This window comes from Scyliorhinus canicula, chromosome 2, assembly GCF_902713615.1.
Source record: "Scyliorhinus canicula chromosome 2, sScyCan1.1, whole genome shotgun sequence".
NCBI lineage: Eukaryota > Metazoa > Chordata > Chondrichthyes > Carcharhiniformes > Scyliorhinidae > Scyliorhinus > Scyliorhinus canicula.
Window position 1 is genome coordinate 245796914 of NC_052147.1, and position 288358 is coordinate 246085271.

The window sequence follows — 288358 nt, forward strand, 5'->3', positions numbered from 1 at the left end:
ACCACTGACGTAAGGCTCACCAGCCTGTAGTTCCCTGGATTATCCTTGCTACCCTTCTTAAACAAAGGAACAACTTTGGCTATTCTCCAGTCCTCCGGGACATCACCTGAGGACAGTGAGGATCCAATGACTTCTGTCAAGGCCTCAGCAATTTCCTCTTGCCTCCTTCAGTATTCTGGGGTAGATTCCATCAGCCCCTGGTGTTGCTCGTTCTGGTGAGTGTGCTTTGCACTCAATTGGCTCTGTTTTATTCCTTAGCTCTAGAGTCGCCAGGTATCTTTATGATACCACCACGAGGTTCAAGTTCAAGTTAAGATCAATGACTCAATACACCAATTAGTAAGGTTCAAAACAAGACACGTTTATTAATACACAGTTATTCGCTACTCATGCATATAATACTAAAAGATTAAACTATTCCTACCACTAATAGGCCAATACTTATCTGGATAAGGGAACCTGCCAGATCAGGGAACAGTGGCCTCTTGCTCTGTACTGGATCTGCAGGCTTCCAGCTGGTATGGACTAAGGGGTCAGGAGTGTCTATCTCGTAGTTTGCATTGTATGACGCTTACTTGGTGGTGCAGCAATTGGCCAGGCCTCTCCTTCTTATGGTCAAGTTCTTCGAGAGCTGCTGAGATGTTCTGCTGGGAGGGCTGGCTAAGAGAGCGAACTGGACTTGGGACCTGACTTTTACAGGTCCCAGGGGCTTCGCGCCCTTTTGGGCGGACCCCGAGCTTACTGTCAATCGATTGGATCCCATACCAATCGATTGGTATGAATCCCCCCCAATACTGAGGCTGTCCCTCGATCGCGGGGCGGTTCTTCCTGGCTTGTTTGTCTCCTTTGTTTCAGACTCCCGTTGGCGCCAGGAAGTCTGACCTGCTATAGAATGTCCCAAATGTAGCTAATCGTTGTATCCATTGTTCCCGGGGATCGCTTCATTAATATGCAAACTGTTGGTTTTGGTGCTGTCTGCTTTCTTTACAGGCAGAATACACAGGAAGATTCTGCAACCTGCCTGTCTTTCTTAAAGTGTCCAATTTCTCCCTGCAGGGTCGGAGAATCGCCCAGGGCCAGCGTAAATACTGCCCCCGCCGTGGCCATAATTCTCCGCCACCCGGGAATCGGCGTGGGCGGGAATCGCGCCACGCTGGTCGGCGGGCCCCCCATGGCGATTCTCTGTCCCGCGATGGGCCGAAGTCCCGCCACTGTCAGGCCTCTACCACCGGCAGGAGCAGGCCCCGGGGTCCTGGGGGCGGGGGCGCGGACAATCTGACCCCGGGGGTGCCCCCACGGTGGCCTGGCCCGCGATTGGGGCCCACCGTTCGGTGGGCGGGCCAGTGCCGTGGGGGCACTCTTTTTCTTCCGCCATCACCACGGCCTCCACCAGGGCGAAGGTGAAAGAGACCCCCTCCACCGCGCATGCGCCGGGGTGACGTCAGCAGCCGCTGACGCTCCGGCGCATGCGAGAACTCACGCTGACCAGCGAAGTCCTTTCGGCCAGCCGTGGCGCCGGTCGGCGGGGCGCCAAAGGCCTTTCGCGCTGGTTGGGGGAGCGGGAGCCAGTCCGGCGCAGGCCTAGCCCCTAAAGGTGCGGAGAATTCCACACCTTTGGGGAGGCCCGACGCCGGAGTGGTTCTCGCCACTCCGGTACGCCGGGACCCCCCGCCCCGCCGGGTAAAGGAGAATCCCGGCCCTCGTCTTTTTGGACGTCAATGTGACCCAGGCTATCTACACACCCTCCTCCAGTCTCAAAATCCACCAATTCCTTCTCTTTGGTGAATACTGATGCAAAGTATTCATTTAGTACCTCACCCATTTCCTCTGGCTCCACACATAGATTCCCTTGCCTATCCTTCAGTGGGCCAACCCTTTGCCTGGCTACCCTCTTGCTTTTTATGGGCGTGTAAAATACCTTAGGATTTTCCTTAACCCTATTTGCCAATGACTTTTAGTGTCCCCTTCTAGACCTCCTGACTCCTTGCTTAAGTTCCTTCCTACTTTACTTATATTCCACACAGGCTTCGTCTGTTCCCAGCCTTCTAGCCCTGACAAATGCCTCCTTTTTCTTTTTGACGAGGCCTACAATATCTCTCGTTATCTAAGGTTCCCAAAATTTGCTGTCTTTATCTTTCTTCCTCACAGGAACATGCCGGTATTCTCCGGGGCCTCCACCATCCTCTGCCTCCACCGACGGCGAGATTCACTTGTACTTTCAAAAATCGTGAAACAGGCGCCATGGCTGATGAGGGGGAGAGAGGGAGGAGCGGCGGATGGCCAAGAGGTGGGCTATAGGGTCGAGATGTATGCGGAACACATTTGCCGCATACTGCTAGGCATCTATGCGGTTGCACATGCTGCTGACTGCCACTGTGAACTTAATACCACTAGATATATGGATACCCCCCCAGACACCCCCTCGGTACCCTATGTCCCCAGTCAACCTATCAACGAGATGGACATCCTCTAGCGCAACCAGTGCCATCCCGTTGGCTGGGATGAGTGTGTGGGGTGCGTAATACTAATATGTGGCTGCAGTTTGTCAGCCTTTCAAGTGCCAATCCTGACCCCGGCAAATCTGATATGGTTTTCCATTGAAATCCTGTGTGTTCCACACGCGCAGGTGCTAGCCTATTAACGGTCAGTGAATTGTTCCAGGTGTGGTAGCAGTTTTTCTGCCCTAGAACTCCACTCATCCTGCCCTGGGGTCAACACTTAATCTCAGGAAGGGAGAATCCAGCCAAGGATTTTGAACTTTCAATCTGATTTATCAAGAAATGTTTTATCAATTTAAGAGCAGCATTTTTGAACTGATTTAAAACATCGATTCAAGCATAATGCAAGACTTACTTGACGTTAATGCCAACAAATCTGAAGCAATAATATATAAGCATTAAGACAATTCTAAGTGAAGTTAACTAGGTAATGGATGACACATTGAAATCAAGTTAATTGTCAACCACTATGAAATGCAAATTATTGTTGAAAAGTATTTTCCCATTTTCCTCTCTTGAGCACGGAGGATGGCGTATGTTATGAAGAACCTCAGCCTTCAGATCCGAGGGGGCAGTTTTCCTGAAGTCTGCTACATCCGTGAGGAAATCCAACAGGCGTTCCCCATTGTCATTCCCTTCAATGAAACACTCTGTGATATCCATGTCAGAGGAAACCTCATAGAGCTGATACTTCACTCTCATTTCATCAAGCACTTTTAGGACGCCAAGAAAACCACTTTTGGTAGGAAAACGGGATCCAACCTTTTTCCAAAGTGGATGCATTCCATTATCACCTGTTAAAAGTAATATGTGAAATTTAATTGGAAAACAAAATTAGTTGAAAAGCAGATATGTGGAAATGAGAAAGTTTCAAGTTGATCCAGACAAGCTGAGTGAGTGGGGAAACACATCGCAGATGCAGTATAACATGGCTAAATGTGAAGTTATACAATTCGGTGTGAAAAACAGAAAGGAAGAGTATTATTCAAATGGTGTTATATTGGGAGGTGTGGATGCACGTAGGTACCTGGGCGGCATTGTACACCAGTCAATGAAAGCGGAGAGGCAGGTGCAGCAAGCAATTAGGAAGGCAAATGGTATGTTGGTCTTCATTGCAAGTGGATTGGAGTTAAGAAATAGGTATTTTACTGCAAGTATACAAGGACTTGGTGAGTCCACACCTGGAGGATTGAGTGCAGTTTTGGTCTCCCTACCTTAGAAATGATATACTTGCCATAGTGTGAGTACAGCAGAGGTTCACTAGGCTGACACCAGGTTTGGCAGGACTGTCTTATGAAGAGAGATTGGTTTGCATGGGCCTATAGACATTGGAACTTAGAAAGATGAGAGGAGATATGTTTGAGGCGTAGAAACATATAACAGGGCTGGAGAGACTAGATGCAGGGAGGATATTTTCCCTGGTTAGGGAATTTAGATCCAGGGGACACAGTGTCAGGATACAGGGTGGGCCATTTTGGACTGAGATGAGGAGAGTTCCTGCACTCAAGGGGCAGTGTACCTGTGGAAATCTTTACCACAGGGGGCTGTGGAGGCCAAGTCACTGAATATATTCAAGAAAGAGAGATAATCTTTTAGAATTTATTGGCATCAGGGGTATGGGTAGAAGGTGGCAATGTGGCATTGAAATCGACGATCAACCACAATCATACTGAATGACAGAGCAGGCTCAAAGGGTTCAATGGCCTACTCTTCCTTCTAGCCTCTATGATTATCCATGTTTCTCTGGATAGTCTGGATTCCTTCTGTGAAAATTATTTTTTGGTGGTATTTAAAAATATATTCATGATTTGTGGGAAGAAGATTAGCTGTTGTAACATGTGTTTGTCATGCCAATTAAACCATATTTATTGCATATGTACCTTTATGGTAAGAATATTTTGGAACATGTTTGGCAGTTGCTGTATTGTGTGAAAATCACTCATTTTGATTTGCTGAGTGTCATAATATACACCAGTATATCATGGTGCAGACACACACTGATGGACACACACAGGGACCAATCAACATGTACAAACACCGCAGCCAATCACCAGTTAGAATACACACGCTATAAAGGCAGAGGGCACCATGGTTCTCGCTCATTCTGGGTGCTGCCTCTCAGTGTAACAAGAACTCATCCAGCCCAGCACAGACTCACACCACGTGCTGAGAGAATCAACTGGTTCGGACAAGGCTAAGGTCTCTAGTTTAAGTTAGCATTTATTTGACCCACAGTCATCGTGTGTTAGTTAGTTAGAAGTAGTTAATAAAATTGAGTTGAACCTTCATCAGGGTTGGAAGTGTCTGTTCATCTCTCAAGTCGACACTAGCCAACACTTCACTGAGTTAACAAGGAATAGGCCAATGTCTTGAGTTTTTCCAATCTCAAATATTGGAGAATCAGAGGATATTGCAAATGAAAAAAATTAACTCATTAGTTTATCAACTGTTCCTCCTCACACTTAATTCCATTCCTGCTCATTCCACATTGCTTTGAATATTCCCCCTTGTTGAAACATTTAATTCCCTATTTAAAATATCGATTAACTTTGTTTCAACCAAGCTTTGTGCAGAGATTTCTACATTTTACGTAAAGCAGTTTTTCTCACCTTTAGACTTTTGTGACTACCTTTAATATGTGGACTCTTGTTACCATCTCATGAATTGAAACATTCTGTCACTAGTTATTCTATCATAACATTGAAAACCTCTGTCAGACCATCATTTCACTTCTCCAGAGAAAAGAGTGCAAACTCTGGATTCTCTTTTTAGCAAATCTAAACCTTTGTCATTTTTACGACTGGAGCAAATCTCAGCTACAATGTTTACATTGTTATTTATTGCCTTCCCAATCTCAAAATTGCACCCAACATTCAAAGCCTAACCTAATTAAAATTATCAGACCACAAGACCATCAGACATAGGAGCAGCATTTGGCCATTCAGCCCATCGGGTCTGCTCCGCCATTCAATCATGGATGATATGAAAATGAAATGAAAATTGCTTATTGTCACAAGTAGGCTTCAAATGAAGTTACTGCGAAAAGCCCCAAGTCGCCACATTCCGGCGCCTGTTCGGGGAGGCTGGTACGGGAATTGAACCGTGCTGCTGGCCTGCCGTTTCTCATCCCCATTTTCCTGCCTTTGCCTCATACATAGATACATAGAAGTTCGGAGCAGGAGGGGCCTTTTGGCTCTTCGAGCCTGCTCCGCCATTCACCATGATCATGGCTGGTCATCCAACTCAATAGCATAATCCTGTTTTCTCCCCATAGCCTTTGATCCCATTCTCCCCAAGTGCTATATCTAGCTGTCTCTTGAATATATTTAAGGTTTTAACATTAACTACTTCCTGTGGTAATGAATTCCACAGCCTCACACTCTTTGGGTGAAGAAATGTCTCCTTATATGTTACATTGTGTCCTCAGATTGTGTCCCCTGGTTCTGGACACACACATCATTGGTAACATCTTCCCGGCATCTACTCTGTCTAGTCCTGTTAGAATTTTATAAGTCTTCATGAGATTCCCCCCTCATTCTTCTGAACTCCAGCGAGAACAATCCCAACCTAGTCAATCTCTCCTCATATGACAGTCCCGCCATCCCTGGAATCAGTCTGGTAAACCTTTGCTGCACTCCCTCCAGAGAAGGAAAATCCTTCCTCAGAGAAGGAGACCAAAACTGCACACAAGGCACTGTATAATTGCAGCAACACATCCCTGCTTCTGTACTCAAAACCTCTCGCATTGAACGTCAACATACCATTCGCCTTCTTTACCGCCTGCTGCACCTGCATGCTTACCTTCAGCGACTAGTGCACAAGGACTCTCAGGTCTCGCTGCACACTCCCCTCTCCCAATTTACAACCATTCAGGTAGTAACCTGCCTTCCTATTTTTGCTTTCAAATGAATAACCTCACACTTATCCAAATTATACTGCATCTGCCATTCATTTGTCCACTCGCCCAAACTGTCCAGATCATGCTGTAGGATCCCTCACCACATTCACTGTATCTAGGTCTCTCAGTATTCTGCAAGTTTCAATGAGATTCCCTCGCATCCTTCTAAACACCAAGAAGTATAAACCCAGAGTCCTCAACAACTCCTCATATGAAAAGTTCTTCATTCCTGGGATCATTCTCGTGAATCTCCTTGAGACCCTATCCGAGGACAACACGTCCTTCCTTAGATACGGCGCCCAAAACTGCTCATAATATTCCCAATGGGACCAGAGCCTTATACAGCCTCAGAAGTTCATCCCTGTTCACTTGACAGGAAAGCTAACATTGCTCTTGCCTTCCTAACTGCCAACTGAACCTGCATGTTAACCTTAAGAGAATGCTGAATCAGGAATGCCAAGTCCCTTTGTGTTTCTCATTTCCGAAGCCTTTTGCCATTTAAAAAATAGTCTATGCTTCTTTTCTTCCTACCAAAGAGCATACCCTCACACTTTTCCACATTATATCCCATCTGCCACTTCTTTGCCCACTCTCTTAGCCTGTCCAAGCCCTTCTGCAGCCTCCCTGCTTCCTCAACACAACCTGTCCCTCAACATAGAACAGAGAACAAAGAACAATACAGCACATGAACAGGTTCTTCAGCCCTCCAAGCCTGCGCCGACCATGGTACCTGCCTAAATTCGACCATATGCACTTAAGGAGTCTGTATCCTTCCATTCCCACCCTATTCATATATTTGTCTAGATGCCCTTAAATTCCGCCATCGTACCTGCTCCCACCACATCCCCAGGCAGCATGTTCCATATATTTACCACCTCTATGTACAATTCTTTCCTCGCACATCTGTTCTAAACTTTTCCCCACGCACTTACAACCAATGTTCCTAGTACTTCAGTCTCCTACTCTAGGAAAGGGCATCTGACTATCCAATCTGTCCATTCCATTCATAATCTTGTAGATTTCTATCAGGTCGCCGCTCAACCTCCGTTGTTCCAATGAGAACAGACTCAATTGATCGAACCTCTCTTCATAGCTAATGCCTTCAATACCAGGCAATATCCTAGCAAACCACTTCTGATCCTCTCCAAAGCACCCACATCCTACTATTAATGTGACAACCAGAATTGTACACAATATTCCAAATGAGGCCTCACTATGGTCCTGTACAGCTGCAACATGACTTGCCAATTTTTATATTCAATGCCCTGTCCGATGACGGCCACCTTGCCGTATGCCTTCTTGACCACGTTATCCACATGTGTTGCCACTTTCAGTGATCGGTGGACATGCACGCCCAGATCTCTCTGCCTGTCAATACTCGCAAGAGTTCTACCATTTATTGTGTAATTCCTACATGCATTGGACCTTCCAAAATGCTTTACCTCACACTTGTCCGGATTAAACTCCGTCTGCCATTTCTCCGCCCAAGACTCCAATCAGTTTATATCCTGCTGCATCCTCTGACAATCCTCTTCACTATCCGCAACTCCACCAATTTTTGCGTCAGTCTTGCGAACTGACTAATCAGACCAGCTACATTTTCTTCCAAATCATTTATACACACCGCAAACAACAAAGGCCCCAGAACTGATCAATGTGGAATGCCGCCAGTCACAGTCTTCTATTCAGAAAAGCACCCTTCTACTGCTACCCTCTGTCTTCTGTGCCCAAGCCAGTTCTGTATCCAACTGTCCAACTCTCCTCTGATCCTATGTGACTTCACCTTTTGTACCAGTCTACCGTGAGGTACCTTGTCAAAGGCTTTACTGAAGTCCATGTATACACCATCCACTGCCTTTCCCTCATCTATCATCTTTGTCACTTCCTCGAAAATCTCGATCAAATTAATGAGGCATGACCTCCCCTTCACAAAACCATGCTGTCCATCACTAATAAATGCATTTGTTTCCAAATGTGAGTAAATCCTGGCTCTAAAAACCTTTTCCAATAATTTCCCTACCACTGACGTAAAGCTCACCGGCCTATAATTTCATGGATTATTCCTGCTGCCCTTGAACAATGGAACAACATTGGCTACTCTCTAGTCTTCTGGAACTTCACTTGTAGCCAATGAGTGTACAAAGATTACTGTCATGGCCCCAGAAATTTATTCCCTTGCTTCCCTCAGTATTCTGGGGTAGATCCAATCAGGCCCTGAGGACGTATCTACTTTAATGCTTTTTAAGATGCCCAACATCTCGTCTTTATTGATATCAACATGACTCAGAATATTTACATATTCTACCCTACACCCCTCATCCACCAAGTCCTTCTCTTTGGTGAATACTAAGGCAAAGTATTCATTTAGTATCTCGCCCATTTCCTCTGGTTCCATACATAGATTCCCTCCGATATCCTTGAATGGACCAACCCTTTCTCTGACTATCCTCTTGGTCTTTACATGTGTATAAAATGCCTTAGGATTTTCCTTAATCCCGTTTGGAACAACATTTAACAATAATAATAATAATCACTTATTGCCACAAGTAGGCTTCAATGACGTTCCTGTGAAAAGCCCCTAGTCGCCACATTCCAGCGCCTGTTCAGGGAGGCTGGTACGGGAATTGAACCCGCGCTGCTGTCATTGTTCTGCATTGCAAGCCAGCTATTTAGCCCAATGTGCTATACCAACCCCCTTTCCCTTTAAACTAGCCCTATTTCATGACCCCTTTTAGCCTTCCTAACTCCAACCTTAAGTTCCTTCCTACTTTCTTTATATTCTTCAAGGGCTTCATCTGTCCATTACGAATGCTTCCTTTTTCTTTTTGACAAGGTTCATAATATCCCTCGTTATCCAGGATTCCCTATACTTGCGACCCTTATCTTTCATTCACAGGTACATGCCGGTCCCGAATTCTAATCAACTGCCATTTGAAAGCCTCCCCCATGCCGGATGTTGATTTTCCCTCAAACGGCCTTGCCCAGTCAACACTCTCCAGATCCTGCCTAATGCTGTTGTAATTAGCCGTCCCCCAGTTTAACACCTTCACCTGAGGACCACTCTTGCCCTTTTCCATAAGCAGCTTAAAACTTATAGAATTATGATCACTGTCCCCGAAATGATCTCCTATTGAAACTTCAATCACCTGGCCAGGCTCATTCCCCAGCACCAGGTCTAATATGGCTCTTTCCCATATTGAGCTATTTATATATTGTTTCAAGAAATCCTCCTCGCCCCCCTTGCAAATTCTGCTCCATCCATGCCTCTAGCAGTAAGTGTGTCCCAGTCAATATAGGGAAAGTTAAAATCACCCACCACAACAACCCTATTGTTTATGCATCTTTCCAAGATGTGTCTGCATATTTGCTCCTCTATTTCCCGCTGGCTGTTGGGAGGTCTATAGTAAACCACTACATTGTGACGGCACCCTTCCTATTCCTGAGCTCTACTCACATTGCCTCACTGCCTGAACCTTCCAAGATGTCTTCCCTCAGCACAGCTGTGGTATTCTCCTGAACCAATAATGCTACTCTCCCACCCCTTTTGTACCCTCCCCTCTACCCTGCCTGAAGCATCTAAATCCGGGAATGTTTAGTTGCCAATCCTGTCCCTCTTTCAACCAAGTTTCTGTAATAGCAACAACATCATAATTCCACGTACTAATCCAAGCTCTAAGTTCATCTGTCTCACCTGAAAAGCTCCTTGCATTGAAACTAATGCACTTCAGCCCACGAGTTCCGTTGCGTTGTCCAAACACTCCCTGCCTGCTCTTCCTCTTAATCTTACTGGCCTTAGTCTGTAGCTCTCCCTCAATTATTTCTCCCGCTGACCTACTGCTCTGGTTCCCACCCCCCCTGCCATACTAGTTTAAACACTCCCCAACAGCTCTAGCAAACACCCCCGCAGGACATTGATTCTAGTCCTGCCCAGGTGTAGGCTGTCTAATTTGTCATGGTCCCAACTTTCCCAGTACCGGTACCAATGTCCCAAAAATCTGAATCTCTCCCTCCTGCACCTTTTGTCAAACCACACATTCATGTCTTTGTATCATATGCAAACTGCCCAACAATGCCTCAGTTCCTTCTTCCAGATCATTAATGTATATCATATATTATTCAGGATTCACATGGCCTTTCTGAACTGATTTTCACATGCCGACAGTAGTTTGGCAGCATGACATGGATAGAGCGAAGTTTGATGAAGGAAATCATGTGCTACGAAAGACAAAATGCTTTCTGATTCTACTGTGAATGCTCCTGAGAGGAGAAAGGACACCATTCTGCAATCAAACAGTCGGAGACTGCTCCAACAAATCAGGAAATTTTTGGCAAAAAGTGGAAGAAGATATTCAATGGACATTCATTGAACCTTTGGTGCTCCCCATTAGAGTACAATTATTCATGTAATGCTACATTTTCTACGCCGCCTATAAGTCTTTAGACTCTGCGTAAGTTCACAAGATATAGGAGTAGAATTAGGCCTTTCGGCCCATCGAGTATGCTGCACCATTCTATCATGGCTGATATGTTCCTCATCTGTTACCTACAAAGCTACAGACCAAGAGCTGGATTGTAAAATCAGCTAGAGCATCTCCTCCCTAGAAAACATGAACTAGGAGCAGGAGTAGGCAATTTAGCCTCCCGAGCCTAAACACCTCCAATGTGTCCATGGCCGATTCCATTATGGCCTCAACTCCACTTTCCTGCCCATTCTCAATAACCCCTCAATCCACTGTGAACTAAAATCTGTCTAACTCCTCCTTAAATTGACTCACTGTCCCTGCAGCAGACTCTGGGGTAGCGAATTCCACAGATTCACAACCTTTTGGGAGAAGTAGTTTCTCCTCAAATCTGGTTTAAATTTTCTACCTCTTGTTCCAAGATTATGACTTCTTGTTCCACAAGATGAAGCATCTGCTCCACGCCTACTTTATTCATACATTCAGTATCTTGTAAACCTCAATTTGATCTCCCTTCATTTTTATAAACTCTAGAGAGCATAGGCCTAATCTGTTCAATCTCACCTCATACAACACGCTCCTCATCTCTGGAATCAATCTCGTGACTCTCCTCTGACCTGCCTCAAATGCCACATCTTTCCTCAAATTAGGGGACCAACACTGTGCACATTATTCCAGGTTCAATTTGACTCATACTTTGTATAGTTGCAACAACACTTCCTTACCTTTATATTTAATGTGTTTTGCTATACTTGCCAAAATTCCATTTGCTTTCCTTATTAGCTTCTGCCCCTGCACCCATGTACGAGGACACGCTGGTCCCTCTGCATTGGAGCACCCCAAAGTCTCTCCCGATTTAGATCAAATGTTGCCTTTCCCATTTTTTCAACCAAAATGCATGACCTCACACTTATCCATGTTAACCTCCATCTGTCTCATTTTGGCTTATTTTTCTGACCTATCTGCATCTAATTGTAAGGTTTCAATTTCCTCATTGCAACTTATTGTCTCATCTATTTTTGTGTCATCTGCAAATTTGGCTATGGAACCTTCTATATCTGCATCCAAGTCATGAATATAGATTGTAAATAGTTGGGGTCCAAGGACCGAACACTGTGGCACCCCAATGGTTACATCTTGTCATCCAGAAAAATACGCATTTATCCCGACTCTCTGTCTCCTGTCCATCAGCCAGTCTTCTATCCAAACTAATAAATTACCACTAATCCCATGTGATCTCACCTTGTGAATTAATCTATATGGCACCTTACCAAATGCCTTCCGGAAGTCCAGATGTACTACATCTACAGGATTCCCATTATTCACTTTGCTTATTAAATCTTCAAATAACTCCAGCAAATTAGACAAACATGGTTTGCCCTAAAAAAAACAATGCTGACATTGATGGATAAAGCTTTGATTTTTCAAATATCCTGATATTACGTCTTTGATGATTGATTCTAACAATTTTCCAACAACAGACGTTAAACTAAGTGGTCTGTAATTTCCCACAGCTTTTTCAAGGATTAGCTCTGATAGTTACAACATTTTTGCATAAATGCCAGGTTGTATGGGATTGATAATCAGGAGGAAGATGAATAGCATTGATATGACATTTGATTATCTTTACCCCTGTCGAATTTCAATTTGCTTTGGCCTGGCAGTGCCTCGCATAAGGAAACTAGAATATCAGAAATGCCAAACATTACATACTTGCAGCCTGTATTATTAGAAGTTTGCCATTGGTTTCCAGGAGGCTGTGGAAGTACTTGATGGTATCAGGCACACTTTGTACAAAGTACAACATCTAAAGAACGGAAAAAAAACAGAGAATGCAAATATATCCTCATATAAGATAAATCCTTTGCTCAAAAATAATTGCTGTACGGTTCTCAATGTGCCTTTAGATTCTGTTTTGGATCAAAAGGAAATCATGGCACATTTCTAGCAGGAGGGCATTAACATGGGGCTGAAGCTGCTTCTGCCAGGGTTTGAACCCTGTATTTCCTGGTTTCTCACTGTCCGGGGGGGGGGGGGGGGGCGTTTTGCAAACCGTGGAAATTTCACATCCAGGAATTCAAACACACCCTGGCCAGGCCTCAACACAGAGCTGCTGTGTTGTATCCTGGTCTTTGGAAAAATTCCAGATGAACCCCTGGGGCAATCAGCTACTTGACAGAAAAGCTTTTTTGAAGATTTCTTCTCTACTGGTTCCTTTCCGGACTTCTCCCTTTCCCTGGAGCATTGTAATAATGCTCTGAACGTCCAGTCTTCTGCAGCACTAGACATTTCTGGGACAATAGCCTTGGCCACAAATTTCTTGCAGTGATCGTTGCAGCACTGGTTGAAGAGTAAACTGTAAGAGTAAGCTGCCTTTGCATATATTAACAGTGCAGGACTACCAGTCCAGTAATGATGTTTCAGTGGCTTTCATCTGAAGAGAGGCAGAAAATGCTGGGATGGATTATTTTGACTTTCCCCTTTTTGACAAAGTCAGACCACTGTATTGAACGCTGCTGACTCCTTTAAAAAAATTGCCAAGAACAATCAAAATCATTGTGTTGAATGAGTGCTTAGGCCACCTCAATAACTGGCTAAACTGAACATCTCCCCCTACAGTTTTTTGGGAGGTATTTGGGGATAAAACGGAAGGTCCAGTGAACCCCGACCTTCCCCTGCTTTCTAAGTGTCCTGCATTAGGACAGCATTGTAGAGGGCAAACAATTCCCAGGAGGGGCTGAGGAAAATAACTACAGTAACTTGTAGGGCCGGAGATGTGGTAGAAAGTCTGCCAATCCCATTATTTTCCATTCTCCATTCAGAAATATTTGAATACTCAGGTTACGAATAAGCATTAGTAGTACATTTGGTCCAATTATATCAATTTTATTCAGAAATGATCAATTGATCTTTGAAATAGCAATGTATAAATTTATTTTTGGGGGCAGCATGATGATGCAGTGGTTAGCACTGCTGCCTCACGACTCCAAGGATCCAGGTTTGATCCCGGCTCCGGGTTATAGATATCATAGAATTTACAGTGCAGAAGGAGGCCATTCGGCCCATTGAGTCTGCACCGGCTCTTGGAAAGAGCACCCTATCCAAGGTCAACACCTCCACCTTATCCCCATAACCCAGTAACCCCACCCAAAACTAAGGGCAATTTTGGACACTAAGGGCAAATTATCATGGCCAATCCACCTAACCTGCACATCTTTGGACTGTGGGAGGAAACCGGAGCACCCGGAGGAAACCCACGCACACAGGGGGAGGATGTGCAGACTCGACACAGATAGTGACCCGAGACGGAATCGAACCTGGGTCCCTGGAGCTGTGAAGCAATTGTGCTATCCACAAGGCTACCGTGCTGCCCAAGACATGGGTCACAGTCCATGTGGATTTTGCAGATTCTCCCCATGTATGCGTGGGTCTCACCCCCACAACTGCAGGGTGGGTGGATTGACCACACTAAATTGCCCATTAATTGGAGAAAAAGAAATTGGGTACTTAAAATAAAAAATATATATTTTCTTCCCAATTTCTAACCGTCAATCTGAATACATTGATTTATGCTGTGTTATAGTCTTCTAGGGTTGCCAGGCACCATAGCTAAGCAGTTTAGAACATAGAACAGTACAGCACAGAACAGGCCCTTCGGCCCTCAATGTTGTGCCGAGCAATGATCACCCTACTCAAACCCACGTATCCACCCTACACCCGTAACCCAACAACCCCCCCTTAATCGTACTTTTTGGGACACTACGGGCAATTTAGCATGGCCAATCCACCTAACCCGCACATCTTTGGACTGTGGGAGGAAACCGGAGCACCTGGAGGAAACCCACGCACACACGGGGAGGACGTGCAGACTCCGCACAGACAGTGACCCAGCCGGGAATCAAACCTGGGACCCTGGAGCTGTGAAGCATTTATGCTAACCACCATGCTAACCACCATCGTCTGTGAGCATAAACAATAAATGACAATAGGTTTATTTATTATGAACAAGTGCCATCACAGCAAAATGTATTTCTACGCACACCCATTATGCACAAACAGGTAATTTCCAATAGAAACTGCTTGATTGGTGCCAAGATTTCTTCCCTCCATAACCCAAACTTGTATGAGCCAAAAGCCAAATGTAATTATTATTGTTATTATATGCTAGCATATACCAGCAAGCTCTGCGTTTCTCCTACAATATATCGCTGCCTTCAGGAAAGGCTCCCCAAAGGGCGGCACATTGCACAGTGGTTAGTACTTGGACTACGGCGTTGAGGACCCCGGTTCTGGGTCACTGTCTGTGTGGAGTTTGCACATTCTGTCCACGTGTCTGCATGGTTTTTACCCCACAACCCAAAGATGTGCAGGTGAGGTGGATTGGCCACGCTAAATTGCCCCTTAATTGAAAAAAATAATTAGGTGGGTACTCTAAATTTAGTTTTAAAAAAGGAAACGCTCGCCAAAATACATTTCACAAAAAACATTTATATACAGAGTAGATTCTCTCTGGAGTGCATCTGAATTCCAAAGTCTCAGAAATGTATCTAACAGAGTGCTCTATTGAATTACCCAAATATTGCAGATTCTTAACAATCTTTGACGACATATTATTTACAACTGTTTTATTCATCCACTAATTTATTTTTAATGTACAATCCATTGAAACATATAATCATAGAAACATATAGGAGTTAAGGAGACTAATTCAGACCATTATGTCTGTGCCAGCTCTTTGAAAGCACCAACAGTTCCACACTCAAGGAACTTTATTATTTTATTGTCAAGCCCCTTTTCCCCTCACACCAAGGATTATCTGACTGAAATATGTGAAAGCTTTGGATGGTTGTAAAGTTCATCTTAACTGCAGTTACCTGAATCATGTGAATGAAATCGAATTTTCTGCTTTCCTTCCTCTCCTTGTTTTGCTTTTCATATTCTTCTGAGCGCATCTGGTTCCAAGTGAAGGAGATGTTAAGTCCTTGAGTCTTTTCTTTCACAAGGTCTACAGCAAAGGTAGATTTAGAAGGTAGTTTTTGTGTTCATTAAATGATTGGAAACACAATCTTTTTGTTTTGCTATTTTGTCGTGTAAAATTGTACACATCATCAATCAGTAAGTCTAATGTAAATTGCTGGAATCCTTCATTTGTTTATATTCTTTCATGGGATGTGGATATAACCAGCAGGACCTACATTCACTGCCCATCCCTACTTGACCTTGAAACAGTGGTGGTGAACCACCTTCTTGAACCGCTGTGGTATAGATACTCCCAGACTGCTGTTAGGGAGGGATTTTCCAGACATTTGACCCAGAATCAGTGTTGGAACAATTGTTAGGAAAACAAAGATGTTTTTAAAGGATTTATATTTATATTTGTAGACATTAGAAATAAGGGGCTGGTTTCTCCGATTTTGAGGCTATGTCCAGAGGAAGTGTCTTGGTTTAAAATGAAAAAGTCGGTGGGACCCTCTCACTGATGCTCCTCCCGGTGGGGGGCTAGCAGCCACACCACATATACCCTCTAGCTTTACCTGAAGATACGGATGGAGATTTGCTGGTGTCCTGCGGAGGCTGCGCCGTACAATATGGTGCTGGCCATGCGCGGACCCAGCCTGCCAGATAGTGCCCTCCTGTAACCCCCTCACCACCCCTGGATCACCCCCCACCAGTCTCCACAGCCCACAGCGAAGCCCCCCCAGCCAACGGAATGGCCTGCCCTTCGACCGTGGTGGCGCTGGACACAGTCTGCAGCTGCCACGCGAGCTCCCCTAAAACTGTGAGGACACGTGACCGACCATTCTGGGATCTTCCCTTCCAGTTACAACATCAACAGGGATTGTAACAGTGAGTTTAATTCAATATTTTTATGGAATGAAAGGTAAAACCTATAGTTAGATTCATGCTTGTTTGTATGAGTGGGGGTTGGTTTCAATTCCAACCATGTTCCTGCTGTGTTTCAAGCGAGTTGTGATGTGAAGAGTAAAGAAACTAGCAGTGCTGGGTTAGCAACTGGGGGGCCTTGTAAGGTAGAAAATCTTTCGAATTTAGTTTTTAGCTGAATTTGTTTGCAATTGGAGACAGGTCACTCGGGAGTGAATCTCTCAACTCTGACAGAAGGACAGGAGCTGCAAACAAGCAGGCGTCCCAAAGAACTAATAAATACCCAGGTAACCAGGAAATGGTTTAGAATGAATGTTTTAAGAAAGCTGGAGATAACAGAGACCATGGCATTGTTTGGGAGAATTCAAGCGAAACTTTCGGAATTAAAGAGACAGATACAGTGGGCGAAATTCTCCCAAAACGGGAGAAATCGTAAAACTGCCATAAAACCCGGGCGGGTTTTACGGCAGCGCGCCCCTTCCCGACGGGGGACCGATTCTGGTCCCCCGTCGGGGCTAGCAGCCCAACGTCGGAGGCTCCGACAAGTCGGGCTTAACGAAAATCATTAAGCCCGCTTGCCGGAGTTAGCGCCGGCTGACGCGTCATATGACGTCAGCCGCGCATGCGCAGGTGGGAAGATTCCACCCGCGCATGCGCGGGTGACGTCATCGCGTTTTTGCGCGAAACCCGCGCATGCGCGGGCCGGGTTGCCCCTCGGCCGCCCCGCGTATTGATACTGCGAAGCGGCGGAAGGACAAATAGTGCGCGGGCATCGGGCCCGCTGCCCGCGATCGGTGCCCACCGATCGCGGGCCCATGGCACCCTTGGCACGGCCGTGGTACTGCCGTGCCAATCGGTGCCATGGTTATTTTTTGCGAGTTTGTCACGACGTTTTTACGAACGGCAGGACCAGGTGTGTTTGCCGTTCGTAAAAAGGTTGTAAATGGCTGGGACTTCGGCCCTTTTAACAGCTGAGAATTGCTGCTGGCCGTAAAAAAACGGCGGCAGCGATTCTTGTCGGGATTTCGGCGGGGGGGGGAGAATAGCGGGAGGGCGTCAAAAAAGTCGGGAAGGCCCTCCCTCTATTCTCCCACCCGTCGTGGGGGGGGGGGGGAGAATTTCGCCCAGTAAATAGATTTAAAGCGGGAAATCAGACTTCAGGGGTAACTCAAAAGGTTGATTCTACCTCAACAGAGTATGGGAATCAATAATTATATAAATTATGAACTTCTTGTAGAAATCTTATAGAAAAGTAGTAAAATCTGGATATTAATTTGTTGCTAAAAGTGGAGTGGAAGCTTTGTTAAAAAAGAGTCATTATAAAAATGCGGACTAGATTTTGGATTGAAAGCATTATTGTGAAAGAAGATTTTAAAGCACATTTTCGGAGTGAAGGCCTCATGTGACAATCATCTGGGGAGATTCTGAAGAGAGAAATCCACTTGGGGTTCAGAGTGGAGAGTGTATTTGACCACTACCATCTGGTGTATTTGAAGGGATGTTGTGTTACTGAGATCTTCGTAGCTGTTATGAAGATCTTGGGACAGAAACAGTTATATATTGAGCTGGAAATGTTTAGAATTAGAACTGTAGGAGCCGACATGGATCCTCCATTACTTGTTCCGATCAGACTCCGTTTCCTGGTCTGCGTGTCTATGGCATCCTCAAGGGAACAAAATGCACAATACAATTTTCAATGCAGCAGATAGTTAAAATGCCTATCATTATCTTATGTACCCAGTCTCAGTATCTACCAATATGATTCTGCATGCTCACAGAAAGACTCATCATTAGTTTTATTACCCTGAGTTGGACTGCTTTTATTTTCTGATTTGCTTTCTTATTTTAAGTATAAGAGAACCCACACATCAGTTGTCATAACTATAGAATCAGATCTTTGTTTTAAATGAGTACAATACAACATGTATAATTGGTCAACACAAACATTACAATGCAACATCATTATATGATTTTAAGTCTGGAGTTAGCAATTCACTATAAGAGCTTAGGTGGCGCACTTTACAGTATCAGCTTGGCAAACAGAGATTTATTCAGAACACTGATATCAGTTTTCTTTTCTGATCTCTATATTCCATACAAGCTAACACAAAATTACACTGTATTAATAAAAACATCCAAAGTAAACTTTAGATAACATGGAGTTAAGAAGATACTGAATTCTGTTAATATTCCGATACCATGGTTATATGGTTTACTTGAGCTCTTTAATCCTCATTAATATAAAATGAGACGATACAACATGTATTAGACATTTAAGCCAGGCCTTTAAATAAACTGTTCATTTTTTAAGACGGGCCTAGTTCACAAAAAGCCTTATTCAGCTGCTTTTATTCATTGTTTTGATACCACAAACAATAAGTTATCTGGGCAATGCAAGCCCACATTCCTATATCCTGTTGTTTTTCCATAGCCCTACGATTTCTTTTCCCTTTTCAAGTGTTTCTCCAATTCCATTCTGGAAGGTTCTATTCAATTTGCTTCAAATGTCCTATCAGACAGTACATTCCAGAACATTGTAAGTTGTTCTGTGAAAAAAGGTGATGAAGTGGATGCGTGAGGCGGACTACCTGAACGTCCAAGAAATAATTGTAAGCTGGTTGTTCCTGACTTTCCTTTGCAAAATTCCGTCATTCCTGCAAGAAGACACTGCTGCCGGTACTTCTGACCAACTCAGAAACGGAATGAACTGATTTTGATCCTTAATTTTCAATTTAATATTTTAACATTCCTCGCACAGTAACATTGTGCTCTCACCATGTGTTTTTTAATGTCTTGTTGCAACTGATTATACATAGTTTCAGTCTAGTGAGTGCAGAGCAAAACCTCATCCAAAACAACAATATTAACCTAATAATCATGGACATAATTATAGAAGATTATCATTCATAAACAATTAACTTCATTTTGCCAAAAAGGGTTACAGTCATTTCACATTGGTTGCAACAAACTACTGGTTCTCTGATCAGCAACACATGGGACGGTACTCTGCCAACCTGCCTGGTGGGTTTGGTAGCAGGTGGGTGCAAATAATGTGGCAAGAGCCAAAACATTGGTTAACCCCGGCATAAAATTACATTTCAATTCTCCCAATGGCACATTAATGGCAGGGCAGTCATCCCACTGACAGGTGGCGCAAACATCATTTGCACCTCATGAATACCCAATAATACAGCTGCCCACCAGAATACTGTCAGGACTTCTGATCTTCCGTCATACCCAATTGCGCAAGAGAGGCAAGCACAAGGCAAACCTCAATTTGCAAGAGACTTTGAGGTGAGTGCTTCTGCCATTGTACTGCACTGCTCCTGCTGTGCCATTCACCAATCTGCCTGGGCAGACCAGTTCCTGCCCTCCATCTCCATGTGGAGTTGGTATACATGGCTAGCACTGTGCTGCTTACCCCATAGACAATGCTGTGGCACAGTGTCAGTTCGCCTGGGGTTGGGGAGTACACCCGCACCCCCCCCCTCTCCCCCCCCCCCCCCCCCCCCCCCCCCTCCCCCTCCCAGCACCACACACCTCTATCTATTTGGACAGCACTGTGCGGTAAAACGCATGCAGCCACTACACGAAATTTCCATGGTTTTGCCAGGGGTTGGTGGAAGAGTTGAAGGAGGGGGGGTGGTGGTGGTGGAGGGGTGATTGGTGGCCTGAAGAACGCAAGGTGGGCAATGTGGAAGGAGAGCTGTTCAAGAAACCTGCAGGGGGAAGAGCCTCGCAATGGCACGCCGAGGCTTAAGGAGGTGGATGAAGAACACAAACAATGGAAGACAGAGGGAAGACCAATGGGAGGAAGATGAACCCCTACAAGCCTGCCTAAACAGCTTACAAACAAGGGTGTCAAAGAACAAAGAACAAAGAAAAGTACAGCACAGGAACAGGCCCTTCGGACCTCCAAGCCTGTGCCGACCATGCTGCTTGTCTAAACTAAAATCTTCTACACTTCCTGGGTCCGTATCCCTCTATTCCCATCCTATTCATGTATTTGTCAAGGTGCCCCTTAAATGTTACTATCGTCCCTGCTTCCACCACGTCCTCCGGCAGCGAGTTCCAGGCACCCATTACCCTCTGTTTAAAAAACTTGCCTCGTACCTCTCCTCTAAACTTTGCCCCTCGTACCTTAAACCTATGCCCCCTAGTAATTGAGCCCTCTACCCTGGAGAAAAGCCTCTGACTGTCAACTCTGTCTATGCCCCTCATAATTTTGTACACCTCTGTCAGGTCACCCCTCAACCTCCGTCGTTCCAGTGAGAACAAACCAAGTTTATTCAACCGCTCCTCATAGCTAATGCCTTCCATACCAGGCAACATCCTGGTAAATCTCTTCTGCACCCTTTCTAAATCCTGGGCTGACAGGTGGCAAATGGAGTTTAATGCAGAAAAGTGTGAGGTGATTCATTTTGGAAGGAATAACAGGAAGGCAGAGTACTGGGCTAATGGTAAGATTGTTGGTCGTGTGGATGAGCAGAGAGATCTCGGTGTCCATGTCCGTAGATCCCTGAAAGTTGCCATCCAGGTTGAGAGGGTTGTTAAGAAGGCGTACGGTGTGTTTGCTTTTATTGGTAGAGGAATTGAGTTTCGGAGCCCCGAGGTCATGTTGCAGTTGTACAAAACACTGGTGCGGCCGCATTTGGAGTATTGCGTGCAGTTCTGGTCGCCGCATTATAGGAAGGATGTGGAAGCTTTGGAAAGGGTACAGAGGAGATTTACAAGGATGTTGCCTGGTATGGAGGGACTATCTTACGAGGAAAGGCTGAAGGACTTGAGGCTGTTTTCGTTAGAGAGAAGAAGGTTAAGAGGTGACTTAATTGAGGCATACAAGATAATCAGAGGATTAAATAGGGTGGACATTGAGTGCCTTTTTCCTTTGATGGTGATGTCCAGCACGAGGGGACATAGCTTTCAATTGAGGGGAGATAGATATAGGACAGATGTCAGAGGTGCGTTTTTTACTCAGAGAGTAGTAAGGGCGTGGAATGCCCTGCCTGCAACAGTAGTGGACTCGCCACCACTAAGGGCATTCAAATGGTCATTGGATAATATGAACGATAAGGGAATAGATGGGCTTTAGAGTGGTTTCACAGGCTGGGGAAACATTGAGGGCCGAAGGGCCTGTACTGCGCTGTAATGTTCTATGCTCTGGTAGTGTGGCGACCAGAATTGAACACTATACTCCAAGTGTGGCCTAACTAAGGTACTGTACAACTGCAACATGACTTGCCAATTCTGATACTCAATGCCTCGGCCAATGAAGGCAAGCAAGCTGTGTGTCTTCCTGACTAACTTTTCCACCTGTGTTGCTCCCTTCAGTGACCTGTGGACCTGTACACCTAGATCTCTTTGACTGTCAATACTCTTGAGGGTTCTACTATTCACTGTACATTCCATACCTGCATTAGACATTCCAAAAATGCATTACCTTACATTTGTCTGGATTAAACTCCATCTGCCATCTCCCCGCCCAAGTCTCCAAAAGATCTAAATCCTGCTGTATCCTCTGACAGTCCTCATCGCTATCCGTAATTCCACCAACCTTTGTGTCGTCTGCAAACTTACTAATCAGACCAGTTACATTTTCCTCCACATCATTTATATATACTACGAACAGCAAAGGTCCCAGCACTGATCCCTGCGGAACACCACGGGCGCGATTCTCCGAAATGGAGAGAAGCAGCTGAAGCCTGAGTTAAACCCGGAGTGTTTTACCCTGGCTTCGGAGGCCGCTCCTCGCCCCCTATTCTCCCCCCCCCCGCGGGGGGGCTAGGGGCGGCGGCACGTGAATCCCGAGCGCCCGGCCTTGACGCTTGCGTTAAAGCGGCGCGCCGGGAATGATGCGGCCGGCAGTGCCGAAGCGATGTCAGCCGCGCACGCGCAGGTTGGCCGGCTCCAACCCGTGCATGCGCGGTTGCCGTCTTCCCCTCCGCTGCCCCGCAAGACATGGCGGCTTGATCCTGCGGGGCGGCGGAGGGAAAAGAATTGCGTCGTTTACAGACGCCGGCCCGACAATCGGTGGGCACCGATCGCGGGCCAGACATCTGATGAGCACACCCGTGGTGCTCGATCCCCCCTCCACCCCCCACAGGCCCCACACTTACCGGTCACGCGATGTTCATGGCGGCAGAGACCAGGTGTGGTTGACGCCGGTGTGAACCGGTCGGGTTCGTCAGGCCGCTTGGGGGTGGGAGAATCGCGGGGGGTACCAGGTCATTGTGTCGCGGAGTGGGGAGTGGAAAATCGCGCCCCACTAGTCACAGCCCTCCAATCAGAAAAGCACCCTTCCATTGCTACTCTCTGCCTTCTATGACCTTGCCAGTTCTGTATCCACCTTGCCAGCTCACCCCTGATCCCGTGTGACTTCACCTTTTGTACCAGTCTGCCATGAGGGACCTTGTCAAAGGCCTTATTGAAGTCCATACAGACAACATCCACTGCCCCACCTGCATCAATCATCTTTGTGACCTCTTCAAGTTAGTGAGACATGACCTCCCCTTCACAGGGTCAAAGGAATGCCACATAATTTACAGAGAGGAGATGGATGAAGACTCCAGAGGCGGTGGGTAGAAGATCAGGATGGCTAAGGACGCCTCACAGGTAGTTGGCTGCAGCAAAGGAGGTTGAATCAAGGAACATCCTTCTTCTTGAAGCTGTGAGCCTTTCCTCCCTGGACATCCTGCATGGTCTGGTGAAGACAGGTGAGCTGGAGAGAGTGATATGAGTGTGCTGGACTGGAGTTAAATATGGCGTCAGTACCTTTAAACCCATCAGCTAAGGTGGGTGGATTAATCAGCTGTCATCCCACCAGGAGATTCTGAGGTGAACACTCCTGTGCATAATTTTTTTTTCTTCTTTTTTAAAAAAAAAAAATTTAGATTACCCAATTATTTTTTCCAATTAAGGGGCAATTTAGCGTAGCCAATCCACCTACTCTGTACATTTTTTTGGGTTGTGGGGGCGAAACCCACGCAGACACGGGGAGAATGTGCAAAATCCACACGGACAGTGACCCAGAGCTGGGATTCGAACCTGGGACCTCAGCGCCGTGAGGCCACCGTGCTGCCCTTCCTGTGCATAATTAATGAGGTTCCACGCACAGAATGTGCGCCGGATCCCATCATTCTGTTCGGCGGGAAAGGCACCACTGGAGCTGCCCACTTAGTCTCCGAAACAGAGAATTCCACTCCATGGTCATAACAGGAAACAGATAAAAGATGAGTTAATGGCTGAAACAAAACTGTTGATTTCACATGAAACCACAGAGTACATAAAAACATTGAAATTTAATCAATACCTTTATATTTGGTGATTTGGTGTGGATTTGGCTCCACCACTTCATTGTGAATAGGAAGGCCAGGATGTTTGGATTGAATCTTGCCAAGAATTTTCATGTCCACTTTACCTGAATGGAAAAACACAACATTTCTGTCCATGAATTCATTGCAGCACATTTTCAGTGGAAGTAGATCAGCTGCATTGAATCTGTTAGGATTCACTTGTTTTAAATTTCAAAAGTTCAGAGCAATTTTAATCAATTTCCACTCATTTAACAGCAATGTACTTTTGCAAGAGCATAACAAGCTACATGTCTTTTTATTGACTTATGCAATTCACTCAAAGACTATTTTTCATTTTAATGTAAGTTCATACATATCAGGTGAATAATAATCAGTGGAGATTGAAACTAGTCTGATATTAATTGAACAGTTGAGATAGCTGACGAGATATGATTCTCCGAAATCCCGGCCAAGTGTTGACGCCGGTGTAAACACTGGAGTGGTGTTTGCCAACGTCAACGGGCCTCCTGGCCATGCAATTCACCGCTGGTCAGGGGCTAGCACGGCGCCAGAGAGCTGCGTTTTGCTCTGGCGGCGAAAGACGGCCCTGCATGGCCGGCGCAGGTCCACGCATGCGCCCGACAGTCGTCCTGGCTCCGATGCATGCGCATGGGTGCCATCTCCGCTCCGGCGTGGAGCAACATGGCGCAGACTTTACAGCAGGCCATGCGGAGGGAGTTAGGCCCCCTCCAGATCGCAGCCGCCCGCTGATCAGATGCCCCCGATCGGGGGCCTGGAACCGGGGAGGCCCCCCCAGAGTCAGATCCCCCCGCCCCCCTCACCAGGATGCCCATAGCGTCCCCGGGTCAGATCGCCCGCTGGTAGTACCAGCTTAGAACCACGCCGGCGGGAGTTTGGCCTGTCGCCTGCGGTGAATCGCCGCGGGGGCCTATTTCAGCGGCCGCTGACCGGCGCCGTGGCACCCGTTGGCGCCGATTCTCCGGTCCCAGGAAATTGGCAGCCCAGCGTCGGAGCTGTATGGCGGGAATTTCCTGCACCCCCTCTGATTCTCCAACCCGGGGCGGGCTCAGAGAAGCCCGCCCCATGTGTACTGCGCTCCTTTCTAACCTTGTGCAGGATTCTCCGGGAATCGGTGGGGTGGCCATACCGGTGCCAAGGCGTGGCGTGAACCACTCCGGCATCGGCCACCCGGAAGATGCGGAATCCTCCGCACTTCCTGGGGCTAGCCCAGTGCTGGAGTGGTTGGCGACGTGCCAATCGGTGCCGAAGGGCCTCTCTGGCCGGCGCGAGTTGCTGCATGCGCAGAACTGCTGACGTGTTTCCTGTGCATGCGCAGGGGGTTTCTTCTGCGCACCGGCCGTTGCTGAGCTTTACAGAGGCCGGCGCAGAGTGAAAGAGTGCCCCCATGGCACAGGCCTGCCCGCAGATCCGTGGGCTCCGATCGCGGTCCAGTTCACCGTGGGGGCAGCCCCCGGGGCCGGATCCCCCTCGGCCCCCCACCGCGTCCCCCCCAAGGGCTCCACAGGCCGCCCTCAAAGCCAGGTCCTGTCAGTATGGATCTGGTCTAATCCACGCGGTGGGACTGGCTGAAAACGGGCGGCCGTTTGGCCCATTGACGTTTGGAGAGCCTCGGGGGGGGGCACTGCCACCGGCCCCCGAGCAGCGCCGCGCGATCCTCACCCCCTCCTAAAAACCCACGCCGGAGAATTCGGCAGCCGGCGTCGGAGCGGCAGAGCAGATTCACGCCGCCACCCAGCGATTCTCCGACCCTGCGGGGGGTCAGAGAATCCCGCCCCTTATGCGTAAAAATCCCAAGAAGGGAAGATTTGCTCCTGGACCCAGTCATGGGGAATGTACCGAAGTAAATAAGAAAAGTAAAAGGAGGAGGACATCTAGATATTGGTGACCTTATATAACATACTTTGAGACAATGGGCGGGATTCTCCGTTGCCCGACGCCGATATCGTAATCGGTGATCGGTTGGAGAATCCCTTTTTATGACCGAATCGGGGGCGGCACCTGTTTTTGGATGGTCGCCCCCTCCAAAACAGCGTGATCGGGGAGTATGCCACACACCATTGGGACTGCCTCAGGATGTTACCCAAAGGCCCTCCCCTAATGCTCTGCCCCGATGGGCCGAGTTCACAATGGCGCTGATCCCTTGTGCTCTCTGCTTTCATCAACCTCATGTGGTGGCTGCGGACTGTGTCCTACCTAGAACCTATCTATCTCTGTCAGAAAGATACTCAGTGATGTTAACCTATCCAGAACCTATCTATCTCTGCCTTAAAGACATTCTGTGATTTGGCCTCATAAGCCTTCTGCGCAAAGAGTTCCACAGATTCATCACCCTCTGGCTGAAGAAATTCCCCCTCATCTTTGTTTTAAAGGATTGTCCCTTTAGTCTGGGATTGTGTCCTCTGGTCCTAGTTTTTCCTACAAGTGGAAACACCCTCTCCATGACCACTCTATCCAGGCCTTGCAGTGTCCTGTAAGTTTCAATAAGATCCCCCCTCATCCTTCTTAACTCCAACGAGTACAGACCCAGAGTCCTCAACCATTCCTCATACAATAGGCTCTTCATTCTGATGTGTTGGGTAAGCTGGGTCTAAGTGGACTGCGCTTGATGCAGTGTACAGAGAGACAGACTTCCAACACTTGATGAGATGCAACATGAGGAGGTCGTGGATAGCACGTTCAGTGAGTTGGTCACACCGCAGATTAGGATTGATGACGGAGACAGGGAATGGGTGACCAAAAGGCAGAGAAAGAGCAGGAAGGTAGTGCAGGTGTCCCCTGCGGTCATCTCCCTCCAAAACAGGTATACCGTTTTGGATACTGTTGGGGGAGATGACTGAACAGGGGAAGGCAGTAGTAGCCAGGCTCATGGCACCGTGGCTAGCTCTGCTGCACAGAAGGGCGGGAAAAAGACTGGCAGGGCTATAGTCATAGGGGATTCGATTTTAAGGGGAGCAGACAGGCATTTCTGTGGTCAAAAACGAGACTCCCGAATGGTATGTTGCCTCCCGGGTGCTCGGGTCAGGGATGTCTCTGATCGGCTGCAGGACATACTGAAGAGGGAGGGTGAACAGCCAGTTGTCGTGGTGCATATAGGCACCAATGGTACAGGTAAAAAAAGGGATGAGGTCCTACAATCAGAATTTAGGGAGTTAGGAGATAAGTTAAAAAGTAGGACCTCAAAGGTAGTAATCTCAGGATTGCTACCAGTGCCACGGGACAGTCAGTGTAGAAATTCAAGGATAGTCAGAATGAATGTGTGGCTTGAGAGATGGTGCAGGAGGGAGTGGTTCAGATTTTTGGGACATTGGAACCGGTTCTGGGGGCGGTGGGACCATTACAAACCGGATAATCTAGACCTGGGCAGGACTGGAACCAATGTCCTAGGGGGTGCTTTTGCTAATACTGTTGGGGAGGTTTTAAACTAATGTGGCAGGGGGATGGGAACCAGATTAGGAAGTTAGAGGTCAGTAAAGAAGCAGCAACTAAAGCCAGTAAGGTACGAGACAATAAACTCACTGTGACTAAGGGGAAGAGTAGACAGGGAAGAGATGATGAACGCAAAGGTGGTCTGAGGTGCATTTGTTTTAATGCGAGAAGTGTAGCAGGTAAGGCAGATGAACTTAGGGCTTGGATCAGTACCTGGGAATATGATGCTATTGGTATTACCGAGACTTGGTTGAGGGAAGGGCAGGACTGGCAACTGAATATCCCAGGGTATAGATGCTTCAGGAGGGATAGAGAGGGAGGTAGAAGGGGTGGAGGAGTTGCATTACTCGTCAGAGATGATATCACAGCTGTGATTAAGGAGGGCACAATGGAGGATTCGAGCACTGAGGCAATATGGGTGGAGATGAGAAATAGGAAGGGTGCAGTAACATTGTTGGGACTTTACTACAGGCCTCCCAAAAGCGAGCATGAAGTAGAGGTACAAATATGCAGACAGATTATAGAAAAATGTAGGAGCAATAGGGTGGTTGTGATGGAAGATTTTAACTTCCCCAACATTGAATGGGATTCGTGTAGTGTTGGAGGCGTAGATGGAGCAGAGTTTGTAAGGAGCATCCAGGAGAGTTTTTTAGAGCAGTATGTAAATAGTCCAACTCGGGAAGGGGCCATATTGGACCTGGTATTGGGGAATGATCCCGGCCAGGTGGTTGATGTTTCAGTTGGTGATTACTTTGGGAATAGCAATCACAATTCCGTAAGTTTTAGAATACTCATGGACAAGGACAAGAGGGGTCCGAAAGGAAGAGTACTAAATTGGGGAAAGGCAGAGTATAACAAAATTCGGCAGGAGCTAGGGAATGTGGATTGGAAGCAGCTGTTTAAGGGCAAATCTACATTTGAAATGTGGAAGTCTTTTAAGGAAAGATTGATTAGAGTGCAGGACAGACATGTTCCTGTGAAAATGAAAGACAGAAATGGCAAGATTAGGGAACCATGGATGACAGGTGAAATTTTGAGACTAGCTAAGATGAAAAAGGAAGCATACATAGGATCGAGGCAACTCAAAACTGATGAAGCTTTGGAGGAATATCGGGAAAGTAGGACGAATCTCAAACGCGCAATAAAGAGGGCTAAAAGGGGTCATGAAGTATCTTTGGCTAACAGGGTTAAGGAAAATCCCAAAGCATTTTATTCGTATGTAAGGAGCAAGAGGGTAACTAGAGAAAGGATTGGCCCACTTAAAGACAAAAGAGGGAATTTATGCATGGACTCAAAGGAAATGGGTGAGATTCTTAATGAGTACTTTGCATCGGTATTCACAAAGGAGAGGGACAAGATGGATGTTGAGGCTAGGGATGGATGTTTAAATACTCTCGGTCAAGTTGTCATATGGAAGGGGGAAGTTTTGGGTATTCTGAAAGACATTAAGGTGGAGAAGTCCCCAGGACTGGATGGGATCTATCCCAGGTTACTGAGGGAAGCGAGGTTCGAAATAGCTGGGGCCTTAACAGATATCTTTGCAGCATCCTTGAGCACGGGTGAGGTCCTGGAGGACTGGAGAATTGCTAATGTTGTCCCTTTGTTTAAAACGGGTAGCAGGGATAATCCAGGGAATTATAGACCTGTGAGCTTGCCGTCAGTGGTGGGCAAACTGTTGGAGAAGATACTGAGGGATAGGATCTATTCACATCTGGAAGAAAATAGACTTATCAGTGATAGGCAGCATGGTTTTGTGCAGGGAAGGTCATGTCTTACAAACCTAATAGAATTCTTTGAGGAAGTGACAAAGTTAATTGATGAGGGAAGGGCTGTAGATGTCGTATACATGGACTTTAGTAAGGCGTTTGATTATATTTCCCATGGCAAGTTGATGGAAAAAGTGAAGTCGTATGGGGTTCAGGGTGTACTAGCTAGATGGATAAAGAACTGGCTGGGCAACAGGAGACAGAGAGTAGTGGTGGAAGGGAGTGTCTCAAAATGGAGAAGGGTGACTAGTGGTGTTCCACAGGGATCCGTGACCACTGATGTTTGTGATCTACATAAATGACCTGGAGGAAGGTATAGGTGGTCTGATTAGCAAGTTTGCAGATGATACTAAGATTGGTGGAGTTGCAGATAGCGAGGAGGACTGTCAGAGAATACAACAAAATATAGATAGATTGGAGAGTTGGGCAGAGAAATGGCAGATGGAGTTCAATCCAGGCAAATGCGAGGTGATGCATTTTGGAAGATCAAGTTCAAGAGCGGACTATATGGTCAATGGAAGGGTCTTGGGGAAAATTGATGTGCAGAGAGATCTGGGAGTTCAGGTCCATTGTACCCTGAAGGTGGCAACGCAGGGTGAGAGAGTGGTCAAGAAGGCATACAGCATGCTTGCCTTCATCGGACGGGGTATTGAGTACAAGAGTTGGCAGGTCATGTTACAGTTGTATAGGACTTTGGTTTGGCCACATTTGGAATACTGCGTGCAGTTCTGGTCGCCACATTACCAGAAGGATGTGGATGCCTTGGAGAGGGTGCAGAGGAGGTTCACCAGGATGTTGCCTGGTATGGAGGGTGCTAGCTATGAAGAAAGGTTGAGTAGATTAGGATTGTTTTCGTTGGAATGACGTAGGTTGAGGGGGGACCTGATTGAGGTGTATAAAATTATGAGAGGTATGGACAGGGTGGATAGCAACAAGCTTTTCACAAGAGTGGGGGTGTCAGTTACAAGGGGTCACGATTTCAAGGTAAGAGGGGGAAAGTTTAAGGGAGATGTGCGTGGAAAGTTTTTTACGCAGAGGGTGGTGGGTGCCTGGAACACTTTACCAGCGGAGGTGGTAGAGGCGGACACAATAGCATCATTTAAGAAGCATCTAGACAGGTATATGAATGGGCGGGGAACAGAGGGAAGTAGACCTTGGAAAATAGGAGACAGGTTTAGATAAAGGATCTGGATCGGCGCAGGCTGGGAGGGCAGAAGGGCCTGTTCCTGTGCTGTAGTTTTCTTTGTTCTTTGTTCTTTGTTAACATCCAACTATATTACTTGCTTAACTGTGGGTTGACACTATGCTGACTTGACTGGAGACCTGAGGCTTGCCTGACCAGACTAATTGACTACCACATGGTGTTTGTACTAGCTGCTGCTCACGAGCTCTGACTGTCTCAGAGGCTGGATCCCAAGAGAGCGGGATAACTGGTGCCCTCTGGCTTTATAGTGGTTGTGTCCTGTCTGGTGATTGACTGCTGTGTTCTGTGTGCTCACTGGTCACCCTGTGTGTTAATCACTGCCTGTCTGCACTCCATCATATACATGGATGTATATTATGACATCTCCCCCCTTTTTTGTTCTAAAAAAATGTGTTCCGGTCAATAAATAATGAATATGTGTACAGGAACTGGACTATATACAGAACATGCAAACTTATATACATGGGAAGGTATCTAGTGCAGATAGAGGGCAGATAACACGTGAGAAAAACGATATGTACAGATGTCAAAACGATGAGATAACAAGGTGATGCAAGTCAGTCTATAAATTTAGTCTCTGTGGGGGCGACAAATTCTGGTTGACCGCCTCAAGGGTGGGTCAGGCGCCGCCTGCACCTGAACGGGCGGGACTGCCTCCAAAGCGGTGGTTGTAGAGGTCGGTGGAATAACTGGCAGATTGGTGGCCTTGTGGCAGGGCGTGTCCTGAGGAAACAGTGTGCGAGGCGAGACATCACGGTCGGGTGGCGGGCGTGGAAGTCTGAGCAGTGCCCGCCTGTTGCGCCGGACAAAAGAGCCATCAGGCATGTGAATGAGGAACAATCTCGGAACCACTTGCTTGACCACCACAGCTGTGGTGGACCAGCCACCGTCAGGCAGCTGAACACGAACTCGGTCAGCAGGGACCAGCTCGGGGAGATCTGTGGCATGGGCGTCGTATGCCGATTTGCATTGGACCCGAGACTGCTGCATCCTCTATATGACTGGGAAGTTGTCAAGGTCCGGAATGTGGATGGCCGGCACCATCATTCGCAGTGTGCAGTTCATGAGGAGCTGCGCTGGGGACAGCCCAGTGGACAGAGGGGTCGCTCTATAAACCAACAGCGCCAGGTTGAAATCGGAACCCCAATCAGCAGCCTTATAACAATAACATTTTTACGATGTGGACCCCTTTTTCGGCCTTCCCATTCGACTGGGGGTAGTGGGGGCTGGATGTGACGTGCCGAAAGTTGTACAGCCAGGCAAAATCTGACCACTCCTGGCTGACAAAACAGGGCCGTTGTCACTCTTCACCATGAGTGGGATCCCATGTCTGGCAAACGTTTCCTTGCATGCCTTGATTACCGCTGCCGACGTGAGGTCAGACAGTCTGACCACTTTGGGGTAATTGGAAAAGTAGTCTACCAGGAGGACATAGTCACGCCCCTTGTCACTGAACAGGCCAACACCGACTTTGGACCATGGGGAGGTCACCATCTCATGCTGCTGGGCTGGCTGGAATTTTTGACACGTCGGGCAATTGAAGACCATGTTGGCAACATCTTGGCTGATGCCCGGCCAGTATACGACCTCTCGGGCTCGACGGCGACATTTTTCGACACCCAGGTTACCCTCGTGGATTTGGCCAAGAACCAAATCTCGCATGCTCTGCCATGAGGATGCCGTCGACCACCGTTAGATCATCCTTGACATTGTAAAACTGGGGACACTGCCCCTTTTGCCAGCCACTTGTGAGATGCTGCATCACCCGCTGGTGCAGAGGATCCCTGGCCGTCTCCTCATGAATTTGAACGACCCTCTCATCAGAGGCCGGAAAGTTGGAGGCACAGAATTGCACCTGAGCCTCTATTTGACAGACAAAGTCAGTCTGCTCACACGGTGTGTTGATAGATCTGGCGATGAGCTCTTTGCCTGGGGTGTAAACCAGGTCAAAATCGTAATGACGTAGTTTGAAAAGGATACATTGTAACAGTGGCGTCATGTCATTGAGGTCTTGTTGGATGATATGAACCGATGGTCTGTGGTCCGTCTCGACCGTGAATTTGGGGAGGCCATATACATAATCGTGGAACTTGTCGATCCCTGTAAGGAAGCCCAAGCATTCTTTCTCAATCGGAGCGTGTCGTTGCTCAGTGGGCGTCATGGCTCTAGAGGCATATGCAACTGGAACCCAGGAGGAGGAGTCATTCTGTTGGAGGAGCACTGCCCAATACCATCCTGGCTCGCATCAGTTGAGGGGTAACCTAATAGAGTCGACAAGATTCTGAGGGGCATGGACAGAGTGGATAGTCAGAAGCTTTTTCCCAGGGTGGTTGAGTCAATTACGAGGGGAATAGTAATAGGGGGTATAGGTTTAAGGTACAGGAGCAAGGTTTAAAGGAGATATATGGGGCACGTTTTTTTACACAGAGGGTGTGGGAGCTTGGAACTCGCTGGCGGGTGCGGGGGTAGGGGGGGGAGCTTAGTGGAAGCAGATACAGTAGTGACTTTTAAGGGGCGTCTTGACAAATACATGAATATGATGGGAATAGAGGGAAATGGTCCCTGGAAGGGTTGGGGGTTTTAGTTCAGGTGGGCAGCAGGGTCGGTGCAGGCTTGGAGGGCTGAAGGGCCTGTTCCTGTGCTATAATTTTCTTTGTTCTCCATTCTTTGTTCATGGTCAGAGTGCCTCCCCCTCCCGGCCAGATGTAGAGGGTGGGCAACATCAACCCGGCCATTTCTGGGAGCCTCGATGCAATTGCATGTCCATTAGGAAATCGAGCGTCTGCTCTCGGGGTTTCAGTACCTTCAAGCAACCCAGTGTGCATTATCCTTGTGGTTGCTACTGAATGAGCGATAGGGGACCAATTGACATTCATTACTTGATCCTTTTTATTTGTCATAGAAACTGCATTTTTAATTAAATACTTTGTATCAGGGGTGATAAAATACAGACCACCATTAGATACAGAACAAGGGACACTGCAGGACCTACCTGAACCACTTCCTACCCCCAGAACATTTAGACAGGAAACTCCCTTTTTCCCGATGCTGTAAAGAAAAGAACATTTTATTTTTAAAAGATACGAACAAATCTGAAATGACATTTGCAACAAACAGTTTCGCTGAACTTTGGCTGTGTAGATCTTAATTTAAAATGCCAAACACTCAGAGTTAATCTCTAAACTTGCAAAGCAAAAATTATGGGGCAGCACGGTAGCATGGTGGTTAGCATAAATGCTTCACAGCTCCAGGGTCCCAGGTTCAGTTCCCGGCTGGGTCACTGTCTGTGCAGAGTCTGCACGTCCTCCCCGTGTGTGCATGGGTTTCCTCCGGGTTTCCTCCCACAGTCCAAAGATGTGCGGGTTAGGTGGATTGGCCATGCTAAATTGCCCGTAGTGTCCTAAAAAAGTAAGGTTAAGGGGGAGGGGTAGGGTTGTTGGGTTACGGGTATAGGGTGGATACGTGGGTTTGAGTAGGGTGATCATTGCTCGGCACAACATCGAGGGCCGAAGGGCCTGTTCTGTGCTGTACTGTTCTATGTTCTATGTTCTATTATCAAATTATTTGAACTATTTCAATTAGTCACAAAGAAGCAAATTACCTGAAATTTACAGTGGCAATGATGGTGAAACTGTCAGCATTCCCTGTCATTACTCCTCTGAAACTGGCAGCAACCACACATACAGTTAAACACGGAGATCCAGAGGTTGCTGTCAGTCCCCTATGGATCTACCAGGTGCTGCATTGTTGTGGTCCTTCTGTGAATGCGTCTCTAATTCACTTGTCTCCAGGGCCGGCTCAAGGCACCGGCAACTCGGGCAGTTGCCCGGGGCGCCATGTGCTAGGGGGCGCCAGACTCGGGTCCCGCGCATGCGTAGTTGGGCCGGTGCCAACCAGCGCATGCGCGGTGGCCGCCCTCCCCCAGGGCGGCCCCGCCCCCCTCCTCGGGTCCGCCCCCCCAGGCCCCCATTCGGGTCCGCCCCCCCTCGGGTCCGCCCCCCCCCGGGTCCGCCCCCCTCGGGTCCGTCCCCCCCTCGGGTCCGCCCCCCCCCGGGTCCGCCCCCCCTCGGGTCCGCCCCCTCCTCGGGTCCGCCCCCCCCGCCCCCTCCTCAGGTCCGCCCCCCCGCCCCCTCCTCGGGTCCGCCCTCCCCGCCCCCTCCTCGGGTCCGCCCCCCCCCGCCCCCCCCTCGGGTCCGCCCCCCCCCCCCGCCCCCTCCTCGGGTCCGCCCCCCCCGCCCCCTCCTCGGGTCCGCCCCCCCGCCCCCTCCTCGGGTCCGCCCCCCCCCGGGTCCGCCCCCCCGCCCCTCCTCGGCCCGGCCCCCCCGCCCCTCCTCGGCCCGGCCCCACCGGCCCCGCCCCTCCGCCCCTCCTCGGCCCGCCCCCCCCATGGCCCCCCCCCCCCATGCCCCCCCCCCCCCCCCAAGGGCGCCGAAGTTCAGCTTGCCCGGGGCGCCAGCAACCCTAGGGCCGGCGCTGCTTGTCTCTCAGTCTGGAAGAAACGGTCTCGAACACGTCCGTACTTCAGAATATTCTTTATTGCGATTGGGGCAGCTCTCTAGGTATTCCGGAGAACCACCTCGGAGAGTGCCAAAGTATTGCTCAAAACATCCTTTTTTTATATGTATTTTAAGGGGCTGTCCCTTACATTCACTTAAGCTTGCACCCATTACAAAGCATAAACTTGTTTTTGTCATAGTTTCGATACATGATTTTACAGACTTTGAGGTTATCTATTGGCACATGAGTATATAGTAGTCTTAGCATAAACAGCAGGTGTTTAGCCATAGTTGCAAGCGGCTCCCACATTTCATATTCCGTCATCCAGCCATCTTCCTTGTTTCTCAAGGCTATTCGGCTGACAGTCATGAGTCAGCTCACGAATTCAATAACAACTCCCCTATTTGTAATTTTCCACTAATGTGTCCCATCAATTCTGGTTTGTTCTAGCTATTAACCCTTGCTTCACATTCTCATTCCCCCCCTTTGAGCATTCCATGATCACACAGCCCTCAGGGGCTTATCCTTGAGAGTCTGAGGAATTCCTCCTGGAAATCATCCTTTGGTTCTAGCTATTAACCCTTGCTTCACATTCTCACTTCCAGAATGTAACCAGTAAGAAACAGCCAACCTTGTTCTCTCAGTACTCCATAGAATCCCTACCATGCAGAAGGAGGCCATTCGGCCCAATCAAATCTGCACCGACCTGCCGAAAGAGCGCCTTACCTAGGCCCAACCCCCTCTACCCTATTACCGTGACCCCAATTAACCTTCATATCATTGGACACTTTGGGACAATTTACCATCGCCAATCCACCTAACCTGTACATCTTTGGACTGTGGGAGGAAACTGGAGCACCCGGAGGTAACACACACGTAGACACGAGGAGAATGTGCAAACTCCACACAGACAGTGACGTGAGGACAGAATGAAACCAGGACCATCCTACCGTGAGGCAGCAGTGCTAACCACTGGGCCACCATTAGCATTGTCGTAAAATCCTGTGAATAAGTTACACCTTATTTGATGAGGTGTTTCTGGATTTAAAACAATGTACCATATTTGTAATTAACTGCTAAGCAGTTGAATGTCAAATCTTTCCATTATGATAAGAAATTGCACATATGCTTTAATTTTTTAAAAGGCAATGATATTTTAGCTTCCACCTTAATCCCATGTGTATGCTCCCAATCGTTTATTTTGTTATGTGTAAAATTGTAATGTTAGAGGGTTTAGTGCTTTTTACGTTCTGGATTTCTCTCATTCAGAATAAGGCAATATAATGAGCTGCTCACCGGGCTTGATGGCATCATTGCTACTCAGAACCTCGCAATCCCCTTGACTTGGCGGCAGATTCAAACAAATATTGGCAAAAGGAAAACTCATGCCAGAAAGATGGCTATGTTGTGTCAATTCAAAACAATAAAGCAAGTGACTTTTAAGGGATTCAAGGTTGAGGGGGGAAGACAGCAAAGTGCAGCTGAGGCCACAATTGGGTTAGCCATGATCCTATTGAGTGGTGGAGGAAGCTAATGGGTCAGATGACCTACCCCTACTCCGAGGGCGGAAGTTCCCAAATCTTGGCTAAGCGTCAAAGAGTGAAAAACGGAGCGAACCCTGTCGGCTCCGATGATGTGACCCGGGCAGCAATTTTTAGTCACGTTGAAAAGAAAATTTCCCAAGTGAAAACTGCCCAACATCTGATTATCCCGCCTTGTGACCATCTGAGCCCTTCAGTACTTGCAGCACTTGCTCTCATTCAAGCCAGAAGGATGGCAGCCAGGAAGCCGACTCCACGATTCAGGGAGGGGACCCTAACCACAATGTTGGATGCCGTGGGGGAGAGAATGGCAATAATTTCCCCTCAGATTGACAAGGGACCCTCCAGTAAGACCTCCCCACCTGGGAGACAGTGGCAGCACCTCCTTAAGAGGACAGGGGTGCAGTTGGCTGCACCCACCTCTGATGTGCATCCTGGGGACACCGAAACATGGTGGGAGGCTACAGAAAGTATTGTGTGGGCACAGTATAGGCATGGGTGAAGCTCGGCATGAGTTGGGCACATTGTCACTTGTCACATTTTGATATGTCACTACATCTTTACATTATTGTTATTCACCACTTTAAACTTCAGATTCTTAAACCAGTGGAATGCCCTCCCCATCGGGATGCAGGTGACCTCACTGGGCCTCCATGCCCGTCAAACAGTTAAGCCCTCTCATTGCGAATGTTTCAGGGCTCAGGCATGATTCAGTGAATCCTAGCCCCTCACCCCTAATCCGCTTTGAGCACAAAGAGACAGAGGAATGTAGTGCAGAACCTCACTCAGACATGGGCCGGGGAGTCAGCACGCTGGCAGCAGTCAGACAGGAATCAGACATAAACAGTAGCTGAAGAGGATCACACTCCATTCCACACATAGAGTCATTATCATTCTCCTGTGTCAACCATGCAGCAGTCACTCAAGGACTCCCAGCACCCTGATGATTGAGGTCTCAGCCACCTTCAACCGCTGGTTTCAAAGGGGTCACAACAGCCTGGTGGGGTCACATTGTAAGCCAGAATGCCCTTCTTAATCATGAAGTGGGAGGTGATGAGGGCGTTTATAGCCCTTCCGCCTGTGCGCACCCTCGCCCTCTGGGTTCCACTCTGAGGCTCCAGAGCGAGCTCTTCCTCGGCACGCTCATGTACGTCCTCCTCACCAGAGGACATATTCCGTTCCTCAAGGTTGTCTTCAGGAAGCTCCTTGTCCCACTGCAGAGCCAGTTTGTATAAGGCACGGCAGACCACAAAATGCAGGAGGCCCTCTGGGGACTGTACTGAGTGCCCCACCAAACCTGTCAAGGCAGCAGAACCACATCTTTAGCAGGCCATTGCACTGCTCATTGACAGATCGAGTCGCACTGCAAGTCTAATTTTAATTGGTCTCCGCAGATGTCTGTGGCCTCTGTGGTGTTCTTTGTGTTGCTTATTTCAGGATGGTTGGCATTACTGTTCACAAAGACCACAAAATAACTTTAACTGAAACAAAGCGATGGGGCGGGATTCTCTGACCCCCCCCCCGCCAGGTCGAGGGGGCGGGGGGCGGAGTGAATCCCACCCCGTCGCTCCGGCGCCATTGTTTTGGCTGGGGCGGGGATCACATTGCACTGATCAGGGGCCGTTGGCAATGGCCCCTCCCGGCAATTCTCCGGGCTTCGATGAGCCTAGTGGCCACCCGTTTTCGGCCGGTCCTGCCAGCGTGAAATACACAAGGTCTATACCGGCGGGACCTGGCTCTGAGGGCGGCTTACGGAGTCCTCGGGGGGGGGGGGGGGGGGGGGTATCTGGCCCCAGGAGGGGGCCCCCACAGTGGCCTGGCAAAGCTGCACGTTAGAGTGAGACTAGCTGTCTTGCTCTAATATGCACATTTGCCAAAACATATTCTTGCCCTGGCAGAAATATACTTTATTGTAGGGAATAAAGGTTTGAGGGAAGAAATTATTTTGTGACATTATACTGTTAAAAATCATAAGCCATGACAGCAGAGAATGCTGAGATCATGGGAAAAGATCTGATAAGGAAGTCAGTATTCAAACTGACTATCCACGTTGCAGTATAGACTCATTGTTATCATTACTGGGTAAACATCCCAGTTCTGGAGAATATGGTGGGAAACAAATGGTTTATTCACACCATATTATGGAAACATAGAGAAATTTTCACATGCAGTATTATCTCTTAAAACTTAATGGACAGACATTTCGGTCAATTGATGAATTATAAATATTTTAACCCAATCGCAGTCAGAAAGGGGACAGAACCTGAAAAAGATTATGATTTCCTTATGAGATAGGGAGAGAACCTTTTTTGCTCTCTCCAAAATCAGCTCTCATCTCTCTCTCTCAGGCAGCACGGTGGCACAGTGGTTGGCATTGCTGCCTATGGCGCTGAGGACCCGGGTTCGAATTCCGGCGCTGGGTCACTGCCCGTGTGGAGTTTGCACATTCTCCCCGTGTCTGCGTGGGTTTCACCCCCACAACCCAAAGATGCGCAGGGTAGGTGGATTGGCCACGCTAAATTGCCCCATCGTTGGAAAAAATAATTGGGTACTCTAAAATTAAATTAAAAATCTCTCTCTGAATTCATCTTTAACCTAACCTTTGAAACCTATTTCTACTTTGCTTTGCAAGCAGCTATTTACTTTTGTTTCATTTTTGTGTTGTGCATTTTGATCTGATAAAATTACCCCGAACTGAATTGTATTTCGAATTCAACTCAACCATCTGTATTTGTGTTGGACAAACAACTTTTTAGATTCTGTATTCGTATAAAATTTGTCTTGATCAATAGGCTTTGAAACTTACAGAAATAAAGCTATACTTGACTTCCCCCAAGAAGTTCTGCAAGATTGATGTATAGTGCAGCGACACATAGATATATTGACAAAATACAGATCCATCATGCCCACAATGGGGGGGGTATACATCGCAATGCCTCGCGAGATCGCTTTGGATCTCACAAGGCATTTTTGAGCCGGGTAGATTCCAAGAGTGGGGTCACCTGGTTTTTATCAGCCACGCTGCACCGCAGTGCACTGTGTTTCTGGTGCAGCATGGCGATTAAATTGCGCTAATATATATTTACTGGAATTAGTTGGAAAGTATTTTGTTCAATTAAGTAAGGGTTATTTTGTGCACTCCACTGAAGTTGATATAAATTTTCTTCTCCTTTACTTTTGCTTTGCCAGGTTAATGCTACACCTTTAAACCATTTCATGCTCATGAAATATTAGCAAACAGTTTGATTATGTGATGCTCCTGGGCTGAATTCTCCACTCCCCGGCACCGGAAGCAGGAATCGTGATCAGAGAATTGCTCAAAATTGAAAAAAATCCGTTTTGCGCCCAGCACACATTCCAACGTCATTCTCAGGCCCCTCGTTCGCACTGATATCGAAGATTGCTCCCCGTGCTGGTGGATCCACGCGAAACCGTCATTTAGAACATAGAACATGGAACAGTACAGCACAGAACAGGCCCTTCGGCCCTCAATGTTGTGCCGAGCCATGATCACCCTACTCAAACCCACGTATCCACCCCATACCCGTAACCCAACAACCCCCCCTTAACCTTACTTTTTGTAGGACACTACGGGCAATTTAGCATGGCCAATCCACCTAACCCGCACATCTTTGGACTCCATACATTTGCATGGATTTTAATATAATTTGTGTCTTGAAGGGGCGGCATGTGGCGGCATGTGGCGCAGTTGTTAGTACTGGGACTGCGGGTTTGAATCCTGGCCCTGGGTTACTATCCATGTGGAGTTTGCACATTCTCCCATGTCTGCATGGGTTTCACCCCCACAACTCAAAGATGTGCAGGGTAGGGAGGTTGGCAATGCTAAATTAACCCTTCATTGGAAAAATATAATTGGGTACTCTAAATTTTAAAAATTCTAAAATGTGTTTCTTGAACAGTTCATGCTCCACCCCTTCGTGATGCCCCATCCCTCTCAGGCAGAAGTCTCACTGGAGTGAATTAGTGCAGGGCCTGGGTGACATGAGGGGGAGCGGGAGGCGAAAAAGACACTGGAAAAACCTAAAATATCATTGGGCTTGCTGGGGATTTGCTGCTGGGGTCCGGGGTGGTAGCTGGAAATAATTTAGAGCCAAGTCCATGGACTCGGGGTGTCCCCCTCGGGATCAGGGTAGCCTGGTTCAGACCATTGGTGCTGAAATATGCATTTTAAATGCAGTTCTCTGTATCATACATACAGGCTCCAGGCTACTCTCACTGCTGAGTGCTGCCTGTGTCCTTTGAATGCTCAGAGAATCTCTGGTCATTTGGGAGGCCACCCAGGGCACTGCTCTGGCCACACTGGTGCCCAGGCTGTTTTATCAAGTGGCTCGATATGTATGGCTAAGTTCAATCAGGTGCGCACAAGGGGTTTGCCCTCCGCAGAAGTGCGGCCAGACCGCAGAGGAAACAGGGGATCAGCAGAGCTCATCCCATTCATCGGACATCTGCACCGTGGCCTTTGGAACACACGCTGGTTCTCTGCCCCTCTCAGGGCAGAGGCCTCACCAGTGACCGGCACCCATCCGAATCACCAGCTGTCTCCTCCTGGTGAGGCTGGCAGCGTTGACTGCCACTGCCACCACCTCCCAGGTGGTGTTCAGGAGGGCAGGTTTGAGTCTGCTGCCCACCCCGGGGGTGAGGGTGTCCTGTCTTGGGAGTGTCCCTTTAAGAAATGTTTTTGTCTTATCACATGGCTTCAGTGATGTAATTGTGTGGGTGGAGCTAGGCTGTGGTTCTGTGAGTTTTTACTTTGGCTTTTGACTTTAGCTTTTGCCAATTTTAACTGACTTTCATATTTCATGGACAGTTTCTGAAGTCATAGTATCCGTCTTTTCCTTTTCCCCTGATCTGTACCTCCCTTTCTCTCACTTTTTGTTCTGCTAATGCTATTCATTCTTCTCTCTTTCTTCTCTCTCCTTTTCTTTTTCCCTGATCTGTACTTCCCTTTCTCTTTCTTTTTTTTCTGCCAGGGCTATTCTTTCTTTAACTCCCATGACAGTCCCTCCTCTCCTCGATGGTGTGGGGCTGTGGGTCAAATTCCCCAACTCGGAAGGCAGATCTACTGTGAGCCATCTTCCTGGCTACAGTGAGTGTGCGGAGTGGAACTGTCAGGCTCTTTGACGATAACACAGCCCCCAGTCATTAGAACGCTCACTGAGCCAGGGATTGTTCTCAATTCGAGCCAGCAGAGTGTTGGCCTATTAGCATGCCCTGACTCGCTTACCAAATAGCGCCCCAAATGGAAGTGAGAATCGCATGTAATTTACTCCAGCCAGCAACATTGGCCTCCCAAACAGAGAATTCCAGCCCCTATCTCCATTAGCCATCTCCTTTGTGACATGGGGTCAAATTTCCAGATATTGACGGAGCTCAAAAGTGTGAGATGAAACTGAAAATTGAACTCCTCATGACCCTCATCCCCAATCCCTGAGGTTCCAGTTTCAGGTGAATACATTTCCAACCTGTACAATGCTTCAACCTTGTACAATGCTTTGTTTTTTCTTTCCCAATATACCGGGTGATGCACTGGTCACTTGGAATTATTGCACTCTTCCTGCTTGCTACATCGAGCAGTTAGTAAGCCAGTTAGTAAATCCAGCAATGAGACGCTGTATATCTGAAATTATCATCCATCAATTGATAATTTAGAGTAAAAATGGTACCAACTGTTGCAAGCCATTGTGTAAACAGAAGAAAGCCTTTAGAGGTAACGTAACACAGATTTAAAGAAAGATTTCCATTGAATAATTGAGAGACTCGTAGTCTTTTTTGTATCCCCAGTTTTGAACAAGACCTTCAACAAGCCTTACCTGGTTACTACATCTAGCAGATTCTCGTCAATGAACTTTTCCACGCACTGATGTTCAGTGGAACGTTCTATGAAGAGATTAAATGATTTAAAATACAGACCAAAGTCCGAGGAGAGGGATTTCATAGATGACTCCATCTTTGGTTCCCTGCTGTTAAGGAAAGGTAACAGTTCGTTTCACTCTGAATTTCAAAAGCAGGATATGACCTGTGCTTTGACTTGACTGAACCTTGATCGCAACATTTGGAAATCTTGTTTACTGTCTGTTTTTGGCAAATATGAACTCCCTCATTGTATGCTCTCCTGACGGTAGCACAGTGAGTAGCGCTGTTGCTTCACAGCTCCAGGGTCCCAGGTTCAATCCCTGTCTTTGGTCACTATCTGTGCGGAGTCTGCACGTTCCCCCCGTGTCTGCGGGTGCTCCGGTTTCCTCCCACAAGTTCCGAAAGACGTTCTGTTAGGTCATTTGGACATTCTGAATTCTCCCTCCGTGTACCCGAACAGGTGCCGGAATATGGCGACTAGGGGCTTTTCACAGTAACTTAATTGCAGTGTTAATGTAAACCTACTTGTGAAAATAAAGATTATTATTATTATCCTGAACTTTAGCCGCCTATCTTTGATTGCAACCCAGCTTATTATTTACTCACCTAGTCCTCTTGTCCGGCCTTAATCTCTCCCTCAATGTAAACTCTCCAATCCATATTCACAGCCACCCCTTGAATCACTGTCCGCCCAGAAGGAAAAAAACAGTTCGGACCAGTATTCTTATTTTCCCGTTTTACTGTTTATTTTTCCTTCTGGGCACCACCCCTGTTCCATGCCCCAAAAGTAGCCCCTTCTGGATTGGTCCTTGTGGGAAAGCTATCCCCAATCCCATTAAAACTTTGGCTTTCAAAATTCCAACTGTCTCGCCTTTTCCCCTCCTTCCATCACCACATTTATGAATCTACTGGTTTGGTCAACTGCACGTGAACTTTAACCTTTCATACCATTGTCGCCAATGAAACCATTATTCTTTTCACCCTGGTCATTCCCCCTATTAAGGCAATGATGGCCCAAATGACCTCCTGTACTGTCGCCATTTTATGATTATATGATTCACCTCAACATCCAGAGATGAGGAGGAATTTCTTCAGCCAAAGGGCAGTGAATCTGTGGACCTGATTGCTGCAGATCGCTGTGGAGGCCAAATCACTGATTGTTTTTAAGCCAGAGATAGACAGGTTCTGGATTAATAAGGGGATCAGGGGTTATGGGGAGAAGGCAGGAAAATGGGGATGACAAAAATATCAGCCATGGTTGAATGGCGGAGCAGACTCGATGGGCCGAGTGGCCTAATTCTGGCTCCTCTGTCTGGCCTTATGTTCCTGATGCCCAAGGGATGTAGACATGAAAGGAAATGGCAGACAAGTGGTTTAGCCACTCACTCCCATTTTACCTAAATAATCATAACCAGATGATCATTTCAAATGTCTGCACAGTTACCTGAGCAATACCACCCAAAAAGAGTCAGAGATGCCCCGGAATGCGAGCACCTGCAGGCAATCAAATCATCAAAGATGCAGAGAGAGAGGTAACTCCAGGTTAAAGAGGTGTGAATTGTCCCAAGCCAGTTCAGTCGGTAGGCCTCTGCAAGTCCAGGCTTGTTGGTGGGGGCCGAATGTAATGCGACATGAATCCCAGATCCCGGTTGAGTCCGCATTCATGCGTGCGGAACTTAGCTATAAGTTTTTGCTCAGCAATTTTGCGTTGTCGCGTCTCCTGAAGGCCTCCTTGTAGAATGCTGACCCGGAGATCAGAGGCTGAATGTCCTTGACTGCTGAAGTGTTCCCCAACTGGAAGGGAACAGTCCTGCCTGTTGATAGTCGCACGATGCCCGTTTATTCGTTGTCGCAGTGTCTGCATGGTCTCGCCAATGTACCACGCTTCGGGACATCCTTTCCTGCAGCGTATGAGGTAGACTACATTGGTCGAGTCGCACGAGTATGCGCCGCGTACCTGGTGGGTGGTGTTTCCACGTGTAATGGTGGTGTCCATGTCGATGATCTGGCATGTCTTGCAGAGATTACCCTGGCAGGGTTTTGTGGTGTTGTGGTTGCTGTTCTGAAGGCTGGGTAATTTGCTGCAAACAATGGTTTGTTTGAGGTTGCGCTGCAAACAAACCATTGTTTGCAGCAAATTACCCAGCCTTCAGAACAGCAACCACAACACCACAAAACCCTGCCAGGGTAATCTCTGCAAGACATGCCAGATCATCGACATGGACACCACCATTACACGTGGAAACACCACCCACCAGGTACGCGGCGCATACTCGTGCGACTCGACCAATGTAGTCTACCTCATACGCTGCAGGAAAGGATGTCCCGAAGCGTGGTACATTGGCGAGACCATGCAGACACTGCGACAACGAATAAACGGGCATCGTGCGACTATCAACAGGCAGGACTGTTCCCTTCCAGTTGGGGAACACTTCAGCAGTCAAGGACATTCAGCCTCTGATCTCCGGGTCAGCATTCTACAAGGAGGCCTTCAGGAGACGCGACAACGCAAAATTGCTGAGCAAAAACTTATAGCTAAGTTCCGCACGCATGAATGCGGACTCAACCGGGATCTGGGATTCATGTCGCATTACATTCGGCCCCCACCAACAAGCCTGGACTTGCAGAGGCCTACCGACTGAACTGGCTTGGGACAATTCACACCTCTTTAACCTGGAGTTACCTCTCTCTCTGCATCTTTGATGATTTGATTGCCTGCAGGTGCTCGCATTCCGGGGCATCTCTGACTGTGTCTATATAAACATTTCTGGAACAAGCCTTTCCATTCACCTGAAGAAGGAGCCGTGCTCCGAAAGCTCGTGTTTGAAACAAACCTGTTGGACTTTAACCTGGTGTTGTAAGACTTCTTACTGTGCTCACCCCAGTCCAACGCCGGCATCTCCACATCATGACCCAAAAAGAGCACATCACTTTTTACCTGTATACTGACGACAGATCAGATCCCACATGACCCCTGGATTTTGTGGGATTTTGTTAAAATCCCTGTGGATGGCCAATAACCTAAGAGAGCCAAACTGACTAACAGAAAAACCACTGAAAGAAACCAATGGACAATATTTCACTTCATATAACTGATACATTAACAATCAAACTAAAAGAAACATAAATTAAACATTAATTAACAGGCAAATTGTACTCAATAAATGCCATAAATCACACTTTTAATAACCAACGCACAAAGATAGATTTCAAATGTTTTACCAGCAATCCTCTAAGTACATATGGCACCACATACAGTCACCAAGTTCTTTTCTACATTAATTTCTACAGGTAAAGATCAATTTTCTTCATGCAGCATTTGTTAATTGAGTCACTTCTGACACAGCAGCTTAACTCCACCCTTGTTTCATGGATGTGATATCACCAAAAAGGTTAGCATCTGAAGAATTTCTTTAAATTAGGTGACACCAGGTTTGCTGGTGTGGATTTCCCAGATTCACCTCCATCTGACCAATCGGTAACATGTGCACTGCATGAACGGCTCTGGTAAAATAACTGAAGGAGCGGCAGTAACTTTATTTTACTATCCCTGCTGCCAGCACTGTCTTCAGGTTTCCATCATTTAGCTACCTCACAGACACAAGACTCTCCAAAGCATCCTACAATGTTGTAATTTGATCTCTGAAGAAATCTGTTTGCTTTCAGTTTCAATCAGCTTCCAGTTCCCCAGCAGCCTGAGGTCACAGTTTAATTTCCCAGATAAATGACATTATAGCCAGGAATCCTAAGTCACAGCCCCCTTTCCCAGAAATCTAAAGCTTCTGTTTCTTTCAAACATTGCAGGCTTTGAAGTGAATATCAGTGCAGTTAACAGTCTACAGAGGTGGGATGGTCTCTTCTGTCATGGGCAGACTGCTTGTATGCAGTGAAGATGAACATTTTCCTGCGATTTTTGTTTTTATTTCAGTGCCAGCTGGTCTTCGTTCCCAAGGCATTTTTCAAGGTTGTGGATAGGTTGATCTCTTTGTTTGATTTGGAAGTTGGCCAGGATGATGAAGTTGGTAATTCAGAGGAGTTGGCAGTCAGGGGTGTTAGGCCTCCCGAATGTGAAGTATTTTTACTGGGTGGCGAATGCAGAGAAGATACAGGGTTGAAGTAGGGAGGCGGAGGGTTTGTGGGTAAGGATGGAAGCAGGTTTGTGTAAGGGGTCAGTGCTGTGGACCCTGGCAATGGCGCCGTTCCCTTTGGTTATTGGAAACCATTCTGGATATCCAGTTTTGTTGGCAATGCTGAAGAGTTGGAGGCAATCCCGGCAGCATTTTTGGTTGGGAGCAGGGTCGAGGGTGATGTCAATAAGGGGGAATTACGGATTCGAGCCGGGGAGGATGCATGATAGGTTCCGGGGATGGGATGAGAGGGATATTAGGGGGATGAAGAATCTGTTCCTGACAGGGCTGTTTGCGAGCTTGGAGGAGTTGAATGAGACTATTGCACTGGCTGGAAGGAGAGTTTTTGCTACTCGCAGGTACAGGAATTTGCGAAGAAGGTTTTATGATCTTTCCGATAGTGCCACCTACTCCATGTTGGAGGAGGTGCTGTCAGTGGGGGGCTGGGAAGGAGAGTGATTTCAGCAACTTATGGGACGATTCTGGAGGAGGATATGCTATCCTTGCAGGGGATTAAGGCCAAGTGGAAGAGGAGTTGGGAATAGCATGAGAGGAGGGATTGTGTGTGAGGTGCTTTGGAAGGTGAAGGCTTCAACATTATGTGTGAGCTTGGAGATGATACAGTTGAAGGTGGTGCACAGGGTACATCTAGCAAAGTCAAGGATGAGGCAGCTGTTTGAGGGCGTGGAGGAGCTCTGTGAGGAGTTTGGAAGGGGCCCAATTAATCATGCACATATGTGTTGGTCTTGTCCAAAGTCGGAAAGTTAGTGGATGTCAGTTTTTAGCACCATTTCAGATGTCTTATTTCAGATGGTCCCCTGGAGGCCATATTTGGGGTGTCGGACTTGCCGGAGTTGCAGGGATGTTTTAGCCTTTGCCTCACTGCTTGTTTGCAGGAGGGTTCTGTTGGGGTGGAGGTCAGCATGGCTGAGGGTCCTAATGGAGTGAGTGTGTATAATGGTTTTATTGGTAACAAGGGCATCAAAGAAAAAGGTGAGGTTGCGTTTGAGCAAATCAGTTCGTGCAAAAATGTAATGGCTCTTGCAGGACTAAAGGGTAGAGAGTTAGGAGTTTGAAAGTACAGTTGGACGTGAATTAGGGGATAGATTTTTCCAGGGGTGGTGTATTTAGGAAATGCAAAGGCCTTATCTGATTGATACAATTGGAATGGCAAAAACACATGAAATGGTAAGATCAAAGGGATGGCTGTGCAGATGGAGAGAGATTCCGGGAGTATAGGAGAGAATTAAACTCAGAGAAGAGAGAGCATGATCAGCTAAGATGAAGGCAAAGACAGGAAATTAAGATTGCAGACAAAAATTGAGCAGAGAGCGCAGCTCTCTGGGGATTAATATTCACTGTTGCCCACTGAATATTTCAAAGTGGAAACTGGAAGCAAAGTTGATTAATTATTCCAGGTCCAGATGAGAGCATGAAAAGGCACCAAAATAGTCATCAATGTATCAGTAAAGGAGTTGTGGGAAGGGGTTCAGGTAGGCCTAGAACAAGGAATGTTCCACATACCCCATAAAAAGGCAAACGTAGCTCGGACCCATGCAGATACCCATTGCTGCACCTTTGATTTGGAGAAAGTGGGATGAATTGAAGGAGAAGTTGTTTAGAGACAGAATGAGTTCAGCCAGGTGGAGGAGAGTGGTGGTGGGCAAGAATTTTCAGGCCTCTTTTCGAGAAAGAAGCAACGTGCTATAAGGCCATCCTGGTGTGGGATGGAAGTGTAGAGAGATTGCACATCCATGGTGAATAGAATGAGGTTAGGGCCTGCGAACTGGAAGCTGCAGGGCATCAGAGGAATTCCAGATGTCGGTGGGACGGGAATGGACCAGACGAGTGAGGATGGAGTCAAGATAAGAGGAAATAAAAACAAAAATCATCACCCTCGCTTCCAGTTTCCACCCCTCCATTACTTTCACCTGGTCCATCTCAGACACTTCCCTTCCTTCCTTGACCTTTCTGTCTCCATTTCCAGTAATAGACTATCTACTAATATCCATCACAAGCCCACTGAGCGCCACAGCCATCTGGACTACAGCTCTTCGCACCCTACACCATGTAAGGACTCCATCTCTTTCTCTCAGCTCTTTTGCCTCCGTCACATTTGTTCCAATGATGCCACTTTCCAAATTGGTGCTTCGAAAATATATTCCTTCTTCGTCAACCGTGATTTCCCACCTACACATAGGCATACTGGGGTTTGGCATGGAGCAAGTGCACCCTATCCACCAACGGATCCACCTTGTGGAGTCGGACATGCCTACGGAGCAGGACGTGTCCTGGAGCTGCGAACCAATTCGGGAGCAACACCCTGGATGTGGACGTCCTGGGGAAGGCAAAAAGACGTTCCTGGGGTGTGTTATTCGTATCGGTGCACAGTAGTGACCAGATGAAGTGTAGTGCATCAGGGAGGACCTCCTGCCGTGAGACGCTGGGAGGTTCCTGAACCATAGGGCCAGTTGGACAGCCCTCCATACCATCCCGTTTTCCGTCTCTAACTGCCCGTTTCCCCGGGGATTATAGCTGGTCGTTCTGCTGGAGGTGATACCCCTGCTGAGCAGAAACTGACGCAGCTCATCACTCATGAATGAGGATCCCCTGTCACTGTGGGTGTAGGCGAGGAAACTGAACAGAGCGAAGTTTGAGTTTAGGGTTTTGATGACGGTGGCAGACGTCATAACGAGGCATGGGATGGCGAAGGGGAATCTGGAGTACTCATCGACCACACTGAGAATATACGTGTTTCGGCCTGTGGAGGCGAGGGGCCCTTTGAAATCCACGCTGAGGCGTTTAAAGGGGCGGGAGGCCTTCACCAGGCGCGCGCGGTCCGGCCGGTAGAAGTGCGGCTTGCACTCCGCACAGACGTGGCGGTCTCTAGTGACTGTCCGTACTTCCTCGACGGAGTAGGGCAGATTGCGAGCCTTCGCAAGATGGTACAATTGTGTGACCCCCGGGTGACAAAAGCTGTCGTGTAGGGCCCGGAGTCGGTCAACTTGTGCGCTGCCACATGTACCTCGGGATAGGGCGTCTGGGGGCTCACTGAGTTTGCCGGGGTGATACAAAATCTCGTCATTATAGGTGGAGAGCTCGATTCCCCACCACAAGATTTTATCGTTTTTGATCTTGTCCCGCTGCGTGCTGTTAAACATGAAGGCTACCGACCATTGGTCAGTGAGGAGAGCGAATCTCCTGCCGGCCAGGTAATGCCTCCAATGTCCGCCTCGAAAGCAGTGTATGGACGGTCCGATTTACAAATGGGGAGCTGGGGGTAGGCGGATTTGAGGTCTATCGTTGAGAAGACCCGGTACGCGCAATCTGATTGACCATATCAGATATGCGTGGGTGGGGTACGTGTCGAGCTGTATGTACTGATTGATGGTCTGGCTGTAGTCCACGACTATTCTGTGTTTTTCCCCAGTTTTAACGACTACCACTTGGACCCTCCAGGGGCTGTTGCTGGCCTCGATGATGCCTTCCCGAAGCAACCGCTGGACCTCAGACCTGATGAAGGTCTTGTCCTGGCTTCTGTACTGCTCCTGGTGGCGACGGGTTTGCAATCCGGAGTTAGATTGACAAAGAGGGCGGGTGGGTCGACCTTTAGGGTCATGAGGCTGCACATAGTGAGGGGTGGTAGGGGCCTGCCGAATTTGAGGGTAAGGCTCTGGAGATTGCACTGGTAATCCAGGCCCAGCAATAGTGCAGTGCAGAGTTTAGGAAGAACGTAGAGGCAGAAGCCGGTGAATTCTACACCCTGGACCGTGAGAGTGACCGTGCAAAACCCCCGGATCACATCGGAATGGGATCCGGAGGCCAGGGAGATTCTTTGATTGGCGGGGTGGACTGCGAGGGAGCAGCACCTTACCGTATCCGGGTGGATGAAGCTTTCGGTGCTCCCGGAGTCCAGCATCAAGAGGTCACGTGACCATTGATTCTCACACTGGTCGAACCGGTGGCCAGGTTGTGCGGACGAGACTGGCCGATCGTCACTGAGGCGAGTTGCGGTCGGTCGTCGTGGTGTCAGAAGATGGGGAGTGTGGGGGGCCCAGGTCGTGGAATGCTGTCGGCATCCATGCCCAATGGGGAAGACAAGATAGTGGCACCTGAAGGTCCTGCGGGGGAAAAAATGGCGGCGCCCATGGGCTGCACGTTGCGGGGGCTGGTCAAGATGTTGGTGCCCAAGGGCTGCACGTGGACTGAGGGGGGAAGATGGCAGCGCCCACTGGCCGCTCACGGCCTCGGAAGATGAAGATGGTGGCGCCCACTGGCTGCGCGTGGCCCCGGGAAGTTGAGATGGCGGCGCCCACTGGCTGCCCGTTGTCCGGCGAGGTGAAGATGGCGGCGCCCACTGGTCGCACGTGGTCCGGGATGAAGATGGCAGCGCCCATTGTGTGTAGGTCAGGAGGGAAGGGCGATAGCGGCGACTGCGCGGGCCTGGCACATCACGGCGAAGTGCCCCTTTTTGCCACAAGCCTTGCAAATGGCAGTGGGGCTGGGCAGCTTTGGCGGGGGTACTTCTGTTGGCCGCAGAAGTAACATCGGGGACCCCCAGGGTGCGCGGGTTGGCGTGTGTCGCAGGCGTACTGGCTGGGTAAAGCTCTGGCTGGGGCGACCGTCTGTGGGGTCCGCGAGGGATAGGAGGGGCGTGCTGTGCGGCTGGAGGGGTAGGCCTGAGCATTACGTGAGGCGACCGTCATGGAGAGTGATAGCTTTTTAGTCCCAACTAGGTCGAGCGTGGCCCCTTCTAGCAGTCTTTGGCATATGAGGTCTGACCCAATCCCCGTTACAAATGCATCATGCAAAAGAAGGTTGGAATGTTCGGTGGCCGTAACGGCCTGACAGTCACAGTCCTGGATGAGTGGGATTAGGGCCCAACAGAAGTCTTCTATGGACTCACCAGGGAGTGTGTTCATTTTCTGTGCGTAGTTTTCTTTGAGGAGCGCCAAGGCGCCTGCGTAGTTCGGGGCGTCCAGGATCAGCGGAAACATGTTGGAGCTCAACCTTGAGTACAGGATCTGTATCTTCTGAGCCTCTGTCGGAGTGGTGGTCACTGAGTTGATATCAGCCCCGAAGCAAGCTAGCCAGTGATTAAAGTCCTTTTTGGCGTCGCTTGATTGCGGATCCAGCTGCAGGCGATGTGGTTTGATTCGGAGGTCTAGGTTTTAGAAAATCTTACTGCAATAAATTGATGCACGATCAATTGTACAATTGATCATGCCACATCTCCCAGTAAGATGTGTGGCCTCCCACAGAAGCTGGCGAAATGGCTGCTAATAGAGGACACGCATATTTATACTACTCCTACTGGGCGGAGCCAGCAGGCAGGGGTGACCGGCGAACATGTAGTACAGGTCCTACCTTGCATCACCTAATACAGGTGTAACAGTGGTTTACCACAATAGGCACCAACGACATCAGTAGGAAAAGGGATAGGGATGTAAGGCAGGAATTCAGGGAGCTAGGGTGGAAACTTAGAGCTAGAACAAAGAGTTATTATCTCTGGGTTGTTACCCGTACCACGTGCTAGGGAGATGAGGAATAGGGAGAGAGTACAGTTGAACACGTGGCTACAGGGATGGTGCAGGAGGGAGGGTTTCAGATCCCTGGATAATTGGGGATCATTCTGGGGTAGGTGGGACCTCTACAAACGGGATGGTCTACACCTGGATCAGAGGGGAACCAATATCCTGGGTGGGAATTTGCTAATGCTCTTTGGGAGGGTTTAAGTTAATTCAGCAGGTGGTTGGGAACCTGAATTGTAGCTCCAGTATACAGGAGGTTGAGAGTAATGAGGTCATGAGTAAAGTTTCAAGGTTGCAGGAGTGTACCGGCAGGCAGGAAGGTGGTTTGAAGTGCGTCTACTTCAACGCCATGAGCATCCGGAATAAGGTGGGTGAACTTACAACATGGACATCGATGTTGTGGCCATTTCGGAGACATGGATAGGGCAGGGACAGGAATGATTGTTGCAGGTTCCGGGGTTTAGATATTTCAGTAAGCTCAGGGAAGGTGGTAAAAGAGGGGGAGGTGTGGCATTGTTAGTCAAGGACAGTATTACGGTGGCAGAAAGGACATTTGATGAGGACTCGTCCACTGAGGTAGTATGGGCTGAGGTTAGAAACAGGAAAGGAGAGGTCACACTGTTGGGAGTTTCCTATAGGCCTCCGAAAAGTTCCAGAAATGTAGAGAAAAAGGTTGCAAAGATGATACTGGATAAGAGCGAAAGTAACAGGGTATTTGTTATGGTGGACTTTAACTTTCCAAATATTGACTGGAAACGCTATAGTTCGAGTACTTTAGATGGGTCAGTTTTTGTCTAATGTGTGCAGGAGGGTTTCCTGACACAGTATGTTGATAGGCCAACAAGAGGCGAGGCCACATTGGATTTGGTACTGGGTAATGAACCAGGCCAAGTGTTAGATTTGGAGGTAGGTGAGCACAATTCAGTTACGTTTACATTAGCGATGGAAAGGGATAGGTATATACCGCAGGGCAAGAGTTATAGCTGGGAGAAAGGCAATTATGATGTGATGAGGCAAGACTTAGGATGCATTGGACGGGGAAGGAAACTGCAGGGATGGGCAGAATTGAAATGTGGAGCTCGTTAAAGGAACAGCTACTGCGTGTCCTTGATAAGTATGTATCTGTCAGGCAGGGAGAAAGTGGTTGAGCAAGGGAACTGTGGTTTACTAAAGTAGTTGAATCACTTGTCAAGAGGAAGAAGGAGGCTTATGTAAAGATGAGACGTGAAGGTTCAGTTAGGGCGCTCAAGAACATAGAACATAGAACACTACAGCGCAGTACGGGCCCTTCGGCCCTCGATGTTGCGCCGACCTGTGAAACCATCTGAAGCCTATCTGACCTACACTATTCCATTTTCATCCATATGTCTATCCAGTGACCACTTAAATACCCTTAAAGTTGGCGAGTCTACTACTGTTGCAGGCAGGGCGTTCCACACCCCTACTACTCTCTGAGTAAAGAAACTGCCTCTGACATCTGTCCTATATCTCTCACCCCTCAATTTAAAGCTATGTCCCCTCGTGTTGGTCATCACCATCCGAGGAAAAAGACTCTCACTGTCCACCCTATCTAACCCTCTGACTATCTTATATGTCTCTATTAAGTCACCTCTCAGCCTTCTCCTCTCTAACGAAAACAACCTCAATTCCCTGAGCCTTTCCTCGTAAGACCTTCCCTCCATACCAGGCAACATCCTAGTAAATCTCCTCTGAACCCTTTCCAAAGCTTCCACATCCTTCCTATAATGTGGTGACCAGAACTGCACGCAGTACTCCAGGTGTGGCCGCACCAGAGTTATGTACAGCTGCAGCATGACCTTGTGGTTCCGAAACTCAATCCCCCTGCTGATAAAGGCTAGCACACCATATGCCTTCTTAACAGCCCTATTAACCTGGGTGGCAACTTTCAGGGATTTATGTACCTGGATGCCGAGATCTCTGTTCATCTACACTACCAAGAATCTTGCCATTAGCCCAGTACTCTGCATTCCTGTTACTCCTTCCAAAGTGAACCACCTCACACTTTTCCGCATTAAACTCCATCTGCCACCTCTCAGCCCAGCTCTGCAGCTTATCTATGTCCCTCTGTATCCTATAACATCCTTCAGCACTATCCACAACTCCACCGACCTTCGTGTCATCTGCAAATTTACTAACCCATCCTTCTACACCCTCTTCCAGGTCATTTATAAAAATTACAAACAGCAGTGGCCCCAAAACAGATCCTTGCGGTACACCACTAGTAACTGAACTCCAGGATGAACATTTGCCATCAACCACCACCCTCTGTCTTCTTTCAGCTAGCCAATTACTGATCCAAACCGCTAAATCACCTTCAATTCCATACTTCCTTATTTTCTGCAATAGCCTACCGTGGGGAACCTTATCAAACGCCTTACTGAAATCCATATACACCACATCAACAGCTTTACCCTGATCCACCTGTTTGGTCACCTTCTCAAAAAACTCAATAAGGTTTGTGAGACATGACCTTCCCTTCACAAAACCGTGTTGAGTATCGCTAATCAACTTGTTCTTTTCAAGATGATTATAAACCCTATCTCTTATAACCTTTTCCAACATTTTACCTACAACCGAAGTAAGGCTCACAGGTCTATAATTACCAGGGTTGTCTCTACTCCCCTTCTTGAACAAGGGGACAACATTTGCTATCCTCCAGTCTTCCGGCACTATTCCTGTCGACAAAGACGACATAAAGATCAAGGACAAAGGCTCAGCAATCTCCTCCCTGGCTTCCCAGAGAATCCTAGGATAAATCCCATCTGGCCCAGGGGACTTGTCTATTTTGACATTTTCTAAAATTGCTAACACCTCCTCCTTTTGAACCTCAATTCCATCTAGCCTGGTCGACTGAACCTGAGTGTTCTCCTCGACAACATTGTCTTTCTCCAGTGTAAACACTGACGAAAAATATCCATTTAACGCTTCCCCTATCTCCTCTGATTCCACACACAACTTTCCACTACTATCCTTGATTGGCCCTAATCTTACTCGAGTCATTCTTTTGTTCCTGATATACCTATAGAAAGCCTTAGGGTTTTCCTTGATCCTATCCGCCAACGACTTTTCGTGTCCTCTCCTCGCTCTTCTTAACTCTCCCTTTAGGTCCTTCCTGGCTAACTTGTAACTCTCAAGTGCCCTAACTGAGCCTTCATGTCTCATCCTAACATAAGCCTTCTTCTTCCTCTTGACAAGTGCTTCAACTTCCTTAGTAAACCACGGCTCCCTTGCTCAACAACTTCCTCCCTGCCTGACAGGTACATACTTATCAAGGACACGCAGTAGCTGTTCCTTGAAAAAGCTCCACATTTCGATTGTACCCATCCCCTGCAGTTTCCTTCCCCATCCTATACCTCCTAAATCTTGCCGAATAGCATCATAATTGCCTTTCCCCCAGCTATAATTCTTGCCTTGCGGTATATACCTATCCCTGCCCATTGCTAAAGTAAACATAACCGAGTTGTTACAAGTTAGCTAGGAAGGACCTAAAGAGAGAGCTAAGAAGAGCCAGGATGGGAAATGAGAAGTCTTTGACAGGTAGGATCAAGGATAACCCTAAAGCTTTCAATAGGTATGTCAGGAATGAAAGAATGACTGGGGTAAGAGTAGGGCCAGTCAAGGACAGTAGTGGGAAGTTGTGCGTGCAGTCCGAGGAGATAGGAGAGGTGCCAAATGAATATTTTCCGTCAGTATTCACACAGGAAAAAGACAATGTTGTCGAGGGTACAAAGCTACTAGTCTAGACGGGCTTAAGGTTCATGAGGAGGAGGTGTTAGCAATTCTGGAAAGTGTGAAAATAGATGTCCCCTGGGCTGGAAAGGCATGTAAAAAAGGCAATGGGCGGGATTCTCCCCTACCCGGCGGGACGGGGGGTCCCAGCGTAGGGGAGTGGCGCCAACCACTCCGTGGTCGGGCCTCCCCAAAGGTGCGGTATTCTCCGCACCTTTGGGGGCTAGCCCTGCGCTGGAGCGGTTGGCACCACGCTGACTGGCACAAAAACCGGCGCCAGCGGCCTTTCAGGCCCGCCGCCCGGCAGCGGGGCTGGCCGAAAGGCTTTCGCCGGTTCGCGCATGCGCCGGCGGTGACGTCAGCGGCCAGCTGCGGGTTTCTCTTCCGCTTCCGCCATGGCGGAGGCCGTGGCGGCGGTGGAGGAGAAAGAGTGCCCCCAGGGCACTGGCCCGCTCCCTGATCGGGGGGCCCCGATCGCGGGCCTGGCCAACGTGGGGGCACCCCCTGGGGTCCGATCGCCCCGCACTCCCCCCAGGACCCCGGGAGCCCGGTCGCGCCGCTGATCCCGCCGCCACCAGAGGTGGTTCAAACCCCGGCGGCGGGAGAGGCCTCCCAGCGGCGGGACTTCGGCCCATCGCGGGCCGGAGAATCGCCGCAGGGGCCTCGCCGATCGGAGTGGCGTGATTCCCGCCCCCGCTACTTCCCGGCACGGCGGGGGCAGGATTTTTGGCGGCCCCAGGCGATTCTCCGACACTGCTGGGGGTCGGAGAATTTCGCCTAATATCACAATAATCACGGGGGACTTCATTATGCAGGTGGACTTGGAAAATCAGGTTGGTAGTGAATCCCAAGAAAAGGAATTTGTGGAATGTCTGAGAGATGTTTTTTCAGAGCAGCTTGTGACAGCTTACTAGGGAACAGACAATTCTGGATTTGGTGATGTGTAATGAGGCAGACTTGATTAGGGAACTTAAGGTGAAGGAACCCTTCGGGAGCAGTGACCACAATATGATAGAATTTACCCTGAAGTTTGAGAGGGAGAAGCTACAATCAGATGTAATGGCATTACAATTAAATAAGGGTAACTACAAAGACATGAAGGAGGAGCTGGCCAGATTTGTTTGGCAAAGGAGCCGAGCAGGGAAGACAGTGGAACAGCAATGGCAGGGTTTTTTGGGGGTTATTCGGGAGGCACAACAGAAATTTATCCCAAGGAGGAGGAAACATGTTAAGGGGAGGAGAAGGCATCGATGGCTGATGAGGGAAGTCAAGGACAGCATAAAAGCAAAAGAAAAAGCATACAAAATGGTGAGGATTAATGGGAAGCCAGTGGATTGGGAAATGTTTAAAAGCGAGCAGAGGACAACGGAAATAAAAAAGGGGGGAGAAGATGAAATATGAGTGTAAGCTAGTTAGTAATATAAAAGAAAATAGGAAGAGTTTTTTCAACATATGAAAGGTAAGAGAGAGGCAAAAGCAGACGTTGGACCACTGGAAAATAGCTGTAGAAATAATAATAGGAACAAAGAAATGACAGAGGAACTGACTAGTTACTTTGCATCAGTCTTCAGGGTGGAAGACACCAGTGGGATGCCAGAGCTCCAGAAGAATCAGGGGGCAGTGGGGAGCTCAGTGGCCATCACGAAGGAGAAGGTTCAAGGGAAACTGAAAGGTCTGAAGGTGGATAAATCAACTGGACCGGATGGACTACACCCCAGGTTCTAAAAGAGATAGCTGTGGAGATTGTGGAGGCATTGGTGGTGATATTTCAGGAATCACTGAAGGCAGGGAGGGTCCCAGAGGACTGGAAAGAAGCTAATGTAACACTGCTGTTTAAGAAGGGAGGGAGGCAGAAGGTGGGAAATTATAGGCAAGTTAGCCTGACTTCGGTCATTGGTAAGATTTTCGAGTCTATTATTAAAGATGAGATTGCGGAGTACTTGTAAGTGCATGATAAAATAGAACTGAGTCAGCATGGCTTTATCAAAGGGAGGTCATGTCTGACAAATCTGTTAGAGTTCTTTCAGGAAGTAACAAGGAATTTAGATAAGGGAGAACCAATGGGCATGATTTATTTAGATTTCCAGAAGGCTTTTGACAAGGTGCCGCACAGGCAACAATTGAATAAATAAAGAGCTCATTGTATTAAGGGTCAGATCCTTACATGGATAGAGGATAGGCATGGACTACTGCTGAGGCTGTATAAGGCTCTGGTCTGACCCCTTTTGGAGTATTGTGGGCAGTTTTGGGTCCCGTATCTAAGGAAGTATATGCTGGCCTTGGAAAGGGTCCAGAGGAGGTTCACAAAAATGATCCCTGGAATGAAGAGCTTGTCATATGCGGAACGGTTGAGGACTTTGGGTCTGTACTCATTGGAGTTTCGAAGGATGAGGGGGGATCTTATTTAAACTTACAGGATACTGCGAGGTCTGGATAGAGTGGACGTGGAGAGGATGTTTCTACTTGCAGGAAGAACTAGAAGCAGGGGACACCACGTCAGGCTAAAGGAATGATCAGTTAAAACAGAGATGAGGAGGAATTTCTTCAGCCAGAGGATGATGATTCTGTGGAACTCTTTGCCGCAGAAAGCAGTGGAGGCCAAATCACTGAGAGTCTTTAAGACAGAGATAGATAGGTTCTTGATTAATAAGGGGTCAAGGGCTATGGGGGGAAGGCAGGACAATGGGGATGAGAAAACTATCAGCCATGGTTAAATGGCCGAGCAGACTTGATAGGCTGAGCGGCCTAATTCTTCTCCTATGTATGTCATATGGTCTTCTGGTCTTATGGTCATCGGGAATTTTCAACTGCATTACGCTGATACAATGAGAAGGGCTCATGAGCATTTCACACTCCGGCGCCTGTTCAGGTACACTGAGGGAGAATTCAGAATGTCCAATTCACCTGGCAAGCACGTCTTTCGGGATTTGTGGGAGGAAACCGGAACACTTGGTGGAAACCCACGCAGACACGGGGAGAACTTGCAGACTCCGCACAGACAGTGACTCAAGCCAGGAATTGAACCCATGTCCATGGCGCTGTGAAGCAACAACTCTGTGCTCCTGGAACTAGACCTGTGTTGGTGTTGTACTGCTCTTCTTTGTTAAATAAATCACCGTTGCGATTTGACACTCCCTCGCCACTTTGCCTCGCAATACCTCAGTCGGAATCTTCATAAGGTTCCACAAATCAGTAAATTAAATATTCATGGGATACAAGGTAAGTGGATCGTTTCTGACTGGAGGTTTGCTTCCAGTATAGTTCCATCGGGCTCAGAACTAGATTCTTTGCTGTACGTGATAAATATCAATGATTTAGACTTAAATGTTAGAAACAGGATTAAGGGGCGGGATTCTCCGACCCTCCGCCGGGTCGGAGAATCGGCGGGGGTCGAGTGAATCCCGCCCTGCTGCTCCGACGCTGGCTACTGAATGCTCCAGCGCCAGTTTAATGGCGGGGGTGGGATCACGTCGCTCCAGTCGGGGACAGTTGGCAGTGGCCCCCCCCCGCCGATTCTCCGGGCCTCGATGGGCCAGGCGGCCGCCCGTTTGCGGCCTGTCCCACCGGCGTGAATTACACAAGGTCCTTTCCGGTGGGACCTGCCTCTGAGGGCGGCCTGTGGAGTCCTCGGGGGTCGTGGTGCGGGGGGGGGGGGGGGGGGGGGATGGATCCGGGCCCACCAATCTGCGGGCGGGCCAGTGCATTGGTGGCACTCTTTCCCTCCACGCTGGACGGTGTAATGGCCCGCCATGGCTGGTGCGGAGAAGAACCACCCCCCACACATGTGCCAACACGCGCCGGCCGGCAGAGGCCCTTCGGCACCGGTTGGCGCGGCGCCAATCGCTCCAGCACCGGCCTAGCCCCTGGAAGTGCAGAGGATTCCGTATCTTGCGGGCGGCCCGACGCCACAGTGATTAAGGCCACTCTTTAGCGCCGGTACGGCCCGTCCGCCAGTTAGCGGAGAATCCCCGCCAAGAAGTTTGCAGATGTTATGCATAAAGCTCAGGAGGCCTGAGGAGGTAAACTAAACAACATTCCATTCACCAAGTAAAGGCCACAACATGACTCAGAGCTCACAGGTCTCAGTCAGGATTACAGGAGGTGTCGGTCCCAGTCCAGGCTGACTTTCAAAAGGCGAATTTACGAGCTCCAGATGGGTGGGCCTCCACCCAGCATGAGGCTATTCTACGGGTCCCACAGGAAGATGGATGGATGTGTCCCCATTGGCCCGTGCAGGTTATTATATCCTTTCCCGCCCCATCACCAAGGCAAAAGGTTCTCGCATTGGATTGTTGTGAGGGTCTCTGTCATTATTTTGCCGATGACTGTGCTTCCACCAGCTGTAGGGCTGGGTCAGGGGGGACGTATATCGTGTTAGAGAGCACCTTTTTCCATGCAGAACATGAAGGGACAATGTTGAGGGCCCATTTCTGTTTGTGACATCCTCCAAGAGTACTGAGGATTCTGTGTCCATATTCAAACCTGTGCCACCTGTGGTGTTCTTTGTTTTGCTTATTTCAGTTGGTTGGTGTAGTGTTCCACAAAGACCACAGTACGGCTTTTACTTAAACAAAGCTATGATCTTACTTACACAACTAGACTGGGTTTCAATAGTTAGTCCATTAGAATACAGAATTGATCAATAACATCTAACTACACTCATCTACTGTGAATCTCACTCCTGGTGTAAACTAGAAACTAACCTTCTGGGAACCGATGCAGGAAGACGGAAGGTAGTATAACATGGACAGAAACAAAAGGCAATTAGGGGGAAAGTGTAAGGCAGAGAAGCCATAGTCAAAAATCAAAAAGGGCGAATGTACAAGGTACAGTGACTGAGGGGAGCTCAGTGAATAGGTCCAGTAATATTAAAAGTAATAAAACGGGAAGTAAAAACATAAATCGAAAGCGACGCAGCAGGTTGTTACAGGAAGATATGGGTTCAACGACAAGGAAATTTAGGAGAAAATTGAAGAGGAAAAATAACTTCGGAGAGGTTACTGATCAAGGTTTTAAGATTCAAAACAGAGGTATAAAAACCAACATAAGTGTACTTTACCTGAATGCTCATAGTATTCGGAATAAGGTAAATGAGTTGATGGCGCAAATCATCATGAACGATTTAGTGGCCATTATTGAAACATGGTTAAAGGATGGATACGACTGAGAGTTAAATATCCAAGGGTATCAAACTATTCAGAAGGACAGAGTAGATGGTAAGGGAGCTGGTGTAGCTCCGTTATTTGAGGATGACATCCGGGCAATAGTAAGGGATGGCATCGGTGCTATGGAGGATAAGGTTGAATCCATTTGGGTGGAAATCAGGAATAGCAAGGTGAAAAAGTCAATGATAGGAATGGTCTATAGTCCACCAAATAGTAACATTATGGTGGGGCAGGCAATAAACAAAGAAATAACTAATGCATGTAGAAATGGTACAGCAGTTATTATGGGGGATTTTAATCTACATGTCGATTGGTTTAACCAGGTTGGTCAAGGCAGCCTTGAGGAGGAGTTTATAGAACGTATCCGCGATAGTTTCCTAGAACAGTATGTAATGGAACCTACGAGGGAACAAGCGGTCCTAGATCTGGTCATGTGTAATGAGACAGGATTGATTAATGATCTCATAGTTAGGGATCCTCTCGGAAGGAGCGATCACAACATGGTGGAATTTAAAATACAGATGGAGGGTGAGAAGGTAAAATCAAACACTAGTGTTTTGTGCTTAAACAAAGGGGATTACAATGGGATGAGAGAAGAGCCAGCTAAGGTAGACTGAAAGCAAAGACTTTATGGTGAAACAGTTGAGGAACAGTGGAGAACCTTCCAAGCGATTTTTCACAGTGCTCAGCAAAGGTTTATACCAACAAAAAGGAAGGATGGTAAAAAGCGGGAAAATCAACCGTGGATATCTAAGGAAATAAGGGAGAATATCAAATTGAAGGAAAAAGTATACAAAGTGGCAAAGATTAGTGGGAGACGAGAGGACTGGGAAACCTTTAGGGGACAAGAGAAAGCTACTAAAAAAGCTATAAAGAGAAAGATAGGTTATGAGAGTAAGCTTGCTCAGAATATAAAACAGTTAGTAAAAGTTTCGACAAATATATAAAAGGAAAAAGAGTGGCTAAGGTAAATATTGATCCTTCAGAGGGTGAGAAGGGAGATTTAATAATGGGAGATGAGGAAAGAGGTTACTTGAGAAAGGACATACTGGCACTGGAGGGTGTGCAGAGGAGATTCACTAGGTTAATCCCAGAATTGAAGGGGTTGGATTATGAGGAAAGGTTGAGTAGACTGGGACTGTACTCGTTGGAATTTAGAAGGATGAGGGGGGATCTTACAGAAACATTTAAAATTATGAAGGGAATAGATAGGATAGATGCGGGCAGGTTGTTTCCACTGGCGGGTGAAAGCAGAACTAGGGGACATAGCCTCAAAATAAGGGGAAGTAGATTTAGGACTGAGTTTAGGAGGAACTTCTTCACCCAAAGGGTTGTGAATTTATGGAATTCATTGCCTAGTGAAGCAGTTGAGGCTCCTTCATTACATGTTTTTAAGGTAAAGATAGATAGTTTTTTGAAGAATAAAGGGTTTAAGGGTTATGGTGTTCGAGCCGGAAAGTGGAGCTGAGTCCACAAAAGATCAGCCATGATCTCATTAAATGGCGGAGCAGGTTAAAGGGGCCAGATGGCCTACTCCTGCTCCTAGTTCTTATGTTCTTATGTTCTTAAAAGGCTGAGGAACTGAACATGTTTTTTGGGTCAGTCTTCACAGTGGAAGACACAAATAACATGCCAGTGACTGATAGAAATGAGGCTTTGACAGGTGAGGACCGTGAGATGATTGTTATCAATAAGGAGGTAGTGATGGGCAAGCTAATGGGGCTAAAGGTAGTCAAGTCTCCTGGCCCTGATGGAATGCATCCCAGAGTGCTAAAAGAGATGGCTAGGGAAATTGCAAATGCACTAGTGATAATTTACCAAAATTCACTGGACTCTGGGGTGGTCCAAAGGATTGGAAATTAGCAAACGTGACACCACTGTTTAAAAAAGGAAGTCAGCAGAAAGTGGGTAATTATAGGCCAGTTAGCTTAACTTCAGTAGTAGGGAAGATGCTGGAACCCATCATCAAGGAAGAAATAGTGAGGCACCTGGATGGAAATTGTCCCATTGGGCAGACGCAGCATGGGTTCATAAAGGGCAGATCGTGCCTTACCAGTCCATTTTCAGGACATTACTAGTGGGGTGGATTACGGAGAGCCAATGGATGTGGTATATCTGGATTTCCAGAAAGCCTTTCACAAGGTGCCATACAAAAGGTTGCTGCATAAGGTAAATATGCATGGCATTAAGGGTAAAGTAGTAGCATGGATAGAGGATTGTTTAATTAATAGAAAACAAAGAGTGGGGATTAATGGGAGTTTCTCTGGTTGGCAATCAGTAGCTAGTGGTGTCCCTCAGGAATCCGTGTTGGGCCCACAATTGTTCACAATTTACATAGATGATTTGGAGTTGGGGACCAAGGGCAATGTGTCCAAGTTTGCAGACGACACTAAGATGAGAGGTTAAACAAAAAGTGCAGAGGATACTGGAAGTCTGCAGAGGGATTTGGATAGGTTAAGTGAATAGGCTCAGGTCTGGCAGATGGAATACAATGTTGACAAATGTGAGGTTATCAATTTTGGTAGGAATAACAGCAAAAAGGATTATTATTTAAATTATAAAATATTAAAACATGCTGCTGTGCAGAGAGACCTGGGTGTGCTTGTGCATGAGTCACAAAAAGTTGGTTTACAGGTGCAACAGGTGATTAAGAAGGCAAATTGAATGTTTTCCTTGATTGCTAGAGGGATAGATTTTAAGACTAGGGAGGTTATGCTGCAATTTTATAAGGTGTTATTGAGACCACACATGGATTATTGCGTTCAGTTTTAGTCTCCTTACATGAGAAACGACGTACTGGCGCTGGAGGGTGTGCAGAGGAGATTCACTAGATTAATCCCAGAGCTGAAGGGGTTGGATTACGAGGAGAGGTTGAGCAGACTGGGACTGTACTCGTTAGAATTTAGGGGGGATAGATTTAAAACATCGATTCAAGCACAATGCAAGACTTACTTGATATTAATGCCAACAAGTAATAATATATAAGTATTAACACAATTATAAGTGAAGTTAACTGGGTAATGGATGACACATTGAAATCAAGTTAATTGTCAACCACTATGAAATGCATATTATTGTTGAAAAGTATTTTCCCATTTTCCTCTCTTGAGCACGGAGGATGGCGTAGATTATGAAGAACCTCAGCCTTCAGATCCGGAGGGGCAGTCTTCCTGAAGTCTGCAACATCCGTGAGGAAATTTAACAGGCGTTCCCCATTTTCATTCCCTTCAATGAAACACTCTGTGATATCCATGTCAGAGGGTAGCTCATACTTCTGATACTTCACTCTCATTTCATCAAGCACTTTTTGATCGCCAAGGAAACCACTATTGGTAGGAAAACGGGATCCAACTTTATTCCAAAGTGAATGCAATCCGCTATCACCTGTTAAAAGTAATATGTGAAATATAATTGTAAAACAAAATTCATTGAAATGCTGATATGTGGAAATGAGAAAGTTTCAAGTTGATCTAGACAAGCTGAGTGAGTGGGCAAACACATGGCAGTTGCAATTCAATGTGGCTAAATGTGAAGTTATACTCTTTGGTGTGAAAAACAGAAAGGAAGTAGTACTATTTAAATGGTGATATATTGGGAAGTATGGATGCACAAAGGTACCTGGGTATTCTTGTATCCCAGTCAATGAAAGTGGAGAAGCAGGTGCAGCAAGCAATCAGGAAGGCAAATGGTAAGTTGGCCGTCATTGCAAGAGGATTGGAGTTCAGAATTAGGGTTTTTACTGCAGTTATACCTGTATAGGGTCTTGGTGAGACCACACCTAGCGTATTGGTTGCAGTTTTGGTCCACCCACCTAATAAATGATATACTTGCCATAGAGGGAATGCAGTGGTGGTTCACTAGGCTGACACCAGGTTTGGCAGAACTGCCCTATGAAGAGAAATTGGTTTGAAAACGCCTGTATTCACAAGAGTTTAGAAAGCTGACAGGAGATATGTTTGAGGCATAGAAACGTTGAACAGGGCTGGACAGACTAGATGCAGGGAGGATGTTTTCCTTGGTGGAAGAGTTTAGAACCGGGGAACGAGTCTCAGGATACAGGGTGCACTATTTTGGACTGAGATGAGGAAAGTTCCTTCACTCAAAGGGCAGTGAACCTGTGGAATTCTTCACCAAAAGTGGCCGTGGAGGCAAAGTCACTGAATATATTCAAGAAAGAGATAGAAACTCTTTAGATTTTAATGACATCAAGGGGTATTGTAGAAAGTGGCAATGTGGCATTGAAATGGACGAATGAATGATAGAGCAGGCTCGAAGGGTTGAATGGCCTACTCTTCCTCCTAGTCTCTATGTTTCTTAAAGTTTCTATGGACAATCTGGATTTCTTCTGTGAAAATTATTTCTTGGTGGTATTTAAAAACATATTCATCATGTGTGGCAAGACGATAACCTGTTGTAACATGTGTTTGCCGTGCTAATCAAAACATATTTAAGTGCATTCATTTTGATTCACTGAGTTATAAAGGAACATGCCGATGTCTCAGTTTCTCCAATCTCAAACCTTGGAGAATCAGAGAAAATTGCAAGTGAAAAAATGAGCACAGCAGTTTATCAACCGTTCCTCCCCACATTTAATTCCATTCCTGCTCATTCCACGTTCCTTTGAACATTCTCCCTTGTTGAAACATTTAATTCCCTTTTTAAAACACCTATTAACTCTGTTTCAACCAGAGAATTCTGCATTCTATATAAAGCAATTTTTCTCACCTTCAGACTTTTGCAATCAGCTTTAATATGTGGCTTCTTGTTATCATCTCACGAATTGAAACATTCTGTCACTAATTATTCTGTTATAACATTGAAAACTTCTGTCAGACCATCATTTCTCTTCTCCAGAGAAAAGAGTGCAAACTCTGCAGTCTCTTTTTAGCAAATGTAAACCTTTATGCTGCAATTTTTACATTGTTATTTATAGCCTACCCAACCCCAAAATTGCACACAATGGGCGGAATTCTCCTACCCCCCGCAGGGTCGGGGAATCGCCCGAGGCCGGCATAAATCCCGCCCCCGCCGTGGCCGGACTTCTCCGCCACCCAGGAATCGGCGGGAGCGGGAATCACGGAGTGGTTGGCGCCACTCAGCTACGCTGGGACCGCCCGCCCGCCGGGTAGGGGAGAATTTCGCCCAATATCCCAAATCTGACCTGATTAAAATTATTAGACCATAAGACCATGAGACATTGGAACAGGATTAGGCTATTCAGCCCATTGAGTCTGCTCCACCATTTAACCATTGCTGATATGTTTCTCATCCCCATTTTCCTGCCTTTTCCTCATAATCCTTGATCCCCTTATTAATCAAGAACCTATCCGTCTCCGTCTTAAAGGCACTCAGTGACTTGTGTGATGTTCTCTGCTTCTTGATGAGGATGGCTTAGATGCGTCGTGTTGAACAAAGAACATCAAGCTATGTTGATTAACAAAGCTAATTTATTCACACTACTTATAACTAGATTCAAATGACTTCCTAAGTACAAAGGTTGCTAAATAAACAATGCTATAACTATATCTACAGATCTCCTGAACACATGACTACTCTCTCATACCTAAACACCTTCTCCCCGAATAAAGAATTATCACGTGATCTACGTGACTGCTCTTGATCACCATCTGTTTATTAGATGTATTTACATAAAATTGTTGACCCTTCATTTACCATACAATATGCATATTGTCACAACTTGGTCTCGACGGCCTTCTGAGGCAATGAGTTCCACTGATTGACCACCCTCTGGCTGAAGAATTAATCCACATCTCTGTTTTAAAGGATCACCCCCTTCAGTCTGAGGCCGTGCCCTCGAGTTCTACTTTATCCTACTAGTGGAAACATCCTCTCCACGTTCACTCTATCTAGGCCTCGCAGTATTCTGTAAGTTGCAATGAGATCCTCCCTAATCCTTCTATACGCCAACAAGTACAGACCCAGAGTTCTGAACCACTCTTCATATGACAAGTCCTTCATTCAAGGGATCATTTTTGTGTACCTCCTCTAGACCGTCTCCAAGGCCAGTACATCCTTCCTTAGATACGGGGCCCAAAACTGCTCACAATATTCCAAATGGGTTCTGACCAGAGCCATATTCAGTCTCAACAGTACATCGAGCCCATTCGACATGAATACAACATTGCTCTTGCCTTCCTAACTGCCAACTGAACCTGCAGGTTAACCTTAAGAGAATCCTGAATCTGGACTCCTAAGTCCCTTTGTGTTTCTGATTTCCAAAGCCTTTTGCCATTTAGAAAATAATCTATGCCTCCTTTCTTCCTACCAAAGTGCACAAACTCACACTTTTCCATATTGTATTCCATCTGCCACTTCTTTGCCCACTCTCCTAGCTTGTACAAGGCATTGTGCTGCCTCCCTGCTTCCACCACATAACCTATCCCTCGACATGTCTTTGTATCATATGCAGACTGAGCAACAATGCCCTCAGTTTCCTTCTTCAGGATCATTCATGTATATTGTATATTATTCAGGTTTCACGTGGTCTTTGTGAACTGATATTCACATGCCAACATTAGTTTGGCAGCATGATGTGGATAGAGCAATGTTTGATGAAGACAATAATGTGCTGCGAAAGACAAATCACTTTCTGATTCAGCTGTAGTGGTTCCTGTGGGGAAAAAGGACACCAATCTGCAATCAGACAGTCAGAGACTGCTCCAGCAAATTGGGAAATGTATGTAGGGAGAAGCGGAAGAAGGTATTCAAGGGGCTTTCATGTAACTTTTGGTGCTCCCCATTAGAGTGAAATTATTCATGTAATACTACATTTTCTGTATCATCTATAAGCCTTTAGACTCTGCATAAAAACACAAGATATAGGAGCAGAAATACGCCATTCGGTCCATTGAGTCTGCTCCGCCATTCTATCATGGCTGATCTGTTCCTCATCTGTTACCTACAAGGGCAGCACGGTAGCATTGTCGATAGCACAATTGCTTCACAGCTTCCAGGGTCCCAGGTTCGATTCTGGCTTGGGTCACTGTCTGTGAGGAGTCTGCACATCCTCCCCGTGTGTGCGTGGGTTTCCTCCGGGTGCTGCGGTTTCCTCCCACAGTCCAAAGATGTGCAGGTTAGGTGGATTGGCCATGATAAATTGCCCTTGGTGTCCAAAATTGCCCTTAGTGTTGGGTGGGGTTACTGGGTTATGGGGATAGGGTGAAGGTGTTGACCTTGGGTTGGGTGCTCTTTCCAAGAGCCGGTGCAGACTCGATGGGCTGAATGGCATCCTTCTGCACTGTCAATTCTATGATCTATAATGCTACAAACCAAGAGCTGGATTGCGAAATCAGCCAGAGCGTCTCCTCCGTAGAAAACATGAACTAGCAGCAGCAGTAGGTAACTTGCCCCCCCCCCCCCCCCCCCCAGCCTAAACACCTTCAATGCGATCATGGCTGATTGATCATGGCCTCAACTTCACTTTGCTGCCCATTTTCCATATTCCTTCAACCCATTGCAAATTTACTCACTCTCCCTGCATCCACCAAACTCTGGGGAGGGGGGGGGGGGGGGGGGTGTGGGGGGGGGGTAGCGAATTCCACAGATTTACAACCCTCTGGGAGAAGTAGTTTCTCCTGAAACCGGATTTAAATTTGCGACTTCTTATTCTAAAATTATGGCCTCTTGTTTCAGAATGCCCCATAAGAGGAAGCATCTGCTCCACCACGACTTTATCCATATCTTTTAGCATCTTGTAAACCTCAATTTGACCTCCCCTCATTCTTATAAACTCCAGAGAGTAGAGGCCTAAACTGTGCAATCTCACCTCATATGACAAACCCCTCATCTTTGGAATCAATCTAGTGAACCCCCTCTAAACTGCCTCCAATGTAATTACATCTTTCCTCAAACAAGGGGGCCAAAACTGTGCACAATACTCCAGGTTCAATCCTACCAATACCTTGTATAGTTGCAACAACACTTCCGACCTTTATATTCAATTCCTTTTGCTATAAATGCCAAGATTGCATTTGCTTTTCTTATTAACTACTGCACCTGAACTCATGCACAAATACACCCAGGTCTGCACGTCCTCCCCCTGTGTGCGTGGGTTTCCTCCGGGTGCTCCGGTTTCCTCCCACAGTCCAAAGATGTGCGGGTTAGGTGGATTGGCCATGCTAAATTGCCCGTAGTGTCCTAATAAAAGTAAGGTTAAGGGGGGGGGGGGTTGTTGGGTTACGGGTATAGGGTGGATATGTGGGTTTGAGTGGGGTGATCGTGGCTCGGCACAACATTGAGGGCCGAAGGGCCTGTTCTGTGCTGTACTGTTCTATGTTCTATGTTCTATGTCCCTCTGCATCGGAGCACACCAAAGTCTCTCCCTGTTTGGATAATAAGTTGCCTATCCATTTTTTCAACCCAAATTTATGACCTCACACTTATCTACATTAAACTCCATCTGCCACATTTTGGCTTATTTTTCTAACCTATTTCTAAGTTTCTTATTTCCTCATTGCAACTCACTGTCCCATCTATTTTTGTGTCATCTGAGAATTTGGCTATCGAACCTTCTATCCTTGTACCCAAGTCATTAATATAGATTGTAAATAGCTTGAGCCCAAGGACCAAACCCTGTGGCACCCCACTCATTACATCTTGCCATCCAGAAAAATACCCATTTATCCTGACTCTCTATCTCCTCTCCGTCAACCAGTCTTCTATCCAAGCGAATAAGTTACCACTAATCCCATGTGGTCTCACCTTGTGAATTGACCTTTTGTACGGCACCTTATCAAATGCCTTTGGGAATTCTACATCTACAGGATCCCCACTATTCACTTTGCTTGTTATATCTTCAAAGAACTCTAGGCAAACATGATTCAGCCTTCATAAAGCCATGCTGGCTCCGATGGATAAAGCTTTGACTTTTCAAATGTCCTGATATTATTTCCTTGATGATTGATTCCAACAATTCCCCAACAACAGAGGAGGAGCAGGAGCGAAGGTGACGTGGACCAGGAGGGTTGCCGGGAAGGTAAGAGTTTTGTTTAAATTACTTATCTGTCAACACCAGCGGCCTTTTCTTCGCAGGGAGGAGCAGGAGCGGAGGTGACGTAGACCAGGAGGGCTGCCGGGTACGTAAGTGATCCTATACCTTTGGGCGGCGGTTAAATCCGAGACACTACACGTGTAGTGTCTCCCACCCGCCCTCCTCCTCTAACCAATTTGATAAGGTAAAATGTTTTTTTTAACTCTTATTTGGTATAAGTTTATTATTGAGTATTGTAGTAGTTGAATTAAGCTTTTATTTAGCAGAGAAGTACTAGAAATTATTTAACATAAATTTGTAGAAGTTAATTAAATAAGTAGTGATGGCTGGACAGGTGATGTGTTGTAGCTGGATGACGTGGGAGCTGGCTGATCCCATTGTGAATGGCAGTGACCACATCTGCAGCAAGTGTTGGTTGCTGGAAGAACTCCGGATCAGAATTGATGATCTGGAGTCTGAGCTTCAAACTCTGCGGCACATCTGGGAGGGGGAGAGTTACCTGGACGTTTTGCTTCAGGAGGCAATCACACCCGGTAGTTTAAGTAATTCAAATTCAGTAAGTGTTCAGGAAAACCAGGATGTGATTGTAAGTGAGGCAGGTAGGGGGATTCGGAGTTCAGGAGTGCAGGAGCCTCAGCCCTTGACCTTGTCCAACAGGTATGAGATTCTTGCTCCCTGTGCAGATGAGGAAAAGGGCTGTGGACAGGATGAGCCAGCTGACCATGGCACCATGGTGCAAAAGGCCATTCAAGAGGGGGAAGCAAAAAGACAAGTAGTTGTTATAGGGGATTCTATAATTAGAGGGACAGATAGTATCCTTTGCAAGCCGGATAGGGAGTCCCGCATGGTGTGTTGCCTGCCCGGTGCCAGGGTGCGGGACATCTCCGACCGGCTTGAAAGGATACTGGAGGGGGAGGATCCAGTTGTTGTGGTCCACGTTGGGACTAACAACATAGGCAAGTCTAGGGTGGAGGACCAGTTTGGGGATTATCAAGCACTAGGAAGGAAATTGAAGAACAGGTCCTTGAGGATCATAATCTCCGGATTACTGCCCGAGCCACGTGCTAATTGGCATAGGGATAAGAAAGTTAGGGAAGTAGTAAACACCTGGCTAAGGGATTGGTGTGGGAAAGAGGGATTCCATTTCATGGGGCATTGGCACCAATTTTGGAACCGGGGGGATCTGTACCGTTGGGACAGTCTCCACCTGAACCGATCTGGAACCAGTGTTCTAGCGAAAAGGATAAATAGGGTGGTCAGTAGGACTTTAAACTTCTGAGTCGGGGGAAGGAAAAGGGAAAGCGACAGGGAGTAGGGAGTTAAATGGAAGGATAAGCAGCAGGTTAGCATGTGTGCAGGTAGGTTTAAGTTCAAGGCAGACTAGGAATGAAGCAAAAAGGAAGGATAACTTAGGACATCTCATGATTTCCAATTTCTCTAATAATGATAAGAAAGTCAGCATTAAGGCACTTTACCTGAATGCTCGTAGCATTCGTAACAAAGTTGATGAATTAATGGCACAAATCATCGCGAATTAATATGACTTGATAGCCATTACGGAGACATGGTTGCAGGATGGTCACGACTGGGAGTTAAATATCCAGGGGTACCAGATGTTTCGGAGGGATAGACAGGTATGTAAGGGAGGTGGAGTAGCACTAATAATCAAGGACGACATCAGGGTGGCATTGAGGGATGATATAGGTTCTATGTAGAATGATGTTGAATCCATTTGGGTAGAAATTAGAAATTCTAAGAAGAAAGAGACACTGATAGGCGTAGTCTATAGGCCACCAAATAATAGCATCACACTGGGACGGGCAGTAAATGAAGAAAATGCCTGTGAAAAGGGTACAGCAGTTATCATGGGAGATTTTAATCTGCATATAGATTGGTCAAATCAGCTCGGTCAGGGTAGCCTTGAAGAGGAGATCGTTGAATGTATCCGGGATAGTTTTCTGGAACAATATGTAATGGAACCGACGGGAGAGCAAGCTATCCTAGATCTGGTCCTGTGTAATGAGGCAGGAATAATTAATGATCTCATCATTAGGGATCCTCTTGGGAGGAGTGATCACAGCATGGTTGAATTTAGTATACAGATGGAGAGTGTGATGATAGAATCCAATACCAGGGTCCTATGCTTGAACAAAGGGGACTATGATAGAATGAGGAAGGACCTCGCTAAAGTAGAATGGAAACAAATATTTTATGGTAGGACAGTTGAGGAGCAGTGGAGTACTTTCAAAGAAATCTTTCATAGTGCTCAACAAAAGAATATTCCAGTGAGAAGGAAGAATTGTAAGAAAAGAGGTAACCTACCATGGGTGTCTAAAGAGATACATGAGGCTGTCAAATTGAAAGAGAAGGCTTACAAAGTGGGCAAGATCAGCGGGAAACTAGAAGATTGGGAAAACTTTAAAGGTCAGCAGAAAGCCACGAAAAGAGCCATAAAGAAAAGTAAGATAGAACACGAAAAAAAAACTGGCACAGAATATAAGGACAGATAGCAAAAGTTTTTATAATTATATAAAACTAAACAGAGTGGCTAAAGTAAACATTGGTCCGTTAGAGGATGAGAGTGGTCATTTAGTTATGGGATATGATGAAATGGCGGAGGCATTGAACAAATATTTTGTATCGGTCTTCACAGTGGAGGACACTAATAACATGGCAGCAATTGACCGAGAGAAGAAGGTAGGTGAGGACCTGGAAACCATTACCATCACGAAAGAGCAAGTGTTGGGCAAGCTAATGGAGCTCAGGATAGATAAGTCTCCTGGCCCTGATGGAATGCATCCCAGGATACTGAAAGAGATGGCTGGAGTAATAGCAGATGCACTGGCGGTAATTTTCCAAAATTCGCTGAACACTGGGGCAGTCCCAGAGGATTGGAAAACAGCAAATGTGACGCCACTGTTTAAAAAAGGAAGTAGACGAAAGATGGGGAATTATAGACCGGTTAGCTTAACCTCTGTCGTGGGGAAGATCCTTGAGTCTATTATCAAGAAAGAGATAGGAGGGCACCTCGATAGAAATTGTCCCATTGAACGGACGCAGCATGGATTCATGAAGGACAGGTCATGCTTGACGAATCTCTTGGAATTCTATGAAGACATTTCGAGTAAGGTAGACAAAGGGGACCCAGTGAATGTGGTGTACCTAGATTTCCAAAAGGCCTTTGACAAGGTACCGCACAATAGGCTGCTGCATAAGATAAGGATGCATGGTGTTAGGGGTAGAGTACTAGCATGGATAGAGGATTGGTTGTCTAACAGGAAACAAAGAGTGGGAATAAATGAGTGCTATTCTGGCTGGCAATCAGTGACGAGTGGTGTGCCTCAGGGATCAGTGTTGGGACCATAATTATTTACAATTTATATAGATGATTTGGAGTTGGGAACTATGTGTAAGGTATCCAGGTTTGCAGATGACACGCAGGTGTGTGGCAGAGCAAAGTGTACTGAGGACTGTAAAACCTTATAGAGGAACATTGAGTGAGTGGGCAAAGGTCTGGCAGATGGAGTAGAATGTCAATAAGTGTGAAGTTGTGCATTTTGGTAGGAGTAACAATAGTACGGATTATTACTTAAATGGTAAAAAGCTGCAGCAGGCTGCTATGCAGAGGGACCTGGTTGTGAAGGGGATTGAGTTTAAAAGTAGAGAGGTAATGTTGCAGTTGTACAAGGTGTTGGTGAGGCCACACCTGGAGTACTGTGTGCAGTTTTGGTCTCCGCGCTTGAGAAAGGATGTGCTAGCACTAGAGGGGGTGCAGAGGAGGTTCACTAGGCTGATTCCGGAGTTGAGGGGGTTATCGTATGAGGAGAGGCTGAGTAGATTGGGATTATATTCACTGGAATTCAGAAGGTTGAGGGGGGATCTAATAGAAACATATAACATTTTGAAGGGAATGGATAAGAGAGAAGTAGAAAGGATGTTTCCACTGGTAGGTGAAAGTAAGACAAGAGGGCATAGCCTCAAGATTAGGGGGAGTAGATTTAGGACTGAATCAAGGAGGAACTTATTCACTCAGAGGGTGGTTAAAGTATGAAATTCCCTACCGAAAGGAGTAGTAGATGCTACTTCATTCAATATATTTAAAGATAGGGTAGATGTTTTTTTTTGAAAAATAAAGGAATTACGGGAAATGGCGAGAATGCGGGTAAGTGGTTCTGAGACCACGAATAGATCAGCCATGATCTTATAGAATGGCGGAGCAGGCTTGAAGGGTCGGACAGTCTACTTCTGCTCCTAGTTCTTATGTTCTTATGTCTGTAATTTTCCACATTTTGTTCAAGGAGTAGCTCTGATGGTTACATTTTTCGATAAATGCCAGATTGTATGGGATTAAATATCAGAAGGAAGATGAATAGCAATGATATGACATTTGATTATCTTTTCCGCTGTCGAATTTCAGTTTGCGTTGGCCTGGCGGTGCCTCGCATAAGGAAACTAGAATATCAGAAATGCCAAACATCACATACCTGCAACCTGTATTATTAGAAGTTTGCCATTGGTTTCCAGAAGGCTGTGGAAGTACTTGATGGTATCAGGCACACTTTGTACAAAGTACAACATCTAGACAAGGAACAAAAAACACCAGAAAATGCAAATATATCCTCATATAAGATAAATCCTTTTCTGAAAAATAATTGTGGTACCGGGCTCAAAGTGCCTTGAGATTCTGTTTTGGATCAAAGGGAAATCCTGGCACATTACTTGCAGGAGGGCATTAACATGGGGCTGAACCTGCTTCTGCCAGGGTTTGAGCCCTGTATTCTCTGGTTTCTCACTGTCCATGGGGGGGAGTTTTGCTAACTGTGGAAATTTCACATTCTGGAATTTGAACACACCCTGGCAAGGCCTCAGCCCAGAGCTGCTGTGTTGTGTCATGGGGCGGGATTCTCCGACCCCCGGCCGGGCCAGAGAATCGCCGGGGGCAGCGTGAATCCCGCCCCGCCACCACGACGCAGGCTGCCGGATTCTCCGGCGGCGGGGGCAGGAATTGCATCGCACCGGTCGGGGGCCGTAGGCAATGGCCCCTCCGGCGATTCTCCGGCACGCGATGGGCCGAGCGGCCACACGTTTACGGCGGGTCCCGCCGGCATATATTACACCAGGTCCATACCGGCGGGACCTGGCTCTGCGAGCAGCCTGCGGAGTCCTCAGGGAGGCTCTGGGGGATCTGGCCCCGGAGGGGTGCCCCCACAGTGGCCTGGCCCGTGATCAGGGCCCACCGATCCGCGGGCGGAATGTGCCGTGGGGGCACTTTTTCCCTCCGCGCCAGCCAGTATAACAGTCCACCATGACTGGCGCCGAGAAGAACCCCCCAGCGCATATGCTGGGATGACGCAAGCACACGCTGCTGCTCCCTGCGCATGCGCCAGCTCATGCCGGCCGGAAAAATTCCAGGAGCGGGATTCTCCCATAACCGGCAGGGCGGGCCGTACCAGCGCTGAGGAGTGGCGTGAACCACTCCGGTGTTGGGCCGCCTGGAAGGTGCGGAATCCTCTGCACGTTCAGGGGCTAGGACGGCGGCGGCGGTTTGGCTTGGCGCTGCGCCAACCCGCGCCAAAGGGCCTCCACCTGCCGGCACGAGTTGGTGCATGCGCGGAAGCATGTGCTTGTGTCATCCCAGCACATGCGCAGGGGGTGTTCTTCTCCGCACTGGCCATGGCGGATCGTTACACTGGCCGGCACAGATGGAAAGAGCGGCTCCAAGGCACAGGCTCGCCCATGGATCGGTGGACCCCGAATGTGGGCCAGGCCACTGTGCCCCCCCCCCCCCCACCCCCCCCCCCCCCCCCCCACCCCCCCACCCCCCACCCCCGAGGACTCTGCAGGCTGCTGCAGAGCCAGGACCCGCTGGTATGGACCTGGTGTAACATACGTCGGCAGGACACGCCAAAAAAGGGCGGCCACTCGGCCCATCGCGAGCTGGAGAATCACCGGAGGGGCCGCTGCCAAAGAGCCCCGACCGGCGCGACCCGATTCCCACCCCCGCCGAAAAACCAGTGTTGGAGATTCAATATTTGAATACTCAGGTGAAGAATAAGCAATAATATTATATTTGGTCCAATGATATCAATCGTATTAAAAAATGATAACTTGATCTTTGAAATAGCAGTGTATAAATTTATTTTCTAGGGCAGCACAGTGGCATAGTGGTTAGCACTGTTGTCTGACGGCGTCAAGGCTCTGGCTTTGATCCCGACCCCGGGTCACAGTCCGTGTAGATTTTGCAGATTGTCCCCGGTCTGCGTGATGTGCAGGGTAGGTACATTGGCCACATTAAATTGCCCCATAATTGAAAAAAATAATTGGGTACTTTAAATTTTAAAAAATGTATTTTTTTCCCCAATTTCTAACCCTCAATCTAAACACATTGGTTTACGCTGTGCTATAGTCTCAAAGGGTTGACAGGCATCACAGCTAAACAGCTCTATTTCCTCTGTGAGAATAAACAGTAAATGACAATAGATTAATTTATAATGAAACAGTGCCCTCACAGCCAAACTAATTTCTCCTCGCACCCATTATGCACCAACAGATAATTTCCAATAGAAACTGCTTAATTGCAGCCAGGATTTCTTCCCTCCATGACCTAAGGTTGTTTAAGCCAATTGTAATGACACTTGTCTTATCCTAGTAGATACCAGCCAGCTCTGTATTTGTCCTACAATATATCTCTGGCTTCAAGAAAGGTTCCCCAAAATACATTTCACAAAAACACTTATGTAGAACAGATTCTCTCTGGAGTGCATCTGAACCCCAAAGTCTCAGAAATGCATCCAACAGAGTGTGCTATTGAATTACTTAAAGTTTCCAGGTTCTTAATAATCTTTGACGCCATGTTGTTTGCAACTATTTTATTGATTCGCTATTTAATTTTTAATCGGCATTCCATTGAGACATATAATCATAAAAACAGGAGCGAAGGAGACCAATTCAGACCATTATGTCTGTGTCAGCTCTTTGAAAACATCATCAATTCCACACTCAAGGAACTTTATTATTTTATTGTCAAGTTCCTTTTCTCCTCACACCAAGGAACATCTGACTGAAATATGTGATAGCTTTGGATGAACAAGTAGTTGTTTCAAAGGGAATCACATTTATCAGCGGCAATCAGGCAAACCTTAATGTGGGAAGAGAGAGTCAGAATTGTTCTCACCACAGTTACATCCCAAAACAGCACACAGCAGGTTTGGATGAAAAGAACCCTTTCGCCTCTTTCAGATCATCCTTTCTGATCACCAATCCTATCGCACTTTTCGCTTGTGAAATAACGGGCGCGATTCAGCGACCCTGTTGCTCCCGCCGCAAATCCAGGCGCAATGGGTGAATCGCGCATGAGACTAAAATGGGTCTCTGTGAGCAGCGTGAAATCTTGAGCAAGTCACTCGACGCGCTCTGCCTGATGCCACCAAGTGGCCCCACTAAACATGCCATTCAGCAGCCTTTACAATCATAGAATTTACAATGCAGAAGGAGGTCATTCAGCCCATCGAGTCTACACCGGCCCGTGCAAAGGGCACCCTACTGAAGCCCACACATCTACCCTATCCCCGTTACCCTGTAACCCCTACTTAACATTTTTTTGGACACTAAGGGCAATTTAGCATGGCCAATCCACCTAACCCACACATCTTTGGACTGTGGGAGGAAACCGGAACATCCGGAGGAAACCCACGCAGACATGGGGAGAATGTATAGGCTCCGCACAGACAGTGACCCAGCCAGGAATCGAACCTTGGACCCTGGAGCTTTGACGCAACTGTGCTAACCACAATGCTACCGTGCTGCCACTTGAGTCCACTGAATCACTCGAACATCTTTATTCTTGCATAATCACACATTCCTCCGCCACTAAATTTCCAAATTAAACTGTGGTCAAATGGGAACGCTGTGGTGATTTTGTTTAACATGGAAGAAAAATTATAAGAGAGATTCTGCTCAAATATTGCCCAAGATAAAATGGCAGATGTTCATAAACATTGTCTGAAGTCTGCAAACTAGGCACCCACATCCACATTTGCTACCAGAGGTGTCAAGGGAAGGCAGCCTAAAGATTTGGAATAGCTTACCGAAAAATAAGTCGAAATGAGCGTTACTGATAAAAATGCCGATGGTTCATACACTAATCAATGCTTTGACACTAAGTGACAGAGTATTTGACGAGAATTGGGTTCACACTCAACCCTGACTGACAGATTGAATATCTCCCTGTGTACTGATTGTAAAGTTACTGCAGTAACCTGGATCATGTGAATGAAATCGAATTTTCTGCATTCCTTCCTCTCCTTGTTTTGCTTTTCATATTCTTCTGAGCGCATCTGGTTCCAAGTGAAGGAGATGTTAAGTCCTTGAGTTATTTCTTTCACAAGATCTACAGCAAAGGTAGATTTAGAAGGAAGTTCTTCATGTTAATTAAATGATTGGAAACACATTCTTTTTGTTTGTTATTTTGTCGTATACAGTCTCCTGAAACTCATTGCTGACTGGTTAGAAGTGGCCAGTTAGTGTCAGGGGAAATTGCACAGATTTAAACATTATGCTTCTATTTTCACATTTCAGCATATCACACTTACTGATGAAAATTAATTGGTTTGTAAAATTGGACACATCATCAATTAGTAAGTTTATTGTACATAGACATAGAGCATACAGTGGATAAGGAGGTTATTCGGCCCATCGCGTCTGTACCGACCCACTTAAACCGTCACTATCCCAGTAACTCAATAATCCCTCCTAACCTTTTTGGTCACTAAGGGCAATTTACCAATGGCCAAAGGGCAATGGCCAATCCACCTATCCTACACATCTTTAGACAGTGGGAGGAAACTGGAGTTTCCGGAGGAAACCCACGCAGACACGGGGAGAACGTATAGACTCCGCACAGACAGTGACCCAGTGGGGAATCGAACTTGGGACCCTGGCGCTGTGAAGCCACAGTGCTATACACCTGTGCTACCATGCTGCCCAATGGCAGTGGAAAGTGCTGGAATCATTCTGTTGTTTATATTCTTTCATGGGATGTGGATATAACCAGCAGGATCTACATTCACTGCCCATCCCTACTTGACCTTGAAACAGTGGTGGTGAACCACCTTCTTGAACCGCTGTGGTATCGGTAAACCCAGACTGCTGTTAGGGAGGGATTTTCCAGACGTTTGACCCAGCATCAATGTAGGTACCACCGTGAGGAAAACAAAGGTAGTTTTAAATAATTTATATTTTTAGTGGTAGACATTAGAAATCAAGTATAGTTTTAAATGGTGTTCGTAAAACAAAGGTGATTTTAAGGGATTCATATCTAGTAAAGTGAGTTTAACTTAATGTTTCTACAACCTACAGATTGATTCATGCTGGACAAAGGTGTTTGTATGGGTGGGGGCTGGTTCAGTCCCAACTGTGTTTCTATTGTGCTTATTGAGGGCTGTGCCATGAAGAATAAATAAAAGGCATGTGATGTTGCTTAGCAAATAGGGCCTTGTAAGGTAGATGAGCTTTTAGAACAAAGAACAAAGAAGAAAGAAAATTACAGCACAGGAACAGGCCCTTCGGCCCTCCCAGCCTGCGCCAAACCAGATCCTTTATCTAAACCTGTTGCCTATTTTCCAAGGATCTACTTCCCTCTGTTCCCCACCCATGCATATATAGAACATAGAACAGTACAGCACAGAACAGGCCCTTCAGCCCTCAATGTTGTGCCGAGCCATGATCACCCTACTCAAACCCACGTAGCCACCCTATACCCGTAACCCAACAACACCCCCCCCCCCCTTAACCCTACTTTATTAGGACACTACGGGCAATTTAGCATGGCCAATCCACCTAACCCACACATCTTTGGACTGTGGGAGGAAACCGGAGCACCCGGAGGAAACCCACGCACACAGGGGGAGGACGTGCAGACTCCACACAGACAGTGACCCAGCCGGGAATCGAACCTGGGACCCTGGAGCTGTGAAGCATTTATGCTAACCACCATGCTACCCTGCTGCCCCATGGCACGTTGATGGAAAAAGTGAAGTCGTATGGGGTTCAGGGTGCACTAGCTAGATGGGCAACAGGAGACAGAGAGTAGTGGTGGAAGGGAGTGTCTCAAAATGGAGAAAGGTGACTAGTGGTATTCCACAGGGATCCGTGCTCGGACCACTGTTGTTTGTGATATACATAAATGATCTGGAGGAAGGTACATCTGCCTCTACCACCTCCGCTGGCAAAGCGTTCCAGGCACCCACCACCCTCTGCGTAAAAACCATCCCACGCACATCTCCCTTAAACTTTCCCCCTCTCACCTTGAAATCAAGACCCCTTGTAATTGACACCCCCACTCTTGGAAAAAGCTTGTTACTATCCACCCTGTCCATACCTCTCATAATTTTGTAGACCTCAATCAGATCCCCCCCTCAACCTCCGTCTTTCCAACGAAAACAATCCAAATGTACTCAACCTTTTTTCATAGCTAGCACCATCCATACCAGGCAACATCCTGGTGAACCGCCTCTGCACCCTCACTAAAGCATCCATATCTTTCTGGTAATGTGGTGAAAAGAACTGCACGCAGTACTCCAAATGTGGCCTAACCAAAGTCCTATACAACTGTAACGTGACCTGCCGACTCTTGTACTTAATACCCCGTCCGATGAAGGCAAGCATGCTGTATGCCTTCTTGACCACTCTATCAACCTGCGTTCCCACCTACAGGGTACAATGGACCTGAACTCCCAGATCTTTCGGTACATCAATTTTCCCCAGGACTCTTCCATTGACCGTATAGTCCGCTCTTGAATTAGATCTTCTAAAATGCATCACCTCGCATTTGCCTGGATTGAGCTCCATCTGCCATTTCTCTGCCCAACTCTCCAATCTATCTATATTTTGTTGTTTTCTCCGACAGTCCTCCTCATTATCTGCAACTCCATCAATCTTAGTATCATCTGTAAACTTGCTAATGAGACCACCTATACCTTCCTCCAGATCATTTATGTATATCACAAACAACAGTGGTCCGAGCACGGATCCCTGTGGAATACCACTAGTCACCTTTCTCCATTTTGAGACACTCCCTTCCACCACTACTCTCTGTCTCCTGTTGCCCATCTAGTTTGTACACCCTGAACCCCATACGACTTCACTTTTTCCATCAACCTGCCATGGGAAACTTTATCAAATGCCTTACTGAGGTCCATGTATACGACATCTACAGCCCTTCCCTCATCAATTAACTTTCTCACTTTCTCAAAGAATTCTATTATGTTTGTAAGACATGACCTTCCCTGCACAAAACCATGCTGCCCATCACTGATAAATCTATTTTCTTCCAAATGGGAATAGATCCTATCCCTCAGTATCTTCTCCAACAGTTTGCCTACCATTGACGTCAAGCTCACAGGTCTATAATTCCCTGGATTATCCCTGCTACCCTTCTTAAATAAAGAGACAACATTAGCAATTCTCCAGTCCTCCGGCACATCACCCGTGCTCAAGGATGCTGCAAAGATATCTGTTAAGGCCCCAGCTATTTTGTCCCTCACTCCCCTTAGTAACATGGGATAGATCCCATCCAGACTTGGGGACTTGTCCATTTTAATGCCTTTTAGCATACCCAAAACTTCCCCCTTCCTTATGCCGACTTGACCTGGAGTATTTAAAATCCATCCCCAGCCTCAACATCCGTCATGTCCCTCTCCTTGGTGAATACCGATGCAAAGTACTCATTAAGAATCTCACACATTTCCTCTAATTCCACACATAAATTCCCTCTTTTGTCTTTGAGTGGGCCAATCCTTTCTCTAGTTACCCTCTTGCTCCTTATATATGAATAAAAGGCTTTGGGATTTTCCTTAACCCTGTTAGCCAAAGATATTTCATGACCCCTTTTAGCCCTCTTTATTGCGCGTTTGAGATTTATCCTACTTTCCCGATAATCCTCCAAAGCTTCATCAGTTTTAAGTCGCCTAGATCTTATGTATGCTTCCTTTTTCATCTTAGCTAGACTCACAATTCCACCCGTCATCCATTGTTCCCTAATCTTGCCATTTCTATCCCTCATTTTCACAGGGACATGTCTGTCCTACACTCTAATCAACCTCTCCTTAGAAGACTCCTACGTTTCAAATGTGGATTTACCCTCAAACAACTGCTTCCAATCCACATTCCCGAGCTCCTGCCGAATTTTGTTATAGTTGGCCTTTCCCCAATTTAGCACTCTTCCTTTAGGACCACTCTCGTCTTTGTCCATGAGTATTCTAAAACTTACGGAATTGTGATCGCTCTTCCCAAAGTAATCACTAACTGAAACTTCAACCACCTGGCCGGGCTCATTCCCCAATACCAGGTCCAGTATGACCCCTTCCCGAGTTGGACTATTTACGTACTGCTCTAAAAAAACTCTCCTGGATGCTCCTTACAAATTCTGCTCCATCTACGCCTCCAACGCTACATGAGTCCCATTTAATGTTGGGGAAGTTAAAATCTCCCATCACGACCACCCTATTGCTCCTACATTTTGCGATAATCTATCTACATATTTGTACCTCTACTTCATGCTCGCTTTTGGGAGGCCTGTAGTAAAGTCCCAACAATGTTACTACACCCTTCCTATTTCTTAGCTCTACCCATATTGCCTCAGTGCTCGAATCCTCCATCATGCCCTCCTTAATCACAGCTGTGATATCATCTCCAACCAATGATGAAACTCCTCCACCCCTTTTACCTCCCTCTCTATCCCTCCTGAAGCATCAGGTAAAGTTTTGCCAGTCTTGCCCTTCCCTCAACCAAATCTCAGTAATACAAATAACATCATATTCCCAGGTACTAATCCAAGCCCTAAATTCATCTGCCTTACCTGCTACACTTCTCGCATTAAAACAAATGCACCTCAGACCATCTGTCCATTTGCGTTCACCATCTCCTCCCTGTCTACTCTTCCCCTCAGCCACATTGAGTTTAGTATCTCGTACCTTACTGGCTTTAGTTGCTGCCTCTTTACTGTCCTCTAACTTCCTAATCTGGTTCCCATCCCCCTGCCACATTAGTTTAAAACCTCCCCAACAGTGTTAGCAAAAGCACCCCCTAGGACATTGGTTCCAGTCCTGCCCAGGTGTAGACCATCTGATTTGTAATGGTCCCACCGCCCCGAGAACCGCTTCCAATGCCCCAAAAATCTGAACTGCTCCCTCCTGCACCATCTCTCAAGCAACGTATTCATTCTGACTATTCTTGAATTTCTACTCTGACTGTCTCGTGTGTAGCCACTGTAGCCACCTAAAATGGACACTGAACTAAACAAAATGGAGAATCGCTAAGACTGCAGGGAAAAACAGTTTAGCCAAGGCAAGCAGCCTGCAAACACTCATTAGCATTTTGCAAGCAGCAAAACCAGTTTCTGGCCAGGTGGAAGATCTCAAACCAAAGGTGATAATGGCAGAACGTTTTACATACTAATGAGGCAGTCCAGATCTAGGCACACACAATGGCAACATTTGGGTTTGAATAAGATACTTGAGTGGATGTCCAGACAGAGCGGCACCAGAAGTATCCACTATAGAAACCGCCCCCACCATCAAGAAAGACCCTCACATTGGAGGAATTCAAAAGATATCGATTGGAAGCGATCCAATCGATACCTGAAGGTAAAGCCCGCCCAGGAAAAGGCAGGGACATTGGGGACCCCTATAAAAGTAGACCCCCACACATGGTCCTGTCTGTTGTTTCGTGCTCCGGCTTTGACCAAGAACTCCATCCTGTATCCTGACTCCAGCCGTTGAGCACCAGCCGCCGAACCGTAAGTGCCAATACGACGCTCGCTACGCGAACCAAGCTCTCTAGACCCCCAGTGACCAGCACGCTTTCTGAAGGTTGCAGACCAAGACCGGGACGAAGGCCTCGCTCCCTGACCTTGCCTGTTCCTGTTTAGTTAAGTATTCTGATTGCTTAGTTTAGTCATAGCTTAGTCCCTTAGTGTGTGCATGCGTATTTATTATAATTGTATAATAAATATTGATCGTTTGGAACTTACTAATCGGTGTATCGTTTTATTACTTTGAACCTGACCTTTGAATATTTGTGAGGTGTCTATATGGCATCTGGCGACCCCTGAGCTGAAAAATACATATACAGAGCCTAGTAGTGTTAAGCACACGGCCTTTAACAGAGGCAAGTTAATACACTCCAATAAACGCGTTTTACACCCATAGCAAAACGTGCAACATTTAGTGGCGACATCCTGACGGGACACGGTTATAAGTGGTACCCCCACTCCGTCGAGGACCCTGAAATTTGAATTAGAAATCTGGTAAAGAAAAAGGAAAGAAATCACAAATATTCAAGGTGTTCAAAGGAATAAACGTAATTCGGAAGTGTGTTTAGTGCATGCGTACTAACAGGGTTGTAAGGAAAACCTGAAAGCATTTTTGTTGCGACAAACTTTCGGTAGTTTTGTGAACGGAACATAGCGTAAGCCTTACCCGTTTCGTGAGACATAACCTCAACACCCCCTGTTCTAAATTTAAAGTGAGTCAGAAAAATGGCCATGCAGGCAATGGAACGCCTCATGAACCCAGAACGGTTTGTGGTCGCAGCGACCAGCAGTAGCCGAGTAGGTCAGTGTCCCATGTGGGAGCTGGAACTCCACAAATATCTGCAAGGAAAGGGATGGCCCCTTTGGAAAGAGTTTTGTTTGAATGAGGAGACAGGTCCCGGAAGTATAGGACATACTTGGTGGGAGAACCTCTCTCAAATTCACAAGAAAAATATGAGTAAAGCACGTAAGCCGATGGCGATTGTGTCCTGTTTGGCACAATTGCGAGGCACAGAGGAGGTCGTTCAGACGCTCCGGGCAGAATTAGAAGAAAGAAATAGAATGAGTAAAGTGGATGTCAGGGACATCGAACAGGAAAATATGGATCTTAGAGGGAAGTTGGCAGAGAAAGGTAGAGAGGTGGATGATGCCAAGAGGGCACATCAGTCTTGTCTAGCCCATCTCAGCAGTTCCCAGACCCAGTACGAAAAGGCCTATCAGGACGTGCAACGTGCCGTCCTGATAAGAGAAGAATCAGAGAAGCAGGTAGAGGCTTTGCAGAGGCAATGCTCTGACCTTAAAGCAGCTTTGAGAGCACTCCATGCTGCCACCACAGAACAAAGGCAAAGTACAGTAGATCACGCGAAATGCAGGAAGCAGATTGCAGAGCTGCAATCGCTGCTTTCGGTGCAAAATGGGTTTCAAAGCACCTTTGGAACGCAGTTAGATGAGGAGAATGCCCCAGACTGGAAAGAGTTAAGTGAGACAGCGCAGCGTTATGTTCAGGGAACATGTGTGCCAGCAGCGCAGCAGAAAAGGCTAAGCACCCCAACCCCCCACAGTTACCATTCCAATGAATCCAGTCACCACCCAGAGAAAAGCGACCATAGAAGGCGCACCCGATATAACTTACACCACCCCCTTAACTGTAACCCAACTAAGGGACGCGTGTGAGAAGATCACTCCGTTTCTCCCCACCGCAGACCCCCACCAGTTTTTCGCAAAGGTAAAGCAACAGGCTACCATGTACGGCCTGGACGAGAGAGAGAGCAGTTTAAACTCATAGTTCTGAGTTTAGACCAATCGGTAGTAGCAGCCCTCCCCGACCCACAGAACGTTGGCGGAGGCACCCTAGAGGAAATGCACACCTCCATTTTAGATGCCATAGGGTATAATCGAGGTGACCCCGTGGAAGGACTTAATAAGTGCCGGCAGAAGAAATCCGAGCACCCCACAGCATTCGCCGGAAGGCTGTGGATCCATTTTAACGCAGTATTTGCGATTTAAATAGAGCCCATTTGAACCGTGAAAATATGGTTAAATGGACGCGCACCATAATTTCTCATGCAACAGAAGCAGGACAGAGCGCTTGCAACAGCTATGACCCCTCAGAGGAGGCCCATAATGAGAAGTGGGTCCTGAAAAGATTGTCCCGCGCTTGGGAGCAATCAGTTCAGGGCAAGAGTAAAGTGAAATCCCCAGAAGAAGCTCAGGCTGCAGCAGACATACAGGCAGTGAGAGAGCACCAAAAACCCGTGTGGGTGAATGAAGGAAAGAGCAGCCCTCCACAGAAGTCGCAGGAATGCTACAACTGTGGACAGTTAGGACATTGGGCTAAGGAATGTAATGGACCCCAGAGATCACAGAGAGGCCAGCAGACAGGCACTCTGAACAGGAATAAAGCCAAACCGATCCATAGTATAGGGATCCAGTCAGGACAGACCAATGTGGACGGAACGGACTGACGGTGTTCGGGCTCCCCCACTTGGGTCTGTGACACACTATGGGATCCATCAGGAAGACCGGTAGTCACGGCAAAGTTAAGAGGGAAGCCCATAGAGTTACTTTGGGACACAGGAGGCTCCCGCACCACAATTAACTCCACCACCACGGCACAAGCAGACACGTGGCCGACCACCTCCACCATCACACTTAGCGGGTTCACAGGACACTCGCAGCAGGGACATATCACAGCACCCGTAGCAATCCAGCTAGGGAACATTTCCACCAAACACCCCGTTGTTCTAGTAAATCTTCCCCGGACAGCAGAACACATCCTAGGGATAGATTTTATGAATGCCCATAGCCTGTCGTTCGACCCAGTGAACCAATGTGTCTGGCGAATGGCAAGATCGGACAGAGCACCCGCTACTCTCACAGTAGGAGAGTACGCTAACAGGATTAGCGCAGTAGGAGACTATTCATTTGACTTGACTACACTAAACACGGACAGACAAGTTAAGGCAGTACTCAACAAACATAGGACAGCATTTGCCAGTCACCGGCATGACTGCGGTAGAATGGCTGGACAAATTCACGTTACCGGACCTGACCCCAGACCACAAAAACAATATAGATTTCCCCTAGAAGCAGAGGGAGAAATAGAGAAGGTAATAGGTAGCTTATTGGAGCAAGGTGTGCTTAGAACAGTAGCCTCGACCAATAATGCCCCTATTTGGCCAGTGAGAAAGCCCGACGGATCATGGCGTCTGACCATTGATTATCGGGAACTCAATAAAGTAACCCCAGCAGTAGCCCCCACGGTAGCAACAAGTCCCGAGACCATGCTCAAGCAGGGACTCAACTCCAAATATTTCACGGTATTGGACATTAGCAATGGCTTCTGGTCAATCCCATTGGCAAAGGCGTGCCAGTACAAATTTGCCTTCACTTTTAAAACACAACAGTATACGTGGACATGCCTTCCACAAGGATTCCACAATTCCCCCTCCATTTTCCACCGACAGCTGGCGAATGGCTTAGAAAAATTTTCCCGCCCCGAATGTCTGGTACAGTATGTAGACGACCTACTACTGCAGACAGACACAAAGGCAGAGCACATTACGCTTCTGGCCGAACTCCTGGAACTTTTAACCGAGATTGGATGTAAAGTTAACCCAAGAAAGGCCCAGATTTTGGAAAATAAAGTGATGTATTTGGGTACAATCATCACGCACGGCAAACGCGAGATCGAATTCAAAAGAATTGATTCGATTGTCAAATTGCCCCTTCCCCAGAATGTTTCAGCACTCCGGTCGTTCTTCGGACTGGTTGGTTATTGTCAGAACCACATCGACGGATTCGCGACAAAAGCCGCCCCACTCTCAGACCTCCTTAAGAAAGGAGCCCCCTGGGAATGGCTTCCGCAGCATACAGAGGTTGTGGAAGAGTTAAAGAAAGCCCTTAGCGCAGCACCCGCGCTACAAGTCCCAGACCCACTTTCCCCCTATGCAATAGAGGTAGCGAGCACAGATCTGACCCTCTCGGCCGTGTTACTTCAGGAACGGCACGAGCAGCTAAGACCAGTGGCTTATGCCTCCCGACTGTTAGACCCAGTTGAACAAGGATTTTCAGCCTGCGAGAGGCACCTCCTTGCTGTCTTCTGGGCAGTGCAATATTTTTCGTACATTACCGGACTCAACCCCACCACCATTTTGACCGAGCACACCCCCACCCAGTTACTCCTAGACGGTCGACTGAAGGACGGTTCAGTTAGCCAGATTAGGGCAGCTAGGTGGACACTACTTTTACAAGGACGGGACATTACAGTAAAACGGACCCGCACACACACATTTTTAGCCGACAACCTCCAATACCCAGGACAGCCCCATGAATGTGAAATTGTAGCCCCCTTACATAACACAGGACCCTTTATAGCAAAGACACCCCCAGGAAGATAGGGAACCCAAAACAAAGCCCTCAACCCACAGACACGTGTGGAACACTGAGGATATACGTAGACGGTTCATCCACAGTTTTAGAAGGTGAGCGTATCACAGGATGCGGCATCTATGTCGAGGACGCGCAGGGGCGCGCTCTCGAAGAGATAGCTTTAAAATTACCAGGACACTTAGGCGCGCAGGCAGCAGAGCTCGCGGCCATAGCTTATATAGTGGACCACCCCGATTCTTTCCCCAGCCCAGCGGACATATATTCGGACAGTTTATATGTCTGTAATAGTTTAACAGATTTTCTGCCCCTGTGGAGGACACGAGGTTTCGTCTCCGCAGATGGGAAACCCCTTCCATCAGCCCCTTTACTCCAACACATCTTAGAGAAAGCGAAGGACAGGACCTTCGGCATTATCAAAGTAAGAAGCCACCATAGGTCATCCCCCCCTGGGAATGTAAAAGCCGACGCACTGGCTAAGGCAGGACACTTATGGACACCCCCAGCTAGCGCACCAGCTAGCGCCCCTGTGAGCGCAGTTCAAGTCTCACAGACCAATATTAAGGATTTAGTAGAGGCACAGAAGCAGGATGAGGATCTCAGGGAGATTTTCAAAGGCAACTTTGTGCCACAGTATGACAAATTCAGACACGCACTGACCACACATGAAGGTGTGATCATAAAGGATCAGCTTTATGTGGTCCCGCAGCAGGACAGGAATGAAATGATTGCTTTGTTCCATGATGGACACGGGCATCAAGGGATCGACGCAACCACGAGGCACCTCAGGCAGCTCTGTTGGTGGCCTAACCTAAGGACAGATGTAAGTCACTACATCGAGAATTGCCTTATTTGCGCCCAGAATAACCCGGAGAGGTATTCTAAAAAGGCACAACTTCGGCATACTCGACCAGTTAATGGCCCCTGGACAAACCTCCAGATCGACTTTATAGGCCCATTGCCCCCTTGTAGGAATGGCTATAAATACGTTCTGGTGGTCATCGATACCTTTACCAAATGGGTAGAGGCATTCCCCTCTAGAACGAATACAGCTAAGACAGCAGCAAAGATCCTGACCCACCACATCTTCACGAGATGGGGTTTACCCCGAAGCATTGATTCGGACCAGGGATCTCACTTCACAGGACGGGTCATGAAGAACGTCCTGACAATATTTGGCATAAAACAAAATTTTCATATTGCGTATCACCCACAGTCCAGCGGGATTGTAGAGCGCATGAATCGGACCCTAAAATCAACACTTAGAAAAATGGTTCAAGAGAACAACTCCACATGGGATTCAGTGCTCCCATTTGCACTCATGTTCATCAGAAATACAGTTTCCACTTCCACAGGATACACACCACACACACTCATGACCGGACGCCCTATGAAAGGTACAGAATTCCTTTTAGGACTGGACATGACTAGCCCCGAAGTGACGGCCCTCACACATGAAAAGGCAGTTAAAGACCTGGTTGAGACTGTGAGGTCTGCACAGATCGCAGCCGCAGTTCAGCTAGGGAAACGCCGTAGACAAAGCACAGCATTCTTTAATAAGACCGTACACCCCACAGAATTCCAGGTTGGGCAACAGATAATGCTATCTGTATACAACCCCAGCAGTTTTTTGGCACCAAAATATTCCGGACCATACTCAATTTCGGATAAAATTAGCCCCTCAGTTTATAGGATAAAATATCCTAATGGTAAGACCGCGTGGTTCCATATCAACCAGTTAAAGGCATATGGAACACAGGCCAACCATGCACACCATGTCCTGCTAGACGCAGCAGAACACCTCACCCCACCCACTAGAGACACGTTTCCACCATCCCCCTCACAGACCAGTTCTTCATCGGACTCGCCCACGACTCCGCCCACTGACCACGACAGACCACGCCCCGAAACGCCCACAAGCTGCCGCGGCAGAGACAGCGATACAGACACTGACTCTGAGGACAGCCACAGCACACCACACTACAGCCCACATTGCAGCGACAATGACCCCGACTATAGTGACCCCATGGAAGTCACTTACATTAAAAACCCAGACCCACCACCCGACCCCGACGACCCCGACAACACCCATTCACTTTTGGACCCAACACTCTGGCACAGGGACAATTCTTACCGACTTGTCCGCAATGACGAAAGTGACCCCCGGTCACACAATTCAAAGATATCATGCCTGATCCACACAAGGGTGTGGGATCCGGGAGAGCAGGACGACACGGTGTCTGATTCCCGATACGGCAACCCCTTTGTGACCCTGTTCACAGAGACAGAGGAAAAGTGAGGTGTCCAGATGATGTAAAATAGGAACCGCTTGAGGGAAGCGATGTCCTTTCTGATGGAACCTGCACGCATGTTTATTTGTCAGTTTATGTTTGTTTGTTAATATGTTAAGAGATTGATTGCAGATCTTTTCAGCTGAAAAGATTGTGACCACCTCACACACCCGTTAGCTTGTCCGCAAATACCTTTGAGAACTTCGGTTCGCAAACCAACCGTTTGATTGGAGATCTTTTCAGTTGTAAGGATTGTGACCACCTCACACACCCGTTAGTTTGTCTGCAGATACCTCTGAGAACTTCAGTTGTGTCCTCTGGTGAACCGACACGGTTCACGACTTGTTCCCTGTTTTCAGATGAAGGAGCATCTTGGCTCCTCCATTGTTTTTAGGTGCCCCTCTATTCGGCGAATCGAGGCTGCAAATCCATGGTAAACACATTCTTGCCCGTTTAATCCAGGTTACTCAGGCAGTGGACAAACGGCACTGAGGACCCGCCCTGTCTGAGAACCCACTTTGGTCAGCCAAGCTCGGGTATGGCACAGCACGCCCTACCCGGGGATCCCATTCAAATCGTACCCGTAGCGGCCCATACGCAACCCATTCGACCTTTTGTTTCCAATTTGTTTTCATTTTTCGTTAGGCAGCCCTTAGGCCGCCATCCCACATGCTATTTACATCCAGGAACATTCGGATGGTAAATGATCAAAGCCTGCGAGACGGCTCGCAGGAGGAGAGTTGTTCGGTGTATTGTGTTCATTAAATTCGCTTTTGAAAAAAAAAATGAGGGGAGTCACAGGGTGTGACTTGGCCAGTCATTTTTAATGGGTCAATTGGAATTGAAAGACAGATACACTAACAAGTACGGATATTAAGCTGTATTGACAGATACTGTGCTTGATCCCACAGCTTTCGAAGGACGAAACAGAGATCACAGCAAGGATCGGCCATACAGGAGGAAGAAAAGAAGGAGAACGAAGAGAAGATGATGGAAGCCCACTTATTGCTTTTAAATGTTATATTTGTATGTGTCGAAGCAAGACACGTTTCCCCCACAACCCCCACCGTAAATGTTTCACTTGCAGCAACTCCCCAGTGCTCAGCTCTGATCAGTGAGGTTCAGACCTGGTGCACAAAATTTATGACATGGTACTCCATGTCATACGTGATCGAATCACTGCTAGTGATTGCGATCCTCGTCATACTCGTACAGACCCTCAGGTTGAGGAAGTGGAAGAGGAGAGCCTCCCGCTCCTGCCCCTCAACCGTCTATGGAGTTCGATCTCCTATTTTTCGGTTTCATCAATCCCCTCTGCCCCATGATGAATAAAGCACTGTGTGAATAAAATAAACTATATACCCATGTATTATATTGTCCTGAACTCGACTGCCGAGTCAGGAAATGTTATGTGATGTGGTATGAATGGATGAGGTTTAGTCTGTAATGAAATGTTTAAGTTAAGATAAGGATAATTGTGATAGGTAGAGGTTCCCAGTTTGTGGTAATGCATGTCCCCTTTGACATAGCGCCAAATAGAGATGTCAGTTAAAAAAAATTTTCTTCCCATAGTTTAAGGACAGAGTAGACGCTCAGGAGCTTGCCGAGGTCAGGGAACACAAAGAAGGCAACCCAGATGCACTCGAGGCAACGTACATAAGTGATCCTTCACAATATTTTGATTGTGAGGATCACAAGGAGGGAATGTATCCACTGTAGCCACCTAAAATGGACACTGAACTAAACAAAATGGAGAATCGCTAAGACTGCAGGGAAAAACAGTTTAGCCAAGGCAAGCAGCCTGCAAACACTCATTAGCATTTTGCAAGCAGCAAAACCAGTTTCTGGCCAGGTGGAAGATCTCAAACCAAAGGTGATAATGGCAGAACGTTTTACATACTTATGAGGCAGTCCAGATCTAGGCACACACAATGGAAACATTTGGGTTTGAATAAGATACTTGAGTGGATGTCCAGACAGAGCGGCACCAGAAGTATCCACTATAGAAACCGCCCCCACCATCAAGAAAGACCCTCACATTGGAGGAATTCAAAAGATATCGATTGGAAGCGATCCAATCGATACCTGAAGGTAAAGCCCGCCCAGGAAAAGGCAGGGACATTGGGGACCCCTATAAAAGTAGACCCCCACACATGGTCCTGTCTGTTGTTTCGTGCTCCGGCTTTGACCAAGAACTCCATCCTGTATCCTGACTCCAGCCGTTGAGCACCAGCCGCCGAACCGTAAGTGCCAATACGACGCTCGCTACGCGAACCAAGCTCTCTAGACCCCCAGTGACCAGCACGCTTTCTGAAGGTTGCAGACCAAGACCGGGACGAAGGCCTCGCTCCCTGACCTTGCCTGTTCCTGTTTAGTTAAGTATTCTGATTGCTTAGTTTAGTCATAGCTTAGTCCTTTAGTGTGTGCATGCGTATTTATTATAATTGGATAAATATTGATCGTTTGGAACTTACTAATCGGTGTATCGTTTTATTACTTTGAACCTGACCTTGGAATATTTGTGAGGTGTCTATACGGCATCTGGCGACCCCTGAGCTGAAAAATACATATACAGAGCCTAGTAGTGTTAAGCACACGGCCTTTAACAGAGGCAAGTTAATACACTCCAATAAACGCGTTTTACACCCATAGCAAAACGTGCAACACGTGGCACTGGTAGCAATCTTGAGATTACTACCTTTGAGATCCTACTTTTTAACTTATCTCCTAACTCCCTAAATTCTGATTGTAGGACCTCATCCCGTTTTTTACCTATATCGTTGGTGCCTATATGCACCACGACAACTGGCTGTTCACCCTCCCCCTTCAGTATGTCCTGCAGCCGATCTGAGACATCCCTGCCCCGTGCACCCGGGAGGCAACATACCATTCGGGTGTCTCATTTCCGACCACAGAAACGCCTGTCTACTCCCCTTATGATTGAATCCCCTATGACTATAGCCCTGCAGTCTTTTTCCCGCCCTTCTGTGCAACAGAGCCAGCCACGGTGGCACTACTGCCTTCCCCTGGTGAGCCATCTCCCCCAACAGTATCCAAAACGGTATACCTGTTTTGGAGGGAGATGACCGCAGGGGACACCTGCACTGCCTTCCTGCTCTTTCTCTGCCTTTTGGTCACCCATTCCCTGTCTCCCTCACCAATCCTAATCTGCAGTGTGACCAACTCACTAAACGTACTATCCACTACCTCCTCAGCATCGCGGATGTTCCAAAGTGAGTCCATCCGCAGCTCCAGAGCCGTCATGCAGTCTAACAGGAACTGCAGCTGAACACACGTCCCACACATGAAGGAGTCAGGGGCATCGGCTGCGTCCCTGAACTCCCACATTGACCAAGAGGAGCATAACACGGGTCTGGGATCTCCTGCCATTTTTACACTTTACCTTAACTGACTACAAATATAGTATCAAATAATGAATAAGTGAAAGAAATAAAGATTTTACTTACCAATCACAATACTTACTAACACACAAAGAGTTGAATTACTCCCAGCTACTGCCAATTGGAGCACTTTCCTTACCAGCCAATCAGGTCAATGCTTTGCTGTGATGTCACTCTTCCCAAAAGACCCCTGGCCACTGCTCCTGTCAAAAATCTGAAGGCCGCTTCTCCGACAGCTGTGTCCCCGCCGCTCTCCTCACTCTCACTGTGTCCCCGCGGCTCTCCTCGCTCTCACTGTGTCCCCGCCGCTCTCCTCGCCGTCCCTGTGTCCCAGCCGCTCTCCTCGCTCTCACTGTGTCCCCGCCGCTCTCCTCGCTCTCACTGTGTCCCCGCCGCTCTCCTCATTCTCACTGTGTCCCTGCCGCTCTCCTCGCTCTCACTGTGTCCCCGCCGCTCCCCTCGCTCTCACTGTGTCCCCGCCGCTCTCCTCGCTCTCACTGTGTCCCTGCCGCTCTCCTCGCTCTCACTGTGTCCCCGCCGCTCCCCTCGCTCTCACTGTGTCCCCGCCGCTCTCCTCGCTCTCACTGTGTCCCTGCCGCTCTCCTCGCACTCACTGTGTCCCCGCCGCTCTCCTCGCTCTCACTGTGTCCCTGCCGCTCTCCTCGCTCTCACTGTGTCTCAGCCGCTCTCATCGCTCTCACTGTGTCCCTGCCGCTCTCCTCGTTCTCACTGTCTTAGTTTTAGTTTTACTTATTTGATATGCAGTTGAACGTAGCATTGACAGAAAAGTTTCTCGCAACTCTGCTGTAGTAGTTGGTTTCGAAGGCTAGAGAGGGAACACCTCCCTCAGCTTTGCAAGAAGAAAAGATATACCATAGAGCAATAATGAAGAAAACATATGCATAGATCTAAAGAGCAGCTAGTTAGGGAAACTAGAGAAATGAAGAGAAGTTCTCAAGAAGTCTGAGTTTAAATATGCTTGAATAGAGCACTGCTCAGTAAAGACAGAGCTGAGAAGAAGGCTGAAATGCCAAAAAGATATCTGAAGTGATTTTCAGGTTTGATGAGGTTTCACTGCAGATTGTAGAATGTGAGTTGAAATAATCATGGAAATCGATGGCTGTAAAAACAGTTAAAACAAAGGGAACCTAAGATGGTGCAAAATCGTGGACAGAATTTGCTGTTAAAAGTGGAGCAGAAGGTTTGGTTAAAAATATCAGTTGGATTTCGGAAGGCAAACTGCTAATCAAAATCACTACGATGAGACAAATGTGTTTTGGGAGTGGAGTTTGGAAACTCACATGTGACAATCATGCAGGGGGAATTCTGAGGAGAAATCACGGACACTAACTTGTGTTGAGAGTGGAGTGTGCATTTGATTACAGTCATATTGACTGCTTAAAAGGAACTTGGTATGTTAATGAGACCACTGTATCTTAATAAAAGCAAATTACTGCAGATGCTGGAATCTGAAACCAAAAGAGAAAATGCTGGAAAATGTCAGCAGGTCTGGCAGCATCTGTAAGGAGAGAAAAGAGCTAACGTTTCAAGTCCAAATGACCCTTTGTCAAAGCTAAAAGGGATAGAAAGTGGGAGATATTGATACTGTTGGGTGAGGGAATGAAAGGTGAATCATAGCCACAGAAACCAAGGGAAAAGGGTGATGGCAGTCCCCAGAGAGAATAAAAGTGTGAAAGCTCAAAGACCAGAGGAAATAAAACCAGAGGGTAAGCAATGTCTTCCATTGTTTGTTATCTTCATTCACTTCCTTACCCCTCGGCATGCCTTTGTGAGCCTTTTCACTACCACTGCAAGTTTCTTCATCAGCTCTCCTTCCACATTGCCCACCATGTGTTCTTCAGGCCACCAATCCCACCTCCCCCACCTCCCTTCAACTCGTATATCAGCCCCTGGTCAAACCTTGGACTTTTATTGCAGTGGCTGCATGAGTCCCACAGCACAGTGCTGTCCAGATAGATAGTGGTCTGTGGCGCCAGGAATGGGTTGTGGGGGAGAGGGGGTGAGGGGTGAAGGAGAACCGTGTACTCCCTGATGCACAATCAATTGTACAAAGAGTAAGGTTGGATACAACTGTGGCTTTATTGTAGTAAGATGTGTGGCGTCCCACAGCAGCTGGCAAAATGGCCGTTGAATAGAGGTCACGCATATTTATACTCCTCCTACTGGGCGGAGCCAGGAGGCTGGGGTGGCTGGCAAACCTGTAGTTCAGGTCCTACCTTACATCACCTAATACGGGTGTAACAGTGGTTTACCACATTCAACCCCTGTTACAATGAGTCTGGCAGGGGTGGTGGAGAACTATATACAATAGTGAATTTATGTACAATGTTTTATTAGGGAAAAGAAAAAAAATGTCCTTTGAAAGTCCGGTGCCAGTTAGAGATTCAACCGGTCTGGTGCCTTGGCGTTCCGCTGGGAGCGACGTAGCGGTGGCGGCGATGTCGATACTGGCGATGTCGATGCTGGCCTGATGTTGGATGACTCCGGGAGTGTGCCGAAATCCTCTTCATCCTCTGGCGTGGCAGGGGAAGGTGGGATGGTCCTGGTGGGGTTAATGTTGGGGGTGCCAGGGGAGGGGAGGGTGGCGCCGGGCCGGAGAAGTGTGTATGGGTGGAACCTGCTCGTGCCAGGTCCCTGAGGGAGACAGTATCTTGGCGGCCATTGGGGTACACCACATAGGCATACTGGGGGTTGGCATGGAGCAAGTGCACCCTATCCACCAACGGGTCCGCCTTGTGGAGTCGGACTTGCCTACGGAGCAGGACCGGTCCTGGAGCTGCGAGCCAAGTGGGGAGCAACACCCCGGATGTGGACTTCCTGGGAAAGGCAAAAAGACGTTCATGGGGTGTGTTATTCATAGCGGTGCACAGTAATGACAGGATGGAGTGTAGTGCATCAGGGAGGACCTCCTGCCAGCGAGAGGCTGGGAGGTTCCTGGACTGTAGAGCCAATTGGACATCCCTTAATACCGTCCCGTTCTCCCTCTCTACCTGCCCGTTTCCCCAGGTATTATAGTTGGTCGTCCTGCTGGAGGCGATACCCATGCTGAGCAGGAACTGACTCAGCTCATCACTCATGAATGAGGATTCCCTGTCACTGTGGATGTAGGCGGGGAAACCGAACAGAGCGAAGATTGTGTTTAGGGCTTTGATGACGGTGGCAGACATCATATCGGGGCATGGGATGGCGAAGGGGAATCTGGAGTACTCATCGACCACACTGAGAATATACGTGTTTCGGTTGGTGGAGGGGAGGGGCCCTTTGAAATCCACGCTGAGGCGTTCAAAGGGGCGGGACGCTTTCACCAGGCGCGCACGGTCCGGCCGGTAGAAATGCGGCTTGCACTCCGCACAGGCCTGGCAGTCCCTGGAGACTGTCTGTACTTCCTCGACGGAGTAGGACAGATTGCGAGCCTTGACAAGATGGTACAATCGTGTGACCCTCGGATGACAAACGCTGTCATATAGAGCCCGGAGTTGGTCTACTTGTGCGCTGGCACATGTACCTCGGGATAGGGCATCTGGGGGCTCGTTGAGCTTGCCGGGGCGATACAAAATCTCGTAATTATAGGTGGAGAGCTCGATTCTCCACCGCAAGATTTTATCTTTTTTAATCTTGCCCCGCTGCATGTTGTTAAACATGAAGTCTACCGACCGTTGGTCAGTGAGGAGAGTGAATCTCCTGTCGGCCAGGTAATTTCTCCAATGCCGCACAGCTTCAACGATAGCTTGGGCCTCTTTTTCGACGGACGAGTGCCGAATTTCTGAGGCATGAAGGGTGCGGGTAAAGAATGCCACAGGTCTGCCTGCCTGATTGAGGGTGGCGGCAAGTGCGACGTCTGATGTGTCGCTTTCTACTTGGATGGGAAGTGTCATGTCTACTGCGTGCATCCCGGCCTTGGCTATATCAGCTCTGATACAGTCGCAGGCCTGTTTTACCTCGGTCGTAAGGGGAAAGTGAATGGACTGAGTGAGTGGGCGGGCCTTGTCCGCATAGTTTGAGACCCACTGGGCGTAGTAGGAGAAGAACCCCAGGCAGCGTTTGAGGGCCTTGGGGCAGTGGGGGAGGGGAAGCTCCATTAAGGGGCGCATGCGGTCGTGATCGGGCCCCAGAACTCCGTTCTGGACCACAGAGCCGAGGATGGCTAAGCGGGTTGTGCTGAACACGCACTTCTCCTTATTGTAGGTGAGGTTGAGGAGAGTGGTGGTGTGGAGGAATTTGGCAAGGTTGGCGTCGTGCTCCTGCTGATCGTGGCCGCAGATGGTGACGTTGTCTAGGTATGGGAAGGTGGCCTGAAAACCGTACCGCTCGACCATGCAGTCCATCTCCCTTTGGAAGACCGAGACCCCGTTAGTGACGCCGAAGGGAACCCTGAGGAAGTGATAGAGACGACCGTCTGCCTCGAAAGCAGAGTATGGACGATCCGATTTACCAATGGGGAGCTGGTGGTAGGCGGATTTGAGATCTATCGTTGAGAAGACCCGGTACTGCGCAATCTGATTGCCAATATCAGATATACGTTGGAGGGGGTATGCGTCGAGCTGCGTGTACCGATTGATGGTCTGGCTGTAGTCCACGACCATTCTGTGTTTCTCCCCAGTTTTAACGACTACCACTTGGGCTCTCTAGGGGCTGTTACTGGCCTCGATGATGCCTTCCCGAAGTAACCGCTGGACCTCGGACCTATTGAAGGTCTTGTCCTGAGCTGTACTGTCCGGCAACGGGTTTGCAATCGGAGTTAGATTGGCAAAGAGGGAGGGTGGGTCGACCTTTCGGGTCGCGAGGCCGCACACAGTGAGGGGTGGTAGGGGGCCGCCGAATTTGAGGGTAAGGCTCTGGTGATTGCACTGGAAGTCCAGGCCTAGTAGTAGTGCAGCGCAGAGATTAGGAAGGACGTAGAGGCGGAAGCCGCTGAATTCTACACCCTGGACCGTGAGAGTGACCATGCAGAACCCCCGGATCACGATGGAATGTGATCCGGAGGCCAGAGAGATTCTTTGATTGGCGGGATGGACCGCGAGGGAGCAGCGCCTTACCGTATCCGGTTGGATGAAGCTTTCGGTGCTCCTGGAGTCCAGCAGGCAAGAGGTCACGTGACCGTTGATTCTCACACTGGTCGAAGCGGTGGCCAGGTTGTGCGGACTAGACTGGTCGATCACCACTGAGGCGAGCTGCGGTTGGACGTCGCTGGCCAGAGACGATGGAGAGCATGGGGGGCCCAGGTCATGGAATGCTGTCGGCGTCCATGCCCCATGGGGATGACAAGATGGAGGCGCCTGAAGATCCTGCGGAGGACAAAATGGCGGCGCCCATGGGCCGCACATTGCGGGGGCTGGACAAGATGGCGGCGCCCACGTGCCGCACGTGGACTGAGGGGGGATTATGGCGGCGCCCAATGGCCACTCGCGGCCCCGGGAGGTGGAGATGGCGGCGCCCACTGGCTGTGCGTGGTCCGGGGAGGTGAAGATGGCGGCACCCACTGGCCGCGTGTGGTCCGGGACGAAGATGGCGGCGCACATTGTGTATAGGTCAGAGGGGAGGGGGCAATAGCAGCGACTGCGCGGGCCTGGCCGACACCACGACGAAGTGCCCCTTTTTGCCGTAAACCTTGCAAATGGCAGTGCGGGCCGGGCAGCGTTGGCGGGGGGCTTCTGCTGGCCACAGAAGTAACATCAGGAACCCCCTGATGTTAAGAGAAAAGAATTAAAATATAAATGTGTCAAATTAGGGGTGCGCGAGTTGGCGTGTGGCACAGGCATACTGGCTGGGTAGAGCCCCGGCTGGGGCAGACATCTGTGAGGTCCACGAAGGATAGGAGGGGTGGGCCGCGTGGCTGGAGTGGTAGGCTTGAGCATTACGTGAGGTGACCATCATGGAGAGTGCTAGCTTTTTAGTCTCAGCTAGGTCGCGCGTGGTCCCTTCCAGCAGTCCTTGGTGTATGAGGTCCGACCCAATCCCCATTACAAACGCATCGCGCATAAGGAGGTTGGAATGTTCAGTGGCCGTAACGGCCTGACAGTCACAGTCCCAGACGAGTGGGATTAGGGCCCAACAGAAGTCTTCTATGGACTCACCAGGGAGTCGAGAGCGAGTGGCGAGTACGTGCCTGGCGAAGAGTGTGTTCGTTTTCTGTGCATAGTTTTCTTTGAGGAGCGCCATGGCGTCTGCGTAGGTCTGGGCGTCCTGGATCAGCGGAAACACGTTGGAGTTCAACCTTGAGTACACGATCTGTCGGAGGGGTGGTCGCTGAGTTGATATAGGCCTCGAAGCAAGCCAGCCAGTGATTAAAGTCCTTTTTGGCGTCGCTTGATTGCGGATCCAGCTGCAGGCGATCTGGTTTGATTTGGAGGTCCATATTTTAGAAAATCTTACTGAAATAAATTGATGCACGATCAATTGTACAAAGACTAAGTTTGGATACAACTGTGGCTTTATTGCAGTAAGATGTGTGGCCTCCCACAGCAGCTGGTGAAATGGCTGCTGAACAGAGGACACACATATTTATACTCCTCCTACTGGGCGGAGCCAGCAGGCAGGGCGAACCTGTAGTAAAGGTCCTACCTTACATCACCTAATACAGGGGTAACAGTGGTTTACCACACTCCCCAACCCCAGGCGCAGTACTGAACTGAGACTGTGCCACAGCATTGTCTATGGGGTAAGCAGCACAGTGCCGCCCATGTGTACCAACTCCACATGGACAGGAACCGGTCTGCCCAGGCAGAGTGGTGAATGGCACAGCAGAAGAGCAGCACTCTGGCAGAAAGGATTTCTTGCACTCACCTCAAAGTCTCTTGCAAATTGAGGACTGCCTTGTGCTTGCTCTCTTGCGCAATCAGATTTGACGCCAAAATGATTTAATAATAATAATCTTTACTGTCACAATTAGGCTTACATAAACACTGTAATTAAGTTACTGTGAAAATCCCTGAGTCGCCACATTTTGGCGCTTGTTCGGGTACACAGAGGGAGAATTCAAAATGTCCAAATTACCTAACAGCACGTCTTTCGGGACTAGTGGGAGGAAACCAGAGCACCTGATTTCACGCTGGCATGACTTAAGATCAGAAATCCTAACAGTACGCTGGTGGGCAGCTGTTTTATCGTGTATTCATGAGATGCAAATAATGTTTGCGTCACCTGCCAGTGGGATGACTGGCATGTCATTTACGTGTCATTGGCAGGATTGCAATATCATTTTACGCTAGAAGTTTTGCAACTTTTTGGCCCTTGCCACATTATTTGTACCCACCTGCCATCAAACCCTCAAGGCTGGTTGGCCGAATACTACCTCAATTGTGGCTGAAATCGAAGTAATCTTTTAACAAATCATAGAACCAGTAGTTTTGTTGTAACCAATGTGAAATGACTGTCACCCTTTTTGGCAAAAAATAAGTTAATCGTTTATGATTTATTATCGCCTGTAATTGTGTTCATGGTCATTCGGTTAATATTGTTGTTTTGAGGGCAGCACGGTGGCGCAGTGGTTAGCACTGCTGCCTCACGGCGCTGAGGTGCCAGGTTCGATCCCGGCTCTGGGTCACTGTCCGTGTGGAGTTTCGTATCTGAGAAATGATCAACTCCAAGAGTAATCCCTGGAGGCAAATTTGTATACTCAATGTCTGCCTGATCCAATACTTTGGTTTATTTAAAGTCCATTATATTATTACCTATGCAATATAACTAATGTGGCTATGGAACAGGTTAGTTGTTGCAAATTCAGTGGCAGGTAACTCACCTCCTATCTCACAAAAGACTGTTTCTATCTGCAAGGCCCAAGTCAGGAGTGAAATTGAATGCTTTCCACTTGCTTGGATGAATGTAACTCTAATGAAACTCAAGAAGCTCAACATCATCCAGAATAAACATCAATAACCTATCCACCACGTTAAGCATTCAGGCCCTTCACCATCGATACAGTAAGTTACGTAAGTAAAGTCACCAAAGTTCCAGATGACCAGACTAACCTCAGCCGGTAAAAGAATTGAACCTGCGTGCTGGCCTTGCTCTGCATCACAAACCAGACGACTAGCCAAGTGAGCTAAACCGGCCTTGGGGACCGGCAGTATGGGTTCAATTCCCGTATTGGCCGAGGTTATTCATGAAGGCCCCTCCTTCTGAACCTTGCCCCTCGCCTGAGGTGGGGTGATCCCCAGGTTAAATCACCACCAGTCAGCTCTCCCGCTCAAAAGGGAAAACAGCCTATGGTCATCAGGGATCACGGCGACTTTACCTTACCTTACCTTTACCATTGATGCACAATAATGGCAGTTTGTACCATCTACAAGGTAACTGCAGAAATTTGCTCAGTCTCCTTTGACAACACATTCCCAAACCTGTGATCTCTACCACTGAGAAAAACAAGGACAGCATGTGAGTGAGAAAATCATGACCTGTATGTTCGCTTCAAGCTACACATCATCCTGATTTGGAGCTGTATTGTTGCATTATAATCACAGTAGATGTTATAACTGGAAGGAAGATCCCAGCTAAACTGATCGTAATTTTTAAGAATGAAATGTGGAGGAATAGAGTCACAGGACCACAAAATAGCTTTAACAACAACAAAAACATTATTAAACATGTAAAAATGGGATTATGGTACAATATTCCTTTACACTCTCCTTAATTTGAGAAGTACTCACAGATTTTTAAATTAACTCAGATTACAGAGCATATCTTCAGCTACAAAGATCTTAGTAACACAATATCCCTTCAAACACACCAGATGGCAGTGGTCAAATACACTCTCCACTCTGAACCCCAAGTGAATGTCTGTGGATTTCTCTCTTCAGAATCTCCCCAGATGATTGTCACATGAGAAGTTCCAAACTTCACTCCCCAAAAAATGTGCTTTAAAATCTCCTTTCACAATAATGCTTTCAATTAACGGGTTGCATTCTAAAATCTAGTCCGGATTTTTCAAATGGCTCTTTTTAACATAGCTTCACTCCACTTTTGACAAAGAAGCCAATATCCAGGTTTTATTACTTCCCCTGTAGGATTTCTAAAAGCAGTTCACAATTAATTTCATTCTTGATGGTCATACACTGTTAAGGTAGCATCAACCTTTTGATTGACCTCTGTAGTCTGATTTCCAACTTTAAATATGGTCACTGTAAGTGTCTCTTTTATTCAGAACACTTTGTTTACTTTTCTCTTGAATTCCCCCGAACAATACCGTGGGGCGGGATTCTCTGGGAATCGGCGGGGTGGGCAGAAACAGGCAGTGGAGTGGCGGGAACCACTCTGGCGTCGGGCCGCCCCAAAGGTGTGGAATCCTCCGCACCGTCAGGGGTTAGGATGGCGCCGGAGTGGTTTGCGCCCCGCCGGCCAGCGTGGAAGGCCTTTGGCGGTGCGCCAGCCGTGGCCGAAGGGACTCCGCCGGCTGGCGCAGGTCCGCGCATGCACGGGAGCGTCAGCGTCTGCTGACATCATCCCCGTGCATGCGCAGGGGGCGTTCACCTTTGCGGCGGCCATTACGGAGGCTACACGGCCGGCGGGTAGGAATAATGTGCCCCCACGGCACAGGCCCGCCCGCGGATCGGTGGGCCCCGACCGCGGGCCAGGACACCGTGGGGGCATCTCCCGGGGCCAGATCCCCCCGCGACCCCCCAAAAACCGCGGAGCCCGCCCGCGCCGCCAGGTCCCGCCAGTAAGGGACCAACTCCAATCTACGCTGGCAGAACTGGCATAGAACGGGCGGAATTTGGCCCATCGCGGGCCAGAGAATCGTGGGGGGGGGGTGCTGCCAGCGGCTGCCGATCGGCGCGGCACAATTCCCGCACCCGCCAAATCTATGAGATTCCGAGGGGAACACTCCTGTGCATAATTAATGAGGTTTCAAGCACAGAATCTGGCGCCGCCGCCGGATCCCATCATTCTGGTCGTGGGAAAGGCACCGCTGGAGCTGCCCACCATCCCACTTAGTCTCCGAAACAGAGAATTCCTCTCCATGATCATAACAAGAATCAGATAAAAGATGAGTTAATAGCTCAAACAAAACTGTTAATTTCACATGAAAATACATAGTGCATAAAAACATCGAATTTAAATCAATACCTTTATATTTGGTGATTTGGTGTGGATTTGGCTCCACCACTTCATTGTGAATAGGAAGGCCAGGATGTTTGGATTGAATTTTGCTGAGAATTTTCATGTCCACTTCACCTGAATGGAAAAACACAACATTTCTGTCCATGAATTCATTGCAGCACATTTTCAATAGAAGTAGATCAGCTGCATTGAATCTGATAGGATTTACTTGTTTTAAATTTCAAAAGTTCAAAGGGATTCTCCGTGATTTGGCGCGGTGGCCCAAACACGGCATCAAAAACGGCGCGAATCACTCCGGCGTCGGGCACCCCGAAACGGCGCGAATTCTCTAGCCGGGAATGAGATAGTAGCGGCGTGACGACATTCGCGACGGCGTCACTGCACAAAAGACGCCACCCCCCACCCTCCCGGAGACCCGGAAAAATGGCCACACGCCACGCTGCGCCAAGTGAGACCCCTCACAGTCTGCCCCCCTTTCCCCCTTTCCCCATCCTCTCTTCCCCCATATTTCCCCTTCCTCCATATCCCCCCTTCCCCCATATCCCCCATATTCCTTATATCACCCTTTCCCTCATATCCCCCTTCCCCCATATCCCCCCTTCCCCCATATCCCCCTTCTCCCAAATCCCCCCTTCCCCATATACCCTCTTCCCCCATATCCCCCTTCCCCCATATGCCCCTTCTCCCATATCCCCCCTCCCCATATCCCCCTTCTACCACATCCCCTTCCCCAATATCCCCCTTACCCCATATCCCCCTGCCCCCATAATGCCCCATATCCTCCCATATCCATATCCATGGGAATATGGGTCAAGGGGGGATATGGGGGGAGGGGATATGGGGGATACGGGGGAAGGGGGGATATGGGGGAAGGGGATATGGGAGAAGGGGGATGTGGCACAGGACACTGACGCCCAGGACACTGACGCCCAGGACACTGACGCCCAGGACACTGACGCCCAGGACACTGACGCACAGGACACATGACGCCCAGGACACATGACGCCCAGGACACATGACGCCCAGGACACCGACGCCCAGGACACTGACGCACACGACACCCACACACAGAGGACAGATGGACAGGAATCACCACTCCAGGGGCTCCGGACTTCGGATCGGATGAGGAGCACGCCATTACGCCATTGCTATCTCCTACACCCTCCACCATCGCAGACACTCACCTCGGTTGGGCACTTTAGTGATGAGGCATCTGGGACACTAACTGGTGCGCACAACACAGCCGTCCCGATACAGCAGGTAGAGGCAGGAGCAGCCGAGGGGTCGGGCGGTTGGAGGGCAGCCCGGCGCAGGCAGCCATCTGCCACCTAGATGTGTCCCGGGTTCCTGGAGTTACCACACCCACCCATAGACCCGTTGCAGTCATGGACTAAGGGACGATCGAAGAGGGTGACGGGCGGCTTGCGGCAGCTCCAGATGAAGGTGGAGGAGTCCACCCACGTCCAGGAGCAGGTAGTGGTGCCGGTCATGCGTGCCACCCAGGCCAAAACCGCATGGGTGACATCCACGGTGGAGGCAATAGGTGCGATGGTGTCAGACATGGGTCGCAGTATGCAAGATGTGGGGCTTGCCATGCGGACGGCGTCCATGGCCCAGGACATGGCTGCCCGTGAAGCCAGAGCCAGCAGCAGATCGCAGAGGCGCTCAATGCCGTGGTCCAGTCTCAGCAGGCCATGGCCCAGTCTCAGCAGGCCATGGCTGAGGGCATCGGCGCCATTGCCCAGGTGCTGGCCGGCATCGCCCAGACTTAGACAGGGATGGCCAATTCCCTGAGCTCGATGGCTGCAAACTTGCAGACTCTTGTTGATACCAGGGTGGACCTCCAGGACTGGCAGTTCCAGGTGTTGGGGGGTGGGGGGGGGGGGCATCGGGTTCTCGGTCCGTTGGCATCCCCGACCCATGTAGAGGCCCGGGGGCCATCGGGCAACCGGAGGGAGGAGGAGGTGCTGGGGCCCGTTCCGGGTCCCCCTGCAGGGGAGGTCCTGGAACACCGCAACACCTCAGACTCTCCCCCTTCCGTCGCAGGTGCATCTGGTGGGCAACGGGCAGGACAGGCTGGCAGCTCGCCATCCCAGTTGCCCGAGCCGCAGCCTGGGCCATCTAAGCCGAGCTGCCCAGGAAACGGCCGCCAAAGGGATCCTGAATCACAGGGCAGGAATCACAGGAGTCCACCTCCAGTTCTGCTGTACCGTCTGGGGAACCACCTATTCGGAGTCATAGGCCAAAAAATTAGACACTGAGTAAGTTAGCACGGGTGCAGGGCACAGATTAGTTCTGGGGCTAGGGCATGTGTATATACTGTTTGTTATTAAAATCACTTTCACACCTACAGAAGCTGCCTTTGTGCTCTGTCTGAAGCGTGCAGGGGTTTGGTGTGATGTGAGCACCAGTGTGTATGTGAGGGGTGATAGAACGTCGGCCTCAGGTGAGTGTGCCTCCCCTCCCCCCGGGTCGCCCTCACCATCCCCCCGGGCAGACGACGGGACCATGCGCTGCAGTGTCATGGCCGCATGCAGGGATGGTCCTGGTGGAGGGTGGCACTGTGGCCATGGGTCAGACATTGTCCAATGACATAGAGCCAGGAGCTCATCACAGAGCGGGTTGCCATCATCCTCCATGGCCTCCAATAGACACGCTTCCACCGGCGACCGTGTGAGCCCGGCCCGTTGTGCCGTAGGTGGATGTGCAATGGAGGGGTGGTGTGCATGCGGGTGGGATGAGGGTGGTTGGTGTTGGGTTGGTGGTGTGAGGGTGGTAGACTGGTGCCGTAGTGTGCAGTCTGTGCCCATACTGGGCGATTCCTACACCCCCCCCAAACCCGTGAACCGGGTGCCTATCAGCCTGTCAGGTGCCCGCTGGCCCAGCCAGTAACGGTGGGCAGCCACCCGCCCATGTCCAGCCCATCTGTCCTGACCATTGCCCCCATCCTCCTCATCTGGGGACGTCTGTGCCTCGTCTCGCTGTTCCTCCCCTTCCCCCTCCTCTGCCTGCAGCACATCGCCCTTCTGCTGGGCTATGTTGTGCAGGACGCAGCAGACCACAACGATGCGGCCGACCCTATCTGACGGGTACTGGAGGGCCCTCCAGAGCGTTCCAGGCACCTGAAGCGCATCTTCAGCAGCCCAAAGCAGCTCTCTATCACACCCCTGGTTGCTGCATGGTCATTGTTGTAGCGGTTTTCCGCGTCAGTCTGTGGCCTCCATATAGATGTCATCAGCCACGACCGCAACGGTAACCCCTGTCGCCCAGCAACCAGCCCCTCAGCCGGGGTGGAAAGGCTTCCCTCGAACATGGTGGGGATGAAAAATTGCGGCAATATAGATGAGTCATGTACACTGCCCGGGTACCGGGCGCAGACATGCAGGAACCTCATGCGGTGGTCACAGACCACCAGCACATCCCCTTCCTATTCGTGAACACGGCCCTGTTATCCGCAGGTGGCTGCACGGCGATGTGCATCCCATCAATTGCCCCTGGACCATGGGAATCCTGGCCATGGCAGCGAAGCCTGCTGCCCGGGAATCCTGGCTAGCCCGATCCACAGGGAACTGGATGTAGCGGTCCGCAATGGCATACAGGGCGTCTGTCACTGCACACATGCGCCAGTGCACCAAAGCCTGCGAGATGCCGGACAGGACCCCACTCCACGCCTGAAATGACACCGTGGCATTAAGGTTCAGGGTCACAGTAACCTTGACGGCCACAGGGAGAGGGTGTCCTCCCCCAGTGCCACGCAGTGCCAGGTGTCCCATCAGGTGGCAGATATGGGCGACGGTTTCCCGGCTCACCCGGAGCCCCCTCCTACATGCCTGGTCCATGAGGTCCTGGTACGACGATTGGGGCCGATACACATGGGGCATCATCGGGCGTCTCCGTCGCCATGGCACCACCACCACTTTCTCCTCCTCCTCCACATCCTGTCGTGCGGGCGACCCTCCAGCCTGGGCGGCTGCCAACTGTCTCCCTGCGGCACGCTCCCCTGCGGCAGCCTCCGCTGCCTCCCTGACACCCTCCTGCTCCAGTTCGCCCAGGGCAACATGTAGAAGTGCGGCACCCACCATGGCGGCCAACATCGCTGGGTGATGACCAAACATAACGGCCTGCAGGGTGTGGGGAGTGGGGGTGGGGGTGGCGGTGGGGAGGATAGATGACATGCCATCATTGCCTATATCCCCCCCCTGCAGCCAGGTGCCATGGGCTGCATGGTCGTGACTGTTGCCAGCTGGCACATGGCTAGGCGGACAACCTCCCTGCCCCCCTCCCCGGCACGTACCGTCCCCAAAACCCACCCCTCTCTTCCCCAGCAGGCACACCCCCCCCCCAACTCTCAACTCTCCTTCTTGGCATGCACACTCTCCATAACTCGCTCTCCCCGGCCCACCACCCCTCTCCCCCCTGGCACGCACCCTCTCCATCACTCACCCTCCCTGACCCCCTCCTCTCCTCCCCTGCACGCACCCTCCACAACCCCCCCTCCTCTCCTCTCCTCTCCCCCCTCCCCAACACCCCTCCTCTCCTCTCCCCCCTCCCCAACACCCCCTCTCCTCTCCTCCCTCGCCCCAGCCCCTCCCCCTCTCCCCAGCTCCTCCCACAGCTCCTCCCCCAGCTCCTCTGCCCCAACTCCTCGCCCCAACTCCTCCGCCCCAACTCCTCCCCCCAACTCCTTGTGGTGATATAACCACTGTAGTGATGTGTACTTGCAGTAGGGGGATGTATGTCTGTAATACAGGTTCCTCCGGTAAGCCCCTGCCGGCTAGCTCTGCCCACATGGAGCTTGTGTATAAATATGCGTGTGAGTCACTCAGACCCTAGTCTACAGTTGCAGATGGAGGAATAGCATCACGCAGCAATAAAACCTCTATTGTACTACTCTCTTGTCTTTGAGTATAATTGTTAGCGCTACAATTTATTGCTGTGTGATTTTCTGTTCACCATGGACATCAGAATCAAGCCTGACCGTCTGCAGCTGGATCCGCAGTCGCCTCACGCCAGAAATGACTTTGTTCACTGGCTGGCAGTCTTCGAGGCCTACATCTGTTCAGCGGACGCTCCCCCATTGGAGGCTCAGAAAAAGCAACTCCTGTACTCTAGACATGGGTCCAGTGTCTTTCCGCTAATTTGAGGTGCGACTGACTACACCATAGCTATGGAACTGCTCAAGGAGAACTATGCACAGTCGGCGAACACCCTGCTTGCGAGGCATCAACTCTCTACTTGCATCCAGCAGCCGGGTGAGTCGATTGAGGATTTCTGGAGGGCCCTCATACCTCTGGTACGAGACTGCGACTGCCGGGCCCTCACAGCCATGGAACACTCTGACTTACTCATGCGCGATGCCTTTGTTACAGGCATTGCATCGGACACCATCCGGCAACGACTGCTGGAAGGGGCCGCCTCCGACCTCGCGGCCGCAAAGGCCCTGGCGCTTTCCATGATGGACGCCTCCCGTAGTGCGCGATCTTACTCCGCTAGCCACTCGGCCCACCCGTCCTACCCCTCGTGGACCCCACAAACGGCCCCCCAGGCCCACCCGTCCTACCCCTCATGGACCCCGCAAACAGCCCCCCCAGCAGCCGCCCCAGCGCACTATGCCTGCGCTGCTCGCCTCATCACGCTCCCTGGGGGTTCCCACTGTTACTTCTGCGGTCAGCAGAAGCACCCCCGCCAACGCTGCCCGGCCCGGAACGCGACCTGCAAAGCTTGTGGCAAGAAAGGATACTTTGCAGCGGTGTGTCAGTCCCGGACGGTTGCCGCTATCGCGCCCCCGGTCCCCTTGCCTCAGCCGCTCGCTCAATGGGCCCCGCCGTCCGCTTCCCCCAACCCCACGTGCGAACAGTGGGCACCGCCATCTTTTGCCGCCCCGCCACGTGCGCTCCATGAGCGCCGCCATCTTCATCCACTACCGCCATGTGCGTTCCATGGGTGCCGCCATTTTGTCCCGACCCCACAACGTGCGCTCCATGGGCGCCGCCATTTTACCCACAGGTATTCCACATGCCGCCATTTTGTCCTCCCCTGGGACGGGGCCACGGGACCCGGGTCGCTACCGCTCCTCGCCGGACTCATCTGACTCGACCGCCGATCGCCTGCTACTCGCCTCCGTTACGCTCGACCAGTCGCGTCCTCGCAACCTGGCACCCTCTTCCACATCGGTGCTGGTCAACGGCCACGTGACCTCCTGCCTCATCGACTCCGGGAGCACCGAAAGCTTCGTCCACCCGGACACGGTAAGGCGCTATTCCCTTGCGGTCCAGCCCGCCAACCGGCAAATCTCTCTCACCTCCGGGTCCCACTCTGTCCCGATCCGGGGTTTCTGCCTGGTTAAACTTACTGTACAGGGCATGGAATTCGACCGTTTCCGTCTGTACATTCTCCCCAACCTCTGCACTTCACTCTTACTAGGCCTGGATTTCCAGTGCAATCCCTAGAGCCTCACCCTCAAATTCGGCGGACCCCTACCTCCCCTCACCGTTTGCGGCCTCGCGACCCTCAAGGTCGAGCCTCCCTCACTCTTTGCCAATCTGACCGCAGACTGCAAGCCCGTCGCCACCAGGAGCAGACAGTACAGCGCCCAGGACAAGGCCTTCATCAGGTCCGAAGTCCAGCGGCTGCTTCGGGAGGGTATCATCGAGGCCAGCAACAGCCCTTGGAGAGCCCAGGTGGTAGTGGTTAAGACTGGGGAGAAGCACAGAATGGTCGTGGACTACAGCCAGACCATCAACCGGTACACGCAGCTCGACGCGTACCTGCTTCCCCGCATTTCTGATATGGTCAATCAAATTGCACAGTACCGGGTCTTCTCTACTATTGACCTGAAATCTGCCTACCACCAGCTTCCCATCCGTAAATCGGACCGTCCCTACACTGCCTTCGAGGCAGACGGTCGTCTGTACCAATTTCTTAGGGTTCCCTTCGGCGTCACGAATGGAGTCTCGGTATTTCAACGAGACCATGATGCCAACCTTTCTAAATTCCTCCACACCGCATCGCTCCTTAATCTCACGTACAACAAGGAGAAGTGCGTGTTCCACACAGACCGCTTAGCCATCCTCGGCTATGTAGTCCAAAACAGACTACTGAGGCCCGACCCCGACCGCATGTGCCCCCTCATGGAGCTCCCCCACTGCCCCAAGGCCCTCAAACGCTGCCTTGGGTTCTTTTCTTATTATGCCCAGTGGGTCCCACAATACGCGGACAAGGCCCACCCACTTATCCAGTCCACACATTTTCCCCTCTTGGCCGAGGCACAACAGGCCTTCGCTCGTATTAGAGCAGACATAGCCAAGGCCGGGATGCACGCAGTAGATGAGACACTGCCTTTCCAAGTAGAAAGCGATGCTTCAGATGTCGCACTTGCCGCCACGCTGAATCAGGCAGGCAGACCCGTGGCATTCTTTTCACGCACCCTCCACGCCTCCGAAATTTGCATTCCTCTGTTGAAAAGGAGGCCCAGGCAATCGTTGAAGCGGTGCGGCACTGGAGGCATTACCTGGCCAGCAGGAGATTCACTCTCCTCACTGACCAACGGTCGGTAGCCTTCATGTTCAACAACACGCAGCGGGGCAAGATCAAGAATGACAAAATCTTGCAGTGGAGAATCGAGCTCGCCACCTTCAACTACGAGATCTTGTATCGCCCCGGCAAGCTCAACGAGCCCCCAGACGCCCTCTCCCGAGGTACATGTGCCAGCGCACAAGTGAACCAGCTCCGCGCCTTGCACGAGAGCCTTTGCCAATATTCATAGGGGATTCGATTGTAGGGGGAACAGATAGGAGTTTTTGTGGGTGTAAACAAGACTCCACAATGGTATGTTACCTCCCTGGATCGAGGGTTAATGATTATTCAGTGCGGTTACAGGTCATTCTGGGGAGGGAGGATGAACAGCCAATGATCGCGGTACACAACGGTACCAACGATATAGGTTAAAAAAGGGATAAGATCCTGAAAGCAGAATATAGAGAGTTAGGAAGAAAGGTGAGAAGTTGGATCTCAAAGGTCATGATCTCAGGATTACTTGCTAGTCAGAGTAGAAATTGTAGGATGTATCGGATGAATATGTGGCTGAAGAATTGGTGTGAGGGGGAGGGTTTCAGATTCCTGGGGCATTGGGACCGGTTCTTGGGGGAGGTGGGACCTGGACAAACTGAACGGGTTACACCTGGGCAGGACTGGGACTGATGACCTTCGGGGGATACTTGCTAGAGCGGTTGGGGAGGGTTTAAACTAATATGGCAGGGGGATGGGAACCTACTGAAGGATTCAGAGCAGGGAAAATAAATAACAAGCGGAAAAGACAAAAAAGAGAATTAAAAAAGTCATATGCAGAGAAATCAAGGGCCTGTATCAGATAATAACACTGTAAAAAATATTAGGGAAGGGACAGGGTACGTCACAAGGAGCAGCCTTAAGGTTTTGTACCTGCACGCGAGGAGCATTCGAAATAAAATGGATGAATTAGTTGCATAGATAGATGTAAAGGGGTATGATATAGTTGGGATTATGGAGACATGGCTCCAAGGTGACCAAGGATGGGAACTAAACATTGAGGGATATTCAGTTTATAGGAAGGACAGACAGAACGGAAAAGGTGGTGGAGTTGCATTGTTGAATAAAGAAGATATTAATACAATATTGAGGAAAGATATTAGTACAGATAATGCGGAACCTGTCTGGGTGGAGTTAAGGATCATCAAGGGGCAAAAATCATTCAGAGGGGTGGTATACAGAGGGGTGGAATTCCTTATCAAGGTAATAGTGAGGTAGTTGATTCTAAGACCAAGGCCCTGAACATTAATAAAGGTAACTATAATGGTATGAGGTATGAGCTTGCAATGACAGACTGGGAAACATTACTGAAAGGAAGGACAGGCAATGGCAGGCATTCAAGGAACGGATAGGTGAACTCCAAAAGTTGTTATTCCTATTTGGCGCAAGAGTAGAAAGAGTGCTCTGGCTAAACCATGGCTTACAAGGGAAATTAGAGATAGTATTAGGTTCAAAGAAGAGGCATACAATTTAGCAAGATAAAACAATAGACCTGAGGATTGGGATCAGTTTAAAATTCAGCAAAGACAGACCAAGGGATTGATTAAGAAGGGGAAAACACAGTTTGTTGGCCTGCACGGTGGCGCAGTGAGTTAGTCCTGTTGCCTCACGGCGCCAAAGTCCCAGGTTCGATCCCGACTCTGGGTCACTATCTGTGTGGAGTTTGCACATTCTCCCCGTGTTTACGTGGGTTTCGCCCTCACAACCCAAACGATGTGCAGGCTAGGTTGATTGGCCATGCTAAATTGCGACTTGAATACAATTTGTAAGTAAACCAGCGGGGCACATAAAAACTGACTGTAAAAGTTTTGACAGGTATGTTATGAGAAATAAATGATTAAAAATGAATATAGACCCTTACAGTCAGAAATGGGTAATTCAAAACAGGGAACAAAGAAATGGCTGAGGAACTAAATTTATACGTTGCTTCTTACTTCACAAAGAAAGACATGGATAATGTACCGGAACTTCTGAGAAGCATATGTTTTAGTGAGGAGCTGAAGGAAATTAATATTAGGAAAGAAATGGAGTCCTTTATCAAGGATTTGATAGCACAGTATTTGGAAAGCAGTGTGAAATCGGACAAAGTTAGCATGGATTACCGAAAGGAAAATCTACTTGACAAATCAACTACAATTCTTTTAAGATGTAACTTGTGGAGTTGAGCATGGAGAACCGGTGGATGTGGCTTATTTAGACTATCAGAAGGCTTTCGAAAAGGTCTCGTACAGCAGATTAATATGTACAGTTAAAGCGCATTGGGTCCATCAGGTGGTTTTGAGATGGATAAAAAGCTGGTCAGCAGACAGGAAGCAAAAGGTTTGAATATTTTTTTTTTCTGATTGTTAAGCAGTAACTCTGGAGTACCGCAGGGATCTGTGCAAGGTGGCGGCACGGTAGCACAATGGTTATCATTGTTGCTTCACAGAGCCAGGGACGTGGATTTGATTCCCGGCGTGGGTCACACCACGGAGTCTATACGTTCTTCCCATGTCTGCGTGGGTTTCCTCCTGGTGCTCCAGTTTCCTTCCAGAGGTCCCGAAAAATGTGCTTGTTAAGTGAATTGGACAGTCTGAATTCTCCCTCAGTGTACCCAAACAGGCACCATACTGTGGTGACTAGGGAATTTTCACAGTAACCTCATTGCAGTGTTAGTGTAAACCTACTTGTGACACTAATAAAGATATTAGGACTCCAGCTGTTCACATTATATATTAATGATTTGGACGAGGGAACTAAAATTATCTCCAAATTTGCAAATGATACAAAGTTGGGTGGGAGGGTGAGTTGTGAGGAGGATGCAGAGACGCTTCAGCGGGATTTGGACAGGCTGAGTGTGTGGGCACATGAATGGTCGTGCAGTCGAATGTGGATAAATGTGAGGTTATCCGCTTCATAGCAAAAATAGGAAAGCAGATTATTATTTGAATGGGTGTAAATTGAGAGAGATGGATGCTCAGCGAGACCTTGGCATCCTCATGCATTAGTCGCTGAAAGTAAACGCGCAGGGACAGCAGGCAGTAAAGATGTCAAATGGTATGTTGGCCTTCATAGCAATTGTATAGTGCATTGGTGTGTCCACACCTGGAATATTGTGTGGAGTTTTTATGTTCCTATCTGAGGAAGGATGTTCTTACTATGTGCAGCAAAGGCTTACCTGGCTGATTCCTGGGATGGCAGGACTGTCAAATGAGGAGATTAAATCGGTTAGGATTATATTCATTGGAGTTTAGAAGAGTGAGAGGGGTTCTAATAGAAATTTACAAAATAGGACCCATTGACATTCATTACTTGATCCTTTTCATTTGTCACAGAAAATCGATACTTGATTAAATGCTCTGTTTAGGAGTGATAAAATACATGTCTTATGAATACAACAGATACACCATTAGATCTAGAACAATGGACACTGAAGGTGTGGTATTGTGTGAAGCAAATAATGCCATGATGGGAAAACTAGTCAAGTCTTCTTGGTACAATTGAATTTAACCTAAGACACAGATACAAAATACAAAATGTTCGTCATGAACCTAGAAGCAGTCTCAATAAATACCAAGCTAAAAAGCTGTCTCTCCCTGTTCGTAAACAAATTTGTCCCGTTCTTAAAACAAAGACAAGATAATGATATGAGACTCCAGTCCCCTAAAGGTCAGCAAGGTGACGCCATTGTAATGATTATTACTTATGTTTTACTTTCAATCAAATTCCTGACCAAGCTGTATTCATGTTATCTTGATCCTATAATGTATAAAAATCGCCTTATTCTTCTGTACTATCGCAGACTTGGGACGGACTCAGCAGTTTGTAATTGACTGCCTTCCGAATTCAAGTCTCAGCCATTTACTGCTAGCAGTCAGTTCTAATTCGGAAATAAAGTTCAGTTTTGCTTACCTAATGAATCATGTTTATATTTCTCTATCACAGTCAAGACGCGGGGAAAATATTGAATACGACAAAGGACCTACCTGAACCACTTCCTACCCCCAGGACATTTAGACAGGAAGCTCCCTTTTTCCCAATACTGAAAAAAAAAGAATATTTAATTTTAAAAAGGCATGAACAAATCTGAAATGACATTTGTAACTAAATGGTTTCACTGAACAATGGCTGTGTAGATCTTAATTTAAATATTAAAGCAAAAAGCTCAGAGTTAACCTGTAAACCTGCAAAGCAAAAGTTATCAAATAATTTGAATTATTTCAACTCATGATGAAAAAGCAAATGACCTGAAATTTACAGTAGCAATGATGGTGAAATCATCAGCATTCCCTATCATTGCTCCTTTGAAACTGGCAGCAACTTCTGGAGTCCACACATACAGTTAAACACGGAGATCCAGAAGTTGCTGTCAGTCCCCTATGGATCCACAGATGCTGCATTGTTGTGGTCGTTCCAGAATGTAACCAGTAAGTAACAGCCAACCTTGTTCTCTCAGTATTCCATAGAATCCCTACAGTGCAGAAGAGGACATTCGGCCCATCAAGTCTGCACCAACCCGCCAAAAGAGCATCTGACCTAGGCTTAAACCCCCTGCCCTATCCCCGTAACCCCAATTTACCTTCATATCATTGAACACTTCGGGACAACTTAACATGGCCAATCCACCTAACCTGTACATCTTTGGACTGTGGGAGGAAACTGGAGCAGCTGGAGGAAACACACGCAGACATGGTGAGAGTGTGCAAGCTCCTTTCAGAGAGTCACCCAAGGCCGGAATTGAACCCGGGACCATTGTGCTGTGAGGCAGTAGTGCTAATCACTGGGCCACCATTAGTATTTGTCGCAAAATCATCTGAATAAGTTACACCTTATTTAATGAGGTGTTTCTGGATTTTTAACGATGTTGAGGCAGCACGGTAGCATAGTTGTTAGCACAGTTGCTTCACAGCTCCAGGGTCCCAGGTTCACTTCCCGGCTCAGGTCCCGGCTGTGTGGAGTCTGCTCGTTCTCCCCGTGTCTGCGTGGGTTTCCTCCGGGTGCTCCGATTTCCTCCCACAGTCCAAATATGTGCAGGCTAGGTGGATTGGCCATGCTAAATCGCCCTTAGTCTTAAAAGGTTGGGTGCGGTTAATGGGTTACAAGGATAGAGTGATGGTGTGGGCTTGGGTATGGTGCTCTTTCCAAGGGCTGTTGCAGACTCGAAGGGCCGAATGGCCTCTTTCTGCACTGTAAATTCTATGATTCTATGATACCATATTTGTAATTAACTGCTAAGCAGCAACACAAACACTGAAAATTCAATTTAAATTTTGTTGAATGTCAAAAATTTCCATAATGATAAGAAATTGCATATATGTTTTAATTTTTTAGAAGGTGATGATATTTTAGCTTCCACTTTATTCCCATGCGTCTGCGCCCAATCATTTATTTTGCCATGTGTCAAATTGTAATGTTAGAGGGTTTAGTGCTTTTTACTTTCTGGATTTCACTCTGTCAGAATAAGACAATGTAATGAGCTGCTCACCGGGCTTGATGGCATCATTGCTATTCAGAACCTGGCAATCACCTTGACCTGGCACCAGATTCAAACTAATATTGGCAAAAGGAAAACTCATGGCACAGAGATTACTATGTTTTGTGAATACAAAACAATAAAGCAAGTGATTTTTAAGGGATTCAAGGTTTAGGGGGCAGGGCTGAAAAGCACAGCCAGGGCCACAATTGGGTTAGCCATGATCTTATTGAGTGGTGGAGAAAGCAAACGGGTCAAATGAATTACCCCTACTCCTGGGGTGGAATTGACCTAAATCTGTGCTAAGCGTCATTCTTGGACTGAAAACTGGCACGAATCACGTCAGCCCCGGTGGTGCGATCTGGACGGCAATTTTTAGCCGCTTTGAAATTTTTTTCCCCCAAGTGGAAAATGCCCAGCATCTGATGCTCCCGCACTGTGGTCATCTGAGCCATTCAGTCAAGGGGGCGCTGCATTTAAATGTCTCTAAAGCACTTGCTCTTATTCAAGACAGGAGGATGGCAGCTCCACAATTCAGAGAGGGGACCTTAACCACAACATTGTATGCCAGGAGGAGAGAAGAGAAACAACTTGCACTCAGGTTGACAAGAGACTCTCCAGCAAAGTGTTGAACTCCACCTGGCAGAGGCTAGCAGCACCATCACAAGACGACAGGGGTGCAATGCTGCAAGAAGATGAACAATCTATTCCGTTCTGCCAGTGTAAGTGCTTCCTGTATCCTCTCTGCACTCCACCTTGCTGTCACCTCGAGGAATGTCACCCTAACTTCACAGGCTGCCAGGAAGCAGGGCCCCAGCTTCCCACACCCTCGGGACTCCTCCCCTCACAATGCTTCCCTGCTCTCGTGCCATGCTCACACATACAGCTTTCATTGACATCTGACCGACCAGACAGCCAGCTAACATAATCTCCATTTGTGTTCCTGCAGGTTAAGCTTGTTCACAACTGTCGTGCGTGAGCTAAGGCGGGTGCTGGGATACTGGAGTTGAAGATCCTGACTCCATTTGAAGAGAGAGAGCCCTGGAGCTCACAGGAGAGGAGCAGTGGGGGGCCTGTGCAGAGAGCTAGATTGGCCTGTGAGAGAAAAGGAAGGAGCCTCTGCATGTTCATCCATGTGACCAAATACAAGTGAGTTCTATGTGTCCCAACCGTTGCCCTGGTCCTGTACTAATACCATGTTCCTTTCCTTGCAGGAACATCATCCGATCAGCCTGGCCCATCCACCAGCAGTGTCTCACAGCCCAACCTCAAAATGACCTCGGAGATAAGAACATAAGAACATAAGAACTAGGAGCAGGAGTAGGCCATCTGGCCCCTCGAGCCTGCTCCGCCATTCAATTAGATCATGGCTGATCTTTTGTGGACTCAGCTCCACTTTCCGGCCCGAACACCATAACCCTTAATCCCTTTATTCTTCAAAAAACTATCTATCTTTACCTTAAAAACATGTAATGAAGGAGCCTCAACTGCTTCACTGGGCAAGGAATTCCATAGATTCACAACCCTTTGGGTGAAGAAGTTCCTCCTAAACTCAGTCCTAAATCTACTTCCCCTTATTTTGAGGCTATGTCCCCTAGTTCTGCTTTCACCCGCCAGTGGAAACAACCTGCCCGCATCTATCCTATCTATTCCCTTCATAATTTTAAATGTTTCTATAAGATCCCCCCTCATCCTTCTAAATTCCAATGAGTACAGTCCCAGTCTACTCAACCTCTCCTCATAATCCAACCCCTTCAGCTCTAGGATTAACCTAGTGAATCTCCTCTGCACACCCTCCAGCGCCAGTAGGTCCTTTCTCAAGTAAGGAGACCAAAACTGAACACAATACTCCAGGTGTGGCCGCACTAACACCTTATACAATTGCAACATAACCTCACTAGTCTTAAACTCCATCCCTCTAGCAATGAAGGACAAAATTCCATTTGCCTTCTTAATCACCTGTTGCACTTGTAAACCAACCTTCTGTGACTCATGCACTAGCACACCCAAGTCTCTCTGAACAGCGGCATGCTTTAATATTTTATCGTTTAAATAATAATCCCGTTTGCTGTTATTCCTACCAAAATGGATAACCTCACATTTGTCAACATTGTATTCCATCTGCCAGACCCTAGCCCATTCACTTAACCTATCTAAATCCCTCTGCAGACTTCCAGTATCCTCTGCACTTTTCGCTTTACCACTCATCTTAGTGTCATCTGCAAACTTGGGCACATTGCCCTTGGTCCCGAACTCCAAATCATCTATGTAAATTGTGAACAATTGTGGGCCCAACATGGATCCCTGAGGGACACCACTAGCTACTGATTGCCAACCAGAGAAACACCCATTTATCCCAACTCTTTGCTTTCTAAATGAAAAAATGAAAATCGCTTATTGTCACGAATAGGCTTCAAATAAAGTTACTGTGTAAAGCCCCTAGTCGCCACATTCCGGTGCCTGTCCGGGGAGGCTGGTACGGGAATCGAACCGTGCTGCTGGCCTGCTTGGTCTGCTTTAAAATCCAGCGATTTAGCCGAGTGAGCTAAACCAGCCCCTGGTTTCTATTAATTAACCAATCCTCTATCCATGCTACTACTTTACTCTTAATGCCATGCATCTTTATCTTATACAGCAACCTTTTGTGTGGCACCTTGTCAAAGGCTTTCTGGAAATCCAGATATACCACATCCATCGGCTCCCCGTTATCTACTGCACTGGTAATGTCCTCAAAAATTCCACTAAATTAGTTAGGCATGACCTGCCCTTTACGAACCCATGCTGCGTCTGCCCAATGGGACAATTTCTATCCAGATGCCTCGCAATTTCTTCCTTGATGATAGATTCCAGCATCTTCCTTACTACCAAAGTTAAGCTCACTGGCCTATAATTTCCTGCTTTCTGTCTAGCTCCTTTTTTAAACAGTGGCGTCACGTTTGCTAATTTCCAATCCACCGGGACCACCCCAGAGTATAGTGAATTTTGGTAAATTATCACTAGTGCATCTGCAATTTCCCTAGCCATCTCTTTTAGCACTCTGGGATGCATTCCATCAGGGCCAGGAGACTTGTCTACCTTTAGCCCCATTAGCTTGCCCATCACTCTCTCCTTAGTGATAACAATCCTCTCAAGGTCCTCACCTGTCATAGCCTCATTTCTATCAGTCGCTGGCATGTTATTTGTGTCTTCCACTGTGAAGACCGACCCAAAAAACCTGTTCAGTTCCTCAGCCATTTCCTCATTTCCCATTATTAAAACTCCCTTCTCATCCTCTAAAGGACCAATATTTACCTTAGCCACTCTTTTTTGTCTTACATATTTGTAAAAACTTTTACTGTCTGTTTTTATATTCTGAGCAAGTTTACTCTCATACTCTATCTTACTCTTCTTTATAGCTTTTTTCGTAGCTTTCTGTTGCCCCCTAAAGATTTCCCAGTCCTCTAATCTCCCAGCAATCTTTGCCACTTTATATGCTTTTTCCTTCAATTTGATACTCTCCCTTATTTCCTTAGACATCCACGGTCGATTTTCCCTCTTTCTTCCGTCCTTCCTTTTTGTTGGTATAAACCTTTGCTGAGCACTGCTTGGAAGGTTCTCCACTGTTCCTCAACTGTTCCACCATAAAGTCTTATCTCCTAGTCTACCTTAGCTAGTTCTTCTCTTATCCCCTTGTAATCTCCTTTGTTTAAACACAAAACACTAGTATTTGATTTTACTTTCTCACCCTCCATCTGTATTTTAAATTCCACCATATTGTGATCGCTCCTTCCGAAAGGATCCCTAACTATGAGATCATGAATCAACCCTGTCTCATTACACAGGACAAGATCTAGGACCGCTTGTTCCCTCGTAGGTTCCATTACATACTGTTCTAGGAAACTATCGCGGATACATTCTATAAACTCCTCCTCAAGGTTGCCTTGACCGACCTGGTTAAACCAATCGACATGTAGATTAAAATCCCCCATGATAACTGCTGTACCATTTCTACATGCATCAGTTATGATGGCGAACAACATCGAAGATGTGTCATGATTATCACCTGCACCGTCCACAAGTGCAGAGACACAAACCTTGGTTTGAGAACTCAGAGGGAGGAGGATCTACAGGTGCATATCCTGGGGCATTCAACCCAGGAGACTCTAGGAGTGACCAGCCAAAATTAATCCCCCTTTACTGAGACCAGCACAACCCAAGCACAGAGGGCAGAACAGAGTTACCCGACAACACCGGTGCTACCCGAATGTAGACCGGGGCACTAGAACATAGAACATAGAACAGTACAGCACAGAACAGGCCCTTTGGCCCTCGATGTTGTGCCGAGCAATGATCACCCTACTCAAACCCACGTATCCACCCTATACCCGTAACCCAACAACCCCCCTCCCCTCTCCTCTTAACCTTACTTTTTAAGGATACTACGGGCAATTTAGCATGGCCAATCCACTTAACCTGCACATCTTTGGACTGTGGGAGGAAACCGGAGCACCCGGAGGAAACCCACGCACACACGGGGAGGACGTGCAGACTCCGCACAGACAGTGACCCAAGCCGGAATCGAACCTGGGACCCTGGAGCTGTGAAGCATTTATGCTAACCACCATGCTACCGTGCTGCCCCTCTTGTGAGCTTGGCACTCTAGAGGACATTCGCCAAGGGCATCTCAGGCAACAAGGCATGGAAGGCACCTGGCTTCTTCCACCTGGGAACACCTAAACATGATGGTATTATATGGGCACAGAGTGGGCACGGGTGAAGCTCGGCACTAGTTGGGGCACATTGTCAGTTGTCACATTTTGATACGTCACTACATTAAATATTATTGTTATTCACCACTTTAACACCTCAGACTCTAAAACTGACCTCCCAGTGGAATGCCCTCCCCATCGGGATGCAGGTGACCTCACTGGGCCTCCATGCCTGTCAGACAGTTTGGCCCTCTCATTGTGAATGTTTCAGGACTCAGGCATGATTCAGTGAACCCTGGACCCTCATCCCTAATTCCCTCTAGTGCAAAGGGACAGAGGAATGTAGTGCAGAACCTCACTCAGACATGGGCCGGGGAGTAAGCATGCTGGCAGCAGACAGAGGAGTCAGACATAAACAGAAGCTGCAGAGCATCACAGCCCATTCCACACTGCGAGTCATCATCACCCTGCTGCATCGACCATCCAGCAGTCACTAAAGGATGCCCAGCACCCTGATGATTGAGATCTCGGCCAACTTCACCCCATGGTTGCAAAGGGGGCGGTCATACTGTAAGCCAGCATGCCAGTCTTCGTCCATTAAGTGGGAGGCGATGAGGGTATTTATAGCCCTTCTGCCTGTATGCATCCTCACCCTCTAGGCTCCACTCTGAGGCCCCCCAGCATGTCCTCCTCACACAAGGACATATTCCACTCCTCAAGTTTGTCCTCAGAAAGTTCCTTGCCCCACTGCAGAGCCAGGTTGTATCAGTGTCGTGAATGTAACATGATAATTCACACGATATCTTTGTAAGCGCAGTAGCGTTATCCGACCACTAGGGGGAGTAGCTCTGGGAATGCTCAGGAGCTTGTACAGGGCCCCACCCTTGGCTCCGCCCACGACTCCTCCCCGTAGTGCTGCTGTATAAATACCCTTGTCCAGAGTCAGCCTGCAGTTCACTGAGAGTTCATGAACGGGTAACAGGCTGGCTCTGTAGTAAGTCGATTAAAGCCTATATTGATATCGGAAACACGTGTTTGGTGAATTAATGGTTCCATCGTTCAGGCACAGGAGACTCCAATCATACAAGAGCCCCTCTGGTGGCTGTATTCAGAGCCCTACCAGACCTGTCAGGGCAGCAGAATCACAGGCCAGTGCACCGCTCATTAACAGATCGAGTCTCACTGTAAGCCTCATTGTAATTGGTTTCCGCAGTGGTCTGTGACCTCTACACTGTTGTCATGAGCCATGACCTGAGTGGATATCCGCTGTCTCCAAGGAGCCATACCTGTAGCCTGTGGTTATCCTTTCAAGAATCCAGGGATCTGCTACTGGCCTTACATGCTCCCTGGAAAACTGGCACTCATGTGCGTGAGATCCACCTGGTGTTCGCACCTCAGCTGGATGTTGAGGTAGTGGAACCCCTTGCGATTGATGACGGGAACTCCCTGGTGCCAAGGGGTGAGGTAAGCGACTGGGTGCTGTCTTTCACCCCCTGCACCTGTGGCAGACAAGCTATCTGCCCAAACCTTGTAGCCCTCTCATCCTGCCAGGCCTGGTCCAGGACAAAGTGCCCTTGCACACAGTGCATCTGTCACCTCAGCGATGGCACTGATGGGAAGATATCTGTAGATTCTACAGAGGTCCTTCGTGGAGCTGTGGAAGGAACCTGTGCATAGAAGCTGAGTGCTGCCATGCCCTTGAAGGCCATAGGGATTGGCTTTGTTCCACTGCCATAGCTGAAAGGACATGGCACAAGGGCTGCACCATCAGCTTCATTCAGCGGAGTCTTCTTCCGCACATGGTGTCGGACAGCTCCAGGAAGGACACGCGAGCCAGGAAGACCTGATGGCATCTTTGCTGCCCTTGTGCTCCCTGAATGGCTGGCGCAGCCTCCAGCCCACAGTCCTGCCCTGCGGCCCCTTAGTCTTGTTCTGCAGGGAGCTGCCACATTGTTCTTTGGACTCTACACTGGTGTTATCAGCCATGACCTGAGCGGATATCCGTTGTCTACAAGAACCTAAGGATCTGCTACTGACCTCGGATGATGCTGTTATGCATGCTCCTTGGAAAACTGGCACCCAAGTGCATTACACGCATCTTGTGTTCGCAGACCAGCTGTGATAAGTAAGATAGCCAGCTCCACTGGTCCGATCCTGATATTGATCCGAACCCTGCGAGGAATGAGGGGGACGCAAGTTGATGTCACAGCTGTTGACTATCATTATCTTTGCTGACCGATAGACCTTCCTGATCTGGGAGCAGCCAGTCCCAGAGCTCAGGTGCCCTCCCATTGCGGCACCTCACATATGTCCTCACCCACTTAAACTTGCATTGAGCCTTGAGTCTTTCCCAACCATTAAGCTCGCGCCCAATGGGGTTTTTGTCAGGAGGGGAATGTGCTTGCTCATCCTGACTGGCCAAAATCAATGTCTGCCTTGGTTGGTGGGTGGGCAGCTGATGGATCCTGATCAGCAGGCATTGGGAACCTAGAGGAGAATCAAGCCCTTTGCCTCTTGATCCCATGTCACCAAGTTTAGAGCCCTGAAACATCAAGCTTAATCCCATTGTATTGGTATCAAAACTACTACTAATCTGTAGGCGGCACTTTTTTGAGCATCATAGCTGGACACCTATTGCCAAATTCCTTTCAGGCTGCTAATGATAAGCAATTTTTTATGATGGAACTTTGAGGAAATATCATCCAATACGTCCAATTGGATCTGGACTGGTTTACATCCACATTCTGCTGATTAGGCTTCTATGTTTGCTTCATTTTATGTGCTAAATTCAAAGGCCGAGACCTTTTCTGGCGGCACCCACCCTAGTTGTATGGTTTTCTGCACCTATTAACAGAAGTTTAAATGCAGACGTGGAAACAAAAAAAACTGTGACATGAAAATGAAAATCGCTTATTGTCACGAGTAGGCTTCAATGAAGTTACTGTGAAAAGCCCCTAGTTGCCACATTCCGGCGTCTGTCCGGGGAGGCTGGTACGGGAATCGAACCGTGCTGCTGGCCTGCTTGGTCTGCTTTAAAAGCAAGCGATGTAGCCCAGTGAGCTAAACCAGTGAACAAAAGCATCATATCAGTTGCAACATTCTGTAAAATCTGACACCAAACAACTCAGCAGCGATCCCAATAAGTCAATGACATGCAAAACAAATAGTTACACAAGAATCCTAACTTACATTGTAAATAACATTCTATTGTTATAGGGCAGCACGGTGGCCTAGTGGTCAGCACAACCGCCTCACGGCGCTGAGGTCCCAGGTTTGATCCCGGCTCTGGGTCACTGTCTGTGTGGAGTTTGCACATTCTCCCCGTGTCTGCGTGGGTTTCGCCCCCACAACCCAAAAATGTGCAGAGTAGGTGGATTGGCCACCCTAAATTGCCCCTTAATTGGAAAAAATAATTGGGTAATCTAAATTTAAAAAAAAACATTTTATCGTTATTGTTGGTAGAGGAGGGGAAGGAAGGATCAGAATCAATTAAAAGTCCAAAGAGTAAAATGCCAATTTTAAAGGAAGAGTATGGTACATTTATGAGGGGAATTCAGAGTGTTAAGTTCAATTATTCTGTTTAATTTTATGCACCTTTCTGTATTGTTATGTAACTTGAGTAGCATAAGTCGCTACTTGCTGTGGATGATGTTGAAGAATACTCCAGTCTTCGAGGTGAGTTGAAAGTATTTATTGAGCAATTAACAAAGCTCCTAAATGAGTTCGACACACTATTGATCTAACTCGAGTAACACAGTAAACTTGACTAGCTATATAAACTGACTCTATACCATATGTGGTGGCCTGACTGTAAACTTGCTGCACTCATCCTATTCTCTCGGTCTCTGCTGGGAAGTGAATGGGCTAGGGTCTGGCAGATGGAATACAATGTTGACAAATGTCAGGTTATCCATTTTGGTCGGAATAACAGCAAACGGGATTATTATTTAAACGATAAAATATTAAAGCATGCTGCTGTGCAGAGAGACCTGGGTGTGCTAGTGCATGAGTCACAGAAAGTTGGTTTACAGGTGCAACAGGTGATTAAGAAGGCAAATGGAATTTTGTCCTTCATTGCTAGAGGGATGGAGTTTAAGACTAGGGAGGTTATGCTGCAATTGTATAAGGTGTTAGTGCGGCCACACCTGGAGTATTGTGTTCAGTTTTGGTCTCCTTACTTGAGAAAGGACATACTGGCACTGGAGGGTGTACAGAGGAGATTCACTAGGTTAATCCCAGAGCTGAAGGGGTTGGATTACGAGGAGAGGTTGAGTAGACTGGGACTGTACTCGTTGGAATTTAAAAGGATGAGGGGGGATCTTATAGAAACATTTAAAATTATGAAGGGAATAGATAGGATAGATGCGGGCAGGTTGTTTCCACTGGCGGGTGAAAGCAGAACTAGGGGACGTAACCTCAAAATAAGGGGAAGTAGATTTAGGACTGAGTTTAGGAGGAACTTCTTCACCCAAAGGGTTGTGAATCTATGGAATTCCTTGCCCAGTGAAGCAGTTGAGGCTCCTTCATTAAATGTTTTTAAGATAAATATAGATAGTTTTTTGAAGAATAAAGGGATTAAGGGTTATGGTTTTTGGGCCGGAAAGTGGAGCTGAATCCACAAAAGATCAACCATGTTCTCATTAAATGGCGGAGCAAGCTCGAGGGGGCCAGATGGCCTACTCCTGGTCCTAGTTCTTATGTTCTTATATTTCTATATCTATATTCTGCTGTATTCTCTGATGTCCCCTTCACTATCTGCTACTCCACCAATCTTAGTGTCATCTGCAGACTTGCTAATCAGACCACCTGTACCTTCCTCCAGATCATTTACGTACATCACAAACAACCGTGGTCCCAGCGCAGATCCCTGTGGAACACCACTGGTCACAGTGCTCCATTTTGAGAAACTCCCTTCCACTACTACTCTCTGTCTCCTGTTGCCCAGCTAGTTCTTTATCCATCTACCTAGTACACCCTAGACCGCATGAGACTTCACTTTCTCCATCAGCCTACCATGGGGAAACTTATCAAATGCCTTACTGAAGTCCATATATATGGCATCTACAGCCCTTCCCTCATCAATCAACTTTGTCACTTCCTCAAAGAATTCTATTAAGTTGGTGAGACATGACCTTCCCTGCACAAAACCATGTTGCCTATCAATGATAAGCCCATTTTCTTCCAAATAGAAATAGATCCTATCCCTCGGTATCTTCTCCAGCAGCTTCCCTACCACTGATGTCAGGCTCACCGGTCTAATTATCTGAATTATCCCTGCTACCCTTCTTAAACAAGGGGACGACATTAGCAATGCTCCAGTCCTCCGGTACCTCACCCGTGTTCAAGGATGCTGCAAAGATATCTGTTAAGGCCCAGCTATTTACTCTCTCACTTCCCTCAGAAACCTGGGATAGATCCCATCCTCCCTCCTTATGCCGACTTGACCTAGAGTAACCAAACATCCATCCCTTACCTCAACATCCGTCATGTTCCTCACTTTGGTGAATACCGATGCAAAGTACTCGTTACGAATGTCACCCATTTTCTCTGACTCCACGCACAACTTTCCTCCTTTGTCCTTGAGTGGGTCAACCCTTTCTCTAGTTACCTTCTTGCTCCTTATATATGTATTAAAGGCTTTGGGATTTTCCTTAACCCTGTTTGCGAAAGATATTTAACGACCCCTTTTAGCCCTCTTGATTCCTCATTTCAGATTGGTCCTACATTCCCGATATTCTTCCAAAGCTTCGTCTGTCTTTAGTTGCTTACACCTTATGTATGCCTCCTTTTTCCTCTTCGCTAATCTCACAATTTCACCTGTCACCCATGGTTCCCTAATCTTGCCATTTCTATCCCTCATTTTCACAGGGACATGTCTGTCCTGCACTCTAATCAACCTCTCTTTAAAAGCCTCTCAAATAGCAAATGTGAATTTACCTTCAAACAGCTGCTCCCAATCCACATTCCCCAGCTCCTGCCATATTTTGGTATAGTTGGCCTTCCCCCAATTCAGCACTCTTCCTTTAGGACCACTCTTGTCTTTGTCCATGAATATTCTAATTGTGATCACTATTCCCAAAGTAATCCACGACTGAAACTTCAACCACCTGATCGAGCTCATTCCCCAACACCATGTCCAGTATGGCCCCTTCCTGAGTTGGACTATTTACATACTGCTCTAGAAAACCCTCCTGGATGCTCCTTACAAATTCTGCTCCATCTAGACCTCTGACACTAAGTATACACCAGTCAATGTTGGGAAAATTAAAATCTCCTATCTCCACCACCCTGTTGCTCCTACATCTTTCCATAATCTGTTTACATATTTGTACCTCTATCTCACACTCGCTGTTGGGAGGTCTGTAGTCCAGCCCCAACATTGTTACCACACCCTTCTTATTTCTGAGCTCTGCCCATATCGCCTCACTGCGCAAGTCTTCCATAGTGCCCTCCTTCAGCACAACTGTGATATCTTCTCTGACCAGTGATGCAACTCCTCCACCCCTTTTACCTCCCTCTCTATCCCGCCTGAAGCATCTATACCCTAGGATATTTAGTTGCCAATCTTGCCCTTTCGTCAACCAAGTCCCAGTAATAGCAATAACATCATACTCCCAGATACTAATCCAAGCCCTAAGTTCATCTGCCTTACCTACTACACTTCTTGCATTAAAACAAATGCACCTCAGACCACCAGACCCTTTGCGTTCATCATCTGCTCCCTGCCTACTCTTCCCCTTAGTCACGCTGACTTCACGATCTAGTTCCTGACAGGCTTTAGTTACTACCTCCTTACTGTCAACTAACCTCCTCATTTGGTTCCCATCCCCCTGCCACATTAGTTTAAACCCTCCTCAACAGTGTTAGCCTCCCCAACACACAGGCTCTCGGCCTCACTTATCCTATCCAAATCCCTCTGCAGACTTCCAGTATCCTCTGCACTTTTCGCTTTACCGCTCATCTTAGTATCATCTGCAAACTTGGACACATTGCCCTTGGTCCCGAACTCCAAATCATCTATGTAAATTGTGAACAATTGTGGGCCCAACACGGATCCTTGAGGGACACCATTAGCTACTGATTGCCAACCAGAGAAACACCCATTAATCCCCACTCTTTGCTTTCTATTAATTAACCAATCCTCTATCCATGCTACTACTTTACCCTTAATGCCATGCATCTTTATCTTATGCAGCAACCTTTTGTATGGCACCTTGTCAAAGGCTTTCTGGAAATCCAGATATACCACATCGATTGGCGCCCCGTTATCTACTGCACTGGTAATGTCCTCAAAAAATTCCACTAAATTAGTTAGGAATGACCTGCCCTTTATGAACCCATGCTGCGTCTGCCCAATGGGACAATTTCTATCCAGATGCCTCGCTATTTCTACCTTGATGATAGATTCCAGCATTTTCGCTACTACCGAAGTTAAGCTCACTGGCCTATAATTTCCTGCTCTCTGCCTACCTCCTTTTTTAAACAGTGGTGTCACGTTTGCTAATTTCCAATCCACCGGGACCACCCCAGAGTCGAGTGAATTTTGGTAAATTATCACTAGTGCATCTGCAATTTCCCTAGACATCTCTTTTAGCACTCTGGGATGCATTCCATTCAGGGCCAGGAGACTTGTCTACCTTTTGCCCCATTAGCTTGCCCATCACTACCTCCTTAGTGATAACAATCCTCTTAAGGTCCTCACCTGTCATAGCCTCATTTCTATCAGTCACTGGTATGTTATTTGTGTCTTCCACTGATGACCGACCCAAAAAACTTGTTCAGTTCCTCAGCCATTTCCTCATCTCCCATTATTAAAACTCCCTTCTCATATTCTAAAGGACCAATATTGACCTTAGCCACTCTTTATTGTTTTATATATTTGTAAAAGCTTTTACTGTCTGTTTTTATATTCTGAGCAAGGTTACTCTCCTACTCTATCTTACTCTTCTTTATAGCTTTCCTAGTAGCTTTCTGTTGCCCCCTAAAGATTTCCCAGTCCTCTCGTCTCCCACCAATCTTTGCCACGTTGTATGCTTTTTCCTTCAATTTGATATTCTCCCTTATTTCCTTAGATATCCACGGTCGATTTTCCCTCTTTCTATCGTCCTTCATTTTTGTTGGTATAAAGCTTTGCTGAGCACTGTGAAAAATCGCTTGGATAGTTCTCCACTGTTCCTCAACTGTTCCACCATAAAGTCTTTGCTCCCAGTCTACCTTAGCTAATTCTTCTCTCATCCCATTGTAATCTCTTTTGTTTAAACACAAAACACTAGTATTTGATTTTACCTTCTCACCCTCCATCTGTATTTTAAATTCCACCATATTGTGATCGCTCCTTCCGAAAGGATCCCTAACTATGAGATCATGAATCAACCCTGTCTCATTACACAGGTCAAGATCTAGGACCGCTTGTTCCCTCGTAGGTTCCATTACATACCGTTCTCGGAAACTATCGCGATATCTGGATCGGCGCAGGCATGGAGGGCCGAAGGGCCTGTTTGTGCGCTGTAATTTCTTTTTGTTCTTTGTTCTTTGTGCGTTGTGTCTTATAGTGGTCCTATAATGCCCGCTAGTGGTGATGCCACAACTGGGTGTTCTGATCACCCATTTACAGGCATGGACTGATAAATCGAGGAAACAGGATTAGCGACGGAAAATTTGGGAACATTTTAGATTGAAAAGAACCAGATTGTGTTTTCATAAAGTGAAGAAAAGTTAAACAGTTTATTGGGCCACAGTTAAAATATCACGTTAGTTTTCGATTGTCATATTAGGAAAGATTTAAAAATCCCTGAACAATTGCAAAAGCTTTTTCATACCGCTGAGTAAACTGAGATTGTAGCTTTCAGAATTTTCCAGCATTCCCAGATTCTGTTCTTCATAAGACCATAATGCGTAGGAGGTGTCGGCCATTCGGCCCATCGAGTCTGCTACACCATTCAATGACATCATGACTGATCTGATGTGATAATCCTCAACTCCACTTTTCTGCCTTATCCCCATAACTTTTGATTCCCTTGTTGATTAAAAATCTGTCGCTCTCAGCCTTGAGCATACTTATCGATCCAGCCTCTTTAACCCTCTGTGGGAAAGAATTCATGAACTGCTGAGAGAATAATTTCCTTCTAATCGCTCTTAAATGGGGGAATTCTTCATCTGAGATTATGCCCACTGGTTATAGACTGTCCCACAAGGGGAAACAACCTCTCCGCATCCACCCTGTCAAGCTCCCTGTGAATCCTATTTGTCTCAATAAGGTCACCTCTCATTTTTCTTAATTTTGTTTCCAGCTAAAGGGCAATTTAGCTTGGCCAATCCACCTACCCTGCACATCTTTGGGTTGTGGGGGTGAGATACACACAGACAGGGGGAGAATGTGCAAACACCACCTGGACAGTGACCCAGGGCCGGGATCAAACATACTATGGGAGGGTTCCCGACACCCCCAAACACCCATGCAGTGCATCATTGGCCCGACCGAGCATGTGCAAGAAATGCCAGCTTGGCACCCTAGTAGTGCCCATGCCAGCTGGCAGTGCCTCTGAGGCACCTTTGCAGTGCCTGGGGCATCAGGGTATCGCACTTACCAAAGTACATGCAGCTAGGGGCCTCCAATCCCCTGGGAGACTCCGACGAGTACCGATCCTTTTGGTCCCTGTTTGTGGAGACCAGTGCTGAATGGCGTTCGCTCAAGGTATCCGAGGCAAAGGGGATGAATGCCAAAGCCTCAGGTACCTTGGGAAACTGCACATTAGAGTGAGACTAACTGCATTGCTCTAATATGAACATAGAACATAGAACTGTACAGCCCAGTACAGGCCCTTCGGCCCACAATGTTGTGCCGAACGAGCGTGAAACTACGATCAAATCAACCTACTCCTAATCATTCAAGAGCACTCCATATGCCTATCCAATAACCGCTTGAAAGTTCCTAAAGTGTCCAACTCCACAACCATAGCTGGGAGTGCGTTCCACACCCCAACCACTCTCTGAGTAAAGAACTTACCTCTGACATCCCTCCGATATCTTCCACCATGAACCTAATAGTTATGCCCGCTTGTAACAGCTACATCCAACCGAGGAAAAAGTTGCTGAACGTGCACTCTATCTATCCCTCTCAACATCTTATAAGTCACCTCTCATCCTCCTTTGCTCCAATGAGAAAAGCCCAAGCTCCTTCAACTTTTCCTCATAAGACCTACCGTCCAATCCAGGCAGCATCCTGGTAAATCTCTTCTCCACCCTTTCCAATGCTTCCACATCCTTCCTATAATGAGGTGATCAGAACTGCACACAATATTCCAAATGTGGAATAACCAAGGTCTTGTACAGTGTGACGTGAAGGTTCAGTTAGGGCGCTCGAGAGTTACAAGTTAGCTAGGAAGGACCTAAAGAGAGCTAAGAAGAGCCAGGAGGGGACATGAGAAGTCTTTGGAAGGTAGGATCAAGGATAACCCTAAAGCTTTCTATAGATATGTCAGGAATAAAAGAATGACTAGGGTAAGAGTAGGGGCAGTCAAGGACAGTAGTGGGAAGTTGTGCGTGGAGTCCGAGGAGAAAGGAGAGGTGCTAAATGAATATTTTTCGTCAGTATTCACACAGGAAAAAGACAATGTTGTCGAGGAGAATACTGAGATTCAGGCTACTAGACTAGAAGGGCTTAAGGTTCATAAGGAGGAGGTTTTAGCAATTCTGGAAAGTGTGAAAATAGATAAGTCCCCTGGGCCGGATGGGATTTATCCTAGGATTCTCTGGGAAGCTAGGGAGGAGATTGCTGAGCCTTTGGCTTTGATCTTTAAGTCACCTTTGTCTACAGGAATAGTGCCAGAAGACTGGAGGATAGCAAATGTTGTCCCCTTGTTCAAGAAGGGGAGTAGAGACAACCCCAGTAACTATAGACCAGAGAGCCTTACTTCTGTTGTGGGCAAAGTCTTGGAAAGGTTTATAAGAGATAGGATGTATAATCATCTGAAAAGGAATAATTTGATTAGAGATAGTCAACACGGTTTTGTGAAGGGTAGGTCGTGCCTCACAAACCTTATTGAGTTCTTTGAGAAGGTGACCAAACAGGTGAAGGAGGGTAAAGTAGTTGATGTGGTGTATATGGATTTCAGTAAAGCGTTTGATAAGGTTCCCCACGGTAGGCTATTGCAGAAAATACAGAGGCATGGGATTCAGGGTGATTTAGCAGTTTGGATCAGAAATTGGCTAGCTGGAAGAAGACAAAGGGTGGTGGTTGATGGGAAATGTTCAGAATGGAGTCCAGTTACTAGTGGTGTACCACAAGGATTTTATTTGGGGCCACTGCTTTTTGTCATTTTTATAAATGACCTGGAGGAGGGCGTAGAAGCATGGGTGAGTAAATTTGCAGATGACACTAAAGTCGGTGGAGTTGTGGACAGTGCGGATGTTACAAGTTACAGAGGGACATAGATAAGCTGCAGAGCTGGACTGACAGGTGGCAAATGGAATTTAATGCAGAAAAGTGTGAGGTGATTCATTTTGGAAGGAATAACAGGAAGACAGAGTACTGGGCTAATGGGAAGATTCTTGGTAGTGTGGATGAGCAGAGAGATCTCAGTGTCCATGTGCATAGATCCCTGAAAGTTGCCATCCAGGTTGAGAGGGTTATTCAGAAGGCGTACGGTGTGTTAGCTTTTATTGGTAGAGGGATTGAGTTTCGGAGCCATGACGTCATGTTGCAGCTGTACAAAACTCTGGTGCGGCCACATTTGGCGTATTGCGTGCAATTCTGGTCGCCGCATTATAGGAAGGATGTGGAAGCATTGGAAAGGGTGCAGAGGAGGTTTACCAGAATGTTGCCTGGTATTGAGGGAAGATCTTATGAGGGAAGGCTGAAGGACTTGAGACTGTTTTCGTTAGAGAGAAGAAGGTTAAGAGGTGACTTAATTGAGGCAGACAAGATGATCAGAAGTTTAGATAGGGTGGACAGTGAGAGCCTTTTTCCTCGGATGGTGATGTCTAGCACGAGGGGACATAGCTTTAAATTGAGGGGAGATAGATAAAGGACAGATGTCAGAGCTAGGTACTTTACTCAGAGAGTAGTAAGGGTGTGGAATGCCCTGCCTGCAACAGTAGTAAACTCGCCAACACTCAGGGCATTCAAATGGTCATTGGATAGATATATGGACGATAAGGGAATAGTGTAGATAGGCTTTAGAGTGGTTTCACAGGTTGGCGCAACATCGAGGGCCGAAGGGCCTGTACTGCGCTGTAATGTTCTATGTTCTATGTTCTAGTTGCAGCATTACTTCACAGCTCTTAAACTCAACCCGCATGTTAATAAATGATAACAAACTATATGCTTTATTCACAGCTCCATCCACTTGGGTGGCAACATTCAGAGATCTAAGGACATGAACTCTGAGATCTCTCTGCTCCTCCACATTCTTCAGAACCCTGCCGTTGACCCTGTAATCCGCATTCAAATTTGTCCTGCCAAAATGAATCACCTCATACTTGGCAAGGTTAAACTCCATCTGCCACTTTTCAGCCCAGCTCTGCATCGTATCAATGTCTCTTTGCAGCCTACAACAGCCCTCCACATTATCCACTACTCCACCAATCTTGGTATCATCAGCAAATTTACTAACCCAACCTTCAACTCCATCATCCAAGTCATTGATTAAAATCACAAATAGCAGAGGACCCAGCACTGATCCCTGTGGTACACCGCTGGTGACTGGGCTCCAGGATGAAAATTTACCATCTACTACCACCTATGATAGCCAATTACTGATCCAATCGGCCAAATTTCCCTCTATGCCATGCCTCCTTACTTTCTGCATGAGCCGACCATGGGGCATCTTATCAAACGTCTTACTGAAATCCATGTATACGACATCAACTGCTCTACCTTCATCTATGTACTTAGTTAAATCCTCAAAGAATGCAATCAAACTTGTGAGGCAAGACTTCCCCTCACAAATCCGTGCTGACTATCCTGGAATAAGTTGTATCTTTCCAAATGATCATAAATCCTATCCCTCAGGACCCTTTCCAATAATTTACCTATGATCGAAGTGAGACTAAGCGGCCTATAATTCCCAGGGTTATACCTATTCCCTTTCTTGAACAAGGGGACAAAATTCGCCTCTCTCCAGTCTTCTGGCACTATTCCTGCAGACAGCGAGGACATAAAGATCAAAGCCAAAGGCTCTGCAATCTCATCCCTCGCCTCCCAAAGAATCCTAGGATATATCCCATCAGGGACAGGGGACTTTTCTATCCTCAGGCTTCTCAAAATTTCTAACACATCTTCCTTCCGAATATCTACCTCCTCCAGCCTACCAGCCTGTATCGCACTATCCTCCTCAACAACATGGCCCCTCTCCTTTGTGAACACTGAAGAAAAGTATTCATTTGGGGCCTCTCCAAAATCTTCAGACTCCATGCACATGTTCCCACTACTGCTCTTGACCGGCCCTAACTTCACCTTGGTCATTCTTTTATTCTTCACATAAGTGTAAAAAGCCTTGGGGTTTTCCTTGATCCTACCCGCCAAGGATTTCTCATGCCCCCTCCTAGCTCTCCTAAGCCCTTTCTTGAGCTCCTTCCTAGATATCTTGTATCTTTCAAGTGCCCTAACTAAACCTTGTTTTCTCATCCTTACATAAGCCCCTTTCTTCCTCTTGACAAGGCATTCAATCACTTTTGTAAACCATGGTTCCCTCACTCAACCATTTCCTCCCTGCCTGACAGGGACATACATATCAAGGACACAAAGTATTAATGGACAGAGCTCATCGGTCGCTGCGCCCGAAGCCCAAGGCAGGGGAACAACCGAGAGCAGTCATAGCTAAACTGCACCGGTACCAGGATAAGGAGACAATCCTGCGCTGGGCCAGGGAAAATAGAGCTTGCAAATGGGAAGGGCACGCCATTCGAATCTATGAGGATCCTGGGGCAGATATAACTAGGAGACGGGCTGAGTTCAACAGAGCGAAAGCAGCTCTCCACAGGAGCAGAGTGCGTTTTGGTATGCTGTACCCAGCGAAACTCTGGTTCACATACCGAAACAGGGAATACTTCTTCACAGCCCCCACTGAGGCAAATAGGTTTGTCAAGGAGCATGGGCTGGAAAACAATCAGCGGGGGTAGGGACGAGAAGCCCCTGGCAAGGGGCAACGACACGCCGACCGGGGGGGGGGGGGGGGGGGGAGGGGCGAGGCAATGCTCCAGGTGGGAGGCCAGGCCCCAACACGAGGGAACGAGAGTATTGGAGAAGGGAGAGCAGGCGAGAGGGATGCAGAGTAGGATGGGGGAAGAGCGGGCAGAAAACCATAGAGGACAGGCAGGGGAGAAGCGTGACAGTAACCCCCGAGAGGGGAGCCATCGTACTAGCAGGAAAGCTAGCGCTGGGGGTACGCAACAAAGCAGGGCCGCAGCGCACCCTCAACAGGGGGGAAGGCACCAGGCAGGGGAGGGGGGGATCACCCATCAAAGTCGGGAGAGCAAACGGGGACAGGAATAGGGGATAGAGGGGCAAATGAGGGGTATAGGGGGGAGGAGGGAAAAGGGAGAGACCGGGGGGGGGCACACAGGGAGCGAGAGACCGGGGAGGGGAGATGCAGGGAACGAGGGAAAAAAGAGGCCAGAAAAGGAACAGGGCTACAAAGTGCCACAACCAAGGGCTCAAAACAAGGAACCGCTGCAAGCACCCACCCAGTACGGTCTGTGGGCGAAGGGAGGCACAGAGTGCAGGGGACTACCCGCGTGGCGGACACACAGTGGACGGCCATGGCGGGTGCCCCCGGGACAAGGGGAAACCCCGGAGCGCAGCGACCCGACCACAAGGGGAGAGCAGCGACAGCGGCCATCCTGGGCGGCCCCCTAACAAAGGGAAACCCCGGAGGGTAGGGCCGCGTCCACCAGATAAGTATGGTTAATCCCACAGGAGCGAGGGGGCAGAAGCCCCCCACCAGGATAATGACCTGGAACGTAAGGGGACTTAACGGCCCAGTGAAGAGATCCAGAGTCCTCACCCACCTCAGAAATATGAGGGCCGACATAGTCTTCCTCCAAGAGATGCACCTGAGGGAGCAGGACCAACTGCGGGTAAGAAAGGGTTGGGTGGGACAAACCTACCATTCCTGCTATGGGACAAGGGCCAGGGGGGGTGGCGATCCTGATCGGCAAGAGGACGATGTTTAGGGCGACAAAGACGGTTACAGACCCAGGGGGGTGGTATGTCATGGTCAGCGGGGCCCTGGATGAGGCGCCGGTAGTTCTAGTCAACGTGTATGCGCCCAACTGGGACGACACGAGTTTCATCAAAAAGACAACGGTGGAAATTCCGGACATGGCGACGCATCGACTAATCATGCATCCAAAGACGGACAGATCAAACCGCAAAACGGGGAAAACCTCAAGCATGGCAAGGGTACTCAGTCACTTTATGGAGCAGATGGGAGCAGTGGACCCCTGGAGGTTCACCCATCTGGGGGAGAAAGAATTCTCCTTTTTCTCCCCAGTACACAACGTGTACACCAGAATTGACTTCTTTGTGGTGGGGAAAACGGTGCTTCTAGGGATAGACAAAGTGGAATACTCCGCAATTGTGATATCAGACCACGCTCCACATTACATGGACGTGTGGCTAGAGACGGGAAGGGCCCAGTGCCCCACATGGAAGTTGAACGGTGCCTTACTAGCTGACAAGGCCTTCAGAAAAAAGGATAGTGCGGGCCATAGCAGAGTACAAGGAGAACAACCAAAACGGGGAGATCTCACCCTCCACGTTCTGGGAAGCGCTAAAGGCCGTACTAAGAGGGGAAATCATTGCCTTCAAAGCGCAAAGAGAAAGGGAGGAAAGGGTGGCTAGGCAGAAGCTGGTCGACTCCATACTGGAGGTAGACCGTAAATACTCCGAGGCCCCGACCGTAGAGCTCCTGGCGGAGAGGAAAGAGCTACAAAGGAACTTTGACCTGCTCTCCACCAGGAAAGCAGTGCACCAACTCTGCCAGATGCGCGGGACCCTGCACGAACATGGGGACAAAGCCAGCCACCTGTTGGCACACCAGCTGAGAAAGCAGGCAGCCACCAGAGCAATTGCGTAAATCAGGGGGACCGGAGGCACGTTGGAAACAGAACTAGAGAGGATTAACAAAACCTTCAACGCCTTCTACCAAGAGCTGCACACCTCAGAGCCCCCAACGGGGAAGGCTGGGATGAACCGGTTCCTTGATGGACTGGACAGACCAGTTGTGGGAGAGGGCAGAAAACGGGACCTGGAAGCACCATTAGCACTGGGAGAAATCATGGAGAGCATTAGCTCCATGCAGACGGGGAAGGCGCCGGGACCAGATGGATTCCCGGCGGACATCTACAAAACATTTGCGACAGCGCTGGCCCCGCACCTGCGGGAGATGTTCACAGACTCTCTAGCTAGGGGCACACGTTAGCACAGGCCTCAATCTCTCTGATACCTAAGAAAGACAAAGACCCAACGGAATGTGGGTCATACGGACCCATCTCACTGCTGAACGAAGACGTAAAAATACTGGCCAAAATCCTAGCCAAAAGGCTAGAAGACTGTGTACCCGAGTTGGTCACAGGGGACCAGACAGACTTCGTCAAAGGTAGACAGCTTACCTCGAACATCAGGCGCCTGCTGAACGTGATAATGACCCCCCTCCGGGGAGAGAACACAAGAGGTGATCTATGCAGACGACCTTCTCCTCTACATCTCGGACCCACAGAGTATCATGGACGGGATCATTGCGCTCCTGAAAGAGTTTGGAGCCTTCTCGGGCTACAAACTCAACATGAGCAAAAGCGAGATCTTCCCAGTACACCCGCAAGGTAGGGGGGCAGCACTAAAGGGGCTGCCGTTCAAACAAGCCCGACACAAATTCTGCTACCTGGGGATCCAAATAGCCCATGACTGGAAAGAGATCCTCAAATGGAAACTCACCAGTCTGACGGAGGAAGTAAAAAAGGACCTGCAAAGATGGAACATACTCCCACTCTACCTCGCGAGGAGAGTCCAGACGATCAAAATGAAGGTACTGCCCAGGTTCCTCTTCCTGCCCAGGATCTACATCCCCAAGGCCTTTTTCAAAGCGCTGGACAAACTAATCATGGCGTTCCTATGGGGGGGTAAAAATGCTATAATTCCAAAGAAGGTCCTACAAAAATCAAAATCCAGGGGGAGGGCTAGCTCTCCCGAATCTACAATTCTACCACTGGCCGGCAACACACCGAGCGAGTAAGGAGATGGATCCAGGAGCCAGAGGCCGAGTGGGTGCGCACGGAGGAGGCCTCCCTCCGGGCCCTCGCCACAGCAGCACTCCCATCCCCACCCAAAAAACACTCCAGCAGCCCAGTGGTGACAGCCACCCTCCAATCCTGGAACCAACTGCAGCAGCAATTTGGCCTGACCAAAATGTCGGAAAAGGCTCCCATCTGCAACAACCATAGGTTCACACCAGCACTGACTGACGCCACCTTCAAAAGGTGGAGGCAGGATGGAGGGGCACTGACAGTCAGGGACCTAGACATGGACGGCAGGATCGCAACACTAGATGAACTGACAGAGGAATTACGGCTAGCCAGGGGGAACGAGCTACGGTATCTGCAGCTCAAAAACATCTAACGAAAGGAGACAAGGACGTACCCACAACAGCCACAACAGACACTACTGGAAGACCTACTGGACACAAGCATCCTAGATAAAGGGAACTGTAGCGACATGTATGACCGACTGGTAGAAAGGGCCGACACCGTACTGGACGCAACAAGAAAGAAATGGGAGGAGGACCTGGGGATTGAGATAGGGTGGGGACTCTGGAGCGAAGCAGTGCATAGGGTCAACTCCACCGTCACGTGTGCAAGGCTCAGCCTGACGCAACTAAAAGTGGTACATAGAGCCCACTTAACAAGAATCCGTATGAGTAGGTTCTTCCCGGAGGTGGAGGACAGATGTGAACGGTGCCAAAGAGGCCCGGCCAACCACGCCCACATGGAGACCTTCTTCGAGGCAAAGTGGTGGGGGTGAGGGTGGAGCCATGCTCGATAGTGGCGGTCTTCGGGGTTTCAGACCAGCCAGATCTATTGAAAATGAATGAAAAATGAAAATCGCTTATTGTCACAAGTAGGCTTCAATGAAGTTACTGTGAAAAGCCCCTTCCTGGGGGGGGAGGGCGGATGCCCTTGCCTTTGCCTCCCTGATCGCCCGCAGTAGAATCCTGTTTGGCTGGCGGTCAGCAGCACCGCCCAGAGCTGCAGAAGACTGGCTGTCCGACCTCTCGGAATCTCTCCAAATGGAGAAAATCAAATTCGCCATCTGCGGGCCAGACGACGGCTTCCACAGAACGTTGGAGCCATTCATGCAACTGTTCCGGGGCCTGTTTGTGGCCAACGAACAAGAGGAAGAATAGCCGAGTGGCCAAGAATCAGAGGGAAATAGTCGAGAGTCGGAGGAAGGTAGCCGGGGCATGGAGGGGGGAGATGGACTGGGGGGGGGGGGGGGGGGGGGGGGATGGACGGCTAAACCTGAGGAGGGAGGGACGAACAACGGGGGGGGGGGGGGGGGAAGGGGGGGGAGGGAGGGGGAAGACAGCTATACCTGGGGAGAGGGAGGCGAATCGTGGAGGGGGGGGAGGGGGGGGGGGCAGGGAAGCGGGAGCCGGAGGGAGGACACGGGATGCCAAAACGTACATGACATCTCCAGGAGCGGGGAACGAGGAAACTGGAGATGGAGGACGGGAGGAGCGGCAGAAGCGGGGGCGAGCGTGGGACGGCAGCGAGACCCGTCAGGTAAGGGCGGGCGACAGCAGCACACAGCACAGCCAAATATCGCACGCTGTGATTTTCTTCACGGCACTCAAAGGTGTGCTTGCCCCCCCCCCCCCCCCCCCCCCCCCCCAGTCCCCACCCCCCCCGCAGGCAGTCGCCTACCTCTGTGGGGTGGGCAATTTTGCCAGATGTACAGAGATGCCGCTGTCGAGCTGGTGCACAATACCCCACCAGTTATTCCATTTCATATGTTATTGTATTTTTTTTATGTTGGGGTGTGCCCTTCTCCTCTAAATGTATGTATATATATATGTGTGTGTTTCTTATTCTGTGTACATAACGGTAATTATACCTTGCTCAAAAAAAACAATAAAAACATTTATATTAAAAAAAGGACACACAGTATTTGCTCCTTCAACAAGCTCCACGTCTCAATTGTGCCTATCCCTGACAGTTCCTGTTTCCATCTTATCCTCCCCAATTCTTGCCTAATCACATCGTAATTACCCTTCCCCCAGTTATAAACCTTGCCCTGCATCAAGTTCCTATCCTTCTCCATTGCTACAGTGAAAGTCACCGAATTGTGGTCACCATCTCCAAAGTGCTCTCCCACAACCAAATCTAACACTTGGTCCGGTTCATTACCCAGTACCAAATCCAATGTGGCCCCGCCTCTTGATGGTCTATCCACATATTGTGTGAGGAAACCCTCCTGCACACACTGGACAAAAACAGCCCCATCCAAACTATTCGAAATATCGTGGTTCCAATCAATATTTGGAAAGTTCACGGGCGGAATTCTCCGCAGGGGGCCGAATTCGTGAAGACCGTTGTGAACACGGCCGAGGTTCACAACGGCCTCGGAGCCCCGAGAATGACGCGCATCCAGCGCATTTGTGAAGTCATCCGCGCATGCGCGGGTTGCCGGTTCCAACCCGTACATGCACGGATGACTTCATCGCGCAGACGGCACGAACCGCGCATGCGCGGTGGCCGTCTTTCTCCTCAGCCGCCCGGCAAGATCAAGATGTGGCGGCTTGATCTTGCCGGACAGCGGAGGGGAAAGAGTGCGTCCATTTTGGACGCCGGTCCGACGATCGGTGGGCACCGATCGCTGGCCTGTCCCCTCCCGAGCACAGTCGTGGTGCTCTCGTCCCAATCGGGCCTGAATTCCTGTTTTACATCCCTGTCCCTTTTCCTACCGATGTCGTTGAAGATTTGCCAAAAACACCTTGCAAAACCGCTTTGAATCCCGCGAGGCATTATGAGCCGAGTAGATCCCAGGGGTGGGATCACCCGTTTTCTATCAGCCAGATTGCGCCTCGGTGAATTGTGTTTCGTGTGCAGCATGGCCATTGGATCGCGCCAATGGTTATTTAAAGAAAATGGTTGGAAAGTGTTTTGTTCAATTAAGTAAGGGTTATTTCGTGCACTGCACCAAAAGTTATATTAATTTTCTTCTCCTAAAATGTATTCTTGCTTCACCAGGTTAATGCTAAACCTTTAAAACATTTCAAGGTCATGAAATATTAGCAAACAGTTTGATTATGTGATGCTCCTGGGATGAATTCTCCACTCCCCGACGCCGGAAGCGGGCAACGCGATTGGACAGAGAATTGCGTGAAATGGAAAAAATCCGTTTCGCGCCCAGCACCAATTCCGACGTCCTGCTCGGCCCTCTCGTTTACAGTGATATCGATGTTTGCATCCCGTGCCAGTGGATCCCTGCAAAACCGTCCTTTGAATGTATTGTAATATCATTCACGGTTTGAACACTTCATGCTCCACCCCTCCGCTATGCTCCATCCCTCTTAAGCAGAAGTCTCACTCGGGTGAATTGGTTTATCTTTCCCAATATACCGGGTGACGCACTGATAACTGGGAATGATTGCAATCTTCCTGCTTGCTACATCATGCGGTTAATAAGGCAGTTAGATCCCAATAAACAGAAGCTGCGTATCTGAAATTTTCAACCATCACTTCATAAAGAATGTTATCAACTGTTGCACGCCATTGGGCGGAATTCTCCGCAAGGCCCGGCGCGCCAAGAATGACGCTGCGCCGTTGTCGTCTTTCCCCTCAGCCGCCTCGCAAGACGTGGCGGCTTGATCTTGCGGGACGGCGGAGGGTAAAGAGTGCATCCCCTTGAGACGGCGGCCCGATGATCGGTGGGCACCGATCGCGGGCCAGTGCCCTCCCGAGCACGGTCGTGGTGCTCGATCCCCGATCCGCCCCCCCCTAGGCCCCACACTTACCTGGCGCGCCATGTTCACGACGGCAGCGACCAGGTGTGGTTGCCGCCGTCGTGAACAGGTCGGGAACGGCAGGCCGCTCGGCCCATCCGGGTCGGAGAATCGCGGGCCTCCGTGCAAAATGGACATGGCGGACACGCCATTTTTGGGGCGGGTGGGAGAATAGCGGGAGGTGCGGGAGCGGACCTCTCGCTATTCTCCCACCCATCATGGTTGCGGAGAATCGCGCCCAATGTGTAAATAGAAGAAAACATTTAAGTTTCGTAACTTAAGATTTAAGGAAAGATTTCCACTGAATAAGTAAGAGACTATATAGCTCATAGTCTTTTCTGAATTCCCAGTTTTGAACATGATCGTAAACAAGCCTTACCTGGTTACGACTTCTGGTAGATTCTCGTCAATGAACTTTTCCATACACTGATATTCAGTGGAACGTTCTAGGAACAGTTTAAATGACTTCAAATACAGACCAAAGTCTGAGGAGAGGGGTTTCATAGATGACTCCATCTTTCGTTCCCTGCTGTTAAGGAAAATTAACAGTTCAGTTCACTCTGAATTTCATTATGAGGATATGGCCATTGCCTTGACTTGACTGGACCTTGATCGAAAAATTTGGAAAATTCCATTACTGCCTGTTTTTGACAAATATTAACTCACACTGTGTATGCTCTGCTCACTTATCTTAGTCAACTTTAGACTCCTACCTCTGTTTGCATGCCAACCCATCATGTACTCGCAATAGAACATAGAACATAGAACATTACAGCGCAGTACAGGCCCTTCGGCCCACGATGTTGCGCCGTCCTGTGAAACCCTTCTAAAGTCCCTCTACACCAGGGGTGGGCAAACTACGGCCCGCGGGCCGCATGCGGCCCACCAAAGGTCTTTATGCGGCCCACCAAGATCAAGTCATTAAAATTTTTTTTTTTTAATTTAAGGTTAATGGGGGGGGGGGGGGGCTGTTGGGTTACTGGTATAGGGTGGATACGTTGACTTGAGTACGGTGATCATTGCTTGGCACAACATGTGTTCATGTGAAGTTTCTACTTTAAATATTAATTAATAAAACTTAATTGCTTTTTTTTTTCTTTAAAAACCTTTTATTTTGGCTATTTTAAATATTAATTATTTTACTTAATATACTATGCGGCCCTTTAAAATTGTGAATTTCTGAATGCGGCCCTTGCACGGAAAAGTTTGCCCACTCCTGCTCTACACTATTCCCTTATCGTCCATATGCCTATCCAATGACCGTTTGAATGTGTTTAGTGTTGGCGAGTCCACTACTGTTGCAGGCAGGGCATTCCACGCCCTTACTACTCTCTGAGTAAAGAACCTACCTCTGACATCTGTCCTATATCTATCTCCCCTCAATTTAAAGCTATGTCCCCTCGTGCTGGACATCACCATCCAAGGAAAAAGGCTCTCGATGTCCACCCTATCTAATCCTCTGATCATCTTGTATGCCTCAATTAAGTCCCCTCTTAACCTTCTTCTCTCTAACGAAAACAGTGTCCTCTTGTCCGACCTTAATCTTTCCCTCAATGTAATCTTTCCAAACCATATTCACAGCCACACCCTGACCTTGTCATCTCACATGGTCTTGCGACTCACAGTATACCAATCACAGATAACGAATCACTTCCTTGTATCACTGTCCACCCAGGAGGAAAAATCAGTTTGGACCAGTATTCTTATTTCCTCTTTTACTGTTTATTTTTCCTTCTGCGCACCACCCCTGTTCCATGCCCCAAACATAACTCCTTCTGGATTGGTCCTGGTGGGAAAGCTATCCCCAAATTATTTAAACATTGGCTTTCAAAATTCCAATTGTCGAGGCTTTTCCCCTCCTTCCATCACCACATTTATGAATCTCCTGGTTTGGTCAACTACACTTGAACCTTCACCTTTCATACCATTGTCCCCAATGAAACCATTACTCTTTTTCACTCTGAGAATTCACCTTGTTAAGGCAATGATGGACCAAATTACCTCCTTCTGTATTGTAGCCATTTCATGATTGTATGACTCATTTGAAAGTCTTGGTGCCTAAGGGATGTGGACTTAAACTGAATTGGCAGACAAATCATTTTGCCACTCACTCCTATTTTACCGTAATATATTTGAATGGGTATAAATTGAGAGATAGATGCTCAGCGAGACCTTGGTGTCCTTGTGCATTAGTCACTGAAAGTAATCGCGCAGTACAGCAGGCAGTAAAGATGGCAAATGGTGTGTTGGCCTTTATAGTGAGAGGATTTGAGTATCGGAATAGAGATGTTTACTGCAATTTAATTGTGCATTGGCGTGGCTACACCTGGAGTATTGTGTGTAGTTTTGGTGTTCTTATCTGAGGAAGGATGTTCTTACCATGCAGCGAGTGCAGCGAAGGTTTACCTGGCTGATTCCTGGGATGGCGGGACTGTCATATGAGGAGAGATTAAATCAGTTAGGATTATATTATACAAATATGTAAGTAATTGAATGAGAACATTGTTAGAAAGTTTAAGAGAGTTAGAATGAAGTTTTAGTAGCATAGAACGAGAGTAAAAGATAGAATTAGAGGTTTTGCAGGGCACAGCTTGCAAGAAGTCGCCTCGCACTGGCGCCATCTTGAAATTTCTACGAAATTCATTCCGACGAAACTCATCTCCAAACTCTGTGGCCTTGGCCTCGGCTCCTTCCTCTGCGACTGGATCCTGAACTTTCTCACCCACAGGCCACAATCAGTAAGGATAGGCAACAACACCTCCTCCACGATCATCCTCAACACTGGTGCCCCACAAGGCTGTGTCCTCAGCTCCCTACTATACTCTTTATACACCGAAGACTGTGTGGCCAAATTCCCCTCCAACTTGATTTTCAGATTAGCTGATGACACCACAGTAGTGGGTCAGATTTCAAACAATGACGAGACAGAGTACAGGAATGAGATAGAGAACCTGGTGAACAGGTGCGACGACAATAATCTCTCCCTCAATGTCAACAAACCAAAGGAGGTTGTCATCGACTTCAGGAAGCGTAGAGGAGAACATGCCACTGTCTACATCAATGGGAACAAAGTAGAAAGGGTCGAGAGCTTCAAGTTTTTAGGTGTCCAGATCACCAACAGCCTACCCTGGTCCCCCCCATGCCAACACTATAGTTAAGAAAGCTTTTGTGAGGGCCACGGAGAATCCAGCATGAGATTTCAGGATACAAAGGAATAACATTTATTTACAATAACATATATATATACAACAGCAGCAGCAGCAGCAGCAACTTCCCTTGCTGCTCACTCCTCTCTCTCCCTGGTTCCAAACTGGCCAGCTCTATTTATGCAGGGAGTCTGCTAATGATTTCTCCTCCCGCCTCATTGAGGAAGTTTATACTCCCACAGGATTGTGGGATTGTCATTCGTCCCCAGCCAATGGTAAGCAGGCAGGTTATAACAAAAGCTCACCAATGACTACTTTCTCGAAGACTAAGGAAATTTGGCATGTCACCTAGGACGCTCACCAACTTCTACAGATGCTGCATAGAAAGATTTCTTTCTGGTTGTATCACTGCTTGGTATGGATCCTGCTCTGCCCAAGAAATTACAAAAGGTCGTGAATATAGCCCAATCCATCACGCAAACCAACCTCCCATCTATTGACTCTGTCTACAATTCCCGCTGCTTCAGAAAGGCAGCCAGCATAATTAAGGACCCCACGCATCCTGGGCATACTTTCTTCCACCTTCTACCGTCAGGAAAAAGATACCAAAGTTTGAGGTCATGTACCAACCGACTCAGAACAGCTTCTTCCCTACTGCCATCAGACTTTTGAATAGACCTACCTCGTATTAAGTTGATCTTTTCTCTGCACCTTGCTATAACTGTAACATTATATTCCGCAGTCTCTCCTTCCTTCCCTATGTACAGTATGCATTGTTTGTACAGCACGCAAGAAACAATACTTTTCACTGTATACTAATACAGGTGACAATAATAAATCAAATCAAATATATTCATTAGAGTTTAGAAGAGTGAGAGGGGATCTCATAGAAACTTACAAAATAGCATCCATTGACATTCATTACTTGATCATTTTTATTTGTCATCGAAAATCGATATTTGATTAAATATTCTGTATGAGGGGTGATAAAATACAATCCTTCTGAATACAACAGATACACCATTAGATATGGAACAATGCACACGGCAGGACCGACCTGAACCACTTCCTACCCCCAGGACCTTTAGACTGGAATCTCCCTTTGTCCCAATACTGTGAAGAAAAGAGCATTTTATTTTTAAAAGGCAACAAATCTGAAATGACATTTGTAACAAACGGATTCACTGAATGTTCAGTGAAATGTCAACATTTCCTGTCATTGGTCCTCTGAAACTGGCAGCAACTTCTGTAGTCCACACATACAGTTAAACACAGAGATCCAGAGTACCCTAAGCATCTACAGATGCTGCATTGTTGTGGTCCTTCCAGAATGTAACCAGTAAGAAACAGCCAACCTTGTTCTCTCAGTATTCTGTAGAATCCCTACAGTGCAGAAGGAGGCCATTCAGCCCATCAAGTCTGCACCAACCCGCCGAAAGAGCATCCTACGTAGGCCCAACTCCCTGACATATCCCCATAACCCCAATTAACCTTCATATCATTGGACACTTCGGGACAATTTAACATGGCCAATCCACCTAACCTGTACATCTTTGGACTGTGGGAGGAAACTGGAGCAGCTGGAGGAAACACACACAGACACGGGGAGAACGTGCAAACTCCACACAGACAGTGACCTGACGACGGAATTGAAACCAGGACCATCCTGCTGTGAGGCAGCAGTGCTAACCACTGGGTGACCATCAGCATTGTCGCAAAATCCTGTGAATAAGTTGCACCTTATTTGATGAGGTGTTTCTGGATTTTTAACGATGTATTGTATCAATAATGAACTTCTAAGCAGCAACACAAACTCTGATATGAAATTGCACCTATGCTTACATTTTTTAAAAGGCAATGATATTTTAGCTTCCACCTTTATCCCATGTGTATGCGCCCAATCGTTTATTTTGCTATGTGTAAAATTCAGTGCTTTTTACTTTCTGGATTTCTCTCTCTCAGAATAAGGCAATGTAATGAGCTGCTCTCCTGCCTTGATGGCATCATTGCTACTCAGAACCTGGCAATCCCCTTGACTTGGCGCCAGATTCAAACTAATATTGGCAAAAGGGAGACTCATGGCACAAAGATTGCTATGTTGCATGAATTCAAACAATATGGTGTCTTGTTATGCTCCATGTGTGACATAAGTGGCTTCCTTGTGGTGCACTTGACAAAGGAAGGTTCAGACGTGGAGATAACTTCAACACGTTTATTAAACTATTTACACTCCTCCTACTCGGGTTCGCCACTACTGGTAATCCTTCTATAGCTACTCAGACTGATTAACCAGTCTGCTACAATCCACGAGGTGGGAGTGATTTTGAATCAACCCTGTGTCTCTACTCACTGACTGTCTCCACTGGAAAGAGGAAGATCATGTGTGTGGTGTCCTTTATATATGGGTTGGTGTAATGCCCTCTTGTGGCGGTGTCACCTCTGTGTGTATCGTGAATGCCCATTGGTCACGTCCTATCTAACTGATCTATTGGTTGAGTGTCTGTGTGTCATGTCTCTGGAGCTCCCTCTAGTGTCTAGCTAGTCTACATGTATTTACATTAACCCCTTGTGTATTTACAGTGATGCATATCACCACATAAGGCTAGTGACTTTTGAGGGATTCAAGGTTTAGGCGGAGGACAGAAAAGTGCAGCCTAGGTCACAATTGTGTTAGCCATGATCTTAATGAGTGGTGGAGGAAGCTAATGGGCCAAATGAACTATTCCTACTCCTGGGGCAGAATTTACCTAAGTCTGAGCTAAGCATCACTCTCGGAGCGAAAATCAGCACGAATCCCACCAGCCCCGATGGTGCGATCCGGACAGCAATTTTAACCACTTCTCCCACCCTGTGTTCATCTGAGCCCTTCAGTCAAGGGGGCAATGCTATTAAATGGCTCGACAGCACCTGCGCTCATTCAAGCCAGGAGGATGGCAGCTCCACGATTCAGAGGGAATGCGAACCACAACACTGAATGCCGGGGAGGAGAGAACGGCAACAACTTACCCTCAGGTTGACAAGAAACCCTCCAGCAAGGTGATGAGCCCCACCTGGGAGATGGTGGCAGCACCACCACAAGAGGGCAGGGGTGCAATGCTGCAAGAAGATGAACAACCTATTCCGTTCTGCCAGTGTAAGTGCTTCCTGTATCCTTTCTGCACTCCAGCTTGCTGTCACCTCGAGGAATGTCACCTTGACTTCACAGGCCACCAGCTAGCAGGGCCCCAGCTTCCCACACCCTCGGGACTCCTCCCCTCACAATGCTTCCCTGCTCACGTGCCATGCTCACACATACAGCTTTCATTGACATCTGACCGACCAGACAGCCAGCTAACATAATCTCCATTTGTGTTCCTTCAGGATAAGCTTGTTCACAACTGTCGTGAGTGAGCTAAGGCGGGTGATGGGATACTGGAGTTGAAGATCCTGACTCCATTTGAAGAGAGAGAGAGCCCTGATGCTCACAGGCGATGAGCAGTGGTGGGCCTGTGCGGAGAGCGAGCTCGGCCTGTGAGACAAAGGTAAAGAACCCCTGCATGTTCATCCATGTGACCAAACACAAATGGGTTCTGTGTGTCCCAGACCGTTGCCTTGATCATGTACTAATACCGTGTTCCTTTCCCATCACCCCAGCAGCCTGGCACATCCACCAGCAGTGTCTCACTGCCCAACCTTCCAATTACCTTCGAGACGATGGCGGATGACACCAAAGATGTGTCATGATTATCACCTGCACCGTCCACAAGTGCAGGCACACACACCTCGGTGTAGGTTTCTGAGTCACTATCTGGTGAGCACCACACCGCTTCCGATGCACGGTAGTATTGTGGATAGCACAATCGCTTCACAGCTCCAGGGTCCCAGGTTCGATTCCGGCTTGGGTCACTGTCTGTGCGGAGTCTGCACATCCTCCCCGTGTGCGTGGGTTTCCTCTGGATGCTCCGGTTTCCTCCCACAGTCCAAAGATGTGCAGGTTAGGTGGGTTGGCCATGATAAATTGCCCTTAGTGTACAAAATTGCCCTTAGTGTTGGGTGGGGTTACTGGGTTACAGGGATGGGGTGGAGTTGTTGACCTTGGGTAGGGTGCTCTTTCCAAGAGCCGGTGCAGACTCGATGGGCTGAATGGCCTCCTTCTGCAGTGTAAATTCTATGATTCTATGATTCTATGATACACACCAGGTTGATGCAGGAGTGTCCCAGGGATCAGGCAGTTGGAGATCTGCTGGATCCCAGGACTCCTGAGCCATGCCTCTGGACATATTCATCCTTCAGCTTCTTGAAATGCAAAGGCAGAGCCAGGAATGGCAGGAAGGGTTGAGAGTGACACTCCTGAGACTGCAAGGCCAAATGGAACAGCCACACAACCTTCTGCAGAATGAGAGGGTGTTGGCAATGCGTGGCATGGAGGCCAATACTGCGAGGGTGATATCCGCAGTGGAAAGCCTTGGGGGAGAAATTAGATCCACAGTGGGAGATGTCCGGAACATGGCTCAGTCCTTAAGTCTATGGCTGAGATCTTCAACTGCACGGTGCAGACAATGGTGGGCCTCTGGGACTGTCAGCGTCAGAAGGTAGTGAGGCTTCTGGAGTTCACACCAGCTGCCCCTCGATGCCATCCAGTAATCCAGGGGCTCATGAGAACTCAGAGGGAGGAGGATTTGCTGGAGCTTAGCCTGGGGCCTTCGACACAGGTGACTGTGGGAGTGACCAGCCAAATTGAATCCACCTTTACTGAGATCAGCTGGTGGGAAGGGTGGCCATACTGTCAGCCAGCATGCCAGTCTTCATCCATGAAGTGGGATGTGTTTATAGCCCTTCTGCCTATGTGCTCCTTCGCCCTCTCGGCACCACTACCCAGCACGTCCGCCTCACCCGAGGACATATTCCGCTCCTCAATGTTGTCCTCAGAAAGCTCCTTGCCCCACTGCAGAGCCAGGTTGTATCGGGCACAGCTGACCACAATAATGTAGGAGACCCTCTGGGGGCTGTATTGAAAGTCCCACCAGACCTGTCAAGGCAGCGGAATCACATCATTAACAGGCCAGTGCACTGCCCATTAACAGATCGAGTCGCATTGTAAGTCTTATTACAATTGGTCTCCGAAGTGGTCTGTGGCCTCTACACTGATGTCATCAGCCATGATCTGAGTGGATATCCGCTGTCTCTGAGGAGCTGCACCTGTCATCTGGGGTGTCCTTTGAAGAACCCAGGGATCTGCTACAGGCCAAGGATGATGCTGTCATGCATGCTCCCTGGAAAACTGGCACCCTCATGCATGACACGCATCTAGTGTTTGCACACCAGCTAGACATGAGGGAGTGGAACCCCTTGTGATTGATGAAGGGAACTCCCTGGTACAGTGCGGTGAGGAAAGCGATATGGGGGCAGTCTTTCAGCCCCTGCACCTGTGGCAGGCAAGCTATCTGCCCAAACCTTGTAGCCCTCTCATCCTGCCAGGCCTGGTCCAGGACAAAGTGCCCTTGCACACAGTGCATCCGTCACCTCCAGGATGCACTGATGGGAAGATATCTGTAGATTCTACAGAGGTCCTTAGTGGAGCCCTGGGAGGAACCTCTGCATTGTGGCTGATTGCTGCCATGTCCTTGAAGGTCATAGGGATTGGGTTTGTTCTGCTGCCATATCTGCAAGAATTTGGCACATCTCCTTCATTCGGCGGAGTCTCCTTCCGCACATGGTGTCGGACAGCTCCAGGAAAGACACACGAGTCCGGAAGACCTTGTGGCATCATTGGTGCCTTTGTGCTCCCTGCATGGCTGGTGCAGCCTCCAGCCCCGCCCTGCGGCCCCTGGTCTTGATCTGCAGGAGCTGCCACATCTTCAGTGTTCCCCAGTGCTGTGATAAGTAAGATAGCCAGCTCCACTGGTTCGATCCTGATATCGATTTGAACCCTGCGAGGAATGAAAGGGAGTCAGGTTGATGTTGCAGCTGTTGACCATCATTATCTCCACTGACCTATAGAACTTCCTGATCTGGGAGCAGCCAGTCCCAGAGCTTTGTCGGCAGTGATTGCACGCTCACAGTTCAGGTGTCCTCCCATTGCTGCACCTCGCATATGTCCTCACCCACTTGGACTTGCATTTAGCCTTGAAACTTTTGCGACCATTAAGTTTGCGCCCACTGGGACTTTCAGGAGGGGAATGTGCTTGCTCATCCTGACTGGCCAAAGTCAATTGGACAGTGATGTCTGCCTTGGTTGATGGGTGGGCAGCTAATGGATCCTGACCAGCAGGCATTGGGGACCTGGAGGAGAAGCAAGCCCTTTGCCTCTTGATCCCATGTCACCAAGGTTAGAGTCCTAAAAACTGAGGCTTCATCCCATTCCTTCACTTTGAACTTTCTTCAGTTCAATCAATTCAACTAAATCAAACAAACTGAGGGAAAATTAAAAGGGGCACTCCTTAAAGGGACACTGCATTGAACAAAACAAAGAAAAAAAGAAACTGAAAACATCAAATCAAAAGATGATTAAAAGGGTCGATAAAGCACAAAAGATGAAAGCCCGAAACATGAAACCAAATGCAGGATTTCCCCACCACCCTCTGCGGCAAGTTTTCCTGCAGAAGGGGCAGCACACCATTGTCTGCCAGCTCCAGCTTCTGCTCCCGCTGAAGTCTACGATGTTTAGTGCGACTTGCCTGTCCCGCCACCAAGGGGTCACCTTCGGCAGGGCCGGAAGATCTCACCTTCGGCAGGGCCGGAAGATCTCGCCAGCGGGAAGGGCCAGAAAGTCCCACCCCAAGACTCTGTTTGCTTTCTCAAGAGGACATACAAAATCTAATTGTCTTACAAGCAGCTGGAGGTCACTCAGTATCCTCGCAAATATTTATCCCTCAAAAAAATCACTAAAATATTAGGGTAGAAATTGGTATGCATTGTTTATTTCTTAAAGGATAAGCAAGGATTTATTGTACAAATTTAGCAATGGGAATACCTACACTCATCCTGCATTGGTATCAAAACTGCTTTTAATCTTTTTCAGCATCACAGCTGGACACCTATTGAAGATTTCCTTTCAGGAGCCCATGTGGCTGCTCATGAAAGGCAACTTTTTACCGATAGAACTTTGAGGAAATATTATCTAATATAGCCAATTGGATCTGGACTGGTTTACATCCAATTACTTCTGCTAAGGATTCTGGGCGGGATTCTCCATGAATCGGCGCGATGGCCCATATCCCCCCTTCCCCCATATCCCCCTTCCCCCATATCCCTGTTCCCCCATATCCCCCCTTCCCCCATATCCCCCCTTCCCACATGTCCTCCTTCCCCATATCCTCCTTCCCCCATATCCGCCGTTTCCGCATATCTCCCTTTCCCCATATCCACCCTTCCCGCATGTCCCCTTCCCCCATTTCCCCCTTCCCCCATATCCCCTTCTCCCATATCCCTCCTTCCACCATATCTCCCTGTGTCCCATATCCCCCCTCCCCATGTTCCCCCATATACCCCCTTCCCCCATATCCCCCCTTCCCTCATATCCCCATACCCCCTTCCCCCATTCCCCCATATCCCCCTCCCCAATAACCCCAATATCCCCTTCCCCCATATCCCTCCTTCCCCATATCCTCCCTCCCCATATTCTCCCTCCCCCATATCCCACTTTCCCCAGAATCCCCCTTCCCACATATCCCCCTCCCCCGATAACCCCAATATCCCCTTCCCCATATCCCCCACCCCCATATCCTCCTTCCCCATATCCTCCTTCCCACATGTTTGAGTGTTTGAACATGCAGAATGTTTGAGGTGAGGGACGCCGTCAGTGTCCCTGCTGATTTCATCTGTGGGAAGTGCACCCAACTCCAGCTCCTCAAAAACCGTGTTAGGGACCTGGAGCTTGAGCTGGATGAACTTCGGATCATTCGGGAGGCAGAGGGGGTCATAGATAGGAGCTTCAGGGAAGTAGTTACACCAAAGACTGGAGATAGATGGGTAACTGTAAGAGGGACTGGGAAGAAGCAGTCAGTGCAGGGATCCCCTGCGGTCGTTCCCCTGAGTAACAAGTATACCGTTTTGGATACTTGTGGGGGGGACGACTTACCAGGGGTAAACCATGGGGTACGGGCCTCTGGCACGGAGTCTGTCCCTGTTGCTCAGAAGGGAAGGGGGGAAAGGAGTAGAACATTAGTAATTGGGGACTCAATAGTCAGTGGCACAGATAGGAGATTTTGTGGGAGCGAGAGAGACTCACGTTTGGTATGTTGCCTCCCAGGTGCAAGGGTACGTGATGTCACGGATCGTGTTTTCCGGGTCCTTAAAGGGGAGGGGGAGCAGCCCCAAGTCGTAGTCCACATTGGCACTAACGACATAGGTAGGAAAGGGGACAAGGATGTCAGGCAGGCCTTTAGGGAGCTAGGATGGAAGCTCAGAGCGAGAACAAACAGAGTTGTTATCTCTGGGTTGTTGCCCGTGCCACGTGATAGTGAGATGAGGAATAGGGAGAGAGAGCAATTAAACACGTGGCTACAGGGATGGTGCAGGCGGGAGGGATTCATATTTCTGGATAACTGGAGCTCTTTCTGGGGAAGGTGGGACCTCTATAGACAGGATGGTCTACATCTGAACCTGAGGGGCACCAATATCCTGGGGGGGAGATTTGTTAGTACTCTTTGGGGGGGTTTAAACTAATTCAGCAGGGGCATGGGAACCTGGATTGTAGTTTTGGGGTGCGAGAGATTGAGAGTAGAGAGGTCAGGAGCACAGATTTGACTTCGCAGGAGGGCGGCAGTGTTCAGGTCTGTGGTTTGAAGTGTGTCTATTTCAATGCCAGGAGTATACGAAATAAGGTAGGGGAACTGGCAGCATGGGTTGGTACCTGGGACTTCGATGTTGTGGCCATTTCAGAGACATGGATAGAGCAGGGACAGGAATGGTTGTTGCAGGTTCCGGGGTTTAGGTGCTTTAGTATGGTCAGAGAAGGGGGCAAAAGAGGGGGTGGTGTGGCGCTGCTAGTCAAGGACAGTATTACGGTGGCAGAAAGGATGCAAGATGGGGACTCTTCTTCCGAGGTAGTATGGGCTGAGGTTAGAAACAGGAAAGGAGAGGTCACCCTGTTGGGAGTTTTCTATAGGCCACCTAATAGTTCTAGAGATGTAGAGGAAAGGATGGCGAAGATGATTCTGGAAAAGAGCGAAAGTAACAGGGTAGTTGTTATGGGAGACTTTAACTTTCCTAATATTGACTGGAAAAGATATAGTTCGAGTACATTGGATGGGTCGTTCTTTGTACAATGTGTGCAGGAGGGTTTTCTGACACAATATGTTGACAGGCCAACAAGAGGTGAGGCCACTTTGGATTTGGTTTTGGGTAATGAACCAGGCCAGGTGTTAGATCTGGAGGTAGGTGAACACTTTGGAGACAGTGACCACAATTCGGTGACCTTTACGTTAGTGATGGAAAGGGATAAGTATACCCCGCAGGGCAAGAGTTATAGCTGGGGGAAGGGCAATTATGATGCCATTAGACATGACTTAGGATGTGTTGGTTGGAGAAGTAGGCTGCAAGGGTTGGGCACACTGAATATGTGGAGCTTGTTCAAGGAACAGCTATTGCATGTTCTTGATAAGTACGTACCAGTCAGGCAGGGAGGAAGGGGTCGAGCGAGGGAACCGTGGTTTACAAAAGAAGTGGAATCTCTTGTTAAGAGGAAGAAGGAGGCCTATGTGACGATGAGGCGTGAAGTTTCAGTTGGGGCGCTTGATAGTTACAAGGAAGCGAGGAAGGATCTAAAGAGAGAGCTGAGACGAGCAAGGAGGGGGCATGAGAAGTCATTGGCAGGTAGGATCAAGGAAAACCCAAAAGCTTTCTATAGGTATGTCAGGAATAAAAGAATGACTAGGGTAAGAGTAGGGCCAGTCAAGGACAGTGGTGGGAAGTTGTGTGTGGAGGCTGAGGAGATAAGCGAGATACTAAATGAATACTTTTCGTCAGTATTCACTCAAGAAAAAGATAATATTGTGGAGGAGAATGCTGAGACCCAGGCTATTAGAATAGATGGCATTGAGGTGCGTAGGGAAGAAGTGTTGGCAATTCTGGACAAGGTGAAAATAGATAAGTCCCCGGGGCCGGATGGGATTTATCCTAGGATTCTCTGGGAAGCCAGGGAAGAGATTGCTGAGCCTTTGGCTTTGATTTTTAGGTCATCATTGGCTACAGGAATAGTGCCAGAGGACTGGAGGATAGCAAATGTGGTCCCTTTGTTCAAGAAGGGGAGTAGAGATAACCCCGGTAACTATAGGCCGGTGAGCCTAACGTCTGTGGTGGGTAAAGTCTTGGAGAGGATTATAAAAGATACGATTTATAATCATCTAGATAGGAATAATATGATTAGGGATAGTCAGCATGGTTTTGTGAAAGGTAGGTCATGCCTCACAAACCTTATCGAGTTCTTTGAGAAGGTGACTGAACAGGTAGACGAGGGTAGAGCAGTTGATGTGGTGTATATGGATTTCAGTAAAGCGTTTGATAAGGTTCCCCACGGTCGGCTATTGCAGAAAATACGGAGGCTGGGGATTGAGGGTGATTTAGAGATGTGGATCAGAAATTGGCTAGTTGAAAGAAGACAGAGAGTGGTAGTTGATGGGAAATGTTCAGAATGGAGTTCAGTTACGAGTGGCGTACCACAAGGATCTGTTCTGGGGCCGTTGCTGTTTGTCATTTTTATAAATGACCTAGAGGAGGGCGCAGAAGGATGGGTGAGTAAATTTGCAGACGACACTAAAGTCGGTGGAGTTGTAGACAGTGCGGAAGGATGTTGCAGGTTACAGAGGGACATAGATAAGCTGCAGAGCTGGGCTGAGAGGTGGCAAATGGAGTTTAATGTGGAGAAGTGTGAGGTGATTCACTTTGGAAAGAATAACAGGAATGCGGAATATTTGGCTAATGGTAAAATTCTTGGTAGTGTGGATGAGCAGAGGGATCTCGGTGTCCATGTACATAGATCCCTGAAAGTTGCCACCCAGGTTGATAGGGTTGTGAAGAAGGCCTATGGTGTGTTGGCCTTTATTGGTAGAGGGATTGAGTTTCGGAGCCATGAGGTCATGATGCAGCTGTACCAAACTCTGGTACGGCCGCATTTGGAGTATTGCGTACAGTTCTGGTCGCCTCATTATAGGAAGGACGTGGAAGCTTTGGAACGGGTGCAGAGGAGATTTACCAGGATGTTGCCTGGTATGGAGGGAAAATCTTATGAGGAAAGGCTGATGGACTTGAGGTTGTTTTCGTTAGAGAGAAGAAGGTTAAGAGGTGACTTAATAGAGGCATACAAAATGATCAGAGGGTTAGATAGGGTGGACAGCGAGAGCCTTCTCCCGCGGATGGAGGTGGCTAGCACGAGGGGACATAGCCTTAAATTGAGGGGTAATAGATATAGGACAGAGGTCAGAGGTGGGTTTTTTACGCAAAGAGTGGTGAGGCCGTGGAATGCCCTACCTGCAACAGTAGTGAACTCGCCAACATTGAGGGCATTTAAAAATTTATTGGATAAGCATATGGATGATAAGGGCATAGTGTAGGTTAGATGGCCTTTAGTTTTTTTTTCCATGTCGGTGCAACATCGAGGGCCGAAGGGCCTGTACTGCGCTGTATCGTTCTATGTTCTATGTTCTATGTTCTATATCCCCCCTTCCCGCATGTCCCCCTTCCCCCATTTCCCCCCTCCCTCCATATCCCCCCTCCCCCGTATCCCCCCTTCCCCAATATCACTCTTCCCCATTTGCCCCATATCCCCCTCCCCCCATATCCCCATTATCCCCTTCACCCTATCCCCTCTTCTCCCATATCCCTCCTTCCCCCATATCCTGTGTGTGGGTGTCGTGTGCGTCAGTGTCCTGGGCGTCGGTGTCCTGTGCGTGAGTGTCCTGGGTCAGCTGCGACGGGGGCCTGTTGCTGTGGCTGCCCTCCTCGTCGCTGGGTGTGGCCGCCGGCAACCGCCTGGTGCTCCGGGTCTGTCCCTGGCTGCCCCAAGGGGAAAGGGGGAAGGGGGATTTGGGCGGAGGGGGGATATGGGGGTTGGAGGGACAGACCCGGCCTATCAGGCATACAACGCCCCCAGAACGTTCCAGGGTGGCCACGAGCCAGTGACAGACCCGGAGCACCAGGCGGACGCCGCCCATATCTAGTGTGAGTGTGGCGACGCCGGCGGGCCACACCCAGCGACGAGGAGGGCAGCCACAGCAACAGGCCCCCGTCGCAGCTGACCCAGGACACTCACGCACAGAAAATGAAAAAATGAAAATGAAAATCGCTTATTGTCACGAGTAGGCTTCAATGAAGTTACTGTGAAAAGCCCCTAGTCGCCACATTCCGGCGCCTGTTCGGGCAGGCTGGTACAGGACACTGGCGCACAGGACCCTAACACACAGGACACCGACGCCCAGGACACTGACGCACACGATACCCACACATAGGGAACAGATGGACATGAATCACCACTCCATGGGACCCTGGACTTCGGGTCGGATGAGGAGCAGGACACTACGCCATTGCTATCTCCTACACCTTCCACCATCGCAGAGACACTCACCTCGGTTGGGCACTTTAGCGATTAGGCATCTGGGACACTAACTGGTGCGGACAACACAGCTGTCCCGGTATAGCAGGTAGAGGCAGGAGCAGCCGAGGGGCCGGACGGTCGGAGGGCAGCCCGGCGCAGGCAACCACCTGCCGCCCTGATGGGTCCCGGGTTCCTGGAGTTACCACACCCACCCATAGACCCGATGCAGTCATGGACCAATGGACGACCGAAGGGGGTGACGGCCGGCTTGCGGCAGCTGCAGACGAACGTGGAGGAGTCCACCCACATGCAGGAGCAGGTAGTGGTGCCGGTCATGCGTGCTACCCAGGCTGACACCACACGGGTGGCATCTGCGGTGGAGGCAATGGGTGTGACGGTGTCAGACATGGGTCACAGTATGCAATGTGTGGGGCTTTCCGTGCAGGCAGCATCCGTGGCCCAGGACACGGCTGCCCTCTCACAGGCAGCCATGAGCCAGCGCAGGCAGCAGATCGCAGAGGCACTCTACGCCGTGGCCCAGTCTCAGCAGGCCATCGCAGAGGGCATCGGTGCCATGGTGCTGGCCGGCGTCGCCCAGATACAGACGGGGATGGCCAACTCCCTGAGCTCCATGGCTTCAAACTTGCAGACCCTGTTGATACCAGGGCTGGTCTCCAGGACTGGCAACGCCAGGTGTCGGGGGGGGGGGGGGGGGGGGGGGGGTGTCGGGTTCTCGGTCCGTTCACATCCCTGACCCTTGTAGAGGCCCGGGGGCCATCAGGCACCCCGAGGGAGGAGGAGGGGCTGGGGCCCGTTCCGGGTCCCCCGGTCAGGGGGGTCCCGGAACACCGCGACACCTCGGACTCCCCCTCCCTTCCATCCCAGGTGCAACTGGTGGGCAACGGGCAGGACAGGCTGGCAGCTCGCCATCCCAGTCGACCGAGCCGCAGCCTGGCTCTTCTAGGCCAGGCCACCCCATGAAACAACCGCCAAAGGGATCCCTAGTCACAGGGCAGGAATCACAGGATGCCACCTCCAGTTCTGCTGTACCGTCTGGGGAACCACCTAGATGGAGTCATGGGGCCCGTGAGGGCAAAAAATTAGACATTGAGTAAGTTGGCACGGGTGCAGGGCACGGATTAGTTCTGGGGCTACGGCATGAGTATGAACTGTTTGTTATTAAACTCACTTTCACAGCTACAGAAGCTGCCTTTGTGCTGTGTCCGATGCGTACAAGGATGTGGTGTGAGGTGAGTGCCAGTGTGTGTGTGAGGGGTGATAGAACGTCGGCCTCAGGTGAGTATGCCAGCCCTCCTCCCGGGTCGCCCTCACCATCCCCCCGGGCAGACGACAGGACCACGCGCTGCAGTGTCACGGCTGCATGCAGGGACGGTCCGGGTGGAGGGTGGCACTGTGCCCATGGGTCAGACATTGTCCAACGATGTAGAGCCCAGAGTTAATCACAGAGCCGGTTGCCATCATCGTCCATGGCCTCTAACAGACATGCTTCCACCAGCGACTGTGTGAGCCCGGCCCGTTGTGCCGCAGGTGGATGTGAAATGGAAGGGTGGTGTGCATGCGGGTGGGGTGAGGGTGGTTGGTGTTGGATGGGTGGGGTGAGGGTGGTAGGCTGGTGCTGTAGTGTGCAGTCTGTTCCCACGCCCCCCTAACCCGTGAACCAGACGGCTATCAGCCTGTCAGGTGCCCGCTGGCCCAGCCGGTAACAGTGGGCAGCCTACTGTCCATGTCCAGCCCGTCTGACCTGACCATTGCCCCCATCCTCCTCATCTGGGGAGGTCTGCACCTCGTCTTGCTGTTCCTCCCTTTCCCCCTTCTCTGCCTGCAGCACATCGCCCTTCTGCTGGGCTATGTTGTGCAGGACGCAGCAGACCACAACGATGCCATTGACCCTATCTGTTGGGTACTGGAGGGCCCCTCCAGAGCGGTCCAGGCACCTGAAACGCATCTTCAGCAGCCCAAAGCACCTCTCTATCACACACCCAGTTGCTGCTTGGGCACCGTTGTAGCGGTTCTCCGTATAGGTGTCATCAGCCATGACCGCAACGGGTAACCCCTGTCGCCCAGCAACCAGCCCTCCTCCTCGTCCCTCGAACATGGTGCGGATGAAAGATTGTGCCAATATTAATGAGTCATGTTCACTGCCGGGTAACGGGCCCAGACGTGCAGGATCATCATGTGGTGGTCACAGACTACTTGCACGTTCATGGAATAGGTCCCCTTCCTATTCGTGAACATGGCCCTGTTATCCACAGGTGGCCGCACGGTGACGTGCATCCCATCGATTGCCCCTGGACCATGGGCATCCTGGCCATGGCAGCGAAGCCCGCTGCCCGGGCATCCTGGCTGGCCCGGTGCACAGGGAACTGGATATAGCGGTTCGCAATGGCATGTGGGGCGTATGTCACTGCACAGATGCACCGGTGCACCAATGCCTGCGATATGCTGGACAGATCCCCACTCAGGGCCTGGAATGACCCCATAGCATAGATGTTCATGGCCACCGTAATCTTGACAGCCACGGGGAGAGGGTGTCCTCCCACAGTGCCACGCGGTGCCAGGTGTGCCATCAGGTGGGAGATATGTGCCAGGGTTTCCCAGCTCATGTCCGGAGTCTCCTCCTGCATGCCGGGTCCGTGAGCTCCTGGTACGATGAGCGGAGCCGGTACACATGGGGCCTCATCGGCGTCTCCGTCGCCATGGCACCACCACCACCTTCTCCTCCTGCTCCTCGTCCTGTCGTGCGGGCGGCCCTCCAGCCTGAGCAGCTGCCAACTGCTTCCCTGCGGCACGCTCCCCTGTGGCAGCCTCCGCCACCTCCCTGGCACGCTCCTGCTCCCGATCCCCCAGGGCAACATGTAGAAGTGCGGCTCCCGCCACGGCTGCCTACATCGCTGGGTAATGACCAAACATAACGGCCTGCCGGGAGTGGGGCTGGGGGGAGATAGACTAAATGTCACCATTGCCCATACCTCCCCCCCGCAGCCAGGTGCCATGGGCTGCATGGTCGCGACTGTTGTCAGCTGGCACATGGCCAGGCGTACACCCTCCCCCCCAAATTTCCCCCCCCCCCCCCCTCCTCCATTACTGGCCCTCCTGGGCCCCCCTCTCCTCCCCGGCACACACTCTCTCCATCACTCGCCCACCCCAACACCCCCCCACCCCCCTACTCCCCGGCAAGCATCCTCCCCAGCTCCCCCCCTCTCCTCCCCGGCACGCACCCTCCCCAATGCCCCCCTCTCCTCCCCAGGGGGTCGGAGAAGCCCGCCCTCTATATTTGCTTCATTTTCTCTGCTAAATTCAAAGGCCCAAACCTTTTCCGATGGCACCCACTCTAGTTGTACAGATTTCTGGACGTATCGCCAGAAGAAGTTTAAATGCAGACGTGGAAACCAAAAAAAGAACTGTGTGACATTGAACAAAAGCATCAAATCAGTTGTAACATTCTGTAAAATCTGACACCAGGCAACTCAGCAGTAATCCCAATAACAAATCAATGACATGTTAAACAAATAGTTACACAAGAATCCTTACTTACATTGCAGATAACATTCCATCGTTATTGTTAGTGAAGGAGGGGAAGGGGGTCAGAATCAATGAAAAACCCAAACAGTAAAATGCCAAGTTTAAAGGCACATTTCTAAGGGGAACTGAGAGCATTGTTCGAGATTTTACATTTAAGTTCAATTATTCTGGTTAATTTTATGCACCTTTCTACTTTATAATGAATTTGAACCTCAATGAAAATAAATGGAAAGCAATAAGCGCAGTTACAGCTGTTTGATAAGACCACCAAATGCCCAAAGTTGCCTCAACAACTCCTCTCCACCTTGAGCCTTCTCCGATGGAAAACATGAGTGAAAAATCACTTAGGATTTACAGGCATAGACTGTGATAAATCTTGGAAGCAGGGATAGCAAAGGAAAGTTTGGGAACATGTTAGATTGAGAGGAACCATATTGTGCTTACATAAAGTGAAGAAAAGTTAAACAGTTTATTGGGCCATAGGCAAAATATCACGTTAGTTTCCGATTGTCACATTAGGAAGGATTTAAGAGCTTCTCAAGAATTGCAAGAGCTTTTAAATATCTCTGAGTAAACTGAGAGTGTAGTTTTCAGAGTAAATGATGTATCTGTCCAATTCAGGTACTCCAACCAGCTCTTTAATTAAAGTTTACCCAAGTGTCTTTATTCATGAGTAGAACAAAGTCGGACACAAATATAATGCAACACACTTTATTAAATATAGTTAACCCATAAATGACCCTCTACACATACAAGAAACACCGAGGATTCAACTATACTACCTGCAAAGGTGGTTTGGTAAGCTGCAGATCCGATTTTGGAGTCCCTCTGGTTCCTCTTTGTAAAGGTGATTCTCGCTGGCTATTGCTTGCTTGCTTCCGTCTGGTCTGGTCAAGGTCACATCACACACCAAGCTTTGAGTCTTTGCTTCGAGTCTTTTGCTCCCAGTCTTTTTGCTCCCAATCTTTTCTTCCAGTCTTTGCTTCCAGTCTTTGTTCCCTAGATGTCTGGAATGCCTATTTTTATCCCCCTGCCGCCACCCACCACCTTTCTCCTCCTGCCCTTGGCCAATGGAGACTCAGGAGGCAGGGTCTCAGTGCCCAATGGTCTGGTTGATGACTTGTTGACAGCGAACCTGAGCCCACCCTGGGAGGAGCGATGATCACTTGATGTTTTATCAGGAACTGGAGACAATAGGTCAGTGCATCTCAGATAGCAGCAATATTTACTTGATGGGTTATTCAGGGACCGCTCCCGACATATCCCCTGCAGCCTGTCTGAGTTCTGTATATTCGGATTCTGCAGCCTTCTGCAGACTTTTTAAAGTGCCCAATTCTTTAATTTAAGACATCCAATTTAATCGGCCTTCAAACTAGGCCCTGATTATATTACTACATTTCCTCCTCTTGATCCAGTGAGCATCAGTGAACCAGATCACACTATCCTTACCAAAGCATCTCAATGAGCAAGGGTGGTGATCCACTGTGTAATTGTGTGTGTGCCTATATTAGCGGATGTAAAGTAGTACCTATACTTCAGGTTCGCCGGTAGCCCCTGCCGGCTAGCTCCACCCACAAAGAGCCATATAAATATTCATGAGTTCTCCTGGACAGCCATTCTACCAGCTGCAGTCGGAGGATAAACATCTAACTGTAATAAAGGCTCTATTGTACCCATTCGAGTCTTTAGTACGATTGATAGCGCATCAATTTATTACAGTTAGATTTTCCGCATCACGGACATCAGGATCAAACCAGATTGCTTGCAGCTGGATCCGCACTCGCCAAACGCCAGAAAGGACTTTAATCACTGGCTGGCTTGCTTCGAGGCCTATATCAACTCAGCGACCGCCGAGCCGACGGAAGCTCAGAAAATCCAGGTTCTCTACTCAAGGTTGAGCTCCAGCGTGTTCCCGCTGATACAGGATATGCCGATTTCCGCAGGCGCCATGGACCTCCTTAAAGAAAACTACGTCCAGAAGACGAACACTCTATTTGCAAGGCATGTACTCGGCACTCACGTACAACTACCCGGTGAGTCGATTGAAGACTTCTGGCGGGCCCTTATCCCTCTCATACGGGACTGCGGCTGCCAGGCTGTCACGGCCATGGAACATTCCAAACTCCTCATACGTGATGAATTCGTGACGGGGATTGCATCAGACCCCATCCAGCAACAACTGTTGGAAGGGGCCGCGCTCAACCTAACGGAGACGAAAGCTTTAGTGCTCTCCATGATGGCTGCTCGCTGCACGGCCCATCCATCCTACCCCTCATGGACCCCGCTACCGACCCCCCCCCAACTGGGACCACTCCTGCCCAATATGCCTGCTCTGCCCGCCACACCGCACACTCTGGGGGTCTCTGCTGCTACTTCTGTGGCCATCAAAAGCACCCCAGCCAGCGCTGCCCAGCCCGCACCGCCACCTGCAAATCCTGCGGCAAGAAGGGCCACTTTGCGGCGGTGTGCCAGGCCAGTGCAGTTGCCGCTATCGCGCCCAATTTCGCTCCCTTCCCCCAGCCAATCGCACAGTGGGTGCCGCCATCCTCTGCTCCCGGGACCACGTGCGACCAGTGGGCGCCACCATCTTCTCCCCCCAGGTCCACATGTGGCCCGTAGGTGCCACCATCTTGCGCCGCCCCCACAACGTGTGCACTATGAGTGCCGCCATCTTCTCCCCCCAGGTCCACATGCGGCCAGTGGGCTACGCTATCTTGCCCCGCGCCCGCAACGTGCGCTGCATGGGCGCCGCCATCTTGCCCTGCGGCCGCAACGTGCGCTGCATGGGCGCCGCCATCTTCTCCCCCATAGGTCCTTTGGACGCCGCCAGTTTGTCTCACCCTTGGGACTGGACCACTGGACCCGGGTCGCTGCCGCTCCTCATCGGACTCCTCGGACGATCGCCCGCTGCTTGCCTCCGTGTCGCTGGACCAGTCCCGTCCTCACAACCTGGCCACCGCTTTGACGACGGTGCTAATCAACGGCCACGCGACCTCCTGCCTACTAGACTCCGGGAGCACCGATAGCTTCATCCACCCGGACACGGTAAGGCGCTGCTCCCTCGCGGTCCATCCCGCCAACCAGCGGATCTCCCTGGCCTCTGGATCCCACTCTGTCCCGATCTGGGGTTTCTGTGTGGTCAACCTCACCGTGCAAGGCGTTGAATTCTGCGGTTTCCGCGTGTATGTTCTCCCCAACCTCTGTGCTACACTAATACTGGGCCTGGATTTTCAATGTAACCTCCAGAGTCTCACCCTCAAATTCGTCGGGCCCCTACCCCCACTCACCGTTTGCAGCCTCACGACCCTCAAGGTTGACCGTCCCTCCCTCTTTGCCAATCTGACTGTGCATTGCAAGCCCGTCGCCACCAGGAGCAGACGGTACAGCGCCCAGGACAAGGCCTTCATCAGGTCCGAGGTCCAGCGGCTGCTTCGGAAAGTTATTATCGAGGCCAGCAATAGTCCCTGGAGAGCCCAAGTGGTAGTGGTTAAAACTGGGGAAAAACACAGGATGGTCGTGGACTACAGCCAGACCATCAACCGGTACACGCAGCTCGACGCGTACCCCCTCCCTCACATATCTGATATGGTCAATCAGATTGCACAGTACCGGGTCTTCTCAACGATTGACTTTAAATCCGCATACCACCAGCTCCCCATCTGCAAATCGGACAATCCATACACTGCCTTCGAGGCGGACGGTCACCTCTACCAATTTCTTCTGGTTCCCTTCAGCGTCACTAATGGCGTCTCGGTATTCCAAAGAGAAATGGACCGAATGGTTGACCGGTACGGACTGCGGGCCACGTTTCCGTACTTAGATAATGTCACCATCTGCAGCCATGACCAACAGGACCATGACTCCAACCTTGCCAAATTTCTCCACACCGCATCTCTCCTCAACCTCACTTACAACAAGGGGAAGTGCGTGTTCAGCACTAACCGCTTGGCCATCCTCGGCTACGGAGTCCAAACGGACTCCTGGGGACCGAGCCCGATCGCATGCGCCCCCTCATGGAGCTCCCCCTTCCCCACTTCCCCAAGGACCTCAAACGCTGCCTGGGGTTCTTCTCCTACTACGCCCAGTGGGTCCCACAATACGCAGACAAGGCCCACCCACTGATACAGTCCACTCAATTTCCCCTCACGGCCGAGGCACAACATGCCTTCGCCCGTATTAGAGCAGACACAGCCAAGGCCAGGATGCATGCAGTAGACGAGACACTGCCCTTTCAAGTAGAGAGTGACCCTTCAGATGTCGCCCTTGCCGCCACTCTAAACCAGGCAGGAAGACCCGTGGCATTCTTTTCCCGCACCCTCCATGCCTCCGAAATTCGACATTCATCTGTTGAAAAGGAGGCCCAGGCAATTGTTGAAGCCGTGCGGCACTGGAGGCATTACCTGGCCGGCAGGAGATTCACTCTCCTCACTGACCAGCGGTCGGTAGCCTTCATGTTCAACAACACGCAGCGGGGCAAGATCAAAAATTATAAAATCTTGCGGTGCAGAATCGAGCTCTCCACCTATAATTACGAGATCTTGTATCGCCCCGGCAAGCTCAACGAGCCCCCAGACATCTTCTCCCGAGGTACATGTGCCAGCGCACAAGTAGACCAGCTCCGTGCCCTGCACGACAGCCTTTACCATCCGGGGGTAAATCGGTTGTACCACCTTGTCAAAGCCCGCAATCTGCCCTACTCCGTCGAGGAAGTACGGACAGTCACCAGAGACTGCCAGGTCTGTGCTGAGTGCAAGCCGCACTTCTACTGGCCGGACTGCGCGCGCCTGGTGAAAGCGTCCCGCCCCTTTGAACGCCTCAGTGTGAATTTCAAAGGGCCCATATATATCACATATATCCTTAGTGTAGTGTTTTTTAAAAATTATTATATTTAATTTAAATTTGTTGTCACCATGTGGGTAAAACTAGGCCCTGATTATATTATGACATTTCCTCCTTGTGGTAGTATGACTAGGGAGATTACGGTACCTTAGAACCATGCTGCCATTGGTGCAGAAGACTCGCTGCCCATTGGCTCAGGCAAGTCATGTGCCTCTCTGCCAATTGGCTGAGGCTAGTCGTGACTACCCACCGATTGGCTGACAGGTTGGTAGCTCCACCTATGAGGTGGGATATAAGAACCCCTACCGGCTGCCAGTCGGCCTTTCTCTGTAAGTCTACTGCCGGGCACACATCTAGTGTATTAAAGCCTGTTGTTTGGAACTACTTCACGACTGAAATCCAATTCATGGTGCATCACTCCTCTTGATCCAGTGAGCACCAGCGAACCAGATCACACAATCCTTACCAAACCATCTCAATGAGCAAGTACTCCGAATTCAGGTTTTACAGTATCATCCCCAACCCACATGATGACAACAAATTTAAATTAAGTAAAATAATTTTTTAAAAACAATGAAGAAACAATACATCAAGGTTTACAGTACAAAACAATAAACATACAAAATGATAAGTGACACCATGCATACTGTAATATAGACGGGGAAGTAAGAAGGTTCTTGATTGTTCTTTCCCGACCTCTGATGGTCCTTTCCGTGTCCAGGTGTTGTAGGAATTCTTTCTTCCATCAGGCTAATTCGGATGGTGGGATACACTGCCATATGTAGAGTCCTGTAATGGCCAGGTGTGACAGAATGGGTTCTGGGGAGATCAAGGTAGCACCTGTAAATTTAGGGGTTTTCATCTGTTTGACGTCCCGCTCCCAAGCACGAGTCATTTTCTGGATAACCCAGGCCTCATTGTGTGTATCGTGTTCAGGGTCGTAATTCTCGCATGCTTTGCGACTGGTGTGCCTGGCATGGGCTATCAGGGTGCGGATCCATATGGATCGGTGATGTGGGTCTAACTGGGCCCTGTTTAGTGGACCGAAAACCACAATAAACTGGTTCTACAGCCGACCTGCGAATGCTATTGGATGTTCCCCTTGCGTTTCCTGACAATTGTTGAGGCCGATCACTGGGTTGTCTCTATTGTATCCTATGGCAGTCGCCTTCATTTGGGGCAAGGTTCCCCCTGCTACATTTTGGGGGTTGGGGAGGGCAGAGCGGATTGCGGGACTTAGGCATAGGAGGATGAGCTTGATCTCCTCTGCCTCGCCTAACCCATTTAGGATACGGCATTGGGCAATGTTCTCCAAAAGAGCGTTTGGATCCACGGTGGGCTCGAACACCCCGTTAGCTTTTGCGATCTCAGTGAGCTGGGTCACCGTGTAGGGCGTTATGTAGGTGATATTGGGGTTCTGTCCATCCTGTCTGTGGGTGGTGACTGGATTCATAGGGATGGGGTTCGGTTCCGGGGCCTGTTTAGGAGGTGCGGTTAGTTCTATCTCTTGGAACGGGGAAGGGGCCCCCAGTCGGCAGTGGGGCTTGCCGTAATGATAATAATCACTTATTGTCACAAGTAGGCTTCAATGACGTTACTGTGAAAAGCCCCCAGTCGCCACATTCTGTGGCCTGTTCGGGGAGGCTGTTCGGGAATTGAATTTGCGCTGCTCGCCTTGTTCTGCATCACAAGCCAGCTGTTTAGCTCACTGTGCTAAACCAGCCCTGTGCTAAGTAAACCAGTTGAATAGTCAGATGTATCCTCTTCTGGTTCCTGCCATTCTACCCCTGGGTCACTGTCCCCGGAATCTAAAGTGAAGCCGCATGTTAGCGGAAGAAATTGCTATATGTGTGTCAGAATTGATATAAGTATTAACAAAGATGTCTCAAATATTATAACAGCGCAGGTCAAGGGAAAATCCAGCAGGCAAGGGGTTAAAAATGTTGCACTGGAGGTATTTCAATCATCTCACAGGGCATTAGGATAAGAAAGGAGATCGACGTCACAGAAATCATGGCTCCAGCATATCTGTAGGAGGTTCATTGTCCAGCCCAGTGCAGGGATAACAAACACACTAACACCCCATCCAGAAGTTCTGGTTAAAGGAAATGTGCAGAACAGAATCCAGAAGATTGTAAAGAAGCATTGTATTAGCTAATCATTTTCCTTTTAAAGGGACCAGAATATATGCATACTGATCACCTTGTATTGTTCCGACTGAATTGTAGACGTCAATGCCTACTTGTAAATCTGAAAGAACTCAAATATATATGCATATAGTTCTGAATATGATCAGAGCTGACTATTGTGAGCTAAGGCGAGCAACAGAACTTGTCTCTCCTGTGTGCACACAGCAATTCTGAATAAACACAACTTTTACAACTCCATGTGGTCGAGAACAGACTCTGAGCTTTACTTCACTCTGACACTTGGCGTAGTCAGCAGGATAGTCTGCGCCCAATGCGAGCCAGGGAAATCCCCAAAGATGAGAAGGAGGTTTCAGCCCAGACCGCTGGGGCGATGGGAGCAACTGCAGATAGATTTCACCGGACCACTCCGCAGTCTCAGAATAAAAGATACAGCTTAGTTATTATAGATAGATTCACCTGGTAGGTGGAGGCATTTCCCTGCAGGGATTGGACAGCCGGGACAGTGGCCAGGATATTGGCAAAAGTAATTCCATGGTGGGGAGTCCCACTGCAGCTCGATTCAGATCAGGGCAACTTTTTTCACGGGCAAGGTAATGAAGCAGGCGTGTGTCCTGCTAGGAGTCAAACAACGATTTCACATCCCGTATCACCCCCATGATTGAAATAACAAACCGTCCATTAAGAACAGTCTGACGAAAGCTTTAGTATACACAGGACAGAGTTGGGTAAAGATTTGACCCGCATATACTCATGTAAATGCGAGCCACAAGTGCAAGGGGGACAGGACTGACACCATTCAAATTAATGACCAGGAGAGCTACGGCACCCCAGAGGACATAGTAACAGGGGGCGCAGAGAGCTGTCATGCAAAGGAGAGTCTTTAAATTTATCAGGCTCCTAGCGGAGCAGCTGCACAGTTTAAAGGGAGAAATGATAGACACACAGAGCATAGAACATAGTACACCACTAGTAACTGAACTCCAGGATGAACATTTGCCGCTAAATCACCTTCAATTCCATACTTCCTTATTTTCTGCAATAGCCTACCGTGGGGAACCCTTCGGCCCTCGATGTTGCGCCGACCTGTGAAACCATCTGAAGCCTATCTGACCTACACTATTCCATTTTCATCCATATGTCTATCCAGCGACCACTTAAATGCCCTTAAAGTTGGCGAGTCTACTACTGTTGCAGGCAAGGCGTTCCACACTCCTACTACTCTCTGAGTAAAGAAACAGCCTCTGACATCGGTCCTATATCTCTCACCCCTCAATTTAAAGCTATGTCCCCTCGTGTTGGTCATCACCATCCGAGGAAAAAGACTCTCACTGTCCACCCTATCTAACCCTCTGACTATCTCATATGTCTCTATTAAGTCACCTCTCAGCCTTCTCCTCTCTAACAAAAACAACCTCAATTCCCTGAGCCTTTCCTCGTAAGACCTTCCCTCCATACCAGGCAACATCCTAGTAAATATCCTCTGAACCCTTTCCAAAGCTTCCACATCCTTCCTATAATGTGGTGACCAGAACTGCACGCAGTACTCCAGGTGTGGCCGCACCAGAGTTATGTACAGCTGCAGCATGACCTTGTGGTTCCGAAACTCAATCCCCCTGCTTATAAAGGCTAGCACACCATATGCCTTCTTAACAGCCCTATTAACCTGGGTGGCAACTTTCAGGGATTTATGTACCTGGATGCCGAGGTCTCTCTGTTCATCTACACTACCAAGAATCTTGCCATTAGCCCAGTACTCTGCATTCCTGTTACTCCTTCCAAAGTGAACCACCTCACACTTTTCCGCATTAAACTCCATCTGCCACCTCTCAGCCCAGCTCTGCAGCTTATCTATGTCCCTCTGTATCCTATAACATCCTTCAGCACTATCCACAACTCAACCGACCTTCGTGTCATCTGCAAATTTACTAACCCATCCTTCTACACCCTCTTCCAGGTCATTTATAAAAATTACAAACAGCAGTGGCCCCAAAACAGATCCTTGCGGTACACCACTAGTAACTGAACTCCAGGATGAACATTTGCCGCTAAATCACCTTCAATTCCATACTTCCTTATTTTCTGCAATAGCCTACCGTGGGGAACCTTATCAAACGCCTTACTGAAATCCATATACACCACATCAACAGCTTTACCCTGATCCACCTGTTTGGTCACCTTCTCAAAAAACTCAATAAGGTTTGTGAGACATGACCTACCCTTCACAAAACCGTGTTGAGTATCGCTAATCAACTTGTTCTTTTCAAGATGATTATAAACCCTATCTCTTATAACCTTTTCCAACATTTTACCCACAACCGAAGTAAGGCTCACAGGTCTATAATTACCAGGGTTATCTCTACTCCCCTTCTTGAACAAGGGGACAACATTTGCTATCCTCCAGTCTTCCGGCACTATTCCTGTCGACAAAGACGACATAAAGATCAAGGGCAAAGGCTCAGCAATCTCCTCCCTGGCTTCCCAGAGAATCCTAGGATAAATCCCATCTGGCCCAGGGGACTTGTCTATTTTGACATTTTCTAAAATTGCTAACACCTCCTCCTTTTGAACCTCAATTCCATCTAGCCTGGTCGACTGAACCTGAGTGTTCTCCTCGACAACATTGTCTTTCTCCAGTGTAAACACTGATGAAAAATATCCATTTAATGCTTCCCCTATCTCCTCTGATTCCACACACAACTTTCCACTACTATCCTTGATTGGCCCTAATCTTACTCGAGTCATTCTTTTGTTCCTGATATACCTATAGAAAGCCTTAGGGTTTTCCTTGATCCTATCCGCCAACGACTTTTCGTGTCCTCTCCTCGCTCTTCTTAACTCTCCCTTTAGGTCCTTCCTGGCTAACTTGTAACTCTCAAGTGCCCTAACTGAGCCTTCATGTCTCATCCTAACATAAGCCTTCTTCTTCCTCTTGACAAGTGCTTCAACTTCCTTAGTAAACCACGGCTCCCTTGCTCGACAACTTCCTCCCTGCCTGACAGGTACATACTTATCAAGGACACACAGTAGCTGTTCCTTGAAAAAGCTCCACATTTCGATTGCACCCATCCCCTGCAGTTTCCTTCCCCATCCTATACCTCCTAAATCTTGCCGAATAGCATCATAATTGCCTTTCCCCCAGCTATAATTCTTCCCTTGCGGTATATACCTATCCCTGCCCATTGCTAAAGTAAACATAACCGAGTTGTGATCACTATCACCAAAGTGCTCACCTACATCTAAATCTAACACCTGGCCGGGTTCATTACCCAGTACCAAATCCAATGTGGCCTCGCCCCTTGTTGGCCTGTCTACATACTGTGTCAGAAAACCCTCCTGCACACACTGCACAAAAACTGACCCATCTATAGTACTCGAACTATAGTATTTCCAGTCAATATTTGGAAAGTTAAAGTCCCCCATAACAACTACCCTGTTACTCTCGCTCCTGTCAAGAATCATCTTTGCAATCCTTTCCTCTACATCTCTGGGACTATTCGGAGGTCTATAGACAACTCCCAACAGGGTGACCTCTCCTCTACTGTTCCTAACCTCGGCCCATACTGCCTCAGTAGACGAGTCCTCAAGCGTCCTTTCTACCGCCGTAATACTTTCCTTGATTAACAATGCCACACCCCCCCCTCTTTTACCATCTTCCCTGTTCTTACAGAAACATCTAAATCCTGGAACCTGCAACAACCATTCCTGTCCCTGCTCTACCCATGTCTCCGAAATCGCCACAACATCGAGATCCCAGGTACCAACCCATGCTGCAAGCTCACCCACCTTATTCCGGATGCTCCTGGCGTTGAAGTAGACACACTTCAAACCAGCGTCCTGCTTGCCGGTGCCCTCTTTCGAACTTTTAACCCTATCCCTGACCTCACTACTCTCAACATCCTGTACACTGGGTCTACAATTTAGGTTCCCATCCCCCTGCTGAATTAGTTTAAACCCCCCCGAAGAGCACTAGCAAATCTCCCTCCCAGGATATTGGTACCCCTCTGGTTCAGGTGAAGACCATCCTGTTTGTAGAGGTCCCACCTACCCCAGAATGAGCCCCAAATATCCAGGAAACCAAAACCCTCCCTCCTGCACCATCCCTAACCCTAACCCTAACCCTAACCCTAACCCTAACCCTAACCCTAACCCTAACCCTAAAAAAGAAAGGGATTGCATCCGCAGCCAGTTCCCCAAAGGCAGGGGACAGACAATGATTAAGATGCTTCCAGAAAGGGCAGGCTTACAGCCCAGATGGATAGGACCACATGGAGTGATTGTTGCAGAGGATACATGTGCCTTAATTGAAATGAAAGGCATGCTGAAGTGGAAGCATTATACTCAAATTAAAATGTACAAGGAACCAAAAGATGTTTAACTTCCCCTGGTTATGAGGGGTTCATATTGATGCACTATGAATTACGACGAGACGAGAGTAGAGAGTAATCGAGGCTTTAGTACGCAGAGATGTGTTGCCTCCTACAGTTGCTGCCGAAATGGTTGCAGCTCGGTGAGCACACACATTTACATTCCGCCTACTGGGCGGAGCCAGCAGGCAGTGTTCTATCCCTGTTCCTGTAGTACAGGAGCCTTCCCGTATTACACCTTCTCTGTGTATTATATACAACAGTGGTGACTACCGCACATATCACCTTTTGTTACATATTTCTGCTTCCGTAGATATGCCGAGGACAGACCTGTGATGCACCCACGGCATTCATCAGCAACCACACATGCTTGTACGCGGGGCAATATGTGAAACTCCCCACAGAAGGAATAGGGGAATGGATAAAGAAACCGACCACATGGTCTCGGAGAGCCATTGCACCCAAGTGATCACGACCTTTTGGGGAAGGACAGTGGCAGAACGCACAGTTTTGGTGCCACTCGAAAGACCCGGTACACCTATCAGAATCAAGGATCCAGGCTGCGACTGGGCCAACATCAACTAGGGGACAAAGAACGTTAAGTGACCCACAGGATGGCACTTTCTGAAGACACGTGCAGGAGGAGGGTGGTTTACCACCCCTTCTGACTTGGGACTAAAAATTGAAATGGACTCGGAGGGACACATGCTTATAAAGGGCATGTATGATGTACACACGGGTTTGGGAATGTGGGGATATACATGTAATGTAACAGGCTCACAAGGGGAAGCTTGGGTATTTGGTTCATATTTAAATATAACAGCCGGATGAGCCAATCTGCCCCCATTTGTGTGGGAGCCTGGCCTTGGAGGGTTGTACTGTCAGGAGTATTGCACACATGTGATAGATAGATTAGGGTGTAAAGATGTAAGATGCTACAATCTCAGCACTTGTGGATATCAAAAGCCCACAAAATGCCCCCATATGGTTGAACTTCCCCCGGACGGGTTAGTTAGGATTGGGCAGCCAAAAATATTACTACATAATGTCACCATAATGTCGCTAGAAATCATGTGCAACGTTACAAGGATTCGACGTTTTGCACACCAAATGCTATGATCATCCGAGTGCTATAATTTGGGCAGAGACCAAGATGACTACACCTACAGGATAGCCCCACAATCAAAGTTATACAGACGGAGCAAACGCAGTATTGGGGGTTGTTTGGCAGCGCATATTTCGTCACGAATTCAGCACAGTTAGCTGAGGCAAACATTTATGCCTCCTGGATAGCAGCCGAAGTAGGAAAAGGGCTGCAGTACGGGGCTTATGGGACTGAATATGCACTGGCTGCCATAAACCTACAAGGAGAAGGGCTAGTGCGAGCTTAGATATACTATCAGCAGGAATAATTAACACCACAGGAGTACAAGAGAAAGGCAGGGCTTGCGATACATTGGCAAGGGATTCAATAGATGGTATAAAAGCTGACATCACAGACTTGCGATTTGGAACCATCCGCGGCATCTGTTTTCCTCCCTAGATAGACTAAATCTCTTAAATTTACATAGGGACAGGCATGTGGTCACCAGGCTAGGCGACAAAGCGATTGAGAGAGGGATGAGATTCATAATGGCTGTCCCTCAGGAGAGTTGAACAAAGGGAACCTTTTGAGGACAGTTGCAGGTTTGAATCCCTGGGGACAGTACAGGAGGACTAGGTCTATCGAACTGGATCCAGGGGGTACATTGCACACAGCGAAGGTTTGGCATACATAAGCACTGCAGAGTGCTGTTCAGAGTCTGAATTGATGACATCAATGTATACTTGTAAATCTGATAGAACCTGAAATATATATACATGTAATTCTGACTATGATCAGAGCTGACTATTGCGAGCTAAGGCGAGCAGCAGAACTTGCCTCGCCTGTGTGCACGCAGCAAATCCGAACAAACACAACTTTTACAACTCCACGCAGTCTAGAACAGACTCTAAGCTTCACTTCCCTCCAACACCGGACATTACTTCTCTTTTAACTGCCAATTGGGACTGTAATCTGCCTATCTCGTGCAGGAATTTGGTATGATCTGTAGCGCAGGTCCTGTTTTCTTTCCCTGTTAGTTATAAGACTTTTACCGCAGCCTGAAGGTCGCTGCATTTTAATTCCAGTTCATTTTGTGTGCCAATTTCATACAATTTGCAGTGCAGAAGGAGGCCATTCGGCCCATCGAGCCTGCACCAGCTCTTGGAAAGAGCACCCTACCCAAGGTCAACACCTCCACCCTATCCCCATAACCCAGTAACCCCACCCAACAATAAGGGCAATTTTGGACACTAAGGGCAATTTATCATGGCCAATCCAACTAACCTGCACATCTTTGGACTGTGGGGGGAAACCGGAGCACCCGGAGGAAACCCACGCACACACGGAGAGGATGTGCAGACTCCACACAGACAGTGACCCAAGCCGGAATCGAACCTGGGACCCTGGAGCTGTGAAGCAATTGTGCTAGCCACAAGGCTACCGTGCTGTCAGTGTAGCAAATATTTTGTGCACAAGAGAAGCTTTCATCGCCATAATACCCAAGGCATCACATTTGTTCAGTGATATTTCAAATTTAAATTCTTAACTCTGCAAAAACAATAGCTTTCTTCACAAGTTCCTCATCCACAGAGCAACAGTTTCATCTTTTTTTAAATGTGAAAATTATTTTCAAAACAGCTTGCCCTTCACAACAATAAAAAGAATAGATTTACAAAGAGTTGTACTGAGATCTGGCCACAGCTGACCAATTACACCCATTCTATTCTGATTTTGTACAACAAGGGTGGATGGGTTATTCAGGGACTGTTCCAGACACGCACCCCCCACCCCCCCCTACCCCCCTTCCCCCCCCCCCCCCCCCCCCCCCGCAGCCGGTCTGAGTTCTGTATATTCAGATTCTGCAGCCTTCTGCAGACTGTGCTTTTTAAAGATCCCAACTCTTTAATTTAAGATATCCAATGTAATCAGCCTCAAAACTAGGCCCTGATTATATTACTACAAGAGTTTCCCAGTTTGTACTCTGTACTTATAAATACAATAAGATGTAGGAGGAGATGTCGGTCATTTGACCCATCGAGTCTGCTTCACCATTCAGTGAGGTCATGACTCATGACTGATCTGCTCTGATAATCCTCAACTCCACTTTCCCGCCTTAGCCCCATAACTTTTGATTCTTTGTTGATTAAAAATCTGTCAGTCGGGCAGCACGGTGGTGCAGTGGTTAGCACTGGGACTACAGCGCTGAGGACCTGGGTTCGACTCCCAGCCCCGTGTGGAGTTTGCACGTTGTCCCCGTGTCTGCTTGGGTTTCACCCCCACAACCCAAAAAATGTGCAGATTAGGTGGATCGGCCATGCTAAATTGCCCTTAATTGGAAAAAAATAATTGGGTGCTCTAAATTTTGAAGTATTGGCTAGTGTAGACTTGAGAGATGAACAGACACTTCCAACACTGATGAAGGTTCAACTCAATTTTATTAACTACTTCTAACTAACTAACACACGATGACTGTGGGTCTAAATAATGCTAACTTAAACTAGAGACCTAAGCCTTGTCCGAACCAGTTGATTCTCTCAGCACGTGGTATGAGTCTGTGCTGGGCTGGATGAGTTCTTGTTACACTGAGAGGCAGCACCCAGAATGAGCGGGAACCATGGTGCCCTCTGCCTTTATAGTGTGTGTATTCTAACTGGTGATTGGCTGCGGTGTTTGTACATGTTTATTGGTCCCTGTGTGTGTCCATCAGTGTGTGCCTGCACCATGATATACTGCTGTATATTATGACAAATTTATAAAGAAAAAAAAATCTGTCTGTCTCAGCCTTGAACATACTTATCGATTCAGCCTCTTTCGCCCTCTGTGGTAAAGAATTCATGAACCGCAAAGAGGATCATTTCCTTCTAATCGCTCTTAAATGGGTGAATCCTTTGTCTGAGATTATGCCCACTGGTTCTAGACTGTCCCACAAGGGGAAACAACCTCTCCGCATCTACCCTGTCAAGCCCCCCTGTGAATCTTATGTCTCCATAAGGTTCCCTCTCATTTCCTTTTAAAAAAAAATTTCCAATTAAGGGGCAATTTAGCGTGGCCAATCCACCTACCCTGCATATCTTTGGGTTGTGGGGGTGAGATACACACAAACAGGGGGAGAATGTGCAAACACCACCTGGACAGTGACCCGGGGCCGGGATCAAACACACTATGGGAGGGTTCCCGACACCCCCAAACACCCTTGCCATGTACAGCAGGCTCGATCACACTGCCATCGTACGCAGGAGGCACAAGGGGCATCAGGGTATCACCCTTCCCAAAGTACAGGCAGCTAGGGGCCTCCAATCCCCTGTGAGACCTCCACTAGTACCGATCCGTTTGGTCCCTGTTTGTGGAGAACTGTGCTGAACGGCGCTCGCTCAAGGTCTCCGAGGCAAAGGGGATGAATGCCAAAGCCTCGGGAATCTGCATATTAGAGTGAGACTAGCTGGCTTGCTTGAAAATGCAGATTTGCTAAAAAGTGATCCCACCGACAATGGGCGGGATTTACATTGCAACGCTTCGCAAAATCGCTTTGGATCTCTCGAGGTGTTGTGAGCCGAGTAGACCCCAAAAGTGGGGTCAATCGGTTTTAATCAGCTGTGCTGTGTCGCAGTGCATTGCGTTTTGTGTGCAGTGCGGCCATTGGATCGCGCCAATGGTTCTTTAAAGGAATTATTTGGAAAGTTTTTTGTTCAATTAAGTAATGGGTCCTTTTGTTAATTGCACCTAAAGTTCTATTAATTTTCTTCTCCTAAAATGTATTCTTGCTTCACCAGGTTAATGTTAAATCTTTCAAATATTTCATGGTCATGAAATATTAGCAAACAGTTTGCTTATGTGATGCTTCTGGGATGAATTCTCCACTCCCCAACGCAGAAGCGGGCAACGTGATTGGACAGAGAATTGCGCGAAATGGAAAAAAATCCGTTTTACGTCCAGCACCAATTTCAACGCCATGCTCAGCCCTCTCCTTCACAGCGATATCGAAGTTTGCATCCAGTGCCAGTGGATCGGTGCAAAACCATCATTTGCATGGATTTTAATATCATTTGCGGCTTGAACACTTCATACTCCACCCCTCCGCGATGCCCCATCCCTCTTAGGCGGAGGTCTCACTGGGGTGAATTGGTGCAAGTATTTACAGTAAGAAGTCTCACCCCAGTCCAACGCCGGCATCTCCACATCAAGTATTTACAAGCAGAGATAGAGTGCCATGATTGTGGAGGGGGGGTAAGAGGCAAAACAAACTCTGAAAAAAACTAAAATACTATCGGGCTTGCTGGGGAATTGCTGCCTGTGTCAGGAGCGGCAGCGGGAATAAACTTGGAGCCAAGTCTGTGGACTCGGGATGTCCCACTCGGTATCAGAGTGGCCAGGCTTATACCATCGTTGCTGAAATATGTATTTTAAATGCAGCTCTTTGATCATACTTACAGGCTCCAGGCTACTCTCACTGCTGAGTGCTGCCTGTGTCCTTTGAATGCTCAGAGAGCCTCTGGTCACCTGGGAATCCACCCAGACCATCCCTTTGGACAACCGCTTGCCCCAGCCGTTTCATCAAGTATCTAGATATGGCCAAGCTCAATCGGGTGATAGAGAAGACAGCGCCGGAGCGAGGCGACTCTCTGCGAGCTCTCCCCAACAGATCCACTTTTTACTTGACTTATACTCATTCTAATCTTTCAATATTTAATTCTAAGACTAACATTATTACGAACCTCTCTCTTTTATCTTTTCTTGCAGGCTTGAACATCCTCCGAGGTCAGTGGAGACCTTTTGACCCAACGCGACCTGATCTCCACGACCTGGAAGTGGATCGGGCCCAAACCGGAAGTGAAGCCCCAACCTGGATTTGGAGCCGACCCGGACCTCGGAGATCCCAACCTGGCCTAAAAACCGACGGCAGCTCCCGGATCGCCCGGCACAGTCCTCGGAGCTCCCGACCCGATCCCCGACGATGAGACCCGGCTCAATTCGACCCCGAGAGACCCGTCCAGCGACCCCACCCGGAGAGGCCCGCCCAGCAACCCGACCTACGTGGAGATGGAAGAAAGAAAAATCCATATGGAGACCCGACCGGGCCTACATAAAGACCCGAACCCTGGAGCGCCCAGGAAGGGAACAGACCATGGGACCCAGCCTAACCTGCCTCAGGAAGCCCCTGCCCAATACCCATGATCCCCAAAATGGTGGAGACCTGCTCGACGATCCGAACATGCTACTCCTATGCCCGCAGAACGCCAGGACCCATCCGGATCGCAAACATGCCCCCTGAGCAACCCCTCTACCTCAACCAGCGCCCGGGACCCTGCCAGACACGACCCTGAAAATGTATCCAACGCCCTAGTCCATGCCAGCGCCCTGGACCCCACCAGACGCAACCACCTACCTTCCACAAGGTCAGACTTCTCCCATCGGATCCCAGAATCATCCAGCCGCAGCTGCTGACTGAGGAAGTGAGGGAAGCGCGGTGGTCTGCAGGTTAGACAGAAGCAACGTGGTTTCAAGACCTCTCTCCCCAGCATATTCCTGGTAAACGTCCAAGCGATCGAAAACAAGCTCGATGAATTTAACGCCAGACTTTCCTCTCAGAGGGAAGTAAGAGACTGCTGTGTGCTCTGTTTCACAGAGACATGGCTTACCCCTGCCTCACCAGACTGTGCCATACAACCTGAAGGCTTCTCAATTCACCGTCGGACTGCACCGCATCATCAGGCAAAGCAAAGGGCAAGGGGTGTGCCTCCTCATGAACTCCTCCTGGTGCTTGGATGTGGCAACCCTGGCGACCTACTGCGCCCTGGACCTGGATACCTGACTGTGAAGTGCCGCTCATACTATCTTCCATGTGAGTTCACTTCAGCCATTATCGCAGCGGTCGACATCTCACCCCAGGCAGAAGTGAGGAAGGCGCTGGACAAACTGTACACAGATATAAACAACTACAAAATGGAACACCCAGAGGCCTTGTTCATCGTGGCTGGAGACTTCAACAAGGCCAACCTCAGGAGTGCACTGCCAAAATTCCACCAACACATCTACTGTCCCACCAGGGGCGACAACACTCTTGACCACTGCTACTCAAAAATCAAGGGCGCCTACCGTTCCATCCCACGACCGCACTTTGGGAAATCAGACCATAAGACAGTGCTCCTTCTCCCAGCATGCAAGCAGAAACTCAAGCGGGAGAATCCAGCTAAGAAGGTTGAGCAGTGCTGGTCTGAGGAAACAGAAGAACTCTTACGTGACTGCTTAGAGACAGTGGACTGGTCCATATTTAAGAACGCAGTGACCAACTTAAATGAGTATTCCACCACCATCACAAACTTCATCAGCAAATGTGTGGATTACTGCGTGCCAAAGAAAGCAGTACGTACGTTCCATAACCGGAAACCCTGGCTCAATCACGAGATTGACTCACAACCGAAGGACAGATCTGAGGCTTTCAAATCAGATGACACTGACCTATACAAGAAATCCAGGGATGACCTCCAGAAAGCCATCTGAGATGCCAAGAGAGAATATCAAACCAAGCTAGAGTCACAGACAGACTCTTGGCGGTTGTGGCAAGGACTAAACAACATAATGGGCTACAAAGCGAAGCCAAACATTATCTCTGGCAGCAGCGCACCCCTAATTGATGAACTCAATGTATTCTATGCTCGGCTCGAGCAGGAAACCAACAATCTGCTGTCGAGCAGCCCATTACTCACCCATAACCACCATCACAGCTTCCGAAGTCAGATCGGCCATCCTGAAAGTGAACCCTCGGAAGGCGATGGGCCCTGACGTGCACTCAGCCTGCACGGACCAGCTGGCAGAGTTGTTCATGGGCATCTGTCCCTACTCCACTCTGAGGTCCCCACCTGCTTCAAGAAGACCACCATCAGACCGGTGCCAAATAAGAACCAGGCAACGTGCCTCAATGACTACAGTCTGGTGGCCCTGGCTTCAGTCGTAATGAAATGCTTCGAGAGGTTGATCATGAAGCGCATCAGCTCCATACTCCCAGAACGCCTTGATCCACTACAATTCATATACCGTCGCAACCGGTCCACATCAGACGCCATCTCCCTGGCCCTCCACTCATCCCGAGAGCATCTCGACAACAAGGAAACCTACATCAGACTCCTATTTATTGACTACAGCTCCGCCTTCAACAGTATAATCCCAGCCAAGCTCATATCAAAGCTCCAAAACCTAGGACTTGGCTCTCCACTCTGCAACTGGACCCTCGATTCTCTGACAAACAGACCACAATCAGTAAGAATGAACAACAACACCTCCTCCACGATATTCCTCAATACCGGGGCCCTGCAAGGCTGCGTACTTAGCCCCCTACTCTACCCCCTGCACATACATGACTGCGTGGCAAAATTTGGTTCCAACTCCATCTACAAGTTTGCTGATGATACGACCATAGTGGGCCGGATCTCGAATGACGACGAGTCAGAATACAGGAGGGAGATAGAGAACCTAGTGAAGTGGTACAGCGACAACAATCTCTCCCTCAATGCCAGCAAAACTAAAGAGCTGGTCACTGACTTCAGGAAGCAAAGTACTGTACACACACATGTCAGCATCAACAGGGCCGAGGTGGACATTGTTAGCAGTTTCAAATTTCTAGGTGTGCACATCTCCAAAAATCTGTCCTGGTCCACCCACGTCGACGCTTACATCAAGAAAGCACAACAGTGCCTATACTTCCTCAGGAAACTAAGGAAATTCAGCATGTCCACATTAACCACATTAACGTTTGCACTGAGTGCTGAGCTTGTGGCATTTGAGTGCTACAATGAGAGTTTGGTGACTGAGGGAGTATAAGGGTTATTTAAAGTCTAGTATTTCTTTTATTTAGTTTAGTTTTATTTAGTTTAGTTTTATTTAGCTCATAATTCACTAGCACTGTCCTCTTGTCCGGCCTTAATCTCTTCCTCGATGCAAACTCTCCAATCCATATTCACAGCCACCCCATGACATTGTCATCTCACATGGTCTTGCTACTTTGAGTATACCAATCACAGATAAAGCCATCCCTGACCACTTCCTTGCATCACTGTCCACCCAGAAGGAAAAAACAGTTTTACTGTTTATTTTTCCTTCTGGGCACCACACCCCTGTCCCACACCCCAAACGTAACCCCTTCTGGATTGCTCCTTGTGGGAAAGCTATCCCCAATTCAGTTCAAACTTTGGCTTTCAAAATTCCAATTGTCGGGTCTTTTCCCCTCCTTAAGCTCTGGATTTTGTTATATTCCCTGTACATTAACTAAAAGAACCAAACTAACAAAAAGAAAAACCACTGGAAGAAATCAATGGACAAGAATTCACTTCATCTAAATGATACATTAACAACCGAACTAAAAGAAACATAAATTAAACATTAATTAACAGGCAAATTGTACTCAATAATTGCAATAAACCACACTTTTAATAACCAATACCACAAAGATAGATTTCAAAGATTTACCAGAAAACCCCTCAGTACACCTGGCAGCATATCCAGTCACCAAGTTCTTTTCTATTTTAATTTCTACAGGTAAAGATCAATTCCATTTCTTCATGTAGCATTTGTTAATTGAGTCACCTCTGACACAGGAGCTTTACTCCATCCTTGTTTCATGGATGTGATATCACCAAAAGGGTGCACTTCTGAAGAATTTCTTTAAATTAGGTGACACCAGGTCTGCTGGTGTGGATTCCCCAGATTCTCCTCCATCTGACCAATTGGTAACATGTGCACTGCATGAATGGCTCTGGTAAAATAACTGAAGGGGCGGCAGTAACATTATTTTACTATCCCTGCTGCTCAGCACTGTCTTCGGGTTTCCATCATTTAGCTACCTCACAGACACAAGACTCTCCAAAGCATCCTACAATGTTGTAAGTGCATCTCTGAGAGAGATCTGTTTGCTTTCAGTTTCAATCAGCTTCCATTCCCCCAGCAACCTGAGGTCGCAGTTTAGTCTCCCTAAAGATTTCCTGAGGAAGGAGCAGTGATTTGAAACAAACCTGTTGGAATTTAACCTGGTGTTGTAAGACTTCTTACTGTACTTCATTCATTTCAGCAGGGAAAGTTTTTTTTTTAAAATTTAGAGTACCCAATTATTTTTTCCAATTAAGGGGCAATTTAGCGCAGCCAATCCACCTACCCTGCACATCTTTTGGGTTGTGGGGGTGAAACCCACGCAGACACGGGGAGAATGTGCAAACTCTTCACGGACAGTGACCCTGGGCCGGGATTCGAACCCGGGTCCTCAGCGCCGTAGGGAGCAATGCTAACCACTGTGCCACCGTGCTGCCCTCAGCAGGGAAAGTTGGCAGGTTTATGAAGGTGAGGCGGGGGTTAGGCCGCCCCTAAGTGATGTACTATTACTGGCCGATGAACATGGAGAAGATACGGGTTTATAGAGAGTGGAGACTTTGTGGGTAAGGATGGAGGCGGGTTCGCATAAGCGGCCAGTGTTGCTGACCTGGCAATGGCGCCACTCCCGATGGCAAAGGAAGTCCAGTGGGGTGGTGGCCTTGCTGAAGATTTGGAGGCAATTCCAGCAGTACATTTGGTTTGGATTGGGCTCGAGGGTGATGCCAATCACGGGGAATCACAGATTCGATCCAAAGAGAATGAAAATGAAATTCCGGGGATGGGAGGAGAGGGGGATTAGAGAGATGAAGGAACCAAAAGAGAAAATGCTGGAAAATCTGTAGGAAGATGTGGTGAATGTGATTCACACCGGATTATAATCTGTATATACATGTGTCTGTATTGTCAGTGCAGTTGCACTACCTGTCCTCCAGGGGAGTAGCTCTGGGAATGCTCGAGTTGTATGGGGCTTCTCCCTTGGCTCTGCCCAGGACTCCTCCCCCGGAAGCTCCTGTATAAAAGCTCAGTGCCACATGGTCAGCCGGCCAGTTCACCGAAAGTTCAATGGCTAACCGGCTGGCTCTGTTGTGAGTATATTAAAACCGCTATTCTAATCCTACAAGCACGTGTCCGTAGAATTGTTGGTTCCAACAATTTAATATACTCAGGAAACAGTCGAAGAAATCATGGAAGCAGCCCTCAAGCCCGGATGCCGAGAACTCGACCCAGAGGATGCAGAAGCTAAGGAAAATTTTTCCCTCTGGCTGAGATGTTTTAAAGCCTACCTGGCAGAAGCCAGCACCGCCGGAACGACGGAGGAACAAAAACTCAGCCTACTGCACGCGAGGGTAAGCCACAGAATCTCCACACAGCTAAATCCGGCCGGCTCGTACACCGCAGCGCTGGCAATATTGGACAAAATGTACGTTAGGCCCATTAACGAGGTTTATGCACGCCACGTGTTTACAACTCGCCGTCAGCGGCCTACAGAAACGCTAACCGAGTTTGTAAGGGAATTGAACAATCTTTCCAACGACTGTAATTATCAAGCCGTTACCGCGGTGGATCATAGGGGGCTTGCTGTGCGGGACGTTTTCGTGGCGATCTAAATATGTGCGCCAAAGACTGCTAGAAAAGGGGGCCCAGGACTTAGACACTACTGTGGAGGCTGCTACCACAATGGAAGTTTCCTTCCGCAGCCTCACCTCATTTCCCGTGGACCCCGCGACCTCATCGTGGACCCCCGACCAACAGTCCCCCCCGAGCCTGTGCCGCACGGCCCCCCAGCTACCGCGCTGCCAAAGCCAGTTACTCTGCTGCCCCAGCCAGTTACTCTGCTGCCCCAGCCAGCTACTCAGCTGCTCCATTTCTGTGGCCAAAGCCAGCACCCACGGCAGCACTGCCCAGCCCGTAACGCAACCTGCAGCAGCTGCGGGCGAAAAGGACACGATGCCAGAGTGTATCTGGCGAAGAAATCCCCAGCCTCTAACCCTCCCACGGCTCAAAGCACCCGTTCCCTGAATTCACAGGCCTGCAGGCCCCGAAATGCTGCAGCGTGTATGCCGACTCCGCCCCCACCCGACATGTGCGACTCATGGGGGCGGCCATCTTGGCAATCCTCCTCCATGCGGCCAGCCATGTGCGACTCATGGGGGCGGCCATCTTGGGATCCATCCCCTTCAAACTCTGAAACTCACCTCGACGACTACGAACTCAGAGGGTAGTCATCACGGGGCCACTCCAGCTCAGCAGATCGAGCCGCCGAATACTCGCAACTCAGCGCAGTCACCCTGGATCAATCCCGCCCCAAGCACCTACAAAGTTCAATGGCGGAGGTCCATATCAACGGGTACCGCACGCCATGCCTCTTTGACTCCAGGAGCACCGAGAGCTTTATACATCCAGAACTGGTAAGACGCTGTTCGCTTTCTATTTTTCTGGTGAGCCAAACTATCGCCCTCGCTTCGGGCTCCCACTCAGTCCAAATCCAAGGACGCACCGTTGCTACGCTCACAATTCGAGGCGCTAGTTATTCTAAATTTGAACTTTATGTCCTGCCCGACCTCTGCGCGCCACTCTTATTAGGCCTAGATTTCCAGTGCAACCTCAAGAGCCTCACCCTCAGCTTCGGCGGGCCCCTGCCCCCACTCACTATCTGCAGCCTAACCACGCTGCACATCTCCTCCCCTCCGCTCTTCGCCAATCTCACTCCAGATTGCAAGCCAGTAGCTACTCGCAGCAGGCGATACAGCCTACAGGATAGGGTCTTTATCCGATCGGAGGTCCGACGGCTGCTCAGTGAGGGGATCATAGAGGCCAGTAATAGTCCCTGGAGAGCTCAGGTGGTGGTCGTCAAGACTGGGGAAAAATTATGCATGGTCGTCGACTATAGCCAGACCATAAATCACTTTACGCTCCTAGATGCGTATCCCCTCCCCAGAATTGCAGACATGGTTAATCAGATCGCCCAATATCGGGTTTTTTCCACGGTGGATCTGAAGTCTGCATACCACCAGCTCCCAATCCGCCCGGAGGACCGCCACTACACGGCATTCGAGGCCGATGGCCGCCTCTTCCATTTCCTCCGGGTCCCTTTCGGCATCACTAACGGGGTTTCGGTGTTTCAACGAGCAATGGACCAAATGGTAGACCAGTACGGGCTGCGGGCCACGTTTCCGTATCCGGACAATGTTACCATCTGCGCCTATGACCAGCAGGACCATGACGCCAACTTCCACCGTTTTCTCCAAACGGCACAGAAATTAAATCTCACTTATAACAAGGAGAAATGCGTTTTCCGCATAAACAGACGGGCCATCCTCGGCTACGTCGTGGAGAATGGAGTCCTGGGCCCAGACCCAGACCGCATGCGCCCCCTCTTAGAACTCCCCCTCCCTCATTGCCCCAAGGTCCTCAAACGGTGCTTGGGGTTCTTCTCATACTACGCCCAGTGGGTCCCTCAATATTCTATAGACCAGACAGGGCCCACCTGGTCAAGGCTTCTAGGCCCTTTGAAAGCCTTGCGATTGATTTTAAAGGGCCACTCCCTTCCACTAACAAGAACATTTATTTCCTCAACATCATCGACGAGTTCTCCCGATTCCTTTTTGCCATTCCATGCACTGATATGACCTCCCACACAGTCCTTAGGGCCCTACATAGTGTCTTCACCCTGTTCGGTTTCCCCAGCTACGTGCACAGCGACCGGGGTTCGTCCTTTATGAGCGACGAGCTGCGTCAGTCCTGCTCGACAAGGGCATCGCCTCGAGCAGGACTACCAGTTACAACCCCAGGGGGAACGGACAGGTGGAGAGGGAGAACGCGACGGTCTGGAAGACCGTCCTGCTGACCCTCCGGTCTAGAAAACTCCAAGTCTCCCAATGGCAAGAGGTCCTCACAGACGCGCTCCACGCATTCAGATCCCTCCTCTGTACAGCTACAAATCAAACCCCTCACGAGCGACTCTTCATTTTTTCTAGGGGCACTACCACGGGAGTCTCACTTCTGGTGTGGCTGAGGACACCAGGCCCGGTCCTCCTGAGGAAGCACGTCAGGGGGCACAAAACTGACCCCCTTGTTGAAAAGGTGCACCTCCTCCATTCCAACCCCCAGTACGCATTTGTGGAGTTCCCGGATGGTCGCCAGGACACAGTATCCCTTCGGGACCTGGCACCCGCTGGATCCAGCCCCCCCCTACCCCCACTGAGGAACCCCTTACCCCGTTCCCTATGCTGCCGCCCCCTCGCGCCCCCGATTCCGCAAGCTCACCCCACCGGTTCCATGAGCCAGAACCAGCCCGCCGCCAGCGCCCCCAGTCTCCGGTCGAGCCAGGGGTGTATAAAGTTCGGACAGGACCCGCCCCGGAGTCTGCCATCGTACCCCAGCTCTCAACACCCACCCAGACACTGCAAGAGGCTGCAACCCCGGTGCTCCGCAGATCGAAAAGAACAATTCATCCACCGGACAGACTAACTCTGTGAGCCACTAACCCCGCTGGACTCGATTTTTTCACAGGGGGTGAATGTGGTGAATTTGATTCACAACGGATTATAATCTGTATATACATGTGTCTGTACTGTAAGTGCAGTTGCACTACCTGTCCTCCAGGGGGAGTAGCTCTGGGAATGCTCGAGTTGTATGGGGCTTCTCCCTTGGCTCTGCCCAGGACTCCTCCCCCGGAAACTCCTGTATAAAAGCTCAGTGCCACATGGTCAGCCGGCCAGTTCACCGAAAGTTCAATGGCTAACCGGCTGGCTCTGTTGTGAGTATATTAAAACCGCTATTCTAATCCTACAAGCACGTGTCCGTAGAATTGTTGGTTCCAACAGGAGAGAAAAGAGCTAACATTTTGAGTCCAGATGACCCTTTGTCCAGCCTGATTGTGACTCCAGACCCACAGCAATGTGGTTGACTCCTAATTGCCCTCCGAAATGGCCTAACAAGCCACTCAGTTGTATTCAACCACGACAAAAAAGAAATGAAACTGGATGGACTACCCGGCATCAAACCAGGATGATTGCGGATGACTGCACAATGGTCAGCACGATTCACAACTCCTCAGTTAATGAAGCAATCCATGTTAAAATGCAATAAGACCTGGACAATATCCAGTGGCAAATTACATTCGCACCACACAAGTGCCAGACAATGACAAATCCGACAAGAGAGGGTCTAACCATCGTCCCTTGACATTCAATGGCATTACCATCGCTGAATCACCCAACATCAACATCCTGGGGGTTACCATTGATCAGACACTGAACTGGTCGAGCCATATCAATACTACGGCTACCAGGGCAGGTCAAAGGTTAGGAATCCTACGGCAAGTAACTCACCTTTTGACCCCCAAAGCCTGCCATCGTCGACAAGACAGAAGTCAGGAGTGTAATGGAATATTCTCCACTTGCCTGGATGAATGCAGCTCCAACAATACCCAAGAAGCTTGACACCATCTAGGACAAAGCAGCCCACTTGATTGCTCCTCCTTCCACAAACATTCAAACCTTCCATCACTGACGAACAGTACAGCCTTGTGTACCATCGACAAGATGCAAGAGGCACAGGGGCTGTTTATCACAGGGCTAAATCGTTGGCTTTGAAAGCAGACCATACAGGCCAGCAGCACGGTTCAATTCCCGTAACAGCCTTCCCGAACAGGCGCCGGAATGTGGGCGACTAGGGGCTTTTCACAATAACTTCATTTGAAGCCTATTTATGCCAATAAGTGATTTTCATTTCATTTCATTTCAGTAACTCACCAAGGTTCCTTCAACAGCATCTTTCAAACCCACGACCACTACCATCTAGAAGGACAAGAACAGCAGATTGCTGGGAACCCCGTCACCTGGAGGTTCCCCTCCAAATCAATCACCATCCCGACTTGGAAATATATTGTCTCTCCTTCATTGTCGTTGGGGTAAAATCCTGGAACTGCCTCTCCGACAGCATGGTGGGTGTACCTACACCTGAAGGACTGCAGCAATTCAAGAAGGAAACTCATCACCACCACTTTCTGAAGGGTAACTAGGGATGGACAATACATGTTGGCCTGACCAGCGATGCCCACATCCCATAAATGAATCTAAAAAAGATACAGCCCATATAAGCAATATAGCAGGCGGCAAGAGCACGCACACTAACTGCCAAAAGCCTATCACCCACCATATTTGTGAAGAAAAATTATCATTGTACAGGACCAAAAGCCTGTTTCAGGTCCCTCAGTCAGCTCTGAGTAAAACCAGCCGTTCGGATTGTTCGCTAATGAAAATATTAGGGGCGGGATCCCCATTTTAGAATCTATGGGTTGGATTCTCCGATTTTGAGGCTATATCTGGAACATGTGTCTCGTATTACGACCAAAAGGTAGGCACACACCCCCCCCCCCCCCCCCCCCCCTCCCCACCCACACCAATGCTCCGACCCGGGGGCTGGCAACCGCGCCACGTAAAACTCCCGGCTTTCACTGCAGATACAGCCATAGAATTGCCGGGTCTACCCCCCCCCCCCCCCCCCTCCCCGATTCAGCATAGTTAACGGAAACACAGAGCACACGAACCCCATGCCATTGGGAAGTCAACCCATCGTGGACGGAGCATCAGGGAAGGGCCTTCAGGTAACGTACTGAGGCTGTTTCCAACGGCATGCGGCATGCTCACCGGTGATGCAATATTAACCTGATGATCATGAACATAATTATAGACGATAATAATTCATCCACGATTAACTTATTTTTGTCAAAAATGGTCAGCAGTCGTTTCACATTGGTTACAAGAAACTACTGGTTCTATGAATAGTCAAAAGATCACTTATATCTCAGCCACACATGGGGTGGTATTCTGCCAACCTGCCTATGGCTTTGGTGGCATGTGGGTGCAAAAAATGTGGCAAGAGCCAAAAAGTTGGAAAACTGCTGGCAAAAAATTATATTGCAATTCTCCCAATGGCATGTTAATGGCAGGTCAGTCATCCACTGGCAGATTACGCGAACATCATTTGCATCTTATGAATGCCAATACACCAGCTGCCCACCAGTGTACTGTCAGGACTTGCGATCTTACATCATGCCAACATGAAATCACGTCATTGTCAAACCTGATTGTTCAAGAGTGGCATGCACAAGGCAGTCCTCAATTTGTTGGCTAAGTGGTGGCACAGTTGTTTGGGCACATGGCGCCGAGGACAAGGTTTCGATTCTGGCCCAGGTGGACTTTACATATTCTCCCAATGTCTGCGTGGGCCTCACTCCTGCAACCCAAACATGCGCCAGGTAAGTTGATTGACCATGTCAGCATCTGCTTTAAATCAGCATGTCTGCTTTAAAAGCCAGCGATTTAGCCTTGTGAGCTAAACCGCTGGTTTAGCTCACAAGGCTAAATCGCTGGCTTTTAAAGCAGACCAAGCAGGCCAGCAGCACGGTTCGATTCCCGTACCAGCCTCCCCGGACAGGCGCCGGAATGTGGCGACTAGGGGCTTTTCACAGTAACTTCATTGAAGCCTACTCGTGACAATAAGCGATTTTCATTTTCATGTTAAATTGCCCCTTAACTGGGAAAAATAATTGCGCACTTTATGGTCAGTGCAAGAAAACTTTTTGCCATAGTGCTGCTTTGCCCCTGCTGTGCCATTCACCACTCTGTCTGGGCAGACTGGTTCCTGCCCTCCCACTCCATGCAGAATTGGTCTTGCTTGACACATAGACAATGCTGTGGTACTGTCTCAGTTCAGTACCCCTTCACCTCCCACTCCCCTCTCCACCACCCCTCCTCCACACCCACATCACCCCCGGTGCCACACACCTGTGCCTATCTAGACGGCACTGTGCTGTGGGACTCATGCAACCACTGCAACAAAGGTCCAAGGTTTGACAAGGGGGTGGTGTACAATTTGAAAGGGAGGGGAAGGTGGAGGCAGAGGAGGTTACTGACCTAGAACATAGAACATAGTACACTACAGCGCAGTACGGGCCCTTCGGCCCTCGATGTTGCGTCGACCAGTGAAACCATCTGAAGCCTATCTGACCTACACTATCCCATTTTCATCCATATGTCTATCCAGTGACCACTTAAATGCCCTTAAAGTTGGCGAGTCTACTACTGTTGCAGGCAGGGCGTTCCACACCCCGACTACTCTCTGAGTAAAGAAACTGCCTCTGATATCTGTCCTATATCTATCACTCCTCAATTTAAAGCTATGTCCCCTCGTGTTGGTCATCACCATCCGAGGAAAAAGACTCTCACTGTCCACCCTATCTAACCCTCTGACTATCTTATATGTCTCTATTAAGTCACCTCTCACCTTCTCCTCTCTAACGAAAACAACCTCAATTCCCTGAGCCTTTCCTCGTAAGACCTTCCCTCCATACCAGGCAACATCCTAGTAAATCTCCTCTGAACCCTTTCCAAAGCTTCCACATCCTTCCTATAATGTGGTGACCAGAACTGCACGCAGTACTCCAGGTGCGGCCGCACCAGAGTTATGTACAGCTGCAGCATGACCTTGTGGTTCCGAAACTCAATCCCCCTGCTTATAAAGGCTAGCACACCATATGCCTTCTTAACAGCCCTATTGACCTGGGTGGCAACTTTCAGAGATTTATGTACCTGGATGCCGAGATCTCTCTGTTCATCTACACTACCAAGAATCTTGCCATTAGCCCAGTACTCTGCATTCCTGTTACTCCTTCCAAAGTGAACCACCTCACACTTTTCCGCATTAAACTCCATCTGCCACCTCTCAGCCCAGCTCTGCAGCTTATCTATGTCCCTCTGTATCCTATAACATCCTTCAGCACTATCCACAACTCCACCGACCTTCGTGTCATCTGCAAATTTACTAACCCATCCTTCTACACCATCTTCCAGGTCATTTATAAAAATGACAAACAGCAGTGGCCCCAAAACAGATCCTTGCGGTACACCACTAGTAACTGAACTCCAGGATGAACATTTGCCATCAACCACCACCCTCTGTCTTCTTTCAGCTAGCCAATTACTGATCCAAACCGCTAAATCACCTTCAATTCCATACTTCCTTATTTTCTGCAATAGCCTACCGTGGGGAACCTTATCAAACGCCTTACTGAAATCCATATACACCACATCAACAGCTTTACCCTGATCCACCTGTTTGGTCACCTTCTCAAAAAACTCAATAAGGTTTGTGAGGCATGACCTACCCTTCACAAAACCGTGTTGACTATCGCTAATCAACTTGTTCTTTTCAAGATGATTATAAACCCTATCTCATAACCTTTTCCAACATTTTACCCACAACCGAAGTAAGGCTCACAGGTCTATAATTACCAGGGTTGTCTCTACTCCCCTTCTTGAACAAGGGGACAACATTTGCTATCCTCCAGACTTCCGGCACTATTCCTGTCGACAAAGACAGCTCCACATTTCGATTGTACCCATCCCCTGCAGTTTCCTTCCCCATCCTATACATCCTAAATCTTGCCGAATAGCATCATAATTGCTTTTCCCCCAGCTATAATTCTTGCCTTGCGGTATATACCTATCCCTGCCCATTGCTAAAGTAAACATAACCAAGTTGTGATCACTATCACCAAAGTGCTCACCTACATCTAAATCTGACACCTGGCCCGGTTCATTACCCAGTACCAAATCCAATGTGGCCTCGCCCCTTGTTGGCCTGTCTACATACTGTGTCAGAAAACCCTCCTGCACACACTGCACAAAAACTGACCCATCTATAGTATTCGAACTATAGTATTTCCAGTCAATATTTGGAAAGTTAAAGCCCCCATAACAACTACCCTGTTACTCTCGCTCCTGTCGAGAATCATCTTTGCAATCCTTTCCTCTACATCTCTGGAACTATTCGGAGGTCTATAGACAACTCCCAACAGGGTGACCTCTCCTCTACTGTTCCTAACCTCGGCCCATACTACCTCAGTAGACGAGTCCTCAAGCGTCCTTTCTACCGCCGTAATACTTTCCTTGATTAACAGTGCCACACCCCCCCCTCTTTTACCATCTTCTCTGTTCTTACAGAAACATCTAAATCCTGGAACCTGCAACAACCATTCCTGTCCCTGCTCTACCCATGTCTCCAAAATCGCCACACCATCGAGATCCCAGGTACCAACCCATGCTGCAAGCTCACTCACCTTATTCCGGATGCTCCTGGCGTTGAAGTAGACACACTTCAAACCAGCGTCCTGCTTGCCGGTGCCCTCTTTCAAACTTTTAACCCTATCCCTGACCTCATAACTCTCAACATCCTGTACACTGGGACTACAATTTAGGTTCCCATCCCCCTGCTGAATTAGTTTAAACCCCCCCGAAGAGCACTAGCAAATCTCCCCCCCAGGATATTGGTACCCCTCTGGTTCAGGTGAAGACCTGACGAACACAAGGTGGGCAAGGAGAGCTGTGCGAGAATTTGCAATGGGTAGGGCGAAGGCTGACAATGGCATGTGGAGGGGTAAGGATGTGGATGAAGATAACAAACAATGGAAGGCGGAGAGAAGACCAATGGGGAAGCTGAACCACTCTTTGCCTGCCTAAATAGCTTAAAAAACAAGGGAGTCAACGGAATACCACATTATTTACAGGAAAGTGAAGTGTGAAGACTCCAGAGTCGGTGGGTAGAGGTACAGGTGGAGCATGGGAGCTTCACAGGGTATGGCCTTGGGCAAAAGTGGTTGAATCAAAGAACAGAGTTCTTCTTGAAGCTGCTGGACTTTACTTGGTGGACATCCTGCATGGACTGGTGAAGCCAGGTGAGCTGGGGAGAGTGATAGGAGTGTGCTGGACTGGCGTTTAAATATGGCGTCAGGCTCTTTGAACACATCAGCTGAGGGCAGGTGGACTAATCAGCTGTCATCACACCAGGTCATTCAGAGGTGAACACTCCTGTGCATAATTAATGAGGTTCCAAGCACAGAATGTGGTGCCGGAACCCATCATTCTGGTCGGCGGGAAAGGTACGCTGGAGCTGCCCATCATCCCACTTAGTCTCCGAAACAGAGAATTCCACCCCATGGTCACAACAGGAAACAAATAAAAGATGAGTTAATGGCTGAAACAAAACTGTTGATTTCACATGAAAACACATTCCTTTGTATTTGGTGATTTGGTGTGGATTTTGGCTCCACCACTTCATTGTAAATAGAAAGGCCAGGATGTTTGGATTGAACCTTGCCAAGAATTTTCATGTCCACTTCACCTGAATGGAAATACACAACATTTCTGTCCATGAATTCATTACAGCACATTTTCAATAGAAGTAGATCAGCTGCATTGAATCTGATAGGATTTACTTGTTTTAAATTTCAAAAGTCCAGATATATTTTAATTAATTTCCACTCATCTGAAAGCAATGTACTATTGCAAAAGCATAACAAGCTAAATGTATTTTTATTGACTTATGCTATTCACTCAAAGTCTATTTTCCATTTTCTTTTAAGATCAAACATATGAGGTGAATAATCATCACAGGAGACTAAACCCACTCTGATATTAATTAAACAGTGGAGATAGTTGAAGCGATAAGGGAATGGATTGCATACCATGTACAGAGGGCTCCTTTCTCACCTTATGTGTAAATATCCAAGAAGGGAAGATTTGCTACTGCAACGAGTAATGGGGAATGTTTTTTTATTACTTCTTGGGATGTGGGCGTCACCATTTGTTGTCCATCCCTAATTGCCCTTGAACTCAGTGACTTGCTAGGCCATTTCAGTGGAGGATATTTAAGAATCAACAGCATCCCTTCGTGGGTCGAGATTCACATATGGGCCCGACCACATAACAACATCAGATTTCCTTTCCTGAAGGACATTAGTGAACCTGCTGGGTTTTTTCGACAACCGGCAATGGTTTCATGGTCATAATTAGACTTTTAAATCCAGCTTCTTATTGAATTGAAATTTCACCCTCTGCCATGGTGGGATTCGAACCTGGGACCCCAGAGCATTATCTCTGTCTCTGGATTACAGGTTGAGATACCCTCAATTACGACACACGAGAGAAGATTGGTAATTCAAAGGCTTTAATCATCAGAGAACTGAACAGCTGCCGAGAAGTGTGCTCACCACATGCTGCCGAGTGAGCCTCATCTTATATACCGTTTGCTGTGGGCGGAGCCAGAGGCGGAGTCCCCCAGGGTTCCAAGCCCTGCCTTAAAGGGCCAATGTATTAAAGGCAAGGTACAGTTATAGCAGTTACTGATACCATTCATCACATTCACCCCCTGTTTAAAAAAACACATAGTCCGTCGGGGGTTAAGTGGAGTTACAAGTTCAGTCTTTTGGGTGGTCTGACCGTCGGTGCTGATCTTCTCCGCTCCGGTGGTGGTGCCGTGGATACGGTCGGTTTTGATGATGGTATATCCGGGAGCACGGTTGACTGAGCCTTTGCCCGCCTTGGAGCGGGGGGGTGGGGTTTGGGGGGGGGGATCCGGGTTGATTAGGGTGATCGGTGCCGGCCACAGTTGGGGGGGGGCAGGGGGCGCTATGGTGGGTGGCGGGGGCGCTGTCAGGGTTGGCAGTCGGTGCGGGGAGAGGAGCGTCGGTAGGAGGGGGGGGGTCGGTGGTGAAGCCGGCGGGGTCGGTGGGAGAGCCAGCGGGTGCCAGGTCTCGCAGGGAGATGGTATCCTGCCTGCCGTCGGGGTGCTCGACGTAGGCATATTGAGGGTTTGCGTGTAGCAGTTGGACCCTCTCGACTATTGGATCTGTTTTATGGCTCCTCACGTGTCTCCGGAGTAGGACTGGTCCCGGAGTCGTCAGCCAACGTGGAAGCAAGACTCCAGAGGGGGACTTCCTGGGGAAGACAAACAAACGATTGTGAGGGGTCTCCTTCGTGGCCGTACAGAGGAGCAACATAATGGAATGTAGGGAATCAGGTAGGACCTCCTGCCAGCGGGCAATTGGGAGACTCCTTGACCATAGGGCTAGAAGGACAGCCTTCCAAACTGTCGCGTTCTCCCTCTCCACTTGCCCGTTTCCCCGCGGGTTACAGCTCATCGTTCTGCTCGAGGCGATGCCCTTGCTGAGCAGATATCGACGCAGCTCATCGCTCACGAACGATGTACCCCCGTCGCTATGGATATAAGCGGGGAAACCAAACAGTGTGAAGATGCTGTGCAGTGCCTTGATCACGGAGGCCGAGGTCATATCGGGGCAGGGGACAGCAAAATGGAAGCGGTTGGTGGACGGGAGGGGCCCTTTGAAGTCCACACTGAGTCGCTCAAAGGGCCCAGAGGCCTTTATCAGGCGGGCCCTGTCTGGTCGATAGAATTGCGGTTTTCACTCCGCACAGATCTGGCATGCCTTAGTCACAACATTGATCTCCTCTATGGAGTAAGGTAGGTTGCAGGACCTGATGAAATGGGCAAGCCGCGTAACCCCCGGGTGGCAGAGGTCATCGTGGATGGCTCTCAGGAGGTCTTTTTGCACGTTGGCGCACGTGCTGAGGTACAGGGCATCCGGGGGCTCGTTAAGCTTCCCCGGTCGATATTTAATATCGTACATATAGGTGGAGAGCTCTATTCTCCACCTCAGAATTTTGTCGTTCTTTATTTTGCCCCGTTGTGCGTTATCGAACATAAAGGCGACCGACCGCTGGTCGGTGACGAGGGTGAACCTCCTACCGGCTAGGTAGTGCCTCCAGTGCCGCACGGCCTCCACTATGGCTTTTCCCTCCTTCTCGACTGCAGAGTGCCGAATCTCCGAGGCGGTGAGGGTTCTGGAGAAGAAAGCTACTGGTCTGCCCGCCTGGTTGAGGGTAGCAGCCAGGGCGACATCTGATACGTCGCTTTCTACCTGGAAGGGAATGGCTTCGTCCACCGCGTGCATGGTGGCCTTGATGATGTCGGCCTTGATACGGCTGAAGGCCGACTGGGCCTCAGCCGTCAGGAGAAAAACCGTGGTCTTAATGAGTGGTCAGGCTTTGTCCGCATATCTGGGGACCCACTGGGTGTAATAGGAGAAAAGCCCCAAGCACCGTTTGAGTGCCTTGAGGCTACGGGGGAGGGGGAGCACCTTAAGTGGACGCATGCGGTCGGGGTCTGGGCCTAGGACCCCGTTTTCCACGACGTAGCCAAGGATGGCTATCCGGGTTGTGTGGAACACGCATTTCTCATTGTTATATGTGAGGTTTGAGGGCCCGGGCAGTCTGGAGGAACTTCCTCAGGTTTGCGTCGTGGTCCTGCTGGTCATGGCCGCAGATGGTGACGTTGTCCAAGTACGGGAAGGTAGCCCGTAAGCCGTACTGGTCCACCATTTGATCCATTGCCCTCTGGAAAACAGAAACTCCGTTTGTGACACCAGAAGGGACCCTGAGGAAGTGAAACACTGGGCAGCACGGTGGCGCAGTGGGTTAGCCCTGCTGCCTCACGGCGCCGAGGTCCCATTTTCGATCCCGGCTCTGGGTCACTGTGTGTGGAGTTTACACATTCTCCCCGTGTTTGCGTGGGTTTCTCACCCATAGTCCAAAAATGTGCAGGTTAGGTAGATTGGCCACACTAAATTGTCCCTTAATTGGAAAATATTAATTGGGTACTCTAAATTTATTTTTAAAAAAGAGGAAGTGAAACAGCCGACCGGCTGCTTCGAAAGCTGTGTAGGGGCGATCCTCTGGGCAGATAGGGAGTTGATGATAGGCCGATTTTAGGTCGACCGTGGAGAATACCCGTACTGGGCGATTTGAGTCACCATTTCCGCGATGCGGGGAAGTGGGTACGCATCGAGTTGCGTAAAGCGGTTTATGGTCTGGCTATAATCCACTACAATTCGTTCCTTTTCCCCGTGTGATGAATGGTATCAGTAGCTGCTGTAACTGTACCTTGCCTTTAATACATTGGCCCTTTAAGACCGGGCTTGGAACCCTGGGGGACTCCGACTCTGGCTCCGCCCCCAGGAAATGGTATATAAGATGAGGCTCACTCGGCAGCATGTGGTGAGCACACTTCTCGGCAGCTGTTCAGGTCTCTGATGATTAAAGCCTTTGAATAACCAATCTTCTCAATCGGCTCAAGGTACCGGCAACTTGGGCAGTCGCCCGGGGCGCCATGTGCTCGGGGGCGCAATCAAGGAGTGCGTGAACGGCGTCAGAGACCCGGCGCCGCGTCAAAGACTCTGGTCCCGCGCATGCGCAGTTGGGCCGGTGCCAACCAGCGCATGCGCGGTGGCCGCCCTCCCCCAGGCCGCCCCGCACAAACATGGCGAATGGATCCAGGCTCGCCGGTGGAAGAAAGGAGGCCTGCCGACAGAGAGACCGTCCCGCCGATCGGTGGGTCCCGATCATGTACCAGGTCACTCTGCTCCCCCCACCCCCCCCCCCCGCCACCGCCCCCTCCACCCCCCCTCCTCCGGCCCCCCCCTCCGCCACCCCCCCCCCCCGGCCCCCCGCCCCCCACCTCCGCCCCCCCCCCCCCCGCGCCCCCCCCCCCCCCCCCCCCCCCCCCGAAGGGTGCCAAGTTCAGCTTGCCCGGGGCGCCAGCAACCCTAGGGCCGGCGCTGCTGACTGGTGGTGATTTAACCTGAGAATCACCACACCTCAGGCGAGGGAAACGTTAAGAAGGTGGATCTTCATGAATCCCCCTCAGCCAGTACCGCAATTGAACCAGTGCTGTTTGCCTCGCTCTGCATCACAAACCAGCTGTCCAGCTAACTGGGGAAAATTACTGTTACTGGATGGTATTTTAAACCTGCAGTCATTAACATAGGATTTTTAATTTTCAATCTGATGAAGAACTGTTTTATAAATTTAAGAGCAGCATTTTTAAATTTATTTAAAGCTTTGATGCAAACATGATGCAAGACTAACTTGATCTTAATGCCAACAAATCTGCAGCAAGAAAAGATAATAAAATTCAACCAATTCTGAGTGAAATTAACTGGGTAATGGATGACACATAGAATCAAGTTATTTGTCAACCATGATGAAATGCAAATCATTGTTGAACATAATTTTCCCATTTTCCTCTCTTGAGCACTCAGGATGGCGTAGATAACGAAGCATCTCAGCCTTCAGATCTGGAGGGGCAGTTTTCATGAAGTCAGCTACCTCAGTGAGGAAATCCAACAGACGTTCCCCATTTTCATTCCCTTCAATGAAACACTCTGTGATATCCATGTCAGAGGGTAGCTCATACTTCTGATACTTCACTCTCATTTCATCAAGCACTTTTCGGACGCCAGGGAAGTCAATTTTGGTGGGAAAACGGGATCCAGCTTTTTCCCAAAGTGCCTGCCATCCTCCATCATCTGCAGCATGTGAAATATAATTGTGAAACAAAATGAATTGAAATGCAGATATGTGGAAATGAGGAGGTTTCAAGGTGATTGAGCCAAGTTGGGTAAGTGGGCAAACGCATGGCAGATGCAGTACAGTCTGGCTGAATGTGAGGTTATACACTTTAGTGTGAAAATCCAAATGGAAGAATATTATTCAAATGGTGTTATATTGGGAAGTGTGGATGCACGTAGGTACCTGGATGTCCTTGCACACCAGTCAATGAAAGCAGAGAGGCAGGTGCAGCAAGCAATTAGGAAGGCAAATGGTATGCTGGCTTTCATTGCAAGAGGATTGGAGTTCAGATGTAGGGATGTCTTACTGCAGTTATACAGGGTCTTGGTGAGACCACACCTGGAGGATTGCATGCAGATTTGGCCTCTCTACCTGAGAAAAGATATACTTGCCATAGATGGTGTGCATCGGGGGTCCAGTAGTCTGATACCAGGGTTGGCAGGACTGTTCTATGAGGAGAGATTGGTTTGAATCGGCCCATATACACTAGAGTTTAGAAAGGTGAGAGGAGATATTTTTGAAAGGTATTAAATTCTGATAGGACAGGACAGACTCGATGCAGGCAGGATGGTTTCTCCTGGTTGTGGAGTTTAGATACAGGGGATGCAGTGTCAAAATACAGGGTGGGTCTTTTAGACTGAGATGAGGAAAAGTTTCCTCACTCAAAGTACAGTGAATCTGTGGGATTCTTTACCGCAGGAGGCTGTGGAGGCCTGATCACTGAATACATTTAAGGTTTAAAAAGCAGGACCTCTGGGGTTGTAATCTCAGAATTACTCCCTGTGCCACGTGCCAGTGAGGCTAGAAATAGGAGGATAGTTCAGCTAAACACGTGGCTAAACTGGTTGTATAGGAGTGAGGGTTTCGGATTTCTGGACCATTGGGATCTCATCCGGGGCAGGTGGGATCTGTACAACGACGGGTTGCATCTAAACTTGAGGGACACCAATATCCAGGCTGGGAGGTTTGCTAGACTCACTCGAGGGGATTTAAATTAGTATGGCAGGGGGTGGGAACCAGAGCGTTAGCTTAGAATGTGTAATAACTGAAGGGGACATAGAGAACAAAAATAAGAGAACAACATCACCCTCGGGCAGATCAAAAAGGTGACATGTGAGAAGATTCATGGTCAATGCAGGACTGAGGGTGTTGTACCTTAATAAATGCAGTACACGGAACAAGGTAAATGAGCTTGTTGCGCACATTTAAATTGGCCGGTATGATGTTGTGGGGATCACAGAGACGTGGCTGCAAGGGGAACAGGTTTGGGATATAAATATACAAAGATATGTGTCCTATCGAAAGGACAGGCAGATGGGCAAAGGAATGAAGTTAAATCGATAGTAAAGAGCGATATAGGATTAGAAGGCATTGAATCTCTATGGGTAGAGTTGAGGAATCGTAAAGGTAAAAAGACCCTGATGGACGTTATGTACCGGCCTTCTAGCAGTAGTCAAGACGTGGGGCAGAAAATAAATCAAGAGGTAGAGAAAGCATGTAAAAAAGGTAATATCACAATAATTATGGGGGACTTCAATATGCAGGTGGACTGGGAAAATCAGGTTGCGAGTGGATTCCAAGAAAAGGAATTTGTGGAATGTCTAAGAGACGGTTTTCTGCAGCAGTTTGTGACAGAGCCTACTAGGGAACAGACAATTCTGGAATTGGTGATGTGTCATGAGGCAGACTTGATTAGGGAACTTAAGGTGAAGGAACCCTGAGGGAGCAGTGACCACAATATGATAGAATTTATCCTGCAGTTTGAGAGGAAGAAGCTGGAATCAGATGTAATGGTATTACAATTAAGTAAGGTAACTACAAAGATATGAAGGAGGATCTGGCCAGAGATGATTGGAAGAGGAGTCTCGCAGGGAAGATAGTGGAACAGCAATGGCAGGTGTTTATGGGGGTGATTCAGGAGGCAGAACAGAAATTCATCCCAAGGAGGAGGAAATATGCTGAAGGGAGAACAAGGCATCCCATGGTTGATGAGAGAAGTCAAGGACAGCATAAAAGCAAAAGAATAAGAATACAAAGTGGCAAGGATTTATGGGAAGCCAGAGGATTGGGAATCCTTTAAAAGCGAGCAGAGGACAACTAAAAAAGCAATCAGGAGGAGAAGATGAAATATGAATGCAAGCTAGCTAATAATATAAAAGAAGATAGGAAGAGATTTTTTTCAATATATAAAAGGTAAGCGAGAGGCAAAAATAGACATTGGACCAATGGAAAATATGGCCGGAGAAGTGATAATAGGAAACAAATTAATGGCAGAGGAACTGAATAGTTACTTTGCATCAGTTTTCATGGTGAAAGACACCAGTGGGATGTCAGAGGTCTTGGAGAGTCATGGTGCAGATTGAGTGCAATGGCCATTACTAACGAGAAGGTTATGAGGAAACTGAAAGGACTGAAGGAGGATAAATCTCCAAGACCCATAGCTGAGGAGATTGTGGAGGCATTAATGGTGATCTTTCAGGAATCACTGGAGGCTGGAAGGGTCCCAGAGGACTGGAAAATGGCTAATGTAACACCGCTGCTTATGAAAGGAGGGAAACAGAAGACGGGAAATTACAGGTCAGAAATCCTGACTTCGGTCATTGGTAAGATTTTAGAGTCTGTTATTAAAGATGAGATGGCGGAGTTCTTGGACGTACATGATAAAATAGGACTCAGTCAGCACGGGTTTATAAAAGGGAGATCATGTCTGACAAATCTGTTAGAGTTCTTTGAGGAGGTAACAGGGAAGTTAAACAAAGGAGAACTAGTGGACGCAATTTATTTAAATTTCCTGAAAGCCTTTGACAAGGTGCCGGATAGGAGACGGTTAAATAAGTTAAAAGCCCATGGTGTTAAGGGTAAGATTCTGGCATGGATAGAGGATTTGCTGACTGGCAGAAGGCAGTAGCGATAAAGGAGTCTATTTCAGGATGGCAGCCGGTGACTAGTGGTGGACCTCAGGGGTGTGTGCTGGAACCACAACTTTCCACAATATACAATAATGATCTGGAGGAAGGAACTGAAGGCACTGTTGCTAAGTTTGCAGATGATGCAAAGCTCTGTAGAGGGACAGGTAGTATTGAGGAAGTACCAGGGCTGCAGAAGGATTTGGACAAGCTAGGAGAGTGGGCAATGAAGTGGCAGATGAAATTCAATGTGGAAAAGTGTGAGGCTATGCACTTTGGAAGGAGGAATGGAGGCATAGACTATTTTCTAAATGGGGAATTGCTGAGGAAATCAGAAGCACAAAGGGACTTGGGAGTCCTTGTTCATGATTCTCTTAATGTTAACGTGCAGGTTCAGTTGCCAGTTAGGAAGGCAAATGCAATGTTGGCATTCATGTTGAGAGGACTAGAGTACAAGACTAGGGATGTACTTCTGAGGCTGCTTGAGGCTCTGGACAGACCCAATTTGGAGTTTTATGAGCAGTTTTGGGCCCCGTATCTCAGGAAGGATGTGCTGCCCTTGGTAAGGGTCCAGAGGAGGTTCACAAGAATGATCTCTGGAATGAAGAGCTTGTCGTATGAGAAACAATTGAGGACTCTGGGTCTGTACTCATTGGAGTTTAGAAGGATGAGGGGGGATATTATTGAAACTTACGGGATACTGCGAGGCCTGGATAGAGTGGATGTGGGGAGGATGTTTCCACTTGTCGGAATAACTAGAAGCAGAGGACACAATCTCAGACTAAATGCACGATCTTTTAACACAGAGATGAGGAGGAATTTCTTCAGCCAGAGGGTGGTGAATCTGTGGAACTCTTTGCTGCAGAAGGCTGTGGAGGCCAAATCACTGAGTGTCTTTAACACAGGGATAGACAGGTTCTTAATTAATAAGGGGATCAGGGCTTAAGGGAAAAGGCAAGAGAATGGGGATGAGAAAAATATCAGACATAATTGAACGGCGGAGTGGACTCGATGTGCTGAGTGGCCTAATTCTGCTCCCATGTCTTATCGTCTTATGTTCTAAGAAAGAGAGAGATAATCTTTTAAATAAAAGAAAATTACTGCGGATGCTGGAATCTGAAACAAAGAGAAAATGCTGGAAAACCTCAGCAAGTCTGGCAGCATCTGTAGGGAGAGAAAAGAGCTAATGTCTCGAGTCCGATGACTCTTTGTCAAAGCTAACAGACAGAGAAAGTGGGAAATATTTATACTGTGGAGTGAGAATGAAAGATGAGTCATAGCCACAGAAACCCAGGGAAACCAGGTGCAAATGGCCACGGAAACCAAGGGGAAAGAGTGCGAATGGCAGGACCCAGAGAGGACAGATGTGAAAGGTCAATCAGCAGGGAAACTAACATCAGAGGATGAACTGTAGGTGTTGGGGGAGGAGAAGGGGGAAGCAAAGAGGAGAAAAGTGCAGGAAAGGTGGATAAGATTGGGGGGGGGGGGAATTAAATGTATATTAAGAAAGAAAGAAATGGTAAAAGACAGTTAAAATGAAATGAAAACAAATGGGTCGAGGTGGGGCTGATCATCTGAAGTTGTTGAATTCAATAATCTTTTAGATTTTAATGGCATCAAGTGGCATGGGGAGAAAACGGGAATATGGCCTTGAGATAGAGGATCAACCATAAACCCATTGCATGGTGGAGCAGGCTTTCAGGGTCGAATGGCCCTCTATGTTTCTCTATGTTTCTATGGATAGTGTGGATTTCTTCAGTGAAAATGATTTCTTGGTGGTATGCATGAAAAATATGTTCATGATTTGGGGGAAGAAAATAATCTGTTGTAACATTTGTTTGCCATGCCAATTAAAACATATTTAGTGCATATTTAGAAAAAATTGCAAGTGAAAAAATGAGCCCATCAATTTATCAACCGTTCCTCCCCACATTTAATTCCATTCCTGCTCATTCCACATTGCTTTGAGCATTCCCCCTTGTTGAAACATTTAAGACGGGCTTGAGGTTCATAAGGAGGAGGTGTTAGCAATTCTGGAAAGTGTGAAAATAGATAAGTCCCCTGGGCCGGATGGGATTTATCCTTGGATTCTCTGGGAAGCTAGGGAGGAGATTGCTGAGCCTTTGGCTTTGATCTTTAAGTCATCTTTGTCTACAGGAATAGTGCCAGAGGACTGGAGGATAGCAAATGTTGTCCCCTTGTACAAGAAGGGGAGTAGAGATAACCCCGGTAACTATAGACCAGTGAGCCTTACTTCTGTTGTGGGAAAAGTCTTGGAAAGGTTTATAAGAGATAGGATGTATAATCATCTGGAAAGGGATAATTTGATTAGAGATAGTCAACATGGTTTTTTGAAGGGTAGGTCGTGCCTCACAAACCTCATTGAGTTCTTCGAGAAGGTGAACCAAACAGGTGGATGAGGGTAAAGCAGTTGATGTGGTGTATATGGATTTCAGTAAAGCGTTTGATAAGGTTCCCCACGGTAGGCTATTGCAGAAAATACGGAGGCATGGGATTCAGGGTGATTTAGCAGTTTGGATCAGAAATTGGTTAGCTGATAGAAGACAAAGAGTGGTGGTTGATGGGAAATGCTCTGACTGGTGTCCAGTTACTAGTGGTGTGCCACAAGGATCTGTTTTGGGGTCGTTGCTGTTTGTCATTTTTATAAATGACCTGGAGGAGGGCGTAGAAGGATGGGTGAGTAAATTTGCAGATGACACTAAAGTCGGTGGAATTGTGGACAGTGCAGAAGGATGTTACAAGTTACAGAGGGACATAGATAAGCTGCAGAGCTGGGCTGACAGGTGGCAAATGGAGTTTAATGCAGAAAAGTGTGAGGTGATTCATTTTGGAAGGAATAACAGGAAGGCAGCGTACTGGGCTAATGGTAAGATTCTTGGTAGTGTGGACGAGCAGAGAGATCTCGGTGTCCATGTCCATAGATCCCTGAAAGTTGCCACCCAAGTTGAGAGGGTTGTTAAGAAGGCGTACGGTGTGTTAGCTTTTATTGGTAGAGGAATTGAGTTTCGGAGCCATGAGGTCATGTTGCAGTTGTACAAAACTCTGGTGCGGCCGCATTTGGAGTATTGTGTGCAGTTCTGGTCGCCACATTATAGGAAGGATGTGGAAGCATTGGAAAGGGTACAGAGGAGATTTACAAGAATGTTGCCTGGTATGGAGGGAAGATCATATGAGGAAAGGCTGAAGGTCTTGAGGCTGTTTTCGTTAGAGAGAAGAAGGTTAAGAGGGGACTTAATTGAGGCATACAAGATGATCAGAGGATTAGATAGGGTGGACATCGAGAGCCTTTTTCCTCGGATGGTGATGTCCAGCACGAGGGGACATAGCTTTAAATTGAGGGGAGATAGATATAGGACAGATGTCAGAGGTAGGTTCTTTACTCAGAGAGTAGTGAGGGCGTGGAATGCCCTGCCTGCAACAGTAGTGGACTCGCCAACACTAAATGCATTCAAATGGTCATTGGATAGGCATATGGACGATAAGGGAATAGTGTAGAGGGACTTTAGAGGGGTTTCACTGGACGGTGCAACATCGTGGGCCGAAGGGCCTGTACTGCGCTGTAATGTTCTATGTTCTATTTTCCATGTTAGAATTATCTATGAACTCTGTTTCAGCCAGGCTTTGTGCAAAGAATTCTACACTCTACATAAAGTAATTTTTATGACCTTTAGACTTTTGTGACTATCTTTAATATGTGGTCTGGTTTAGCTCACAGGGCTAATCGCTGGCTTTTAAAGCAGACCAAGCAGACCAGCAGCACGGTTCGATTCCGGTACCAGCCTCCCCGGACAGGCGCCGGAATGTGGCGACTAGGGACTTTTCACAGTAACTTCATTGAAGCCTACTCGTGACAATAAGCGATTTTCATTTTCATTTCATTTCTCTTCCTTTTTTACATATTTTTATTCTCTTCCTTTTTCACATTTTCATCAAATTTACACCCACCAACAAATAATCAACAGTAACAAATACAATCGCAATACCCTGGCCAACAATCCCCTAACCCCCAAATAGCCCCCAACATTTTAATACAAAACACAAATGCAAAACAATCAGGAATCCACCATCAACCCAAACATATTTATCAATAACTTATACAATCCAAACCCCCCCAACCCCTCCAAATGTTCAGTGTCATCTAATTCTTGAAAATGCATGATAAACAAAGCCCATGAGCTCTAGAATTCTTCCATCCTTCCCCTGAACTCGAACTTCACTTTCTCGAGCGTTAAGAACTCCAGCAGGTCCCCTCACCACGCTGAGGCACAGGGCGGAGAAGCTGACCTCCACCCCAACAAGACCCGCCTTTGGACAATCAATGAGGCAAAGGCTAAGACATCTGCCTCCGCACCCGCTTCCAGCTGATCGACACCCGGATATGATTTCTAAGGAACCTGGTTTGAGTCTCACATGCACCACCTTCGAGATTACCCTGCAGACCTCCCTCCAATACCCCTCTGGTTTTGGACAGGACCAAAACATATGAACATGATTTGAAGCCCCCCCCCCCCCCCCTCCCAACAGCATTCGCAAACATCATCCACCCACTCAAAGAGTCAGCTCATCCTCGTTCTTGTGAAGGTGTGCCCAAGATACCACCTTCAACTGTATCAGCCCCAACCTCGCGCACGATATTGATGCACTCTCCTACTGGAGCACGTCACACCACAATCCCTCCTCCATACCTTCCCCCAACTCTTCCTCCCACTTTGCCTTAATCCCCTCCAGTGATACCTTATCTTCCCCCAGAATCACCCCATAAATCACCGACACCATTCCTTTCTCAATTTCTCCCTGTCGTAAGTACCTCTTCCAACAGTGTGGGTACGGCACCACTGGAAAGCTCTGTCCCTCATTCCCAGCGAAATCTTGGACCTGAATATGTCTAAACATCTCCCCCTGCTCCAACCCATATTTCCCCCCCAGCTCCACCAGTCTCGTAAACGAGCGCCCAGAAACAAATCCTTTAATACCATAACTCCCCTCTCCTCCCATCTCTAAAAATTCCCATCCCACTTCCCTGGCTCAAATCTATGATTCTCCTGAATCAACATTTCCCTTGACCCCGCCCACAACCTAAAGTTCTGGCGCAACTGCCTCCAGATCTTCAACATCGCCACCACCACTGGACTGCCCGAATATTTCCCCGGGACCATCGGGAGCAGCGCTATTGACAATGCCCTCAGCCCTGACTCCCTGCACAGACTCTCCTCCATTCTAACCCGTTGGGAAAGCCCTCTCTAACTCAGCTTCTCACCTTCTCAGCATTAGCCGCCCAGTAACAATACAGTAAATTTGTGAGACCCAACCCTCCTGACTGCCGTCCTCTCTACAACAGCAACTTCCTAATTCTAGCCACCTTCCCCCTCCAAATAAATAAGGTAATCATCTTTTCGACTTCCTTAAAAAACACCTTTGATTGGGTAGAGTGGGGATATTCGATGGTGGTTTTGGAGCAGAGGTATTGGGCTGTGATTTGTGGAGTGGGTAAGATTAATATACAGGGAGCCGAGGGTGAGTGTCCGCATGAATAGTATGAATTTGGGGTATTTTTCTCTGAACCGAGGGACCAGGCAGGGATGTCCTATGTCCCCCGCTTGTTGTTGTCACTTGTGATTGAGCCTTTGGCCATCACGTTAAGTAGTTCGGAGGCGTGGAGGGGGATAGTGCGGGAAGCCGGGGGGGGGGGGGGGGGGGGGGGCAGTGGAGGTGGAGCACAGAGTATCTTTGTAACAAATGACTTGCTATTGTATGTCGGAACCGAGTGTGTCGATGGGTGGTATATTGGAGCTGCTTTATGTGTTTGGGTCTTTTTCCGGATATAAGCTAAATTTGAACAAAAGCAAATATTTTGTCATGTTCCAACCGGGGGTGGGGGCAGGGGTGGGGGGCTGCCATTCCGTAGGGAGGCGACCCACTTTAGATACAGGGGGGTGCAGATGGCACGGGATTGGCGGGGGCGGGGGGCTCCGTTGGTATAATATTACTAGTTTGGTGGGGAGGGTGAAAGCGGATTTGGCAAGGTGGGATGGTCTTCCTCTGTCACTGGCAGGTCGGGTACAGGCAATTAAGATGAATGTGTTGCTGCAATGTTTGTTTTTATTTCAGAGCTTGCTGATCTTTTTGCAAAAACTGTTGTTTAATATGTGGCCTCTTGTTACCATCCCACGAATTGAAACATTCTGACACTAGTTATTCTATAATAGCATTGAAGATATCCGACAGACCATCATTTCACTTCTCCAGAGAAAAGAGTGCAAACTTTGGAGTCTCTTTTTAGCAAATGTAAACCTTCGTTACCTTTATGACTGGAGCAAACATATGCTGCAATTTTACATTGTTATTTATATCCTTCCCAACCCCCAAATTGCACACAATATTCCAAGTCTGACCGAATTAAGATTATTATTCACGTTCAAACTGGCCTTCGTGAACTGATTTTCCCAATGCCGACATTAGTAAGGCAGCATGATGCGAATAGGGTGATGTTTGAAGAACAATAACCAAGAACAAAGATCGGTGTAGCACAGGAACAGACCCTTCGACCCTCCAAGCCGACACCCATCATGATGCGTGACGAACCTAAAACTTTACACACTTCTGGGGTCCGAATCTCCCTATCCTCATCCTATTCATGTATTTGTCAAGATGCCTCTTAAATATTTAAGAACATAAGAACATAAGAACTAGGAGCAGGAGTAGGCCATCTGGCCCCTCGAGCCTGCTCCGCCATTCAATTAGATCATGGCTGATCTTTTGTGGACTCAGCTCCACTTTCCGGCCCATACACCATAACCCTTAATCCCTTTATTCTTCAAAAAACTATCTATCTTTACCTTAAAGACATGTAATGAAGGAGCCTCAACTGCTTCACTGGGCAAGGAATTCCATAGATTCACAACCCTTTGGGTGAAGAAGTTCCTCCTAAACTCAGTCCTAAATCTACTTCCACTTATTTTGAGGCTATGTCCCCTAGTTCTGCTGTCACCCGCCAGTGGAAACAACCTGCCCGCATCTATCCTATCTATTCCCTTCATAATTTTAAATGTTTCTATAAGATCCCCCCTCATCCTTCTAAATTCCAACGAGTACAGTCCCAGTCTACTCAACCTCTCCTCATAATCCAACCCCTTCAGCTCTGGGATTAACCTAGTGAATCTCCTCTGCACACCCTCCAGCGCCAGTACGTCCTTTCTCAAGTAAGGAGACCAAAACTGAACACAATACTCCAGGTGTGGCCGCACTAACACCTTATACAATTGCAGCATAACCTCCCTAGTCTTAAACTCCATCCCTCTAGCAATGAAGGACAAAATTCCATTTGCCTTCTTAATCACCTGTTGCACCTGTGAACCAACCTTCTGTGACTCATGCACTAGCAAACCCAAGTCTCTATGAACAGCGGCATGCTTTAATATTTTATCGTTTAAATAATAATCCCGTTTGCTGTTATTCCTACCAAAATGGATAACCTCACATTTGTCAACATTATATTCCATCTGCCAGACCCTAGCCCATTCACTTAACCTATCCAAATCCCTCTGCAGACTTCCAGTATCCTCCTGAAGGAAATCATGTGCTACGAAAGACAAAACGCTTCTGATTCTGCTGTTGAGGTTCTTGAGAGGAGAAAGGACACCATTCTGCAATCAGACAGTCAGAGACTGCTTCTACAAATTGGGAAATCTATGTGGCAAGAAGCGGAAGAGGGTATGAAATGAAATGAAAATGAAAATCGCTTATTGTCACGAGTAGGCTTCAATGAAGTTACTGTGAAAAGCCCCTAGTCGCCACATTCCGGCGCCTGTCCGGGGAGGCTGGTACGGGAATTCAAGGGACATTCATGTAACTTTTGGTGCTACCCATTAGAGTGCAATTATTCATCTAACGTTACATTTTCAGCACCATCTGTAAGCCTTCAGATTCTTAAGGCACTGAATATTTTAACGTAAAAGTGAATATCTCAATTATCAGAGGGTTTGAGGGTCAATCACAGGTGATTTTTAGTGATCATAATTACTCACTAATTATGGTCAGCATTGACAGCTATTCTCTGTTTTCTGATTCTAGGTCAAGTCATTCGGTGAAATGCAATCTTTAACTTTGTGCAAGTATTAGATTTTCCGCTGTCGAATTTCAGTTTGCGTTGGCCTGGCGGTGCCTCCCATAAGGAAACGAGAATATCAGAAATGCCAAACATCACGTACCGGAAGACTGTATTATCAGAAGTTTGCCATTGGTTTCCAGAAGGCTGTGGAAGTATTTGATGGTATCAGGCACACTTTCTACATAGTACAACATCTAGACAAGGGGAAGAAAATGGAAAATGCAAATATATCCTCATATAAGATAAATCTTTTTCTCAAAAATAATTGTGATACCGTGCTCAAAGTGCCTTGAGATTCTGTTTGGGATCAAAGGGAAATCCTGACACATTTCTGGAAGGAGGGCATTAACATGACGCTGAACCTGCTTCTTGCGGGGATTGAACCTTGTATTCCCTGGTTTCTCACTGTCCAGGGGGAGTTTTGCAATTTGTGGAAATTTCACATCTTGGAATTCAAACATATCCTGACAGGGCCTCAGCACAGAGCTGCTGTGTTCTGTCGTGGCCTTTGGAAAGTCTCCAGTTCTAAATCCCAAAGTAATGATCCCCTGGGAGAATCAGCTGCTTAATACCAAAGCTTCTGAAGATTTCTTCTGCACTGGTTCCTTTCAGGACTTCTCCCTTTCACTGGAGCATTGGAACAATGGTCTGATCGTCCAGTCTTCTATAGCACTAGAAATTTCTGGGACAACAGTCTTGGCCCCAAATTTCTTGCAGTGATCGATGCAGCACTGGTTGAAGAGTAAGCCTGTGATTAAAGGCCTAGGACAAATTATAAAAAAATCTGCCTTTGCATATAATAACAGTGCAAGTTCACCACTCCAGTGATGATGCTTCAGTTGCCCTCATCTTAATAGAGTCAGAAAATGTTGGGATGGATTATTTTGAGCTATTGTGGATTTTACCCATTTTGACAAAGTCTGACCACTGGGCCGAATCTTGGTGATTCGATGTAAAACTGCATTTTGCGCAAAATTGCCAAGCTCATTTGAAATCATTGTGTTGAATGAGTGCTGAGACCACCTCACAAATTGGCCAAACTGAAGCTCTCCACCTACAGTTAATGGGAGGTATTTGGGAATGAAAATGGAAGCTCCAGTGATCCCCGACCGTAACCTGCTTTTTAAGTGTCCTGCATTAGGACAGCATTGTAGAGGCAAATAATCCCCAGGAGGAGCTGAGGAAAATAACTACAGTAACTTGTAGGGCCGGAGATGTGGCACAAAACCTGCCAATCCCGTTATTTTCCATTATCCACTCAGAAATATTTGAAAACTCGAGAAACGAATTAGCAATTATAGAATATTTGGTCAAATGATATCAATCTTATTAAGAAGTGAGAAATTCATTTTTTTAAAGTATAAATGTGTTTTCTTCCCAATTTCTGACCCTCAATCTAAACGCACTGGTTTATGCTGCGTTAGAGCAGGGGTGGGCAAACTTTTCCGTGCAAGGGCCACATTCAGAAATTCACAATTTTAAAGGGCCGCATAGTATATTAAGTAAAATAATTAATATTTTAAATAGCCAAAATAAAAGGTCTTTAAAGAAAAAAAAGCACATTTATTTGAAAAACTAAGTAGCTCAGTAAGTAACAGAACAATGTCAATGAGAATGATGCATCTGACTGCAGTCATTTACCAGTTTGTTGAAATCAGGTGTCAAGTTGCTTGTGCTGATCCTTAACACTGACAGGAGCACAGCCTAGCCGAGTCAACGATAAAAAAGCGCGTAGTGGGGTGGATGAGTGGGGCTGCCTTATTGGTCGGTTTAGTTGGGTGTGCGACCAATAGGAGTCCAGGTTACAAACAATAATAAGGCTTATTGTTTGTAACCTGGACTCCTAATGGTCGCACACCCAACTAAACCGACCAATGAGACAGCCCCACTCATCCACCCCACTACGCGCGTTTTTATGCGGCCCGCCAATGAGGTGCCCGGAATCATAACCGGCATTTTTGAAATGCCGCCCGGGAAAAGCCGCTGAAGTAAATGCGCTTATTGAATAAGCGCATTTACTTCAGCGGGTTTTCCCCGGCGGCTTTTCAAAAATGCCGGTTATGATTCCGGGCACCTCATTGGCGGGCCGCATAAAAACCTTTGTCGGGCCGCATGCGGCCCGCGGCCCGTAGTTTGCCCACCCCTGCGTTAGAGTCTCATAGGGTTAACATGTACCACAGTTAAACAGCTATACCTCTGTGAGAATAAACAGTAAATGACAATAGGTTAATTAATAATGAGCAAGTAGGTACCCTCACACCCAAACATAATTCTCGTCACACTCATAAGGCAAAAAAGGTAAGAGAAACTGCTTGATTGCTGCCAGGACTTCTTCCCTCAATAGCCCAAGGTTGTTTCAGCGAATTGTAATGACTTTAGTCTTATCTTAGCAGATAGCAGCAAGCTCTGCATTTGTCCTACAATATATCTCTGGCTTCAGGAAAGGCTCCCCAAAATACATTTTACAAAAGACACTTATATACAGAGTAGATTCTCTCTGGAGTGCATCTGAACCCCAAAATCTCAAAAATGTATCTAATAGAGTGTGCTATTGAATTACCTAAAGATTTCAATTTTCAATACACTTTTTTTCATTCATTTAGGGGATATATGCATCGCTGGCTAGGCCATTATTTATTGCCCATCCCTAGTTGCCCTTCAGAAGGTGGTGGTGAGCTGCCTTCTTGAACAGCTGCAGTCCTTGAGGTGTAGGTACACCCTATGTGCTGTTATGGAGGAAGTTCCAGGATTTTGACCAGCGGCAGGAAAGGAAAGCGATACATTTCAATGATATAAGTCAACTTGGTCAGTGTCTTGGAGGCGAACCTCCAGGTGGTGGGGTTCCCAAGTATCTGCTGCTCTTGTCCTTCTAGATGATCGTGGTTGTGTGTTTGGAAGGCGCTGTCTCAGGAACCTTGGTGAGTTACTGCAGTGCATCTTGTAGAAGGTACACATGGCTACCATTGTTCATTGGTGGTGGAGGGCTTGAACGTTTGTGGAAGGAGGAACAGTCAAGAAGGCTGTTTAAAAGCACCAACAGTTCCAAACTCAAGGAACTTTATTATTTTAATGTCAAGTTCCTTTTCCGCTCATACCACGCACATCTGACTGAAATATGTGAAGGCTTTAGATGGACAAATAGTTGTTTCAACTCTTACCAGTAGTAGTAGTTAACTCTTACCAACTTTTACAGATGCACCATAGAAAGCATCTTAACTGGCTACATCACAGCCTCGTATAGCAACTGCTTGGCCCAAGACCGCAAGAAACTTCAGAGAGATGTAAACACAGCCCAGTCCATCATATGAACCTGCCTCCCATTCATTGACTCTATACCTCCCGCTATCTGGGGAAAGCGGGCAGCATAATCAAAGACCCTCCCACCCGGCTTACTCACGATTCTAACTTCTTCCATCGGACAGGAGGTATAAAAGTCTGAGAACACGCATGAACAGATTCAAAAACAGCTTCTTCCCCATTGTTACCAGACTCGTAAACGACCCTCTTATGGACTGACCTGATTAATAGTACACTTCTGTATGCTTCACCCGATGCCAGTGTCTATGTATTTACATTGTGTACCTTGTGTTGTCCTATTATGTATTTTCTTTTTCTTTTCCTTTTATGTCCTAAATGATCTGTTTGAGCTGCTTGCAAAAAAAACTTTTCACTGTACCTCGGTACATGAGACAATAAATAAATCCAATCTCTTTAGCCTATTTCAGATCATCCTTTCTGGTCAACAACCCTAGTGAACTTTCCACTTGTGAAATAACGGGAGCAATTCAGCGACCCTGTTGCGACCGCCGCAAATCCAGGCGCAACCGGTGAATTGCGCATCAGATCAAAATCGGGCTCCGTGGGCAGCAAGTCAGTCAACTCGCTCTGCCTGAGGCGATCTGGATCTCTAAGTGCGGCCTCAGCGGGCAGGAACTCCCAGAGGCCAGTGTAAATGGTAAAGTTCTGTTGGAAAGCAAGATGTTTCTTGGTACTGCAGCCACCAAGAAACACCCCACTAAATATCCCGTTCAGCGGATTTTAGCATGAGTCCACTGAATCACTCGAACCTCTTTATCCTGACATAATCACACATTCCTTCTCCACGCAATTTCCAATTTAAACTGTGGTGATTTCCTCGAACATGGAGGAACAATTATGAGAGAGATTCTGTTGAAATGTTGTCCACATAAAATGGCAGATGTTCATGAACATTGTCTGAAGTCTGAAAAATAGTTACCCACTTACACCCTTTCTACCAGAAGTGTCAAGGGAAGGCAGTGTGAAGATTTGAAAAAAACCTACCTAAAAATAAGTGAAAATGAGTATTACTTCTAAAAATGACTATGGTTCATACACCCATCAATGTTTTGACACTGAGTACAGTAAGAAGTCTTACAACACCAGGTTAAAGTCCAACAGGTTTGTTTCAAACACGAGCTTTCGGAGCACGGCTCCTTCTTCAGGTGAAGAGCCGTGCTCCGAAAGCTCGTGTTTGAAACAAACCTGTTGGACTTTAACCTGGTGTTGTAAGACTTCTTACTGTGCTCACCCCAGTCCAACGCCGGCATCTCCACATCATTGACACTGAGTGACACAGTTGGGTATTTGACTAGAATTAGTTTCAAACTCAACCCTGACTGACAGATTGAATATCTCCCAGTGTACTGGCTGTAAAGTTCACTATAACTGCAGTTACCTGGATCATGTGAATGAAATCGAATTTTCTGCTTTCCTTCCTCTCCTTGTTTTGCTTTTCATATTCTTCAGAGCGCATCTGGTTCCAAGTGAAGGAGATGTTAAGTCCTTGACTCTTTTCTGCCACAAGATCTGGTGCAAAGGTAGATTTGGAAGGGAATTCTTTGTGTTAATAAAATAATTGGAACCACAATCTGTTTGTTTGATATTTCATCGTACCCAGACTCCTGAAAGTTATGTTTCAACACACATTTCACTGCTGACTGCTTAGAAGTGGCCAGTTAGTGTCAGCTGAGGGGAATTTGCACAGATTTAAACATTGTGCTTCTATTTTCACATTTCAGCATTTCACAGTTTGTGAAAAAAATTTATCGATTTGTCAAATTGTACACATCATCAATCAGTAAGTCTAATGGAAATTTCTGGAAGCATTCATTTGTTTATATTCTTCCATGGGATGTGGATATAACCAGCAGGACCTACATTCACTGCCCATCCCTACTTGACCTTGAAACAGTGGTGGTGAACCACTTTCTTGAACCGCTGTGGTATCGGTAAACCCAGACTGCTGTTAGGGAGGGATTTTCCAGAAGTTTGACCCAACATCAGTGTAGGACTAACTGTACGGAAAACAGAGGAAGTTCTGAAGGATTTATATTTGTGGTGGTATACATTAGAAATGAGGTATAGTTTTAAATGGTGTAGGGAAAATAAAGGATTTATATCTGTATTGGTAAACATTTGGAATATGGAATGGTAAAGTGAGTTTAACCTAATGTTTCTGTGCCTGGAAAGGTAAAACCTAGAGATAGCGTCATGCTGCACAAAGTTGCTTGCATGTGTGGGGGTTGGTTAAGTCCCAACTGTGTTTCTATGATGCTTAGTGAGGGCTATACCATGAATAATAAATAAAAAGCATGAGCATATGAGTGTTGCTTATAAATGGGGCTTGTAAGGTAGAGAAGCTTTTGAGTTTTAGTTCAGCTAATTTGATTGCAGTTGAAGATAGGTAGTGAAAGAGAAGAGCTCTCACAGCTTTGTTAGAAGTAGGTTGTTCAGAAGGCTAGAGAGGGAACACCTCCCTCAGCTTTGCTAGAAGAAATGCTATACCATGGCGTAATGATGAAGAAAATAAGTGCATGGATCTGCATGTTAGGGAAACTAGAGAAACAAAGAGATGTTTCCAAGAAGTCTGAGTTTAAAGATACTTCAACAGAGCACTTTTTAGTAAAGAAAAAGAGATCTGAGAAGAAGGCTGAAATGCCAAAAAGATATTAGAAGTGATTTTCAGGTTTGGTGAGGTTTTACTACAGCCTGTGGAATATGAGTTGAAATAACAATGGAAATCAATGGCTGAATCACAGAGTTTGCGTGAAAGCAGATAAAACAAAGGAAACCTAAAAGGGAAGTTGTGAAATTGTGAAATGGCTTTGCTGTTAAAAGTGGAGCAGAGGTTTTGTTTAAAATTGTAATTTGGAAAACGTGGTCTGGATTTCTGAAGGCAAACTACTAAGGCAATTCATTGTAATGAGACAAGTGTGTTTTTTATAATTTTTTGATTTATTATTGTCATATGTATTAGTATACAGTGAAAAGTATTGTTTCTTGCATGCTGCACAAAAAATGCAGACATAGGGAAGGATGGAAAGACTGCAGAATATAATGTTACAGTTATAGCAAGGTGCAGAGAAAAGAACAAATGTGAGGGGTCTCATTCGTGTCCGTGCAGAGGTGTGATCTAATGGAGTGGAGCGCATCGGGTAGTACCTCCTGCCAGCGGGGAATTGGGAGGCTTCGAGACCGAAGGGCCAGAAGGACAGCCTTCCAAGCCGTCTCATTCTCCCTCTCCACCTGCCCGTTTCCCTGCGGGTTGTAGCTTGTAGTCCTGCTCGAAGCGATGCTCTTACTGAACAGGTACTGACGCAGTTCATCACTCATGAACAATGTACCCCGGTCGCTGTGGATTAGCGGGGAAACCGAACAGAGTGAAGATGCTGTGCAGTGCCTTTATAACAGTGGCCGAGGTCATGTCGGGGCAGGGGACAGCGAATGGGAAGCGGGAGTACTCGTCAATAATGGTTAAATAAAAATAGACATTGCGGTTGGTGGACGGAAGAGGCCCTTTGAAGTCGATATTTAGGCGCTCAGAGGGCCTGGAGGCCTTCACCAGGCGAGCCTTGCCAGGCCGATAGAACTGCGGTTTGCACTCTGCGCAGACTTGGCAATCCTTGGACATGGCCCTGACCTCCTCGGTGGAGTAGGGCAGATTGCGGGCTTTAATAAAGCGGGCAAGCCGGGTGACCCCCGGGTGACAGAGGTCATTGTGGATAGCCCACAGTCGATCCTCTTGCGCGCTGGCGCATGTACCGCGGGACAGGGCATCTGGGGGCTCGTTGAGTGCCCCTGGACAATACTTAATATCGTACGTGTAGGTGGAGAGTTCGATTCTCCACCTCAAGATCTTATCATTCTTTATCTTGCCCCGCTGTGCGTTGTCGAACATAAAAGCGACCGACCGCTGGTCGGTGACGAGGGTGAACCTCCTACCGGCTAGGTAGTGCCTCCAATGCCGCACAGCTTCCACAATAGCTTGCGCCTCCTTCTCGACAGTGGAGTGCCAGATCTCAAAAGCGTTGAGGGTTCCAGAAAAAACCGCAACTGGCTTGCTCGCCTGGTTGAGGGTAGCAGCCAGGGCGACGCCTGACGCATCGCTCTTGACCTGGAAGGGAATGGTCTTGTCCACCGCATGCATAGCGGCCTTAGTGATATCGGCCTTGATACGGCTGAAGGCTGAACAGGCTTCAGCCGTCAGGGGAAATGTGATGGTCTTAATAAGTGTGCGGGCTTTGTCCGCATAATTGGGGATCCACTGAGCATAATAGGGGAAAAGCCCAAAGCACCGTTTGAGGACCTTGAGGCTGAGGGGAAGAGGAAGTTCCGCGAGGGGACGCATGCGGTCGGGGTCAGGCCCTCGGACCCCGTTTTCCACAACATAGCTGAGGATGGTTAGCCGGGTTGTGCAGAAAACTAATTTTTCTTTGTTGTAAGTTAAGTTGAGGGCCCAGGTGGTCTGGAGGAACTTCTCAAGGTTGGCGTCGTGGTCCTGCTGATCATGGCCGCAGATGGTGACATTGTCCAAGTATGGGCAAGTAGCCTGCAGCCCGTACTGGTCCACCATTCGGTCCATCATTCACAGGAAGACTGAGACCTCATCAGTAACACCAAAAGGGACCCGAAGGAAGTGGAAGAGCCGGCCGGCTGCTTCAAAAGTCGTGTAGTGACGATCTTCCGGGCGGATCGGGAGCTGGTGGTAGGCGGACTTCGGATTGACCATGGAGAAAACCCGATATTGCGCAATCTGATTAACCATCTCCGCTATGCGGGGAAGGGGGTACGCATCAAGCTGCATGAACCGGTTTATGGTCTGGCTGTAATCCATGACCATCCGGTTCTTTCCTCTGGATCAGACTACCACCGCCTGCGCCCTCCAGGGGCTGTTGCTGGCCTCGAATACCCCCTCTCTCAAGAGTCGCTGGACCTCTGACTTGATGAAAGTCTTATCCTGGGCACTGTACCGCCGTCTCCTGGTGGCGATGGGCTTACAGTCAGGGGTGAGGTTCGCAAAGAGCGAGGGGGGAGCAACCTTCAGAGTTGCGAGGCTATAAACTGTGAGGGGGTGGTAAGGGTCCACCGAACCTCAGAGTCAGGCTTCGCTGACTACATTGAAAATCTAGACCAAGCAATAGGAGCATGCAGAGGTGAGGGAGGACATAGAGTTTAAAGCAGGCATATTCAGCCTTTGATCGCGAGGTTCGCAATACAATACCCCTGTATTCGGACAGAATGGGACCCAGAGGTGAGGGAGATTGTTTGTTAGGCTGGGTAGGTGCGCACGGTGCAGCGCTGTACCGTTTCTAGATGCTCAAAACTCTCCGTGCTCCCGGAGTCAAAGAGGCAGGGGGTCTCGTGCCCATTGACCTGGATGACCATCATGGAGCTCCGCAGGTGCTTCAGCCGCGACTGGTCGAGGTTGACTGCTTCAAGCTGCAGGTAATCTGTGTCCTCCGGGGAATTGGAGTCACAAAATGGCCGCCCCATTGGTCGCACGTGTCGAGTTGGGCAGAAGATGGCGGCCAAGATGGGCGCCCCCACAATCGCACGAGGCCGATGATGCGTCGAAAAAGGGCGTGTCCGGCTGTCATGCAGCCACATTGTGGGGCCTGCGCCCCTGTGAGTCCGTTGGTCGGGCCTGGTGAGCTTTCTGCTTCTGGGCCTTCGGTCTGGCCAGGCAGACTCCAGCGAAATGCCCCTTTTTGCTGCAGTCTCTACATGTCGCGGAGCGGGCTGGGCAATGCTGTCTTGGATGTTGGCCCTGACCACAGAAGTAGCACGACGGTCCCCCAGACTGGACGGGCAGCAGCGTGGCCCAGGCCTGTGGCGTGGTCAGGTCTGGTGAAGTCCGCATGGGGCTTGCAGGGTCCGCGGGGTACGCGCCAATGTTCTGGTAGACCACCTCTAACGAAGTGGCTAATTTTACTGTTTCCTGCAAGTCGTTTGCCCCGTTTTCTAAGAGTCGCTGCCTGATGTAGTTCAAGTGGATTCCAACCACATAGGCGTCCCGGATCTGCAGCTTAATGTGGTCCTCCGCCGACACTGCTTGGTAATTGCAGCTTCTGGCGAGTATGGTGAGCTTTTCCAAATTATCATCCAGCGATTCCCCGGAGCGCTGCCGGCGGGTCGAGAGAAGATGCTGCGCGAACACCTCATTGACGGGCTTGACAAAGCACTTCTTTAGAATCTCGACCGCAGTGTCATGCAAGGCCGCCTTCTCGATTAAAACGGAGATTCTGTGGCTCACCCGAGCGTGGAGGAGTTGCAGCTTGTGAGTTTCGAGGATAGTTGCTTCTGAGGAGCCGATATATGCCTCGAAGCAGCAAAGCCAGTGCAAGAAGATCTCCTTGGCTTCTGGCGCATGGACATCTAGATCGAGTTTCTCTGGCTTGATAGCGGTGTCAATAGTGTTTTTTGCATATTAAATTGATATACCATCAATTACGACACGAGAGTGAGATCAAGCGAATGAAGGCTTTAATACGCAAAGAACTTAGCTAGCCAGAGACTTCAGTACAAACTGAGCGCCACCCACTGGACGCAACATTATATACAGCCCCAGGGAGGCGCAGCTCAGAGGCGGAGCCCACCGGGGTCCAACCCAAGCCTTAAAGGCATATCACACCAAACCTTAAAGGCACATCACCTGTCTGGTGAATACATTCACCACAACTGGGTTACGGGGAAAGGGTGGAAGTGGGTAGGGTGTTCTTTCCAAGAGCCGGTGCAGTCTCGATGGGCCAAAAAACAACCTTCTGCTCTGTAAATTCTATGATTCTATGATTGTGTTGATACCCCAAATCATAAGTTACATGGGCAATGCTAACCCACATTCCTACATCCTGTTCTTTTTCAATAGGGGCATTTTTGTTCTCTTTTCAAGTGTTTAGCCAATTCCATTTTGAAAGTTTCTATTCAATTTGCTTCAAATGTCCTATCAGACAGTGCATTCCAAAACATTGTAAGCTGTTATGTGAAAAAAGGTTATGAAATGGATGAATGGGGAGGACTACCCGAGCATCCAAGAAATCATTGGAAGCTGGTTGTTCCTGACTTTCCTTTGCAAAATGTTGTCTTTCCTGCTGGAAAACACTGCTGCCCGTACTTCTGACCAACTCAGAAACAGGGAACTGATTTAGATCCTTAATTTTCAAATCAATGTTTTAACGCCCCTCACACAGTAACATTGTGCTTTCACCATGTGTGTTTTTAATGTCTTGTTACAATTGATTATATATGGTTTTAGCCCAGAGAGTGCAGGGCAAAACGTCACCCAAAACAACAATATTAACCTGATGATCATGAACATAATTATTGACGATAATAATTCATAAACGATTAACTTATTTTTGCCAAAAAGGGTTACAGTCATTTCACATTGGTAGCAACAAACTACTGGTTCTATGATCAGTCAAAAGATCACTTGTATCTCAGCCACACATGGGGTGGTATTCTGCCAACCTGCCTGGTGGGTTTGGTGGAAGGTGGGTGCAAAAAATGTGGCAAGAGACAAAAAGTCAGAAAACCTCTGGCATAAAATTACATTGTAATTCTCCCAATGGCACGTTAATTGCAGGTCAGTCATCCCCCTGGCAACTGGCACGAAATTCATTTGCAGCTCATGAATGCCGATAAAACAGCAGCCCATCAGTGTACTGTCAAGTCTTCCAATCTTGCACCATGCCAGCGTGAAATTATGCACGATTGCTCAAGAGTGGCACGCGCAAGGCAGTTATCAATTGCAGGCTGAATGGTAGGGCAGTGGTTTGGCCACACGGCGTCGAGGACCCGGGTTCGATCTCGGTCCCGGGTCACAGTCTATGTAATAATATTAATAATAATCTTTATTGTCACAAGTAGGCTTACATTAATACTGCAATGAAGTTTCTGTGAAATACTGTGAAATTGCCACATTCCGGCGCCTGTTCGGGTACACTGAGGTAGATTGACCTAACAACACGTCTTTCGGGACTTATGGGAGGAAACCGGAGCACCCGGAGGAACCCACGCAGACACAGGGAGAACGTGCAGACTCCACATAGACAGTGACCCAAGCCGGGAATCGAATCTGGGACCCTGGCACTGTGAAGCCATGGTGCTAACCACTATGCTACCGTGCTGCATCTGGCGTCTGCGTGGGTCTCAACCCAAAACCCAAAGATGTGCAGGGTAGATAGAAAGACTACGCTAAATTGCCCCTTAATTGTAAAAAAAAAATTCGGCACTTGAAAAAAACAATTTGCAAGAGACTTTGAGGTGCATCCAATGTTGGAACCAACAATTCTCAGGACACGTGCTTGTAGGATTAGAATAGGGGTTTTAATATACTTACAACAGAGTCAGACTGTTAGCCGTTGAACGTTCGGTGAACTGGCCGGCTGACCCTGTGGCACTAATCTTTATACAGCAGCTCCCAGGGGAGGAGTCCTGGCGGAGCCAAGGGAGAAGCCCAGTACAACTCTCGAGTATTCCCACATCAAACAAAAACTTTCTGCCATACTGCTGCATTGCTCCTGCTGTGCCATGCAGCACTCTGCCAGGGCAGACTGGGTCCTGCCCTCCATCTACATCTCCACACAGAGTTGGTCTACATGGACGGCACTCTTCTGCTCGACCCATAGACAATGCTGTGGCACTGTCTCAGTTCAGTACTCTTTCACCCCCCTACTCCCATCTCCACACCCCCTACTCCCCTCTCCACCCACCTGGTGCTACACACCAGTGCCTATCTGATGGCACTGTGCTGCAGGACTCATGCAGTCACTGCAACAAAGGTGCAAGGTTTGACCAGGGGGTGTGGTTTGATGTGAAAAGAAGGAGGAGGTGGAGGCAGAGGAGGTTGCTGACCTGACGAACACAAGGTGGGCAATGTGGAAGAAGAGCTGTGCAAGAATTTGCAGTGGGTTAAGCAAAGGCTCACAATGGCACGTGGAGGGGTAAGGCTGTGGATGAAGATAACAAACAATGGAAGGCGGAGGGAAGACCAATGGAGGAAATTGGACCCCTGCATGCCTGCCTAAATAGCCTACAAACAAGGGTATCAAAAGGGCTATCACATCATTTACAGTAAGGAGATGGATGATGACTCCAGAAGAAGTTGGTCGAAGTTCAGTTAGGGCATGGGAGCTTCAAAGGTTATGGGCGTGGGCAAAGGTGGTTGAATCAAAGCACAGACGTCTTATTGAAGCTGCTAGCCTTTTCTCCCTGGACATCCTGCATGGTCTGGTGAAGACAGGTGAGCTGGAGAGAGTGATATGGGTGTGCTGGACTGGCGTTTAAATATGGCGTCAGTAACTTTAAACCCAACAGCTAAGGTGGGCGGACTAATCAGCTGTCATCCCACCAGGAGATTCCTAGGGAAACATTCCTGTGCATAATTAATGAGGTTCCACGCACAGAATGTGCGCCGGATCCCATCATTCTGGTCGGTGGGAAAGGCACCACTGGAGCTGCCCATCATCCCATTTAGTCTCCGAAACAGAGAATTCCACCCCATGGTCACAACAGGAAACAGATAAAAGATAAGTTAATGGCTGAAACAAAACTGTTGATTCACATGAAACCACGGGCGAGATTCTCCCAAAACGGGAGAAATCGTAAAGCTGCCGTAAAACCCGGGCGGGTTATACGGCAGCGCGCCCCTTCCCGACGGGGGACCGATTCTGGTCCCCGGTCGGGGCTAGCAGCCCGACGCCGTAGGCTCCGGCAAGACGGGCTTAACGAAAATCGTTAAGCCCGCTTACCGGAGTTAGCGCCGGCTGACGCGTCATATGACGTCAGCCGCGCATGCGCAGTTTGGAAGACTCCAACCCGCGCATGCGCGGGTGACGTCATCGCGTTTTTGCGCGAAACCCGCGCATGCGCGGGCCGGGTTGCCCCTCAGCCGCCCCGTGAATGGATACTGCGGGGCGGCGGAAGGACAAGTAGTGCGCGGGCATCGGGCCCGCTGCCCGCAATCGGTGCCCACCGATCGCGGGCCCATGGCACCCTTGGCACGGCCGTGGTACTGCCGTGCCAATCGGTGCCATGGTTATAAAAAGCAAGTTAGTGACGCCGTTTTTACGAACGGCAAGACCAGGTGTGTTTGCCGTTTGTGAAAACGGCGGAAAGGGCTGGGACTTCGGCCCATCTAACAGCTGAGAATCGCTGCCGGCCGTAAAAAAACGGCGGCAGCGATTCGGGTCGGGACTTCGGCGGGGAGGTGGGAGAATAGCGGGAGGGCGGCAAAAATGTCGGGAAGGCCCTCCCGCTATTCTCCCACCCGTCGTGGGGGGCGGAGAATTTCGCCCCACATACCTTTGTATTTGGTGATTTGGTGTAGATTTGGCTCCACCACTTCATTGTGAATAGGAAGGCCAGGATGTTTGGATTGAATTATGCCAAGAATTTTAATATCCACTTCACCTGAATGGAAAAACACAACATTTCTGTCCATGAATTCATTGCAGCACATTTTCAATAGAAGTAGATCAGCTGCATTGTATCTGATAGGATTTACTTGTTTTAAATTTCAAAAGTTCAGATCAATTCTAATCAATTTCCACTTGCCTGAAAGCAATGTACTATTGCAAAAACATAACAGGCGAAATGTATTTTTATTGAGTCTATTTGACATTTTCATTTAAGATCATACATATCAGGTGAATAATAATCACCGTAGATTAAAACTACCCTGATATTATTTGCACTGTGGAGATAGCTGACGAGATAAGGAAATGGCATCCATGCTATGTGTACAGGATTCCTTTCTAACCTTATGTGTAAAAATCCCAAGAAGGGAAAATTTGCTACTGGAAGGAGGAATGGGGAATGTTTTTTTCATTCGTTCTTGGGATGTGGGCGTCGCCAGCGATGCCAGTATTTGTTATCCATTCCTAAATACCCTTGAACTCAGTGGCTCGCTCGGCTATTTCAGTGGGGGATAGGTAAGAATCAACCACATCTCTGTGTGGGTCTAGATTCACATGTTGGCCAGACCAGGTAAGAACAGAAGATTTCCTTCTCTAAATGACATTAGTGAACCAGATTGTTTTACATGGAAATGGGCAATGGTTTCATTGTGGTTCCTGGTGACCACACCTGTCGTCTGCTCGAAGAACTTCTGCTCAGAGTTGATGAGTTAGAATCTGAGCTTCAGACGCTGTGACACTCAGGGAGGGGTGAGAGTTACCTGGATGCTGTGTTTCAGGGGGCAGTCACACCCCTTAGATTAATTACCTTGAATTCGGCCTGTGGTCAGTGACAGGAGACTAGGGCTGTGAGTGAGGCAGGGAGAGGGATTCAGGAGCTGGGGTTGCAGGAGCCTCAGCCCTTGTCCAACAGGGTTTGATATTCTTGCTCCTTGTCTTTGTGGATGAGAGTGGGGACTGTGGGGAGGATGAAAAACTGACCACAGCACCGTACAGGTAGCCATTCAAGTGTGGGAGAGAAAGGAAATGTATCAGGGATAATTAAGGGTAGTTTAGTTAAGGGCATAGACGATGTTCCCTGTGACCAAAGATTGCATTGCCTGCTTGGTGCTCGGGTTTGGGATATCTCATCTGGACTGCAGAGGAACTTGGAGTGGGAGGGAAAAGACTCCTTTGTCATTTTACACATAGGTACCGATGTCCTCGTGCATGAAACCCGGAAAACTGAGATGGAGGAACAACAGGTAATAAGAAAGGTGTGTGAAATTTTGGCATTTATAGCTAAAGGAATGGAGTATAAATGTAGGGAAGTGTTGGTGCAACTGTACAAGGCATTTGTGATACTGGGAGTTCTGTGTACAGTTTGGTTCCTGATGTGTTGGGTACTCTGGATCCGTGGAGACTGCGTTTACCTCAGCAGTAACACATACAGGCTACCAACACTTGAAATAGTACAACACTATTTTATTAAGCTAGAATCTGTTGAGCATACTTTCACTGTCAGTTGACACTATGTTAGATTAAACTAAAGACCTATGCCTATCTTAACCAGTCTATGCACTCAGCACATGGTGAAGATCTGTGCTGCAAGCTGTAAGCTCTGTGCTTCTGAGAGGCTGCATCCCGAATGAGCAGGAAAACTGTTGTTTTTTACAGTGAGTGTGCTCTCACTGGTTGTCTTTATAGTGAGTGTGCTCTAACTGGTGATTGGCTGTGGTGTTGTGTGCGTTGATTGGTCTTGCTGTGTGTCAATCAGTGTGTGTGTCTGCACCATGACATACTGGTGTATATTATGACAGTTCCTTTATTTGAGGAGGGATATAGTTAAATACTCTGTATCGGGGTGATGGCATACATGCCTCATGAATACAACAGATACACCATTAGATACCAAACAATGGACACTGCAGGACCTACCTGAACCACTTCCTACCCCCAAGACATTTAGACAGGGAGCTCCCTTTTTCCCGATGCTGCAAAGAAAATAAAATTTTATTTTTAAAAGGCATGAGCCTGAAATGACATTTGTCACAAACTGTTTCACTGAACAATGGCTGTGTAGATCTTAATTTTAATATGCAAAAGGCGAAGAGTTAATCTGTAAACCTGAAAAGCAAAAGTTATCACAGCATTTGATCTATTTTAACTCATAGAACATGCAGTGCAGAAGGAGGCCATTCGGCCCATCAAGTCTGCACCGACCGACTTAAGCCCCACTTCCACCCTATCCCCGTGGGGTTGCGATAAAATGAGGAAGATTCTGGGTGGGAGTGTTTGCAGTCTTAGCAAGGCTAGTGGAGGAGGAGATGGATCCGGAGCCTTTGGTGGCGATGTTCGGGTTTTCATAGAATCCGGAACTCATGGAGAGGAGGAAGGCCGATGTTGTGGCCTTCGCCTCTTTGATTACATGGCAGAGAATTATGCTGGAGTGGTGGTCAGCATCGTCACTGGGGTAGAGGCTTGGTGGGTGACCTGTATGATTTCCTGTGGTTAGAGAAGATAAAGTTTCATCCATGAGGTAGCAGTGCTAACCACTGCGCCACCGTGCCACCCCTTTTATGTGCCTTTATACTTAAAAATTATTTTTACCTCAAAGAAATTAAAATGGAAAACAATGAGTGCAGTTGCAACAGTCTGAGGTAATAACCTCAACAATTACTCTCCAATATTTAACATTCTGCCTGGAACATTCCAGAATTTCATGTGAAAAGCACTGGGGCATGAGTGAAAAATCACTTGGGATTTACAGGCATAGACTGTGATAAATCTAGGAAGCAGGAATAGCAAAGGAAAATTTGGTGACATTTTAGATACAGAAGAGGAACCATATTGTGTTTACACAAAGTGAAGAGAAGTTAAACAAATAGTTTATTGGGCCATAGTTAAAATATCACGTTAGTTTTTGATTGTCATATTAGGAAGGATTTAAAAAACTTCTCAAAAATTGCAAGAGCGTTTAAATACCTCTGAGTAAGCTCAGAGTGTAGTTTTCAGAATTTCTCAGCATGGATTCTGTGCTTCATTAGACCATAAGACGTAGGAGGTGATGTAGGCTATTCAGCCCATGGATTCTTCTTCCCCATTCGATGAGACCATGACTGATCTGATGTGATAATCCTCAACTCCACTTTCCCGCCTTATACCCATAACCTTTCTGATTCCCTTGTTGATTAAAAATCTTTCGATCTCAGCCTTGAACATACTTAACGATCCAACCTCTATAGCCCTCTGCGGTAAAGAATTAACTGACTGCTGAGAGAATAAATTCCTTCTCATCTCTCTTAAATGGGTGAATCCTTAGTCTGAGATTATTCCCACTGGTCTTAGACTCTCTCACAGGGGAAATGCCCTGTCAAGCCCCCTGAAAATCCTATATTTCTCAATAATTCACCTCATTCTTCTTTTTAAAATTTGTTTTTCCAATTCAGGAGCAATTTAGCATGGCCAATCCATCTACCCTGCACATCTTTGGGTTGTGGGGCACGCAGTCAGGGTGGGAATGTGCAAACATCACATGCACAGTGACCCAGGCCCGGGATCGAAACTGTATCCTCAGCGCCGTGAGGCTACAGTGTTAAACACTGCACCACCGTGTTGTCCTCCCTCACATTCTTCTCAACTCCACTGTTTACAGGCCCAAGCAATTCAACCATTCCTGATAAGAAAATCCCTCCATACCTGGGATCAATCGAGTGAACGTTCCCAAGATTACCTCCAATGCCAGTATACCTTTCCTCAGGTAAGGGGACCCAAACTGTTCACAGTATTCCAGGTGTGGTCTGCCTAGTGCCTTCTGAGGTTTATCAAGACTTTGATTTGATTTGATTTGATTTATTGTCACATGTACCGAAATACAGTGAAAAGTATTTTCCTCTGGCCAAGGGAACGTACACAGTACATACATTGTAGACAAGAAAAAGAACAAACAGAGTACATTGACAAATGGTACATCGACAAACAGTGATTGGTTACAGTGTGGAACAAGCGGGAAAACAAAGCAAGTACATGAGCAAGAGCAGCATAGGGCATTGTGAATAGAGTTCTTTACAGGGAACAGTCCAAAGGAGAGTTGTTGAGGAGTCTCGTAGCTGTGGGGAAGCTGTTCCTATGTCTGGATGTGCGGGTCGTCAGAGTTCTGTGTCTTCTGCCTGATGGAAGTGGCAGGGAGAAAGCAAAGCCTGGGTGGGAGGGGTCTCTGATAATGCTGTCTGCCTTCTTGAGGCAGCGGGAGGCGTATACAGAATCAATGTGCGTGTGGCAAGCTTGTGTGATGCATTGGGCTGAGTTCACTCTGCAGTTTCTTGCGATCTTGGGCCGAACAGTTGCCATACCAAGCTGTGATGCAGCTGGATAGGATGTTCTCTATGGCACATCTGTCAACATGGGCAGCACGGTAGCATGGTGGTTAGCATAAATGCTTCTCAGCTCCAGGGTCCCAGGTTCGATTCCCGGCTGGGTCACTGTCTGTGCGAAGTCTGCACGTCCTCCCCGTGTGTGCGTGGGTTTCCACCGGGTGCTCCGGTTTCCTCCCACAGTCCAAAGATGTGCGGGTTAGGTGGATTGGCCAGGCTAAATTGCCCTTAGTGTCCTAAAAATAAGGTTAATGGGGGTTGTTGGGTTACTGGTATAGGGTGGATACGTGGGCTTGAGTAGGGTGATTATTGCTCGGCACAACATCGAGGGCCGAAGGGCCTGTTCTGTGCTGTACTGTTCTACGTTCTATGTTCTATTTGTGAGAGTCGATGCAGACATGCCGAATTTCTTTAGCTTCGGTATGAAGTAGAGACGTTGTTGGGCTACTTTTGCATCAACGTGAGTGGACCAGGACAGACTGTTGGTGATGGTGACCCCCATGAACTTAAAGCTATTGACCATCTCCACTTCGGAGTCATTGATGCAGATGAGGGTGTATGTCGTGCTATGCTTCCTGAAGTCAAGGATCAGTTTCTTGGTCTTTCCAACATTTAGAGAGAGGTTGCTTTCGGTACACCATGCAACCAAGTGATGGATCTCCCTTCTGTGGTCTGATTCATCGTTGTTTGATATACAACCCACAACAGTCATATCATCCATGAATTTATAGATTAAGTTGGAGTTAAATCTTGCCACACAGTCGTGTGTGTATAGGGAGTACAGTACAGGACTGATCACACATCCTTGCGGGGCCCGGTGTTGATGACTATTGTGGAGGAGGTGCTGTTGCCGATCCTGACAGATTGCGGTCTGTTGGTGAGGAAGTCAAGGGTCCAGCTGCACAGGGAGGGGTCAAGTCCAAGGTTGCAGAGTTTGGTTATAAGTCTTGTCAGGATAATAGTGTTGAAGGCGGAGCTGTAGTCCATGAACAGCAGTCTTACATTGGTGTCCTTGTTGTCGAGGTGTTTGAGTGTTGTTTGTAGAGCCAGGGAGATAGCATGTGCTGTGGACTGGGTGCGGTGATAGACAAACTGCAATGGATCGAGGCCGTCTGGGAGGCTGGCATTGATTTATCTTATGACTAACCATTCATAATAACAGACGTCAGGTCCACTGGTCGACAATCGTTGAGGCAGGCTACCTTGCTCTTCTTTGGTCCTGGTATTATGGTGGATTCTCTATTTTTATACTCTATTCCCTTTGACATAAAGGCCAACATTTCATGTGCATTCCGTATTATCTACTGAACTTAATGCTCGCTTTTTGTGATATATGCACGTGGAACCGAAAATCCTCTGTGCTGCAACTTTCTGCAGTCTTTCTCCAGTTAATTAATATTCAGCTCCTTTATTCTTCCTACCAAAGTGCTTAACTTCACATTTTCCTGCATTATGTCCCATTGTTTGCCCCAAACAGAATCTGTGTTGTCAGTGGGTGGAAGGGCAGGAGAATGGCAATATGATGCTGTGCATTACCTCAGTGGCATCCTGTCAGAAACTATGAAAACTGACCGAGATCTGTTTGGCAGCTGCAAGGTGCTGCTGCTTTTCTGTAAAATGACCTGTCTTACACACACTGATTGGTTGCAGTAAAAACATCTCCTTGGCTGATGCTGCAGATCAGTTAGCAGCTAACCGGAGCTATTTTTCTTTCTGCTCTCCCCTGGTATTCTTGGTGCCTGTAACATCTACAGAAATGTGGTAAGTGCAACCAAATAGACAGGGTAGAATTTAACAGTCCCGATGTGGCAGGGCAGGGCCGTAAAATGCAGCAAGAATTTCGAAAGTCCCTTTTCTTTGATGGGAGTGGAAACTCCTGCCAGCTGGTGCAGATGTGAAGTTCCGCCCACAGGGATGTCACTGGCATCCATTTCCCGGCCACTGGGATATTGGAGGAAATGAGGAATGCCCTACAAATACATTAATTAATTAAAAATGGAACTCCTTGGGTGCAGCGAGTTTTTACTCAATCTTTATGAAGTGCAAATAAAACATGAGGCATGATTCAACAGATTGGGAACAAAGTCCCATAGCTTGTGCGTTTAATCGCATGATTCCTGGTGCTCCCAAGACTGTGGTGCCGGGGCCTAAGTGCGGGATGCGCGGCCCAGGGTCGCACATCGCCCTATTTTGTACAGTGGCGTGCTCTGCTCGCTGGAACTCCCCGGTGTAGCATGAGATCTGGGCGTCCTGATCTGCGGGGCCCCCAAAGTGATGCCTGACCGCCGCCAGCCCAACCACACCAAGGAAGGGTTTCCGGCCCCCCCCCCCCCCCCCCCCCCGCAAACACCCATGCAGTGCACCCCCAGGCACCCACAATGGGGGGATTTGATTCGCAATGCCTCGTAAGATCGCTTTGGATCTCACAAGGCATTGTCAGCCGGGAAAATCACAGGAAGCGGGTCATCCGGTTTCTATCGGCCACGCAGCACTTCTGTATTTCGTGCGTGGCATTGTGGTTCAATCACGCTAATTTTTATTAAATGGAATTAGTTGGAAAGTTAATTGTTCAATTAAGTAAGGGTTGTTTCGTGCACTGCACTAAAATTAATATTAATTTTCTTCTCCTTTATTTTTGCTTTGCCAGGTTAATGCCATACCTTTGAAACATTTCATGTTGATGAAATATTCGCAAACAGCATGATTATGTGATGATCCTGGGCTGAGTTCTCCACTCCCCGACACCGGAAGCGGGAATCGTAATCGGGCAGAGAACCTTAGCTTGAACACTTCATGCTCCATCCCTCCGCGATGCTCTGCCCCTCTAGGTCTCACTGGGATGAATTAGTGCAAGTGTGTACAAGCGGGGCCTGAGAGCCACGATTGTGGAGGGGGAGCGGGAGGTGAAGAAAATCTCTGAAAATACCTAAAATATTATCGGGCTTGCTGGGGTATTGGTGACTGGGTCAGGGACGGTGGTGGGATATAACTTGGAGTCAAGTCCATGTACATGGGGTGTCCCCCTCGGGACCAGAGTGGCCTGGTACAAAAGTAGGTGTTTTAAAGGCAGCTCTCTGACCCTAGTTACAGGCTCCAGTCCACTCTCACTGCTGAGTGCTGCCTGTGTCCTTTGAATGCTCAGAGAACCTCTGGTCATCTGGGAGCACACACAGGCCACCGCTCTGGACACAATGGTGCCCCAGCTGTTTCGGCAACTGGCTGTATATGGTCAAACTCAAGTAGGTGCCCACCAGGTCTTGGCACTCCTCAGTAGTGCTGCCACACTGCAGAGGAAACGGGATCAGCAGAGTACATCTCACCCAAAGGACACCAGCACCGTGGCCTTTGGAACACACGCTGGTTCTCTGCCCCTCTCAGGGCAGAGGCCTCACCAGTGACCTGCACCCATTCGAATCATAAGACCATAAGACATAGGAGCAGAATTAGGCCACTCGGCCCATCGTGTCTGCTCCACCATTCAATCATGGCTGATATTTTTCTCATCTCCATTCTCCATCCTTCACCCCACAACACCTGATCCCCTTATTAATCAAGAACCAATCTATCTCTGTCTTAAACACACTCAGTGATTTGGCCTCCACAGCCTTTTGAGGCAAAATGTTCCACAGATTCAACACCCTCTGGCTGAAGAAATTCTACCTCATCTCTGTTTTAAATATAGTAAAAAGTCTTAAATGTTTTAAATAATCATCCTTTTAGTCTGAGATTGTGTTCTCTGGTTCTAGTTTTTCTAGTTTTTCCTACAAGTGGAATCATCCTCTCCACATCCACTCTATTCAGGCCTCGAATTATGCTCTGAGTTGCAATTAGATCCCTAATGGGCTGTCACAAGCTGCTCCAAAAAATCATCTCTTCGACATTCCACAAATTTGTTTTCTTGGGATCCACTACCAACCTGATTTTCCCCGTCCACATGCCTATTGAAGTCCTCCATGATTATTGTAATATCGCCTTTTTTGCATGCCTTTTCTATCTGCAAATTTATTTTCTGCCCCACGTCCTGACTACTGCTTGGGGGCCTGTACATAACTCCCATCAGGGTCTTTTTACCTTTGCGATTCCTCAACTCTACCAAGAGATACTATGCCTTCTGATCCTCTATCACACCTTGCTATCCATTTAACTTAATTCTTTATTAGCAATGCAATCCCGCATCCTTTGCCCATCTGCCTGTCCTTTCAATAGGATATATATCCTTGTATATTTAGAACCCAGTCCTGATCCCCTTGCAGCCACGTCTCTGTGATGCCCACAACATAGCATTGGCCAATTTCAATGTGCACAACAAGCTTTTTGACGTTGTTCCGTATACTGCAGGCATTTATGAAATGAAATGAAATGGAAATCGCTTATTGTCACAAGTAGGCTTCAAATGAAGTTACTGGGAAAAGCCCCTAGTCGCCACACTCCGGTGCATGTTCGGGGAGGCTGTTACGGGAATTGAACCATGCTGCTGGCCTGCCTTGGTCTGCTTTCAAAGCCAGTGATTTAGCCCTGTGCTAACCAGCCCCTGCAGTTGCAGTTTAGGTACAACACCCTCAGTCCTGCATTCACCACCTCCCTTCTCACAATTGTCACCATTTTTCCTCTGCCTGAGGGTGATGTTCTCTTATTTTTTTTCTCTACTTCCCCTTCAGCTATTACACCTTCTAAGCTAACGCTCTGTTTCCCACTTCCCTGCCATTCTAATTTAAATCCTCCCAAGTGACTCTCGCAAAACTCCCAGCCTGGATATTGTTGCACCTCCAGTGTAGAAGCAACCAGTCCTCCTTTTACAGGTCACACCTTCCCGGAAGAGATCCCAGTGAAATCTGAAACCCTTCCTCCTACACCATCAGTTTAGCCGTGTGTTTAGCTGCACTATCCTCCTATTTCTAGCCTCACTGGCACGTGGCACAGGACGTAATCCTGAGATTACAACCCGAGAGGTCCTGCTTTTTAGCTTGCTGCCGAACTCCTTGAACTCCGTCTGGCTTTATAGTGGCCGTGTCCTGTCTGGTGATTGGCTGCTGTGTTCTGTGTGCTCACTGGTCATTCTGTGTGTCAATCACTGCCTGTCTGCACTCCATCATATACATGGATGTATATTATGACATATACTACAATCTCTGGCTGTTCACCCTCCCCCCTCAGGGCGTCCTGTGTTCGTTCAGAGACATCTTTGACCCTGGCTCCAGGGCGGCAACACATCATTCTGGAGTCTCTTTAATGTCCACAGAAGCACCTATCTGTGTCCCTTACTATAGGGTCCACTAAAAGAATCGTTCTCCTGCACTTTACCCTCACTGCTGAGCAACAGAGCCAGTTGTTGTGCGACTGTTCTGGCTGCTGTTGTTTTCCTCTGAGAGGCTATCCCTCCAATAATATCCAAAATGGTATACCTGTTAGAGAAGGGGGACTGCCACAGGGGATTCCCGCACTGAATCACCTATCTGTCTGCCTGCACCTTGAATGTGACCATGTCTCTATAACTCCTATCTACGACACTTTCTACCACCTGTATGCTCCTAATTGCAACCAACTGCTGCTGAAAATGAACCAGACAGTCTGTGAGGAGCTGCCATTGGTTATGTGTCCTGAAGATGTAGTCAGCCAGAATGCTGGAAGCTTCACAGATCTGCCACATCTCACAGTTAGAGCACTGCACTCTGCTGAGTGACATTCATGCACTATTTAATTAATTCAAAATAAATACTAAAATTGTTTTCAGATTAAGTTGCAATTATTTATATGGCCCTGGCGCAAGATATTTACTGTAAAATTAAATACGAAATATTAATCTCTGCCTTCAAGTTTAGTTACTCCTCTATGCAGTTAATCAATTATTTTTTATTTGTTTTTTCAATGTTATTTGCCATTAGAATTTAACAGATTCTCACCAGCCAATCAAGTCACAGCTTTACTGTGATGTCACTTCATTTTTTCCCCCCACAATTTGAAAAGGTCTTTATATCATTTACCTTCCCAGGATGCTCTCTTGATCTCTCCCTGCAGTTTCACAGTTACAAAACCAGAAGAACAAAACCAAAACAAAAGGGAAAAAGCAACTCTTCCTCAAACTCTGCACTGAATAATATAATGCTCCAAATTACCAAATTTCAATCCTCAATCGGGCTCCCTCACTCAGGCTGTCTCTAACTTCACGTGCGCAAGGCTTACTGAGTGTGCGCTTTATGCCTCTCACTTATATAGATCCCTGCTAAACTGAGATGACTCACAAAATGTAAGCTTCAAACAGAAGAATGCAATTTACATCTTTGCCTCTAATCAGGCGTCAGGTGTTTGACAGATAACTGCCACTCAGTAATGAGGGTGGGGGGAGCTCCAGCTAACTCGGCCACTAAATGTTGAACTGAAAACCAGGAAAATTAAATTCAAAACTTAACTCTTTAATTACCACACTGCTCCAAATGACCAAATTTCAATCCTCACTCAGGCTCCCTCACTCAGGCTGTCTCTAACTTGACATGCGCAAAGCTTACTCCAGCTCTCTGCTCCTGGTGAGGTTGGCAGCGCTGACTGCCTCTGACACCATCACCTCCCAGGTGGAGTCCAGGAGGGTCGGTTTGCATCTGCGGCCCACCCGGGGGGGGGCGAGGGTGTCCCTCCTCTCCTCACTGGCATGGAGCTGTGGGTCCACCTCAAATTCCTGAACTTGGAGGGCAGATCTGTAAGCCAACTTCCTGGCTGCAGTGTGTGTACAGTAAGTGGAACGCTTAAAAACAGCACCAGCTGTCAGGCTCTTTGACGCTAACTCAGGCCCCATTAGTGAGAATGCTTACTGGGCCAGGAATTGTTTTCAATTTGAGCCAGCAGAGTGCCGGCCTATTAGCATGCCCTGACTCGCTTACCAAATAGCGCCCCCAATGCAAGTGAGAATTGTATGTAATTCAGTCCCGGAAGCTACACTGGCATCCCAAACAGAGAATTCCAGCCCCTATCCCAATTAGCCATCTCCTTTGTGACATGGCAGACAAATTTCCAGATATTGACGTAGCTCGACAATGTTCCATGAAACTTAAAATTGAACTCCTCTCTCCTCACTACCCTCATCACCAATCCCTGAGGTACCATTTTCAGGTGAATATATTTCTTTTTTTTAAAATTTAGAGTGCCCAATTATTTTTTCCAATTAAGGGACAATTTAGCGTGGCCAATCTGCCTATCCTGCACATCTTTGGGTTGTGGGGGTGAAACCCACGCAGACACGGGGAGAACGTGCAAACTCCACACGGACAGTGACCCAGGGCCCGGATTCAAACCCAGGTCCTCAGCGCCGTAGGCAGCAATGCTAGCCACTGTGCCACCGTGCTGCCCCTGAATACATTTCTAACCAGTATTCACCTTTTCCAGTGGCTTGCGATTTTATGGTCTGGCTTTACTGCAAGATAAACTGATCTGTATGAGGAGAAGGTCTGCAATCCTGTACGATGCTTTATTTTTTCTTTCCCAATATACCGGGTGAGGCATTGATAACTGGGAATGATTGCAATCTTCCTGCTTGCTACATCGAGCAGTTAGTAAGCCAGTTAGATCCCAACAAACAGACGCTGTATATCTGAAATTTTCAACCATCACTTGATAATTGACAGTAAGAATGTTACCCACTATTGCAAGCCATTGTGTAAATAGAAGAAAACATTTAGGGAATACACAGATTTAAAGAAAGATTTCCACAGAATAAGTAAAAGACTATCTGTCTCATATTCTTTTCTGAATCCCCAGTTTTAAACACGACCTTAAAGAAGTCTTACCTGGTTACTACATCTGGCAGATTCTCGTCAATGAACTTTTCCATGCACTGATGTTCAGTGGATCGTTCCAGGAAGAGTTTAAATGACTTAAAATACAGACCAATGTCTGAAGTGAGGGGTTTCATAGATGACTCCATCTTTTGTTTCCTGCTGTTGAAGAAGCGCAGCAGTTCGTTTCAGTCTGAATGTCATAATCAGGATACAACCTTTGCCTTGACTTGACTGGACCTTGATTACAAAATTTGGAAAATTTCTTTACTGCCTGCCTTTGGCAAATATTAACTCCCACACTGTATGCTCTGCTCCATTATTGTCTTGAACTTTAGCCTCCTATCTTTGTTTGCATCCCAGCTCATAATTTACTCGCACTGTCCTCTTGTCCGGCCTTAATCTCTTCCTTGATGCAAACGCTCCAATCCATATTCACAGCCACTCGTGACATTGTCATCTCACATGGTCTTGCTACTTTGAGTATACGAATCACAGATAAAGCCACCCCTGACCACTTCCTTGCATCACTGTCCACCCAGAAGGAAAAAACAGTTTTACTGTTTATTTTTCATCTGGGCACCACACCCCTGTCCCACACCCCAAACGTAACCCCTTCTGGATTGGTCCTTGTGGGAAAGCTATCCCCAATTCAGTTCAAACTTTGGCTTTCAAAATTCCAATTGTCGGGTCTTTTCCCCTCCTTAAGCTCTGGATTGTATTATATTCCCTGTACATTAACTAAAAGAACCAAACTAACAAAAAGAAAAATCACTGAAAGAAATCAATGAACAAGAATTCACTTCATATAGATGATACATTAACAATCGAACTAAAAGAAACATAAATTAAACATTAATTAACAGGCAAATTGTACTCAATAATTGCAATAAACGACACTTTTAATAACCAATACCACAAAGACAGATTTCAAAGATTTACCAGAAAACCCCTCAGTACATCTGGCAGCACATCCAGTCACCAAGTTCTTTTCTATTTTAATTTCTACAGGTAAAGATCAATTCCATTTCTTCATGTAGCATTTGTTAATTGAGTCACCTCTGACACAGGAGCTTTACTCCATCCTTGTTTCATGGATGTGATATCACCAAAAGGGTTAGCATCTGAAGAATTTCTTTAAATTAGGTGACACCAGGTTTGCTGGTGTGGATTTCCCAGATTCACCTCCATCTGACCAATCGGTAACATGTGCACTGCATGAACGGCTCTGATAAAATAACTGAAGGGGCGGCAGTAACTTTATTTTACTATCCCTGCTGCTCAGCACTGTCTTCAGGTTTCCATCATTTAGCTACCTCACAGACACAAGGCTCTCCAAAGCATCCTACACTGTTGTAAGTGAATCTCTGAGAGAGATTTGTTTGCTTTCAGTTTCAATCAGCTTCCATTCCCCCAGTGACCTGAGGTCGCAGTTTAATCTCCCTAAAGATTACCTGAGGAAGGAGCTGCGCTCTGAAAGCTCGTGATTTCAAACAGACCTGGTGGAATTTAACCTGGTGTTGTAAGACTTCTTACTGTACTTCATTCATTTCAGCGGGGAAAGTTGGCAGGTTTATGAAGGTGATACTACAGTGGAGACGGCAGTGGGGAGGCGGGGGTTAGGCCTCCCCTAAGTGATGTACTATTACTGGCCGATGAACACGGAGAAGATACGGGTTTATAGAGAGTGGAGACTTTGTGGGTAAGGATGGAGGCAGGTTCGCATAAGGGGCCAGTGTTGCAGACCTGGCAACGGCGCCACTCCTGTTGGCAAAGGGAAGTATTCAGGAAGTCCAGTGGGGTGGTGGCCTTGCTGAAGATTTGGAGGCAATTCCAGCAGTACATTTGGTTGGATTGGGCTCGAGGGTGATGCCAATCAGAGGGAATCACAGAGAAAAGAGCTAACGTTTCGAGTCCAGATGACCCTTTGTCCAGCCTGCATGTGGTTCCAGACCCACAGCAATGTGGTTGACTCCTAATTGCCCTCCGAAATGGCTAACAAGCCACTCAGTTTTATGCAACCGCGACAAAAAGTAAATGAAACTGGATGGACTACCCGGTATCAAACCAGGATGATTGCGGATGACTGCACAATGGTCAGCACGATTCACAACTCCTCAGTTAATGAAGCAATCCATGTTAAAATGCAATAAGACCTGGACAATATCCAGTGGCAAATTACATTCGCACCACACAAGTGCCAGACAATGACAAATCCGACAAGAGAGGGTCTAACCATCGTCCCTTGACATTCAATGGCATTACCATCGCTGAATCACCCAACATCAACATCCTGGGGGTTACCATTGATCAGACACTGAACTGGTCGAGCCATATCAATACTACGGCTACCAGGGCAGGTCAAAGGTTAGGAATCCTACGGCAAGTAACTCACCTTTTGACCCCCAAAGCCTGCCATCGTCTGCAAGACAGAAGTCAGGAGTGTAATGGAATAGTCTCCACTTGCCTGGATGAATGCAGCTCCAACAATACTCAAGAAGTTTGACACCATCTAGGACAAAGCAGCCCACTTGATTGCTCCTCTTTCCACAAACATTCAAACCTTCCATCACTGACGAACAGTACAGCCTTGTGTACCATCGACAAGATGCAAGATGCACAGGGGCTGTTTAGCACAGGGCTAAATCGTTGGCTTTGAAAGCAGACCATACAGGCCAGCAGCACGGTTCAATTCCCGTAACAGCCTTCCCGAACAGGCGCCGGAATGTGGGCGACTAGGGGCTTTTCACAGTAACTTCATTTGAAGCCTATTCGTGACAATAAGCGATTTTCATTTCATTTCATTTCAGTAACTCACCAAGGTTCCTTCAACAGCATCTTTCAAACCCACGACCACTACCATCTAGAACAGGGGTGGGCAAACGTTTCCGTGCAAGGGCCACATTCAGAAATTCACAATTTTAAAGGGCCGCATAGTATATTAATTAATAGTCCCGGTTGTAACCAATTAACGTGCGGCATATACCTCAGCGCTTCCCCCGGCGGCATCCTGCCTTTAGCCCTCTTTTTCTCTACTTTTCAAAAATGGCGCTTCACCCGGTTATGATTCTGGGCGCCTCATATAGAACATAGAACATAGAACATAGAACAGTACAGCACAGAACAGGCCCTTCGGCCCTCGATGTTGTGCCGAGCAATGATCACCCTACTCAAGTCAACGTATCCACCCTATACCAGTAACCCAACAGCCCCCCCCCCCCCCCATTTAACCTTATAAAAAAAATTTTTTTTAAATGTAAAAAAAAACTATTTTTTTTTTATGACTTGATCTTGGTGGGCCGCATAAAGACCTTTGGCGGGCCGCATGCGGCCCGCGGGCCGTAGTTTGCCCACCCCTGATCTAGAAGGACAAGAACAGCAGATTGCTGGGAACCCCATCACTTGGAGGTTCCCCTCCAAATCACTCACCATCCCGACCTCATTCTTGTTGGGATAAAATCCTGGAACTGCCTCTCCGACAGCATGGTGGGTGTACCTACACCTGAAGGACTGCAGCAATTCAAGAAGGAAACTCATCACCACCACCTTCTGAAGGGTAACTAGGGATGGACAATACATGTTGGCCTGACCAGCGATGCCCACATCCCATAAATGAATCTAAAAAATATACAGCCAATATAAGCAATATAGCAGGTGGCAAGAGCACGCACACTTTCTGCCAAAAGCCTATCACCCACCATATTTGTGATGAAAAATTATCGTTGTACAGGACCAAAAGCCTGTTTCAGGTCCCTCAGTCAGCTCTGAGTAAAACCAGGCATTCGGATTGTTCGCCAATGAAAATATTAGGGGCGGGATCCCCATTTCAGAATCTATGGGTCGGATTCTCCGATTTTGAGGCTATGTCCGGAACATGTGTCTCGTATTACGACCAAAAGGTAGGCACACCCACCCCCCCCCCCCCCCCCCCCGCCTCGGGGGCTGGCAACCACGCCACGTAAAACTCCCGGCTTCCACCCCCCCCCCCCCCCCCCCCCCCCCCGCCACCCGATTGAGCATAGTTAACGGAAACTCAGAGCACACGAACCACATGCCATTGGGAAGTTGACCCATCGGGGACGGAGCATCAGGGAAGGGCCTTCAGGTAACGTACTGAGGCTGTTTCCAATGGCATGCGGCATGCTCACCGGTGATGCCATTTTGGAGGGGACCAAGCATCAAAAAACAGGTGTCACCCCGGATTTAGGCGTCAAAAGGCATTCTCTGACCGATCGCCGAATACGATTTCGCCGTGGGCAATCGGAGAATCCCGCCCTAAGTTTTGATGCTGGAACTGAACACTTTTACAATTAAATTAGCAACGGTCTAAGAGCAATTCTTGATAGCACCAGCGCCACGTTGAACATGATTGATTACAATGAAAAATGGTCTCCGATTCTCTGGGGTTGGTATTGCCACGCGAGAGGCAGACAAGCTGTAGCCACATATTAACATTCCTCTCACCACACACTCATCCCAGCCAACAAGATGGCACCATGAAGAGCGGCAGACACCAAGCTGGAGATCCTGCTGAACGCCGTGGGAGAGAGGGGGGGCCACACTTTTTCCCGAGGTGGGAGGGAGGCTGCAACCCCCACCATATACCAATCGTAAGCACAGCTGGCAGAGGCTGTGAGCGCCAAAAGAAGCTGCACCTCCTCCTCAGGACAGCCAAGGTGAGAAGACAACACGGTGCTCCTGGCACCAACCCCCATCCCATGCACCCGCACACTGCCCAGCCAGGAGGGCAAATGAACCCCACCCCCCCGGCAGGGTCCTCACTCCCTACCCTGCACCACATGCCAGCACCCATACCAGCACCCATGGCCGGGTGCCTTGCTCAGGAAGGCCATCAGCTGCCCATCCCCTGTGCTGCCCGCTTCTGAGTGTCTCACACTGTGCATTGTCTGTCCCCCACCCACAGCTGAAGGTGGCCCACAACCTCCAAGAAAGAGAAGATCGGAGAGCGACCGCCAGACCTGTGACCCCCTCATCGCAGGTAACGGCAGGCACTGTACCTGGTCGGTAGGCCTAGGGAGAGGGCAATTGCCAAGGAGGAGCTCAGTATCGGGTAATCAAGAGAGACTCCCTTTTGTTGCTGTGGCACCTTGTCAAAGGCCTTCTGGAGATCTGAATAAATCACGTCCACTGGTTCTCCTTTGTCTAACTTCCATGTTACCTCCTCAAAGAACTCTAACAGATTTGTTAGACATGACCTCCCCTTGACGAAGCCATGCTGACTCAGTCATATTTCATCATGCACTTCCAAGTACTCCGCAATTTCATCTTTCACAATGGACTCTAAAATCTTACATGTGACCAAAGTAAGGCTAACTGGCCTATAATTTCCCGTCTTCTGCCTCCCTCCCTTCTTAAACAGCGGTGGTACATTAGCCACTTTCCAGTCCTTTGGGACCCTAAGATCCCCCCTCATCCTTCTAAATTCCAATGAGTACCATCCAACATCTTGTCAACTGCTGCAGGGCCTGTACATAATTCCCAAAAGGGTCTTTTTACCTTTGTGATTCCTCAACTTTATGCCTTCTGATTGTGTATCGTTTCTTGTTGATCCAGCAGAGGGCAGTAGGATCCAGCAGAGGGCAGTAGGATCCAGCAGAGGGCAGTAGAGCGGAGCTGCTGATTGGCAGTTGTGGGGTAAATTTGCATCAGTGCATTGTGTTGCGGTCACTGCATCCAAAACTTGTAGTGTCCCCCACCCTTCCACCTCCTCTAACCTAAGGGGGTAAGCTCTTTCTTTCTTTTCTTTTATCCGCAAGTTATGGCTTCACATTTTCGGCAGGAGCAGTGGCCAGGGGTCTGTCGGGAAGGTAAGTTTGCTTCTTTAAAAACTTTAAAAACTTACTTTGAAGAGTGACATCACAACAAAGCAGTGACCTGATTGGCTGGTAAGGAAAGTGCTCCAATTAGCAGTAGCTGAGAGAAATTTAACTCTTCATGTGTTGGTAAGTATTATGATTGGTAAGTAAAATCCATATTCCTTTCACTTATTCATTATTTGGTATTATATTTGTAATCAGTTAAGGTAAAGTGTAAAAATGGCAGGAGATCCCAGATCCGTGTTATGCTCCTCGTGCTCAATGTGGGAGTTCAGGGACGCGGCCGATGCCCCTGACTCCTTCATGTGTGGGAAGTGTGTCCAGCTGCAGCTCCTGTTAGACCGCATGACGGCTCTGGAGCTGCGGATGGACTCACTTTGGAGCACCCGCAGTGCTGAGGAGGTCGTGAGTTGGTCACACCACAGATTAGGATTGGTGAGGGAGACAGGAAATGGGTGACCAAAAGGTAGAGAAAGAGCAGGAAGGCAGTGCAGGTGGCCCCTGTGGTCATCTCCCTCCAAAACAGGTATACCATTTTGGATACTGTTGGGGGAGATGACTCACCAGGGGAAGGCAGTAGTAGCCAGGCTCATGGCACCGTGGCTGGCTCTGCTGTACAGAAGGGCGGGAAAAAGACTGGCAGGGCTATAGTCATAGGGGATTCAATTGTAAGGGGAGTATGCAGACGTTTCTATGGTCGAAAACAAGACTCCCGAATGGTATGTTGCTCCCCGGATGCACGGGTCAGGGATGTCTCTGATCGGCTGCAGGACATACTGAAGGGGGAGGGTGAATAGCCAGTTGTCGTGGTGTATATAGGCACCAACGCTATAGGTAAAAAATGGGATGAGGTCCTACAATCAGAATTTAGGGAGTTAGGAGCTAAGTTAAAAAGTAGGACCTCAAAGGAAATAACCTCAGGATTGCAATCAGTGCCACGAGACAGTTAGAGCAGAAATTCAAGAATAGTCAGAATGACGTGGCTTGAGAGATGGTGCAGGAGGGAGGGGTTCATACTTTTGGGACATTAGAACCGGTTCTGGGGGCGGTGGGGCCATTACAAATCGGATGGTCTAGACCTGGGCAGGACTGGAACCAATGTCCTAGGGGGTGGTTTTGCTAACACTGTTGGGGAGGTTTTAAACTAATGTGGCAGGGGGATGGGAACCTGATTAGGAAGTTAGAGGTCAGTAAGAGACAGCAACTAAAGCCAGTAAGGTACTAGATAATAAACTCAATGTGACTAAGGGGAAGAGTAGACAGGGAAGAGATGATGAACGCAAAGGGACAGGCCGTCTGAGGAGCATTTGTTTTAATGCGAGAAGTATAGCAGATAAGGCAGATGAACTTAAGGCTTGGATTAGTATCTGGGAGTATGATGTTATTGGTATTACTGAGACATGGTTGAGGGAAGGGCAAGACTGGCAACTAAATATCCCAGAGTATAGATGCTTCAGGAGGGATAGAGAGGGAGGTAAAAGCATTCGAGGAGTTGCATTACTGGTCAGAGATAATATCACAGCTGTGATTAAGGAGGGCACAATGAAGGATTCGAGCACTGAGGCAATGTGGGTTGAGCTAAGAAATAGGAAGGGTGCAGTAACATTGTTGGTACTTTACTACAGGCCTCCCAAAAAGGAGCGTGAGGTAGAGGTACAAATATGTAGACAGATTGTAGAAAAATATAGGAGCAATAGGGTGGTTGTGATGGGAGATTTTAACTTCCCCAACATTGAATGGGACTCATGTAATGTTGGAGGCGTAGATGGAGCAGAGTTTGTAAGGAGCATCCAGGAGAGTTTTTTAGAGCAGTATGTAAATAGTCCAACTCGGGAAGGGGCCATATTGGACCTGGTATTGGGGAATGATCCCGGCCAGGTGGTTGATGTTTCAGTTGGTGATTACTTTGGGAATAGCAATCACAATTCCGTAAGTTTTAGAATACTCATGGACAAGGACAAGAGGGGTCCGAAAGGAAGAGTACTAAATTGGGGAAAGGCAGAGTATAACAAAATTCGGCAGGAGCTAGGGAATGTGGATTGGAAGCAGCTGTTTAAGGGCAAATCTACATTTGAAAGTCAGAGTCTTTTAAGGAAAGTTTGATTAGAGTGCAGGACAGATATGTCCCTGTGAAAATGAGGGATAGAATTGGCAAGATTAGGGAACCGTGGATGATGGGTGGAATTGTGAGACTAGCTAAAATGAAAAAGGAAGCATACATAAGATCTAGGTGACTTAAAACTGATGAAGCTTTGAAGGAATATCGGGAAAGTAGGACAAATCTCAATCGCGCAACAAAGAGGGCTAAAAGGGGTCATGAAATATCTTTGGCTCACAGGGTTAAGGAAAATCCCAAAGCATTTTATTCATATATAAGGAGCATGAGGGAAACAAGAGAAAGGATTGGCCCACTCAAAGACAAAAGAGGGAATTTATGCGTGGAGTCAGAGGAAGTGGGTGAGATTCTTAGGGCGAAATTCTCCCAAAACGGGAGAAATCGTCCCCCGTCGGGGCTAGCAGCCCGACGTCGGAGGCTCCGACAAGTCGGGCTTAACGAAAATCGTTAAGCCCGCTTGTCGGACTTAGCGCCGGCTGACGCGTCATATGACGTCAGCCGCACATGCGCAGGTGGGAAGACTCCACCCGCGCATGCGCGGGTGACGTCATCGCGTTTTTGCGCGAAACCCGCGCATGCGCGGTCCGGGTTGCCCCTCAGCCGCCCCGCGTATTGATACTGCGGGGCGGCGGAAGGACAAATAGTGCGCGGGCATCGGGCCCGCTGCCCGCGATCGGTGGGCACCGATCGCGGGCCCATGGCACCCTTGGCACGGCCGTGGTACTGCCGTGCCAATCGGTGCCATGGTTATTTTTTTCCAGGTGGTCACGACGTTTTTACGAACGGCAGGACCAGGTGTGTTTGCCGTTCGTAAAAAAGTCGTAAAGGGCTGGGACTTCGGCCCTTCTAACAGCTGTGAATCGCTGCCGGCCGTAAAAAAACGGCGGCAGCGATTCGTGTCGGGATTTCGGCGGGGGGGGGGGAGAATAGCGGGAGGGCGTCAAAAAAGTCGGGAAGGCCCTCCCGCTATTCTCCCACCCGTCGTGGGGGGGGGAGAATTTCGCCCTTAATGAGTACTTTGCATCGGTATTCACCAAGGAGAGGGACATGACGGATGTTGAGGCTAGGGATGGATGTTTATATACTCGAGGTCAAGTCGGCATAAGGAAGGGGGAAGTTTTGGGTATTCTAAAAGGCATTAACGTGAACAAGGTTCGATTCCCGGCTGGGTCACTGTCTGTGCGGAGTCTGCACGTCATCCCCGTGTGTGCGTGGGTTTTTCCTCCGGGTGCTCCGGTTTCCTCCCACAGTCCAAAGATGTGCGGGTTAGGTGGATTGGCCATGCTAAATTGCCCGTAGTGTCCTAAAAAAAAGTAAGGTTGTGGGGGTTGTTGGGTTACGGGTATAGGGTGGATACATGTGTTTGAGTAGGGTGATCATTGCTCGGCACAACATCGAGGGCCGAAGGGCCTGTTCTGTGCTGTACTGTTCTATAAGTCCCCAGGTCCAGATGGGATCTATCCCAGGTTACTGAGGGAAGCAAGGGATGAAATAGCTGGAGCCTTAACAGATATCTTTGCAGCATCCTTGAACACGGGTGAGGTACTGGAGAATTACTCATGTTGTCCCTTCGTTTAAGAAAGGCAGCAGGTATAATCCAGGGAATTATAGACCTGTGAGCTTGACATCAGTGTTAGGCAAACTGTTGGAGAAGATAGTGAGGGATAGGATCTATTCACATTTGGAAGAAAATAGGCTTATCAGTGATAGGCAGCATGGTTTTGTGCAGGGAAGGTCATGTCTTACAAACTTAATAGAATTATTTGAGGAAGTGACAAAGTTAATTGATGAGGGAAGGGCCGTAGATGTCATATACATGGACTTGAGTAAGGCATTTGATAAAGTTTCCCATGGCAGGTTGATGGAAAAAGTGAAGTTGTATGGGGTTCAGGGTGTACTAGCCAGATGGATAAAGAAATGGCTGGGCAACAGGAGACAGAGAGTAGTGGTGGAAGGGAGTGTCTCAGAATGGAGAAAGGTGACTAGTGGTGCTCCACAGGAATCCGTGCTCGGACCACTGTTGTTTGTAATATACATAAATGATCTGGACAAAGGTATAGGTGGTCTGATTAGCAAGTTTGCAGATGATACTAAGATTGGTGGAGTTGCAGGTAGCGAGGAGGACTGTCAGAGAGTACAGCAAAATATAGATAGATTGGAGAGTTGGGCAGAGAAATGGCAGATCGAGTTCAATCCAGGCAAATGTGAGGTGATGCATTTTGGAAGATCGAATTCAAGAGCGGACTATATGGTCAATGGGAGGGTCCTGGGGAAAATTGATGTACAGAGAGATCTGGGAGTTCAGGTCCATTGTACCCTGAAGGTGGCAATGCAGGTCGATAGAGTGGTCAAGAAGGCTGTAATGAACTCCAATTGGCTTTATTGGTTGGCCAATTGGAGTATGAGCTCCCTCAATGATAGCTCATTGAGGGGGCCCATATAAGCACCTGTGTAGGCTTTGTGAGCCAGTCTTAAGTTGACTGGACTGCTAGCAGCACTGTTTGTAATATCGTTATTATAAATAAATATTGGTGTGGTGACAGAACTCCTGCCTCCCGTAGATTACTACAGTGGTGACGAGGTAAACTAAGAATTTTGCAGAGACCAGCTTCCGCACTTGGACAGTAAGCCTTGCCCTTTTAAAAATGCCGTTTTTTGGGAGGTTAGAGGCATTCAACCCGGCTATTGAGGATTGGTCCCAGTATGTGGAGAGAATGTGTTACTTCTTCCGGGCAAATGATATGCTGACGGATGAAAGGAGACGGCTTATCCTGCTGCGGACCCTCAGCTTTCGCCATTATACGTGGTCTGACTTATCCCGATGCGCCGGACGTGAAAACTTTCCAAGAAGTAACGGAATTGGTGAAAGAGCACTACAACCCAAACCCTCCCCTCATTTTGCGTAGGTACAGATTCTACACAGCGAAGCGGGAAGACAGGGAGTCAGTCATTAATTTCTTGACCCGCCTGAGGAGGCTGGCGGAAAAATGTGAGTTCGGCCCGACGCTAAATGAAACGCTTCGGGACCGGTTAGTGTGTGGTATAAGCCACCTCACAATACAGAAACACCTTTTGGCGGAAACGGAGCTAGACTGCAGGCAGGCGTTACAGCTCGCACTGTCCCTAAAAAAGGCAGCAAGTGAGGTGCAGGAACTACAGGGCATGCCAATGGAGGTAGATACCTGTGAGAGGGACTACCACAACGGGTCCTGCTAACAGATAGCCGCTCTCAGGAAAAGCCTGAGGAATAGAGGAAAAAAGGAAAACCCCAGAACTGCCCCCAAGTCTGCCAGGACTAACTAGAGACAGAGGGAAGTACCGCCTGAGGCTCCCCCAACAGAGAAGGACCGTTTCTGGCACCAGACAGAGTGGGGTAACAACGACAGAAACCCTAGAAGGTGGCAAAAGAGGAATAGCAGGTGGGGACGCAGGGAAGTACACAACCTAGACGCCCCATCCTCCTCCGAAGAGGAACAATTATATAATATTGCAACGAAGAAAGCAGAACCCATTAAGATTACCCCACGGGTGAACAGGCAGCCGCCAATAATGGAAATAGACACGGGTGCGGCCGTATCAGTAATGGGAGTGGCAGCATTTAGAAAAATTAAAGATGGACTCCAGCCACTAACCCTAACAAAAACATCGACAAAACTTAAAACCTACACGGGGGAACTCCTGGAAGTTCTAGACACGACTCATGTACCCGTGGGATATGAGAAACAATTGCTCAGATTACCGTTGACGATAGTAGAGGGCTCCGGACCAAGCTTAATTGGACGAAACTGGCTGAAAGACCTAAAATTAGATTGGATGAAAATTTTCCAGAGTGGAAACGGGCAGTTGAGTGGAGTACTCCAAAAGTACCCGGAGGTCTTCCAGGAAGGTTTGGGGGAAATCATAGGCGCCAAACCAACTTTGCACGTGGACCCAGAAGCCCTTCCGAAATTTTGTAAGGCCACGTCGGTACCTTGTGCATTAAGGAAGAAAGTAGATGACGAAATAGATGGCATTATCAGACCAGTACAGTTCTCGGAATGGGCAGCGCCGGTGGTACCAATTTTGAAGCCAGACGACTCGATACGTCTCTGTGGAGATTTCAAAAAAACAGTAAACAAATACGCACTGCTGGACAAATACCCAATCCCAAAAATAGACGACCTATATGCCAAATTGACAGATGGGCTTTTGTTCACGAAACTGGACATGAGCCACGCATACCTGCAGTTAAAACTAGACAAGGACTCCCAGAAGTTCGCTACGATCAACACCCTGAAGGGCCTTTCTCGTTATATTAGGTTACCTTTCGTAATGTCATCAGCCTGCGCTATATTCCAGCGTACGATGGAAAATATTCTGCAGGGACTACCGCAGGTGGCGATTTATTTGGACGATGTCTTAACCACGGGTAGGCCTAACAGGGAACACTTAAGGAACCTGGAGGAAGTGCTCAGGCGTTTCGCAAAGGCAGGCGTACGGCTAAAAAGGGAAAAATGTGTTTTTCTGGCCCCACAAGTGACATACCTGGGATATAAAGTAGAAGAGTCAGGCTTACACCCATTAGAAGACAGAGTAAGGGCAATAAAAGAAGCCCCAGCTCCCACCACGGTCCAGGAGTTACGATCATTTCTAGGGTTGGTAACCTATTATGGAAAATTTATTGAAAATAGGGCATCCATCCTAGAACCCCTCCACCAGCTACTAAAAAGGGGCAAGAATGAAAATGGTCCACCCGCCAAAACCGAGCATTTAGGGACATTAAGGAACAGCTGTCATCCGAAAATGTCCTACAGCATTATGACCCAAGGAAGGAATTGGTGGTCACTTGTGATGCATCCCCCTGCGGGGTAGGAGCCGTCTTAGCCCAGAGAGGAAGGAATGGGGAAGAACGGCCAATAGCCTATGCTTCGAGGACCTTGCCGATGGCTGAGAGGAAGTATGCCCAAATCGAGAAGGAAGGACTGGCGGTGATATTTGCAGTAAATTTCACCAGTATCTGTACGTACGGAAATTCATCATAGTGATGGACCATAAGCTGTTATTAGGGTTATTAAAATAAGATAAATCAATACCCCCGATTGCATCAGCTAGAATCCAACACTGGGCGTTGCTACTGGCGGCATATAGATACGTTCTGGAGCACAGACCGGGAACGCGAGTAGCACATGCAGATGCTTTGAGCAGACTTCCCCTCCCGGACACTCCGCCACAAATACCAAAAGTAGAGGAGACAGTAATGACTCTAAATTTTTTGGACACCCTACCAGTAGACGCACAACATATTCGGTTGTGGACGCAAAGAGACCCAGTTTTAGCCAAGATGAAGCATTTATTGCTAACAGGGGAACTGGAAAGACCAGTGGAGCCCCAGATGCACCCATACTGGAGCAGAAGGGACCAAATAACCGTAGAAGACGGTATCCTATTATGGGGAGCCCGGGTAATAGTCCCAGCTCAGGGCCGTCAAGCAATCTTAACCGAGTTACATCACGGACACCCAGGGGTGTCTGAAATGAAGATGCTAGCTCGAAGCTACGTTTGCTGGCCAGGTTTGGACACAGATATAGCAGCCTTGGTACGTCGGTGCCAGGAGTGCTAACAGGGGCAAAAGGTGCCACCAGCGGCGCCATTGCACCCGTGGGAATGGCCAGGCAGACCGTGGACCCGCCTGCATATTGACCATGCCAGCCCTTTCACGGGCTCAATGTTTTTGGTAATAGTGGACGCCCACTCCAAATGGTTGGACGTCCACCGGGTAAACGTGGCAAGCACAGCATCGACAATTGAAAAGCTCAGGGCCTCGTTTGCAACACATGGACTTCTGGAGGTATTGGTGTCGGACAACGGAACGGCATTCACAAGTGGGGAATTTGGAAAATTCCTGAAGGAAAACAGAGTCCGTCACATCAAAACGGCCCCTTACCATCCAGCAACCAACGGCCTGGCAGAGAGAGCGGTCCAGACACTTAAAGTAGGACTCAAGAAGCAGCCGGCAGCGTCAATGGACACAAAGCTCTCCCGCTGGCTGTTTGATTACAGGACCACACGCATTCAACAACGGGCATACCGCCAGCTGAACTCTTAATGGGAAGGCAGCTGCGAACAAGGCTGAGTCTCCTTTTCCCAAATTTAACGGGGAAAGTGGAGAAACAACAGGAGCCCGAACGCAAGGGGCATGATAATAGTCGGCAGCAGAGATATTTCCAGGTGGGGGCACCGGTTTGGGTCAAGAATTATGGGAATGGACCAACGTGGGTCAAAGGCACGGTAGAGTCCCAAACAGGGCCCATATCCTATCAGGTCTCGATAGGAGGTAAGGTGCTGAAGAAACACCTAGACCAAATAAGGGCAGCGGAACCACACCTGGAGGCAGGCGAAGCAGGACCGCCTCAAGCTGGGATAGCCCAGAAGGAAAGGATACCCACACCCCCGCCCCGAGGAATTTCTCCAGACCCCGTCATCCAGTCGTCCGAGTCGGAGATGGACACGTTCGACGAGGCCGCCGCGACACCTCTCCCCGAGGAGGAGGAAGAGCAACTTCCAAGGAGGTCGTCAAGGAAAAGACGGGCACCTATAAGGTACACCCCGCCTACTTCAGAGAACGACCCGGCGGACGACACAGAGGTGACAGACCCAGACATGAGGAGCAGGAAGAAGCTCCGAGGAATGCCAGCTGGCAGGAATTCCTCGGACCTTGGTGAGGGAGGGGTTTAATGAACTCCAATTGGCTTTATTGGTTGGCCAATTGGAGTATGAGCTCCCTCAATGATAGCTCATTGAGGGGGCCCATATAAGTACCTGTGTAGGCTTGTGAGCCAGTCTTAAGTTGACTGGAATGCTAGCAGCACTGTTTGTAGCTGCTCCTGTAATATCGTTATTGTAAATAAATATTGGTGTGGTGACGGAACTCCTGCCTCCCATGGATTACTACAAAGGCATACGGCATGCTTGCCTTCATCGGATGGGGTATTGAGTACAAGAGTTGGCAGGTCATGTTACAGTTGTATAGGACTTTTGTTAGGCCACATTTGGAATACTGCATGCAGTCCTGGTCGCCACATTACCAGAAGGATGTGGATGCTTTAGAGAGGGTGCAGAGGAGGCTCACCAGGATGTTGCCTGGTATGGAGGGTGCTAGCTATGAAGAAAGATTGAGTACATTTTTGGATTTTTTCCGTTGGAAAGACGGAGGTTGAGGGGGGACCTGATTGAGGTCTACAAAATTATGAAAGGTATGGACAGAGTGGATGGCAACAAGCTTTTTCCAAGAGTGGGGGTGTCAATTACAAGGGGTCATGATTTCAAGGTGACAGGGGGAAAGTTTAAGGGAGATGTGCATGGAAAGTTTTTTACGCAGAGGGTGGTGGGTGTCTGGAATGCTTTGCCAGCGGAGGTGGTAGAGGCGGGCACGATACCATCATTTAAGATGCATCTAGACAGATATATGAAAGGGTGGGGAACAGAGGGAAGTAGATCCTTGGTAAATAGGCGACAGGTTTAGATAAAGATCTGGATCTGTGCAGGCTGGGAGGGCCAAAGGGCCTGTTCCTGTGCTGTAATCTTCTTTTGTTCTTTTTGTTTTGTTCAATTTGACTTCATTCCTTACTAACAATGAAACCCCGCCCCCTTTGCCCATCTGCCTGTCCTTTCGATAGGACAAATATCCTTGGATATGTAGATCCAAGAACTGATCCCCTTGCAGCCACGTCTCTGTAATGTCCACAACATTGTACCGGCCAATTTCAATGTGCGTAACAAGCTCATTTACCTTGTTCTGTACACTGCGTGCATTTTGGTACAACACCCTGAGTCCTGCATTGACCACTTCCCACCTCACACTTATTTGCTCTGCCTGAGGGTGATGTTGTTCTCTTATTTTTGTTCCCTATTTCCCATTCAATTATTATACCTCCTAAGCTAATGCTCTGGTTCCTATCCCCCCTGCCATTCTAGTTTCATTCCTCCTGAGTGACTCTGGCAAACAGCCAGGATATTAGTGCCCCTCCAGTTTAGATGCAACCCCCGTCATTCTTGGACAGGTCCCACCTGCCCCGGAAGAGATCCCAATGGTCCTGAACTTGGCTACTCAGTCCGCAACTGGATCCTGGACTTTCTGACCCACAGACCACAATCAGTAAGAATAAACAACATCTCCTCCTCCACAATAGTCCTCAATACTGGGGGCCCGCAAGGCTGCATTCTTAGCCCCCTATTATACTCTCTGTACACAGACGACTATGTATCAAAATTTGATTCCAACTCCATCTCCAAGTTTGCTGACGATACTACCATACTGGGCTGGATCTATAATAACGACGAGTCGGAATACAGAAGGGAGATAGAGAACCTAGTGGAGTGGTGCAACGCTAACAATCTAATCCTCAATGCCAGCAAAACTAAAGACCTGGTCATTGACATCAGGAAGCAAAGTACTGTCAGCATCAACAGGACCGAGGGGCAGATGGTTAGCAGCTTCAAATTCCGAGGGTTACACATCACCAAAAAATTTGTCCTGGTCCACCCATGTCGACGCTACCACCAAGAAAGCACAACAGCGCCTCTACTTCCTCAGGAAACTAAGGAAATTCGGCACGTCCACATTAACTCTTACCACCTTTTACAGATGCACCATAGAATCCATCCTATCTGGCTGCATCACAGCCTGGTATGGCAACTGCACGACCCATGACCGCAAGAAACTTCAGAGCGTTGTGAATACCACCTAATACATCACACAAAACTGTCTCCCGTCCATTGACTCCATGTACACCTCCCACTGCCTAGGGAAAGCGGGCAGCATAATCAAAGACACCTCCCACCTGGCTCACTCACTCTTCCAACTCTTCCATCGGGCAGGGGATACAAAAGTCTGAGAACACGCACCAACAGACTCAAAAACAGCTTCTTCCCCGCGATTACCAGACTTCTAAATGACCATCCTATAAACTGACCTGATTAACACTACACCCCTGTATGCTTCACCTGATGCCGGTGACTATGCAGTTACATTGTGTACCTAGTGTTCCCCTATTATGTGTTTTCTTTTTCTTTTCTTTTCCTGTACTTAATGATCTATTGTGCTGCTTGCACAAAAATACTTTACACTGTACCTTGGTACAGGTGACGATAAACCAAACCAACCAACCAAATCTGAAACCCTCCCTCCTCCACCATCTTTTTAGCCACGTGTTTAGCTGCACTATCCTCCTATTTCTAGCCTCACTAGCAGGTGCCACAGGAAGTAATCCTGAGATTACAACCCAGAGGTCCTGCCTTTTAGCTTAATTCCTAACTCTTTGAATTTACCACAACCTCATCACTCTTCCTGCCTATGTTGTTAGTACCTATGTGTACCACGACCTCTGGCTGTTCACCCTCCCCCTTCAGGATGTCCTTTGTTTGTTCAGACTGTCTGGTTCTTTAACAGACACTTCAAGTTTCCCTGTGGAATAAATCTGTGGGAAGTGTATTCAGTTGCAAAAGCTGACCGAATGCATGGATCAGTTAGAGCAGCAACTGGAAGCACTGAGGAGCACACAATTAGCTGAAATTGTTATAGATCATTGCTTCAGAGATGTGGTCACACCCAAGGTACAGGAAGGTAGATGGGTGACTGCCGGACGGGGTAGGCAGACAGAGCAGAAGTCCCCTATGGCTGTCTCCCTATCTAACAAGTATGCCATTTTGGATACTGATGAGGGGGAAGGTCCATCAGGGGACAGCAGCAGCAGCGGCCAGAGCGAAAGCACACGACTGGCCCTACTGCACAGATGGGGGGTACATAGTGTAGAAAAGCAATACTGATCGGGGATTCAATAGCCAGGGGCACAGGTAGATATTTTTGTGGCCGCGGAAAGGACTCCAGGATGGTCATTTGCCTCCTTGGTGCCAGGGACATGGATGTCTCTGAGCGGGTACAAAGCATCCTAAAATGGGAAGGAAATCACTCAGAGGTTATTGTCCACATTGGCATGAATGACATAGGTAGAAAGAGCAGCGAGGTCCTGCAAAGGCAATTTCAGGAGCGAGGTAGAAGATTAAAAAGCAGGACCTCTCGGGTAGCAATCTCAGGATTTCTCCCAGTGCCACATGCTAGCGAGGCTAGCACTGGGATATAGTGCAGTTGAACACGTGCCTAAATAACCGGTGCTTCAGTTTTTTGGATCACTGGGATGTCTTTCAGGGAAGGTGGTGCCTGTACAAGAAGGGCACATTACACCTGAACTGGAGGGGCAGCAATACCCTGGATTAGAGGTTTGCTGGTATGGTTCGGGTGGGTTTTGTTAAGTGCCAGGGGTTCAGAAAACACCAAAGTATATCATGGAGCTCACCTATCATAGAATTTACTGTGCAGAAGGAAGCCATTCGGCCCATCGAGTCTGCACCGGTTCTTGGAAAGAGCACCCTACCTATGCCCACACCCCACCTTACCCCCCATAACCCAGTAACCCCACCCAACACTAAGGGCAATTTTGGACACTAAGGGCAATTTAGCATGGCCAATTCACCTAACCTGCACATCTTTGGACTGTGGGAGGAAACCGGAGCACCCGGAGAAAACCCACGCACACACAGGGAGAACATGCAGACTCCGTACAGACAGTGACCCAAGCCGGGAATCGAACCTGGGACTCTGGAGCTGTGAAGCAATTGGGCTAACATCTATGCTAACGTGCTGCCCACCTGATCCACAACTGTTTCTCGATTTTGGTTATGAGCATAAGAGCCTACCTTTCAGGAGTTATTCAACAGTGGCCTGTTAATCCTGCTATAGCTACTCAAACGATCTAACCAGTCTGCTACAATCCACGTGGTGGGTGTGATGTGTTTCAATCAAACCTATTTGTACTCACTAAGTGTCTCCACTGGAAAGAGGAAGATCATGTGTGCTGTGTCCTTATATTTTGGTTGGTGTAATGCCCTCCTGTGGTAGTGTCACCTCTGTGTGTGTCTTGAATGCCCATTGGTCGTGTCCTATCTGACTGGCCCATTGGTTGAATGTCTGTGTGTCATGTCTCTGGTGCTCCCTCTAGTGTCTAGATAGTCTATGTGTATTTACATTAACCCCTTGTGTATTTACAGTGATGCATATCACCACATCCCCTCTTTTTTGTGTTACATATTTTCTGTACAGTGTTAAAGAAAATTGAACAAAAACATGTAGATAAGTGATGCTATCTACACGTTATGATGACTGTGATGACTATGCAATAATATACAATGTCTTTGAGGATAAGGCAATACAAAATAAAAGTTATGAGTCCAATAGTTAATGAATTTATATGGTCTGGTATGGAAGTGTCAATGGTGACGTTGTCATTCCCTTGTGAATGCCGTCAGTGTCCTGATGTTTGGTCATCAGGAAGTTTTCAAGTGTTCAAATCACTTTATTGACTGATTTGGAGTCTGTTTCTTTTTTTCTTTCGATGCATGTGGTAACGATGTTTGATGGCATCTGTCCTGAAAGCCAGGTTGCCTGTTGGTAGTGCAGAAAACGTGAATTGGGAAGATGCATCGTCCTGCCATGGTATGTCATTGTACTGAGCTGAGCAGTAACTGTGTCCCGCAGTTGCAGAGTTGTACCATGTTGTACCAGTCGTAGTTCCATCAGTGTTGTTTTTATCGTGCTTGTAGTCGACGTTGTTGCCGCTGGTACTCTTCTCGTTATTGTCTTTGATGTTGTTGTTGTGTTTGCTGCGCTCAAGAACCACACTCTGTGGATAATACGAGTCCTTCACACAGTTACTCGTGTTCGCTGTTTCCTTGAGCGTGCCGTCACTGAGTTTGCGGCGCTCCCCGTCTGGAGTCATGTCCGGCTTACTTGAATCAGCTTTGGCTTGTGGATGCTCCCCGTCTGGAGTCTGGTCTGTTTCACCTGAGTCAGTTTTGGCTTCTTGATGCTCCCCGTCCAGAGTCAAAATGTTGAGGAATGTATTTGCTTGTGGAGAGGCTCGAGTGGATGAGGATTGAATTAACGTGGTGTCACTGGAGTCACCAGTAGTCTCACTGTGATTGTCGAGTGCCTCTGTATATTCTAGCTGAGGTATGTTACGTTGCACATCTGGTATGGGAAGTGGGATACCGTCATCACTTATTGCACATACAGTGGGTAGAGCATCAGTGTCTTCTTGTCGTTCACTGGGTAGACTGTCAGAGTCTTCTTCTGGTGGCTCAAATAATCTGGGTAGACTGTCATAGTCTTCGTGCTGTTCACTGGAGCATGGCAGACTGTCATAGTCTTCTTGCTGTGCACTTGGGCATGGCAGACTTGCATCGTCTTCTGCTCATTGCTCAGGGGAGGTTGCTAGACCCTCATGGTCTTGTTCATGCAAGGACTGCACTCTGGAGTCTTGCATTCCTTCTATTGCGGAGGCTGTCCATGGGCTCACTGTGGAGGCTTGTGTCACTCCCTCTGTGGAGTCTTGCAGCATTCCCTGTGTGAAATCGTGCATTGGTATCGCTGTGGAGACTGTCATCACTTCTTGTGTGGAGTCGGGGACTCTTGCGTTGCGTGGACCAATCTCTGTGTGGCAGCAGGCCGCACTCTGTGGGCTTGTACCGCTCTCTGTCTCTTGGCGTCAGGCCGCAGCCTAATCCTGCACTCACGAGTCGGGATGTCATATATGCTGGGCTGAAGATTCCCCATTCCGAAGAACTCATCGCTGGGGTCTTCACGGTGCAACACCTCTAGTTGCGGTTCAGATTTGGTACTGGGGTAGCCACCTCCCAAGATGAAATCTTCATCTGTGTCGTAGTCTTCCAGGACTATATCATCTTCTCGGGTGGTGCTAACTGCTTGTTGCAGGGTTCTGTGGGGGTAACTTTCAGCTACTGGTCGAATTTCAGGCATTGTGCTGTCGTTCCAGGTGAAAGAATCGGGTTTTACGGCTTTAAAACTTTTTTTCGTGTTTTGGGACATTTCCCCTTTAAGTGGCCATGGTCCGGGGCCTCTGACGTCACGACGCTTGTGATGTAGAGTGTAGGAATGGATTGCGCATGCGCAGATCGCTGTTCCGTTACTTTGCGCCCTTCTCTCAACTGCGCATGTGCGGCAGCTTTGCCGAGATGGCCGCCAATCAAAACTGCCGTTTTCTGCAATGGAAAGCCTACCTTCGCCTCGTGGTCAGTACTGGCGCCTCTTTTATTGTTTTTTCTTGTATGTTCCTCGCAGAATTCTTGGAATTTGTCCAGGACTGCCTGGAAGTCGCTCTTGTTTTGCCCCTTTGAGTATCTTGACATAGCATAAGCTGCTTCCTTGGTGTGCACTCTGACAAAGGAAGGTTCAGACTTGGAGATAGCTTTAACACATTTATGAAACTATTAACGATTCTCCTACTTGGATTCGACTCTCCTGTTAATCCTGCTATAGCTACTGAGACGATCTAACCAGTCTGCTACAATCCACGTGGTGGGTGTGATGTGTTTCAATCAACCCTATCTGTATGCACAAAGTGTCTCCACTGGAAAGAGGAAGATCATGTGTGCTGTGTCCTTACATATGGGTTGGTGTACTGCCCTCCTGTGGTAGTGTCACCTCTGTGTGTGTCTTGAATGCCCATCGGTCATGTCCTATCTTATTAGCCTATTGGTTGAAAGTCTGTGTATCATGTCTCTGGTGCTCCCTCTAGTGTATATCTAGTCTACGTGTATTTATATTAACCCCTTATGTACTTACAGTGATGCATATCACCACAGACACCTTTTAACATGCAGAGAGAGAGAGAAGAAGCCTTCTTTGTCTGAATCCAGCTTCTAACTGTGTAAACCAAAAGTAAAACTCAGAGCCACAGCCAGCTCCCAGCTCAAGATGAAAGTAAAGCCCAGCACCACAGCCCAGCTCCACCTACACAATAACATCACTGAAGCCATTTGAGTAGACAATGCATTTCTTAATGGGACATTCCCATGACACCACCCCCAAGAAAATAAAATAAACCATCAACTTCAAAGATGGTTTCATGTTTTACCTTTTCACTTTCCTTTAAGAAAGATTGACAGTAAATATACTATTTTTAAAACAAAACAAAGCCGCAAACATCTATAATGACATTGTCCATTTTAGTTCTTCTTCCTGCAACTGGAATCCCTCTTGATTGACAGTCTTTTTGGACAAGAAGGTCTCTGCACAATGCATCCATTTCTCTATGCCTCGGCATTCATCTTTAAGGTCAGGTACTTCAGTTCAATCCAATCACAGAGCCTCTTATAATTTTCCAACACAAGAGCATTGGTTAACACAGCTGTTAGGCCTTCAAATGCCTGTTGACGCTTCGATGTCCACTGAAATTTGCTACGCTTCTTCAGCAAGTCTCGTCAGTGGAGCAACCAGGCTGCTAAAATTCGGCACAAATTTCCGGTAAAATCCACTCATGCCAAGAAATCGCATTATTTCCCTTTGTGTCGAGGGCATTGGAAACTCCTCAATAACTTTTGTTTTCCCATCCCGTGGGACCATTCGACCCTGTCCAATTGTATGGCCAAGAAATGTAACTTTGGCTTTTCCAAATTCACTTTTGGCCAGGTTTACCACCAAGCCCACCTCCTGAAGTTGATCAGGTCAAAGGGGCTGGTTTAGCTCACTCGCCTAAATCGCTGGCTTTTAAAGCAGACCAAGCAGGCCAGCAGCACAGTTCGATTCCCGTACCAGCCTCCCCGATCAGGCGCCGGAATGTGGTGACTAGGGGCTTTTCACAGTAACTTCATCGAAGCCTACTTGTGACAATAAGCAATATTCATTCATTCATTCAGATAACTCCATCAGGTGCTTCAAATATTCTTTCTATGTCTCTCTAAAAATCACCAGATCGTCTATGTATACCACACAATTGCGTAGTCCTGAAACGACTTTGTTAGTTAACCGTTGAAATGCGGCTGGGGCGTTTTTCATGCCAAATGAAAATTGAATTGATATATAACATCTGGAGTCACAAAAGCTGAAGTATCCTCAGCCCCTTTGGGTAAAGGTACCTGCCAGGAAAGGTAGGTACCAGTAAAGGTACCTGCCAGGAACCTTTAAGTAAATACAGTTTGAAAATAAAAGCTGATTGTCCCACCTTCTCAATGCAATCCTCCAAGTGTGGGATAGGATAAGTATCTGTTCTTGCAACTACATTAACCTTTCTATAGTCTACACACAATCGTTGAGTACCATCCGGCTTCGGTACCATCACTATGGGTGAGCTCCATTGGCTGCAACCCACTTCGATTATGCCATTTTTAAGCATACTCTCAATCTCTTTGTTAACTTGTGCCAATTTTAAAGGGTTAAGTCTATATGGATGTTGTTTAATTGTTTAATTGGAACAGCATTTCCCACTTCTACATCATGTATAGCCATTTTAGTACTTCCCAACTTATCTCCACAAACTTGCCCATGTGATATTAATAACTCTTTTAGGTCATTTTTCTTTTCCTCTGGAAGGTAATTCAACAATTTATCTCACTTTTTAAAAACATCCTCCTTATCCAATTTAATTTGAGGAATGTCAAATTCAGAGTCATCTGGATTTGGTTCTTCACTTTGAGTTAGAATCACTGAAACCTCCTCCTGTTGCTCTCCTACCCTTCCAAAGTACCTTTTAACATATTAACATGACACACTCGATAAGTTTTCCTTCTATCTGGCGTTCTTACCACATAATTCATCTCACTTAATTTCCTTTCAATCTGATAAGGTCCACAAACCCTAGCATTTAAAGGTTCACCTACCATTGGTAACAATACTAAAACTTTATCTCCACTGGCAAAACTATGAACTTTTGCTTTCTTGTCCGCCACCCGTTCCATCACATGCTGTGCAACTTTTAAATCTTGTCCAGCCAATTCACCTGCTCTATTTAATCATTCCCTAAAATTTGACACGTAATCCAATAATGTAATTTCAGACTGCTTACTCACTAATTTCTCCTTAATTAATTTAAGTTGTCCTCTTACCTCATGACCAAAAAGTAGTTCAAAAGGATTGAATTTTGTTGACTCATTAGGTGCTAATTGCAAACAGTACAAATGGAATTCCTTTATCCCAATCCTCTGGATAATCTTGACAATAAGCCCGCAATATTGTCTTTAACGTCTGATGCCACTGTTCTAACGCTCCCTGCAATTCTGGATGGTACGCAGTTGATTTAAATTGTTTTACCCCTAAGCGACCTGTAATGTCCTTGAATAACCTTGAGGTAAAATTTGATCCTTGATCCGATTGTATTTCTGTGGGTAGTCCATATCTAGTAATGAATTTTAGTAACTCCTCCACAATCTTTTTTGGTGTAATATTGTGTGCTGGAATGGCCTCTGGAAACCTAGTAGACACATCATTATAGTTAAAAGATATTGATTGCCACTTTTCGTTTTAGGAAACGGTCTTACGCAATCAATTAAGACCCTTGTAAAAGGTTCCCAGAATGCTGGAATGGGTATTAAGGGCACTGGTTTTTATCACTGCTTGAGGTTTCCCTATCACTTGACATGTGTGACATGATCGACAAATTTAACTACATCTTTATGTTTCTGGATTTTAGCTTGCGTTTTCCTTCCACCCAAATGACCTCCTACTGGTACCTCATGTGCAACTCGCAACAATTCCTTTCTATATCCTACCAGCAATACTACTTGATGAACATCTACCCATTTTTCATCCACCTGCATATGTAAAGGTCTCCATTTTCTCATCAAGACATCATTTTTAAGGTTATAACATTCTGGTATATACTCAGATTCGTCTTCCGTGTATGCTTTCTGATATATCCATTTTGTTTCTCTATCTTTCTGTTGTAACTCCACCAAATTCCTGAAATAAAAATATCCGCCTCATCCTCCACCTGTTCTTGTTCTTTTCCAGCCATCTGATCAAAAATCCTTCTGACAATTGAACTGCAACTTCATCTTCACTCTTTGATTTCTCCTCTTGTCTTAACCTGTGACTTTGCAACATTGTTACTATTCAATCCGGAAAAATCCCAGGATACTCGTCCTTCAACACTTCAGTTGTTTGATTTTCGACTGGCTTATGAACCACTGTAGGCATCTCACACACCTGCGATTCAGATGTATCATTACCCTTAATAAATTGTATTCCTGGACAAGATAATTTCTCTATTACTCCTACTACCACTTCACTACTCTTCACTGGACTTTCCAACCTTACATTATATAATGGAACCCTACTTGTCTCACCCTGAATTCCACATATCACCACCTTTTCTGGAAATATTCCTCCCAAACTACATAATTCCTCATCTCTTACCATCAAAGATTGACTAGCTCCCGTATCTCTTAAAATTCTAGCTTCTTTACCTACTCCTCTGGTACACATGAGTAAACTTTACCCACACAAGTAAATTCTTTAAAGAGATCTGGCACCTTCTTATCAATTACCTCTTGATCAGGCTGTACAATATTTTGCACCTCCTTCGCTTCACAAACCCCACTGGTGTATCCTGTTTTACTACATCAGCCTTCCCAGTGCTTTTCTTCCACCACCAACACCGTGACTTTACATGGCCTAATTTATTACAGTCAAATTTTTGGCTATTTGGCTATATGGTAAAATTCTTGGTAGTGTGGATGAGCAGAGGGATCTCGGTGTCCATGTACATAGATCCCTGAAAGTTGCCACCCAGGTTGATAGGGTTGTGAAGAAGGCCTATGGTGTGTTGGCCTTTATTGGTAGAGGGATTGAGTTCCGGAGCCATGAGGTCATGTTGCAGTTGTACAAAACTCTAGTACGGCTGCATTTGGAGTATTGCGTACAGTTCTGGTCGCCTCATTATAGGAAGGACGTGGAAGCTTTGGAACGGGTGCAGAGGAGATTTACCAGGATGTTGCCTGGTATGGAGGGAAAATCTTATGAGGAAAGGCTGATGGACTTGAGGTTGTTTTCGTTAGAGAGAAGAAGGTTAAGAGGTGACTTAATAGAGGCATACAAAATGATCAGAGGGTTAGATAGGGTGGACAGCGAGAGCCTTCTCCCGCGGATGGAGGTGGCTAGCACGAGGGGACATAGCCTTAAATTAAGGGGTAATAGATATAGGACAGATGTCAGAGGTAGGTTTTTTACGCAAAGAGTGGTGAGGCCGTGGAATGCCCTACCTGCAACAGTAGTGAACTCGCCAACATTGAGGGCATTTAAAAGTTTATTGGATAAGCATATGGATGATAAGGGCATAGTTTAGGTTAGATGGCCTTTAGTTTTTTTTCCATGTCGGTGCAACATCGAGGGCCGAAGGCCTGTACTGTGCTGTATCATTCTATGTTCTATGTTCTATGTTCTAAAAACATCATAAACTTTTCATTTCTCTTCCACCCTCCTGGATTTCTTTTTTAATCTGAGGTACACTCTCTTTATTATCTCCAATCAGATTTCCTTTACCTTTAACACTTGAGTATTTTTCTTTTCCCCAGTTTCTATCCCTCACAGGCTGAAACTGATGTCGGAAACCATAATTTGATTTATGAACTAATTCATAATCATCTGCTATTTATGCTGCTAATCTCACAGTTTTAACCCTCTGCTCTTCTACATGAGTTCTCATTACATCAGGAATTGAATTTTTAAACTCCTCCGAAATTATAATTTCTCTAAGAACTTCATACGTTTGGTCTATTTTCAAAGCCCTCATCCGCCGATCAAAATTACTCTATTTGATCCTTTCAAACTCCATGAATGTTTGACCAGGTTCTTTCCTTACATTTCAAAATGTTTGTCTGTAGGCTTCAGGCACTAGTTTATATGCACCTAAAGTGGATTTTTTCACCTCCTCATACATCCCAGATACCTCCTCTGATAATGATGCAAACACCTCACTAGCTCTACCTACCAACTTTGTTTGAATCAGTAATATCCACATGTCCTGTGACCATTTCGTTTTGTTTAGCTATCTTCTCAAATGAAATGAAAATAACTTCTACCTCCTTCTCATCAAACCTTGGCAATGCTTGGACATATTTATATAGATCCCCACCAAGCCTTCGACTATGATGCACATGCTCACTATCCTCAGACTGTACCTTTCTCTTCACATCTGCCAATTTTAACTGACTGTCATGTTTCATGGCCATTTTCTGAAGTTCAAAGTTTCTCTCTTTTTTCCTTTCCCAGATCTGTACCTCCCTTTCCCTTTGTTTTTGTTCCGCTGAGGCTATTCTTTCTTTTTCCCTTTCTTCTCTCTCTTTTTCTTTTCCACACTTTCGTATTCAAGCTGCTTTAATTCTTTTTTATGTTCAAGCTGCTTGAGCTGTAATTGAATTCTTGTCATTTCGAATAATTCTGACTGTGTCTCAGGCAATCTTAAATGCTCAGCTACCGCCGCAATTACCTCTTCTTTTCATATTTTGTCAGATAATGTTAACGGCAACGTTTTTGCCAAATTTAAAGGCCTTTTTTTGTCTTGGTTTGTAAGTTACTGTGTGTGACCTTCTCCACCCCCAAAAACTTCTGAGCCTCTGAAATAGCCATTGTCCACAACACACTCCCTACTTAAACTGGAATACCATATCTGAAAAGCAAACACAAATATGCTCACCCCTCGTTTTCTTTAAGTTCGCTAAGGCACCCCAATCGCAAAAGATAGACCTTTATCACATGAGATACCCAAAATTCTTATGGGCCAGGGATTTAGAAAACACCAAAATATATCATGGAGTTCACCTGACCCACAACTGTTTATAGATTTTGGTTATGAGCATAAGAGCCTACCTTTCAGGTGTTATTCAACAGTGGCCTGAAGCATTGTTAATAAAAACAAAGTTTATTCTACAAATTCAGTTAACATTTCTATAAACTCACACGGTAAGCATTTTTATCAACGACAAACATAAATACCCCACACAACTACAGTTCTCTATGTATATAACCCTTAATAACTTCTCTCTCAACTGTTTCAATTTCATAACAACATCCAATAAACTACAAAAACCCTTTTCCCAAAACAGTAGGTTTGAATTCTTTCCAGAAAACAGTTATCACTTTTAAATTATCAAGTGAGCTGGACACCTTTTAACATTCAGAGAGAGAGAGAGGAGAAGCCTTCTTTGTCTGAATCCAGCTTCCAACTGTGTAAAAAGAAATTAAAACTTAGAGCCACAGCCAGCTCTCAGCTGAAAATGAAAGTAAAGCCCAGCGCCACAGCCCAGCTCCATCCACACAATGACATCACTGAAGCCATTTGAGAAGACAATACATTTCATAAAGGGACACTCCCATTATGGTTTAAACTAATTTGGCAAGGGGGTGGGTGATAATCGGAACAGTAAGCCAGCAAGTGTAGAGACTGGGGATGAGCATGGTACCAGGGCCAAGCCGGCTGAGAGCAAAGGAAGGCTGACGGAGGTTGAGCTCAGTGGGCCTGGAGGTCTGGAGTGTATCTGCTTCAATGCAGGTAAGACAGACAAACTTAATGGCTTGATTCACGAGCGGAACTTGGATGTGGTTGCTGTCTCGGAGACTTGGTTAAAAAAAGGACAGGACTGGCAGCTGTACTGATTGCTGTTATCATGCCAGGCTGGTTACTGAGTAAGTGCTTGCTGAGAAGGGGAGTAAATTTTTAAGAAACTTACTTTTGGGGGTTTCCAGCTGAATCCAGTCGGAGTGAGGACAGAGTGCCTGCTGGGTAAGTAGTAAAGATTTAAATTGTTTGCGCGGGCCCATAACAGCTGATTGCTGTTATCGTGCGGGGTGTAATGGTTGCTGAGTGAGTGCTTGCTGAGAAGGGGAGTCAACAAGGTTTTGTGAAGGGTAGGTCGTGCCTCACAAAACTTATTGAGTTCTTTGAGAAGGTGAGCAAACAGGTGGACGAGGGTAAAGCAGTTGATGTGCTCTATATGGATTTCAGTAAAGCGTTTGATAAAGTTCCCTACGGTAGGCTATTGCAGAAAATACAGAGGCATGGGATTCAGGGTGATTTAGCAGTTTGGATCAGAAATTGGTTAGCTGGAAGAAGACAGAGGGTGGTTGTTTATGGGAAATGTTCAGCCTGGAGTTCAGTTACTAGTGGTGTACCACAAGGATCTGTTTTGGGGCCACTGCTGTTTGTCATTTGTATAAATGACCTGGAGAAGGGCGTAGAAGGATGGGTGAGTAAATTTGCAGATGACACTAAAGTCGGTGGAGTTGTGGACAGTGCGGAAGGATGTTGCAGGTTATAGAGGGACATAGATAAGCTGCAGAGCTGGGCTGAGAGGTAGCAAATGGAGTTTAATGCAGAAAAGTGTGAGGTGATTCATTTTCGAAGGAGTAACAGGAATACAGAGTATTGGGCTAATGGTTCTTGGTAGTGTGGATGAGAAGAGAGATCTCGGTGTCCATGTACATAGATCCCTGAAAGTTGCCACCCAGGTTGATAGGGGTGTTAAGAAGGCGTACGGTGTGTTAGCTTTTATTGGTGGAGTGATTGAGTTTCAGAGCCATGAGGTCATGTTGCAGCTGTACAAAACTCTGGTGCGGCCGCATTTGGAGTATTGCATGCAGTTCTGGTCGCCGCATTATAGGAAGGATGTGGAAGCATTGGAAACGGTGCAGAGGAGATTTACCAGGATGTTGCCTGGTATGGAGGGAAAGACTGAGGGACTTAAGGCTGTTTTCGTTGGAGAGAAGAAGGTTCAGAGGTGACTTAAGAGGCATACAGGATGATCAGAGGATTAGATAGGGTGGACAGTGAGAGCCTTTTTCCTCGGATGGTGATGGCTAGCATGAGGGGACATAGCTTTAAATTGAGGGGACATAGATATAGGACAGATGTTAGAGGTAGGTTCGTTACTCAGAGAGTAGTAAGGGCGTGGAATGCCCTGCCTGCAACAGTAGTGGACACGCCAACATTAAAGGCATTTAAATGGTCATTGGATAAACATATGGATGATAAGGGAATAGTGTAGATGGGCTTTAGATTGGTTTCACAGGTCGGCGCAACATTGAGGGCCGAAGGACCTGTACTGTGCTGTAATGTTCTATGTTCTATGTTCTATGAGGGATCGACTAAAAGCAGAACTCGCAAGCCTCCAGAAGAAAGGCATCATCTCTAAAGTCACTGAACCAACTGACGGGGTCAGCTCGATGATGTGCGTCAAGAAGCCTTCGGGGGACCTATGAATCTGTATTGACCCCAAGGATCTAAACAAAAACATTATGCGGGAACATTACCCAATCCCAAAAAGGGAAGAAACCAGGAGTTAAATGGCACACACGTGCTTCCTCACAAAACTAGTCTCATCAGACGGATTCTGGCAAATCCAACTCAAAGAATCCAGCAGAAAGCTCTGCACCTTCAACATGCCTTTTGGCAGATTCTGCAATAACCGAATGACATTTGGCATTGCCTCAGCAGCTGAAATATTCCACGACATCATGGAACAGAAGATGGAAGGGATAGACGGGGTTTGTGTCTACATTTACGATGTCATCATCTGGTCTTCAACTCCGGAGGAACATGTGTCGGGACTGAAGAGAGTATTCCGCGCATACATGAGCATGGCCTCAAGCTAAACAAATCCAAGTGCAGCTTTGGGATGTCCGCTCTCAAGTTCCTGGGTGATCAGATATCGAAACATGGTGTCCGCCCGGACATGGACGAAATAAAAGCCATTGAGGCAATGCAAGTCCCCGAGGACAAGAAAGCAGAGCTGTGCTTCCTTGGAGTGGTAAACTTCCTCGGCAAATTTATCCCAAATTTGGCGACGTCCCTAAGAAACTTGATAAAGAAATCAACCACCTTCGAGTGGACGCCGGAACACCAGACAGAGTGGTTGGAGCTGAAGGCCAAACTCACCACTGCACCCATCCTCGTATTCTTAGACCCAGATCGCAAAACTAAGATCTCGACCGATGCAAGTCAGATAGCACTGGAGCAGTACTACTACAGAAAGATGACATATCATCATGGGTCCCAATAGCATACGTATCACGGGCAATGACCAACAGAGACCAGGTACGCGCAGATTGAAAAGGAATGTTTAGGTCTCACCAGCATCCTCAAATTCCATGACTCCGCCTGTAGACTGCCAACATTCACAGTTGAAACAGATCACAGACCTCTGGTCAACATCATCCAAAAGAACTTGAACGACACGATGCCCCGCTTACAGAGAATTCTGCTCAAACTTCGGAGGTACGATTTTAATCTTGTGTACGCGGCTGGCAAAGACCTCATCATCGCAGATGCATTGTCCCACTCTGTCACCTCACCGAGTGAACCACTGGAGATCATCCAGCACATTGAATCGTAGGTAAAAATGTGCGCAAGCAACCTCCCGGCAATGGACGAAAAACTCGATCTCATCAGAGAAGAGACGGACAAAGACCCGCTGTTATCGCAAGTCATCTACAACCTCAACAATGGGTGGCCGAAAGGGCAATGCCCTCAATTCTACAAAGTCAAAGACGACCTAATGCTGATCAACGGAATCCTGCTATAGATGGACAGAATAGTGATCCCGCTGCATCTCAAGCACATGGTACTGTGGCAAATTCACGAGGGAAACCTGGGCATAGAAAAATGTAGACACAGGGCCCGACAAACCATCTACTGGCCCGGCATCAACCAGGGCATCATGGACATGGCCCTGGACTGCGTGAACTGTCAGAAGTTCCAACCAGCACAGGATAAGGAGACGCTTCAACAACACAACTTGGAAAACTCTCCATAGTCCAAGGTCGGCATTGACCTATTCCACGCGAATGGCCGCGACTACATACTACTCATTGATTACTTCTCAAACTATCCTGAGGTGCAGAAGCTGTGCAACTCACCTCAAAGACCATCATCAAAGCGTGCAAAGAGACGTTTTCGCAGCATGGTTTCCTGAATACTGTCATGAGTGACAATGGACCATGCTTCCACAGTCGAGAATGGATCACATTTGCTAAAGGCTACAACTCCAAGCACGTTACCTCCAGTCTGCACTACCCGCAATCCAACGACAAAGTTGAAAAGGGTGCACATCATCAAACAACTTATCCACAAAGCCTTGGACTCCGCCTCCGACATACACCTTGCACTACTATCGTAGCGGGCGCACCGTACCCTCATCAACTGGCATATCACCAGCTCAACTGCTGATGAACAGGGACCTGGGAACAACGCTTCCGGCCCTACACCTGCCCAACCCAGATCACCTACTGGTTCTACAAAAGATGCAGCAGTTTCGTGACAATCAGAAACATCACTATGACGCACATGCCACCGATCTGGACGTGCTATCCCCAGCAGACACCGTCAGGATCAAAATACCTGATGGCAGGTGGTCTGCCCCAGCTGTCATCATTCGACAGGCCGCACCCTGATCCTACCTGATAAAAACGGCTGTCGGCACTATCATTTGAAGAAATCGAAGGGCACTTTGGAAAATCACCAATCCTCCCCCTCCACTGCCGTCTGTTGAAGCGCCACCTCAAGACACCATGAACCATGAGTCCACCCGTCGTGACTCCCACACGACTATCAAGACACCGGGATCTCCTCCGCCACCTCTCAGAAGGTCATCAAAGATGAGACGGACCCCAAAGATTGGACTCATGAACATTTTCCTTCTCATGTCTACTGTATATCTAAGTCATGCATATTCTGTTATTATCTTTAGTACTGTCAACCATAGCTACCATCACCACATAAGAAATGCACAAAAAAAAGGGGGGAGATGTAATGATATGCAGTCATGTAACCAATGGGTAATCAGAACAAGACACAACTAATGGGTAATCAGAACACCCAGCGGTGGCATCACCACATGAGGGCATCACACAACCACTATAAAAGACAAGACACACAGGCCCTCTCCCCCTTTCACTGGCAGAAACCTAGAGAGCAAGACGTGTGTAGTAAGCATCACCATTACACCACCACATGTGGTCTAGAGTAAGTTCATATAGTTAGTACAGTGCACTGTGTTACTTGAGTCAGATCAGTAGAGTGTAGAACTCATTTAGGAGCTTTGTTACTTGCTCAATAAATACGTTCAACTTACTTCGAGGTCTGGAGTATTCTTCAACAGCGCCTACACCAAGTAGCGGCTTATGTTACTCAAAGTAACATAACAACACAGAAGTCAGCAGGCCACCTCAACCTCAGTTATGGATCCTGGAGTATACAGAGACATAGCGGGAGAATAAGGAAGACAAAGGAAGACAGGTGCCTTGTGGGAACGGATGAACTATTAGAGAATATTCACTATTGTAATGGCTAGATTGCGCACTCTGCCCATGCAGTCTGCCATCTCATGAGATCTCACCCAGTTGCCTCCAGTGCTAACCCTATTGATTCACCTGCAGCCACCCACTTTTCAGCTGCTACTCTAGAAGGGCCAACTCCTCAGATGTTACTTTGCCACAAGCCCAGCATCAAGGACATAGGATGCAGTCTTTTCTGGCACACCAGCCACCAGGCCCCTTTACACCTCGAGGCTCACAGACATGAAGGGTCGCTTATGCCTGTGAGTGACCTGACCCCAAAGATGCTGATACTAAACCCGACTTCCCCCCCACTCCACCCCCCAGCTCCAAGTTGACCTTATACAGGCCCCCCCACCTTGTCCTCTCCTCTGCCCCATCAGCGACTGGCACCCTGGAAGGTAATGGCAACCTGAGCACTCACCTCCGATATGCCCATTGGAGGCGAGCTTGCCAGGTTCTCAATTCCATACAGCTGTTATAAATCGCACCGGTGTGACATTACGTCAGCGACCAGTGAATATTAGTGAGGGGTAAGTCCTGGTAGGAGGGCGTACTAATGATATGCTAATGTGTTTAAATGAGGTTGCTGGCCTTCCATGGTGGGATTCTCATTGTAAGAGACCTGCAAAAATGTAAAACGGGATTTCACCAGCGAGGGTCACAGGGCTGGATTCTCCGCCCCGCCGCACCACATTTCAGTTTCAGCACGTCGGCGGGATGCTCCGTTGCACTGGCTGGTCAATGGGGTTTCCCATTGTGGGACAGCCCCACGCGGTCGGGATACCTCCCCCCGGGCTGCCAGCAAAACGGAGCATCCCGTCGGCAGAGAATCCAGCCCACGTTTCCCAATTCACGGCATATTTTCCACCCGCATCATCAGCCGCGCTGATGGCTAACATGGGCTCAAAATTCCACCCTCTAAGTGTAATAACCTCCCGGGTTTATATATGTTGCCTTCACATCAGATGTTCACCCGTTTCAGGGAAGGTTCCCACCCACCCCCATATTTCTACAGTTAAAACATTCATTTCCGAAAAACAAAAGTTATAATCCAAACCCATGAACCATAAAATAGATATTTGAAACACAGCAAACCGAGCATCGATCAAGGACTGAACCAAGGATATTCCAACTCATTCAATAGTTATATAACATGCTGGGTGCATCCGATTTAAATAATCGGATTACTGGTGACAGGGATGTGCCGACCAGACACATAAAAGGTGACTCTCCGCCAGGAAACCCGAATTTAGGCACTTTTAACCTAAAATAGCTCACTACTACCTGGAAAAAAGCCCTCACCCTCCTCCAACACCATCACAATGAAAGAAACATGCCAGCCAAGCAGCAACAACCCCAGGAACCGGAGAGATGGGAAAAGCAGTGTGAGCTTGGAGTGAAAGTTCGAGGCGATGGAAAACACACAGGGCGGCAAGGTACCGGGCACACCCCAGTGGGAATCACCGCCAGAACATATGCCAGGCTCCCTCCCAATGAACAAATGGAGGGAATTCCTAATGCAGGAACTCCAAGAGCTCATGGATTCCATCAAACTGTAGATGACGGCGATGGTGAAAGTGGCAGTAACAGAAGTACTGGTCACCCTATAAGCGGGGTTAGAAAAGACGGAACGGTGGCCTGGGATGCAGGAGGAGATGATAAGGGAGCTGGAGAAGGCTGCGACCGACAAGAGCAATTGGATCACCTCACTGGAGATGGAGATGACAAAATTGTTAGTGAATCAAGGCACACCAAGGCAGAATAAAGGACCAAGAAAATCGATACTGTCGCCACTCCCTCTGCATTGTGGGCATACTGGAGGGCACCGAGGACAGGAGCACCTCGGAGTATGTAGCCTAGATGCTGGGCAAACTGATTGCAGGGGATCCTCCCTGTCTTTAAGAAAATTAAAAGCAGGGTAGCATGGTGGTGCAGTGGTTAGCACTGCTACCTCACGGCGCCGAGGTCCCAGAGTCGATCCCGGCCCTGGGTCACCATCTGTGTGTGAATTTACACATTCTGCCCGTGTCTGCGTGGGTTTCGCCCCCACAACCCAAAGATGTGCAGGGTAGGTGGATTGGCCACGTTAAATTGCCCCTTAAATGGAAAAAATAAATTGGGTGCTCTACATTTATTTTTTTTAAAAAGAAATGCATGGGATGTGGGAATCGCTGACTGGGCCAGCATGTATTGCCCATCTCTGGTTGCATTGCTAAGTCATTTAAGATCCAACCACATTCGGCAAATATAAAATGAGTTTTTCAGGCCAGTGAAGGTGTTTAGCAGTAATTATGTGGTTGGTACGCTTTTGACAACCCAGTTACACCTCATTCACTTTGTAATATATTTTTTGAAATATTAAAAGTGCATGAGAGGAAATATTTTAACAGTTCACTGATTCCAATTGATCGCATTCTTAGGGGTCTCATGGATGCATCCATTGTAGAAGCAAAGAATCATATAATGTAAATAAGGAGCAGGGGTAGGACATTTAGATCTGCCAATGTTCAACAAGATCAGCGCTGATCTGACTGTGGACTCAACTCCAGATTCCCACCTATCTCCAATAATTTTTGACTCCCTTGTTTTCCATCGAATCATAGAATCCCTACAGTGCAGAAGGAGGCCATTCGGCCAATCGAGTCTGCACCGACCTTTCAAATGAACACTTTAACGAGGCCCACTCACCCATCCACCCCACCCTATCCCAGTAAACCCTAACCTAACCTGCACATCGCTGGACACTAAGGGGTGATTTATCATGACCAAGCCACCTAATCTATATGTCTTTGGACTGTGGGAGGAAACCGGAGCACTGGGAAGAAATCCACAGACACGGGGAGAACTTGCAAACTCCACACTGACAGTGACCCAAGAGCAGAATTGAACCCGGTCTTATGATGCTGTAAGGCAGCAGTGCTAACCACTGTGCCACAGTGCCGCCCCTCTGCCTTAAAAATATTTGTGACCCTGTTTCCACTGCTCTGGGGAATTGCTGACAGAAACATGTGAATTTCTGTGTTTAACTGCGCATGTGTGGACCCCACAAGTTGTTGTCAGTTTCAGCAGAGGAGTAATGATGCTGAACTCTGAGAGTTTTGCCCCCATTACTACCTCAAAGTCCAGACCATTTTCTTCTTGATTCTTATTTAATGTTATTCAAATACTTTGATAACCTTTGCTGTGGGTTATTGAAGCTGATTGTAACGATTGTAATTTTTGGTCAGTTCACATCAGCTCAAAATATTTTTCTATTTTGCAACATTGGGATAAAAGGAGACTCCAGTCTCCATGTCCTGGGGATGGGAAGTGATTCAGGTAGGTCCGAGATTATCCCTTGTTCTGGATCTAAGGATTAGCTATTGCATTCATGATGCATGCATCTTACCCTACACAAGGTATTACCTTTTACAACTATAAACTAAGAAAGGGGTTAAGTATGAATGTTGATGAATCCTTTGTACTGTAGCTAACATAAGAATATTACACGCTGGATTTGCAATGTGTTTTATTCTTACAAGGAACGAAGAAGAAAACTACATTTAACGCACAAAAAGAATGTGCTTCCAAAAGCAGTTAGCATTTCGCTCAAAGCTAATTTTCAGTATTGACTCTAAAATGACTAATTTGCATCTTAATTGAAAGAAGTATTCAGTAACTGAAAGCTAAACTGGACAGAAAGGCCAGGAATTTTACCAAGTCAGGGAGACTTGGGAGCTCTCTGAAAGTAGCAGCCGTCACCCATTTCTGAACCCCATTCCCAGGGTCTGCAATTTTTGAGAGTGTCTTTGAAGGGTCCAGGTTAGTTCAGGTCAGAAGGCCACTCTCTAAACTCCTGACTTGGCTGGTTTAATTTTAACTCCTCCACAATTTTCATGCAGTTTTCAAAGAATTGTGGTTAATAGTCCCTCAGAGGTGTCATGAAACATAGTCTGCATGAGGGGACTTTTTAAAAGGTAAGTTCAAAAGGTCCTCATCCTACTCCCACTGGCAAGGAATGCCGCCACCTACTCCCCTTTGTCCCATTATGCCCCCTTGCCATGGTATAAACACCTACCCCCTTTGTCCCATTATGCCCCCTTGCCATGGTATGAATGCAGCCCAATGGCCTCTCATGTCCTCCATGGAATGCTCTGCCACACAAATAATCCCTAAGGCCCCTCATGCCCCCTACGCCAAGCTGTTCCTCTCCAACCACCTCCACATGACCCCGCATGCACCCATGCCAATATATATATTCCCAAAACAAACACTGCCGCATCTCATGCACCTATGCCAAGCTATATCCCTAATGCCCACTTGCCATCACATGCCCCCATCCACCTCCTATTGCTGCTCATGCCCCATACCAAACTGACGCACTTTCCATGCCCATTGACCTACTATATATTATCTGGAAGCAATTAACCTCTAGTGGCAGTAGGATGTGTAATAAATCTTTTAAAAATAGTCAATCATTCAAAAATTTCCACTGCTGTCAATTGCACAATGTTTATCACACAAGGTTAGTAGGTTAATAGGCATGGAAAGTGCCTCAGTTTCTGATATTGCGACATCAAAGTATTTGGATGATCAACATTTATATTGCCCTGTAGTAAAAGGTCTTTGTTAACAAGTTGGAAGTTCATAAATCCTGTCCTTTTGGTATTTTTTCACAAGGTGGACAGGCAAACGGGAACTTTCCCAACAGCAAATACCTGCCTCAAGAATGAAAATCTATACCAAAATGTTAAAAGGTACTCTTTGATTTATGAAATCCTAAAAAAATATGACTTTTACATAGCAAAAGGAAGGAACTCAATTTTGAGTAAGGAGCAGAAATTGCTAAAATGGACAGCAGACCAAATTCCCTGACTAATACTTCAACTTTTCAGTCGTGCAAAATTATTTTCGATGTGCGTTACCAGAAAACTAACTCTCAGAAAATGAAAGCCAAACTTGCTTTCGGAGACAGTTTTATTCCACTTAGGCTTTCAACTGCAAGAAGCATAATTACAGTCTCCTGTCAAAGCATCTCAGAAAGTCATTGCAGTATCTTTCCAATACTTTTGCCGAGGGGAAGTTTCTCCCTATACATTCTTTTTTTTTAATTTAGAGTATCCAATTCATTTTTTCCAATTAAGGGGCAATTTAGCATGGCCAATCCACCTACCCTGCATATCTTTTGGGTTGTGGGGGCGAAACCCATGTAAACACGGGGAGAGTGTGTAAACTCCACACAGACAGTGACCCAGAGCCGGGACGCTAAATTGTGCCTTGGTATCCAATGATTAGTTGGGTTACTGGGATATGATGGGGGATTAGGCCTGGATAGGGTGCTCTTTCAGAGGGTCAGCTCAGACTCCTTCTGCATTGTAGAGATGCTATAAAACTTCTGTTATGTAGATAGATTGGAGGAGCTCGGTCTGCTCTTCTTACAGTAGAGAAGGTTGAGGCAAGATTTGATCAAGGTGATGAACGTCTTGAGGGGTCTGGATAGAATGGATAGGGAGGGGCAGCATGGTGTCATGAGTGTAATTTTGTGGCTCTGTGTAAGACAAGCAAAATTCTAGTTGGATACATGTTAGACAAAGGTGTTTGCATGTGTGAGGGGTTTGGTCAGTTCAAATTGTGTTTCTATTGTGCTTAGAGAGGTTATGTGAAAAGCAAATACAAAACTTGGAGAAAGGGATAGTCAATGCTTAGCAACCAGGGGCACATTTAGGGTATTAAGACACTTGTGATTTTAACTGACTTCAGTGCATGACTCCTTATGCACTGTAATGTCTATGATTCTATGATTTCCCATTCAGGTCAAATAGACTTAGCAATTCTTGGCAAAATTCAATCCTACCATCCAGGCCTTTCTATTCGTAATGAGGTAGAGCTGAACCCGGTGCAAATGTCCAAATACAAAGGTAAGTTTTAAAACCGAAATGTTCATATGCATCCCATGTTTTAAAGCGAAAATGGCAAATTTGTAATGTTCATGTTTTTTTTTCTTATTAATTGGCTGTGGGTGTCGCTGGCTGGGTCAGCATTTGTTGCCCATTCCTAATTGCCCTTGAACTGAGTGGATTGCAAGGCCATTTTAAGAGTCAACCACATTGTGGATCTGGAGTCACTTGTCGGCCAGCCCAGGTAAGGATGGCAGATTTATAACAATCAACAATGGTTTCATGGTCATCATTTGACTTATAATTACATATGTTTTTTTAAATTCACATTTCACCATCTGCCAAGGTGGATTTGAACCCGGGTCCCCAGAGTATTACCCTGGGCCAGAGTATTACCATGGGCCACAGTATTACCCCGGGCCTCTAGAATACTAGTCCTGTGACAATACCAGTAAGACATCTGTGGTGGCTCAAGACATACACTGGAGTCTTCCAATAGTTAACAAAAGGATTTATTGATGAAAAGCAAAGGCAGTCAAGTAACCGGCACAGAACACGACACAACAGGTCTAAAACTTTGGCTCCCTGGTCCACACTGTCCCAAGCCCTGCTCCCAGGACCCGGCGCTTACTCCCTATTGGCCACGGTTTGCGCGCTCTTGCACAATTGGCCCCAAGTCAGTGCCTCTCAAATAGGCCATACTACCACAACCCGCCCGCCTTAAGCCCCTTATTACAACCGTTGGAGGAAAGAAATACGCAGAGTCCGCTTGCAACCGCGTGGTGATGGTAAAACTTTGTTTATTCGAAAAATGGCTGTGTGCACACAGGCGAACTAGAAGCTGTTGCTGCCTTCAGCGAGCATCAGTCTGTACTGAAACTTACAGAGATTTTCGTGCATATATATTTCAAGTTCGCTCACAGTTACAGATAAGCATTGACGTCGTCAATTAATTTCATACAATACAATCTGATCAATAGAGATGTCTCCTGAGCCCCCTTAATGGGAAACCAATTTACTCATACAGTGGGTTTTACAAATTGCCAGAATGTTCCCCTCAACCTGAAATAATGCCATTATTCCTTGATGAGGCGTTAATGGGTTTGTGTTCCCTTCTCTGGGTAGAGCAATGAACCTGCAGACAAGCTGGGGCTATAGTCTCATGACGTGGGTTCCCCATTATTATTATAATGTCCTATAAAATGATGAAATTATCCTGAGTGCAGGTTTTCTGAAAGTTTCTGGCTGATCCACCAATTTAACCCTTTGCCAATCAGTTTTTCCCACTCCCCATGTGCAGCTTTTAACCTAAAATGTCTTTTTAATAATATATATGTATTATTTTCTTGCTAACCAAACTAACCCAGAGAGAGAGTCCATCAAAAAGTCAATCGGTCCGGAGACCTCGGGGTTCTCCCAGACCTCTGTAGTCCTTTCACAGACTCAGCACTCTTTTGGGTGATCGGGTTGTCAACAGCCATTGCCACGTCAAGAGGCACCACCTCAATGACGGGCGAACTGGTTGAGCAGAATCAGGAGTTCCTGGCTCAGTTTGGCTAGACAAAGTTACAGGAGTGTTTCCGATGCTATCTATACTTGATGGCTCCAAGATGGGGGTTGCCACCCCTCGACTCCTCAAATGGTCGATGTGCTGTCTGATGATCATCCCATTAACACTGATCACATAAGACGCCTGCCCTGACGGGACCACAACCCGTCCTTCTAACCAAGACGGACCTGAAGCGAAACTTCAAACTACAGCTGGGTCTCCCACCCTGAATGACCTGTCACCTCCTGCTCTGACTGCTGACTCTTTTGTGAGGGGTGACGTGTCTCCCCCTCCTCTGCCAAATCTGGAAACACACAATCCAATCGGGATGTCAATCAACGGCCCATGACCAGCTCAGGTGGTGGAATTAGGGGTTGAGTTGCACAACAACAAAAAATTAGCCAACTGTTAACAAAGCTGTTTATCAGGTTGCTTTTTCATGGTATTCTTGAAAGTTTCAAGAGGTTTGATTATTCCCCACTTTTGATCTATAAGCCATTGCCACCTCGGTACCAAATAGATTGGTGGGCATCCTATTTCTAGACATTGGACAAAGGAACATGACCATCTATCAGTCGATGTTGGAGACCAATGAAGAGCAAGGACTCTCCTGGAGGTTTCCTCCCATTATGGAGGAAATCAATACAGCCATTCCGCTCGACCATAGTTCAAATCAAAAACTGAGATGAAGCAGGAAAAAGTGATTAATGACAGGGTAAAGGGCTTTGCTTGTAATGGGAAGATTCAACAGGACTGGTAATTTGAAAAGGGTTATCTGAAATGGGATAAAAGGCTGCTTTCGCCAAAACCTATCTTCTGCTAGTTTGTGATGTAACTGTGGTGGCAACTGTGCCCCATTTGTTTCCGACATGACTGTGAGATAAATATCTTTCTTTCCCCTGAATAGCTTACATTTTTCAATAAAGTGGCAAGGTATGTAAGTTAACAGTTCAAAATTGACAATACGTAACATACAATAAAAATCAGTTTCTTTCAATATAGTATGTTTTACTTCTTGAAACTTTAAATTTTATTTAGTATGTATATTTACATCTCATGTCAAACGTTCTCTTCTGCATAAACCTTGAGTGGTTTTATACAGGTTCCAATCCTTTATTATGCTATGACAGGAATACTGACCTTTCCCCATTGACCCTTTATACTGGTTGTCCCAAGCTTTAGTGCGTTGCTCAGCAAATGGTCCTAGACCTTCAATGTGTAATTTGGCAACCTTTGGTTATTGACAGGTCTTTGTATTGAAAGATCTTGCAAGTTTGAGAAGACTAAGGAGCATTTTTCACCGAGTTGATGGCCCTTCAGCAGCAGTTGATGTTTGACTCAGTGGTGCATTCCTGGGAACAGCTCATAGAGTACTATGTCCTATCTTAGCTAGATGCTCGGGATCAACTTTGGCAAAAGTCATTGCATCTTTTTTCAGGCTTGCTTTGGAATGGCACATTCCAGAAAGAGGTGGATGACAATCTGTTGCCTACCGCAGGCATCTCAAGGGCAGCTTGCAGGGCAGGTGAGGCTTGCAGGAACGATATGATGGGTGGGGTCCTCTCACCATCAGTCTTTATGTTTGAAAGATTTGGCAATGAGACATTCTGCCAAATGGTTTTGACAGTCTGATTGATGGACCATCCAGTATCCAAGAAAAGAAACGTGCCTCCCCTCCCGAACCTACTGTTCTACCACTGGGTGGCCACTGCGGAAAAAGTACGGGGATGGCTGAACGAGCCAGGAGCAAAGTAGGAGAAGATGGAGGAGCCCCCCCTCCCCTTCAGCCCCCTAGCCATCGGCCAAATACTCGAGGAGCCCAGTGGTAGTAGCCACACTCTAGACGTAATACCAAATGAAACAACACTTCGGCTGAACCAAAATATCTAACATGGCCCCCATCTGCAACAATCGTAGGAGCACTCCCGCAATAATGGCCGCCACCTTCAAAAGGTGGAGAAAGGATGCAAGGTGAGGGACATGTACAAGGACGATAGAGGAGTAACTCTGCAGAAACTCACAGAGAGTTTGCAATTATCAGGAGGAAATGACCGGAGAAACATTCAGGTCATGTGGTGAATGTATTCACCTAAGTGTGAACTGTCTGTATAGTGCTGTGACTTACGACCTTGTACTGGAACCCCGGTGGGCTCCGCCTCAGGCTCTGCCCTCCCGGGCCGATATATAGACCGGCCACCTGTGGGTGGCACTCATTTGTGCAGCAGACACTGGCAGGCGAGTTCCTGGATAATAAAGCCTTATATTCACTCGTTCTCACGGTCTCACAATGAATTGACAGTATAACAGGTCAAAAACCTCCTCAGCATAGAAACAACGACGTACCCCAGATACCACGACACACGTTAGTAGAAGAACTGCTGGACGCGGATGACCCAGGGAAGGAAAACTGTGTGGACTTTTATGGGCAACTGGGTGAGACAAGGAAAAAATGGCAGGAGGAATTTTGCAAAGAGATAGGCGGAGGATTTTGAAACGAAGCATGATACAGGGCGTTCTTCACCTCCACGTGCACAGGGCTCAGCCTAACACAGCTAAAGGTGGTGCACAGAGTGCACCTAACCAGAACCAGAAAGAATGGGATCTTTCTGGAGGTGGAGGAGAAATGTGAACGATGCCAGGGAGGCCCGCCAACTTGTCGAATACCAGATGACATTCTTTAAAGTAATGTCCAGGGTTTTGGGAGTGAGGGTGGAGCCATGCCCGAAAGTGGCCTTCTTCAGGATCTCAGGCTAGCCAAAGCTCTTCATGGGGAGGGGGGGGGGGCGTGATGCCCTCCCCTTAGCCTCTCTGATTGCCTGCCGGAGAATCCTGCGCAGCTAGCGATTGGCAACACCACCCAAAGCTGCAGACTGGCTGTATGACCTGTCAGAATTTCTCAGGCTGAAGAAAATAAAATTCAAGCGCCAACTGTCCCTCAATCACAAGGGCCGTAAGGGCCCCAATCGGGAGGAGGGAATGCCAGGTGCCGAGCCAAACCCGTCCCATGGATTTGCGACAGTGGCTACCATCTCCCCCGAGTTTCACACCTCTAATGAGGGGAATGGTACCATTTGGCCCTGCCATTTTGGCGCCGATCTTTTGGCACCGTTTTTTTGGCGCTGAATTGGTTTGGCGCCGATTGTTTTGGCATTCAACGATTTGGCGCCGAATCTTAATTACCTACTTAATAACCACTTTTAAAACCAACATTTTAAATGTAGTTCTGTACCTCGTTCCACCAAAATTCCACCTAGTTCTGTAGTGCAACATACTCTTAGAATTTTACTCTAAAAATTTAAAAGTAGTTAAGTCTAATTTTACTTTACTGATTCTCATAAAAATTTATGAGAATCAGTAAAGTTTGCAGAAATGGCTGAAAGTATTTTAAGTAAGAAAGACAAACCCAAATTTTCTCAAAATGGATATCTATGTGTTCGACAAGCATAGCAAGAAGGACACTTTGATGAAGTTTTGAAGATGTGAAAACAAGAACGAGTGAAAAGCCCGTATACACACTAAAAAGGTGTACAAGCACCTTAAACAGATTGGGTGCCAGGTTTTATATAACAATGATTCCGAATTTGCTTTAAGGGCTAAAATGATCATAGCCTTATGCTTCGTGCCTGTTCCTTACTTGGATAACTACATCGATACCCTGTCCGAAGACTTGCCGGTAGAACTTCAATCGCTGCTTAACTGGTTTGAAGATAATTACGTAGGACGACCAATGAGAAGAGGCAATGGCAGGCGGCCCCCTCTTTTTCCTTCAGAGATGTGGAACCAGTACAATCGCACAATCAACGGAGAGGACCGAACTAACAATCACGCAGAAGCAGCACATAGAAAGGTATATGCGGAATTAGGAGTTCACCACCCCATTATATGGAAATTTATTGATGGACTGAGAAAAATTCAAAACAACCGAGATGCATATTATGAACAATTGGTTGCTGGCCATGATCCAAAACAAAAACTTCTTAAGTATGTGAGAGCTGACGAGCGCATTTTGAATATTGTGCACCAGTTTGATAAGAGAGAACCATTAGAATATTTGCGTGGTATAGCCCACAATTACAAAATACATTAAATTACTGAGTTTTAATTATTACTTTCTTTTTCTTTTATGCCAGGATAAAGGTTTCGTATTTTTATCCAGAATAAAGGTTTCGTATTTTTATCCTAGTTTAATTTAATCCATTTATTTACATGCTTTGGCGCCAAATCATGGTGGGCCAAAAAATTGAGCGCCATAACAACTGAGCGCCAAAAAAACGGCGCCAAAAGATCGGGCCTAAAAGGCGATGCCAAAAAGCACCCGACCCCTAATGAGGTCATGTCTCACAGTCAGCACATGGGACAGGGTGGCATGGCTGTGCATTCACCGCCAACAAGTGAGCCAGGGCCCTCCAGACCATGAGGCGCCAGAGGACACCCGTCAGGATCATCGAAGGCCAAAGGACAAGGTAAGCCGCTGGCTGCCTCCACTGCTGATGTGCACCCTGGGGAAACATCAAGATGTAGTGGACAGCACGGTAGCACAAGTGGCTTCGCAGCACCAGGATCCCGAGTTTGATTCCCCGCTGGATTACTGTCTGTGTGGAGTCTGCACATTCTCCCCGTGTCTGCGTGGGTTTCCTCCGGGTGCTACGGTTTCCTCCCACATTCCAAAGACTTGTGGGTTGGGTGGATTGGCCCTGATAAATTGCCCTTAGTGACCAAAAAGGGCAGGAGGGGTTATTGGGTGACGGGGATTGGGTGGAAGTGAGGGCTTGAGTGGGTCAGTGCGACTCAATGGGCCGAATGGCCTCCTTTGGCACTGTATGCTCTATGTTCTTATTTCAACTAGGAGGGCAAAGCACACTGAGGATCACTGAGGGCACCGGGGGAAGGGCGAGAGGTTGGGGGAGGGGAGGTCGGGAGTGGGGAGCGGGGTGGGGGTTGGGAGGCGCGCCATCGGGTGTCGAGTATGTACAACACATGAAACACCTTTTCGCAAAACCAGTATGATGCCTGTCACTTTCTTCTGCATTCTGGGCTGACCCCCGGACTCTTTGCCCATCTCCCCAGTTCCACACGCACCACCCCCCTGATGCCCACTCCTGCAGAGGGTCTCCCACTGCCAGCTGAGTACTGGGTGGCAATCCCAGCACCCCCTGGGCTCTTTGCCTGTGAGCAAAGATGGCTACTCACCTCCTCGGCTACTCACAGAAGCAGTTCCACCAGGTTCTCAGTTTTCAAAAGGAGTACTCATCGGCGCCAGCGTGATCACTTGCTGGGTTGGCTGCTGAATGATGGGAGGGTGTTGGATAAGGGATCGCTCTCATTAATCATATGTAAATAGGGCTCAAGTGGTGATAATTGCTTTCCCGTCGTGCTCCGGCGAGACCCCGATTTTGTCTATGGGAGCAGGCCAGTTGCATCGCAAACTGTTTGACGCCCGGCACGGATCTCAGTTTTGGCCTCTCCCGCTATTCACCAGTCTCATTACGCTTAAGCGAGAGTGCCACAAGGCCGGAACATTGTGCATATAGTGTGCAAATTGAACAAAAATGTTAACAAGGCTGCACACAGGGATTACAGCATTTTGTATGCAGCTTTGGGACATTGTACCTTGGGAAGATTGTAACAATACAAAGGTTAGAGCATAGATTGAATTGAGCGGTGATTGTGATAAAGGTTTACAATCAGAAATAAAAGATTTCAGAAGTTAACAATTTTTTTCAACGGATTGAGAGGACATCTGATTGGATTCAGCAGTGTTTGAATTAAACAAAAGTGGTGATATGTTTCCATGAGCCAAGTGTTAACATGAGGTCATGTATTTAAATTAATCACAAATAATGAAGGTTGAAAAAAAATGTTTTTTCATAGAATGTGGAACTCTGCATAAACTATGACTGAAGCAGAGTCAATAGGTACTTTCAGAAGGGAACTGAATGATTGAACAGGGTCAATGTTAAATGGGGATGGATAGGAATGGAATTCAGTGCAAGGAGGAGCACTTGATGGGTTGAATGCTTTCTATGCTGCACCTTTCTCTGAGTCCCCAGTATTTGAGGCTGTGAACAGTGTTTGAATTCAGGAAATCAAATTGATGATAATCAAATGATTGTACAATTGGCAAAAACGTTCCTAATATATGTGAGCAATTAAAGGTATACTAACTTTCTTTGGCTAGTATGGCATAAACATGTTACAGCAGGTTATTCTCTTTCCCAAAGAGCATAAAAATTTGTAAATAGTATCAAGGCACAATTAAATAATTTACAGAAAAATCCTATACCAGAAGTATTTCAATTAAACATCTTAACAAGTAAGTTTTCAATGTTACTATTAACAGATACCAGTGGATTTCATGTATTTTGGGTGGGAAAAATGGATCCTGTTTCATTAACAATAGTTTGGTTGATGTCTGCAAAATGCTTGATGAAATGAGAATGAAGTATCGGTTCAGCGAGCTTTTTCTGAGCTGGATATCTCAGAGTGTTTTCTTGAAGGGAATGAAAATGGAGAACTTCTGTTGGACTTCCTCACAGGTACAATGCATTTTATGTAAACTGCCCCTGCAAATCTGAAGGCTGACGTTCTTCAATACCCGTGCCAGCCTCATTGCTCAAGAGAGGAAAACAGAAAAATGATTTTCACCCAGGATATATAAGCAATATTTGTTGACTATTGATTTGATGTGTATCAGTCAGGTATCATTCAGTATACTTCAATTAGAATTTTATTAATATTTATGTATTCTTATTCCAGATCGGTTGGGTTTAAGATCAAGTAATTAACAGATTAAGCTTACATCAATGTTTCAAATTAATCCATTACATTTTCTTGAAATGATAAAATGATTCTCCATAACATGAAAAAGGAATATTCATAAGTGAAACACTGGAGCTTTTAAAAATTATTTTTGATTAATCTTACGCGCCATCATTCATTACCACATTTCTCCCAGGGCCAGAATTTTATGTTCTGCGCCCCGGCGGGTTCTGAGGCATAAAATTGCATGGATGGGGTTCCCTCTGCACTCCCACCTGCCCTAAACCCAATTTACAGTGGAACGAGTAGGGCCCTTGCCTCAATTAGGGCCCATAAATTAAGGACTTTTTTCCACCCAGGCAATTTTAGGCTTGGTGGGCCCTGGTTGAATTAGGATGCCAAAGAGATTGCTTCCACTCTCGATTTTGGTTGGGAAGAGGGGGAGGTGCACCTCAATACGAAGGCCCCGTCAGATTTGTGGTGCCCGTTTCTGATGGACCTGAAAGCTCTGACTCTCCCTCCCCCCTCGGCCTGGGTTTCCTCCAGGTGTTCCGGTTTCCTCCAACATTCCAAAGACGTGTGGGTTGGGTGGATTGGCCATGATAAATTGCCCTTAGTGACCAAAAAGATCAGGAGGAGTTATTGGGTGATGAGGGTTGGGTGGAAGTGAGGGCTTGAGTGGGTCAGTGCAGACTCGATGGGTCGATGGGCCGAATGGCCTTCTTCTGCACTGTTCTATGTTCTTATTTCAACTAGGAGGGCAAAGCACACTGAGGATCACTGAGGGCACCAGGGGAAGGGCGATAGTTTGGTGGGGTAGGTAGGGAGCGGGGTGGGGGTTGGGAGGTGCACCATCGGGTGTCAAGTATGTACAACACATGAAACACCTCCCCAACACTGACGTTGCCCCACCATCCCAAACCCCAGGGCATTCCCTACCCCTGCCCCTGGGGCCCCTGGTATTTACCTGCAGATTTGTGCCAGGACTTTGGTTGAGACATGGCACTGCAGTGCTTCTTCTGGCCATTGCTGTCCTCTGCTGGAGGGGGTGGAGAGTATGTACGGAGGTCCTGTCTGCTGCCGATCAACACTCAGTTGAGTGTCAAATAGCAGTAGGTCTGTCAAAGTCAGCAGGGGTGCATTCACATCTGTCTTTCAGGATGACAACAACCAAGTGTTCGCCATGCTGAAAATCAGGCCCTGGTGTCTATACCATAATCTTTTTATGAAAAGTTCATTTTAATTCATGTACTGATAGCACAGTTTTCTTTATTATCAATTTATTTGTTTTCATTTTACTTCTGCCATCTTTAGTGTTTTAAAATTAATAGAGTGACAGGAAATCCTAAAGTTCTTTACAACCAAGCAACTAATTTATTTTATATTAACATGTTTAGTGATTTTTTAATGTTTATCAACTCAAGTGTAGCAGTTCAGGTAAAATGTCCCGTTATTACAATCTGGATAAAACAATTTAGAATTTGCTAAATGTAGAGCAATATAGAATCTTCCAACCTCCCAACTCCTTTGCCCTCTTTTCTGGATGAGTTCTTTCTCTTTTAGTCAAGTTTCTTTTTTTACTTTCTTCATTTTTATTTCATCTTCTGCTCTTTACTTCAACTCTCACCACCACCAATGGGCCAGATCTTGCTGGTAAAATAAATGTAAATGTCGCCATAGTTCCAGAGGACCATAGGCTGCTCTCCCCTTTTGAGAGAGAGATGAATAGTGTGGTGATTTAACCTGAAGATCACCACAGCTCCGTCGTGGGGCAAAGTTGAGAAGGTGAATCAAAAACTCAGCCTGTGCGGGAATTGAACGCGCGCTGTTCACATCGCTCCACATCATGAGCCAGCCTTCCAGTCAACTGAGCTAACTGACCCACCCCTCCCCCACCCCCACCGCTGATGAAATACTTACGTTATTGATACATTGGATTATTTTTTACATTTTTTTTATTTTTATAAAGTTAGAGTAGCCAATTCATTTTTTCCAATTAAGGGGCAATTTTGCGTGGCTAATCCACCTAACCTGCACATCTTGGGTTGTGGGGGCGAAACCCACGCAGACACGGGAGAATGTGCAAACTTCACACTGCCAGTGACCCAGAGCCGGGATCGAACCTGGGACCTCGGTGCCGTGACGCAGCAGGGAGAACCCACTGTGCCTCCGTGCTGCATTGGATTTTTAATGTACAATTCATCCAATAAATTAATGGGCATAACATTCATACAGAGTTGCAAATCTACAGGATTTGTTAGTTGATTTATGGTGCTCTACTGTTTGCATCTTACAAATGATGTTGCGCCCTATATCATGCTGTTATGTTTAAGGCTTTTCTGGATTTGCACATTAAATGTCCATTAAATTCACCATAAAAGATAAGTCTGGTAGTTAATAGTATATGTAACCTTTCAGTGATGCAGTAATTATTAATGTATGTAAATCAACATCTCTGTTCCAAGTATTCCTTCAAGTTTTGAATTGTCTTAAAGTTACCTAATATTTTAAGATTAGGCATATATTTTCTGTATTTTTATTTGTTTCTTTTCTTCTCGCTCTCTTAATTCGGTATTTCTTTCCCTCCCTCTACCCGTGGATTGCTGAAGGGAGGCGGCATTGTTGTCAGTAAGGCAACCATTGCAGCCAGCACGTTCTTCTGTGGGCCAACAAAATTCAAAAATGGAGATTATCCCCCCCCCACCCCCCCTTCCCCCCAGCCTGAAACCCATTGGCAAACCACCAAGGTTTTAATGGACTGGAGTTTAGAAGAATGAGGGGAGGATCTCATAGAAACCTGTAAAATTCAATACAGCAAGACAGGGCAGATGCAGGAAGGATTTTCCTAATGTTTGGGGAGTCCACAACAAATGGTCACAGTTTTAAGATATGGGATAAACCACTTAGGACTTAGATGAAGATAAATTTATTCACCCACTGAGTGCTAAGCCAATGAAATTCACTACCAGAAAAAGCAGTTGAGGCCAAAACATTTAATGTTTTCAAGAAGGAGTTAGATATATCGCTTTGGCTAAATGAATCAAAGGATATGGGAAGGGAAACGGTCACAGGTTACTGATTTGGATGATCAGCTATGATCATAATGTGTGGTAGAGCAGGCTCGAAAGGTTGAATTGCCGACTCCTACTTCTATTTTCTATATTGTTATGTGGTTGAGGGCCACCCCCAACTGGTAAAACATCAGCAGGAAGAAGCCCTTAATTGGCAACTTTTGTAGGCTCCAGTCAGGTGGTGCTTTCTGCCACCTTTCCCTCTGCTTTCAAGGTGGCATGGTGGCAGGAAGACAGCAAGCACATTGGTCACCACCATCCTGCACCATTTTGTCAGCCTTACCATCGCCCATCCCATCCTCAAAGGGCCGGCGAAATCCAGCCCAGTGTTTATCAGGTCGATGATTTTTATTGGGCACTCCCTGAGCTGCTGAACATTTCTGGAAACGTTCTGTTTCTTTCCTCCAGCTTTCCAACAACCGCAGTATTTTGTTTTTGGTTCAATGATCTCCAGTTCCGAAATTACATTTCATACTTTTTCTCTTTTTTGTATGTCCACATAATATTTGGGGGAACTAGATTATTGAACAAAGATTTCCTGGTAGTTTCGAACCTATCATTGTTCATTGCTTCGAATTATAAATATCCTTATAATGGAGTGTAAAATGTTTCCTTCAGTAACAGTGCATCAGAGCAAACTCTTAATATTGGTGTGGTATTCTCAAAACTGATTATATCAATGGTGAATAAATCATCACCAAGTACTGCTGCCACATCCATTTTTTCAGATCCATGTCTTCACTACACTATTTCCCATTAACCATAATCTATTTGTAATTGAAATTCATTATAATCTTTTGTCTTTTATTACTATCTGACTGCATGGCTTACTGAACCTTGTCTGCGTAACAAAAAAATCCTAACAGTGGACCAGCCTATTAAAACTGACAGAGGATTTGTCATTCTGATAACAAAGCTCAGGGCAGCCTATGGGATGTAGTAAATAACTTAATATCGGTACGTTCATTCAGAATGGCTGCAGTTAATACAGGAAATTACCCGGTGACGCAACTTTAATTTATACCCCGTTATCTGAGCTCATTTTTCACTGATTATGTAATTTACTACGTCAAAATAAATGTATTTAAAGTTTGCAGCTGATGAAAGAAGCTTTTGTCAAAGAGCATTTTTTTTTCAAACTGACAGTGGTTGACTATTATCTAACACTTGTGCAGCAATTCTGTTGAGCTGTTTCAGTAAGACCTCCAGATTTGTGCCTGTGATGTTGACTTTATTTCGCACTCTAACCATATGTACACATGTGTTAACCATCAATTATATGTAGGATCACATTTTGACTATCGTTTAAAAATTCATTCATGCGATGTGGCCACTGCTGGCTTGGCCAGTAATTATTGCTCATCCCTAACTTCCCTTGATAAGGTGGTGAGCTGCCTTCTTAAACCATTGCAGTTTCTCTGGGGCAAGTACACCCATGGCTCTGTTAGGGAGAGTGTTCCATCACGTTGACCCAACAACAGTGAAGGAATGGAGATAGATTTCCAAGTCAAGATGATGAGTAGTTTGGATGGTAGTGGCTGTGTGTTTGGATGGTGATGCCTAAGTAGCCTTGGTGAATTCCTGCAGTGGATCTTGCAGACAGTACACACTGTGCTCTTGTGCTTCGAAGGTGGAGGGTGTGAATGTTTGTTGAAGGGGTGCAAATCAAGCCGGCTGCTTTGTGCTGGATGGTGTCAAGCTTCTTGAGTGTTGTTGGAACTGCCAT

The 288358-nt window shown here is 47.8% G+C and overlaps 2 protein-coding genes across 5 annotated transcripts; both read right to left on the minus strand.

The window, feature by feature from the left end:
• Positions 1-2750: 2750 nt before the first annotated feature.
• Positions 2751-236509, minus strand: LOC119962084 (histamine N-methyltransferase-like). Of its 4 annotated transcripts, none has more exons than XM_038789938.1 (6): positions 236281-236500; positions 33462-33517; positions 24049-24156; positions 15731-15861; positions 12570-12663; positions 2751-3292 (listed from the first exon to the last, which is right to left on the minus strand). In XM_038789938.1, the coding sequence occupies exons 1-6, from the start codon at positions 236415-236417 to the stop codon at positions 2952-2954; spliced, it is 867 nt and encodes a 288-aa protein (XP_038645866.1). In that variant the 5' UTR covers positions 236418-236500; the 3' UTR covers positions 2751-2951. The 4 variants fall into 4 exon arrangements, with proteins under 4 accessions (XP_038645866.1, XP_038645865.1, XP_038645864.1 ...); XM_038789937.1 differs by lacking the exon at positions 236281-236500 and adding an exon at positions 42339-42552; XM_038789936.1 differs by lacking the exons at positions 2751-3292; positions 12570-12663; positions 15731-15861; positions 24049-24156; positions 33462-33517 and adding exons at positions 198857-199361; positions 210539-210632; positions 215135-215265; positions 224041-224148; positions 226071-226126 and having other exon boundaries at positions 236281-236509.
• LOC119962085 (histamine N-methyltransferase-like) lies at positions 63897-162781 on the minus strand. Its single transcript, XM_038789940.1, has 7 exons — positions 162623-162781; positions 143020-143169; positions 115464-115519; positions 103939-104046; positions 78223-78353; positions 74449-74542; positions 63897-64338 (listed from the first exon to the last, which is right to left on the minus strand). Exons 2-7 carry the CDS (start codon positions 143154-143156, stop codon positions 63998-64000), a joined length of 867 nt encoding a protein of 288 aa, XP_038645868.1. The 5' UTR covers positions 143157-143169; positions 162623-162781; the 3' UTR covers positions 63897-63997.
• Positions 236510-288358: the final 51849 nt, after the last annotated feature.

Coding starts and splice junctions, on each gene's coding strand:
- LOC119962085 (XM_038789940.1), bottom strand. CDS start 143,156: ATGGAGTCATCTATGAAACCCCTCTCCTCAGACTTTGGTCTGTATTTG. Junction 115,520..143,019: donor CTACCAGAAGTCGTAACCAG/GTAAGGCTTGTT, acceptor TTTTTTTTTCAG/TATTGGGAAAAAGGGAGCTT. Junction 104,047..115,463: donor GGGGGTAGGAAGTGGTTCAG/GTAGGTCCTTTG, acceptor TTTTCCATTCAG/GTGAAGTGGACATGAAAATT.
- LOC119962084 (XM_038789938.1), bottom strand. CDS start 236,417: ATGGAGTCATCTATGAAACCCCTCACTTCAGACATTGGTCTGTATTTT. Junction 24,157..33,461: donor GGGGGTAGGAAGTGGTTCAG/GTAGGTCCTGCA, acceptor TTTTCCATTCAG/GTAAAGTGGACATGAAAATT. Junction 15,862..24,048: donor CCAAATCACCAAATATAAAG/GTATTGATTAAA, acceptor CCTTTGCTGTAG/ACCTTGTGAAAGAAAAGACT.